The sequence below is a fragment of the Lissotriton helveticus genome, chromosome 2_1, assembly GCF_964261635.1.
Source record: "Lissotriton helveticus chromosome 2_1, aLisHel1.1, whole genome shotgun sequence".
NCBI classification, from domain to species: domain Eukaryota; kingdom Metazoa; phylum Chordata; class Amphibia; order Caudata; family Salamandridae; genus Lissotriton; species Lissotriton helveticus.
Window position 1 is genome coordinate 2,088,623,088 of NC_136059.1, and position 288,358 is coordinate 2,088,911,445.

Below are 288,358 nucleotides of genomic sequence, written 5' to 3' on the forward strand. Positions count from 1 at the left end.
ACAGAGGTAAGCGCCTGTGTTAGGATACTGTAATATATTCCTCTTGTTGACATCATCGCGCTGGGGACCTGGCGCGAGGTGGCACGAGAAATGCTTACTTGCATTGTGTATCATTTGTATGTCGTTCCACGTTCGGATGCAGGACGCGACATGCCAGGATTCCAATAACGTTAATCAGTTGTCGGAGATCCTGGTGTGTGGCGTGAGCGTCCGGTCGTGGGTGCAGCATTTATTGGAAATAAATATCTTGAACATCATTTACTGTTCCTGGCTACTTATTACATTTGGCGACAAGGAACTTGCCCCGCAGCTGCACCCACCAACTTACTTTTCAACAAAATAGGCGGATACCTCTCCTCTCCTAATCCCCCTCCTTCGACTGCCTCGGTAACGGAAGACTTTCACGCTCCATTTATCCTGATGTGAATGCAGTTCCCGTGATTGCTGAGGAGTTTCCATTTGTTCTTCTTTGGTGAGGCCCATCCTACGTCAACGATCCCTGCTTCTGGTGACGTTCCTGGTTACCGGCGTCTACAAGTGACATTTGCCTCCTAGCTGACGTCAACATGGCGCTCCTGCGCCAACGTCAGGCGCACAACACGGCCATCTTGTGCATTCCTGTGGTTTCCAAGGTAACGCGCTACGCCGAGTGAATTCTTTGCTTTGTCACGGATTTCTTCGCGTGAAAGGTATTGTTCAGCCTGCACTTTCACACGGTGACAGGCACACCTTTTAAACTAGCAGTCTTTTACACGTGTGTACCTCATAAATCTTGCCTGCACTTAATTACGGTGACAGCCACACATTTTAATTTAACAACTGATACTTTATTGACAACCATACACATTCTTTTAAACCTTTGCCTGCATTTTTCTACGCTGATAAGCACACCATTTTCATTGCTGTGTGAAACTTTAATACTTTTGGATTTTGCTTACCACAAATACTTCATATTCATTCGGATTGCATATTTTATTGAATATGTTTTAACTTGCATGTACATTGTCTATTGAAATTTCAAGAGTAGTTGATCTGTGCTGTTTAGATTATATTTTCATGCTGCCACGTTATTTCATTCCCTTATTTAGTCAAACACATTTACAATATTCAAGTTCCTTTTATCACTTGTTGTCTTAAGATTGAAATATGACGTCTTCTCAACAATTTGCACAGCCACCTCCTTTTCTTCAACATCCTGGAAAACCTAGCATTCCATGGCGTCAATGGGTAAAAGCATTCGAAAATCATAATGTGGCCATTGTTGCTGTTCAGTTCTCACCAGAACGCAAAGTTGCAATTTTATATGGTTGCCTAGGCCTTGCGGCACAACACGTTTTTGAGAACTTGCCTAAATTTCCCACTCCGTCTGGTGATGCTGGTGATGCTGACCATTGGGACTCTCCAACGGATGTCAACCCAAAGGCTTTTGGCGAGTTCGACATAGATATGCTTGGTTACTTTAATTACAGACTTGAATGTTTAGGGAGGTCAATTTTCACAAAGATTTATGTTGCAGTCAAAGGACGCAACATCATAGGTTGGCAAGATCTTGCGAAAATGGGTTTGCGTTTTATCCCAGGGTCTGACAATCCTATTTCTTTAGGTGACCTCCCTCAAGTCTATGTTCCTGCTGGTTCTAGAGATGACCTATTTCCCAGTACTGACTGTTTATCCCTTACAGACCATTCTTCTGACATCAAGAAGGTATTAGATACATTTCCAAATTTATTTTTAAAGAAGTTGGGAACTGTTAAAGGTTTCCAACATCAAATTAGGTTGAAATCTGGCGCCCAACCTGTTGTACATAAGGTTTTCCAGTTACTATTAGTGTAAAAGATGAACTCAAATCTGTTCTTAAAACTTTGTGTGATGCGGGTGTAATCGCCCCTTCTGACTCCTCTGGGTGGGTTTCCCCCATTGTGATTGTTCATAAAAAAAATGGTGAGGTCAGATTATGTGCAGATTTGCGCACTTTAAATAAAAACATCCTCATTGATTGCAACCCCCTCCCTAAAATACACAAACCTCTAGCCAATTTGGGAGGGGCAAATTTTCTTTCACTCATTGACCTTCGGTCGGCCTACCATCAGGTTCCCCTGACTGTTGACTCTCAAGAATGTACTACATATGTCACGCCTTTTTGTGTCTTTAAGTATCTTAAATTACCCTTTGGCCTTGCTTCTGCAGCCAGCGTCTTTCAGAAAATCATGGACAACCTTTTCAGAAACATCCCAGGAGTCCAAGTTATTCAAGATGATATCTTGGTATATGCTCATAATTGGAAGTCATATTTAAACAATTTACATTCTGTCCTCAGCAAACTTAATGATGCAGGTATGACAATCAGAGTTGAAAAATGTAAATTCGGTATCCCACATCTAAAATATTTGGGTCATACACTTTCCTCTGAGGGTATTAAGCCAAAAACCTCCCTCATTAAAGCCATTAGCCATGCCACTCCCCCTAAGGATAAAGATTCTCTTCGATCCTTTCTCGTGCTTTCCGAATATTACGCACGTTTTGTGAAAGGATATGCCCGGACAATGGAGCCATTACGTGCTCTTTTACGCAAAGGATCGAAGTTTAACTGGTCTGAGGAAGTTTCTTCTTCTTTTGCCCAGGTGAAGAACGTCATTATTGATGCCCCTGCTCTTCATCCTTTTCATGACTCCTCATAAATGCTTTATTATGGTAGACGCAAGTCTCACTGGTTTAGGTGCGGTTCTTGGCCAATGGGTCTCAGGCAAGGAACACACCATTGCTTTTTCATCAAGGATGCTAAAACTTTCTAACTAAGTTAGTCTCTACAGTCGTGATTTAGATGATTCTGACTGGATTCATTTTGTTCATGATACTGTTCATTATGGTAAAAATGCTTCTCCAGTTCCTGATTTACATTCTAGTCATGAAAGTGTTTCTGACACCATTTCTGTTGCAACGAATAGTGATGCATTAGTCTCCTCATCTGTTTGGGAAACTCGATGCAGAAAATTACCTTCAAAATTTAATGACTATGTGATGTTTTAAGTATGGCATATTTGTTCTTTTTGTTTTCTTTATTTGGTATTCTGTTCATACATTTACTCTGTTTTGCAATTCATTTTCTTTCTTTATAAGGGGGAAGATGTTGTAATATAGTCCTCTTGTTGATAACATCGCGCTGGGGACCTGGCGCGAGGTGGCACGAGAAATGCTTACTTGCATTGTGTATCATTTGTATGTCTTTCCACGTTCGGATGCAGGACGTGACATGCCAGGATTCCAACAACGTTAATCAGTTGTCGGAGATCCTGGTGTGTGGCATGAGCGTCCGGTCGTGGGTGCAGCATTTATTGGAAATAAATATCTTGAACATCATTTACTGTTCCTGGCTACTTATCACAGATACCCAGTAGTACTCAGCAGGGGTACACTACCCATTCCTGAGACACGCTCCCATACAGGCGGAGAAGCTGTTCATTAATTGTACTTTGAGAGTGTTTGCATTGTCATTGTGACAAAGTCCTTATCTTCCCTATATTGTGTTTAGGGCTTATATACACATCAGCAAAGACTTGCTTGCTGGTACGAGGAACATACTATGGGGCCGATTAGGATGGCGGACGGACTTGCGTCCGTCCGCCACCCCTGAGTTGGAGGGACCGTCCGCATGGGCAGCGGCGGTCCCTCCATAGCAATTAGGATGTGACCGCCACCCTGGCGGTCACATCCTGTATGTTTTACATTGCGGCGGATGCTGCTTGAAGCAGCATCCGCCGCAATGCAAAAAACGAAAGGTGTGCATTTGCATGCACAAAGCGGCAGGCACCGCGCGGTGCCTGCCGCTTCGTGCACGCAAGGGCAGGGGGGTACCATAGGTACCCCCCATGTGCACCCCCCACGCAACCTTCACCCAGGGGGCCCGCAACGAGCCCCCAAAGTGACTGTCCGTATGATTTTCCACGGCGGAAAAGCCGCCGCGGAAAAGCATGACTCACCCTGCATCCTAATATGGCTGGCGGTGTCTGATAGACACCGCCAGCCATGTTATTGCTTTTCCGCCGTGGTCGCCTTCCGACCGCGGCGGAAAAGCGGCGGACGGATTGGGAGACCCACCAGCCATCCTGATTTGGCGGTGGGTCTTTCAGGCCTCCTCGGCGGATTTCCCGCATACTCCGGGCCGGCGGTGGCTTCCGCCGGCCCGGAGTATGCGGGAAATCCGCCATCCTAATGACCCCCTTAGTCCCCAAGAGTGGTTTTACTACACTATGTCGCCCTTCTTCTAGATGGATTAATGACTTACACACACCAGACTCAGATTTAAGGTACATAGGGTTTCCTAACGACTTCTACAAATGAGGCCAGAACATGACCTTGCTCTAGTAGGGGATATTCACAATTGTAATTGTCCCTGTTCTGTCTTTCTTTTTTGTTTATCCCCAGAAAAGACTTTGAAATACACTGCATTTTTGGACAGAGTATACCCTGCTGTCTGTTACTGTGCACTAGAGCTCTTGAACCCATTCTGGGTTGGAAATACAACCGTAATTAAGACTGGTTTCGTTGTAGTATTTGGTCACAACTATCACTATTCATCACTATTCACCATTCCTGGTTGATTCGAAATTCTAATACCACAGTCATTTTCTTTTTTTCTTCTTTTTTACCCTTTCTCTGTTTAGGGTCCATAAAAAGAGTATAGGTATTTTAAATTGCAAAGATGCCTTTTCTTAATTTCAGGCAACATTGAGGGGGTGCTATTTTTTCCTAAATTCACCTTAGAAAAGTCACTAGTAACTGTTGATTGAATGTCACAAAATAGGTCACCAGAAATAGACGAATCTTGCATTGCAGAGGATTCTGTATGGATTAGCAATAATTTTAACTGCACAAGTCTGTCCTTTGATAGCATTGGTCATATGTTCTAAGAAAACAGCATGGGTTTCCACAGGCTTGAGGATTAGACTTGGGCTGCTGTTTGAAATAGACATACTGTCACATAAGGTAACTGACCTCATATGTAAAGTGATGGATGTCTTTTACTTCCAACTGCTATACACTTATCCCTGAAGAAGTCTCTGCGCACAACCTTTAAGCGCGACAAAAAACGTGTCGGCTAAGGATTTCAAGATTAAACTGATGTGAATGTTTCAGTGAAGGAACAAGCGTGTTTTTTGTTACTGTTAATAATATATATAACATACGCTGTTGGCGTGTGCAAGAAATTGCTGCTTTAGTTTATCACTGGATATCTACATGTTGGGAAAGAGGGTGGCTCTCCCTACCCGTGTGCACCACAATCCTAATTGTTCTCTAGCAAACACACACTGCATATTTCTCAGGGGCGCCGACTACCCTATATAATCCACACTTTAGAAGGTAATTATTTCTTGCAGAGGTCTAGCATCCTCTAGGATGGTGAAGGGTTGCTATATGACAGGTAAAAGTACGATCTACAACAAAATTGCATCTACAATATCGACTATCACTATATCATCAAGGTAAGTAGGTGTGGTGTTAAGAATAATGGGAGCTATATTTTGTTGGCTGTTATTTCAACCACAATATTGTGACAACACAACCCACAAGACAAAGTCCAGCCCAAATGTCTAGCTATGAATTCCTCTGCAGATCATAGGAAACCCAATTCCTGTCAAGGTAAACCTCAACACATAGGTTGACAGACCACAATGTGACAATGACGTTTCTGAAATTATGCACACTTTAATTCATTTGAAAATGAGCTGTCTAATACAGGACAGATATTTGGTCCAATGTATACACATAACAGATCATCAGACCATTTCTTCCACCTCTTTCTACCCCTCAAACTGAAAATACGGTTGTTCTGCCCACAGTAGACGTTACTTCCTGCGTATTCTATTCAGACATCACAGAAACAGGAATGTCTGCACAGAGGGGTTTGTACCAAACTGCTCTTCTGTTCAGTGGTGGTTGATAGGAAATGGGGTAGTGAAGCAGGGAGAATGGGGGGTTGAAAACTATAAAATAAAAACATACTTACCTTTTCCGCCACCTCTCCTCCTTCTCTGCTTTACTTTTCTTCCTGACTCGCCTAGAAGAAGCTGCAGGGAGCACCCAGGCACACAAGCTCCCCTGAGCCAATCACAATGCAGCAATGCAACGTTGTGATTGGTCTGGGTGCTGTGGATTGGCACTCAGATGGGGACAGGGAGCCTGAGCATATTCCCAACCAGGCTGTGAATGTTTGACTGGGCCAAGACGGCCGGGTAAGCAGTCATGCGCACTTAAGTGTAACCAAACCACTTTTCCGTCCTGAGCCACCAGCCCAGCCCTGCCCCGCCCTGCTCCAGCCCCACAATAGCATAAAATAAAATGAAAATAACGTTTTTATATTGTCATTTTATTTTTCCCCTTTCACTGCTCAGAGAGCAGTGCGGCAATGCTGTTCCACCTTAGTAGAGATCCTGAAAAACTGTTGAAAACCCTCTGCTACAATAAATCTGGCATTTTTAATACACTGACTCCAGCCAAACCAGCATTGCAGTGATTTTCTGGAGTGATTAGAGAACAAATAATCACAATCTTTCATAGCATTTTTATAGTCCAATGCCATTTTACCAACATCCAACTTCCTTACTTTTGCAATAAACCACCTAACTACATACAGTCTCATAGAGACCAAGAATACATTAAAACTAACCCTTAAAACATAGAAAATACCCAGGGAACTGAACCAAGCTCCATATGCTAAGCTATGCCTTCCCTCAGGTAATATGGAGATTGTAAATGAGATAAATGAATCACCCTAAAATGATCATGGCAAGCTATGCGCCACTCTCTAACCTTAACATCCCTAATAAAATAATGCAAAGAGAGGTTACAGCACAACTACAAGAGCAAGTGGAGCTGAACCATTATCACCCCCTTGACAGTGTGGAAGTTGGGAGTAATATATCCTCTAATCTTTTTCTTCTGTTTGTGGCATTATAAGGTCTCTATGCACTGCAGCCAAGGCCCTCTGCTCCAAGAACCCAACCGCATGTGTGGGTGCAGCGACAAATAGCAGCGCAAATATCACTCAAACATTTGCTTAATAAAGTGAAAAGACCACATGAAGGTTTGTAAGGCAGGGTTGAAGTATGCAACAAACAAAAAAGAATACAGTATCCAAAAGCATATACTCTATTAAAAGTCTTTTAATGTAACAATGTGTCCCTTATTATCACTTTTGTCAAATGTGAATGCTACATCGCTTAGAGGTGTCTGTGTTATGCAAGACTGCACCACAATGGAATCTGAAAAAATGCATTGTTGTGTCTTATCCTTGGCCAACCACAGAACATTCCTTACCTGCATTTTATCTCCTGCTGCATTTCTTGCATGCCTTTCGCAGCCCTGCCAAGTACCTCGCATCAGGCTTGGACTAACGCATTTTAGTGTGGTGGTCTGCATCACCACACCAAAATGCATTAATCACACATTTGTTGAGCATTGACAACACCTGCGTGTTGTGAGGGAGAAGCTGGAACTGCACCTGCAAAGTGCACGTCATGTGCACTATTGCAGTAGATAAACGTGCTGTATTTAGGCTGCCAGTTTGTGGTCTTATTGTTCTTTTGATCATCCAGATATTCTTCTGCCAGCGACACTACTAGACCAGTGGGCATAATTGGGAACAAGGAAACAAATGGTAGCTGTATCTAACCACCCGCATACTTCCATCTTTTGTCTAAATCTCACAGAGAACATACTGGCTGTTTGGATTGCAGAAAATGCTGCTTAAATTAAGCACTGGGGAGACATTCGCAAACAAAGGAAGTGTTTCAGTAGAGAAGTAAGATGGTTTCTATGCCGCGGCAAGTTTGAGACCCTAATCTCTTTCTGTTCTGGACGTGTGGGTGGCCGGGGCCTAGCTGCGGGCCTGGAGGACATTTGCATCCATCTGAAAGGGTAGTTAGTGCCTTGGTAGTGATGCACAACTGGAAGCATCATGCAGCAAATACATGACAGGTAGCACCGCAGGAGAGGGACCCCTCTGCTGTGAGGGAAGTGGTGGCCTGTCGCCCGGGGGTGCTTAGTGACTGAAGCAACCTGGGTCCACAGGGGCTTCCCCTGACCCAGCACTTGGTGTGAGTTAGAATGGAAGGACCCATCAAACATTCCACTTACCTCCTAGGCGCAGTACCCAAAAAAAGCTCGGCTGTCTGCTAATTTCCAGCACTGCTGTTGCCAGGAACACTCAGCTGTGGAGCTCCACTTTGTTTGGGGACAATTTGTGTTGCCCATTGTCTGGACCACCTGGGTAAATGACAGTCTTTGGAATGAGTGAGTCCCTGATAGCCTCTTAGTAGGAAAGCAACAATGAGTGCGGGGCTATATTATACCACAGGAGGAAGAAAAGCACACAAGAAAGAAAGCAAAAAGAGCACAGTGAAGGGAGAATTTAAAGGTAGGAGAAACACAGACTTGAGAAAGCAGCATGGAGCAGTTGGGGTTGCAAAGAAAAGCACAAGAGGGACATAGAGCATCATGGTGATCAGCAACGTTTTGCAGATGGAGAAGTACACAGAGTGGAAAGCAACATGGAGCAGGAAAGCATACAAGGGAAAGAGAAACACAGAGTGCATGAGGTAGTACCTCAGTGACTCTGCTTCAAAATGTGCTTTTAAATTGTATTAATAGATCTAGCACACCGCAGTGGTGCCGGTCCGACTAACTCATACCTTGATTTTGCTCACAAGAAAGTGTCAGTCATAGTCATTGAAAAGGCACTCATAATACAATGAAATTTAAAAAATGTTACACGTAGCAATATGAAACCTTGGTAACTATGCATTTGTTAATAAAGCATGGCAGATTGTGTGCCTTTTTGAAAGATTTCATGTTAATTTCAGCGCCCGTCTTCCCTATACACAGCGCTGCAATTAACTTGATTACTTTTAAAAAGGCACCTAATCTACACCGCTCTATCAATAGGTTGACTATACGTCATAGATTTGCAGGGACAGTCCTGGTTATTCACCACCTAGCTCAGTAGATTTCAGTACATTTGGCTCATGTCCTAGTTTTTAGAGTGGGTCAACTGAAAACGGTGGGAGGTGCCTTTTTATGTTTTCCAAAGTAGGGCCGGTTAGCAGCTGCCTCTTCTGTAATCCTATGCTGATGAGCGCTGTTATTCTGTGTGCTCCATTAAAGTAAAAATTGTAGTCAGCCCTGCCAAGTACCACGCATCAGGTGTTAGACTAACACATTTCAGTGTGGTGGCCTGCATCGCTGCACTGAAATGCGAAGTCACACATTTATAAATCCTCCTCTGATGTCAAGCCCAATGCAAGAATCATTCACCACATGCACTTTTTCAATCGTGTGACACAGTTACAGTGTACTGGCACCAGGGTCACCATCACAGCCCAAGTGACAGCGAGCTAACCAGTGCAGTTTACGTTGGGACTTGGACTCAGTGCAGCCCCTAGGACAAACAGGCAACAGCTCCTCTCTGTTGACACAGACCAAAAGCTGCATTTAATAACCATAATAAAGCACTGTACAATCTGAGGCCAGTCCTGAAAGGCCAGGCACAGCCTCTCTCCTGCAATAATCAGCAAAGCAACACCAATGACCCCCAGCCACATCTCAACCTGGCCTGAATCTTGCTTGGCACAGGTGAGCTGAACACTGCGGATGTGAATGTGGTTTAGATAGACTACGAAGGAGCAGGTTGGTTCTGGTGGATATGAATGGAGCTAGTTCTAATGGCTATGTGGTGTTTGAATGCACTGTGTAGGGCAGGTTTGTTCATATTAGGAATGGGGTTCTAGTGTACTGGGTAGAGCCAGGCTGATTTTGCTCTCAAGAAAGTGTCATTCAAAGCTGTTGAAATGTTACTCATAATTGCACTCAAGGGACGAGTTGGGGGTACACACAGGTGGACGGCGTCCTCCCACTTTTTTCAGAGTGAAAGCCGTCCACCCTGCCCAGAATGTTGGCCCCACTGAATAATGTGCTGAACTCGTCCTGGTGTACTTTCAAATACTGGGACACTTTCAGAAGCACGTGCATGTTGTCTGTTTTACATCTGCAACAAGCAACAACGTGCAGGCTGAGACGGGGATTTCTTATTTAAGACTTCTACTGGGCCCATAACAAAGGTGTAATTTAAGGGATCATCAGGCCTCCTTTTGTTCGAGTCCCTTGGCTGTGAGCAATCAGGAGCCTAACACCTGATGCAAATGAAGCGGAGGGGAAACAAAGGCTCAAACCTTGTTAGCTCTTCACACTTACTTAAGAGAGGCAGCTTTTCACTCCATTCAGTCCCTGTTTAGGAGATATGCATGCACTGCAAGAATATCAGATGTGTTGGCTTTTCCCAGTATTTCCCAGCGCAAATTGCATTTATATAGAGCTTACTTCTCCTGAGGTGGCGTTGAAATAATTTAAGTACCACTATTTTTTCTTGTATTGCACTACTCATCCCAATGCAGGGTGTCAAAGTGCTTTCTATCAGCACATGCATAATACAAGTGCGATAAGTTATATACGTGTGTAAAGTAATGTACAGGATGTGTTACATAAAACTGGGGGATTGTGAGGTGTAAAAGTCACATATCCTCTCCCATAGCTCACTGTGCTATTATTCTCGCAATGCTCTAAAACGTACACATGATAGACCCGCTAAACATATATGTGAAGGCTTTAGATCTGATGTCACTTCTTGTGATGCCACTTTCTGTAAAGTCGTGGCTTGTGATGCCACATTCTATGATGTCAATTCCTGTGATGCCATGTGTGATGTCACTTTCTGTGATGTCAATTCATGTGATGCAATGTGTGATGTCAATTCCAGTGATGCCATGTGTGATTTCAATTCCTGTGATGCCATGTGTGAGGTCATGTGCCGTGATGTTGTGCGCCTTCATGTCATGTGCCATGATGTCACTTGCATACTGCCTAACTAGGTTAGTCCCCTCACTTTTTTTTCTAGGACTTGTGCCCTGATTGCACTGAAAGTTTTAAAATGTCACACATAGCAATAAGAAACCGTGGCAGCTCTGTGTAGTCCATTTTCTGTTTGTGTGAAATGTCCCTGTTTTTGGCTTTAAAATTCTGATCACCCTATCAATCAACAAAAGGCAAACAGCAAGCCTAACAGCACTTCACAATCCCTGATATAAATTATTAATTGTGAAAACACACAAAAGCACACGTTGTGCTTTTAAGCTTGCTGTGTGCCCTTTATTAATAGAGTGCAGCAGATTGTGCCTTTTTTGCGTGCTTTTTGAAAGTTTTTCACGTTAATCACTGCTCCCGACATGCTTACACAAGGGGCTGCATTTAACATGAAAACTTTCAAAAAGGCACATAAACTGCCGTACTCTGTTCAGAAAAGGCAGGCAGCAAGCCCAACAGCCCAACGTGTGCTTTCACAATCACTAATATTGTAATTGTAATTATAATTTAAAAATCAGTCTGGCTTTATCATTCATGACAACCTGTAGTCTGGTCAGTAGTTGTTGTGGGATGCTAGAGTACAAAGAGTTGCCATAGTCCAGACGCGACAGAATCATGGCTGAGACCGCCGATCAAAGAGTGGCAAATGTGAGGAGTGAGGATAGTTTTCACAGCTGTCTCAGCAGTCCAATGCAGGTTCCTACGACTGCTGACACCTGTTGTGCCATGGATAGCTTGGCATCGATTTTGATGCCCAGGATTTCCACGGCCACAGCTGGTTCTGGGAAAGGCCCAAGTTCTTTTGGCCAGAAGAGGTCGTTCCATAGGTTGGAGGCTGTGGTGACCGCCAATACCTCTGTTGGGAAACAACAGTTACAACGCAACTTTTACAACGGACTACTTTTACAACGCTACTATTACAACGCAGGATCTTTTACAACGACTGCCTTTACAACGCATGGCATTACATAGCAGATGCTATTACAACGCATGCCATTACAACGTAAGTATAGGTAAGTTTAACTTTTTTTACTCATTTATTTAATTTGGGTTTAGGGGTATAGGGGTATTTTAAGGGTTCAGGGCTAGGTTTGGGTTTTGGGGTACAGGGGTATTTTTAGGTTTCAGGGCTAGGTTTGGGTTTTGGGGTACAGGGGTATTTTTAGGTTTCAGGGCTAGGTTTGGGTTTTGGGATACAGGGGTATTTTTAGGTTTCAGGGCTAGGTATGGGTTTTGGGGTACAGGGGTATTTTTAGGTTTCAGGGTTAGGTTTGGGTTTTGGGTTACAGGGGTATTTTTAGGTTTCAGGGCTAGGTATGGGTTTTGGGGTACAGGGGTATTTTTAGGTTTCAGGTCTAGGTTTGGGTTTTGGGGACCAGGGGTATTTTTAAGTTTCAGGGCTAGGTTTGGGTTTTGGGGTACAGGGGTATTTTTAGGTTTCAGGGCTAGGTTTGGGTTTTGGGGTACAGGGGTATTTTTAGGTTTCAGGGCTAGGTATGGGTTTTGGGATACAGGGGTATTTTTAGGTTTCAGGGCTGGGTATGGGTTTTGGGGTACAGGGGTATTTTTAGGTTTCAGGGCTAGGTTTGGGGTTTGGGGTACAGGGGTATTTTTAGGTTTCAGGGCTAGGTTGGGGTTTTGGGATACAGGGGTATTTTTAGGTTTCAGGGATAGGTATGGGTTTTGGGGTACAGGGGTATTTTTAGGTTTCAGGGCTAGGTTTGGGTTTTGGGGTACAGGGGTATTTTTAGGTTTCAGGGCTAGGTATGGGTTTTGGGGTACAGGGGTATTGTTAGGTTTCAGGGCTAGGTTTGGGTTTTGGGGTACAGGGGTATTTTAAGGGTTCAGGGCTAGGTTTGGGTTTTGGGGTACGGGGTATTTTAAGGGTTAATTTAAAAAAAATTACTTAAAAAAATTACTTAAATTAATAAAATTAAATAAAGAAATTAAACTATTATTACTTATTATATATTTAAAAATGATATACTTACCTATACTTACGTTGTAATTGCATGCGTTGTAATAGCATCTGCTATGTAATGACATGCGTTGTAAAGGTAGTCGTTGTAAATGATCCTGCGTTGTAAAATTCACGTTGTAATGGTATGCGATGTAAAAGTTCCCGTTGTAACGTCATACATCCCCTCTGTTTTATCGGGGTTTATATTTAGAGAGTTTGCCGCCATCCAGTTGACAGTAAATGTTAGAATGTTTTACATCTTTAGGTGAGCTGATGGTGAACTGTCAATCTGGACAATGATTTGGGTACCATCTGCGTAGTTGTAAATCCGACACTCCATCTGATTCAGTGTAGAGATCAGGGGCTGTAGATCAGTGTTGAAAAGAAGGGGCGAAAGTGCTAAGCCCTGGGGTACTCCGCATGAAAGTTGGCCGGATTGGACATCAGGTCGGCTAGCTGGACTCTCTGGGAGCAATCTTTAAGAAATGAGGTGAGCCAGGCAAAAGCTGTGCCCTGGATTCCCAGATCCATAATCCGTGACAGTAATTGGTCATGATTGACCGTGTCAGTCAGTCAGTCATATATCTTTATTCAGTTTCCATAATTTTTTAGGAACCTTAAAAAGTACATTACAACAAAGATTTATAAAAATAGGACGGCAGAGAGAGTTATACCAAAATACAAAATTTTCATAAAAAGAGATACATTTTAAGGTTAAAATCAGACGGGGTTGTTAAACAGACAGTTGGTAAAGTGCGAGTGCATTAAAAGACAAATTAATCATAATTACACCGATATTTTATACATGTTTTGAGAAAACCAGCTACGCATTTGGCAATAAATTCAGAGTCTAAGTATTGCAAAGCAAGGAAAGCGGGACGACAGGATCTCAAACCCATAGATGACAATAGAGGGATAATCCAACGCTTTCGAGGTAATTCATAAAATCTGCAAAATAGCATAACATGGATTGTGGATTGTTCCGAAGTATCATCACATGGGCACTTAGTAATAGATTTTGACCAATCTTGCTTTTTCGGAAAAGAAACAATACGAAAGAATATATTAAAACGAAATCGAGTCAGCAGATAATTTTCATATGCATTCAGATGATATTTCAAGTAGGGTTGAATGCCTAAGGCAGAATGAACACTTAGGATCTGGATATTAGAGATCTTAGTAATGTCTTGAGATATGCGGAGCTCCCTCAAATGTGATAAACATAAGATTTTTAGGTTTTTCCTTGAAATGCTTAACAAGGTTGAGGGCTCAGAGAAATACATAGTCATGTTTATATCCTTAAAAAAGTTACTCACGTAGGCCAGCCAGGGGATTTTTATCCAATTGGCCAGGCTCAGGCAGTCCATAATAAGTGAGCGGGTCAAGTTACACTGCTCGGTGGTCCAAACTCGGTGCCATAAGAGAATGGGCTGGATTTTGATGTTATCCGTGATTTAATCCATACCCAAGTCGATATGGCTACCGTAGGTTTGAGCACCTTTTGGGATTGCCAGCATGTACCTAATAAAACCGTTCTCTACCACCTGAAGAGCTTCTACGGCAGCGTAGTCCCACACCCCCGTGCCATTATCTGCCACACTGTGGCATTTGGCATAGTATATTTTCAGAAATTCTTCGGGAGGAGGCTTTCCAAGTTTTCGTGCGAAAGTAACCAGGGCAGTTGTTGCACGTAGAAACATTAATTTCCTACTGCACATGGCCTGCTTCCAGGACATTTTGGTGTCAAATAAAATACCTAGATAGGGGTACGTATTGGTACATTCCAGTTTATTTTTTGTGATAAAGATCGGTTTAGGCTTCTTTACCCGCTTGCCAATGTGCATTACGAAGGTCTTTTTAATGTTGGCCATCAGGTCCAAAGATGACATAAACTTGCAGTAATTATTAATGAGGTGCTGTAGCTGGTTTGGAGTTCTTGCCATGATCACCGAAACATTCGCATACAATAATGCGGGAATCGGGCGGTGGTCAATTGTTGGGAGGTCCTGGCTCCCTTCCAACATGGCCAACTCAAGGCCATTGGTGTAAAGGTTAAAAAGGAAGGGAGCCAGGACACAGCCCTGTTTAACTCCCCTGGTGACGGCAAATGATGGAGTAAGTTCGCCGTGCACCCCGTATCTCACTCTCACCGAGGCGTCAGAGTAGAGTTCTCATAGAAATGTGACCAGAGGCGGGTCAACACCCAATTCGGCAAGAATCAACCACAGTTTAGAATGAGACACGCAGTCAAACGCTGCGGACAGGTCTACATACACTAGATGCAGATTGCCATTCTTTGCCCCAGCGTATTTACCAATAAAAAGGGAGAGGTTTAACGCCTGCTCTACAGTTCCCAGTCCCTCCCGGAACCCGTATTGCAAATCGGTCATGATATTGTTAGCAGCGGCCCAATCCTGTAGGCGCTCGAGGACCAGCCGACCGGCCACTTTGCCAAGGGAATCAAGGAGGGATATGGGCCTATAGCATGCAGGGTTATTGCGGTCTCCCTTTGTAAAAATGGGGAGCAAGGTTGAGGTAGACCAAGAGTCAATTAACCCGAATGTTGTGGCGGCTTCAAAAACACGGGTCAAAATCGGAGACCATAACTCATGATTGTGAGTAAAAACAACTAACTGTACCCCGTCCGGGCCGGGCGCCTTGCCAGATTTAGAAGCTGACAGGGCGGTAATGATTTCATTATGCCCAAAAGCTAACTGGATGGGGTAGATTTTGCATATAGCCATGTCTGAACTGGGGTGGCTGAGTGAACTAAAGAATGGTGATGGATTAAACCCAGATCAGTTGACTGGGGGTGAGTGTTTAATGTGTTCAAACGCTCCGTCCATCATCCCCTTTTGTATCGCTTTGTTCGCCCTAAGTGTGGCAGGGTATGCTCAGACGTGAGTCCCTTGTTCACTTATTTATTTTATTTATTTATTTATTTATAGGCTTATATAGCGCTCTGAATAAACTCCCAAGGGAGTATCTCCGCGCTGTAACTGCCGGTACAGAACTAAAAAAGGAGCAGATCATTAAAATACTGTGAGCAAGGAAACAATTAAAATGAACCAAACAGAAATGTTTTTAAATGTTTTCTAAATTGACGGTGGTCATTACATTGCCTTAATGACAATGGAAGTGAGTTCCATAATTTGGGACCCACGACAGATAAGGCTCTACCACCCAACCTGGTTTTAGTGATCTTGGGAACATTTAGTAACAATTGGTCACTGGATCTAAGGGCACGGATGGGAACATAAGGAATAAATTTGTTCGCCAAGTACTCAGGTCCCAATTGGTTGAGGCCCTTATGGATAGTACAACAAGTCTTAAACTTCACTCGTTGACGTATTGGCAACCAGTGAAGCTTAAGAAGTAACGGTCTGGAGGGAGATCTAGGGGGTGCATTTAGCACCAGCCTGGCTGCCGTATTTTGCACCACCTGCAAACGGTCCAAAACCTCCTCACTTGCACCTGCCAGGAGCCCGTTACAATAGTCAAGCCGACTGATGATTAGAGCCTGAACAAGGGTTTTCCTATGAGAGTCAGGGAGGAAAGGGAAGATTTTACGAAGAAGGCCAATCACATGGAAGCAAGATCCTACAGTGATGTTAACGTTTTGCTTCATGGTTAGCTCTGGTTCCAATCTGACGCCCAAGTTCTTGACTATTGTTTTTGGCACAGGGACCGGCCCCAGATCAGAGGGCCACCAATCAGGGGACCATTGAATCCTGGCTTCACCAAAGAGCATCACCTCTGTCTTTCCAACATTGCATTGTAAAAAGTTGGATGACATCCACCTTGCAACTGCCTTCATCCCATCGGAAAAGGATTGTAAAATTTCCGGGGTAAGAGTTTTAAAAGGGAAGAGCAGCTGCGTATCGTCTGCATAGGACACTGGACAAAAACCAAAAGCTCTAGTAACACCTGCCAAGGGGGCCACATAGGTGTTAAATAACGTTGGGCTCAAACATGAGCCCTGTGGAACCCCCCTTGGAAATGTTAACTTCCTCCGATTTAAAGTCGCCCATGGTGACTTGGCCACTGGATTCAAGATAGCCTGGCTGATGAGGATTATGAATCCGAAACCGGTCCCAGGATGCTTGTTTCTGGTCCAGGGAAGACATGGCTTGGCAGTTCGGGCTGGACTGTTCCCACAAGGCACAGGGTCAGACTGATTTGCATATAGCCATGTCTGAACTGGGGTGGCTGAGTGAACTAAAGAATGGTGATGGATTAAACCCAGATCAGTTGACTGGGGGTGAGTGTTTGATTTGTTCAAACGCTCCGTCCATCATCCCCTTTTGTATCGCTTTGTTCGCCCTAAGTGTGGCAGGGTATGCTCAGACGTGAGTCCCTTGTTCACTTGGCCACTGGATTCAAGATAGCCTGGCTGATGAGGATTATGAATCCGAAACCGGTCCCAGGATGCTTGTTTCCGGTCCAGGGAAGACATGGCTTGGCAGTTCGGGCTGTAGTGTTCCCACAAGGCTCAGGGTCAGACTGATTTGCATATAGCCATGTCTGAACTGGGGTGGCTGAGTGAACTAAAGAATGGTGATGGATTAAACCCAGATCAGTTGACTGGGGGTGAGTGTTTGATTTGTTCAAACGCTCCGTCCATCATCCCCTTTTGTATCGCTTTGTTCGCCCTAAGTGTGGCAGGGTATGCTCAGATGTGAGTCCCTTATTCACTGGCCACTGGATTCAAGATAGCCTGGCTGATGAGGATTATGAATCCGAAACCGGTCCCAGGATGCTTGTTTCCGGTCCAGGGAAGACATGGCTTGGCAGTTCGGGCTGGACTGTTCCCACAAGGCACAGGGTCAGACTGATTTGCATATAGCCATGTCTGAACTGGGGTGGCTGAGTGAACTAAAGAATGGTGATGGATTAAACCCAGATCAGTTGACTGGGGGTGAGTGTTTGATTTGTTCAAACGCTCCGTCCATCATCCCCTTTTGTATCGCTTTGTTCGCCCTAAGTGTGGCAGGGTATGCTCAGACGTGAGTCCCTTGTTCACTTGGCACTGGATTCAAGATAGCCTGGCTGATGAGGATTATGAATCCGAAACCGGTCCCAGGATGCTTGTTTCCGGTCCAGGGAAGACATGGCTTGGCAGTTCGGGCTGGACTGTTCCCACAAGGCACAGGGTCAGACTGATTTGCAAATAGCCATGTCTGAACTGGGGTGGCTGAGTGAACTAAAGAATGGTGATGGATTAAACCCAGATCAGTTGACTGGGGGTGAGTGTTTGATTTGTTCAAACGCTCCGTCCATCATCCCCTTTTGTATCGCTTTGTTCGCCCTAAGTGTGGCAGGGTATGCTCAGACGTGAGTCCCTTGTTCACTTGGCCACTGGATTCAAGATAGGCTGGCTGATGAGGATTATGAATCCGAAACCGGTCCCAGGATGCTTGTTTCCGGTCCAGGGAAGACATGGCTTGGCAGTTCGGGCTGGACTGTTCCCACAAGGCACAGGGTCAGACTGATTTGCATATAGCCATGTCTGAACTGGGGTGGCTGAGTGAACTAAAGAATGGTGATGGATTAAACCCAGATCAGTTGACTGGGGGTGAGTGTTTGATTTGTTCAAACGCTCCGTCCATCATCCCCTTTTGTATCGCTTTGTTCGCCCTAAGTGTGGCAGGATATGCTCAGACGTGAGTCCCTTGTTCACTTGGCCACTGGATTCAAGATAGCTTGGCTGATGAGGATTATGAATCCGAAACCGGTCCCAGGATGCTTGTTTCCGGTCCAGGGAAGACATGGCTTGGCAGTTCGGGCTGGACTGTTCCCACAAGGCACAGGGTCAGACTGATTTGCATATAGCCATGTCTGAACTGGGGTGGCTGAGTGAACTAAAGAATGGTGATGGATTAAACCCAGATCAGTTGACTGGGGGTGAGTGTTTGATTTGTTCAAACGCTCCGTCCATCATCCCCTTTTGTATCGCTCGGTAGTATGGGGGACACCTTCCCTAGCTTTCCCACTGTCATTCTGGGTTAGATTATCTACACAGAACATTTTTTCGAGAAATGGTTAACCCCGCTCTCTGCGGGGACTGCCACTTCTAACCTAGGTGCAGAGCTTGAATCAGAGAGAAAAGGGGATTTGACTACTCGCCAAAAAGCTGAGCAGTCCTTAGTGCGACAGCTCTCATGAAGCTGTTTCCAAAGGTCCTTTTTAATTTCCCGTCTGCAGTTCTTAATGGCCAAATTATATTCCTTCCTTAATTTTCTGACTTCAAGTGGATCTCTTATAGGGTTGCATGTGGCCTCCTTTAAAGATGAGAGCACCCTACGACATTGAGGGTTAAACCAGCCTTTCACTTGTGATTTATTAGAGTTTTGCTTACGGAATAGTTTCTCTCTAATTATTTTGGTGATCTCAGCAAAACTGGTTAAAATCAGATCCATTGAAGACTCTAGGTCTAAACATGTTTCCAATAGGGGGAGTGCTCTTTTTATTATATTAGCGGACAGTACATCCGGGTCTCCTTTCGACCATTTAACTGAATAGCCATTCAACTTGGCTAAGGTCAGGGCTTGTTGGTTAAGCAGACTAGGAGTCTTAGGTTGTTGAGAGGTACTCTGAACTGTAACATTAAGACTGTTAGAATAATGATCACTGCTAATATCCACTCCCGTTGCAAAATTTGACAAGTGTGCTCGAGTGTTATGTGTACATAATATGAAGTCTATAACACTCGATAGACCCCTCCCATGGAATGTAGGGGAAAAAGCTATAGGAGGGACTACCAGGTCATTTGCAAAACCCAGATCTAAGGAAAAAAGATGTTCATTTAAACAGTTCCCGGAGTTAGAGTGAATATAATGGGCTAAAGGGCACCCACATTCGTCTGTAATACCACACTTAGCATTTTCGTAGTTAACACACAAAGGAATATTAAAATGACTGCCCTGACTGTGTCAAATGCCGCGGATAGGTCTAACAATACCAGGGCACATGGCGTTTTTTTTCGGCCCTGAGTCTCAGCTCATCCAGCACGGAAAGCATGACTAATTCCATGCTGTGGTGGGCCCTGAAGCCGGCCTGATTAGATTCTAGGAGGTGATTGTCTTCAAGATGGTGAGAGAGGGACTATAGAATGTGCTGTCCAAGTATTTTGGCCAGAAAAGGCGACTGTGAGATTGGCCTCAAATTTTTCAGATTTGTGGTGTCTGCGCCGATTTCTTTAAGACCGGGCCTCCTTGAAACTAACAGGTACAAGTCCTGAATCCAGGGATTGATTAAGGAGAGAGAGCACCTCATCCTCAATTCCCGGAAAGGTCATTTTGAAAATCTTCGGTGGACAGGGGTTCGCTGGTGAGCCAGATTTCACCCAGCCAGTAAGCATGGTCAGGGACTCCTTAGTGAGTAGTGGCATGGTGGTTAAGGGATTAGTGAACGTCGGGGTGGGACCGTAGGGCCTGTAAGACAGAGAAGTGTTTTAGTGCGATGTATTTCCGTCAAAAGGTCCTTTATTTTCCCCGAGAAGAAGGACTGGAATTTATGACAGTTTTCCTGGCTAAAGGAGGGTTTTTGCCCCTTGTCCTTTCTTAACCCTGAAGGTTTCTTTCTGAGGATTGACGGCTGCAGCAATCTTAGTCTCGTAGAATTCAGCCTTCCGTAATATGATGACCTTCTTGCAGGAGGCGAACATTGTTACTTAGGCTGTCTGGGCGCTGGGTTCATAAGCTTTGCGCCAGTCTCTTTCGCACTGGTGAAGTGCTTGTTTCAATTCCCTGAGTGCCTCGTTGAACCAAGGTGCAGCCTTTCCCTTTGTTCATGATTCTGACCATGTGGGCTGGTGCCACAACATTTATGGCGTCCTTGAGCCTTCGTGAAAGGGTGTCACTATCAACTTCTAAATTTCCCTTCAATGCCGGAGATGGGTCAGGGTGGAGTAGGGTGGCTACTAAATCATCTGCATTAATCTTGTTCCATCTCCGCAGTACTTTCCACTCTGGCTGAGCGTTTGCCGCTCACTTGGGAGGGGAGAGTCTGCCCTGGATTAGATGATGGTCCAACCAGGAGCAAGGTGAGATGACAATGGGACTGGACAGTGGGTGAGACGACCAAACCAGATCAAGTGTGTGGCCATTCTCATGCGTCGGACCCACCACCATTTGGCATACTTCTAGAAAGGTGAGGACCACTTCCAGCTGCTTTGCCTGGCTGTCTTTCGGGGTGTTCTCCCAGTGGGAATTAAAATCCCCCATCACCACCACTCCTTAATAGCGGGAGCGTAGATCGTGGACTAATTCCAGGAAGGGTTCCATGAACCCAGGCGGTGTGCGTGGTGGCCGGTAGACAATTAGTATTACAAAACAGACCATTGGGGAACAAAACTTAACCCCCAGCACATCAGCACTCTCAATGCTTTCTGCGCAGAGGGTTTCTGTCTTGAGTGAGCAGTTGTAAAGAATTGCAACCCCCCGCCCTTTCGAGCTACTAGATCTGTTGTGGTGAATAGCTGTGAAATTTGGTGGGGGCGTGGCTACAAGGTCCGGGGTTGAGGACTCTTCCAGCCACGTTTCTGTGATACCTAGAATGTCCAGGTTGTCCTCTTGGAGGAGCGTAAAGACCTCGAGGCTGTGCTTCTGTATTGAATGGGTGTTAAGCAAGGCAAAGCTACACCCTTGCGAACTCGCCGGCCTTGCCGGCCGAGGCGGGATGTGTGATGTAGTTTATACTCATGGCGCTTGCTTGTGGTTTCATCAGCCCTTCCCTCCTGAACTTGTCTGTAAGTGTGTTATGCAACAGTGGCCCGCCTTGGCTTAAGGACAGGAGCTCCTGCATGGAGTATGTATGGCGGGGACAGGTGCAGACGGGCGCAGACAGGCTTGCCTGCGGCGCGTGTGTGCTTGCTCAGGCATTGATTATATGCCAGTAACTCCTCCCACCCACCACTCAGCCCTGCTGTGCAGCTGCTGCCTGTTCCGAGCACTAGACCGTGACACTGCCAGGAAGTGCAGAAAGCAGAAGTGAGGGGGCGTTGGGAGCTAGATGAGGGGATTTCATGTGCAAATACAAGATTTACAGGTAACAGTTTAAAAAAGACTTTCAAAAGAACAGCGTTAAAAAATTAGCAGCATATACTTAATTACAAGCTAAGCGGCGTTTTCAAGCAGCCCACCGTGAGTCTAGGTGAGGCCCTTTAATCAGCGCGCTTGCTCCGGCAATGTTTATATGCCGTGACTCCTCCCACCAACCACTCAGCCCTGCTGTGCAGCCACTGCCTCTTCCGAGCACTAGACCGTGACACTGCCAGAAAGTGCAGAAAGGGGAAGTGAGGGGGCGTTGGGAGCGAGATACAGGGATTTCAGGTGCAAATACAAGATTTACAGGTAACAGTTTAAAAAAAGACTTTCAAAAGAAGAGTGTTAAAAAATTAACAGCGTTATCTTAATTACAAGCTGAGCGGCGTTTTCAAGCAGCCAACTGAGAGTCTAATATATGTTAATGATTGTGAAAGCACATGTGCTTTTAGGCTTGCTGCATGAGTTTTCTTGGTAGAGCGTGGATGGGGGCAGATTGTCTGCTTTTCTTCAAGTATTCATGTTAATCACAGCGCCCATCATGCTTCTACAGGGCACTGCAATTAACATGAATACTTGCCTTTGGTGGTGTGCGCGCTTCAAAGAAGTCACTGCGTGCTCAGATTCACATAGGTGTGCAGGCGCACAGGCGTGCACCTTCAAGGGAACAGTGGTTGGGGCTGACTCCGTTTTAAACCAACATGCAGTCTGGAACTTTGCTGGCCAATAGGACTTACTCTGGGTTCACGTTTTGGGTGTGGTTTCCGCTCTTCAACGTAACTTAATATAAAAGCACATCCAGTCTGGATCTCTCTGCCTGTCTTTGAGACTTCTGAACAGGAAGCTACAGCGTCTTTTTGGGTTGCACCTCCTTTGACACCAGGTCAGCTGATCACTCACTGCACTTTAGCCGCATTCTTGTAGCACTGCATCATTAGCTCCTGTGTCAGGATTTATTAGAATTTGTCACCCATTTCTCAGATTTTTCTAGACAATCTGCTGGAAGACCAAACCCAAGTAGAAATTAGTCAGTTATTGATTAATTTTGCATTCATTAGACATATTTTCCAGTTCTGCATCAAAAGAATGTTTTTGGGACTAGTGTACCAAGTGAAGATTTTCACATAGTGGTGCAGTACCTTGAACATGGCTTTATGACACAGGATACAGGTTTGAAGTGGTTCCATGCATGTTGCCAGTTGTCTAAGTGCTATAGATGTGTATTTAGATTCTTAGAACTCCAGCACTCTAATTTGTCATCTCAATGCATGACATGATGCGTAGAAGCAAAAAGAATTTCCGGAACCTTCGATCGTCATTGTGTTCTAATATGGATGAACGTGTCTTTATAATAACATATTAACATTATTTAGGTGATAGCCTTAACTGGCTGGTATCTTTGCTAGTACCACGCTCACAGCACAATAGAATATCTGCATCAAAAATTACTGCATGTGGTGCTTTATAGAGAGGGCAGGACAAACCTTTTTATTTATTTATTTATTTTTAAAATTTCTAGAGCGCGCAAATACCTTCCGGTGTCTCGGCGCTGATGTGTACAGATTGCAGGGGTTGTGAGAAGATGTTACTGGTTAAAAAGCCATGTCTTAAGATGTTTTCGAAAGGAAAACAGCGAGGTATGTTCCTTGATCTGGGAAGGAATCTGGTTCCACAGTTTGGATGCAGCCACTACAAACCGTCTGTCTCCCCAAGTTGCCTTTTTTGTTGGGGGAATTTGGAGCTGTTGGGCTGTGGATGAACGCAGGGTTTGACTGGGTTTGTAAATTTTAAAGGCACTTTTGAAGAAGTCGGGACCATTATTATTCAAGGCTTTGTAAGTAATACACATGGCCTTGAACTTTATCCTGCTTCTTATGGGTAGCCAGTGAAGCTCTCTAATTATAGGAGAGATAGAGGCGTATTTTGGTATCCCCAAGAGGACCCTTGCAGCAGCATTTTGAACAAGCTGTAGCTTATTCACCACTTGTTCTTGTGCATTAAGCAGAAGGCCATTGCAGTAGTCCACCTTGGATAATACCAAGGAGGACATTAAAGTTTTACCAGCAGTGGGAGGAAGAAACGGGAGCAGTTTCTTCACCATTCTCAAGGTGAAAAAGGAGGCCGAGACCACGGCGTTAGCGTGACCAAGGAACGTGAGCTTACTGTCGAAGAGCACGCCCAAGTTTTTCACCTTGGCAACTGGCAGTGGAGGCATACCCAGTTCCGAAGGCCACCAGACCGGAGACCAAGATGGAGTTAGTTCGCCAAAAACCAATACCTCCGTCTTGTCGGAATTTAGCTTTAAGCAATTCCGGTTCATCCATGTACTGATAGCCTTCATGCCTGCCTGAAAGTTGGCTGCCACAGCTTCTCCGTTTTTATGTATCTCCAGGATCAGCTGTGTGTCATCGGCATACGATGTAAGCCCTATGCCGAATGACTTTATTACCCTCGCCAAGTCCGACACATAGATGTTGAAAAGTGTCGGACTTAGCGAGGAGCCTTGGGGGACACCGCAAGGAAGAGAGAAGTCGGGGGAACTGAAGTTTCCCATCTTCACGGACTGTATCCTGTTGGCCAGGAAGGATGCAAGCGTTGCTCTGGCCCTGCCCTGGATGCCAAGGGCAGCGACACGGTCGATCAGAATAGAATGATCGACCGTGTCGAAGGCGGCGGATAAATCCAGTAGTATTAAGATAGCAGTGCCACCCCTGTCCATGATAATCCTAACCTCCTCAGCCGCTTTAATCAGGGCCGTCTCCGTCCCATGGCCCTTCCGGAACCCGAACTGCGTGTTGTCCAGCAGGTCATTCTGGTCAATAAAGGTTGACAGCTGTTGGTTCATCACCTTTTCAATAATTTTTGAAGGGTAGGGGAGAGAGGCAATTGGACGGTAATTTTTGGGCTTTATCAAGTATATAATCAGATAGAAAATTCCAAAGTCAATTGTGTAAATGTTGAGTGATTCTTAATGATGTACTGATTAAAAACCTGGGGGCAGATCTACAAGAAAGTGCCACAGCGCGGCACCACAAGCGCTTTGGCTGTGCCATGCTGCGGCACTTTCAGAGCACAGGAATGCGATATATCTACAATGATATGTCACATTCCTGTGCTCTCCCCTGCGCTGGTGCAGAAACAACTGCCATGCGCCGGTGCAGGCACCCTTGCACTATAATGCAAGGATGTCTGCGCCATGCGGAGATTGCTTTTGTGAAGGAAGGGGCCCCTTCCTGCACAAAAGCAATCACTGCAGGCATTTTCCTCTTTCAATGCATGCTGTAGAATGCAGCACGCAATGAAAGAGGAAAAAAAGAGGAGAAGTGAAAAGATTTCTCCTCGTTTCGCTTGGGTGCGCCACCCCTATGGTGGCGCAATAAACTGACACATTTCTAGATTTACGATTTCCCGTAAATCTGGAAATCCATCAGTGGACATGGGTGTTGCCTGGGAACTCCCACAGCAACACCCATGTCCCGCCCCTAATACGAAAAGTGTTGCGTGAACAGGGGCTATATTTACATGCACAGGTTAAGTGACGCAGGGTGACTTTGCCCTAGCTTGTAAATATCATTTAGCAGGCTGCGCCACCGGTGCGTCACGCAACGTTATGCACCGGCGGCGCATGGGGCTTGTAAATCTGCCCCCTGATGCCTTCCAATGGTAGCAATTGTATGACCGATACATCACATCCATCACGCGGGAAGTGATCAGACTGTTAATGTATAACAACACAATGGGTGTTGTCACATAGCCCAAGAGTTCTGTTCTTCCTCTGTCTGTCCCATTCTTCTTTTTTACATTCATGCCTGTCACTCACTCATGGTACTTCATTGTGGTAGTGAGAAGTGAGGGAAGACGTGGTGTATTCAGGTCGCTTCTGCAGGACCAATAACGGCACCAAAAAGTTAGTGCATGTCATCCTTTGACAACCATCTCCAAAATCAGCAGTTAGAATTAATTCCCTCAAGGCACATGGAATACCCATTGGTCAGCATCAGAGAATAATGTTCCTCCTAATGAATAGTTTAAAGAATTGGGTCAGAGCGCCTGGATTCACCATTACTTGGATCCAATACTGTCCATTAAATTGCAGCCAAACATTTGGCTTTCGTGCATAGGGTCATATTTGCAAAGTGTTCCTAAGTGCACCACAGGTATCACCCATCTCTTGTCTACTGTCTAACATCTATATCCCACCCAGTGCAGCTTCTTGGCCAATTTCCAAATCTATGGAGATGACACCCACAAAAGATGTTGGCTGGAGAGCAAGCATGATAATCAGGCCAAAAGCACTATAATGTTGGGCAATGTTCACTTCACATTCAGATCATGCATTTAACTGATTGAAGGACAGTTCCTCCGCATGAGCAAAACTATACCCATGATGTTTGTGCATCACTGCTTGTTTCTGACAGTTTTGTGTAGCTCCTATTTACCTCACTGTATGCGTGGATTGTTAGAATTCTATTCAACACTGAGCTATTCTCAACCCAACATGCTTATCCATTATTAAAAGAAATAAGCATCAAGCCATCTGTAATCATGAACATGCCATGGCTACTTCAAATGGAGCCTGGAAGGAGCTTGTGCGATCTCTGGTCATGCCTGCATAGTCAAATGAAATAGTACACTTTATTGTGTTATATCAAAAGTAAGGAGTATTTCTAAAGTCCTTATACTATTAAAAATTCTTACTGGGAGAAAGAATCAAAATATCTGCGAACATTAGCTCAGAATATGCACCGACCAACAAACTTTGATCAGTGAGAGCCCACGTAATCAACAAACTAAACTTCTAGTACCTAAGAGAAAGAGCGAGAGAGGGAGAGAGAAAGAGAGAGAGAGAGAGAGAGAGAGAGAGAGAGAGAGAGAGAGAGAGAGAGAGAGAGAGAGAGAGAGAGAGGCAGGCCACTAGCAGATCAGGGTCATGAGCTATAGACTAATCGACTTAAACCATAGTGCCAGATCAAACGACATGCAGCTTAGTATAGTCCTGGAAACAGAAGTGTTGAAATTCACTTTTAATTAACTTTATGCTGATCCCAGTCTGTGACTAAAGATTCCTACATCATCTGTGTGAGCTCTATCCTCCTCCATTCAGGCTTCTCCTAGACTCCTCTGTAGAAAAATCAAGCACTCAGAAGTAACAAAAAGGTGACATACAATGCTTTGTAAAACTACACAATATGCCCATATTTACAATGGGGAATTGGGGATCCTGCAACGTGTTGAAACTGCTTTTGAAGGACTCTGCAGTAGCATGAAAGATTGGAGAGTGTGTTCAATTCATCATAGGATTTTCTAGGAGGTGTGCAGTCACATCAAGCTAAACAAAATGACCCTCGTCCCATACGTATACTGTAAGTATAATGCACTAGTTCCCTGATGTCTGGGGAGAATGGTACTCCAGTTTTCAAAACTGTTGGGCAAGGTTTGATTTGGAGGTTTGATGCCCTTTTACTGCCCTTTACCTGCAAGTTTTGATTTTATGTTTCACTCCTTGCCTCTACCAAGGACAGAGAAGGGCCTAATCATGGTGAAGACTTACACTGGAGAGGACCTGTGATTAACGATTTTAACAAATTCCATAGTTCATTTTTTTAATTTCTGTATCAAAGAAAGAAAGCTGCATGGTAAAACTAAAAATGTATTATGTAATTTAGCACATGAACAACCAATAGTTAATGCACGTGCTTTGTCATTACTTTAATAGGTTACCAAAGAGTAATCTATTTTTGCATTAAGCACTCCTTACTGATAGATCTTTGTGTGTTCATTGCAATGTCTTTAATGCACTAATAATGCATACAATTCATTCGAGAAATTAAGAGCAATCCATTAAAGGCAAAGGAAAAATATAAATGTTGAAGTGGAAAGCCAGAGATAAAGGATGGAAATTATTGTAATAATGATCAGGCATTGGAACATTAGTGTGCTTAGGGCATCACTGAAATTAAGTATGCTTACTTTACTGGTAGTATATTTGGATACGAGGGGCTTCGAAAGTAATGTAACTAAAGATGCAGTGGTAACAATCATGATGTGGGTGATAAGGCATTCATCACAAATAAGCTCGAAATTAGTGAGTTTCAGCTGCAGTTTTGATGCCTAAACATGGCAAAATCGATTATATTTGCTTGAGATAGTCCTTACGCAGAATAATGCCATTATCCAGTGTCGAGATACGACTTTACACTTTCTTTTGAAGAAATGTTGTGATGGTCTCAATAATGATCACCACGTTCCAGTTTACAATGTGTGAATTATTTAATGTAAAAAGGCTAATAAGCTAAAAAACAAACGGAAATATTGCTAAATATGGTTTATTGAAGAACAAGGGATAAACAATACAAAATATGAAGAACAATATATATATATATATATATATATATATATATATATACACAAAAGAGAAAGAAAGAGGGAAGTAAATACAATATTAATAAAATATCACACAATCATGGCTGTAACGGGATGGCAAAATAATACAAGATAGAATTATGAGTAATAAGGTAGTATGCTTTTCAAATCATATGAAAATGAAATAAACAGAAATATGACAATATGATAACAAAAGGATGAATGTCACGGAGATTGGAAAACTTCTTGCTGAATATAGGTTAAGGAAAAATAGCGTTTAGCACTAGCATCAATGAACATTGTAACTGGTGACCATAGATTCAAACGTTTTATAGCAAACTGAATAGGATGAACAAAAGCTGTGTCAAGTCTATAATTGTAACACACAGCATACCATCATGCCTGAAATGATAATTGACTCAAATCCTTCCAATTTTTAGTGATCTGTTGAAATGCAACAGCTAACAATAAATCAATAATGTTTACGTTGTTAGTGTAATCCTCCCAAATCGGTGATACACTTCCTAGAACTAAATGAACAACGGAAAAAGGGAAATTAGAACCAAAGATTGAGGTAATCCGGGACCAAACGAGTTTCCAAAAAGTGTGTAAAGGTGGGCATGTGAAGATGAGGTGTTTCAAATCAGCAGATGGGGAGGGGCAGGACCAACAGATGTCAAGAATGTTAGTGTTTCTCTTATGTAATAGGACCATATGAAATAAAAGCCTATTATATATTAAAAAAACGTGCTTGAGTAGTGTTCGCGGCTCTAGAGGATTTCCTGATCTTGGTCCAAATTTTATTCCACATAACAATTGACCAATCTGCTCCGATGTCTTCTTCCCAAGCGAGTTCCACTCTAGTTTCTTGTCTACCCGAAGGTGATAAGCGCAAATGAGCATAAATAACGGAGGCTTTGGGGCAGGAATATAGGAGAGAATGTAATTTGTTAATAGGAGAGGAAATGGGAGGAGAGTGAGAAGAAACTTTAGTATAAGCGGTAAATAGAATCTTCCTTAGAAGATTATATTTAGAATGAAAAGACGAAGGTAAGTCAAAGTGTTAGCTAGCTCTGGAGAAAGATATAACATTATTCTGAAAAAAATTAGATGTACCCAAATTAGGCCTTTTTGTCTCCAAGATTTCCAGTAAATAGGTTTCCCACAAATTAGTATGGCTTTGCTATGCCATAGAGAGGAATTAAGAAATGAGGTTGGATCAGTAGGAGATGACGGTGGACTAAAGTGTGTGTTTGGATAAAAGGGGTGGATAAAGATTGTGGTTCACGGGTGAAAAAAAGATATGCTCTAAATAAAAAAGGAGAAAGGAAAGTGCGTTCAAGGTCTACCCAAAGAGGGCAATCTAACAGAGAGTCATCAAGCTATCTGGAAGCTTGACGAAGTAGGAAGGATTTGTGATCATTAAGAAAATCAGGAAAGTTTACTCCACCTTCTAATTTAGGGTTTATTAATCTAAACAGTGACATGCAAGATATTTTGTTATTCCACAAGAATGATGATAGTATAGAATTTATTTTTAAACTTTTTTAAAGGAATAGGAACTGGAATATTAGAGAGAGTATATAGAATAATAGGGGAGAGCATCATTTTAATGGTATTCAAGTGGCCCCACCAGGAGACATTTAAGGGATGCTACCTATTTGTCGGTGTGGAGATTTTTTGTATGCACTTCTCCTAACACAGAGAGATTGTAGTTGAAAGTAAAGGGGTGAAAAAGAGTCCCAATAATTCATATGCTGAGAATTCCAGGAAAAATATGAGACACTAAAATCATCTTTGAAAGTATACTTAGTTAAGGGTATTATTTCACACTGGTCTTTGTCGAGTTTGTAATCGGACCCAGAAGCAAAAAGCTTGACTTTGTGTAAAAAGGCTGGGATACAGGAATGTGGGTTTGAAATTAATAATAAAATATCATTGGCATAGACAGCCAGATTAACTTGGGTGTTGTTTGCTAAAAATCCCTTTATTTCATTATTTTGATGCAATCTGGACAAAAAAGGTTCCAAAGCTAAGTTAAAAAGCAAGGGAGATAAAGGGCAGCCCTGACACACACCTCTTTTCAGTTCAGAATACGGAGATGTATTACCATTTACAACGATGGCTGCACAGGGGTTGGAGTAAAGAATCAAAATGAAAGAATGATCTTTGGGCCCAAACCGAACCATTTAAGCATTTGAAAGAGGTGCGACCAATTGATCCTGTAAAAAGCTTTCTCTGCTTCTAAAGCTAGAGCAGCTAATGAATGAGATAAATGAGAGCATTTAGAAAGGATGTAAAAAAATAAGTGAGTGTTATCTGAAATAAGGCGATATTTTGCAAATCCAGATTGTTTAGCACCGGGAAGGAAAGTCTCCAATCGTAAAACCAATGCCTTAGAGAAAATTGTGTACTCTGTGTTGACAAGGGAGATTGACCTATAATTTTTACAATATTTTAAATCTTTGCCAGCCTTATGAATTAGACATATTAGAGCCTCCAAACAGGATCCGGACGATTTACCCATATGTGAAAATGAATTGGGGAGAATGAGTAATTTGGGAACGAGTAATGAAGCAAAGTGTGCAAAGAATACCACTGTCAAATTATCCGGTCCTGGAGCTTTATCTTTTTTTAAGGAGTGCAGAGCAGTAAGAAGTCCCTGTTGAGAAAAGTCTATCTCTAAAGGAGTAAAATCTATTTCAGTGTCATGGGTACGATGAGTATTGTCAAGGAACTGTGCGTAATGAGAATGCGAGGGAACAGTTTCAGGTGTGTAAAGTGATTTGTAGAAGAGAAGGAATTCATGTAATATATCTGAATATTTTGATACAGTGTGTTTTATTCATCCATAATATAGTCAATATCAAACTTATTATGTTTAACGTTTAAGTAGTTTGCTAAAAGATTACTGGACTTATTCTGTCCTCCATAAAACGTAGCACTGCATTTTAACAAATAAAGTGATGCATTTTCACTTGATTCCTGAATAAATTGGAACTTTGTCTTAACAAGTTGAGACAGGCAATGCTTGGATTTTGAAGTGTAATAAGAATGCTCCAGTCTAACAGATCACCAATGTCTTTGACTCATTTGTTGCTTTTCCTAGAAACAATGCTAATAATAAAATCTCTTGCAGCTGATTTGTAGGCATCCCAAATTACATGGTAGGGAAGAGTGTCAGATTGGTTTAAGAAGAAATATTCATGGAAGAAAGAAGTAAAGGGTGTAAATTTGGAGTCTAAAAGGAGTGAGTTGTTAAAATGCCATCTCCTGGGAATGTTGGGTTTAGGCGCTATATCCAATTGAATGAAGATAGGAGCATGATCTGAAATTAAAATGAAATCAATTTCTGCACAGCTCAATGATTGGGAAATGACTTGAGAGCCAAAAAAGTAATCAATTTGGGATTGAGTCTGATGAGCTGGAAAATAAAAAGTGTATTCTCTTGTAGTGGGATTACAAAGTCTCCAAGCATCTATGAGTTTATATTGCAGGAGGGTCTGGAGGAACATTTTATGCATTTTGTGCGGTTTAAAAAAAAGTGATGAGTGACGGTCTATAAATGGATCTGCAATTTGATTGCAGTCTCCAGCTTGGATAAAATTATCTTCAATACATGATGATAATTGTTGGGAAAGGGATAACCAAAACAAAGGATCACCAATAGTAGGACCGTAAATATTAAATAAAGAAACTGTAGCATTTTCAATCAGTAATTTAGTATATAACCATCTTCCATTCACATCGGAGAGTTGGGAAAGAAAATTAACAGTGAGCAATTTGTGACAAATTGTTATTACACCACTATGTTTACCATCTCCTGGTGAGAAGAAAACATCCCCAAATCACCCTCTCTTCAATTTCATAGATTCAGTGGCCGTTGAATGATATTCTTGTATAAGAGCAATGTCGGCCTCCAATTTTATGTGTTAGGACATGTTGTCTTTGATGGGGGAATTCAGACCTCTGACATTCCATGAAACAAATTCGGTACTAAGCAAGCCATGAATAAGTATAGGACAGAATATATGCCAAGCCAATCATGAGAGGAGGAAGTAAGGCAAGAAAGGGGAACTAGGAAGAATAAGTATAAGAGTAACAGTACAGCAATAAACCAGAAGAGGGAAAGAAAGATATACAGAAAATAAAAGAAAGAGAGGTGAGACAAAGAAAGAAAATGAGGGAAGAGAAAAGAAAACAACAATATAAAAGATACAACATTCCTAAATCTAAATACATTATACGGAGTTGGTGGGTGATTCCAAGTAGAACGAATGGCGCACCAATACTCAATGGAATGAAGACGAGAATGAACCATAGCACTTCACATAAGGTAAAGGTAAATAATAGGGTCAGACATCAACAAACCTGTGTAGAAGAGAGAAACAGTCATCATAACAATGAAACAGGGAATACAAAATACAATGACAAAACAAAATAACCCGACTTAAAACAAAGTGACGAATAGGTAAATAGTACAAATTGATATATTAAATATTAGGACCTTGAAACAACAGAGTCAAAACAAGAAATGTCTATATTAAATAGAATAACCAATCAAACAGTTTGAGAAGATGAAGCTCCAGAAAGATCCACAGAGTCAGCTTTGCAAAAATTGATGAAAGTCTGCAATTTAACGGGATCCTGATATGTTGTTGTTTTGTTTTTATGGGTAACTTTGAAGAGGCAGGGGTGAAAGAGGCTATTGCTAGTGGATTCGGCATAGTCCTGAACAAAAAATAATGTAGAGCTGGACCAGAAAACACATTGAATGAATCTAACCGCTGAGAGCACTTTGAGAAGATATGTATACTCGAAGAAATACATGATGACCCCCCATGGTCTTTGAGAAAAGGATATGTCTGCACGTTGATGACCAAGCCTGTGAGCACGTTGAATGTTGAGTGACGGTAGGTGCAATAGTTTAGGGAGTAAGGATTTGAAGAAAGATAGAGGGTCTGGGCCCTCTGCGCCTTCCAGTAAGCCATAAATACGAAGATTATTTCTTCTATTTCTCTTTCCAAATCCTCAACCAGTCGCTGAAGTATTGAAATCTGAGGAGGAAACACTGTGCTCTGCCATGGTAAGGTGTTCATCTGAGACCAATTTTCTGTTAAGAATTGCAGTTTGGTAGATGTATCCTCCATGAAGGAACGAAGCGAGCGTATCTCCTCCAATCGCATATCTAGAGACACAGGAGAAGAGGACTTTTGTGGAGAAGGTGGATCTTTCTTCAATCTTTTGGTAGTAACTTTTCCAGCAGCAGAGGCACCAGTGCTCAAAGGAAAGGAGGCCTGGGGAAATTCAGTAAAGATTCTGGAATCCTTAATCGAAGTGTGCATGGTATGTGACACAGGGGGACCCAGCTTTCCCAGTCTTCCCATAAGAAGGTAAAGGAGATGATGCAATGAAGCTCAGCTGTGAATAAACAAGAAAGAGAAAAAGAAAGCTATGCTCCCTTAATTACAAAACCATGCAGAGTGAAGATTTTAGTCAAATGAACTTCAAATAGGATGTATTTCAAACATCTAGCACAATATAGTTCAACAGCCATAAGCAAAGTGCAACATTAGAAACAATAAAAACAATTGCACAAACAGGCTGTTGCGCATTTTCCTGACAGGAGCAAAGCAGATAACAAAATAGCAGGTATATAGCTGAATTCATAGAGAAATTATCATTGAGAGGTTCCATGTGTTGCTAAGGCCCCCATTTATGATTTACTCCGGTTATTGAAAAGATAATTCCATTGTGAACAGATAGGTGTAAAATTGTTTTCACTGAGACTCCAGCTGAGAGGGAAGTGCCACATTCAAGATGGCGGTCGCAGTCAGCGCGGCAGAAATGCGGAGGGCGACATATAGGATTTCCAATCTAGTGTCACTATAAATGTTCCGAAATGAAGCGCAGGAGGTCAATACATCCTCCTCTGCCTAAAACTCCTCACCAGGTGCATGGAATATTTGCCAATAGTGGTTATGAACAGTTTTATGTACTCGTAGAAAAACTCAGGTATATTTGTTGGTTTCATGAGAACAGGGAGATAAAAATACGACTAAAGGTTCTTCATTCCTGCTAGAATACTTGAGCTTCAGATAGAGGTAGGCTGGGAGGGTTCCACATAAGTGAAAATATTTAAATTGGGATTGAAACAAAACCAAATGGGATGTAGGTAGTTGGTGCAACTGATGTTTGGAAAAATTTGAGTTTTTCCTGAATTTGACTAATGTTTTTGATGAAACTTTCATATATTTTGTTATAACAAGTAGAGGATTTAGATACCGAGGACCACATTTATTAACAATTGGGGCTTATTTACAGGCCTCTTGCACCACGTTGCACCCCTCTTAATATTGGGAAAAGTGAGGTACAGGCGGCACAAGAGGTTTGTAAATAAGCCAATTGAGGCAGGTTTGTGTCACAAAAGTGACGTAACTGCTGGTTTTGCAAACTGATGCCAACTCAGTGCATAAGGTGGGTTTGAGATTTACTATCCAATGCAAATCAGAATTTGAATTGAAAGTTCTCCAAAGTGATGCAAACATTTGCTGTGCCATACTTTGCATACGTTTTACAAGGGCATCCCTTTGCATCCCCGTGGACTTTGATGCTAATCTGAATCTACTAATATTTGTAGACAGGAATTTGTGCACCAAAACCTTACACCTCTTTCGAGGCAAGCATAATAAAGAGAAATGCTTTCATTTCTCCTTATTTTTTCAACATTGTATGTGTGCTGCATTGTTCCCACTCATTTAAAGTAGGCATGGATGAAAAAATATTTGCACTGGAAGGCACCCCTAGCTGTACAAAACCTATGCTTCAAGAATGCACACACCCTGCAGTAAGCGTAAGGGTATGTGCTTTTGTGCATGGCAGTCAAAAGTGCACCAGTGCTGGGACAAGGAAAAATGCAGTATATCTTAGTATATATAGGAAATGTTTCACTCTCCGTTTGAGGCAAAGTAGGGAATGAGATAGATAGCTGCACTGCCTTGCATCAAATATTAGTAAATCTGGGCCTACCTGTGAAGAATCTGCTTTTCAATTTAAGTATCAATATTTTTGTAAATCGAGAAAATAATTTTATTGATTTTGCTTATAAAACACAACTGTTAAAAAATATTTCATGTTATTCAGGTTTTCAACTAACAATCTATTTAGGATTAGCTAGTATGGAGGGACACTGTGGATCCAGTAAATTTCACCCAGAGACATCAGCTGCTGAAAGCAAATGAAGTCCCTGACAATGGAGTTCTTGAGTTACTGAGACTCATCCCCTTAGACGTGCAAATTCTTTGATCCATCTACCCGCACAGGCTACATGGCCTGCCAGTTCCTTAGACCACCTTCTTCGGGACATATGAGGGTATAAATACAATTATAGGTCAGTCTCGCCAAATGTCACAATGCCCACAAGCTAAGGTACAAGTAAAAGTTATGAAATGTGAACTTATTTAGTTAAAATCTAATAAGTTCTGTGGATGTCAAACTCATCCACAAGTGCACTAATAGTCAATGTACAGGAAAGCCTGGCCAACAACTGTATACATATACTTACATTTTTTTGCACAAATGGAGTCCTCAAGTAAGAGTGATCACACATGGCAGAAAATATGATAGAGTGACATGTGGGTATACAAGCAAAACTAATGACCCTGAACTCAGAAAAATGCATAAAAACATGGTTGTTTGAATCCAATTGTATATTAGTTGACAAAGTCTGAACCTCAATATAAATTTAAAGGTCATTATCAGATTTAAAGATCAGTTAAGTGCACTTGTAGGAGAGGGTCAGCAAAAAAAGTGAATTGCTCTTAAATGTCGCGATGATATGAAGGAAGAAAAAAGTCAAACACAATGCTTGGCATTGAGGGTAGAGTTTGGACATCAGTTTTGGGGGCAGAGGGGGAAAGCGATTCTACCATCTTCATGCAGTCTGTACTGGAAATGAGGGCACAAGATGAGTTGGGCCTCCAGCAGAAGGATAAACATTCGATATGCTGCCATGAAGAGGCCAGAAATAAATCCATTTTGGAAACTAGAACATATTGAGTTGCCTGGAAGAAGTTCTTTCATGTTGAAATCAATTGAATCTGCCACCAGCATCCGAAAATACTAGTTTCCATTTAAGTGCAATATTGTTGCTACTGAATGAATAAATATTTGTCAGGCTTTTCTGAAAGTCAATGATTCTAACACTGGTTGATAAGTTTGATATCAACTGAATCAGTTATTTTTTTTTATTTTTATAAAAAAGTCCACACTGAACCACTGTTGCCTGTACCTTAGTAATTACCCTTAGCTCCTGATGCACATTCTGGGTATCCCTTGCATTCGTTCATTACAATGCCGTCAAGCAGCAGGCATGCCAATCAGACACAAAGTAAAGTCAAGCATATACAAAACAATGAACACTGAATCAAAAGGAGCAAACCAACTCCTTGTAAAGTTAAATCACAGTATATGGTCAAAAAAGTCACATGTAAATAATCACTTTCTGTAATCTTACAAGGCCATGTAAGTGTACTATCTAAAGGTTTAGAAGCTGCTGTGGCAAGCCAACAACAGAACTGGCCCCTCAGCTAATCCCCATCACATAGCCAGGTAGGTGTTTCACAACTGTTAGTTATATCCAGAAACTAATGATAAATTTGGTAGGACCTCCTGCACGTATCATTGCTGCCACTATTATCTCACCCACTTATGTGTGTCTGAGCACATCATACCCTGTTTCATCACCGTGAACCTACACAGTCCACTATTTATTGAGTCATATATAGCGTATTTATATAATGATTGCAAAACGTGTATTCCCACCACCTCACTGCTACGGCCTTTCAAGTAGGGCCATCTGGATTGGTCATACAGATTGGACAGAGGAGAAACAATGGTAAGTATTCTTCCTCCTGTTAAGTAAATGGTACTGCAGTCACGTACCTGGCCAATTTAATATTTGTTGTTAACACACAGGGATATGAGGTGTAAGTCATATAAAGCTATGTTGCTGGTGTACTCACAAGTATCATGTCAGGGTTATTTTACACACAACCAGATCACCACTGATGTCACCAACTCTGTCTCAATAATTAAGCCTTTTTTAATATTTTAACAAAGTGGAACTTCAAGTATTGAAATCATGTATCATGCCAATTAAGGATGCTATAATGAACAAGCCTTCATTTGGAAATGACATGTCCCAATCTGTGTCTCTTACACTACTAATACTTATCCACCAAGTTGTGTCCGGTGGGCTACTGCAAGTGTGAGGTTCTGTGTGGGTAGAGTTATTAATTAGAAGGCAATTAATGTTAACAAACGGAATGAATGCCATCTAAGAACCAGCCGCCTTTAAACAGTGCTGGGATACAACTTGAAGGGAGCTTTGATATTTTAAGTGATGACAAAGGATGCAACTTGTCAACATCAAAATACTCGAGCAACAATTCACACAGGATGGGTGAATCATGTGCTAATAACCTTGAGTTGCTTGACGTTGTAAAGAAGGCATTTGATTTTCCCAATTTGAGAAGCACATGGATAGAAAAAAAAAATTCAATTCAGTAACCAGAGTGTATTTTATTTAATGATGAAATTACATTTCTTGCAGAGAGACACAGCAGCTGCACATCTTAATCTCATGATTATGTCACTGATTATAACATGCAAATTATATGAGATTGTTTGCTTATGAAGTGATTTATGAATTAATTATATTTCAGTACAAAATGTCAGTTATGTTCGAGTCCTCTCTAACCTTTGAAATCTGTCTGAGTGCAGAATATGGAAGAGATCCAGAAATTCTTGATATCAATCATGCTCTATGGTTTGATTTTTCTTGAACCAATGTAATACTTTTCAGAGGACCGTGGGCACAGTGAGAGAGAGCCACTGTTAGAACTGGGATTTCTGGTTGGCTAAGGCTTGCGCCAAAACTAGGCAGAAACCACCACTCTTGTCAGGGCAAGGGAGTCACACGCCAAAATAACCCCTGCTGACCCCCTTGTTAGCTTGGCACGAGCAGTCAGGCCTATCTCGGAGGCAATGTGTAAAGCATTTGTGCACACTCACAGCAACAACATCCCAGGCACACTACAAAAGGAACTCCACACAAGGTTATATAAAAATAACTTTTGTATTGTCAAAACACATCAGATAGTAATCACACAATATACATTGTACCAACTGGCACGGGCAATATTCACAAGGGATTATTTACACAGGACTGGGCCACGTGGGCCACTGTCAGAATCAGCACTTAGTAGAAATAGCACTTAGAGTAACTGTAACACCAAATAACAATTATAGACCGCAACCAGTAACCACTAGTAAAAGGTAGGTACACACTACGCAATACTAATAACCATAGGCATAGATCACGCATGGACAAATAACCTCTCTAGTATAAACTATACTAGGCAAAACAACCTCCTAATCATGAAAGCACATCTAGAGGTATCACAGGCATATTGGCATTGCACATTACGCATAAATCCCATTAGGCCTAACCAGTATAAATACAGTAGGCAATCTCCTCACTAGTCTAAACACATTAGACCCTACCCTCTAAGAATAACTCACATTTAGGGGCGTAACTCACAGAGTGAAAACATCTCAATAGCATAAACCTACACAGGTAAAACAACTTCATAATCATAAACCAAAGTTTTAGAGGTATCAGATACAGGGTGCGCCAAACATACTATAAACAATACATTTCCTAGCACCACATCACTCTAGCCCATAAATCCCATTAGGCAATTATCATCACAAACATAGTGGAAAATCACATTGCGCAAAAATCACATTAGGGCCTTGCGCCCTATCCATATACCAGCCCCCCTGGCCAACTGGCCATCTCAAGAAGGAGCTCAAATGCCCTGTGTCCAGAATGGCAGAATGTGCTGCCAACGCAGCGCCAGTCAGGGGTGCGCCACCGGCGCAAACCTAAACGTTGCAGCTGACCACTAATTGCTGGGCAGCTGAGGACAATCACAAGGGCCTAAACACTGCAGCTGGCACTAAGTGCTGCGCAGCTGTGGAAGGCAGCTGTGGAAGGGGCAAAGGAGTGCACCTCACTCCTGAGTTCACCAAGAACAGGTCCCCTCAAAGAAAAGAACCTAAACGGTGCAGCTGCCCACTAATTGCTGGGCAGCTGGGAATCAAGAACTGCGACAGGGGCTCTCACTAGCCCCTCATGACAAGACTGCGCCAACTGTTGGAGCCCTCTGGCTCTGGAACTAGCTCTTGCCCATCGTTGGAGCCCTCTGGTTCTAAGTCAACATATGCCCAAACGCTGGAGCCACGGGACTCTGGAGCCTAAATATCACGTTGGAGTGGCCAAATGCCATCCGGGGCCGCTCTATATGCATCACTGGCCCTGTACCTTTCTCAGGCACCAGCATTAGCGGCGTGGGCATGGGGGGCGGACACCGACAATGTGCCCTGACAACACCCCCCTACTCATGGAAGTATGGGTCCCTCTGGGAAAAGGGCACAGCCATTGTGCCTGCACTGGTAGGGGTGCGGGCCCCTCGGGCCCTCTAAACAAGATTTCCCCATCGTTGGAGCCACGTAGGCTCGGATCCAGCATTGGAGCCCTCTAGGCTCTTAAGGTCATGGGGCCACACGTTGGAGCGGCCCGCTGCCTGATGGGGCCGCTCTGAGTCTGCCTCTCTCCCCCCCCCGGGCTCCCTCGGGCACTTACCGGCTGGGATGGAGGCGGGACTCTACTCCTGGTCCGCGCGGCAGGCGAGGGGCTCTCTCTTCAACACTGGAGCCCCGGCGACCAAGCTCTTCTCACCTCGCTGGCGGCGATTCTCCCTTCTCCCCCCAGGTCCCCTCCTGGGACCCGGGCTTCCCTGCCAGGCTCTTTCTCTCCAGATGGCGGTGGCGTGCGCGGGACTTCCTTCTCCAAGCCGGAAGTCCCGCCCGCCGTCAGGACACCCGCTAAGGGCGCCATACACGGGGTAGCACCCGTAATATAAATAAATAATTCGACGACGCAGGGTGGGCTCCTGCGAGGCACCAGCTGCAGGGGGGGAGATCCCCACAAAGAGAAATGGCAGCCTGGCACTGCGATTGTAAGGCAGGAGCGCTTCCCCCTGGGTTAACCACAGCGCTCTGCCAGAAGTAAAAATAAAGCGGTCCAGTGCGCAGAGAGAGACCCAGGGGCATTTCAAGCCAACGCCAGCACTCACAAGGTGCTGGGGCAGCCCCCAAGTCCCTAGGGCTACAAGCAGCCCAGCAAGACGGTTCCAGCAGTCCTGAATGGATTAAGGTGGAGCAAAAGTAGCTCACAGCAAGGAAAAAGTCCTCCAGCATCCAGGGTATCCAGGGGCCTGGGCAGGGCCCAGGAAGGCAAGCCTTCCCCTGGGCCCCAGCAGCAGCACGCCCCGGTTGTTTCAAGTTAGGAAAAATCAGAACATTTTCATGGGGTCACAGCCCCCTTTTAATACAGCAAAATCCTTTGCCTAGCAGGGTGCAGGCAATGGGAGAACCAGCTACAACTGGTTATGGGGAAGTCCTGAGCACTTTGTTTTGCTCTGCCCCTCTCTCCCTTTCACTGGCCAGGCTAGAAACATCAGACGCACCACAGGGGGTGGAGCCAGCATTGTGGAGGGAAGGCCCACCCCTATTCAGGTCCCAGGTGCAACTCCTCCCTGCCATCAACATGCATATCTCTCCATTCACCACTGGGGCAGACCCATCCTGACTCCTGGAGCCAGGCACACTAGCCAGCTCCAGCCAATCACAAGCCTGACAGCCAATTCACATTCACTGCACAGACATGCCAACTTCTAGAAGTAGCACTTCCACACCAGATACAATAAAGCCGCACACATCATCGCGCAGCATTCAATCTCACGAGTTCGCACATACCAAACTGGACCCTGCACACCCCACACATCAGGAACCACCATGGTCACACATATGCCCCATGCATTCCTATGGGAGGGCAGGTCACTCTCACCACACATAAACAGAGAGAGCACGCACTTTACACTGGACCACAGTGAAAAAGTGCGCAGAGGCCTAAAATCACCAACATCAGGTTACAGAAATAGCCTAGGAAAAAAAAGCAAAAGGTTTTGGCGTGAACCTGCCAAAAGGGCCAGGTCCAACAGCCACAGTTTGTCTAACTGGCAATTGAGGGCAATGCAAGAACTGAGGCGGTAGACTACAGTAATGTATTTAAGTGACTCATCGTTGTAGCTATTTTCTAATCTTACATTTCACTATGTTTCTAATCATGATCTGCCCAGCCTGGGACATGACTGCCCTTATATGTTGGATGAATAGGTCGAACACCAGGGAGAAGATGGTATGTGAAACAAGCATTGGTATAGCCAAGAGGTCTCATCTTTGGGACCTTTCAAGTGTTTAGCTAGAACTATTGGCTATGCCAATGTGTTAAGGTTATGTTGAAAAGCAGTGTGGCTGATGTCTATCAAGTTATAATAATTAAATGTTGGTTCCACTGATCCACTTTGCTAATGGGAGTCCCTGTCATTGTCCTTTTGGCTTCTGCTTATGTCAATGTACACTGGTATATATTGGTGTAAAAATTGGTGGTGAATCAGCTAAATGAAATTTTGTCTGTTTTTGCCCTTCTTTACATTAGATTGTGGCTGTTTTTGCTCTTCTGTCACTCTTCCAATTCTGCATCCAGTGCATATATTTTTAGTTGTCCGCCTTGTTTTTTAATTTAGTTTATGTATGTTGTTGGGAAAGAGTTTATTTATATTTTAAATTGAGATTGTTGGCAAATATTTTTTTTTACATGCATTAGACTTTCCAAGTTTAATTGATGTATTGAGTAATTTATAAAAAAACACCATAAAACATCGCTATCAGAAGCACTGTTAACTTATTGAGCTGTGGGCCCCTTAAAAAAGCCTTGACAAAGGCAATCATTTTGTATTTTGGCAAGCGAAAATGTTGTTCTTGTGTCAGTAAGACATAAACAACAACTGTGGTATATGTGGATGTAAAGCTTTCCTTGCATGTGAAGAATAGTCATAGTAAACACTGCAGCACTGTGGGAAACACAGGTGCAGTATTCTCTGTTACAATTATAGCGTGTACCGCAGAAATAGTAATACAAGCTCTGCTCACACAAACAGCAGCTGATCATGGGGTAGTCATTGCCTCCCTCTCTATCCCAACTGATTGAGAGCCTGGCCCGCCTCTACCAGTCAAGCCCTCAGCAATCCAAAGGCAGGGTTTTAGGGATCTCTCTGTTTGCGATTAGAATCAATTGAATCCATGATTACTAGCATTCCAAAACACAAGGTAGGTTGCTGAAGGAGGAGTTGGTGGTTGGGTAAAACAATAAAGATGAGGGAAGTGGAGCTGGTTGGTCATGGGGGGGCAAAAGCATTGGTTCATTCAAAACAACAACTGAGGGTGAGGGGGTGGTGGGTTAACATGTAGTAAAGAAGGCTATAGATGCGCCTTTATGGAATTGCTGCTAGGTGTTTCTGTGTAATGTGAGCAGTGCTCATGCAAAGCCCTTTAGGCCGTTCATGTCGAGTTGGTGCTACTTGTATACGTGATAAATGGAAATAAAGAAAGGGCAGTGCGGTTCTGGATCCCTGTTTAATGATAAATAGCTATCTATATCACCGTATAAGAAATAATCACAACACCCATAAATGATAAATAACCTAGAAGCAGACTTGACCATGCTGAAAGAAGAATGCAAATGCATTTAGGTCAAACAAATTGAGTAATATTAGTGTTAAAGGGCTGGGGATGCTCTTGTATAATTAGTTGTATTTCTGACATCCAAGCAAAATTGTTCCCATGTGTAAGTCCATTCAGAGTTCCCATAACACAAACTCTCCTTTCAATACTGCAAAGAGCAAAACCAAATACGTATGCAGAAAGCAGAACTCTCTCTGTTAGTTGCACATGACAAAAAATAAATGTGCTCCCACAGGAAAAGGTATTCTTTGAAATGACGCACTAAGTAAACAAACGTTTGACTCAGCGAGCCCTTTCTGACAACAGAGGTAAACGATGAGCATCCATAGGAGAAAATGATGCCCCATTAACTCCACAGTTTACTAGCGAACTGTAAACAAGCCAGCCTGGGAGCTCTCTTTGGAGAGAAAACAAAAGAATGTCAGCCACATGGCAGGAACTGGGAGGGAGGAATGATGCTATAAAATGTGAGCAGCTACTGGCCTGTGCACCCACATTGTAATACGAGGTGGAAAAAAATAATGAAATAGTCCTCCCATTAACAGATGAACACAACAAAGCGTAATAATATTGTACTTAGTCACTGTTCCTTGGAGGAAATAAGGGGAACAAAGAGGCAGGACTGGCCACTAGCAAGCAAGGATCGTTAAAGGACATTGAAACCAGCAAATAAGAAGCCTGGGAATGGCTTTAGTCCCACAAAGATGTATACTAATGTATAAAAGAGGTCATATGCTTACTCTCGCCCTAATAAAGTATACATAAGTTTGAATGTTTACGCTCGACCTAAAAAACAGTAAGTCTCCCTGGTCATTAAATCAATGACCCAAGGAAAGTTTACCATATTTATTTAAAGCTCTCCTGGCTGAAGCTCTATTCTATTCAGCGGAAGTACAGAACCCTCTCGTAGTCGGTTCCGCACTTTTTAGCCTGAAAAATGTATACACATACGTAAGTCCATTCAGTTGTTAAAAATTGAAAGCTTTGTATTTTGAGAATTTTTGCCTGGTTGGCTATTGTTGTTTATTAGAGATTCTTTTTTGTATGTGTATAAATGTGTCATATTGAGATATGGGTATGGGTGTGCTAGTATGTGAGGGAAGTGTAATGAATGTATGATTGAATAGATGTGATTGGCAGAGAAGGGTGCATGAAGAGAAGTTTGAATGGGTGGAAAGATGCATCATAAGAAAGTGTGTGGGTAAGGGGAGCTTGGTTGTTTTCAGAACTTTTAAATAGTATGTACTTTGTTGGTGATTTATTTATGTAAAGTCTATAATAAATTTTGATTAAGTCAAATGGAAAAAGAGATTTTTTGGTAGCATTGTTTCATTTCAATGCACCGGGTTGTAAGGTAAGAATTGCATACCAGAATCTGCATTTTTGTTGTTTTTGTTAGAATCAGGCTCAGCCGTGTTGGTCAAGAGCCACGACCCCCCCTTTATTTTATGGCAATAAAATGTAAGCAGGCATAGGCCTGTGCACCCACAGTGTAACACAAGGTGGAAAGAAACTAATAAAATGGTCCCCCCACGAACAGATAAACGCAACAAAGTGTAAAGATATTGTACTTAGTCCTTGCTCCTTGGAGGAAAAGGGAGGTAGGACTTGCCACTAGCAAGCAAGGATTTTTAAAGGACTTTGAAACCAACACATGAGATGACTGGGAATGGCCTTAGGCCACATAGATGTGTACTAAAGTATACAAGAGGGGCGTGTGCTTACGCTCAACCTAAAAACAAGTGAGGGAGAGAAAGAGAGAGAGTGAGGAAGAGTAAGTCAGAAAGAGAGAGATCGAAAGAGAGACACTGGTTTGACTTTTAATGAATGTGCTTTTCAGACATGTCTAATGCTTGTTTACCCAATGTACACATCGCAGGTCATGTAGAAACCGCAAGGTGATCAGAGTAAAACTGGAAGAGACAAAACATAGGAAGTGTGGAGAACAATGATTCCTGTCCAGTAGTAAGGAGGAGAAATTGAAATGTGGAGCTCATTATCCGCTTCCTTACCAGGGAAAAGTAGGACACAGACTACGCAGAGCAGAGAACAGGCATTAAGTACCTAGGAAGCTGGAGGGAGATCAGTAGAGTTAGGAATGGACAGAGTGCTCTTCTCTAGGTAAACCACATTGTAACAAGCCAGGGAAAGAAATTTTGACCACTTTGAGGGAAACTAATAGGGAAGAGAACACAAATAATTGAAGGGACAGTATCATGAATGTTATTGAAGCAGAACATGCTTTGTAACATTGAGAGTTGTTAGGTACAGTCCTCCTTCTACTAGCGTCCTCAATCCATTTTCCTCTGACTGCACCAGTAGTCCTATCCTGTGATCCAAAAGGAATAGGGTCATAATGGCGTATACAGATACCCAAGCCAAATGCAGGTGTGTCAGGGCCTCCATAAAAAGTGTATGTAAAAGGCATATTTACGATGTATTTGTGCCCCATCTGGTGTAATGGAGATTCTGTTGTGTGTTAGGGATTCCTGTCACATTGCTGTATTTTGAACAAGAAAACTGATGTAATTTGAGTCAAGTTAATTGATCACAGAGCAGAATTTGACTGACATAAATTAGGCATCATTGGTGTTCACTGCATTGCATTCATCTGTCTATTTCTGGTGTGTCCTTAGTAAAAAATAAATGGGTGTGAATGCTTAACTATCATCAGCAGGGATTTGTAAACACCCTGCTCTCCCAAGCTCTGCAACACCTCATGCAGTAGTTTTAAATAGACATAAAAGAAGGGGAGGGAGAGGAGATATCCCTGCTGAATTTTTTACATTACCAGATGGAGAGCTGCCACTTATTTGGCACCCTATATTCAACTCATCCTTCTTGGTTTCTTTAATCTCTATGCACATACGTATCAGTAATCTATCATACTTGCCCATTTCCTTCCTGATATTAACTCAGCTTCTACATAACTAAATCGCAATATAATTCATTTGACTTTGATTACTAGAAACAAATACTGACATCTCACTGTCCTTCCATGCCATTGCGCATGTAAGCATCTATTCCGCACAGTCTTGCCACACAAAAACACACGACTAGAGCATAACGCAAACACTCTCTTACTCCCCTAACAGCATTCCTAAATGAACTACATATTGACCTTGCACTCCTATTCAAATCCTCTTCATTTGACCAATTTAATGGCATACTGATAACCAGGGCAGGCTTTGTGTAGTGCAGCTGGTGTGGCCGCACTGGCTGCTGACCTGAGCAGGGGGGCGCTGACCTCAGGGGTGGGTACTGTGTTTAGCAATAAGTTATGATTAAAAAACATCTGGAGCAGAGTCTCTTGTGCCTTCAGTTTTCAGACAGCAATAAAAATGTCAAGATAACGCTTGTGATTAATGTTCCTGCTAGAGAGAGAGATCAGAGTTTTTGTTTAGTGCCAGTTCTTACTCACCATAAAGTAGCGCAGAGGGTTAATATGCCTGCTGCAATTAATGCATACTGAGCAGATCCCAGATCTGTATTTTATGTGGATATCTGAGTTGATTGCTGCTTTTGTCACAGAGATCCCTTTGTCACCGCAGTTCATAAGATACAACCCTAATATAGAACAGTGACTGTTACGAACCTTCATTAAAGAGCTGCATGCAAACTGCATAAAATGGGTTAGGACGTTCTGTTTTTCATCCCATGTCTTTCATTATATATTCCTAATGTTGCTGAAAATAGTTTGTTTGGTTAAATATACCTCTGTTTTGTTAAATATACCTTCTTATTAGTAAAGACAGCATTTAAAAGTGCTTAAGACAAATGAAATGTATGTGAGAGAGGGAATATGCAGAGATGAGGGGCACTTTTTCCTGGTGGTCATGAGGAAATTGAGGAGGTGGTCATTGGGGGCCCACTTTCCTTTCTGAAATGTGAACCCATTGCTTTCCTGACCAAAATAAAGACTGCTGCTACATAATCAAAATTTCAAAACTGAAATGTGTGGCGGGGAACAGAAGGAAACCTAGCCCTAAATCTGTATTTTAAAACACATACCGCAATTCGGGATGCCGAATAAATAAAACGAATTTCGTTGCGCGCACTGCATCACATTTGGTGATGCAGTGCGCGCAACGAAATTTGTTTTATTTATTTAAATGTATACTTACCTGTAAAACTCCGTAATCCATACATTACTACCCCCTACCCTGCCCCTCCCCCTGCCCACGTCACCGCCCTACAGAAACACCTACTACCGACCGCTGCAGGTACTGTAACATTTAAACTATCCATCAGGAGTTAAAGCATGCTTGTGGCAAATCAAGTCCTGTAGTAGGCACACTAGTAGATAAGATTGTAAGGCAGCTTTTCTTTGAAAGTGAGCATAGTGTTTGAATCCTTGGTCACAAGTGCTTAGTTAATGTGCTCTTCTTTGCACCAAGTCAGTAGAACAGGAAGACATCACAGATATGGTAACTTTATTTTATTTCCAAGATGCAGTGGTGAACATTAACGTATTTCTAACATGCAGGTCAGTAACAGATAGATTGTTTATGAGGTACAGTGACCCCTCACCACTTCTCTATGAAGTTGATGTTGGCATGTAGCAACCACAGCTCCTTGGTTTTGGCCGAGGATAGGATGAGGTGGTGGTCAGTCAAGCACAGGGTTTGCTCTACAGGTAGGTGGAAAGGCTGGTGTACCAGCACATTAGCCACCATCTGGGCCTTGATCCACTCATCGAACACCATCCTGAGCTCCAAAGCCAGTGAGCACTGCCCCTGTCCGAGTGGCTGCAGGGCTCAAGTCCGTTCACACTCAGGGAATTAATATGTTCGAGACACAAAGAGTCCAAGCTGGCAGTGGCAGAATCAGCTGCAGCATCATGTAGATAACGCATTCATCTGACCTGCATATATGGCAGCCATAATAGAGTGGTACCTCAAGCTTTATTTACTGCAAGAAATTGCCCAAAATGTTCACAGGGACATAACTTGGGCACACACCAAATATTTGGACTCGGTCAATGGCATGAGTAAAGGAACATCACTCCATAATGCACAAAAGGAAAATTCTGAAGATTCTAGTCGTACCTGTGGAATTTAGACAAGGATTGAATATAAATGTGTGTACATATGCTGCTGATAATCAAAATATAATATATAGATCATAAATAGAATATTTGCGATGGACCCAGATGCTTTGATAGCACCAAGCCACATGCTAATAAGTCACCCTTGTTTGGCCGCTTCACGGAAAGTGCGATGGTGCTCCCTGACTATGCTTCTTCTGGGGCAACCCCCAGGACCTGCCCCACCCCGGGGGCATGTCTAAAACCAGCAGCGGAGCCCCACGCGCTTCGTCATCGGTCCCAGTAGAGGTCAAAGTTCGCCTACCTTCTTGGGGGATTATCTCAGCCCCCAGGGTACCGATCATCACCATTTTGGCCTCTTCTTGCTCCTGGTGGAGCTCCCCAGCCACTGGGAGCACTATTCTTCACCCTCTTGGTCTCCAGGAGGGTGAATTCAGCAAGGAGCTGTATTCACTGGCTCCCTGCACCAGCCTTTCACCTGACTCTCTTCCGGGGCCTCTCATCTCCTTGCGCAGAGGCCCAGGCTTCTGCTCCCTGGTCCTGGTCTTCCCTTGTGGTGCAAGTTAGGGTCCTGGGTCAGTCTGAAGGTTCTTCCTTTCAGATGCCCATGGTGCCAGGCTCCAGAAGCAGTCGTCCTCAGCAGACCACACCCCAGAGAGAGCGCCTCTTCCTGTGCAAACTTGTTTTAAAGAATTTGGAGGGAGCTGGCAGGAAGTCTCTGTTTGCCCTATCAAACAGAGACACATCACCTCTCTGCCCCTGCTCCCTCCTTCCTGCCCAGGCCTCTGGGTTAGTTCAAAATGGTGTCGTCCAGGGGTCTCATGCAACATGGTCTCTGAAAGCCCCTTCCCTCCTTGCTGCCTTCTCTCCAGAGCAGCTTGGTGCCTGGCACCAGGTGACAGCTGCTGATGGATTAACCTGTAGCTCCATCCATCTTCTCTTTTTGGAGAGGAGACCTTCGCCCTAGGAATGCTTGCAGTGAAGGGCTAGGCCTCTGATGCCTCAGTTTGGGGGAGGAAGGTCATTCATCCAGCTTGGCGGGGTCAGCCCTGGCCAGACTCTGGGTATGAGATGACTCAGAGGAATATGACTTTTCTGGATGACCCAAAAGCAGTACAGATATGACTTTGGACTAAGCAGAATACTTCTTCTGACCTAAGTTACAGTGGACTGTGCGTGTCTTAAATTTGTAGGCCCATGGGAAGTAAAACTATCCCAAATGGTCCCCATCATCATAGGGGAACACTGATGTGGTCTTTCAGTGAAAACACTAAAGCACACTCACTTCCCCTTACATGGTTCTTCCTATTGTATCAAGCCTATTCCATGTCACCACCCAGCCTTGCATAATTCCTGGCACACCATTCAATTTGTAGCATCTCCTGGGCTGCGCTCACCAGGAATCTCCCCTGCGCATCCCTTACACTTGTGCACATGCATAAACACACATGTCTGCATGTAACCAGCCCGTTGCCCCTTACTCCGGCTGCATCGTAGCAGCATACTCTCACCAGGGGGACACCGGTAAAATCCACATGCAGTCTCTTTCATCCTGAGTACACTGTGGGTGAGTCCCAACTTATGAGGATTTCCCACAATAAAAGCTCAACAATTAGGTGTTCAAAAAGTGAAAAATCCGGCCGGCTCAGATGGTCAGAACCACTTTCTAACACTTCCCCTTTTATTTGCTGGTCTGTGAATTGCATTGCATCATCGATAGTATGATCTGGAAGGAGTGAGAGGGGGTGACATTTCATTGCAATATATATGAAGTATGTGTTTAGGCACACATTTACAATGTTTTACATGTCTAAGACGTGTTTCACAAACTCCTGATATTATCAACCTATATATAAATATAAATCAGGAGTTTTATTTAGAGCAAACTTGAGAGGTTGCTACACATAGCCACAACTCTATTTGTTTGTTATTTGGGAGATATAGAACTTCATTGTATGAACTGATCTAAGGGTATATATTCTCTTTACTACATGGACCACAATGCATTGCAAGAGTCTCCAGCTAACATGTAATGAATGTGTAAGCAGATTTATTTTCTATTTGTTTACCTATTTATGTTCAGTGGTTGTAATGCACATGTGAATGATTAGTAATGCAAATTTACATGAGATACATTTTTTTACATGAATGTAGCACACAGTAGACATCTCTTACCTCCTGAAAATGCAACAGCTTCACCCTGTGGGTGAACAATGGACTCTATAAGTTGCTCCAGGGTTGTTGGTAGTGGATCAGTATTTGGATTCCCTCCAGTACCTGCAGCTTCTTACCTTCCTGCTGTAACTCTTTTTTTTGTATGTGAACAGAGATCTTGTCATTGTTTACATATTTCTTCAACCGTTCTGTTAGTCACACTAACTGCATTTATTCTAACAACGTTGGAGAAACCTTGCCAGTGTACAAATTCCAGCATCATCCTCCTCTGTCAACATTTCCATATCCAGATCACTACACTTCATTTTAGTATTCAAATTTACATTTTCCTTCTGGTTCTGGCTACCCATGGTGCAGAATGTGGGTAAATGGCAGTGGATTCTTCTTTGAAACATATACAGTGTTTCCCTCCTGTGGCCTGCTGCATTCCTACTGTCTAACATCCACATTTGTTGATATTATATATATGCAACCATGCCCACACTCCCGATTCAAGCGAGGGACACCCAATTCTTAGAGCAACAAATTGCTATATTTTAGCTACCTTCTGTCTGAAATTGCATTTACTTCGAGGGGAATCATTGAGGAAAAATGAGACCCATCATTAGTTCTTCAAAATTAGCCTATTTCTTCTTCCTGAATGCTGGCAAGTGCGCATGTATGAGCAGGGCTGGCTTTAGCCCTGGTGGCACCCGGTGCAACAGTCCTGTTTGGTGATCATCCCCTCCCCAAATTATCTCCTTCTCCATGGATTCCCTCACTACCACCCTCCAATAGTGTTCCTTATCTCTCTATAGCCCCTCTCTCACATGTATTTCATTTGTTTTATAACCATATAAATACCAGTGTATGGTGTCAGAGCACTTTACATCACATACACATACACATTATAAAGAACAATGAACCATACACGTGTAAATCAGTCAATAGGAAATGTTACATAACTCAATGAGGATTACAAGGTGTAGGAATCACATGTCATCCATACTAGTAGCCAATCTATTTTAAAAGTGCTTCGTCTGGAGAAGCACAAATTCAGGATTAAAATCAGTATATAGGAAATATTACATAACACAAAGAGGGTTACAAGGGGTAGGAATCACATGTCATCTATAGCTGTAGACATTATTTTGAGAGTACTTGGTCTGGAGAAGCACAAACTCAGAATTTCAAATGTACCACAGTGATTGGGTTGACTTCACAAATAGGAATACATTTCCACCCAAACAAACTTATTTAGCAATTTAGGATAATGAAAGACTGAGGATAATATAATGTTCTAACATATAACATACAGCTTGCATGCATCTCTTTGATTACAGTTGACAGGTCCTATAAAATACAAGTACTAGAAGGATCAATCAATCATTCAGGGGGTTTAAAGCACGCTACTCTCCCATGAGGGTCTCAAGGCGCTGGGGGGGGGGGGGTGCAGCTCCGGACAGTTGAAGAGCCAGGTCTTGAGGCTCTTCCTGAAGGTGTGCAGAATAGGGGAATGTCTGATGTTGACTGGGAGCTTGTCCCAGGCTTTGGCTGTAATGTAGAAGGCTCTTCCACCTCCTCCGGTTCAGTGGATGCGCGGGGATTCTGCCAGGGTGAGGTCGGGGAGCGGAGGTTCCTTTTGGCTGCCTGGAAAGAGACTCTTTCGATGAGGTACATGGGTCTGGTGTTGTGGAGGGATTTTTAGGTGTGGATGAGTAGCTTTAAGGTTACTCTCTTCTTGAGAGGGAGCCAGTGGAGGTCTCGCAGATGTTGGGTGATGTTCTCATGTCGTGGGATGCCGAGGACGAGTCCGGCCGTGGTGTTCTGGATGGTCTGGAGTTTGTGTAGCAGGGATTTGTTGATTCTGGTGTAGAGGGCATTTCCGTAGTCCAGTCTACTTGTTAGGAGTGAGTTGGTGACAGTCTTTCTGGCTTCAGGGGGGATCCATTTGAAGGTCTTGCGGAGGAGTCGGTGGGTGTTGAAGCAGGTGGAGGCAACGGCATTGACTGTCGGGTCATGGTGAGGGAGGATTCGAGTATGATGCATGGGTTATGGGCAACTCCTATCCCCCCTCCAGGCCGGCTTTCGTCCAGGTCACTCGACGGAATCCGTGGTTCTATCTGTCCTGGATGAGCTCAGGCAACGTGCAGACTCTAATTCTTCCCAGGCCTTGGCCCTCCTCGACCTGTCCGCTGCCTTCGACACGGTCGACCATTCCATTCTTATCGACCGTGTCGAGGCAGCAGGCATTCGGGGCTCTGCCTTGGCCTGGCTCTCTTCTTTTTTAGAAGGCTGGACTCAGGCCGTCCATCTGGACGGCTTCTCGGCCGATCCCTGCCTGATCTCATGCGGGGTTCCTCAGGGCTCTGCTATCTCCCCCCTTCTTTTCAACCTATACATTCACTCCCTTATCCAGGCCCTACAAAACATGGAGGTAACAGTCTAGAATTACGCAGATGATCTGCAGCTTATCTTTAATCTCTCTTCTTTCCCCGGTTCCAGCTCTAACCTCTGCTCTGTCCTTACCTTCATATTTGACTGGATGAATTCCAACCAGCTCAAATTGAACCCGGACAAAAAGGAGCTGTTACTTACCGGTAATCTTTCCAGTCCTTGGCCCTCTGCTTTTTGGCCCCCTGTCCTCGGTTCCCCTCCCTCCCCTTCTGCCAAAGTAAAAACTTTAGGGATCCTAGTCAGCCAAGATCTGACCCTGCGCCCACAGATAAGCGTGGTTGTTTCATCTTGTTTCCTATCTTTACGCATCATCCGGAAAATCTCCCGCTTCTTTTCGACTGAGGCCCTCAAGCTCATTGTCATGGCCATGATCACCTCCCGCCTTGACTATGGCAATGGGCTTTATGTAGGAGTCCTGGCATACGAGCTCCGGCGCCTACAGCTCATTCAGAACCAGGCTGCACGCCTGATATATCAGCTTCCTAAGTACCTTCACGTCACTCCCCTCCTCAAATCCCTTCACTGGCTCCCTATCTCCCAACGCTCTCTTTTTAAGCTAGGTTGCATCACCTTTATGGCTCTTGCATGCACTGCCCCCGGCTTTGTCAGATCCAAAGTCCAGCTCTATCTCCCTAAACGAAACCTTCGCTCTTCCTCCCTTATCCTCCTGGTAGTCCCTCGCTTCAAGAGGAAAAAACACGGTGGCCTTCGTTTTTCCACTCTTGACCCTTTTTTCTGGAATAGCCTTCCCTTTCCTATTCGGTCCATAACCAACTATATGTACTTCCGGAAATCTCTTAAAACTTATCTTTTTTCTTTAGCCTTCCCTCTACCTTAACCCCTCCCTTTTTTCACCCTTCCTGCCTCCTTTTTTTTCTTCTGTCTGAACTCTGGGTAAAGCGCCATGAAACCGCTGGGTGTTAGTGCGCTCAATAAATGCCTTTCAACTTCAACTTCATGGTTTGTGGGGGTGAGGGAGGTGCCGAGGGCCACCAGGTCTTGTCCCACGGAGAGGTGGAGGGTTCGAGGACTAGGACTTCTGTCTTCTCCGAGTTGGGTTTCAGACAGCTGCTGCTCATCCAAGCTGCAACGTCTTTCATTCCTTCTTGGAATCTATGTGACAAAAGCAGTATCCCACTTAGCTATTATCATAAAATACAGTTCTATGTTCTGCATGGTACATGTTCTTTGCAGCAGGCACATTAAATCCCTGCACCACTTTATGATGAATCAAAACTGCCACTATGCAAAACTCAGAACTCACTCCAGCCAGAACATTATTCACCATAGTTATATTGACATTATTAATGTTGCATGAAAACATCTTGACTCTGTAGCAAGTGCTTTCAAACCCAGAAGTTATTTATATATTTTTCAAACATATTATTATTATTATTATAAATTTTATAAAGCGCTTGGTTACACCTGCTGGTGTGTCCCCGCGCTAGAAGCTGCTGTTTGTTTCCTTAGTCGTACATAGCACCCCCAAGGTCAGTGTCAAGTGCTCATGCAACGGTTGCAGCACCGTAAAGATAGTTCTAATATGAGAGAGAGTCCCATTCACTATTTGCAAATGATACCCAATCCTTAACTCCGAAACAGTCTTTTTAAAAGGTGAATCCTAATTTTTTGCTAGTCAATAGACTGGACTAATAGTACTTAACATTTTGAAATTCCTTAATGATGCATCAGTGTTAGTCGCTATTTAGGAATCATAAAATCAACTTTCTGTACATTCAAAGGTTTGGCTCATAAGAAACAACAACAAGTCTAACTAGCTCACATCTTTCTTCAAATCTTTTTACCTGCATTTCCTACTAAATATATTAAACTCTCAGTTTTCACCCACACAGTTCTCACTGAATTGTTTGTTATGCTCAAAATTGCAAACCGGTCATGTGATCGATTCAGGCCTTTCAAACCCCAATGTCTCTCTTCATACGTATAGTTACTAATTGTTGGTCCTGTCAGACTTAGAGTGGTCTTCTCCCAAACAAGTTGCCAGCACCTTCCTATTTTTCTATATTCATTTTTACTGACCTTAGGACTGTGTGTACTTTTCCACTGCTAACCAGTGATAAAGTGTTTGTGCATGCTTCCTAAAACTTGGTAAAATTTGCTTATATTTCAATGGTGTATTTATTGTACTCATATGTTCTTATGCAAGTGGTATAACATGTAGCCAGGCCTGTCAATTAAATACGCCTAGTAAGCCTGCAGCATTTATTGTGCCACTCGATTTAGTAGGCCTGTAAAGCATGTCCCAGGTGTGCCATTGCAGCCTGAATTATGTTTTAAACAGGGATATGAGCATCAGCAGTGTGGGCTATAAAGGCGCACTAGTGTATCAATAATTAAATCTCAATCCTCCAAAGCTCAACTTTTCGTGACCTCACTGCCTAGAAGCCACAATCAACAAATAGTAAAATCAACAACCGGAAAGGAGTATAGATTTGAAAACAAAAATATAATGGAATTTATCCACAAGCTTATACTAATTTAAAGCAATCAATCCAATATTAATGATTCAATGCGATGTGGCCATTCAGGAGCCTTGTATGTCTTTTTAAAACCCAACTTTATTCAATATTTCAATTCATAGGAGTTGTCCATCCATCCCTGCCAATGTGTTTTGTCTCTTTAGGACTTCATCAGGGTTGTGAATTCATCAGTATCAATTTACTGAATAGTGTGTTATCCTCTCCTTATTCCAAAATTCTTTATAGAGAGACATTCATGGTAGTGGGTAGTGTATTTCCCCAGTTCTGTCTCATACTTCTTGCTTCCAACTCGTAACACCACAGAACTAGCTCTGCCAATTTGACATGGCAAAATAACCTCCTTGCCAAGCCTTAAACTCCCCTTTTGCTACGTAGAGGTAATCTCTAAGGTAGGCCGTAGGCGGCCCATAGGGACTGGTACATTGTAATTAGAAGGTTGGACGTGTACTTTTGCATTTTACATTCCCTGGTAGTGAAAAACTCACAAATGTGTTTTTCGCTTCTGTGACATCCACCTCTCCCGTATGATAACATTGGACTATAATATTACATTTAATAAGAGGTTGTTTTTTATTTGGAAGAGGTAGAAACGTCATTTTTGGTGCCAGCAAAGTTGCAGGAAATTGAACAGATGGTGAGGCTACTCCAGGCGGAAATGCAGAATCTGAGAGCCATGGTGTCCAGAAGTTTGGAAGCTGATGTGGAGGATGCGGAGGGACGTTCTGGATACAGGAACCTAAGATTTGTGTGGTTTCCTGATAGGGCTGAGACTGTGGAACCGTAACTGTTTTTGAAGAGATGGATAAAGACGACAGTTGCGCTGGATGACCTGTCAATCGTGTTTGTCATTGAAAGGGCTCACAGTGCTCTGGCCCCCTGGTAGCCCATGGGCAAACTTGAAGAGCAATGATAGCAAAAGTCCTCAACTACTGAGATAGGGATTTGAACCTACGGATGATCCGCTGGGCTGGCGAGCCCAAGTGAGACAATCATGTAATCTCCATTTTGCCTCCCTATACCCAGAAAGTGCAGCGCCTACGGCAACACTCCACTGCAGTTAAGCACAAATTACGGTCTGAGGGACTATTACCCAACTGTAGGTAGCCCAATTGCGATTGCAAATGCAGAAATTCGCAGATTTGGGCAGTGCGCTATGTAGCACACAAAAACCCACACGCAAAATAAGGAATCTCAAAATGTGTGATTTCTTATTTTGCGAATGCATTTAAGGAATCCCAAATTGCGATTCCTTAAATGCAATGTAGAAAGCACCCAAGTTGTGCGATTCTGGCTTAAGAATCGCAAATTACCAACAACTTCAGGTTGGTGGTAATTTGCGATTTCTATTTAAAATGCACTTTTTTGTATTTTTCAAAGTGCCATGTGGCGCACATACATGCCCTTAGCGCATGTATGTGTGCCACATGTGCAAACGTATTTATTTCAGGGGTGCAAAAAGGTGTCCTATTGACACCCTTGCCACCTTGAAATTGCATTCTCAATTTGCGATTCTCTAATTGAGAATCGCAAATTGAGAATGTCTTCCCAATCATTCCTATGGGCCTACTAGCCCATAGGAATGAATGGGAAGGTATTCCTTATTTGCGAATATCAATTTGTGATTCGCAAATAAGGAATAGGTGGGATTCGCAAAATATTTTGATCATCCTACCTACATTGCGTTTTGCGATTCTCTAATTGCGATTCCCTAAAAATCGCCATTTGAGAATAGCAAAACACGTATTACCTACATATGGACCTAAATTATATGCTGCTGTTCCCGGCATACCTAAAGGTCCTCCATGGTGACAGGCAGGGAGATCTACAAGTTGAATCCTACACTACAAACATAAATTACAGGGAAATGTATGCCCTGTCAGAGCTATGCTAGTGCCCTACATAGGCACACACTTGATGTGGGTGGGAGACATTAATTGTGTCCAAGATAGACAGAAGGATAGGCATCCTCCAAAAAAAGGAGACAAAGTCACAGATGACTACTAATATAAGGGACTCTATGGCTCGCCTTTGATTGTGTAGATATCTAGAGGGCCCAGCGTCCTGGGAAGAGAAATAATCCATGCAGCACGATTGTGCACAACACCTAGAGCAGACTGGATAGGTTCCTGGTGAGGTGACACGAGAGGTGCCAGAGACATGGTATTTGGTGCTTCAACTCTGGAACCATGCCCTGTTATTGTTTGAATGAGGAAGGGAAGCACCGTGGTCTGAAGACTCTCTGGAGACTCCGACTAGAAATTTTATGTTATGGCGCAATCCGGGGTGACCCTGGGCGAGGCAATAGAGGGGTACCTCAAGTCAAACTGTCTCTCTACTGGTTCTAGGGTTCTGGAGGGGGGCGTGCTTATATTGGTGACCTGTGGGAAGTGCCTCTCCAAAGTCTGTGGCACCAGCTAGAGGCGGATCTGGTGGGGGATGAGAAATGACTGGAAATGCTGCATCACAAGGCTTCGGGCGTGGCAAAAGGGACATTCAAATGGTGGCGGCTCAAAGGGCACTACGGGACACCTGGGACTGCCTAAAAAAATGTATGAATCAGGATTTTTGTCAGCGATTGCACTGTGAAAGTGCTAACCGGGAAGATTCCTAGCCTGACTGCTGAAAGTTGAACATCCCAGTTTCCAGATATTTGGCATCACAACACCGAAGGGGGTGATGGCATGTACGCAACCAACAATCAATGCTCTACTTGACGAGCACCTAACAAGCATCTATAGAGATGCCACCCCTATAACCCTGTAGAGTACTGAAGAGTTTCTAAACCAAGTTGAGCTGCCCAGGTTAATGAAGGTACTGTGTGAGAAAGTGCCATCTTTCTTGCCTTGGTATGCCCCCACTTTTTTCTGAACTGCTGATGTGCTCTGACTGAGTGTGCCCTTGGTCCCTGCCAATCAGGTACCCAGGGGCTGTGTTCCTTCCCTAAAAATAAAAGCTATGCTGAAACAAAAAAAACCAATTGGCATCTCTGGCCACCTGTCAGCCCCTAGTAAATGGTAACCTTGGTACCCAGGGCATGGTGAGCAGAGAAGGCTCCTGAGGGCTGCAGCACTTATTGTCTCACCCTCAGGGGCCCTGTACCCTGGCACCCACACACTGCCTTTGCAGGCTGAGTGCCTAAGACGAGAGTCGACATGGCACACATACCTGTGTGCCCTGGCATACTTCAATCACCCCTCTAGCTGGGTACCTTATGCCAGAGGTGAAGTCACAGGTGCATGAGCCCTGTGACCCTACAGTACCCAGGACCATTCCTGGGCGCTGTAAGTGCAGTGATGCCATTTAAGAGAGTTTTGAAAACTTAAAATATTCCTATAAAATCAGCCAAAGTCCAAATTCAGAAATACTCACCTGTGATCAGGAGAGAAGCCAGTACTGTACCTTTCAGCCCAGTACTAAACCACAAAAGTAATTTCTAGCGGGTTTACTAGTAACCTGTATTTTCTCCATAGGAACCCATTGTCTGCTTTTCTGTGAAATTTCTTCTGTCTACTTTTGAAAACTGCGAATATTCTTTAAAAATCGTACGAAATACTGAAACACAATTACCTACCTGTTTTGAGTTAAGCCCCCAGTGCTGACCCTAGGAGACTAGTGCTGGGTTACCAAAGTAACGCGATCGTACTTTACCTGTAACCTGAATTTTATCCCACTGGATAACATTGTCAGAATCACCTTGAAAAGTTTCTAGGTGTGAACTTTTAAAACAGCTTTATATTCAGGAAAATTCATCACAGTAACTAAAACGTTTTTGCTAATCTGGTTTCAGCTTAGATCTCATAATACAAACGTTTTGCTCCTCTGCAAAGTATTTACATTAGAGTACTCGTACCTTGAAAAGTAAATTTTTATAACTGTTGGTTCTAAAAATATAACAACTATATCTGAGGATATAAAAACAATTGGCCTGGAGTTCAGTTCTTGAGTGTGTGAAACCTTTTGCTGACTGAGTGTGTACAACAAATGCTTTACATTCTCCTCTGGTACTGCCTTTCTGCTCGACCACGCTACCACTTTGGAGAGTAAGGTCAGTTCTGACTTTAACCTCTGTTATACCTTTGGGGTTTGTGTACTCTATAAACACTGTACAGCCTTATTTTCCAGTATATATAGAGCCACTTTCTCACATTGGTGGATCAGCAGTGGGATACAAACTTGCATTTGTTGGACTACTTGGTTACCATCTGATCAAACTACAGAACTCATAAATTACCTTTAGAATTCTGAAATTGGTCTTTCCAAAAATACTAAACCTCTGGTAGGGCATTGCTTAAGTCCCATTAGAATTTCTGAAAAATAAAAGTCACTACAAGCTAGGGTAGAGGGTTAAAACTATCAGGTTATAATGTCTCAAAGGAACCCAGCTGTTAGTGAAGATAACACAGACCTGGTGGAGGGGCTCGACCTCACACCTTACTTGTACTTGGACTTCAAGGAATTGAGGGACCTATGCAAAGTTAAACAAATAACTTTAAGTCTGCATCCAACCAAAGAAGGGCTCCAGGAGCTCCTGGCTGAGTATGCAAAAGACCACACCTCTGAGCAGGGTGACACCCACACAGAGGAAGAAGAGAGGGAAGAGGGGGAGGATAATGCCCCCCCATCCTAAGGGACTAATTGGTCTCTGTACCCTTAATTCCAAGAGTCAGCCTCTGGGAGCCTGGGAACCACACAGGTGGACTGGGCCCCAGGGAACCCATTGGGGGGAACCCCAATGCAAAGGACAACTTTCTAGCAAAGTTGGCCAAGAGATTAGACCTAGAGACCAGGCTCCTGGCTCTAGAAAAAGAAAGAAAAGAGATGGGCCTAGCCCCATCTCTGGTGGGAGCAATACCAAGCCCCATGTGAAAGGACCTGTGTCAGTCTTACGCCTGCTGCGAGGCAGGCGTAAGAAAGTGACACATTTGTATCCTAGAAGTGGCGCAGAGAAATCACTTAGATTTCACTGCGTCACTTCTACGACCCTTACTTGCGTCAATACGCCCCCCTTGCATACATTATACCTGGCGCAGGTATAATGTAGCGCAGGGGTTTACAAAGTGACTCATCTACCTAGATGCATCCCTTTGTAAATATGGCGCAACAAGGCGCATTCTTACGTCACTGGAGCGTCACAATAAGTGATGCACCAGGGGCGTAAAAGTGATGCAGACCCTCATAAATGAGGCCCTATGCTTCTTGCAGGTAAAGGGTGCGAAGTGGTGGCAGCGGTTGCGGCATCTTCTGAATATTGGCAATGGGCATCGGTGTTCGGCCTAACTTGCAGCAGGGTAAAGTTCTGTGTGCTGAAAGTGCTGTTTTTCTAGAATCTTAATGTAGGGTAAGAAGCAATGCCTTCATTGGAGATCGTTGGATGCTGAGTGTAATGATATATGTGTGGACTTGGGTATTTGGAAAGGGTAGTTTGGTCAACATAGAAAAAGAGAGATGGAGAAGGCTTTCCCAACTACTGCAAGACATTTAAGGTGCATGGTATACATCTTTGACATTACTAAAGTTCCCATTTGCGGCAGCAGCACAGTCCTTAAAGTGCATGATGTACCATTCTTAACTCTACTGAAGTTTCCATTTAGGGAAGCAGCGCAGGCACCATAGTCTGTTCAGTTGTGATGCAGTCTGCAAACTGGGTAGCCTTCTTTTTTATGATCATTTCTGCGGCAGATAAGCATTTTACCAGGCATCAGCATAGTTGGATGTCCTCACCAGAGAAGGATGCTAGCACTGCTTGTCTGCTGGTTCAAATTGATTTTTTATTGTAGAAAGGTCTTAATAGGGTCTGTCGTTCCTGTTTTAGGGCCTTGCATATAGTCAGTAGATGCACTATATCCCCCTCCCCCTCCCCACAGAGTCGGCAAATTGCTGGCTTTGGGGGATGTAGCTAAGGTGGCAAGTGATATGCAGGTGATAGTATGCCTAGGCGGGATTTCAGGAATTTCTCTTTTGTTCCTCTAGAAAAGCTGGTGAGGAGATAGGCTTGTGGAGATGCCTTGCTGTAGGGCTGCAAGGTAAACCAGCTGTGAGCAAGCTCCATTAGGGCGCCTTTGTCTTGTATGAGTGATTCCTTTTTGATCACGTTATTTACTTTGTTTTTAAAGCTGGCAACGGTCGCTGGTACCTCCCAAAGTTCCTGCAGACCCAGCTGGTTCATTGAGTTGTCCAGGTTGCGTCGGTCTGGGTATGCCACCTTGGTGTTCAGTTCTGTCCACAGATGCATGTTTAGTGAGTCAGGTGGACCCCTTTTGATGAATACCCCTTTGCGGGTGAGCTCTTGCCTTTGTATCCCAAGCTCCAGCCTAAGTGTGCGGGAGATGTATATCCTGGTAGCCCAAAAATCATTAGAATTGCTCTTATTATTGTACGATCCAGAGTTTCTGCGTCTCTCCCTCTCATAGCCTCACTTCCGTAGCTGATTGATGGTATAAGCTTCGCCTGGATTACTCTGATTAAGGGAAGTAGATTTGGGCCAGAGATGTTGTTCTTAAGGTTTCTTAGTGTCACAGCAGTCGTTAATTCCCTTTTTTTATGGCCTTAAGTTGAGCTGTGTACTTTCCTTTATCATCGATGATGAATGCCAGGTACTTGTAGTTTTGTACAACTTCCAGTTTATGTGATGCCAAATGCCAGAAAAGTTGTTTCTTTTCTTTTCACCAGTTCACGCAGAGAGTTTTAGTTTTTTTCTCTGCCATAAAAAGACTAAAGAGTTGCGGAGCGAGTACGCAACCTTGCTTTTGTCCGTTGGTGGTTGTGATCTTTTTTGTTTTTGTTAGGTGGTCTCCAGTGCCCAGTTTTACTTGCACCCAGGTGTTGCTGTGAAATAGGGCTAGCTGTTTTAGTAGTAGCAGTGGAATATTCAGCTTTTTTATTTTTTGGCACAGTAAGTTCCTGTTTATATGGTCAAACGCAGAGCTGTAGTCAATGAAACATAGATACAAGGGCTTTTTTATGGCGAGTGTGGTGCTATCATTAGTGAGAGGGTCATGTTGTTGGTGGTAGTACCCATGTTCTTACAGAAGCCTGTTTGGTTTATTTGGATTGCAGAGATTCCCGTCGCCCTATATGTTAATTCTTGTAAGAGCAATCCGGCGTAATATTTGGCTTTGTCGTCAAGTAGAGCTACCAGCTGATAGTTTTTTGGGTTGTCCCTATTGCCTTTTTTGTAAATGGGGAGATGATCGAACCCCTCCATTTTTGTCTATGTGCACAGGATTGATTCAAAGGTCAGTTTCAAATTCAGATGCCCAGTATTCTGGGTCTTGCTTGAATAGTATGGGTGGGATCCCGTTTGGTCCTGGAGCTCCTTCGCGCCTCCCCTTTGAAATGGATGTATGACATTACAACGCATGCTTTTACATCGCATGCCTTTACAACGCAAGTATTACAACGCAGTCCATTACGACGCATAGTGCTTTGGGGTGCTGGATAGTTAATAGTTTAATTTACTATTCCAACTCCAGTCCCCGTGGACACTAGGGAAGGTTATTGGATAGGAAATTAACCTATTCCCTATCCTATAGCGCCCCCCAGAGCAATGCGCTGTAATAGTTTGCGTTGTAATGGTTGCGTTGTAAAGGCTCTGTGATGTAAAAGTTGTGTCGTGAAGGTTGTTTACCGTTTGGGATACTCTTGCAGGTTTGTTCGCTCTTGAGTCTGTTCTCAAATTGTGATAGAAAGTAATTGAGATGTTGGAACATCAATGTCGATTGGGAGAGTGTCAGTATGCTGTTTGGTTTCATAGTCTTTGTTGAAGTGAGTTTGTAGATAGGTTTTCCAAGCCTTTTCTGTTACGTGAGAATTTATGCCTTGATTTAACGGGCTGGCAAGAGTATTGACCTTTAGCCAGAAGTGGCCACTGTTATTATTTTTAATGTTGTGCAGAAGTTTAGCCCCAAAAAGCTTCCTCATTGTCTTTTTTGAGGCACCAGATTAATTTTCTAAACTTAGCTTTCAGTGCCCTCAGTTTTTGCCTTTCTTCAATCTCTGAAATGCACGGTTTATCAGCATTTTAAAATTCTCCAGTTGCACAATATTTCCAATGTGGGAACAGGAGCATTTGGTTCGAGCAAGTCCTGGGTTTCTGTTAAGGTGGATTCCCTTTTTAAAGCCATATTTGTTTCCTAGATTTCGTGTGAACAACTGCCAGCTTCTCAGGCCATCAGAGTCTGCAGATTGTGCTTCCTCCACAAGTTGTTTTGCAAGGATGAGGAAGCCTTCCAGGTCATCCATTTTGCATTTTATTCCCTTACCATTTGATGTAAATTCTGAATCATGAATGTTTGCTGGCAGAGTTTGTGGGATGAAGATTGAACCTATTGTGATTTCCTGTGGTAAATGATCGCTGAGTTCAGAGGTTCCAATGTGATAGTCCGGAACATACAACGAGAGACAAATGTGTAGTCTTTTGTGGTGCTTGTTACTGTGTTGTGGAAAGTTGCGGTCTGTGGGCGGTCTCTTGGAAATCTACTATTTAGAGATCGGAAGCCTAGATGCTCTAGGATTGCTCAAAGCCTCTGTGCTATTTTCGTGTGTCTCCAGCCTGCATTATTGTCTTGAGTTGCTGCGGTCCACAAAAAAGGGTCCTCCTCCATGTCAGTGCCTTCAGGTATTCTCCAGAACATGTTTGCGTTAAAGTCCCCAGTTATGATCAGGCTGTTGGTCTGCTCTTCCGTTAGGATTTCCTTTAACGTCTCTTTCAGTGTCAGGAAACCTTTGGTTCTATCACAGGGGTGTAGGTAGAGATTTATAAGAATTACCTGCTTGTTTCTTTCCACCCCCTGTAGAGTTAGTCTAAGCACTTACATAGCATTTGGAGATGCTAAGCTGTGTGTCATTGACTCCATAGCATAGATGCTCTTTTATGAGGTGTTTGTAGCCAGACCTCCCTTGCTGTGACCAGATTTGGCACTCTTTGTGGCAGGAAGGGAGAGCAGATTGAATTCGTTCAGTACAGGCGGTGATTCGCTCCAAGTTTCCTTGAGTGAGATTATATCGAAACATTGTAGGTAGAATTGCAATCCCAGATCCAGGGTCTTGCCTCCCACCCCGTTGATGTTCCACAAGCAAAGTTTGAGGGAGTTTTTGGTGTCAGTGTAAGGTTCAGTGAGCTTGGAGCGTCAAAGATTTTGTTTTTTTGTCTTTATGGTCCGTGATAGCCAGCTCCACTCTTGTGGGGTGGATGTATTTTGTTGCATTGGATCTATGGAGCCGATGTTCTCTAGTTTATTTGCCCTCTGGGGTTTTGAAGCGGGATCCACGTAGCACGGAGTACGAGTGTGTACTCGGTTGGGTCCCCCAGGCTCTTTTTGATTTTCCGAGGTTGTGATTAGATGTTCCGGGTATCTTGGTCTAGTGAAGGGCCATAGCTTAATGCCCCAGTGTTAAATTTAGTGTATTCTTTTAGAACTTTGGGGCATATTATCAAGGTGGTTTATCTCTGCTTTTTTGGCTTGAAAAGCCAAGAAGGCAGAGATAAAATTATCTCCCTATTACCTAGCTGTCGCTAACACCAGTTAGCGACAGCTAGTAGGAGATAGCAACCATCTGGGCCCCGCTTTGCATGTCAGTGAAATTTATCACTAATGACATGCAAAGTGGGCGTGCCAAGATGTTAGCGACTGGAAACAGTCGCTAACATCGCTATCTCCAATTACCAACTTTTGGAGGTATTCGCGTTAAGCGCGAATATCGCCAAAAGCTAACACCTGCCCCTGAGCAGTTCTTAGCCATGTTATCCAATGATAGGTGGATAACATGGCTAAGAGCATTAGCTCGGTAATGCATGAATATCGCTGACTTTTCGGCGATATTCATGTATTTCGGCCGATTTTTATCGCTTAGGAGAAAAACCTTGATAATAGCAAGGTTCCTAAGCGATAAAAATTGCCGCAGCTCAGCGATAAAAATATTGCCGCTAAGCCAACATAGCGATAATTAGCGCTAGTTGTTGGTAATATGCCCCTTTGTCTGCTATCACAGGTGTGGCCCAAACTGTTTTAGTCGCTTCCACTCCCGGATGTTCTGAAGACTCCACAAATTCTATCAACTCTAGATCATTAGTTCTTATGTTCTTCAGGCTATTGATGGAGTTTATTAAGCATAGGATGTTTCTTCTATTTAATATGTCAATCCGTCCCTTTGACTTATATTAGGGGTGGAACATGATTGTCGCGGAGTCCGATTGCACTGTTTGATCTACATATGGTTCCTGATTGGCTATGAGTATGTCCGCAGCCTCAGGGGATTCACTTGATGTGATTATTGCCGCGCCCTCATGAATGTGTCCTCTGTTCTTGGAGGGTTCGCTCCTTGGGGCATCTCCAAAGCTTTTGTTTGTTTTGGGGGAGTTGCTTCTTTTCTGCTGGCTAACTAGGCATAGGACCGATCCAGCATCTTTTAGGAAGGAGATTTCGGTCTATATTTTCTGTTGATATCCTTTAGTCTTGATGGCCCGGTGGTTGCGTTATTTACATTGACAATCGGCTGTGCCAGCGGACCGCTGAGAAGTGGGGAGATCAAGTAGGTCTCCTCCTCCTTTGTTGTCAGATCTTCTGTGCTTTCTAGGCTTTTATGTGCTGGAAGGCTTCTTTGTTCTCCTGCGCGTTTTCATTCTGGGAATTGGCGCCGGGTGATGTCTTGCCTTTCCTGATCCCATTGTAGCAGTGGTGTAAGTGTTGTGGGTGCCCCTTCCCTGTTTCTTCCCCACTTTTTCCTTGACTTGGTCCTAGACCCCTGGCCGTAATCCCGATGACCCGGTGGTTATTGCCTTGCCTTGCCTTTCCCTTCCTCCTTCCTCCTTCACTTTGAGAAGCCCAGTAGTCAGAAGCTTTCGAGTGGTGGATCTGGAGCTGTAGATCTGGAGCTGTAGCTGTAGTTGGGAGGGATGGGAGGGTGGATACGTTTTCGCTGCGTGGGAGCCTGGGAGCCAGAAACTGAAACCAGAACAGCAGTGCGCAAGTCAAACAACCAAAACGAGAGCCTGCTGCAATTAGGGAATTGCAAAATGGCATGCATGAAAGTTGTGCTGTGCACTTTCTGCAATTCCTAAGGGGTCACAAATGACCTATCTCATGAATATTAATGAGGTCGGTCACAGTTTGCAACCCCTCAGGAATGGCAAAAATTACTGGGATGGAGGCCTGCTGAAATCAGCAAACCCCCATGTCTGTGATTGCTTTTAAAAAAGCAATCTTTGTTTTTTGTAAAAGCAGCCCGTTTTTCTTAAAGGAAAACGAGATGTGCTTATACAGTGCTGAGATGTGTCATACTTGGGTACATTGGTCTCTTGGTGGGTGTTGGGGTCTGGGGCTTGGTTTGTCTGCAGATATGCCCAACCTTATTGTGCATATGTGCCATTGTGGCCATCTCCCCCGTCCCTCCAGTCCCTGGTTGTTACTCACCTTGTTGCTGTTGTGTCCGGTCATGTTGAGCAGTGTCAGGTCCCCCGACTCCAGTCACCATCTCCCCACTGATGACTGTGGACACAATTTTCTCCAGGTCATCCCGCTCTTCCTGTGGAGCAGGACTCCCACCTCCAGTCTGCATTGCTGCCTTCTGGTTGTTGGCAAGTTTCAGCTTGGTTTTGCGCTTGACGTCATTCCAGCGCCTCTTGACCTCTTTCGATGTTCTCTTCAGCACTCCGACTGCATTCACCTTGTCCACGATGGACTGCCATAGTCGATCTTTTGTTGCCAATGACACACTGGAGGTGACGAACAGTTGTTGATGGTGTTCGACCACCTCCATTATCAGGATCCTGTTTTCCTGCGGACTGAAGCGCTTGTTCCTACTCTTCTTCTCCTTGGCCTTCCCTGACCGCGAGGTCCCAGGCAGGTGCTTAGGGGGGGGAGGGCTTGTAGGGTTCTGGTTCTCCTCCGGCCTTGCTCCGGCAACATCCATTATGCTTCGCTGTTGATTGGTATTTGTTTGTTCAGTTTTTTTCTACTTCTATAGTGGTTTTTCCCACCTGGCGCGTGTGACTTGCAGGCCTGTAGCTGGTTTTCCCTGATTTCAGTATCGGGATTATCCTCATCGCAGCTTTTTTTGCGATCACATTTTGCATTTTTGCGTTGTGGCATTCATTTTAATGCGGTCAGTTGACGCGTTATCTGGAGACTATCGCATGGTACCGCCGTGTTGAAAATGCTTGGTTAACACAGCGTAATTTTCCCGTGATAGAATGCAATGTTGGATGTTGCTTTAAGTAACTTTTGTGATGGTTATCACAAGTTCTTGAGAATATGCCCCTAAATTCATATAAGAATGGTAGTAAGTACATACATCTACTACAGATACTAGTGGTTAAAGTTGCACATTATATATATATCTATCTATATATATATATATATATTTATATATATATATATATAGATAGATATATATATATATATTTATATATATATATATATATATATATAAATATATATATATATATATTTATTTATATATATATATATATATATATATATGATAACACAACACACAGCTTCTCCTGGAATACTGGAACCCAGCGGAAATTGGCGCAGATGCCGGCGAAGCAGTCCGGTTGCATTAATCATAAACGTGTCCACAAATCAGTGTCTTTGCGCTCTCAGGCAAAAAAGGCAAGGGATCCCAATGTCAAAGAAGCAGTTTTATTACACTACGCGTTTCAGCAATGAAGCCTTGTTCACGTGTAACCACACATAGTGAACACCAGTGTTAAATAAAGTTTTGCGTGCTCCACACCAATGGTCAACACAAAAGTAGGACTCAAAAACAAATGATGATCATGATAATGGCAGACATGTTGGAATGGTCATAACGAAGAAATTGTGCCACAGAAGCCAGTTGCATTACTCATTCATGCAGTAGATGCCACAGTAGACACAAAGACAAAATAAATGACTTGTAATGTATGAGAATACCTCGTTTTGGATTAAACAAGCATTGCGCCCAATCCATCACGTGACTTGCAATCTATGAGGAAAATACCTCGTGTTGAATCATTGTTAAGTACACAAGCATATTGAACAATCTAATGTTCGTCAAATACAAAATAGCTTGAAACAGTGTCTATGAGGAAAATTACCTCATGTTGAATCAAGGTTAAGTACACACATATTAAACAATCTAATGTTCGTCAAATACAAAATAGCTTGAAACAGTGTCTGTGTTCTGTGGTGAAATATAATTCTGTGCACCATTCCTGGGTAATGCGTAATGATAACCAAAAATAATTCATGGCGAAAAATGCTAAGGGACATCTGAAGAACCGTTGTTGCAATGGAAAGTGTTTGTTTACAATCTACAACCCGTCGGGCGTCTGGTTCAAAATATGCAATGTGAATAACCTCACGAGTAAAAACAATCTATCCTCGGAGCAGTTATAAGGTGGAATGTCAGATCCAAATAGTACTGAGGTACTAGTACTAATGGCCCCCAGTTACAGTAGATACCATGGGAGAATAGCTCTTCAGGCTGGCCCCGACTGTAAAATAGAGAGGACAACTTTACCCAGTGATGTGAAAGTTCACAGTTGGCCAGTGTGGCATATCGTTAGGTGAGTCGAACCTGAGTGGTTGGTGTCTCAAAATGTGCTACAGACTCAAGCAGTGATTCCTGGAGTGCAAAGGTTGGGTGCGCCCGTGCGGGTGAAATCCAGTGGTGGGCCCCCTCCTTTCCTCCTAAGGAATAAAAACAAAAACAGAACAGAATCAGAATGTGGTCTGAACGTATAAACATAACATAAAATATCAACAAACTTATATATAAACAGAATAAACATCATGTTCATGATATGTCAGAAGAGAATGTGAGAAGACAGATCTTTGGCCTGTTACTAGTATCTAGAGATCATGATTCTCTTAAATGTATTGCCAGTTCCTCGTCCATATTCAAACCTCCCGGGAATCTGGTTTGGAACTCAATTATAAGTTTAGACTCCCGTTTCCTTAGGTTGAGTACCCTATCACCCCCTCTGGGATGCCTGGGGACCTGTTCCAGTATGAAGTAATTCAAGTCTGCAATGTTGGAATAGTGTTGCTGTTCGAAATGGCGAGCAACAGGGTATTTGGGGTCTTTGTTGGTAATGGCCCTGAGATGCTCAAGGATTCTTTTCTTGGCAGCGCAGCTGGTGCTACCAATGTACCACAGTTTGCACGTACATTCGATGACATATATAACGAAAGTGGTACTGCAGGTAAAGAAAGAGGTTAGATTCTTCGTGATGTCATTGTATTCTACTGTTCCCCTGTATTTGCTGTGTTTGCAGGCTTTACAATGGCCGCATGGGTAAAAACCCACTAGGCCATGTTCAGGGGTACTGATGGTGTATTGTGTGATGTCATTTCTAACCACTAGATCTCGTATATTCCTGCCCCTTTTGTAGGTGATAGAGGGCCGGTCTGCAATGGAATTCCCCAAGATGGAATCAGTTTTGAGGATATCCCAGTTTTTGCTGAGAAGTTTTTTGACTTGTTTAGCCTCAGAACTGAAAGTCAAAATGAGTCTGGTAGACTCATCACTATCAGACATGTCAGAAGGCTGCTTGGTTTCAAGTGTTTCTGATCTTTCTATTGCATCTGCCCTTTCTTTGGCCTTTTTGAGGACCCAACTGGGATAGCCTCTACTCTTGAATCTGGTGATGATGGTGGCTTGCTCCTTCAAATAGGCCTCATTTGTGTTGCAGTTTCTTTTCGCCCTTAGCAACTCCCCGTAGGGGATGCTCCATTTTAGAGCTTCAGGATGACTGCTTTGTGCGTGTAGCACACTATTCCCTGCCGTGGCTTTTCGGTAGAGTGAAGTACAGATTTTCTGATCTTTGATCTCCAGTTTAACATCTAGAAATTCAGTTTGGCTCTCGCTAACGTTGCCAGATAGATATATATTGTAGCTGTTACAATTGAGTTTAGCAATGAAATCTTGAGCCTCAATTTTGGTACCTCTCCAGATAATAAAAAGATCGTCGATGTAGCGGAGCCACACGACGACCTTCCTGAAATGATCTGCCAATGTGACACTGCCATGGATTTCCTGCTCCCAATATCCCATGAACAGGTTAGCTAAGCTGGGAGCGAAGCAAGAACCCATGGCAGTACCACTGATCTGCCTGTAGAGGGCGCCATCAAAGGAAAAAATGTTATTCGTCAAACAGTAATACATCATCTCCATTACCATTTTAGAATGTTCACGATAACATAGCGGTCTATTAACCAAAAAATGTTCGCAAGCTTGCAGACCATGTTGGTGGTTGATTATCGTGTACAGTGATTGAACATCTAAAACAATAAACATATATTCAGGTTCCCACACTACATTATCAATTTGACAAAGAAAGTCTTTAGTGTCTCTAATATAGCTGGGTAGCAAGGTGACGTAGTCTCGGAGAAAGTGATCCACATATTTGGAAATGTTTTCACTGATACTACCTATGGAGGACACAATGGGTCGTCCAGGGGGATCAGTGGCGTGTTTGTGGAGTTTGGGCAGTAGGTATAGGATAGGAAGTTTGGGGAAGTCTTTCTTTAGATACCTGTATTCTTCCCAAACAAGGAGCCCCTTGTCTTTCCATGTCTCTAATTTTTCCCAGATATCAGTGATGCTTGCGTGGTAGGCATCAATATTCACCGGAATGTAGAATTTGGAGTCACTTAGTTGTCTTAGTGCCTCATTTACATAGCTAGTTCTATCCAGGATAACGATGTTTCCACCTTTATCTGCAGGACGTATCACTATGTTAGTGTCATCGTACAGCGCTTTGAGAGCCTTTCTCTGGGAGAACGATAGATTGTTGTGATAGACTCGCTTTCTCTTGGTATTGTTGGATTTTCTGAGACCTATCAGCCCTTTGATCATACAATCATGAAAAGTGTCTATACAGTCATGTGGTAGTGAGGGCATAAAGGTGGATTTAACTCTAAAATCAGTTTTCGCATGTGCATCTTGAGTCAAATTCATATCATCAAGGCATTGGGTGATAGGCATGGGTGGGTCATCACTGTGAGTATCGCTATTATCATTTAGATCCGACATAACCAAAAGGGTGTCAGCATCTTCAATAAGTAGATTGGTGGAGACAGTATTATTAGGGGCGGTAGAGGTATTATTCTGACCCAATCTTTTAAGTTTGTGCCATTTTCTTAATTTTAATTTGCGCACAAATTTAAAGACCTCTATGCGGGTGTCTGTAAAGTTAAACCTGGTGGTAGGACAAAACGAAAGGCCAAGACAAAGTGTTTTCTTGTCAATATCAGAGACAGTTCTTTTGGATAGGTTAACCACAGTTTTGTTTACCGTTTGTGCATCCATTAGTAGTTCTTGTTGGAGCGTGTCTTTCTGGTTCCCACTGCGCCCTTTGTTTTGTCGGTATTCCCACCGTTGTCTGAGTCGTTTCTTGCGGTTTCTCCTCTTCCTCGGCCTCTGCCCCTTCCCCGTCCTCGTCCTCTCGGTAATGGAGATGAGTATTCCTTCTGATTTTGTTTTTCTTTGTGGCGATTTTCTTTCATCACCCGGAATTCGTCTAAAAAATTCCTTCTGCGTACAACTTCTTCGCTGGACACACTTCCCATTGTTGCGTCAGATTCTGTGTCACTGATAGACGGATGTTCTTCTAGAACCTCGCTGGTATTGCCAGCACTTTTGGAGACATCCTCTTTTTTGTATAGATGATCATACTTACGGCTAAAGGTAAGTATTCTTCCGCAGTCGTAATCTGCATAATCACGATTCATTTTCCGTTGTTTGCGTAATTTAATCTCATCCTCATGTTTTGTTAGACGTTCTTTCATGGCGTCTAATGTTTTTTTCAGGGTTTCCTCGTCCATTAAAGATGATAATTCCAAGATAATATCCCCGATCTCTTTGAGGAGACTCTCTCTGTCAATCCAAGCATATTGGATTAAGATGTCAAGCATTCCTTTGGAGCTAGCTGCCGAGTGCTCAGACCAAGCCTTCAGCATTAATGGATTGGGTGTCTCGTACGTGGGAGTGATGAAGATTCTCAGACCGCGGGGTACCATGGCTTGATCCACATAATTTTGGAGGGAAATAGCCTCCCACCACTTTCCGATTTCTGCCCGTTTCAACTTTTCTAATTTCTTAATTTTTAATTCAATTGGCTGATTTTTCGGTTCTGTGGTCTTGGTGCTACCGGCGTTTATCATTCCGCCAGGCTTTCTGGAGAACAGCGCAAGAGCGGCCGCTCTTCGTGTCTGTTCCTCTTCTGACATAATCGTGCTCGAGTTTAAAACTGCAAATGTTTTTCGATCCCTTGCTATTTAATGCCCCTTCCCCGAATGGGAAGTTATTTCTGCCCCAATGTAGAGGAATACCCGGAGAAACCTCTGTGTAGTTACAGGGCATATCCCATACTCATTATTATTCAATGAGTAGCGTTACGTTTAAAGTGCAGCCCCAACCCAGCGGAAACCATAGCCCGTTGAGCCGCTGCCCCGGGGAGATGAAAACGTGGTTCGGGTCCGCCGACCTGGCCGCCACGTTCACTCCACACAAGGGACGGACCCGCAGATGCTCGGCTTACCTCGGGCGGGTTTGCACGAAGTCCTCGTCCGGTTTCACTTTGTTGATGCGAATCAATCGCTTGGGGCCGGTTCAGTGCATTCCTCCGTAAAGTTGATAACACAACACACAGCTTCTCCTGGAATACTGGAACCCAGCGGAAATTGGCGCAGATGCCGGCGAAGCAGTCCGGTTGCATTAATCATAAACGTGTCCACAAATCAGTGTCTTTGCGCTCTCAGGCAAAAAAGGCAAGGGATCCCAATGTCAAAGAAGCAGTTTTATTACACTACGCGTTTCAGCAATGAAGCCTTGTTCACGTGTAACCACACATAGTGAACACCAGTGTTAAATAAAGTTTTGCGTGCTCCACACCAATGGTCAACACAAAAGTAGGACTCAAAAACAAATGATGATCATGATAATGGCAGACATGTTGGAATGGTCATAACGAAGAAATTGTGCCACAGAAGCCAGTTGCATTACTCATTCATGCAGTAGATGCCACAGTAGACACAAAGACAAAATAAATGACTTGTAATGTATGAGAATACCTCGTTTTGGATTAAACAAGCATTGCGCCCAATCCATCACGTGACTTGCAATCTATGAGGAAAATACCTCGTGTTGAATCATTGTTAAGTACACAAGCATATTGAACAATCTAATGTTCGTCAAATACAAAATAGCTTGAAACAGTGTCTATGAGGAAAATTACCTCATGTTGAATCAAGGTTAAGTACACACATATTAAACAATCTAATGTTCGTCAAATACAAAATAGCTTGAAACAGTGTCTGTGTTCTGTGGTGAAATATAATTCTGTGCACCATTCCTGGGTAATGCGTAATGATAACCAAAAATAATTCATGGCGAAAAATGCTAAGGGACATCTGAAGAACCGTTGTTGCAATGGAAAGTGTTTGTTTACAATCTACAACCCGTCGGGCGTCTGGTTCAAAATATGCAATGTGAATAACCTCACGAGTAAAAACAATCTATCCTCGGAGCAGTTATAAGGTGGAATGTCAGATCCAAATAGTACTGAGGTACTAGTACTAATGGCCCCCAGTTACAGTAGATACCATGGGAGAATAGCTCTTCAGGCTGGCCCCGACTGTAAAATAGAGAGGACAACTTTACCCAGTGATGTGAAAGTTCACAGTTGGCCAGTGTGGCATATCGTTAGGTGAGTCGAACCTGAGTGGTTGGTGTCTCAAAATGTGCTACAGACTCAAGCAGTGATTCCTGGAGTGCAAAGGTTGGGTGCGCCCGTGCGGGTGAAATCCAGTGGTGGGCCCCCTCCTTTCCTCCTAAGGAATAAAAACAAAAACAGAACAGAATCAGAATGTGGTCTGAACGTATAAACATAACATAAAATATCAACAAACTTGTATATAAACAGAATAAACATCATGTTCATGATATGTCAGAAGAGAATGTGAGAAGACAGATCTTTGGCCTGTTACTAGTATCTAGAGATCATGATTCTCTTAAATGTATTGCCAGTTCCTCGTCCATATTCAAACCTCCCGGGAATCTGGTTTGGAACTCAATTATAAGTTTAGACTCCCGTTTCCTTAGGTTGAGTACCCTATCACCCCCTCTGGGATGCCTGGGGACCTGTTCCAGTATGAAGTAATTCAAGTCTGCAATGTTGGAATAGTGTTGCTGTTCGAAATGGCGAGCAACAGGGTATTTGGGGTCTTTGTTGGTAATGGCCCTGAGATGCTCAAGGATTCTTTTCTTGGCAGCGCAGCTGGTGCTACCAATGTACCACAGTTTGCACGTACATTCGATGACATATATAACGACTTTCGTTATATATGTCATCGAATGTACGTACGTACATACATTCGATGACATATATAACGACTTTCGTTATATATGTCATCGAATGTACGTGCAAACTGTGGTACATTGGTAGCACCAGCTGCGCTGCCAAGAAAAGAATCCTTGAGCATCTCAGGGCCATTACCAACAAAGACCCCAAATACCCTGTTGCTCGCCATTTCGAACAGCAACACTATTCCAACATTGCAGACTTGAATTACTTCATACTGGAACAGGTCCCCAGGCATCCCAGAGGGGGTGATAGGGTACTCAACCTAAGGAAACGGGAGTCTAAACTTATAATTGAGTTCCAAACCAGATTCCCGGGAGGTTTGAATATGGACGAGGAACTGGCAATACATTTAAGAGAATCATGATCTCTAGATACTAGTAACAGGCCAAAGATCTGTCTTCTCACATTCTCTTCTGACATATCATGAACATGATGTTTATTCTGTTTATATATAAGTTTGTTGATATTTTATGTTAGGTTTATACGTTCAGACCACATTCTGATTCTGTTCTGTTTTTGTTTTTATTCCTTAGGAGGAAAGGAGGGGGCCCACCACTGGATTTCACCCGCACGGGCGCACCCAACCTTTGCACTCCAGGAATCACTGCTTGAGTCTGTAGCACATTTTGAGACACCAACCACTCAGGTTCGACTCACCTAACGATATGCCACACTGGCCAACTGTGAACTTTCACATCACTGGGTAAAGTTGTCCTCTCTATTTTACAGTCGGGGCCAGCCTGAAGAGCTATTCTCCCATGGTATCTACTGTAACTGGGGGCCATTAGTACTAGTACCTCAGTACTATTTGGATCTGACATTCCACCTTATAACTGCTCCGAGGATAGATTGTTTTTACTCGTGAGGTTATTCACATTGCATATTTTGAACCAGACGCCCGACGGGTTGTAGATTGTAAACAAACACTTTCCATTGCAACAACGGTTCTTCAGATGTCCCTTAGCATTTTTCGCCATGAATTATTTTTGGTTATCATTACGCATTACCCAGGAATGGTGCACAGAATTATATTTCACCACAGAACACAGACACTGTTTCAAGCTATTTTGTATTTGACGAACATTAGATTGTTTAATATGTGTGTACTTAACCTTGATTCAACATGAGGTAATTTTCCTCATAGACACTGTTTCAAGCTATTTTGTATTTGACGAACATTAGATTGTTCAATATGCTTGTGTACTTAACAATGATTCAACACGAGGTATTTTCCTCATAGATTGCAAGTCACGTGATGGATTGGGCGCAATGCTTGTTTAATCCAAAACGAGGTATTCTCATACATTACAAGTCATTTATTTTGTCTTTGTGTCTACTGTGGCATCTACTGCATGAATGAGTAATGCAACTGGCTTCTGTGGCACAATTTCTTCGTTATGACCATTCCAACATGTCTGCCATTATCATGATCATCATTTGTTTTTGAGTCCTACTTTTGTGTTGACCATTGGTGTGGAGCACGCAAAACTTTATTTAACACTGGTGTTCACTATGTGTGGTTACACGTGAACAAGGCTTCATTGCTGAAACGCGTAGTGTAATAAAACTGCTTCTTTGACATTGGGATCCCTTGCCTTTTTTGCCTGAGAGCGCAAAGACACTGATTTGTGGACACGTTTATGATTAATGCAACCGGACTGCTTCGCCGGCATCTGCGCCAATTTCCGCTGGGTTCCAGTATTCCAGGAGAAGCTGTGTGTTGTGTTATCAACTTTACGGAGGAATGCACTGAACCGGCCCCAAGCGATTGATTCGCATCAACAAAGTGAAACCGGACGAGGACTTCGTGCAAACCCGCCCGAGGTAAGCCGAGCATCTGCGGGTCCGTCCCTTGTGTGGAGTGAACGTGGCGGCCAGGTCGGCGGACCCGAACCACGTTTTCATCTCCCCGGGGCAGCGGCTCAACGGGCTATGGTTTCCGCTGGGTTGGGGCTGCACTTTAAACGTAACGCTACTCATTGAATAATAATGAGTATGGGATATGCCCTGTAACTACACAGAGGTTTCTCCGGGTATTCCTCTACATTGGGGCAGAAATAACTTCCCATTCGGGGAAGGGGCATTAAATAGCAAGGGATCGAAAAACATTTGCAGTTTTAAACTCGAGCACGATTATGTCAGAAGAGGAACAGACACGAAGAGCGGCCGCTCTTGCGCTGTTCTCCAGAAAGCCTGGCGGAATGATAAACGCCGGTAGCACCAAGACCACAGAACCGAAAAATCAGCCAATTGAATTAAAAATTAAGAAATTAGAAAAGTTGAAACGGGCAGAAATCGGAAAGTGGTGGGAGGCTATTTCCCTCCAAAATTATGTGGATCAAGCCATGGTACCCCGCGGTCTGAGAATCTTCATCACTCCCACGTACGAGACACCCAATCCATTAATGCTGAAGGCTTGGTCTGAGCACTCGGCAGCTAGCTCCAAAGGAATGCTTGACATCTTAATCCAATATGCTTGGATTGACAGAGAGAGTCTCCTCAAAGAGATCGGGGATATTATCTTGGAATTATCATCTTTAATGGACGAGGAAACCCTGAAAAAAACATTAGACGCCATGAAAGAACGTCTAACAAAACATGAGGATGAGATTAAATTACGCAAACAACGGAAAATGAATCGTGATTATGCAGATTACGACTGCGGAAGAATACTTACCTTTAGCCGTAAGTATGATCATCTATACAAAAAAGAGGATGTCTCCAAAAGTGCTGGCAATACCAGCGAGGTTCTAGAAGAACATCCGTCTATCAGTGACACAGAATCTGACGCAACAATGGGAAGTGTGTCCAGCGAAGAAGTTGTACGCAGAAGGAATTTTTTAGACGAATTCCGGGTGATGAAAGAAAATCGCCACAAAGAAAAACAAAATCAGAAGGAATACTCATCTCCATTACCGAGAGGACGAGGACGGGGAAGGGGCAGAGGCCGAGGAAGAGGAGAAACCGCAAGAAACGACTCAGACAACGGTGGGAATACCGACAAAACAAAGGGCGCAGTGGGAACCAGAAAGACACGCTCCAACAAGAACTACTAATGGATGCACAAACGGTAAACAAAACTGTGGTTAACCTATCCAAAAGAACTGTCTCTGATATTGACAAGAAAACACTTTGTCTTGGCCTTTCGTTTTGTCCTACCACCAGGTTTAACTTTACAGACACCCGCATAGAGGTCTTTAAATTTGTGCGCAAATTAAAATTAAGAAAATGGCACAAACTTAAAAGATTGGGTCAGAATAATACCTCTACCGCCCCTAATAATACTGTCTCCACCAATCTACTTATTGAAGATGCTGACACCCTTTTGGTTATGTCGGATCTAAATGATAATAGCGATACTCACAGTGATGACCCACCCATGCCTATCACCCAATGCCTTGATGATATGAATTTGACTCAAGATGCACATGCGAAAACTGATTTTAGAGTTAAATCCACCTTTATGCCCTCACTACCACATGACTGTATAGACACTTTTCATGATTGTATGATCAAAGGGCTGATAGGTCTCAGAAAATCCAACAATACCAAGAGAAAGCGAGTCTATCACAACAATCTATCGTTCTCCCAGAGAAAGGCTCTCAAAGCGCTGTACGATGACACTAACATAGTGATACGTCCTGCAGATAAAGGTGGAAACATCGTTATCCTGGATAGAACTAGCTATGTAAATGAGGCACTAAGACAACTAAGTGACTCCAAATTCTACATTCCGGTGAATATTGATGCCTACCACGCAAGCATCACTGATATCTGGGAAAAATTAGAGACATGGAAAGACAAGGGGCTCCTTGTTTGGGAAGAATACAGGTATCTAAAGAAAGACTTCCCCAAACTTCCTATCCTATACCTACTGCCCAAACTCCACAAACACGCCACTGATCCCCCTGGACAACCCATTGTGTCCTCCATAGGTAGTATCAGTGAAAACATTTCCAAATATGTGGATCACTTTCTCCGAGACTACGTCACCTTGCTACCCAGCTATATTAGAGACACTAAAGACTTTCTTTGTCAAATTGATAATGTAGTGTGGGAACCTGAATATATGTTTATTGTTTTAGATGTTCAATCACTGTACACGATAATCAACCACCAACATGGTCTGCAAGCTTGCGAACATTTTTTGGTTAATAGACCGCTATGTTATCGTGAACATTCTAAAATGGTAATGGAGATGATGTATTACTGTTTGACGAATAACATTTTTTCCTTTGATGGCGCCCTCTACAGGCAGATCAGTGGTACTGCCATGGGTTCTTGCTTCGCTCCCAGCTTAGCTAACCTGTTCATGGGATATTGGGAGCAGGAAATCCATGGCAGTGTCACATTGGCAGATCATTTCAGGAAGGTCGTCGTGTGGCTCCGCTACATCGACGATCTTTTTATTATCTGGAGAGGTACCAAAATTGAGGCTCAAGATTTCATTGCTAAACTCAATTGTAACAGCTACAATATATATCTATCTGGCAACGTTAGCGAGAGCCAAACTGAATTTCTAGATGTTAAACTGGAGATCAAAGATCAGAAAATCTGTACTTCACTCTACCGAAAAGCCACGGCAGGGAATAGTGTGCTACACGCACAAAGCAGTCATCCTGAAGCTCTAAAATGGAGCATCCCCTACGGGGAGTTGCTAAGGGCGAAAAGAAACTGCAACACAAATGAGGCCTATTTGAAGGAGCAAGCCACCATCACCACCAGATTCAAGAGTAGAGGCTATCCCAGTTGGGTCCTCAAAAAGGCCAAAGAAAGGGCAGATGCAATAGAAAGATCAGAAACACTTGAAACCAAGCAGCCTTCTGACATGTCTGATAGTGATGAGTCTACCAGACTCATTTTGACTTTCAGTTCTGAGGCTAAACAAGTCAAAAAACTTCTCAGCAAAAACTGGGATATCCTCAAAACTGATTCCATCTTGGGGAATTCCATTGCAGACCGGCCCTCTATCACCTACAAAAGGGGCAGGAATATACGAGATCTAGTGGTTAGAAATGACATCACACAATACACCATCAGTACCCCTGAACATGGCCTAGTGGGTTTTTACCCATGCGGCCATTGTAAAGCCTGCAAACACAGCAAATACAGGGGAACAGTAGAATACAATGACATCACGAAGAATCTAACCTCTTTCTTTACCTGCAGTACCACTTTCGTTATATATGTCATCGAATGTACGTGCAAACTGTGGTACATTGGTAGCACCAGCTGCGCTGCCAAGAAAAGAATCCTTGAGCATCTCAGGGCCATTACCAACAAAGACCCCAAATACCCTGTTGCTCGCCATTTCGAACAGCAACACTATTCCAACATTGCAGACTTGAATTACTTCATACTGGAACAGGTCCCCAGGCATCCCAGAGGGGGTGATAGGGTACTCAACCTAAGGAAACGGGAGTCTAAACTTATAATTGAGTTCCAAACCAGATTCCCGGGAGGTTTGAATATGGACGAGGAACTGGCAATACATTTAAGAGAATCATGATCTCTAGATACTAGTAACAGGCCAAAGATCTGTCTTCTCACATTCTCTTCTGACATATCATGAACATGATGTTTATTCTGTTTATATACAAGTTTGTTGATATTTTATGTTATGTTTATACGTTCAGACCACATTCTGATTCTGTTCTGTTTTTGTTTTTATTCCTTAGGAGGAAAGGAGGGGGCCCACCACTGGATTTCACCCGCACGGGCGCACCCAACCTTTGCACTCCAGGAATCACTGCTTGAGTCTGTAGCACATTTTGAGACACCAACCACTCAGGTTCGACTCACCTAACGATATGCCACACTGGCCAACTGTGAACTTTCACATCACTGGGTAAAGTTGTCCTCTCTATTTTACAGTCGGGGCCAGCCTGAAGAGCTATTCTCCCATGGTATCTACTGTAACTGGGGGCCATTAGTACTAGTACCTCAGTACTATTTGGATCTGACATTCCACCTTATAACTGCTCCGAGGATAGATTGTTTTTACTCGTGAGGTTATTCACATTGCATATTTTGAACCAGACGCCCGACGGGTTGTAGATTGTAAACAAACACTTTCCATTGCAACAACGGTTCTTCAGATGTCCCTTAGCATTTTTCGCCATGAATTATTTTTGGTTATCATTACGCATTACCCAGGAATGGTGCACAGAATTATATTTCACCACAGAACACAGACACTGTTTCAAGCTATTTTGTATTTGACGAACATTAGATTGTTTAATATGTGTGTACTTAACCTTGATTCAACATGAGGTAATTTTCCTCATAGACACTGTTTCAAGCTATTTTGTATTTGACGAACATTAGATTGTTCAATATGCTTGTGTACTTAACAATGATTCAACACGAGGTATTTTCCTCATAGATTGCAAGTCACGTGATGGATTGGGCGCAATGCTTGTTTAATCCAAAACGAGGTATTCTCATACATTACAAGTCATTTATTTTGTCTTTGTGTCTACTGTGGCATCTACTGAATGAATGAGTAATGCAACTGGCTTCTGTGGCACAATTTCTTCGTTATGACCATTCCAACATGTCTGCCATTATCATGATCATCATTTGTTTTTGAGTCCTACTTTTGTGTTGACCATTGGTGTGGAGCACGCAAAACTTTATTTAACACTGGTGTTCACTATGTGTGGTTACACGTGAACAAGGCTTCATTGCTGAAACGCGTAGTGTAATAAAACTGCTTCTTTGACATTGGGATCCCTTGCCTTTTTTGCCTGAGAGCGCATATATATATATATATATATATATATATATATATATATATATATATATATATATATATATATATATATATATATATATATATATATATATATATATATATATATATATTCAGAACTGCCATCCACACTGCGAAGAAGGCGACAACCACAAAGGAGGGGTACTTTGGAGAGGCTTCTTTATTGAGGAGATCAGGTCCGGTGGCGGCGAATGCATTTCGGCATTATGCGCCTTCCTCAGCGCCCTACACCCGACCAAATGTCCCGGTCTGTGCTTCCCGCTGATTTCAAATGCTGGTGTTGCTTGGCTCCTCCCCTATGATCTACAGGCCACCTGTTGTAGTGCTCACGATCATCGTAGTACTCCAACTCCCACAATGCCACATGTTAAGGCAATGTGAGCCGGTGAAAATGGAAGGACAAGTTGAAGTCAGCAGGGCTCGATGTTAAAAATGTCCGTCCTCCTCTAATGAGCCGCTCCTCCGGTCTCCTTAATACCACCTCAGCCCCCAAACGGTGATGCAAAAATGGAGCAGGGGCAACATGCCACAAAGAGAGGTAAATACCTCAACCGCTCAGATTACATCACCACGGAGGGCGGGTCCGGAGATTCCTTACCAGGAATGATAGATTAGCCGCGAGGCAGTGCCAAATTTTCTCCTTTCCCAAGTCGAGGCGGGGGTTGTCAAAGTGCGCAATTGGCTAGCGCACAAACATGTTCAGAACTGCCATCCACACTGCGAAGAAGGCGACAACCACAAAGGAGGGGTACTTTGGAGAGGCTTCTTTATTGAGGAGATCAGGTCCGGTGGCGGCGAATGCATTTCGGCATTATGCGCCTTCCTCAGCGCCCTACACCCGACCAAATGTCCCGGTCTGTGCTTCCCGCTGATTTCAAATGCTGGTGTTGCTTGGCTCCTCCCCTATGATCTACAGGCCACCTGTTGTAGTGCTCACGATCATCGTAGTACTCCAACTCCCACAATGCCACATGTTAAGGCAATGTGAGCCGGTGAAAATGGAAGGACAAGTTGAAGTCAGCAGGGCTCGATGTTAAAAATGTCCGTCCTCCTCTAATGAGCCGCTCCTCCGGTCTCCTTAATACCACCTCAGCCCCCAAACGGTGATGCAAAAATGGAGCAGGGGCAACATGCCACAAAGAGAGGTAAATACCTCAACCGCTCAGATTACATCACCACGGAGGGCGGGTCCGGAGATTCCTTACCAGGAATGATAGATTAGCCGCGAGGCAGTGCCAAATTTTCTCCTTTCCCAAGTCGAGGCGGGGGTTGTCAAAGTGCGCAATTGGCTAGCGCACAAACATGTTCAGAACTGCCATCCACACTGCGAAGAAGGCGACAACCACAAAGGAGGGGTACTTTGGAGAGGCTTCTTTATTGAGGAGATCAGGTCCGGTGGCGGCGAATGCATTTCGGCATTATGCGCCTTCCTCAGCGCCCTACACCCGACCAAATGTCCCGGTCTGTGCTTCCCGCTGATTTCAAATGCTGGTGTTGCTTGGCTCCTCCCCTATGATCTACAGGCCACCTGTTGTAGTGCTCACGATCATCGTAGTACTCTAACTCCCACAATGCCACATGTTAAGGCAATGTGAGCCGGTGAAAATGGAAGGACAAGTTGAAGTCAGCAGGGCTCGATGTTAAAAATGTCCGTCCTCCTCTAATGAGCCGCTCCTCCGGTCTCCTTAATACCACCTCAGCCCCCAAACGGTGATGCAAAAATGGAGCAGGGGCAACATGCCACAAAGAGAGGTAAATACCTCAACCGCTCAGATTACATCACCACGGAGGGCGGGTCCGGAGATTCCTTACCAGGAATGATAGATTAGCCGCGAGGCAGTGCCAAATTTTCTCCTTTCCCAAGTCGAGGCGGGGGTTGTCAAAGTGCGCAATTGGCTAGCGCACAAACATGTTCAGAACTGCCATCCACACTGCGAAGAAGGCGACAACCACAAAGGAGGGGTACTTTGGAGAGGCTTCTTTATTGAGGAGATCAGGTCCGGTGGCGGCGAATGCATTTCGGCATTATGCACCTTCCTCAGCGCCCTACACCCGACCAAATGTCCCGGTCTGTGCTTCCCGCTGATTTCAAATGCTGGTGTTGCTTGGCTCCTCCCCTATGATCTACAGGCCACCTGTTGTAGTGCTCACGATCATCGTAGTACTCCAACTCCCACAATGCCACATGTTAAGGCAATGTGAGCCGGTGAAAATGGAAGGACAAGTTGAAGTCAGCAGGGCTCGATGTTAAAAATGTCCGTCCTCCTCTAATGAGCCGCTCCTCCGGTCTCCTTAATACCACCTCAGCCCCCAAACGGTGATGCAAAAATGGAGCAGGGGCAACATGCCACAAAGAGAGGTAAATACCTCAACCGCTCAGATTACATCACCACGGAGGGCGGGTCCGGAGATTCCTTACCAGGAATGATAGATTAGCCGCGAGGCAGTGCCAAATTTTCTCCTTTCCCAAGTCGAGGCGGGGGTTGTCAAAGTGCGCAATTGGCTAGCGCACAAACATGTTCAGAACTGCCATCCACACTGCGAAGAAGGCGACAACCACAAAGGAGGGGTACTTTGGAGAGGCTTCTTTATTGAGGAGATCAGGTCCGGTGGCGGCGAATGCATTTCGGCATTATGCGCCTTCCTCAGCGCCCTACACCCGACCAAATGTCCCGGTCTGTGCTTCCCGCTGATTTCAAATGCTGGTGTTGCTTGGCTCCTCCCCTATGATCTACAGGCCACCTGTTGTAGTGCTCACGATCATCGTAGTACTCCAACTCCCACAATGCCACATGTTAAGGCAATGTGAGCCGGTGAAAATGGAAGGACAAGTTGAAGTCAGCAGGGCTCGATGTTAAAAATGTCCGTCCTCCTCTAATGAGCCGCTCCTCCGGTCTCCTTAATACCACCTCAGCCCCCAAACGGTGATGCAAAAATGGAGCAGGGGCAACATGCCACAAAGAGAGGTAAATACCTCAACCGCTCAGATTACATCACCACGGAGGGCGGGTCCGGAGATTCCTTACCAGGAATGATAGATTAGCCGCGAGGCAGTGCCAAATTTTCTCCTTTCCCAAGTCGAGGCGGGGGTTGTCAAAGTGCGCAATTGGCTAGCGCACAAACATGTTCAGAACTGCCATCCACACTGCGAAGAAGGCGACAACCACAAAGGAGGGGTACTTTGGAGAGGCTTCTTTATTGAGGAGATCAGGTCCGGTGGCGGCGAATGCATTTCGGCATTATGCGCCTTCCTCAGCGCCCTACACCCGACCAAATGTCCCGGTCTGTGCTTCCCGCTGATTTCAAATGCTGGTGTTGCTTGGCTCCTCCCCTATGATCTACAGGCCACCTGTTGTAGTGCTCACGATCATCGTAGTACTCCAACTCCCACAATGCCACATGTTAAGGCAATGTGAGCCGGTGAAAATGGAAGGACAAGTTGAAGTCAGCAGGGCTCGATGTTAAAAATGTCCGTCCTCCTCTAATGAGCCGCTCCTCCGGTCTCCTTAATACCACCTCAGCCCCCAAACGGTGATGCAAAAATGGAGCAGGGGCAACATGCCACAAAGAGAGGTAAATACCTCAACCGCTCAGATTACATCACCACGGAGGGCGGGTCCGGAGATTCCTTACCAGGAATGATAGATTAGCCGCGAGGCAGTGCCAAATTTTCTCCTTTCCCAAGTCGAGGCGGGGGTTGTCAAAGTGCGCAATTGGCTAGCGCACAAACATGTTCAGAACTGCCATCCACACTGCGAAGAAGGCGACAACCACAAAGGAGGGGTACTTTGGAGAGGCTTCTTTATTGAGGAGATCAGGTCCGGTGGCGGCGAATGCATTTCGGCATTATGCGCCTTCCTCAGCGCCCTACACCCGACCAAATGTCCCGGTCTGTGCTTCCCGCTGATTTCAAATGCTGGTGTTGCTTGGCTCCTCCCCTATGATCTACAGGCCACCTGTTGTAGTGCTCACGATCATCGTAGTACTCCAACTCCCACAATGCCACATGTTAAGGCAATGTGAGCCGGTGAAAATGGAAGGACAAGTTGAAGTCAGCAGGGCTCGATGTTAAAAATGTCCGTCCTCCTCTAATGAGCCGCTCCTCCGGTCTCCTTAATACCACCTCAGCCCCCAAACGGTGATGCAAAAATGGAGCAGGGGCAACATGCCACAAAGAGAGGTAAATACCTCAACCGCTCAGATTACATCACCACGGAGGGCGGGTCCGGAGATTCCTTACCAGGAATGATAGATTAGCCGCGAGGCAGTGCCAAATTTTCTCCTTTCCCAAGTCGAGGCGGGGGTTGTCAAAGTGCGCAATTGGCTAGCGCACAAACATGTTCAGAACTGCCATCCACACTGCGAAGAAGGCGACAACCACAAAGGAGGGGTACTTTGGAGAGGCTTCTTTATTGAGGAGATCAGGTCCGGTGGCGGCGAATGCATTTCGGCATTATGCGCCTTCCTCAGCGCCCTACACCCGACCAAATGTCCCGGTCTGTGCTTCCCGCTGATTTCAAATGCTGGTGTTGCTTGGCTCCTCCCCTATGATCTACAGGCCACCTGTTGTAGTGCTCACGATCATCGTAGTACTCCAACTCCCACAATGCCACATGTTAAGGCAATGTGAGCCGGTGAAAATGGAAGGACAAGTTGAAGTCAGCAGGGCTCGATGTTAAAAATGTCCGTCCTCCTCTAATGAGCCGCTCCTCCGGTCTCCTTAATACCACCTCAGCCCCCAAACGGTGATGCAAAAATGGAGCAGGGGCAACATGCCACAAAGAGAGGTAAATACCTCAACCGCTCAGATTACATCACCACGGAGGGCGGGTCCGGAGATTCCTTACCAGGAATGATAGATTAGCCGCGAGGCAGTGCCAAATTTTCTCCTTTCCCAAGTCGAGGCGGGGGTTGTCAAAGTGCGCAATTGGCTAGCGCACAAACATGTTCAGAACTGCCATCCACACTGCGAAGAAGGCGACAACCACAAAGGAGGGGTACTTTGGAGAGGCTTCTTTATTGAGGAGATCAGGTCCGGTGGCGGCGAATGCATTTCGGCATTATGCGCCTTCCTCAGCGCCCTACACCCGACCAAATGTCCCGGTCTGTGCTTCCCGCTGATTTCAAATGCTGGTGTTGCTTGGCTCCTCCCCTATGATCTACAGGCCACCTGTTGTAGTGCTCACGATCATCGTAGTACTCCAACTCCCACAATGCCACATGTTAAGGCAATGTGAGCCGGTGAAAATGGAAGGACAAGTTGAAGTCAGCAGGGCTCGATGTTAAAAATGTCCGTCCTCCTCTAATGAGCCGCTCCTCCGGTCTCCTTAATACCACCTCAGCCCCCAAACGGTGATGCAAAAATGGAGCAGGGGCAACATGCCACAAAGAGAGGTAAATACCTCAACCGCTCAGATTACATCACCACGGAGGGCGGGTCCGGAGATTCCTTACCAGGAATGATAGATTAGCCGCGAGGCAGTGCCAAATTTTCTCCTTTCCCAAGTCGAGGCGGGGGTTGTCAAAGTGCGCAATTGGCTAGCGCACAAACATGTTCAGAACTGCCATCCACACTGCGAAGAAGGCGACAACCACAAAGGAGGGGTACTTTGGAGAGGCTTCTTTATTGAGGAGATCAGGTCCGGTGGCGGCGAATGCATTTCGGCATTATGCGCCTTCCTCAGCGCCCTACACCCGACCAAATGTCCCGGTCTGTGCTTCCCGCTGATTTCAAATGCTGGTGTTGCTTGGCTCCTCCCCTATGATCTACAGGCCACCTGTTGTAGTGCTCACGATCATCGTAGTACTCCAACTCCCACAATGCCACATGTTAAGGCAATGTGAGCCGGTGAAAATGGAAGGACAAGTTGAAGTCAGCAGGGCTCGATGTTAAAAATGTCCGTCCTCCTCTAATGAGCCGCTCCTCCGGTCTCCTTAATACCACCTCAGCCCCCAAACGGTGATGCAAAAATGGAGCAGGGGCAACATGCCACAAAGAGAGGTAAATACCTCAACCGCTCAGATTACATCACCACGGAGGGCGGGTCCGGAGATTCCTTACCAGGAATGATAGATTAGCCGCGAGGCAGTGCCAAATTTTCTCCTTTCCCAAGTCGAGGCGGGGGTTGTCAAAGTGCGCAATTGGCTAGCGCACAAACATGTTCAGAACTGCCATCCACACTGCGAAGAAGGCGACAACCACAAAGGAGGGGTACTTTGGAGAGGCTTCTTTATTGAGGAGATCAGGTCCGGTGGCGGCGAATGCATTTCGGCATTATGCGCCTTCCTCAGCGCCCTACACCCGACCAAATGTCCCGGTCTGTGCTTCCCGCTGATTTCAAATGCTGGTGTTGCTTGGCTCCTCCCCTATGATCTACAGGCCACCTGTTGTAGTGCTCACGATCATCGTAGTACTCCAACTCCCACAATGCCACATGTTAAGGCAATGTGAGCCGGTGAAAATGGAAGGACAAGTTGAAGTCAGCAGGGCTCGATGTTAAAAATGTCCGTCCTCCTCTAATGAGCCGCTCCTCCGGTCTCCTTAATACCACCTCAGCCCCCAAACGGTGATGCAAAAATGGAGCAGGGGCAACATGCCACAAAGAGAGGTAAATACCTCAACCGCTCAGATTACATCACCACAGAGGGCGGGTCCGGAGATTCCTTACCAGGAATGATAGATTAGCCGCGAGGCAGTGCCAAATTTTCTCCTTTCCCAAGTCGAGGCGGGGGTTGTCAAAGTGCGCAATTGGCTAGCGCACAAACATGTTCAGAACTGCCATCCACACTGCGAAGAAGGCGACAACCACAAAGGAGGGGTACTTTGGAGAGGCTTCTTTATTGAGGAGATCAGGTCCGGTGGCGGCGAATGCGGTCGCCAGTAGGTATATATAGTTAGGATTTTTTCTCTATGGCATTTTTGAAAATTCTATGTCTAATAACTTTGGCGTTTGTGGACGGAATTGGCTGAAATTTTCAGGAAAATGGCACATTTTGTTTCTGAGTAGCCCTTGAAAATTTGGGGGGGGTTCGTCAAGGGGGGGCCGAGAAAAAAGGGGGGTCCCAAAACGTGTTTTTAACATTGAGTTTTCCATAGGGCGGTTGGCCTCACTTTTAGCCCGAACGGCTGAATGGATTTGCACGAAACTTGGCAAAATTGTAGGGACTGGTAGCCCGATGTGCCTTTTGTAGGTCTCAATATATGTGCTACAGTGGATTTTGAGAAATTAACGTTTAAAAAAAGATATATATCTGTAACAGCGGACCGGGCAGCGCTCCAGGACGCGTACTTTTCGCGCAACGGAGCTTTGTGAAGCGAAGCTGATTGGTTCTCCGGCGTCTGTAAACATTCCAAACAGTCCGTAGCGGCCGCCATCTTGTCTCTCGGTAGGATCGAGAGACAAGCGGAGGCCAAACCGAAGGGGCAAATGACCATAAGGGGGCATAGTAGATCCTCCCTGACCGTTTAGGTTTGATGTGGAGGTTTTAAAAGGGCTCCGCAGGGCAAAAAAAAAAAAAAATAATAATAATCGAACAGCTGAATGGATTTGCACGAAACTTGGCAAAATTGTAGGGACTGGTAGCCCGATGTGCCTTTGCTAGATCTCAATATATGTGCTCCAGTGGATTTTGAGAAATTAACGTTCAAAAAAAGATATATATCTGTAACAGCGCACCGCTTCGCGTACTTTTCGCGTTACGGAGCTTTGCGAAGCGAAGCTGATTGGCTCTCCGGTGTCTGTAAACATTCCAAACAGTCCGTAGCGGCCGCCATTTTGTCTCTCGGTAGGATCGAACAGCTGAATGGATTTGCACGAAACTTGGCAAAATTGTAGGGACTGGTAGCCCGATGTGCCTTTGCTAGGTCTCAATATATGTGCTTCAGTGCATTTTGAGAAATTAACGTTCAAAAACAAGATATATATCTGTAACAGCGCTCCGCTTCGCGGAGATAAAATTATATGTGTATTACCTAGCTGTTGCTAACACCAGTTAGCGACGGCTAGTAGAAGATAGCGACCATCTTGGGCCCCACTTTGCATGTGAGTGATATTTATCACTAATGACATGCAAAGTGGGCATGCCAAGATGTTAGCGACTGGAAACAGTCGCTAACATCGCTATCTCCTATTATCAACTTTTGGAAATATTCGAGATAAGCGCGAATATCTCCAAAAGCTACCACCTGCCCTGAGCAGTTCTTAGCCATGTTATCCAATGGGAGGTGGATAACATGGCTAAGAGCATTAGCTCGGTAATGCATGAATATCGCTGAGTTTTCAGCGATATTAATGCATTGCGGTCGTTTTTTATCGTATTTGCGATAAACCTTGATAATAGCAAGGTTTATCTGCGATAATTTCTGACGGTAAAAAAATCGTTGCTAAGCATCGTTAGGGATAAATATCGCTTAACTTTGGTAATATGCCCCAACGTCTGTTAACGTTCGATTCGAAGGAAATCAGGAAGTGTTGAAAAACATTGTCTGCGCCATCTTGTCTTTTTTCAAATGCCACACTTTTGTCGTGCACGGCAGCCATTTTAGATGCCTTGACCAGACCCACTCTGTGCACGCTGTCGATCCTTAGCATGGCTCCCCACCCTCGCAAGCATCTCCCCCAGGCAGTGGTCACCCCCGCTCTCTGTCTTATGCATGGGTAATAAACCTCCCCCCATCTGCGCTGCTCTTCCCTGAGAATCACACCCTGTGCCCGCCCGACACCTCCCTTTCGCCCTATTCACTACCGCACCCTCTGACACTCCTTTTCCTCTGTGTCCGATTGTCCAGGCTGGTCCTAGGGTATCAGCTAGCCCTGCAGATGTAGTTTATGGCCACAGCTGTAAAGAATCACCCCTCTTCAAAGGAGTTATAGTAGATCAAGGCCCACACTCGATGAGATCCGTCACAGCAGAAGCGTTGCTATTATCTGAAAACCATCCTGTATTGTGATTGGGGAGGGGACCGAGCCTGAAGCGGAAGATTCCAGGGATGACTCTTTGTACATCAAAGTTTTTACAATTATGTGTCACATTAAAAATATATAGCACTCCGACAAAGTAGTAAGATTATAAAACTTTAATAATTTATAAATATATACAAGAAAACAAAAATAGTAATAACATATAAACATTTTTAGGGAAAAACAACGAAGTAGCGGTCATTTGTGCGAATAGTCCCAACGCAGCACAACGTCCAGATTTCCGGCGTGGGGCGTCGCGGGGGGTGGGTCATCAGTAGCAAACTGTTGTGCGAATAGTTCCAAGGCAGCAGAACGCGCTGAAATCTAGATGACACGAAAGTGATGTCTAGTAAGTTGCCACCCAGCAAATAACGGCGTGGGGCGTCGCGGGGGGTGGGTCATCAGTAGCAAACTGTTGTGCGAATAGTTCCAAGGCAGCAGAACGAGGCACCAAGGTGATGTCCAGTAAGTTGCCGCACTGGTTTTGGTATCCTACAATGCTGCTCCGAATAACGGCGTGGGGCGCCCCGGGGGAGGCGGCGTGAACGGGCCTCTCCAGGTGGAGTGTCATCTGTTGTAGTGGGGCGCCCCTTTACCGTTTCAGTTGCCATTCCGTCCGTTTTTGGTCCACTGTGTCAAAAGCCGCAATTCAGCTGAGTTGCGCCCACTCTTGCGGTGCAGCGATAGGCGGCTGTCACAGGACTCTCAAAATGGCGGCAGGCTGTTTCCTTTTTGGGCCTGGTCCAAAGAAATGGCCCTGGGACACCTTGGAAATCGGACGCTTGTCTGCTAGGTCTTGGACCCCATTCTCGAAAGCGTCCCCTCCGCCTTGAGAATTCATCAAAAGTTTTGGGGGCCCCGACTCCTGCAGGCTTCTGGTGGGGAGCGGCTGCCATGATTGCTCGCGGAATGACCACGACTGAGCTACGGGATGGTGGTGCTCTCATGCTGACGCCAGCTTCAGTCTGAAACATCCAGAAACAAGGTGGGGCTTTCATCGTTTGGGAAAAAAAAAAAGTTTTCATCCAATGAAAAGTGTTGTTTTTAGGTCATATGATCAAGCCTTCCATCATTAGGAAACCAAAAGTAAAATGAACCAATGAAAAGTTTTATAAACAAGTCACATGACCTGTTATGCGGCATAGGGTATAAAATGCGGAGAAAATACGTTGGCACGTGAGGCGGCGTCAGTAGCGGACCGATGTGCGAATAGGCCGAAGGCAATACAACGCGCCAAGATCCGGATGGCACCGAGGTGGTGTCATAGTTGAGAGTTCTGAGCAGCGGTTGTAACACTGTCTGAAGCTTATTTGCAGCTGCTGCAGCTTCACTACGCGCCAAGATCCGGATGGCACCGAGGTGGTGTCTAGTAAGGTGCACTGGTGTGGCCATCCTACAATGCTGAAAGTCGGCGTGGGGCGCCCCGTTGGCCTGTGAGTTTGCGTCAGTAGCGGACCGATGTGCGAATAGGCCGAAGGCAGCACAACGCGCCAAGATCCGGATGGCACCGAGGTGGTGTCTAGTAAGTTGCCGCACTGGTGTGGCCATCCAACAATGCTGAAAGTCGGCGTGGGGCGCCCCGTTGGCCTGTGAGTTTGCGTCAGTAGCGGACCGATGTGCGAATAGGCCGAAGGCAGCACAATGCGCCAAGATCCGGATGGCACCGAGGTGGTGTCTAGTAAGTTGCCGCACTGGTGTGGCCATCCTACAATGCTGAAAGTCGGCGTGGGGTGCCCCGTTGGCCTGTGAGATGGCGTCAGTAGCGGACCGATGTGTGAATGGGGCCGAAGGCAGCGCAACAATATTTTCGGAATAGAAGACACCACTAGGCGCTGAGATGCCAAGATCCGGATGGCACCGAGGTGGTGTGTAGCAAGTTGCCGCACTGGTGTGGCCATCCTACAGTGCTGAAAGTCGGCGTGGGGCGCCCCGTTGGCCTGTGAGTTTGCGTCAGTAGCGGACCGATGTGCGAATAGGCCGAAGGCAGCACAACGCGCCAAGATCCGGATGGCACCGAGGTGGTGTCTAGTAAGTTGTCGCACTTCTGTGGCCATCCTACAATGTTGAAAGTCGGCGTGGGGCGCCCCGTTGGCCTGTGAGATGGCGTCAGTAGCGGACCGATGTGCGAATGGGGCCAAAGGCAGCGCAACAATATTTTCTGATTTGAAGACACCACAAGGCGCTGAGATGCCAAGATCCGGATGGCACCGAGGTGGTGTCTAGCAAGTTGTGGCACTGGTGTGGCCATCCTACAATGGTAAAAGTCGGCGTGGGGCGCCCTGTTGGCCTGTGAGATGGTGTCAGTAGCGGACTGATGTGCGAATGGGGCCAAAGGCAGCGCAACAATATTTTCTACAATATTTTCGGAGTAGAAGACACCACAAGGCGCTGAGATGCCAAGATCCGGATGGCACCGAGGTGATGTCTAAGTTGCGGACCGATGTGCGAATGGGGCCAAAGGCAGCGCAACAATATTTTCTGAAGAGAATACACCACAAGGCACTGAGATGCCAAGATCCGGATGGCACCGAGGTGATGTCTAAGTTGCGGACCGATGTGCGAATGGGGTCAAAGGCAGCGTAACAATATTTTCTGTATGGAAGATACCAGTAGGCGTTGAGATGCCAAGATTCGGATGGCACCGAGGTGATGTCTAGCAAGTTGCTGTACTGGTGTGGTCATCCTACAATGCTGAAACTCGGCGTGGGTCGCCCCATTAGCCTGTGAGATGGCGTCAGTAGCGGACCGATGTGCGAATAGGCCGAAGGCAGCACAACGCGCCAAGATCCGGATGTCACCGTGGTGGTTTCATAGTTGAGAGGCACTTCATCTGCAGTGGGGCGCCGAGATCCGGATGGCACCGAGGTGATGTCTAGCAAGTTGCTGTACTGGTGTGGCTATCCTACAATGCTGATAGTCGGCGTGGGGCGCCCCGTTGGCCTGTGAGATGGCGTCAGTAGCGGACCGATGTGCGAATGGGGCCAAAGGCAGCGCAACAATATATTCTGAATTGAAGACACCACAAGGCGCTGAGATGCCAAGTTCCAGATGGCACCGAGGTGGTGTCTAGCAAGTTGTGGCACTGGTGTGGCCATCCTACAATGGTAAAAGTCGGCGTGGGGCGCCCTGTTGGCCTGTGAGATGGTGTCAGTAGCGGACTGATGTGCGAATGGGGCCAAAGGCAGCACAACAATATTTTCTGACTGACACCACAAGGCGCTGAGATGCCAAGATCCGGATGGCACCGAGGTGATGTCTAAGTTGCGGACCGATGTGCGAATGGGGCCAAAGGCAGTGCAACAATATTTTCTGAAGAGAAGACACCAAAAGGCGCTGACATTCCAAGATCCGGATGGCACCGAGGTGGTGTCTAGCAAGCTATGCAGTTGAGTTGTGTGCGCACTTGCGGCGAATAGGTCGAAGGCAGCATAACAATGTTTTCTGAATAGAAGACACCACAAGGCGTTGAGATTCGGTTACCACCGGGGTGATGTCTAGCAAGTTGCCGCACTGGTGTGGCCATCCTACAATACTGCTCCGAATAACGGCGTGGGGTGCCCGAAGGGGGGGGGGGAGAGCCGGCGGGAATGGGCCTTCCTAGGTGGAGGCTCGTCTGCTGTAGTGGGGCGCCCCTTTACCGTTTCAGTTGCCATTCAGCTGAGTTTCGGCTGCTTTTGATGCTACAGCGACAGGCGGCTGCAAGAGGACTCTCAAAATGGCGACCTGTTCTTTGGATTTGGGCCTGGTCCACTAAAATGGCCCTGGGACACCTTAGAACTCGGACGCTCGATTTTTTTTCCTTTCCTGTACATGCAAAAAAAGGTAAATGCCCGGTACGTTACACGCTTCATCTGCCACGATGAACTCTCCAGAGGAACCGAAAAAAAATATAGTTGTGGTAACTATACCATGCATCGTCATATGGAGAGGTGGCACCAATTAATTATAGTGCTGCATAAAAGAGAGATTTGGAGGAGAACCCCTGACCTGCTAGTACATTCATCAAAGAAGTGGCTCTGAGAGCTTCAGAGGCAAGGGAAACGGTCCCAAATATTTAGAAGAACTTTGGAAAGATTAAAATGACATGTTTAGATTGTGGTAAATTAATTTCATGTGGACGGATGAGTGTTACTCTAATAAATACAGCATATGAACATCATCATAGTCGATGGTTGGTAGAGACATTTTGACTATATCCTGGACCTGCCCGTCCTCGCCCAAAATGGCGCCGGAATAAATGGGACTCGTAACTCCTTGTTGTGTACTGGTTGCAGAACCTTGAAATCACGAGATACGTATGCAGTTTTGAAGCACATGGCGGGCGGGGACGAGAATTGATTGAATATTTCGACATCCCTATTGATATTAAGTTCTGATGTGTTATTGATTACTGTACTGTTGAAAGTTCGAATTAACGTCACCCATGGTACTTGCCCGCAAATGTATATCTAGATAATTTTATTGTAACTGGCCCTGTCGTATTTTAATTATAAAATGTACGTCCACCGATTCCGTAACTGTTAGACACCTTAGTTCTTGCAACCTAATGGCCCGCCCGTTACGTTCCTCTACAGTGTAAATGTCTATTCATCATATACGATTACAGTTTGCTCCGTGGCAGGCCCACGTGGTTATAGGCTCGTATTTGTATAATGAAATTTTCACAATAAAGGTTTTTAAAAGAAAACATGGTAGTAGTATATACATTGGTAAAGTTTTTAATAATAGTCACTGTTTTAGAATCATTAAAAGGCAAGTGAAATAAAGCAGACCAATTACATGAAGGGTAAAAGGTATAATACGAAGGAACGCAGTAAAGATAAATGGTCAAGGGCTGTTGTGTTTTCTATTCCTGCAACATAAAGTGATCGATAAGAATCTCATATTCAGGCGTATCGGCGACTAAGACAGCAGGTCGACCCTCTTTTGCTCAACGGCTCCGTCATGGGACGAAGAAACGCTCTTTTTCTCGAAAAAAGAATATATTTTACTTGCAGGACAGTTGTAAAATTTCCGGGAAAGTACATTAGCCTGGAACATTATAACATATATTTAAGAAAAAATAATGTTCGGAAGTAATGAAAAGCGTAATTTTTAGGTGATATGACCAAGCCTTTCATCATTACAATAATAAAAGTAAAATGAACCAATGAAAAGTTTTATTAACAAGTCACATGACTTGTTATGCTTACGTTACGCGCTGCGCGCCCCGGATGACTTCCGGATGCGCTAACGCGGCGCGTCATATGACGCATTACGCGACAACGCAGGTCCAGAATATAGTCAAAATGTCTCCACCAACCAGCGGTCGGAACACAACCCCTTTCAGCAGGCTAAATAGTTCTGTTAAATGACAACAGAAGGGACAGGCAACAAGAACCATCAGTCAAAGAGGGGAGGGCTAGTTCTTCTCTACCGGGTTACATTGGGGCGCTACCGGAACTGATCGAATTGGTAGTCTACAGTGTTTCTGGATGTTTCAGACTGAAGCTGGGGTTAGCATGAGAGCAGCACCATTTCGTAGCTCCGTTGTGGCCATTCCGCAACCAATCATGGCAGCCGCTCTTTATCGTTATTTTGGGCGGGGTGGGTGGCGGAGCCGAGCTGTTTTGCAGCCATCATTGTGTGGAGTTCAGTTCATCTCACTAGTTTTGTATTTGTCATGAGGGGTTGTTCCTAATGTTTCTATTTTAGCGAGGTCAAAAAGAGATCCCATTAGTGGCCTACTGATTTTGCTCGATTCCTTTTCTTTTTTTTTTTACACGATTTTTCGTTATCTGCAAAGACTAAACAGAGTATTGCGACTCTGTGTTTGTTTGTAAATAGAGAATGAACCAAAGAGAACCAATTCTAAAACAGTAAATACTTGGATAACAATCAATCAAATGGAGAGAGAAGCAGGCACGACGTATTACAACGGGGGCAAAGGCCTGCGTTAACTACCCTTCACTATGTGCAAAGAGAGAGTACTCCTAATAGAAATGAGGGGGGGGGCACCATTCAAAGCAGATCAGTGTGCATAAACACGAAAATGTTTTCACTTACCACGTACTTGACATTCGACAGCTTATGATATTTGCTATTAAAAAACCATTGAAATTCACTGAAAAAACCATAGGTTATAGACCATATATAGTTAGGAATTAGCATTTACAAAACCTTGAAAATTCACTGAAAAAACCATAGGTTATAGACCATATATAGTTAGGAATTAGCATTTAAAAAACCTTATTTTACTCACACAAAACCATTGAAATTCCATATATAGTTAGTTGCACTAACTATATATCGCGCACCCGCAATCCACTGCTGATCATGTCACATATTACATCATTCATGACATGGTCAGTGACATCACTGATGACATCACTGATGACATCTCAAATGACATCACTGATGACATCACTGATGACATCTCAAATGACATCACTGATGACATCACTGATGACATCTCAAATGACATCACTGATGACATCACTGATGACATCTCATTTGACATTACTGATCACATCACTGATGACATCATTCATGTGATAATACGATGAACCTCTTCAGACTCTAATATAACCTTAGATACACTCAGTGTAAACAGACACTCACAGACTGTCACTCATCCATGGAGTTACTCACACACCTGACATGATAGCTTCAAAAAACTTACACACACTTACAGTCATGCAAAGAATCAATCACACCTCCATTTCCTCAACTATACAGTTATACACACCTTACTTATTCAAACATATACTAACACATATTTACTCTATTATACAATCCCTGATACAAGTTCACAGTGATCCATACAGCCACTCACACATTCACTGGCTCTTATGCACAGTTATTTATATATGTCAACTCTCACATGTACTGTGTTTTACATATGTACTTACTTTGACATGCAGCACTGAGCTATCCATTCACTCACCAATACACTCATGCACACAGTCAACCGCCCATACAGCTGTTTCCACATGCACTTTTGAACCCATACATCTAGTGAATCAACTGCTCACACATCTATGCACAGAGTCATACACCTCCCAGCCACCCACACACACACTCAGTCTCCCATACAAATACTTGGGCAACCAATCAATAACCCATATAGTTACTCATATAGCTACTGATCAACACATGCAGCAGTTTACAGAACAACAGACATAATGATGCACAAATTAAGACAGTTTAGTCACTAACCCATGCACTCAGTGAGACACATTTAATCACTCACTCATACAGTCAGGCATGCACCTACTAAATCCTTCATCCAGACACTTATACATCCACTCATTCTTCAATATGTAAGACATATTTTAACTTTACAGAAACATAGTCACTGGATGTTGTCATCAGTGATGTCATCAGTGATGTCATTTGAGATGTCATCAGTGATGTCATCAGTGATGTCACTGACCATGTCATGAATGATGTAATATGTGACATGATCAGCAGTGGATTGCGGGTCCGCGATATATAGTTAGTGCAACTAACTATATATGGAATTTCAATGGTTTTGTGTGAGTAAAATAAGGTTTTTTAAATGCTAATTCCTAACTATATATGGTCTATAACCTATGGTTTTTTCAGTGAATATATATATATATATATATATATACCTACACACACACACAAGCTGGAAAATCACTCAAGGTTACATTTTAAAAAGAGATTAGGGTTGGACAAATATATATTACATATTTACATAGCATGAAATTCTTGCCGTGTTCAGTCAGGTCTTTAGATACTGTTGTACTCACTCGGTGGTCTTGGTTCTGGAGGGATATCCGAGGTAGAGATTGCCTTGAGGGTAGAAGTCCGGTGGTGGTGGGCGGAGGCAGCATGCTGGATATTCTAGAAACAAGCAAATCCCCATCCAGACCAGCAAATGCAAAACATATAAGAAATATTTGAAAGCAAAATGAAAAGCCTTATATTAACGTAAAATCGTATCTTGAGACTGAAAAAAAGTGTAGTAACTTCCTAAAGAGATGTGGTGCAATAGCTCCTGTGCTTCCAAAACATCACAAAACACATGGAATCTTCCTTTGACCACCACTTTTAGCTTGCTCTGTTGTGTGATCATGGCCTGTGCCCCCTATTCCTTAAATAGGTGTAGCATTTTTACAAATTCATTCCGCCTTTTGGCTGCCGAAGTCGAAATGTCAGGGAAGATATGGCAAAGTGGAACATCTGTTGAGGTGAACTGTCCTCTTTAATTGCCTTGGTTAGGATTTGTTCCTTCACCCTATAGTCCCCAAAATTGACCAACATAGTTTGTGGGAACTTAGAATTAGGAGGAAGATAGGCAGGTACCCTGTGTGCTTGCATGAGAGTGAGACTGCCATTAAACTCTGGGAGGACTGTTTTTTTGATAGATGAGTCTACCCACTGTAAAGTCCGCTGCCCCTCAAGGCCTTCCGGAATACCTAGGATCTGGAGATTGGAGCGCCGGAAGTGATTTTCTAATTCCTCAATTTTATGTTCCAATGTTGTTTTCTGACTATAAAAGGTAGCGACTTTGCTATTCATAGTTAAGACTTGGCCCTCAAGCTGCGAAATTCTTTTTTCGGCTCCGAGAAGCCGTGCCGGTACCTGGGCCATGCTTTCCTCAATTTTGGATAACCGGAGATGTATTGCAGCTATCTCAGCAGATTTAGAGGCTTTTAGCTCTCGTATCTCATCCAAGATCAGATTAAGGAGACTCTTGGTGTCCCATTGCATGGAAATGGATCTGTTTTCCTGTATGAGGTTGTCTTGGGTGTCTTGGGATACCTATTTTGTGTCTTCGGGGTGTACAGGCTGCGTGGAGAGCATGGATTCTGCCAAGGCAGACAGGGCAAATCCCCCAGGAGCAGGAGCCGAGAGATCTAAACAAGAACTTCCTCCAGAAGAAGACGTAGGCTCAACTGGACTGGACAAAGTAGGAATCCCTGGAGTAGGTGGATCCAATGAGGTTAAGGACCCCCCCCAAGAGCAGTACCTGAAGCGCAGAGGAAGGCAGGGAAGATTGACAACAATCTAAAGGGTCTTTCAGGCTCCCGCTTGTGTCCAGAGTCGTAGGGTTTTCTATAGAATTGTTGATTCAGGGGGGGCTTATTCCCCGTCACTGCCTGCTCCCCCGATGGCAAGCCGTACGTAACCTTGAAGAACAAAGGATATTTTTAAGATCCTTAGATGCTCCAACTAAGCCAGGTAGCATCAGTGTTTTAACTTTGGTTGAGTCTGATAGCATGAATGTCCCTTCAATAGAACTGAAGCTGATGCTTGAGTCCAAATCTGCGGAGGATCCCCCTTTATCAACTTCATTGGTTTCCTCTAGCCTTGCCATTTCGGTGTTTTCAGTGTTTACAGTGAGATCCTGCCTGAGGGCTGCCACTTGATTTTCACGGGCAGCAGCTTGGCCAACTCTTTTTTTCACCCTCAGGCCTTGGCTTGGGAAATCCGTGTGGACTGTTGTTGTGCTTTCAGCTCCTTTTGCAAGATTTTGTATAATGTAGTTGTGGCATAAGTTGCTTATCCGAGCAGTCAAAAAGTAGCTGCCTGAGACCCCCCAGCGACCCTCAGCCAAGCAGCTTAGGTGGACTCTCGTGCACTGGTATGTAAGGATGATACAAGTACTAAGCCCCTCTTGGCGAAAAACCTGGTGGATCAAGCAGAAAGGAATCGAAAAAGTTCAGAAGCAGGAGCAGAACCTGAAAGAACTACAGCTCCCAGAAGTCCAAGTGGCGGTGCAGGAGGAAGCAGCCAGGAGACACCAAGAACCATCTGTAAGCCTGTAGATTTGTAAGCCTGTGAGCTGTGAGCCAGCTTGGTACGATACACAGCTAGAAAATGTGGCCATGAATGAAACATTGCCAAAAACTACAATAAGGCATAAAAGTAAAACCATGCTAAAAATTACAAGAAAGAAGAAGTGAGAGGAGTAAAGAACATCAAAGAATATAGCAGAATGAGGTAAAGCATAGGAAAAAGATTTTATACCAATATAGGCGTAAAAGAAAAGCAAAATCAGAGGAAAAGAGATCTTGCTCATTGAATAAAAAAAGGAAAGAAAGGAAAAAAGGGAAGGAAGAAAGGAAGAAGGTACAAGAAGAGACAGTGCATATCCAAAAAGGATGACTGAAACTAGCATACCTAAGGGGAACATAGAGGACTGTGGGGCAATGGTGACACTCAACAAGACGATCCTACCAAAGTTGGGAGTTCAAACCGCACCAGGACAAAGGAATGTAGAAAAGGTGCAATGAGGGAGAAGGGAATATGGACCAACCAAGCTATATGAATAAAACAAAAAGAAACGATTGATACCAGGCAAAAGAAACATGGGGGAATATGCAACAATACAACATTACAACACAAAAAGATGTCTTGAAAACGTATAACGTCTAGGAAAAGCTTAATAGAACTAGAAAAGAACAACAAAATGACCTAAAACTGCAAAAAGGATGACTGAGAAAAACATAACTGAAGCGGACAAAACAGGAAGAGGCGGGGAAGTGGTGACACTCAACAAGACGAACCTCCCAAAATCGGGAGTCCGGACAGCATCAGGATGGAAGAATGTCGGACGGGACCCATATGGAATGGGGAATACAAACCAATCTATGTGAGTGAAGAAAAAAGACAATCAACATCAGAGTAGAATATAAGGAGAAGAAGAAGAAGAACACCAGCTCAACATACAGAAAGAAAAAAGAAAAAAGAGAACATCAATGGAACCATGTGAACTCTACTTGAGTAACATCAGAATGTAAGATTATTTAGTAACAGGGACAAAGAAATTGAATTTGAATTTATTAAATTTATAAAGCGCACGTTCACTCTGCAGTTTCTTGGCGCTGGGTGGGGAAAAGCAAATAGGGGGCACAGGGACTGAGAACTAAAAGCCTGCTGGAACAAGAAAGTTGTCAGAGCCCTACGGAACTCCATATAGGAGAGGGAGTGTCTGACTGAGGGCGGGAGTGTGTTCCAGAAAGTGGGGGCGAGAACCGCAAATTTCTGGCCTCCCGATCTTTGTTTTTTTAAACGAGGGATGACAAGAAGGGATTTAGAGGAGGAGCGAAGATCTCTGGGGGGGCAGTAGTTGGTGATAGCCGAATTAATGAAGGCAGGAGCCGTGCCTGCCCGGGCTTGAAAGGTAAGGCAACCGAGTTTAAAGAGAGCCCGTTGTTTGATATGAAGCCAGTGAAGGGAGAGGAGGAGAGGAGTGGAGTGATGGGTATTGGATAAGCCAAAGATCAGGCGAGCAGCCTGATTCTGCACTAACTGAAGCCGCTGGAGGGCATAGGCAGGGATGCCATTGTAAATAATGTTGCCATAGTCGATTTTAGATAAGACCATGGCCATTAAGATCAGTTTGAGTGCAGAAAAGGAAAAAAAACGGGCAATTTTCCTAATAATACGTAAAGTGAAAAAACAGGAGGAAACAACTGAACTAATGTGGGAGTGAAGTGTGAGCTGAGAGTTGAGTACAATTCCCAGGGTTTTAACAGAGTGAGAGGGGTTAGGGGGAGGACCAAGAGAGAGGGGCCAGAAGGAGGGAGACCAAGGGTTGCCGCTGCCCCCCGTCAGGACCAACTCTGTTTTATCCGGATTGAGCTTAAGATGGTTTGTGCTCATCCAATCCCGGATAAACAGCATGACTGACTGGAAGCAGACGGCAGCTGATGTGGGAGTGGAAAAATTAAAAATGAGTTGGAGGTCGTCAGCATAGTTATAGCATGTGACCTCCATTTGTTGTAGTGCAAAAATAAGGGGAAAATGTAAAGATTAAACAAAAGGGGAGAAAGAGAAGAACCCTGAGGGACACCACAGTGCACTCTACGTGGAGAAGCAGAGAATTCAGCCAAGTGAACAGCCTGCGTACGGTCGGACAGGAAGGAGCCGAGCCAGGCCAATGTTTGTCCCCCAATGCCCGCCGCCTTGACACGGGACAGGAGAGTGGAATGATCCACCGTGTCAAAGGCGGCGGACAAATCCAGGAGGACTAAGGCTTGGGGAGTGTTAATATCGAGCCCCTCCCTGAGTTGGTCCATGACCGAAATGACCACTTTCTCAGTGGAATGGCGGGGGCGGGGGCGGAAACCCGCCTGACAGGGTGATAAATAATTAGAAGCCTCAATAAAAGAGCTGAGCGTCTGGGTGACATGAGACTCAGCCACCTTTCCCAAATACGGGAGAAGGGATATGGGGCGATAATTTGCTGGGGAGGCAGGGTCCGCCCCGGGCTTTTTTAATATCGGGATGGTTTTTGCAGTTTTAAAGGAAGCGGGGACAGAACCAAGGGAGAAGGAATCATTCAGAAGAGTCAGGGGAGGGACAGTCTGAAAAAATATGACAAAAAATGCGAGTCGGGCAGATGTCCGCTGGAGACCCGGACCTGACGCGCCTAAGTTGGGGAGAGAGGGAATCCTTGGTTAATGGGGGGATGTCGGTAAGAGATAGAGAATTACATGGTGGGTGGGAATCAGTGAAGGTAGGGGAAGGAGAGGGGATGTTGGCTTTAATGGCGACTATTTTCTCGATAAAAAACTCGTTAAGCGAGTCACACAGAGCCTGGGAGGGAGGGATTTTGAGTAGTGTTCTTTGCGATGATGCAAGAGCGTGGACGATGGCAAAAATCTCACGTGGCTGGTTTTCTGCAGCTAATATGCGACCTGAAAAATATTGTGTCTTAGCTGCTAGGATATTATTTTTATATTCCGTAAGAACAGCAGTATAATGTTGCCTATGGATAGGGCAGGAAGCCAATCTCCAGGCTCGTTCGGCCTGACGTAACTCCAGTTTCTTTAGTTTGAGACTAGGGTTAAACCACTTGTTAGCATTATGGGCGAGATTGATGGAAATTCGCCTCAGGGGGGCCGCTAGGTCACAAGCTTTTGTCAGCCAGCGGTTCAAGGTAGAGACCTGAGAGTAAGGGGCCAAGCCGGATAGGTCCTGGCAGGTAGAAGTTAGTGAGCTGCACAATGATGGGATATCAGCTCGGTTCCAATTCCTTGCCTGAATATTTTGAGTGACAGAAGGTGTTTTCGCAAGTCTCAGGTCTAAGGAGAAGGCAAGCAGAGAATGATCAGACCATGGGCAGGGCGAAATATTAGGGGCAGAAATCGGGATATTGAGGGTCCAAACTTGATCAAGAATATGGCCTCGATTATGGGTGGGGCGATGAACGTGCTGAGTAAAATTGAGGCTCAGGAGCAACTGAGTGAACTCTTTGGAAGTACAGTCCTCCGCTGGGTCCGCTGGCCAGAAATTAAAGTCGCCCAAAACAAGGACAGATGCACAATTGACTGCCAAGGTAGCCAATAGATCTTGCAGGGCGGGGATAAAGCCAGGGGATGACTGTGGAGGTCGATATAACAAAACACAGGTAAGGGGAATCTTAAAGGAAGTAGAACGTACTACAAGACAATCGGCTGGGGGAATCATGCGCTGGACGAGTGTCTGAAAGTGGATTTCCTTCCGAACAATCAGGGCTACCCCACCCCCAGCTCTACCATCTGGCCGATCAGCGCGAAGCATAGAATAATGGGGGGGGGAGAGCCACTAGAATGCTCGGAAGGGAATCAGAACAGTACCATGTTTCGGTTAGAAACAATAGGTCTGAGGAGGTTGGCTTTAACATGAATCCTGTAAGGAAAAAAGACACGTTAAATGTTCAGCCATTAGGAGAATTAGTAGTGTTCATGCCATTAGTAGTATGAGTATGGATGAAGTTTCTAAGTTACGCTGGGTCGTGAAAGGTCCATGGAAGGTAACTTTGAAAAGACATGGGTGAAATAAACCACCTCTAGCTCCAAGAGTGCGAAGAGGAGTGCAAAGATTCAGGAACTCTCTCCTTCTAGATGCAGTAGCATTGGAAACATCTTGGGACAGAAACACCTTCTGACCCAACCAGGAGATCTGACGTTTAGACCTGGCAGCAGAGAGGACTGAAAGAAGATCTGTAAATCTCAAAAAGAGAATGATGACACCACAAGGTTTAGCTGGAGCTGTTGAAGACGTTAGACGGGGACCAAGTCTATGAGACCTTTGAATGTTGAGAGAAGTGGTTGATGGCATATCAAGACGCTTTGGAAGAAAGGACGAGAAGAATGACACTGGGTCATCACCTCCAAGGATTCTAGCAAACCATATATACGTAGGTTATTCCTCCTGTTTCTATTTTCCAAGTCCTCCGCATGTTGCTGAAGGGTGAGAATGGACTTTTCCAATGAAGAAATTCGCTGAGAATTAACCTATACCTGTGAAACTTGCTGTTCCACCGAAGTTACTCTACTTTCCATGGTAGACCATTTCTCCTCCAGATATTGCATTTTGCTGTTGGTCTCCTCCACAAAAGGGCGTAGTTCGTGTATTTCCTCTAAAAGTAACTCCATATAGATGGGAGATTACGTTTTCTCCGGAGATAGTGGATCATGTTTTAAATGCTTAGATGATGTAGTGGGCGGATAGGATTTGCTTGAAGTATATTGTGTCACAGACGAGCGATTAGAAGCAATCCCAGCCATTTGATCTACGTTAGAAGAAGATTCTGAAGTTGGCAAAGATGAAGGAGTCGATGGAACAAAAACAAACTTTGGTTTGCACAATATTCCCATAAAACACAGATCCTGAAAAACGTAGAGTAAGCGAAGCACAGTGGTAATGCAGGTAGGTAAAGCGATAACTCTTTGCTTGATAATTAATATGAAGTTATGTATGACCATGCAAAGAGGACTCTGGAAATGGTAATCCTTTAGACGAGCATGTTTGGAAAAACAAGAAAATCAATTTTATGCAGAAGTGACCGGCTCATAGATAGTGGTAAAAGATAAATATGAGGAATATGATCAGGCGGGATAATGAAAAAGACCCAAACATCCTCATATATAGAGCAACAAAGTCAGTAGGTCTCGTAAAGGGATAGAAAAGATAGAGATGCAGACATCATTTTACGCAGTAAAAGACCAAGTTGACGAGATCACATTTAAAATGGCGGCATCTTCAGAGGACAAACACAGCAGAGAGTCATAGGTTAATTTCTTTAATTATATGAAAAGGAGCAGTTCACAGTAGAATTGGTGAAACTTATGAGTTTGCCAATGTTCTCATGAGGAATGAAATTGCTGACTGAAAAAACGAGGCATTCATCTAAAATGGCGTAGATTATGAGGAGTCAAGTACAGCAAAAGCAGGAGCCCAGACAAACATGCTGCTAATAAATCAAAATGTGTCCTCGCTGCCAGGAAACTGAGCTGTAGAGAAGTCAGGAGGTTTTATGAAGAATGAAGAAAAAAGGATTTCCAATTAGCAGACACCATTCCTGGGAGCGCGCTTGTAACCTGAGTAGCGGTATGCGTGGAATGCAACGTGAAATGGCGGGCGTCTTGGGGGAGCAGATGCGGCAGAGAAAAGGCAATGAAGAGCGAGACTTTAAAGTCTATAAATCAGCTCACCAACGCTCCCAGGCATTCCGAAACAGGATGCGGTCAATGTACATGAAGGAGCTGGGTAGGAAACGCATTAGAAAGCCCCAAATGCGTCCCGATGCGGCAGAGCAGATCCCTCAGGCGGCCATTTCGATCGGCGCCTTAGCCACGCCCCCCACAGTGCTTTCTAACTTTGGCTGAAGGCCATAACCAGTGGACTGTGATAGCGGTGCTTGATAGAAGGCCTTTATGAAGGGAATATTGATACAAAATATGGGTGTCCCAAGAGCCACAAGGGTCAGATTTCTAACCCTCTGATGCAAGGCCTTAGTTCAAAGCATCAACAATTAATTAGAAATCCAGTTGGAACACAGCCCTGACACTAGCCCACAAATCAGCCCTATACAGACAGTGTTTTCAAGTTATTACCAGTCACTGTCGATGAGTTCAGAAACACAGTGGCAAATCAAGCAATCTTTTGTTTGTGGAGAACAAACTTAAATCTAGCACTTAGAAACAGAGACATATAGTTTAAAATGTTTACTTTAAAATCCTCAGTTTGGTGCATATAGCATGAAGGATCATCACATAGAATGTGAAAATAAAAGTAGTTAAGCAGGTTATGATCAATGAAAACGAGATAAACGTTTCTAATATCGTCAGCGACTTTCTGACATAAGGTTCTAAAGCTAATTATAAGCTCTCTGTTGAACCTTAGCTAAATCATTAAATAGGAAAAACCTGTCTTGCAAGTTTCTTAGGATAGATCACACACACATCTTTGAATATCTGGCTGCAGCTATTCCTTAACAGAGCTCTGCCACAAAGGCATGGTATGTGCTCTAGCTGAAGGACACATTCTGCATGGCTTCTGGAGTCAACTCTCCGAATGAAAGCAGGAGGCTCATCAATCTGTGTGACCTCTGCTAACAGTTCCTTTGCAGAGCCTTCTGCTATTGAATGGTCAAATCCTGTAAACAAACACTGCAAGGGCCTATTGTAATGGCCTTAAACATAAACAAAAACAGGTCAGACGACGGGGTTGTTAGTGGCGATGGTATCAGCATTTTTGTCTGTGCTCAAAGAACTTCACACTTTCTATTAAAGATAAAGAAAACCTGACAGCAGTCACAGAATGAAAGCAGAATAATGCAGACAGCACTGTTGCTGTGTTCATGATAAGAATTAAAACCTGGAACCTGTTAAGCACCACCAATTGTGTACTCAGAGAACGCTGGGATGCAGATATTTGTGGGTTATGCTCCACATATTTCTTGCCTTAACTATTTACAAGTCCAGTGGAGTGAAAGCCTTAAAGTGCTGTAATTCGTCCATTTCACATGTTTATAAATTTATAGCAACATATAGAGTTTGGTGGAGCAGGAATCCTTCAGGGCTTCTGCTCTTACAAAATTGCAATTTTCCAGTATTTTTTAAAGATAAAGTAACCCCCAGGTTTACCCTGACTGAGCCTCAGCTGGCCCGTATCACACAGTGACAGTCCCCATGCCCATCACTAGATTTCTCTGAACTGGAACACCATGCAAGACATGGTAGACACAGACAGGATAATCGAATATTCACCCTCATGCACAGGAAGTGAGGGGCTGTAACAAACATCATGCTCGGCATAGGTCAGTGTCTTCAGCGCGTTGGTTTCTCCACTGAAGGCACAGAGAATCCGAACTTGCTGGTGGGGATCTCCGAATTTGCCGGACGGTCCTTTGCAGGGAGACCTTCCGCTGACTTGCTGGGCTGGCGAGCAGCTGACTCTTTCAGAGTCTGCTAATTCATCAAGCTTTTTGCTTTTCTTACGATTTACCAAATACCAAGAACATTGTCACAGTGCAGAAAATGGTGGTATTACGTTATAAAAGAATGTAGGTGGGATATGATTTAGAGCGAGAGAGTGACATTACTTGTGGTACCTCGCATAAGGGATATTAAAGTATTCGTATTTTGCTTACATCAAATGGTGACTGTGCATTTAGTTTATAAATATTTTGCAGCAGATCTGCCCCCACTGTTGTTATGAATAAGAGTTGGCGTGTTTGTAAAGTTAAATCATGAACAGTCTGAATTATTTTTAAAATGTTCTAATGTTAGTGTATGCTAATATGGAGTGTGTTTTATTCCATGCTTTTATTTCATATATTAATACACATTTCTATTTTGATGTTACTTGTGGGAATAGTAGTTTCCCAATTAAAAAAGATATTTGAAGGGCTGGAAATGATTGTTTTGCTACTGCAGCTATTTAGCATTTAAATTGTCCATTTTCTAAAAGCTACATTTGCACTTTACACCGGCATCATCACCTTTGAAATTATACCATTGGAAATGTACATCCAGGGCCATTCAGGCACAGCAGTTAGCACAGATCATTTGGAAGGAAATGCAATCCATTTATGTAAAGTCATAGCCCAAAGGAACTCAAGAACCATGACAAACATCCATAACATCCCAACAGATAAAAATAGATGCTTCTTCAAACTCCCTCCCAGAGTTTAATTGGAAAGGTCTAGCTCTGAAGGAAAGTTTGTTTCTCAATTTAAGAAATGCAATAACGTTTCAGACTGGAAGCTATATCGCCCCCAAAACGAGCTCTGAAATAGTAAAGCAATTTTTCAATTCCTTATATCTATAGAAAGAGCCCCATCAGTATTCCATTCTAGAAAATAACGTGTGCATTAGTGACAAAGACATATAGTCACTCCAGTTACCCAGTGACACGAATTTAACTCTATGTCATCCGAGAATAAAACACAGAAACCGTGTGGCCCATTTCAGATGTTGCTTTTATCACAAATATTGGGGAGAAAAAACGATCTGTATCATACAAATATACCAGACTGTTTCCGAAATCAAACGCAGGACCGAAAAACACAACCGCCCAGAAAGAAGAACAAAGCAATGAGAAACATCAGAGAAAGATCTAACTCTGCACGTGCCTGCATTACCAATGCACAAGCAGTGTATCCATACTAATATAATAAAGAGAGAGCCCAAACCTTTGAGGCGGGTAATCTCAGGAACCACAGCACCAATCACAACACCCAATACAGCGTTGGAAAGGGCAGTTGCAGCAGAAGGACATAGGCTATGCAGACGCCCACCATATACATTTAAAAGGTAAAAGAACCGTGCCAGCAAAGTAGTCCCTTGTGGGCGTGTCTATGTTGTGCTGTGGGCGTGTGCTGGGGGCGTGACAAATGCTGGGGGCGTGGGGTACGTTCCGCCCTTCATGCCATGTCTCATATCGTGTGCTGTGGGCGTGTGCTGGGGCGTGGGCGTGTGCGGGGCTCGGGATTACGGGAAAAAAAGCAAGCGTTGTGCCCAATATGTCATTGTTTTTTCCTCCCAGGTTCTGTACATTCCAGCTCCGGGTGTCCACCCTGCTCCCTTTAAATACCCCTGCACCCCATAAGCATAACCCACCCTTACTCCTTAAAATACCCCTTAAACACTAACCCATCTTAACCCTATAAATATACCCTGTACCCCAAAACCCAAACCTATCCCTAAACCCTACAAATACCCCTGTACCCTATAAATACCCCAGTACCTCAAAACCCAAACCTAGCCCTGAACCCTAAAAATACCCCTGTACCCCAAAACCCAAACCTAGCCCTGAACCCTAAAATACCCCTTCACCCCAAAACCCAAACCTAGCCCTGAACCCTTAAAATACCCCTGTCCCCCAAAACCCAAACCTACCCCTGAACCCTAAAAATACCCCTGTACCCCAAACCCCAAACCTAGCCCTGAACCATAAAAATACCCCTGTACCCCAAAACCCAAACCTACTCCTGAACCCTAAAATACCCCTGTACCCCAAAACCTAAACCTAGCCCTGAACACTAAAAATACCCTGTACCCCAAAACCCAAACCTAGCCCTGAACCCTTGAAATACCCCTGTGCCCCAAATCCCAAACCTACCCCTGAACCCTAAAAATACCCCTGTACCCCAACACCCATACCTATCCCTAAACCCTAAATCTACCCCTGTACCCCATAACCCAAAACTATATCAGACTCCTTAAAATACCCAAACACCCCAAAACATATACCTCAGTACCCCAAAACATATACCCCTATACCCATACTTACCTTATCCAAACATTTAAAAAAACATGCTTTTACCATTCATGCATTTACAACGAATTTTGTTGTAAATGTATGCGTGGTAAAAGCATATCAAATGTAATGCCATGCGTTATAATGGCATTGCGGAGTCATGGTACTTTCGTAATGAAAGTATGCGGAGTGATGATATGCGGACAGAAAGTTGCGGAATAATGGGTGTTTACCCCCCCCCCCCCGGTAAGTACATTGGTGGCACGGCGGCCCACATCTCCAGCAACATACTCATATTTTTTCACCACCGATTTGAAAAATGCACAGGTCTCTCTCATTGATGGCCAGCACCGACATACACTTTTAGACACACCTCCCGCCACACGTTCTAGAATTGCGAACTTTAGAGCTGGGGAGCTACGTTCGAATCTCGGCATCAGCTCAACATCCTGTGATTCCCGGCAAATCGCTTTGTCTCCCCATGCCTTCCAAAAATGAATGTGTTCTTCTGTAATGTAAATTGCGCTCATGCCATGTTGTCGAGTTCACGCTATATAATATTGCAAGGAAAAATAAAGTAGGGAAACTCGAGTTCACACACTATTGAACGCCCACTCTTAAGTGCATCAGCAGTGCACTGTGAATCGGAGCGTTTCACAGGCCTGTCACAGATAAGAAATGCTATCAAAACGAAATCCTACAAAACAATATACTACTGGCCGGCAGCAATTCATACCCAGACAACGTCGGGACGGGCTGCTGGTTTAAAATATAGGAAGTCATCTAAGTGCCTGACTTATATTACAGCCCATCCAATATTTCTGGATAACAGGGGTGACGGGTGAGGAGAAGAACATGAAAATGAACATAAAACTACTTGCAGCCAGAAAATGTGCGTCTTTCTCAGACTTGTGCTGGACCTTTGTTTGTGTCTTCTACTGGATCTTTGAAAAATCTTCACTTTCAGAGGTATTGCATAGAAATTAAATAATACTCACTGATCGAAACTAGAAAGCACATTTTTAGCGTTGTGGATCAATGTCTCTCTGGCACTGTGTGTCAATGTCTCCCACACTCATTTTGCTTCGGCTAGGTACAGGCTGTCACCAGTCAAGCTTTTGAGAAAATCTACGATTACAAATCATAACATTGTTAATCTGTTTCAGGCAGGGTGTGCACAATTGTATTACTTGATGCATGCAGGGATTTAGTTATGGTGCGTATTGTGCATGCAATCAAGAAATACATGTATGCACACCCTGCCTGATACAGAATAACAATATTATGACGTGTAATCGCAGATTGTTGATGTGAAGGAACTGAATTTGTGAACTGCATACACTAATGTACAATTTTTATAACTGTTTTTCCTCTTTTTGTAATATACCAATTCATTTCTTCAATTGCACAGGATTATTCAACCCTGAAACAAATGATAAATATTCTGAAATCGAGACAAGTCCTTATTTCGGCAATCTGCCATAAAATCACAATTGAAATACAGATCCAGATAAAAAAATCCTTAAGAACAATAGACATTGAAACAAAAAACGAATACACCTAAAACAGTTAATAGAATTACTTTTAAATATGTTATTTCAAAATATATCACATCTGTGGAATCAGTGCACACTAGCCTCCTTTAAAAACTAATTAGCTAAGTGCTACAAAGGGTGCAGTTCAGGAGGAGGCGTGCGCCTCAGGAGTATCTGGGGGTATTGGATGCAAGCTTGCCTTTAGCCTCGTCTTCTTCATGAATGATAGATAATGAGAAACAGCAAAAACAAAGTTTTTCTCAAATCAGATTTTAGAATGCAAAGGGCCTCTGCATATTTCCTGACAGCTAGGTTCCGTCATGCTGGAGCTAGCCATTTTCTCCTTCAGTTCAGGTAGGCTGGATAGAAGAGCAAAACGTGCTCTTCTGTGTTCTTAATGGTCCCACAGAAGGGACAAGCACACCATGCTAGCTTAACCCCTTGAATGCTCATGACGAGCTCAGCTCGGCATGACCGCGCCCGTTCCGTGGAACGCTCGCATGTTGGGCTGATTCCCCTGCAGTGCTGAGCGTTCCTTCGGAACGGGTGTGGCCATGACGAGCTCAGCTCGTCATGAGCACCGGAGCGCCGTAGCTCATGACGAGCTGACCTCGTCATGAGCACCGGGGCGCTGTACGCGCCCCCCCGCCCCCCAGCACAGCGGGGGTAACAGCCCCGCATGGAAGGGGTTAAGCATGCTAGCCCATTTAGCAATGAAAGGGGCAAGTGGTACTGTACTGAAACTGAAGAGACAGATTCCTGGCTAATGGAGGCTGTGTCTCATCAAGAAACAGCTCAAATTAAAGTCATCCTTACCTCCTCGTCCATCTTCCCATTCCATTCCTTACCAGTGAGCAGCTTGTCTACACTACAGAAACCTTTTACCATAGCAAACAAAAATACTTACCCAAATATGGCACTGCCCACTCTGTCCGGCATGTGTAAGAAGAAGATTTTTCTGCAACACAGTGCCATTTACCTGCCATTGGGTAAGTATCTTTTCCTTTCTTCTTTTTTGTTACCATGCGGCTTGATTTTGCGGCTGGTTTTTCTTTATTGCTGCTCCACAGTTTGCATTAGTAGCTGCAGTGCCTTTGTTTTTGAATATACTGGCGGGTTTGAACCTTAATTTAGCAGCTGTGCTGCCTTCCCTTAATGGTTTACCATTTGCCTTGCTGTAGCGGTCATTGATGTGGAACGCTGTTGGCATCGCGGAGCATGCCTGTTCCCGTTTCTTCTCCGGTATCTTTCCTCCTACAAGTGCGCCTCCCTTCTGGGCTGTTTTTCAATGCTCCAGGTGCTTCCTGCCCCCTCCTGTGAGAGGTTGGGCCACAAGACTTTGTTTACTTAGAAGCGGATCTGTAGCAGGAAGTGCCCATCTTAATGCATATCTTGATGGAGTCTGCTGCTGGCTGCTCCACGAGTGTTCCCACTAGTTGCGGATTTGGAGGATCCAGAGGAGGATGACTGCAGAGGGGTCGTTTTGATCAGGGTGCAGAGCTCCCAACTTGTTTGCCCATGTTAGCGGAAATCTGGGGTTTCTTTCTCCTGTGGTGAATGAGTTGGAAGAGGATTTTTTTCACACAGTACCACAATCCTGACCCTGACTCATTTCTGTTCCATACTGCTGTATGCAAGGTTCTTGCACATGAGTGGCGTGATGTTAGTAACACTGCCTTTCCTCACTTTTTGGGGAAATGTTATAATTTGGAGGGGTTTTCTGAAGAGTTCCCTCAATCTGTGAAAGTTGATCATTTGATGTCTGGTCTCCCTTCACAGGCCATGGGTCTTTCTGATGACGCCCTTTAATCTGACCCAGTTGATAAGAAAGTTGAAGGGTTTTTAAGCGTTCCTACGAACCCTTTAATTTTTCTGTCAGAACAACTGCCTACACAAATTATGTAGTTCAGTCCCTTTTGAAGGATTTCCAGGCCCTGGCTCTTGAATTAGAGTGAGGGTGCAGATTCATCCTCCCTGTTGGCCGTGATGGAGCTTCAGGTTCGCTATTTATCAGACATCTCCTTTGCTAATTAGTGTGCTGTTGCTGCAGCTTCTGGGGCTTCCATTGCAGCTGGTCGCCTTATATGGATGCGTACTTGGAAGGCGGAGTCCTCACAAAAGTTAGTCTTTCTGAAGTTGCCTTATCGTGGTGCTAAGGTGTTTGGCTCTCAGCTGGCGGATAAGGTCGGCTGAGAAGAGGAAGCTGGTGGCTCCTGTTCACCCTCCCTCTTGGGGTCGGGGTTTTGGTTATCGCTGTGCTTCTACCTTTCCTCAATCTAGAGGTGCTCACAGGCCCTTTTGAGGCAGTGGTCATGGCTGGGGAGCCCCTGGAAGGGACAAGTCCCAGTCTCTGTCCTCTGTTGCCTCCTCCACTCCTGCTCCAAAGCAATCACTGTCTACCATTTCCAGTTGGGGTCACCTTTGATTCTTTTGTCACCACTAGCAGGGTCTTTCCAGTGCCTGGGTGGTTCGGACGGGGACCTCTGGTTATTGGATCGAGCTCTCACCTCAACCAGCTCAGGTTTTCAAGGAAACTCCTTTGCCATGGGATCCTGTGAGGCGGGCGTCCTTGCTGGAGGATGTTCAGCTTCTATTGGAGAAACAGGCTGGCATCAATGTTCCTCCCCTGGAAAGAAGCTGGGGTACTATTCCATTCCTATTCTGGTTTTAAATAAGATTGCTAATGAACAAACTGTCTTGGATCTGAAGGGTGTGAATCTTCACATTGCACATCGCAGTTTTAAGATGGTGACTTTTCATTTGGTTTTTTAGCTGGTGCACCAAGCGTCATTCCTCACCTCCCTTGACCTGATGGATGCTTACCTAAATGTCCCATCTGGAGGATAAGCAGTTTCTGCGGTTTGCTGTGGGCTCCCAGAACTTCCAGTTACAGGTGCTTTCTTTTGCCTTTCATCGGCGACAAGTGTTTTCAGGAAGCTCTTGGCCCCCCTGGAGGGTATCCTCCATTCATGTGGCATTATGGAATATCCTTACCTTGATGATAGGTTTATTGTTTCTCCTTCTTTCTCTCAGGTTTTGGAGGATTTTCACCAGTTCTGTCATCTGCTGAGTTCCTTTTGTTTCCTCATAAGTCACCAGAAGTCATACTTTCAGCCCTCCCAGTCTCTGAAGTTCCTGGGGGCCCTCTTCTTGATGGATCTGGGGATGGTGTTCCTATCTCTAGAAAGACAATTAACTATGTTCACCCTTCTCTACTGGGTGTGCTCCCAGTCTCAGGTGTCAGCCCAACTCTGGCTGCGTAGTCAGGGCGAGACGGCCTCTACTTTGCATGTTCTACCCTGGTCCTGTATCCATCTATATCGCCTTTTTCATCACCTTCTGCACCACTGGGATTCTGCTTCACAGGACTATGAGGCTCTCTTTCTAGTGTCTCAGGACATTCGTGAATCCCTCTAATGGTGGCTGTCCCCTTTCAATGTTTCCAGGTATTTCCACCTTCTTCCCCCTCCTTCCTTGGTGGACCTGTCCAGTGCCATGGCTGGAGGCCAGAACTGGGGGTTTCCAAAGCTCAGGGCTGGTGGTCCAATTCTGAGTCTCTCCAGTCCTCAAATTGGCAAGAATTGGTGGCGGTTTGATGGGCCCTTCTTTGGTTTGCTTGCTTCCCTTGGTCCTGGGCTGTCTGCTTTCAGACAGACAACATAGTTGTTCTTGCCTATGTCAACTGGCAAGGGGTAATGCACTGGTCTCTGCTTCTCCTTTCCTGGAAGATCATTCTGTGGGCCTAGCAGAATCTCATTTATTTTGTGGCAGTTTATCTTCCGAGGAGGGAGAAAGGGCCTGCAGATTCTTTGAGCAGGGTGGTTCCCTCAATTGTGACCATGAGTCTGTCCCCTCGTTAAAAGCTAAATGCCTACTGCACACAACAAGAGGATAGAATAATGCTCTGAGTTAGTTCCTAGGAGGTGACATCCTGCAGGTCAGTAAATTAGAAGAAGGGGAGTGGGGGAGCTCACAGCTGTTCGGTAGCCCGGCTGCGGGGGATTGTATCGATTCAAGTCCCACGGGTAGCCGTGCAGGAAGCCGTGTTCTGGGTTCAGACCACGGCTTCCTGCACGGCTACCCGTGGGACTTGCATCGATACAATCCCAGAGCATTATTCTTCCGAAGACTTTTGCCAGCGTCTACTCCGCCGAATAACTACCTCCTGATGACCAAGAACCTGCACTGAGGTTTCAACCTCTTAGAACCGCGTGTACTCCAAACGGACCAACACATACAACCTGGTCTGGAGCGGGACCGGGCCGGAAATATCACCGGCTTTGCGACCTTTTGTGCACCATCTCAAATCTACAGCCCTGAGGAGTCGCGGAATCAGTACATTCCCTTGTGACGAAACACGTGTTGGCTGGCTTCAAAGACTATTAAATGAAGATCTTATCTAAAAAGACATTGGTATTCTTTCTGACAGCTGCAATTTGATCGTTAAGGTGACCATCGTGGCACAACCATTTACTCTATCCTCTTGTTGTGTGCAGAAGGCATTTAGCTTTTATGTTTAGCGTGTTGTCCTTACAACACACGCCTTTGAGGGGTTATAGGGCTCATCCCCTCGCCTAAATTGCACCAAAGCTACCATTTTGCTTTCACAGTACCCTTGCGTTAAACAGTAGCAGAGCGCCCAGCATTTCCCCTTTTCCCAAAAACCCTTTCTTTAGTTTGACTTTCTGTCCCCTCGTTGTTTTCTGCAGATCGTCTCCAAGTTTGGCCTTTCATGGCTGGATCTTTTTGCCTCACAGGAGACTGCCCTTCTTCACCTGTTCTGCAGCCTGATTCATCTGAGGTTGGCCCAGGGAGATTGAAGCCTTCACCATCCCATGGTCCCAGGGACTCCTGTTTGCCTTCCCTTCTTTTCCCTTGATTCCTCAGGTACAAAGGAAGGTCCAGTTGAATCAGTCAGAGTTGCTTCTAGTAGTTCCGGAATGGTCTCAGAGGACCTGGTTTCCCTTCCTTCAGTGTTTGGCGATGTGTCCCCATGGGTGGTTTCCCCTGTCCTGTAGAGACCTAGAGGCAACTAGGTCTGCAGGGAACTCAAACTATGAGTCCCGCGGGTTTCTAGTAAAAGTCATTGTGTGTTCATCATATTTTTGATATTTTATTCCTCAAAGTAAATCAAACGGTAGCAGTACATTAAATCATAAACTTTTTAGTATTTTCGAAACACAAATATTATTTGTAATAACTTTATACGTATTCCTTCATTGTATCAGCTTTTTAGCTTGCATACATTTCAATTAAATTGAGTGGAAATCATATTAATAAACAAAAATATTTGTCAAACTGCATGAAAGAACAGAGCTGGTTTCCCCTGTCCCCATCTCCTCTGCTTGCTCCCCTACTCAGTGAGTCCTCTCTCTTTTTCACCTCCAGCTGGGGGTTTGGCACTTGAGTGGTTGAATTTGTTGGGTCAGGGCTGTTTGCTCGAGGTGGCCCAGGGTATTCAGTTGTCTAGTAGGCCTTCAACCCTGAAGTCTTACATTTAGTATTGGAAGTACTTTGGATCTTGGCCCCATTAGCTGGGGTTGTCTTCTTTATCCTGTGATCCAGTCCGGGCATTGGATATTTTGTGGGATTTTTTTGTCTTGGGTTTCGCTGTCTCCATTGTCTGTGCCTAATGGGCTGCCATTTTTGCCTTCTGGGGTTCTGTGGTGGCTTCTGTCCCTCTTTCAGCATCTTGGCTTATGCAGAGTTTTTGCTTCAATGACCGTCTCTCACTTTCCGGTTCCCACTTGGGATTTTCCTTTGGCATTGACTGGTCCCCCATTTGAGCCACTGCTTTCTGTTGACCTTAAGTTCCTCTTGGCTAAGGTTACATTCCTGGGCCTGTCCCTTCCTCACTGTTTTTTGTTTTCAGGTGATTGTTTGTGTTTTTCTTGAGTTTCTTTGGTAATTTTAGGATGTTGCTCTGACATACTTCCCCCTTTATGAATGCCGGATAGGGTAGGCAGCACCATTTTGGGGGAAGTATCTCTGTTTGCTATGGTAAAAAGTTTCTGTAGTGCATGCAAGCTGCTCACTGGTAAGGGATGGAAAGGGAAGACCAGGACTCAGAGTAATGAAGATTCCTGGTGACTAACCAGGCATTTATCAGAAGCAAGGAGTTAGTCAAGGTGCTAAAAATGGGTTGAGCCGGTAATTGACTCATTTTGTACTGTCTATAATTTCCCGTTAGGAGTTACCTATTGATTATGGCAGCTGCCTGTGGATCATCCCACAAGTTCCATACACACCCTCTTTCCCAGGGTCTCTCTTATCTACTTGACTCAGGGTATACTTCCTGAGCCTGAGATACTTAGCACTTCCTTCTGCCCCTCACGTTAGGAGTTGAACTTAGGGGTGGCCCAGATACGTCTCCAGTACAGGACTGGTATCACTCCCACCCCGCAGAGATTGGCCTAAGCCCCAAATCAAGCCTAAGTGGAAGCAGGGGTGTACTGATTGGTAATCCCGTCAGTTGGCATAGAAAGAGTTTTCAGACAAATACCAACTTTTAGATATCCTTGTGACCAGAGTGTTCCTCAACATGGAGGGCAATCCTAGGTCCTGCTATTTGTATATTTGGATCACTGGTGAGATTGGACAAGAGTGCGATCCTTGTTGTGCTCTGGCTAGCCCCCCAATATGTTGCACTATTTAAGTCTGCACATTTCAATGTGACACCACCTGTCTAAATGGTTTGTGAGTTCCAACCCAAGGCATTTAAAAGTGTGTTGTTGTGAACCATTTTAGGACACTATTGTAAATTACCTGATTCATACCCTTATATAGGAATAAATCACTATGTCCTCATTTAGGCATAAGAATCATACCCATATCATGCAGTCCAAATACGGCAGGGCTACTTCAACTAGTTCCGAAAATCTACAACGATTTCTTGGAAAACTCAGCTTCAATGACTAAGGGACTTCCCCTTGCTCGAATACTGACTTGTCCAAGAACTCATGGTGTTGTCAAAGAACTGAGAGTCTTTAATTACGTTATTATGTCCACCTTTACGTCAAAAACTCGCCAACTTCAAGGTATAAATATGCCTACACTTGCCATAGCAAACACACAGTGTTTTGGAGCAGTTCGACTATCTACTTACCCGACGCGCCCTGCTACTGCAAGTGCCAAAGGAAGTCGACCCTCCAGCAGACGCACTGAGAGAGACGCTGTCTTTTCTCCTGCCAAGAAATCCAGCTCCAGTGTTTCCAAGCTACCCTTGTGGGTTGTTGGGAAATCAAGTCCTGAGCCTGACCTTCTTCATTCCAAATTAAGGTACGGAGCTGATTAGACACCTAAGAGTACTCTTGGACAGATTCTTGGCAAAAGAATATTCTACTTATTCTACATCTCACTTATTTCTTCCCTCGTACTAAGATTAGGTTAGGTACACTGGGGTAGGGGTATTTTGGAAGCACCAGTTGAGTACTTTTAGCCTCTGTTATTTATGTATGTATTTATTTATGGTCTACAAACCATACAATGCTCTTACAGTATTATTTTATTCTACTTTTATTACTGTATGCATTATATTTTGCAACCAGTTTTACGATTGTAGCAGTTAATTTCTTATGCTTGAGAAGACTGTTCAATAAATCTTTTTATTGTAAACACCCGTCTTTCTATTTTCTCTGCACCTTTGGTGAAAAGGGCCATGCATGATTGACTGAGTGAAATATCGATCTATTGTTTCCACGACTCTGAAGATCAATTTTATCTTGGGGAAACAAAGATGTCATGTTTATGCGGTTGTCAGAGACTAATCCCTTCTTGTGAATTTGAGAAAGTTTCTAGTTACCTCTGAGCTAGCTGGCACTCACAATTAAGTCTAATATATTCAATAGAGACCCAGTCGACCTCAGTCCTACGTCTAATCTATCGGATATATTATATTATTCCAATGCGCAGAGTCTATTGGGAATATAGGAATTACACTACAGTCTAATGTTACAGGGTGGACCCTTTGAGCATGACAGGGGTTTATGACCATGTATTTAGTTTTTGCCATGTTAATTTCCAGGCCCCTCTGGTTGCAAAAGGTCTCAAAATGGTGTAAGATTTTTAAATGCCCCAACCCAATTTTAATAGTAGGAGTGTATCATCTGCAAACATTAGGACAGGAGCCTTAATGCTTGCCAAACATGGGGCGTCACTATCATATTGGTTCTAATATGAAATCCGGTCCTTAACATAGAGCGTGAAGAGAAATGGGGTGAGGACACAGGCCTACCTTAACCCTCTATTTACAGTGAAAGGGTCCATCATATTGCCCAGATGTCCACATCGAACCGGGGCATAATTATGATCATGTAGCTTTATTATAATTGGCAGAAGATTGTTAGGAAGACCCATGTCTTCAAGGACCTTCTAGGCATATACCTGGAAAACAGAAATCGCAGAACGTGCGGTCAACTAATGCAACATACAGTCAACCACCTCCCAGGTTTTCCAGAATATTAACTGAAGTCAGAAGACCCAGTCCACCATACTGGTACATTCCCGAAAATCCACCTGTAATGTTATTAGAATCTCTCTCTCACTCATCCATAAATGTAGCCGTTCGAGAAGTATTATTAGGCGTATCGACCAATAGTTACATGGCTCCGATGGGGGACCCTTCTTATGGATTGGTATTACCTCTGCCTCACCCAAGTTGGTGAAAGTGGTGCACCTGACATGATGGAATTAAAAAATGATTTAAAGTAGGGGCTCCAAATATCAATCTTACTCAAGTATAAATCCTCTGGGATTTTGTCCAGCCCAGGGAATTTATATGGGACAATCTTGCTAGTCCCGATGATAATAAGTTCCTTAAGGCACGCTGATCTGCTTTCCTAACTGAATCCAGGAGTTCTTCTCACTTCTCCACTTCCCAATCTCTTTTTGCAGTATTATTGATCTTCTTGAAGGCCTTCCTCTGAGCTTTTATCGTCCCCATCATGCATGTTTAATAGTGTACATAAGAGCGGACCTTGCTTCGTTACGGACCTGATTATACCAAGTCTGAGGGGTTCTTCTCCCAAAGCCCTGTTTGTTGCAACATAAAAATACCCCTTTAATCCTGCATACAATTTATTGTTAATAGTGCACATTTTTTTCAAGCTATCCCCCTAGTCTGGGGCCCTGTCCAGTATAAGGAGCTCCTCAATACTATTTGCGACTAGGTTGTATTCTTCCCTGACCAGCTCCTGTGAAAGAGCCATGATGGAGTCCTTTACCCAACGCATGTTGCTAGTTACATGCAATCTGTGGTCAAATGTTTCACCAGCACGGTCCCTCTTACAGTAGGCGGGAAGGTCAATGTCAAGAATCAGGTCATTATGATTGCTGTCCTGTCTAGATAGTACAGCCATGCCAATGGTGAGCACCAAGGCTCTTACATCCATCAATAAATAATCAATGAGACTGATACCAGAGATGCAGTTTAACCTATGTTTTCTTTCCTTATCGGTAGCTAATCTGCCATTAAGAGCTTGCAAGCCTTGATTCAATGTTGAGGCATTCATTTGTGTTGGCAAAAGGGACTATTTTTTCATTGGAGGAAATGCCAGTTTAGGGATCCACCAAACACTGTCTTCATCTTGGGTAAGCGCTTCTGCATTATCATTCAAGGGTTTAAATTGGAAAATTAAGTACCCATCCACAAATGTTATCACTTCCATTGGGGCAGTTGCCATATGTGAATTCTGCTGCTCTATGGTTGGGGAGTCCCTTTGACTCCCTTCCGGCCTTAGGAAAACAGGTTGGTAATCGCCCTGAGGGTCTTCTCTGCTTTTGCTTTGCTAAAATTTGCATAATCAGTATGGTTCACCAGATTAGTGGACCACGTTCTTCGAAAGAGAAAGAGTGTGTGTGTATCTATGAATTTAGCCCATTCTAGGGACTGGTGCTTAGATCATAGCCCTGCTATGTTCAAAGACAGCACTTTGGCTGAGGTGGCAGGCTGTTTAATTATTGTCTCAACATGGTGATCCGGGCTGGGTGGCTTGTCCTGATCGTCAAGAGAAATGTCTGTGTGGGAACAGTAGACATATGTCCTCTGAAATGATCTTGCTTGTCTCGCTATGGAATAACTGTAATTCTGATCCCAATGACTCCAAGGGCTTGTGGTTCCTTAATGGTTGCTTATCTCTGTCCCCATGTTCTCATTTGCCTCTACCTTAGTCTGTGACCAGTTATGGGAGCTCCCTGATTGCTGCATCCAAGGGCCATGAAGTTCTTTTGTGGCTTCCACGTCACATTTACTGTAACTCTAGGGCCCTCCATATCCAGCTGCTTAATTGAACCCCCCTTACTCCCTTCCTATGCCACTGCAGAATGATCTATTGGGGAAAAGCCCATGTTAGGTGTGTTAGGTGTGAGTCAGTCAACCCCCACCAGAACATCAAGGCGATTCGAGATAGGGACTCTAAATGCACCCTGTCTACTTGCGTGAGAAACAATCAGCCTCTGATATGATATGTATTGCGGTCAGGCCCCGGAACATAGCAAGGTTTATAAAAGCACCTAAGTGGCAACAGTATGATGCTGGACTAGCCTCTAGGTTTGATAGAATGACCAGAAAGAAAGCTTTTCACTACCTGTGTTGTCTTAAAATTAATAATAATCCAGTCCCCAGGGTGATCCACTTGCCCAGACCCCAGCCATCCCACCCTTCGAGTTAGTAGGATTTTATTGGCCAAAGAAAAGGGAAAATTCCTGTGCTGAAACAGCCAGTTCATACAATTATAAGTAACCTCTTCCTGGCCCTCCCTCTGTTCCAAATACAGCTGTGGGACACCGGCTATGATTGCCAAGTATGGACAGGATGCAGGGGGGAGGTCAATCACAGGGTGTCTCTGGTAGGAAGCATAATCATTTGGCATGGATGAGGATTTACCCACCACACTGCCCTTTTGGATCTTTGAGATCCCTACATCCTTTATGCTGTTGTTTGTGCTTGATGGTCAAATAGGTCTTAACTGATTGGCATGGTTATTAGATGTGGCTGAGTGCTGTCTATTTAGAATGCACTATGCACGGTGACAGTTCTCTCTACAGCCAGTTTAGCAAGCTTGTTGGAAGCGTTATCATGGCAACCCTAAGCAGCAGTACTCGAAGTCTGGGGTACTAGACTCTTCAATTGCTTAATGTTCTCAAGGCCCTTTTCAATAGCTGCCAAACGAGCTAGAATAGGAGAACGTCTGTTGTCACAATGACCTTGATTTTAACAATACAGTCCTCCATGAATTCCACTACCCAAAGCTGTTTGGGCACAGCCACCTCCGGACAAGGACTGGTGTGATCCAGAATGACAGGTACTACAGGGGGCTGGTTGGGGTGTGTGTTGGTATAGTTTGATTCAAAGGCAGCTGCCTAGACTCTTTGCCAAATGGAGTAGTCCGCAAGCACTCCTTGGTGCTCGCCCCGAAAGGATATTGGGCGGGTGATGTATTTGCTGAAAATGTGGCTGATTACCAACCATTCCATGTTGTTCAGCAAAGGTGAAAGAGCAGGCAGGCTGGAGGGAAAGGGTGGGATAGCATTAAAAGTTGGGGAAGGTCCTGCTCCCAGTGACAGTCTCCTCTTGGTCAATGCAATTCCGGTGGAGATAATCCCCATGACCTTCTGTAGCATCTTGTCTGTGCTGGTTGTTTTTGGAGGAAGGGATGCAATAGCAGAGCCTCCTGTTGCCTTCCTTTTTCCCATGGTGCTTAGAAGTAGAATCGTGGTGCCTTAATTTGACAACACTAAAAATGAATGATGAAATGCCACACAATAACAGCACCAAAAGGATAGTTGGTCTGGACAAGCAGGAGCATCATGTAAGGAAAGGTGAATAGCACTCAACCGAAAGACACAATGGGCCCGATTCACAGAACTAACTTAAGACAAAATACTAAACTTACTACCATTTTGGTATTCACAGAAGGCACTTACTCATTTTGGTATTCACAGAAGGCACTTACTCATTGCCATCAATGAGTAAGTGCCTTCTGTGAATACCAAAACGAGTAAGTGCCTTTTGTGAATACCAAAATGAGTAAGTGTCTTCTGTGAATACCAAAATGGTTGTAAGTTTAGTATTTTGTCTTAAGTTAATTTTGTGAATCGGGACCAGCATCAGAGAGTGGGCCCAGTCTTGTCTGGTCGTGGATGGGTGCAGTCGAATGTGCACTACGAGACTTGCAAGCACTTATAGCACATATACATCTGGGTCCCACCTTTTCTCCAAGCAGTCTGGGGACGTAGTCCAAGCATTAGTACGGGCAGGGAACTGCCATAAACAACCCATGCTGTGGGCCTTCTAAGCACTTATAGAAAACCTCCACCTGGGCCCCCCTTGCCTCCAAACAGTCTGGGGGATGTAGTCCCACCCCAGATGGTAGTCCAAGCCATTAGTACAAGCAGGAAACTGCTGCAGAACTGCCAAGAGATTATAGCACATCTCCACTTGGGCCCTGCCTTGCCTCCAAGCAGTCTGGTGGACATAGTCCCACTCCAAATGGTAGTCCAAGTCAATAGTCAATAGTGCGAGCAGAGAACCACCTAGAAATATTCCTGAATATACTTACTTAGTGACTGCTTGGGAACCACTGTTGTTTGGTGTTGGGTTATCCCAGGTTCATATTGGAATGTGGTACGCTCTGTCTTTTGATAGAGCTATAACTGGCATACTACAGAGACCAGGTGCTTTTGCCCTCTCGTGCACGTAGCATTTTTATCAGAATCACCAGCAGTGCAAGCACTCATGACCTGCTAGTTACTGTACATCAGCAGTGTGTACTGCATCAAAAACACACACGCTCCCTCTAGTTAGAGGGCAGATGTGAGTTTGTGCTTTTGATGAAGCTCACACTGCTGATGCCTGTGTAGTAACTAGCAGGTTATCAGTACTTGTACTACGTGTGATTGTGATATAACTGCTCTGTGCATGTGAGGGTAAAGGCACTGCTAATGAAGTAATTGTAACACCTGGTCTCTGTAGTATGCCAGTAATAGATATATATGTTAGTGTGCTTGTGTATGTGTGTGTGTTTGTGTGTATATATACATTTGAGATGTCACCAGTGATGTCATGAGTGATGTCACTGACCATGTCATGAGTGATGTAATATGTGACGTCATCAGCAGTGCATTGCGGTCGCGCGAGTTATAGTTAGCTGAACTAACTATAACAGGGGAATTTCAAAGGTTTTGTATGAGTGAAATGTCCAGCTAACTATAACTTGTGTGAAACCTATGGTTTTTTCAGTGAATTTGCAAGGTTTTTTAAATGCTAATTCCTAACTATAACGTGTGTGAAACCTATGGTTTTTTCAGTGAATTTGCAAGGTTTTTTAAATGCTAATTCCTAACTATAACGTGTGTGAAACCTATGTTTTTTTCAGTGAATTTGCAAGGTTTTTTAAACGCTAATTTCTAACTATATCTGGTCTGAAACATATGGTTTTTCAATGAATTTCAAAAGTTTTTAACATGCTCATTACTGTATCAATTTTTATATTTTTTATATATTTATTTTTCACAAACTGCCTTTGTATATTATAATGGAATGACTGTATCCAGTAATATGCAATGGCACAGCAAATTTTTATGTTTTGGTTAAAGTTGAACAGTATAGTCTACATCTTCAATCAACAATAACCACTCAAATTTGTTATTTACTTTTTTTAATGATTTTTTTCACCGTGCGCGCACCGTGCGCGCACCTTCAATTTGTTTATTTTAAAAAAAATGTTTTTGGGCCCTTTGGGATCCTTCAGGGACCCCCTGAGAAAGCCTAGAGGGTCAGGGAGTCTCTTCCCTGCCTTCTTTTTACGTCTTGAAACTTTTTCGAAAATCGGGAAAAACGCCATTTTGAAGCGACGTTCGTGCACTGTGCGCGCACGTCAAGTCATGTGATTCGAAAACAACACTTTTGATTGGTTTATAGTAGTTACTGTTCCAGAATCTTCAACAACCCCACTCACTTCCCTCACTATCTGTTTCACTCTCTTGGGAGAAAGACCTTTCCAGCTTTCTTCAAGGATTGTTCCAGAGATTTCAAAAGATGGCAGGAAGAATGGATTCCTCTTCTGAATCAGATGTCCAGGAACATCAGGCATCTGCAAAGAAGACCAAACAATCATTCATTTGGCAATTTTTTATATATCCACTGGGGCAGAAAAAAGTAAATGCCCCAAAGATGACATGCACCATTTGTGGGTCTGTCCTCTCGAAGGGAAACCCTCAAAAGAAGTATTTCTTCTCAATTTATACTATGATAAGGCACGTGAGAAATTCTATTAGGTACATCAAACACACATCGACCCCACTCAATGCACAGGTTTATCTTCATTGCTATGGCTGTTTACAGATTGTGCATTGCGTCAGCCTGGATAGATCCTTTAGCACCATCGTTTGTAGAATGGAGAACCAGGCTGTTAGCAACTTGCAACATAGAAATAGCGATTTATAGAAACAAAGGGAGGATAAAGCGGAATAAGGGTTTGTTGATTTGGGCTCCTTTGCTAGATTGGATGCATGAGGAGTGAAATGCTTCAACCGTGCTGGTTTTATATCTAATGTCTCCCTCTCTTCATGTTTATACCTTGTTTATACCTTGTTTTCAGTTTGTCAGCATAAATGTTCATTGTACAAATTTATTTACTTTTCTCCATGTCTGCTAAAAATGAACATTAAGCTAGATTGTGCTACCTGTTCTGTTGGGGTGGGGGGTGGGGTGTAACGACGATGGTATATAAAATTTAAATGCAAATAAAAATTGTTAAAAAAAAAAGATAAGGCACGTGAGGAATATGCAGCCTGCACAGTACGCACAGGCTTCAACCAGAGCCCTCGCGTCTCAACTACCATCTGCTGTGCCCAGCACATCAACAGGAGCACCTTATGCCTCACCATTTACATCAGCATTGGATATACGCCCATTCCTGAGCAGAGTGAACATGAGGTGTAATATGTGCAATGAGATACTCTGCTACGGGGAGCAGAGCCTCAACTTAATCCAAATTAAAATTGTGCAGCACCAATGCTCCGAGAGGAGATAATTTTTTTTAAATTTCATTTACTTTGCTCCCGTTGAACAGTTTTTCATTTCCTGTTCCCTGTTCTTGAACAAAAAACACAAAAAAATATAAAACTTTCAAAAAAGAAAAAAATATATAAAAGAACAAAACAAAAAAAATAGTTCTTTTCAGAACTAACTTCACTTTTCCAAGAAGAGCTGTATTTCTTATACACTGTGTCAGTCTTTTTTAAATGAATGTGTAGTGTATAAATGAATGACTGAAATGACTGAGTGAAGGACAGGAAGGGACTAAAAGAATGACTGAGGAAAGGGGAGTATGATGAGTGAGCTAAGGAAAGTTAGAGAGTGACTGAAATAAGGAGACTAAGGGTAGGGGAGTGAAGTAAGGTGAGTGAAAGAGTAAGGGAATGGCAGTAAGGAAAGGCAAGTGAGGGAGGGGGAGTGAGAAAAGGGGAGCAGGGGACGTACACAGGGTAGGGGAGTAAGAGACGGACAGGGAGAAGTAGATGGTGCAGCCCTGCACCATCTATCCTCTGTGTGTACCATGTCTGTGTCTGCTTGCACTATCTGTGTCTCTGCCTGCAGCCCTACACCATATATCCTCTGTGTGTACCATGTCTGTGCCTGCTTGCACTATCTGTGTCTCTGCTTGAACCATCTCACCCTCTCTCTGCAACATCTTTTCTGTGACTGCACCATCTGTCTCTCTGCCTGCAGCCCTGCACCATCTATCCTCTGATTGTACCATGTCTGTGTCTGCTTGCACTATCTGTGTCTCTGCCTGCAGCCCAGCACAATCTATCCTCTGTGTGCACCATATCTGTGTCTGCTTGCACTATCTGTCCCTCTGCCTGCAGCCCTGCACCATCTATCCTTTGATTGTACCATGTCTGAGCCGGCTTGCACTATCTGTCTCTCCGCCTGCAGCCCTGCACCATCTATCCTCTGTGTGTACCATGTCTGTGTCTGGTTGCACTATCTGTCCCTCTGCCTGCAGCCCTACACCATCTATCCTCTGTGTGTACCATGTCTGTGTCTGCCTACACTCTCTGTGAGTCTGCCTGCAGCCCTGCACCATCTATCCTCTGTGTGTACCATGTCTGTGTCTGCTTGCACTATCTGTGTCTCTGCTTGAATCATCTCACCCTCTCTCTGCAACACCTTTTAAGTGACTGCACCATCTGTCCCTCTGCCTGCAGACCTGCACCATCTATCCTCTGATTGTACCATGTCTGTGTCTGCTTGCACTATCTGTGTCTCTGCCTGCTGCCCTGCACCATCTATCCTCTGTGTGTACCATATCTGTATCTGCTTGCACTATCTGTCCCTCTGCCTGCAGCCCTACACCATCTATCCTCTATATGTACCATGTCTGTGTCTGCTTGCACTATCTGTGTCTCTGCCTGCAGCCCTGCACCATCTATCCTCTGTGTGTACCATGTTCGTGTCTGCTTGCACTGTCTGTGTCTCTGCCTGCAGCCCTGCACCATCTCTCCTCTGTGTGTACCATGTCTGTGTCTGCTTGCACTATCTGTCTCTGTGCTTGAACCATCTCGCCCTCTCTCTGCAACATCTTTTCTGTGACTGCACCATCTGTCCCTCTGCCTGCAGCTCTGCACCATCTATCCTCTGATTGTACCAGTTTAGTCTCTGCCTGCATAATCTCATTTTTTGTCTGCACTAACCCTCTCCCACTGCCTGCACCCTCTCATGTCCATCTGCACAGGCCTATTAAGATATGGCTGCTGGTGTGTATTACACAGCACTACCAAGTTAAATCTGTTCATTCTCTGCCTGTACTGTCACACCATGTCTGTGTCTCCTTGCATTATCTGTGTCTGTGCTTGAACCATCTCACCCTCTCTATGCAACATCTTTTCTGTGACTGCACCATCTGTCCCTCTGCCTGCAGCCCTGCACCATCTATCCTCTGATTGTACCAGTTTAGTCTCTGCCTGCATGATCTCATTTTTTAGTCTGCACCAACCCTCTCCCACTGCCTGCACCCTCTCATGTCCATCTGCACAGGCCTATTAAGATATGACTGCTGGTGTGTATTACACAGCACTACCATGTTAAATCTGTTCCTTCTCTGCCTGTACTCTCACACCATGTCTGTGTCTCCTTGCACTAGCTGTGTCCCTGTTCGAACCATTTCAGCCTCCCTCTGCACCATCTTTTCTGTGACTGCACCATCTGTCCCTCTGCCTGCAACCCTGCACTATCTATCCTCTGTGTGTACCATGTCTGTGTCTGCATGCACTCTCTGTGACTCTCACTGTAGCCCCGCACCATCTATCTTCTGTGTGTACCATGTCTGTGTTTCCTTTCACTATCTGTGTCTCTGCCTGCAGCCCTACACCATCTATCCTCTGTGTGTACCATGTCTGTGCCTGCTTGCACTATCTGTGTCTCTGCTTGAACCCTCTCACATTCTCTCTGCAACATCTTTTCTGTGACTGCACCATCTGTCTCTCTGCCTGCAGCCCAGCACCATCTATCCTCTGTGTGTACCATCTATGTGTCTGCTTGCACTATCTGTGTCCCTGCCTGCAGCCCTACACCATCTATCCTCTTTGTGTACCATGTCTGTGCCTGCTTGCACTATCTGTGTCTCTGCTTGAACCATCTCACCCTCTCTCTGCAACATCTTTTCTGTGACTGCCCCATTTGTCTCTCCGCCTGCAGCCCTGCACCATTTATCCTCTGATTGTATCATATCTGTGTCTGCTTGCACTATCTGTCCCTCTGCCTGCAGCCCTGCACCATCTATCCTCTGTGTGTACCATGTCTGTGTCTGCTTGCACTATCTGTGTCTCTGCTTGAAACCATCTCACCCTCTCTCTGAAACATCTTTTGTATGACTGCACCATCTGTCCCTCTGCCTGCAGCCCTGCACCATCTATCCTTTGATTGTACCATGTCTGAGTCGGCTTGCATTATCTGTGTCTCTGCCTGCAGCCCTGCACCATCTATCCTCTGTGTGTACCATATCTGTGTCTGCTTGCACTATCTGTCTCTCTGCCTGCAGCCCTACACCATCTATCATCTGTGTGTACCATGTCTGTGTCTGCCTACACTCTCTGTGACTCTGCCTGCAGCCCTGCACCATCTATCCTCTGTGTGTACCATGTCTGTGTCTGCTTGCACTATCGGTGTCTCTGCCTGCTGCCCTGCACCATCTATACTCTGTGTGTACCATATCTGTATCTGCTTGCACTATCTGTGTCTCTGCCTGCAGCCCTGCACCATCTATCCTCTGTGTGTACCATGTCCGTGTCTGCTTGCACTATCTGTCTCTCTGCCTGCAGCCCTGCACCATCTATCCTCTGTGTGTACTATGTCTGTGTCTGCTTGCACTATCTGTGTCTGTGCTTCAACCATCTCACCCTCTCTCTGCAACATCTTTTCTGTGACTGCACCATCTGCCCTCTGCCTGCAGCCCTGCACCATCTATCCTCAAATTGTACCACTTTAGTCTTTGCCTGCATTATCTAATTTTTTGTCTGCACCAACCCTCTCCCACTGCCTGCAGCCTCTCATGTGCATCTGCACAGGCCTATTAAGATATGGCTGCTGGTGTGTATTACACAGCACTACCATGTTAAATCTTTTCCTTCTCTAATTGTAGTCTCACACCATGTCTGTGTCTCCTTGCACTATCTGTGTCTCTGTTTGAACTCTGCAACATCTTTTCTGTGACTGCACCACCTGTCCCTCTGCCTGCAGCCCTGCACCATCTATCCTCTGATTGTACCATGCCTGTGTCTGCTTGCACTATCTGTCCCTCTGCCTGCAGCCCTGCACCATCTATCCTCTGTGTGTACCATGTCTGTGTCTTCTTGCACTATCTGTGTCTCTGCCTGCAGCCTTGCGCCATCTATCCTCTGTATATACCATGTCTGTGTCTCTGCTTGAACTATCTCACCATCTCTCTGCAATATCTTTTTTGTGACTGCACCATCTGTCCCTCTGCCTGCAGCTCTGCACCATCTATCTTCTGTGTGTACCATGTCCATGTCTGTGTCTGCTTGCACTATCTCTGTCTCTGCCTGCAGCCCTGCACCATCTATCCTCTGTGTGTACCATGTCTGTGTCTGCTTACACTATCTGTCCCTCTGCCTGCAGCCCTCCACCATCTATCCTCTGTGTGTACCATGTCTGTGTCTGCTCACACTATCTGTCTGTGCTTCAACCATCTCACCCTCTCTCTGCAACATATTTTCTGTGACTGCACCATCTGTCCCTCTGCCTGCAGCCCTGCACCATCTATCCTCTGATTGTACCAGTTTAGTCTCTGCTTGCATTATCTCATTTTTTGTCTACACCAACCCTCTACCACTGCCTGCACCCTCTCATGTGCATCTGCACACGCCTATTAAAGTTATGTCTGCTGGTGTGTATTACACAGCACTACCATGTAAAATCTTTTCCTTCTCTGCCTGTAGTCTCACACCCCCTGCGTGTACCATTTTATCACTGTCTTCACTATTTAAATCTGCAAATATATTTCTTTAACTTACACAGATACTCAGTGTCATCCTAGTCAAAAATGTAAAACCATACATTTCACCAAAACACATATACCACAGAAAATCGTTTAAGAGACAAAACACAGCCCATGAATATGAGCACTACATTGCAATGCAGAAACCTAACTCATTTCCAAAATAAATTTCCAATATAAACCATTAGTTGTTTCCAAACATGAGACACAATACAGGAAGAAAAAGGCACAATATGCTTGTAAATCTGTCCATAGTGTATACAGCACTCTATCTAAATTAGGTGGGTCATTGCTAAGAGGAGGTCTAAAAAAACAGAGAGTATTATTAAGAAAGCAGAGGAGGGAGTATAAAATGAAAGACAAGAAAATATAAGGAAAGAGTGGAAATTTCAGAAAACAAAGGACCGTAAAAGCAGAGAGAGGTAGACTGTGAGAAGAGACAGGGGAGATTATAGAAAAAGGTGCAAATATAATTCTTTAATTTACACAGACACTCAGTGTGATCCTGGCCAAAAAGTTTAAAACCATACATTTTACCAAAACACATTTACCACACGAAAAGGTTTAAGAGACAGAACACAGCCTATGTATTTCAGCACTACAATACAGTGCAGAAATCTGAGTCATTTTCAAAATACATTTCCAATTTGCCGCATTACTTTTTGCCAGCATTACATCCAAACATAAGACACAATATCAGAAGAAAGAAGACAGGATAAGCAGCAAGAGGTACACTGTGAATAGAGACAGGGGAGATTATAGAAAAAGGTGCAAATATAATTCTATAATTTACACAGACACTCAGTGTGATCCTGGACAAAAAGTTTAAAATCATTTTACCAAAACACATTTACCACACTAAAACGATTAAGAGACTACATTACAGTGCAGAAACCTGAGTCATTTTCAAAATACATTTTCAATTTGCAGCATTACTTTTTTCCCAGCATTACATCCAAACATGAGACTCACACTCTGACCTTAGACACATAACAGAAATCCTTGCAATACAATCAAATATTTACTACAGTGAAAGGGGGAGGAGGAGGGGACCTTGCTAGTAGTGATGTATACTAAGAGCAAGGGTGAGGGAAACAAAAAAGGGAGAAAATGAGAGTGAAAAAATAAACAAAAGGAAGTAAATCAGAAGGAGAGAAGGAGTTAGAAAACAGGAGTGAAGGAAAGGGATAATGACAGTGAGGAAAAAGATATGAGGGTAAGGAAAGGAGAGTGAGAGAAAAAAACATATTAAGAAAAAGGAAAAAGGTGTAAGTAACACAGAAGGATTTATAGATAAACTGAAGAAGGAAAAAGAACAGTGTTGGAGAGAAAGGAAGACAGTGAGGGAGAGTGAAAGAGCGGTAGAGTGAGTAACTTCCACATTGCGACTCATTTTTATTATTAACTTAAAATGCTCAACATATATCCCCTGACAAATTATTAACACACCTTTAAAAATGCTTTAAAAGATTTGGAACAGTGTCAATCACACACCAGATTTTCTTAAGCAGAATCTCTGAAATGTACCTCAGACACTGCAACCACAAATGGCCCTGATTCCCTCTCATTTTTCACACATATCTCTGTACATAACCAATGACATTTCTTCCCACACAAATTCAAAACCAAACTAACATTTTAATTGGTTGTACATTTCAACACTTTCAAACTCACATAATGTTCAACCTTCCCCCACTTCTCTCTCTGCCTGTTACCATGGTAACTCTCCATAGACCACCTAACTGAACTCAAAATGTGAAAAGTTCATCTCTCAATGTTGCAAACCAAAGCAGCAAGTGTGTTTGACTTTTCAATATTCCAGCTTATTCTGGGCAATGTTCTTTTCAATGACTTTTTCTAAACCAATAGTATTATTCCTTTTAAAAAACAATAGTATGCAGCCTAGATTTCAATGTTAAATTATCAGAAACCACCAATCATTTCTTGTTTTTCAAGTGCACTGAATCTCAACCATATTTTTTTCTAAACTCCAAGTTTTCAAACTGCCATTTCATTTCCAGAGACCATCTGAGTACAACCAGATCTGCCTTCAAGATGCTTAGAGTGTGGATTGTAGGACATAGCTATATTTTCTGGAGTAAAAGGTATGCAGCAAATAGATGCTTTCTCAACCTTGATTTACCAAATGTGGATATTATGTGGATTGGCCAGAGAAGATTGAGATGTCACCAATTGATGCCATTGGTAAAATCCTTTATGCATCTCCCACACCCTGACCTCATAATTGCGTACTGTGGTGGAAATGACCTGTGCACTTTGACTGGGGTAGGTCTGGAAATGCTTTTAAAGGACACCTTTGGGCAATTGATGTAACGTTTTCTAACTATATATATATATATATATATATATATATATATATATATATATATATATATATATTACCTACTGGCGGTCGCCAGTAGGTATATATAGTTAGGATTTTTTCTCTATGGGATTTTTGAAAATTCTATGTCTAATAACTTTGGCGTTTGTGGACGGAATTGGCTGAAATTTTCAGGAAAATGGCACATTTTGTTTCTGAGCAGCCTTTGAAAATTTGGGGGGGGTTCGTCAAGGGGGGGCCGAGAAAAAAGGGGGGTCCCAAAACGTGTTTTTAACATTGAGTTTTCCATAGGGCGGTTGGCCTCACTTTTAGCCCGAACGGCTGAATGGATTTGCACGAAACTTGGCAAAATTGTAGGGACTGGTAGCCCGATGTGCCTTTTGTAGGTCTCAATATATGTGCTCCAGTGGATTTTGAGAAATTAACGTTTAAAAAAAGATATATATCTGTAACAGCGGACCGGGCAGCGCTCCAGTACGCGTACTTTTCGCGCAACGGAGCTTTGTGAAGCGAAGCTGATTGGTTCTCCGGCATCTGTAAACATTTCAAACAGTCCGTAGCGGCCGCCATCTTGTCTCTCGGTAGGATCGAGAGACAAGAGGAGGCCAAAGCGAAGGGGCAAATGACCATAAGGGGGAATAGTAGATCCTCGCTGACCCCCTACGTTTGATGTGGAGGTTTTAAAAGGGTCCCGCGGGGCAAAAAAAAAAATAATAATAATAATCGAACGGCTGAATGGATTTGCACGAAACTTGGCAAAATATTAGGGACTGGTAGCCCGATGTGCCTTTGCTAGGTCTCAATATATGTGCTCCAGTGGATTTTGAGAAATTAACGTTCAAAAAAAGATATATATCTGTAACAGCGCTCCGCTTCGCGTACTTTTCGCGTTACGGAGCTTTGCGAAGCTGATTGGTTCTCCGGCGTCTGTCAACATTCCAAACAGTCCGTAGCGGCCGCCATCTTGTCTCTCGGTAGGATTGAGAGACAAGAGGAGGCCAAAGCGAAGGGGGAAATGACCATAAGGGGGCATAGTAGATCCTTCCTGACCTCTTAGGTTTGATGTACCATTTTGCCAAGTTTGGTGTAATTCCGTTCAGCCATTCAGGCTGTAGACGTATGTAAATGTCCTATGGAAAATTGCATGGGGAAAACACATTTGAAAGTGTTGAAATTTAGAACCAATTAAAATGTTAGTTTGGTTTTGTATTTGTGTGTGATGAAAGTTAATTGGTTATGTATATATGTCAAATGAGAGGAAACCACAGCCATTTTGTGATACTACTGTCTGAGGTACATTTGTGAGGAATTTTTGGTGGTGAATTTCTGGTGTTTGATTTACACAGTACTAACACTTCTCCTACTTTTAAAAAGGTGAGTTGTTAATTTGTAAGGGGAACTATGTTGTACACTTGAAGATAATTTGAAAAATGTTTTCTGTTATTTATTTGCAGTCCTTCTGTTATACTAAATACTTGATAAAGTTAGTTTTATATTATGTATTACTAAAAACGATAAATGAAAGTGATTATTTTTTTCTGCAATTTACAGCAAGCAATTTCAAAATAAAATGGCTCACAATGAAGAGACCGTGGCAATTTCTTTTGAATTGTCCACTACATTGATTGAAATTGAGAGCACCAATAATGAAATATTGTCACAAGGAGGAGATGACTTGTATGATTCCATTAGATTGATTGAAATGGACAGCACCAATAATGAAATATTGTCACAAGGAGATGACTTGAATGATTCCACTACATTGATTGAAATTGAGAGCACCAATAATGAAATATTGTCACAAGGAGGAGATGACTTGTATGATTCCATTAGATTGATTGAAATGGACAGCACCAATAATGAAATATTGTCACAAGGAGGAGATGACTTGAATGATTCCACTACATTGATTAAAATTGAGAGCACCAATAATGAAATATTGTCACGAGGAGATGACTTGAATGATTCCACTACATTGATTGAAATTGACAGCACCAATAATGAAATATTGTCACAAGGAGGAGATGACTTGAATGTTTTTTTTGATCAATCTGTTGATGGCGAATTTATCGAATGTTTGGAGACCATAGAGTTAGAAGAATCATCATTGCAGACTTTTCATGAGAAAATTGCTGATGAGGACATGTTACTAGTTCTTTCAAATTTAGAAAATTCTGAAGAATAAATTTATATTTAGAAATCAAAAATTGTTTGAGACATTATTCATTTTTATTTTTAATTTATGAGGTTGTAGCGAAGTGATTGTAGTATAAAATGAGACTTATAGTATAGAGTGCAACATTTTTATGTTACATGGTAAGTTTACTCATATTTACTTCCCTTCTGCCACTATATTATCTCCAATGTGTATTTGACATCTCTTCTTCATCTCCGGCCTCCTTTCTTTCACTGTGTGTCTCCGATGCATCTTATCGCTGCTATTTTGTGTAATTACAGAAGAGAGTAAAATAAAATAGTTCGGAACGTGAAAAGGGGGCAAAGTAGAGTACTCCTCACCCCCTAGGCCTTTTAAGGCGGTCCCAAAAGGATCAGTTTCTGCTTTCCTGAGAGATTATGGTATGAGTTTCATATACCACAATAACTTGCATTACAACATGCAAGATATCTATCTCCTATTACCAACTTTTGGAGATATTCGCGCTAAGCGCGAATATCTCCAAAAAGTAACACCTGCCCTGAGCAGTTCTTAGCCATGTTATCCAATGGGAGGTGGATAACATGGCTAAGAGCATTAGCTCGGTAATGCATGAATATCGCTGAGTTTTTAGCGATATTCATGCATTGCGGCCGTTTATTATCGCATTTGCGATAAACCTTGATAATAGCAAGGTTTATCTTCGATAATTTCTGACGATGCTTAGCGGTAAAAAATTCGTTGGTAAGCATCGTTAGCGATAAATATCGCTTAACTTTGGTAATATGCCCCAACGTCTGTTAACGTTCGATTCGAAGGAAATGAGGAAGTGCTGAAAAACATTGTCTGCGCCATCTTGCCTTTTTTGAAATGCCACACTTTTGTCGTGCACGGCAGCCATTTTAGATGCCTTGACCAGACCCACTCTCTGCACGCTGTCGATTCGTAGCATGGCTCCTCACCCTCGCAAGCATCTTCCCCAGGCACTGGTCACCCCCGCTCTCTGTCTTATGCATGGGCAATAAACCTCCCCCCATCTGCGCTGCTCTTCCCTGAGAATCACACTCTGTGCCCGCCCGACACCTCCCTTTCGCCCTATTCACTACCGCACCCTCTGACACTCCTCTTCCTCTGTGTCCGATTGTCCAGGCTATCACCTAGCCCTGCAGATGTAGTTTATGGCCCCAGCTGTAAAGAATCACCCCTCTTCAAAGGAGTTATAGTAGATCAAGGCCCACACCGGTTGAGATCCGTCACACCACACGTGTTCCTACTATCTGAAAACCATCCTGTATTGTGATTGGGGAGGGGACCGAGCCTGAAGCGGAAGATTCCAGGAATGACTCTTTGTACATCAAAGTTTTTACAATTATGTGTCACATTAAAAATATATAGCACTCCAACAAAGTAGTAGGAATATAAAACTTTAATAACATATAAATATATACAACAAAACAAAAACAGTAAAAACATTTAAACAACGAAGAGACCGTGGCAATTTCTTTTGAATTATCCAATAGATTTATTGAAATTGACAGCACCAATAATGAAATATTCTTGTCAGTAGCGGTCTGTTGTGCGAATAGTTCCAAGGCAGCAGAACGCGCTGAAATCTAGATGGCACGAAAGTGATGTCTAGTAAGTTGCCGCCCAGCAAATAATGGCGTGTGGCGCCGCGGGGTGAGTGAGTCCAGTAGGCACCACAGCTATTCTTACCGGCATTGCAGAATTACTGCTGGGGACAATGCCTGTGCTGTAGCAGGGTCACAGCAGAAACAAAAAGGATTCTGTTGAAGATGTTGTTGGTTTTAAATGTGAAAACAGTTCTGGTGTCAACTGCTATGCTAATGTAGTGGTTAATGTTTTGTTTTCTCTAGAAAATGTAAAAGAGGGGGAGGCAGTCCAAAGTTCCGTTAAAAGGGCAAAGGAAAGGATCGGTGGTTTGAACTATCAGTCAAAAAGGGGAGGGGGTGCAACAATTTTTCCTACCGGGTCACACTGTGCTTTCACCGGAACTGAGGTCTGCAGGATTCTAGTAATTCAAAGTGAAGCTGGCGCCAGCATGGGAGCGCCGACGTCCCGCGGATACAGTTTCGTCACTCCACGGGCGATCATGGCAGTCATTCCCCATCGGGGGTCGGAGACTCCCGCGGCTCCTCTAGAATCTTCAAGGTCGTGGAGGACTACGGTGGTGGAGTCAACCAGTGACCGGGCCATTTCTTTATGCTGGGCCCGCTCTTGCCAGGTCGACCGCCATTTTGAGAGTTCGGTAGCTACTGGCGATCGCGGGGTCAAATGAGCGGACGGGCTCCACCCTGCCGGCCGAGACGTTGCAGCATGACCACAGTGGAAGAACCCTTTTCCGGGCGCCTGGAACGCTGAGGGTGCAGCTGGGAAGCCTCCACCTGGGGAGGCGGGAGAGGCCTGTTCGCACCGTCTCTCCCTCCCAGTGCACCCCACGGCGTCTCGCTTGAGATTTGTTATGGCCGGACCAGGCGATGAGGACGAGGGGGGGGGGTCGGAGGCATGTGCAAGACATCCCCCCCCCAGTGTTGTCGCAGCCATTATTCATGAAAGAAGAAGTGTCCCGTCCGTCTTCGGGCCGGGCTTCCGGTAGATGTCGGCCGGACGCCCCTGGCTCTGGCCCCATGAACGGGTTTCTTGGTTTATCGGCTGCAGCCGGATCCCGTCGGCCTCGGCCCCCCGACCGTTGGTGGCCGGACCGGAAGAGCATGTGGCGGGAGTACCTGCAACTCTCAAGGGCCACCGCGGCCGGACTGGGAGAGAGAGGGGAGGGTCGAGGAGACATTCCCCCCCCTGCAACTGTTCAGCATTGTAAAGGCAATCCCCTGGCCGGGTCCCGCTGGCCTCGGCCTCTCCTCCGGCTACACCCTACATTAGGATCTCCTGGCCGAGGCGTGGCAGCAGGACCTGCCTTATATGGGCTGCTCCCGGCTGGGCGTAGCCGCAACCCTGCCCCACCTTGGAAGTTTCCAGAGTGGGGGCGGATGTTCTACTGACTTGCATTTTCCCTAGTCTATCGATTTTTTTGGCGTGGCAGGCGGTGGGACAGCGAGGGGTGATTTGGTTTCTCTTACTGTTTTTCTGGTCTCTCACCACTGGCATATTTTAACGTTTTCTTGTTTCTAGGACATTAATAGGTTTTATCATTACGTTATGTTATCGTTTCTTTGTTCGTTGTTTAATAAAAGTTCATGTTCATCAGTGGCCTACTGATTTTCGTTTTCCTATTCTTTTCTTTCCAGGTTGTTTCATGCTAAAGTTTCTGTTAACAGGATACAGTGATCACTTCGTTATTATTGCATATGTCCTTTTCACTAGGGGTGCTCTCTGGTCGGGCCAGATGACGTATCTCTAGTAAATGGTCCGGGTGAAACAGGTGCATCAATCAGTGGGGAGTAGATAGGCATGACAGATTACAACGGGGGAGAAAGGTCCGCATTACGTACCCTTTCACTACTTGCAAAGATTTTCCTACGTTTATTTGCAAACAGGGAATACCTCCAAAAAGAACTAATTCCCAAACAGTCAATGTTCGGACAATCAATCAATCAATGAGGAATGAAATAGGTACGACGTGTTAAAGGCTTGCGTTACCTACCCTTCACTATCTGCAAAGGGAGAGAGAATATTCCTATTCTTCCTCGTTTGCAGGCAGAGAAGATCCTTAAGAGAACCAACTTCGAACAATTCAATGCTCGATTCAAACAATCAACAAGGGTACTGTGAACACAAATGAACGCCGCTTATGTACATACGCATTGCTATTTTCAACAGGTTGTTCCTAATGTTTCTATTTTAGCGAGGTCAAAAAGAGATCCCATTAGTGGCCTACTGATTTTGCTCGATTCCTTTTGTTTTTTTACACGATTTTTCGCTATCTGCAAAGACTAAACAGAGTATTGCGACTCTGTGCTTGTTTGTAAATAGAGAATGAACCAAAGAGAACAATCAATCAAATGGAGAGAGAAGCAGGCACGACGGATTACAAAGGGGGCAAAGGGCTGCGTTAACTACCCTTCACTATCTGCAAAGAGAGAGTACTCCTAATAGAAATGAGGGGTGGGGGGCAGCATTCAAAGCAGATCAGTGTGCATAAACACGAAAATGTTTTTACTTACCACGTACTTGACATTCGACAGCTTATGATATTTGCTATTAAAAAACCATTGAAATTCACTGAAAAAACCATAGGTTATAGACCATATATAGTTAGGAATTAGCATTTACAAAACCTTGAAAATTCACTGAAAAAACCATAGGTTATAGACCATATATAGTTAGGAATTAGCATTTACAAAACCTTGAAAATTCACTGCAAAAACCATAGGTTAGAGACCATATATAGTTAGCTGGACATTTTATTGACATAAAACCAATGAAATTCCATATATAGTTAGTTGCACTAACTATATATCGCGCACCCGCAATCCACTGCTGATGATGTCACATATTACATCATTCATGACATGGTCAGTGACATCACTGATGACATCACTGATGACATCTCAAATGACATCACTGATGACATCACTGATAACAAACTCTTGTGTTTTATGTTAAGCGGCGTGCCCCGCCGCGAGGGAGCCCCGACTGCTTACAAGGCGGTCCTACAGCGACAGCAATCAAAGACGCTGCGGGGACGGCAAGTCCGCTTTGTGGATGATGTATGGGCAGGATGGCAGCCCGGACAACTTCAAGCAGCCCACTTGGGTAATTATTGTAACATTTGGAGGCGAGGCATGCGACCCACTGGGGGCAACATTGACTTTGCACCACAACTACCAGCATGCTTGGCGCAGACGCCCACTGGGGCGGGACATTTAAATCTGCGCAGGTGGTGCGTGTGCTGCCTTTCCTCCTTTCTGCCAGTGAACAAGAGCGGTGTGACGCTCGAAACGCGTTTGGCTCGAGACTTTTTGCTATGGAGCAGCTGGTCTGTTTATCCTGCAATCTGCAAATAAAGGTTTAAACTTGCCGTGGTGTGGCTTCATCCTTGGAGGCAACTCTTGTGTTTTGTGTTAAGCGGCGTGCCCCGCCGCGAGGGAGCCCCACTGCTTACAAGGCGGTCCTACAGCGACAGCAATCAAAGACGCTGCGGGGACGGCAAGTCCGCTTTGTGGATGATGTATGGGCAGGATGGCAGCCCGGACAACTTCAAGCAGCCCACTTGGGTAATTATTGTAACATTTGGAGGCGAGGCATGCGACCCACTGGGGGCAACATTGACTTTGCACCACAACTACCAGCATGCTTGGCGCAGACGCCCACTGGGGCGGGACATTTAAATCTGCGCAGGTGGTGCGTGTGCTGCCTTTCCTCCTTTCTGCCAGTGAACAAGAGCGGTGTGACGCTCGAAACGCGTTTGGCTCGAGACTTTTTGCTATGGAGCAGCTGGTCTGTTTATCCTGCAATCTGCAAATAAAGGTTTAAACTTGCCGTGGTGTGGCTTCATCCTTGGAGGCAACTCTTGTGTTTTATATATATATATATATATATATATATTACCTACTGGCGGTCGCCAGTAGGTATATATAGTTAGGATTTTTTCTCTATGGGATTTTTGAAAATTCTATGTCTAATAACTTTGGAGTTTGTGGACGGAATTGGCTGAAATTTTCAGGAAAATGGCACATTTTGTTTCTGAGCAGCCCTTGAAAATTTGGGGGGGTTCGTCAAGGGGGGGCCGAGAAAAAAGGGGGGTCCCAAAACGTGTTTTTAACATTGAGTTTTCCATAGGGCGGTTGGCCTCACTTTTAGCCCGAACGGCTGAATGGATTTGCACGAAACTTGACAAAATTGTAGGGACTGGTAGCCCGATGTGCCTTTTGTAGGTCTCAATATATGTGCTACAGTGGATTTTGAGAAATTAACGTTTAAAAAAAGATATATATCTGTAACAGCGGACCGGGCAGCGCTCCAGGACGCGTACTTTTCGCGCAACGGAGCTTTGTGAAGCGAAGCTGATTGGTTCTCCGGCGTCTGTCAACATTCCAAACAGTCCGTAGCGGCCGCCATCTTGTCTCTCGGTAGGATCGAGAGACAAGAGGAGGCCAAAGCGAAGGGGCAAATGACCATAAGGGGGAATAGTAGATCCTCGCTGACCCCCTAGGTTTGATGTGGAGGTTTTAAAAGGGCCCCGCGGGGCAAAAAAAAAAAATAATAATAATAATCGAACGGCTGAATGGATTTTCACGAAACTTGGTAAAATATTAGGGACTGGTAGCCCGATGTGCCTTTGCTAGGTCTCAATATATGTGCTCTAGTGGATTTTGAGAAATTAACGTTCAAAAAAAGATATATATCTGTAACAGCGCTCCGCTTCGCGTAACGGAGGTTTGCGAAGCTGATTGGTCATTCTGTCACTGGGCTATAGTTGGGCTACATCTGGCTGATATTTGGGCTACATTTGTTTTTTTGTCTCTGGCGGCCATCTTTGGGCTACATTGGGCTACATTGGGCTTCATTGGGCTTCATTGGGCTACATTGGGCTACATTTGGGCTCCAACATATATATAGGCCAATGTAGCCCAATATATATTTTTCAAAGTTAATTTTCGTAAAAACCACTGGAGCATATATCTTGAGACATAGCAAAGGCACATCGGGCTACCAGTCCCTACAATTTTGCCAAGTTTCGTGGAAATCCATTCAGCCGTTCGAGCTAAAAGTGAGTCCAACCGCCCTATGGAAATGAAGGAAATGAATGGGTAATTTGTAATTAGCAAATAGCTAATCGCAAACTAGGAATGGTACAGAATCGCTATTTATTCCTTAAAGTTCGCTATTTAGGAAATGCAAAAAACTTTGATGATACATATGGCGGTTCATCTCGAACAAGATAAGAAGCATAGGGATAGATTTATGATGACTGGCGCATCACCAGGGATGTGTTAGTCATTCTGTGCCGCTGTTCCGTCACCTATGGTGTGCTGCATTTACAATGCGGCGCATCATGGGGCAAAAACAGCACAGATGCGTGATGTAACTGTGCCGTAAAGGTGGCGCATTGCTGGAGTTGTATCGCAAGTGTGATGAAGCTCCAGGAAGGGTCGGGGGTGCCCCTGTTGCAGGGTTTCTGTTCTCACACAGAACTGTGGACAGAGGATTGGAACCTCGGCGAATTAGGGTGCCCCAAAACTCACCTTAGTACTCAAAAACCCCTTAGCAAGCTAGGTACAGTGTCACATTGGATATAACAAACTCTCAATGTTTAGACAATCCAGAATATGAACTTATAGTACCTCAGGATACGTGGAACTCATGAACAGTCGGTCGTTATATATTTCTTAGAAACCAGAACATGGAGTTAAGAAGAACACATGTGTATTTGAAATGTTTATTTACTAATGCCGTCTTCTCAGGCGTAGTATCTTAGATAATACAAGTACACATATTATCAGTAGCAAAATTACCAGCATAGTTACTAGTACATAAAAAGCGAATGGTGACAGTATGTTAACATGCTGTAAATGAATAAGAGTTATCAACACTTATAAGCAGCCACGGGCCGTGGAGGGAGTTACGGTGGGGCAGGGAGGCGGGGAGGGGGAGGGGGAGGGGCAGGGTGAAGAGGGCTCCACCCTGCCCCTCCCCCTCCCCGCCTCCCTGCCCCATCGTAACTCCCTCCACGGCCCGCGGCTGCTTATATCTCACCCTCCCTAATACACATATTATATTATTTGCTAAGAAGGTCTCTTTGTGTTGGTTTAGGGCGTGCCCATACTTTAGTGTCTTAGATTTGAAGGAATCACATCAGCATACACCAGCTCTCTCTTCATGTGAACCGCATCAAGTGTTGTGTATGTGTGTTCGGCAAAGCAATATAAAACCCGCCTCATGCCCAGAATTGGCAGAAGCTGCACTTATGTTATGAGTATGAAGTCGTGGAGATCAGACCTCATAACAATTCTGTATCGTGTTGTTCTTGAAACTTCAGCACTCGCTGTACAGATATAGTTTAACAAGTAAAGCAGATAGTAGAGCAATAACATATTATTCTCATGTAAATCACGATGAACTATTAGGTTGAAAGCTAAAGCAACAACTAAGTGTCGTGTGCAGAAGTTGCAAAAAAGGAAAAATGGCGTTTAAACCGGTAATGAGCCCATGCTAACTTAACACGGTGTAAAGATATCCAGGACCTAGATGACACCTCCCCATGATCCGGAAACGAACTGAATAAGATAATAGAAGTGCCATCTCATGAGAGCAGATTGCAACTTTATATGTGGACGGTCCGCAAGGTAAAATATTAAAAACTAGGAAAATGTAATGCTAAAGAAAAATAAAACAGCCAAGTACTTTATCGAGTCTTAAGCCAATAGGCAAGCTAAATAATAAAAACTTGACAAATAAGTCAATGAATTGTCAATGAAATGCTAGTACTCAGCATATCAAAAATGAAAAAGGTCTATGACATAACTGTGTATGCAAAATAAGCTGCAACAGCCTCCAATAGGAAGTCACCGTCTTCATCCGAAAAGAGTTCAGCCATCCAATTTAAAAGCGGAAAAGAACATACGTGCTCTCCCAGCACCGGATCCTCTATCACCATCAGAGGACAGCTCGGTGGGTTTTCAAGAAAGCTCTGTTCCAAGAAAGACTGTGTTGCCGCCAGTAAATTCCAGGGACCAATTAGTCCATGCATCAATGCCACAGCCATAATCCTTTCGCCAGGACAAACCAACTCGTGAGTAATGATAGGAGTCATCAGCTGATTAAAGTCGACGTCAGGAGAAACCGGTCCGCAGAGACACAAATCAATGGCCCAATCGAAATCACAGGTCAGGCAGTGAAATACAGGCTGGACACAGGTGAAGTAGGAGAATCGAAAAGATAATCCATATGCCGTGCTTAATATCGCCAACGGCATTGTGCCATAATATTCTAGCATGCGATTGCGGAACAGTGTCAGCAGCTGCAGGGCGGGAGGTTGCATAGGAGGGACATCCATATTTAAAAATGTAAAAAAGCACAAGAGCGTCCGCTGGTAATGCAAGTAAAAATGGCAATCCACGAAGCAGAGTGGAAAATATAGAATGAAAGAAAGCAGGGATGACTCCAAAGATTTTCTCAAATGAAGTCACGAGACCACTGGTAACAACTTTAAAAAAGTGCGCCAGGGCCTTTGTGGAGGATGCGTTAAAGATAGTCCGAACCATCTTGCTGAAATGGAAAGGCAAATCTGAATTGAAAAGGGTCTGCACCTCTGTACGGGTGTTCGCTATGTGAAGCACGAAAGTTTCACGGGCCGAACTCAAGGCCACCTCTCTCTGAGACAAAAGAGCTCTTATTCTTGCCATGCCGTTGAAATCTGCTCCCAAGGTTGGTATTTGTGGCGAGATTGAAAACTCCCTATGTTCATGTGTGGGAGGAAATAGAACATTTCTGCAGCAAATAACCCGTTCACTTACTGTTACGATAAAAGGAATACTTTTAATTAACCCAGAACAATCTTCATTATTGAGCATCAAATAACTACCATTTTCCAACAACTTGAACGTGGGGATGATAGCAGGAACTGGCGTGCCTTGCAACACGCAAGCCATATTTGGTCGGTGTTTGTTGCATGAACCGTGTAACTGTATGTGCCTACACATTAGTGAATGATCTGGCGTCTCAGTGCATTCCTCTCCATTCAGATAAACTTCTTGATCATCTTTGAAACATCTGTATGTGTATGGAAGCGACCAGACCTCATGAAGAAAAGCACTACCTAAAGGTTCATAACGACCTATTGGTATATATTTCATACAATTTGAAAACTTATATAAAGCAAAAGGCAGCGTTATTAAACCGTGGATAAGGCACGTTGCCAAAAAACCCGCAATCCTCTGCTGATGATGTCACTGAGCATGTCATGAATGATGTAATATGTGACATCATCAGCAGTGGATTACGGGTAATAGTATCTCTAGTTTACTCCCCTATAGCTGTCTTTCTTTTAACATAAGTGTCTGTTTCCTTCCCTTATAATTACTGTTTTTGGTTCGCTTCCGGTTCGCGTACCGGCGAGCGAACTGGGAAGCGAACTAAGAGAAATAGAGGTTGGCACAGTTCCAAATATTGTACCAATTTTTTAATAACGGGGAGGTAGTTCTGAAAAGAACTTTTTTTTTTATTGTTTTTGTTGTTTTATATTTTTTTTATTATTTTTCGGAACATTTTTTTACTTTTTTTGATTTTTTCTGAACAATTTTATATTTTTTTGGGTTTTTCTTGGAGGGGGCAATGAAAAGATTCATTGTAAAGGGCTCAACAGGAGCAACAAAACAAAAAAAAAGTATTTATTATTTTGGGCGTTTCGTACAAACTTGCATATGATAGTCAATAGCTCTGTTGATCAGAGTGATGCTTCTTTATCCGTAGCAAATGAATCCATCGCAATATACGCAGATGTGTTTTACTTCACCAAATCTCATTTGTATATTTGGCACCATCTCCCTGCCCTTTGGTCCCGTTACTTCCGGTACAACAGATCTTCTGGCCATAATAGGGAGATTATCTAGGTCGTTCCGAAACTGTGCAGCACTGTAGTTGTTAGGATGCCACCTAGTCATATGGCGATGCATTGTGTAGTTTCCGAAACTGTATTTTTTCTCGGTTCCTCTGGACAGTCTATCTTGACATATAAGGCAAGTTACGTATCTTGCATTTACTTTTTTCTGACCTTTGGGAATTTTCAAAAATTGCCAAATGAAGTTTTCTTTCCGGTGAGACGTCCTGGGCTCCTCAGGCAAAAACTGCCTCTCTTCGTGCTCGTCGTTCTGTTCCTCTTCTTCCTCTTCTTGTTGAATTATAACTTGAGCAGGTGGTCCACTCTTCCTTGGATGTGGTGGAGGTGGTGGGGAAGCACCAGCTGAAGCTACTAAAGAAGCCATTGCTCAGTGATCACAAAGGGTCTTTCTCTCACAATGATGAAAGTCAGAGTGAGGAAAGAAGGAGGGTATTTCATCATTTGGGAAAAACAAGAGTTCTCAACCAATGAAAAGTGTTCATTTTAGATTATATGACCTAGTCTTACATCATTAGGAAACCAAAAGTGAAATGAACCAATGAAAAGTGTTATTACCAAGTCACATGACCTGCTGTGTTTACGTTAAGCGCTTTGCAGGGCCTCCCGGTTTGCTTCCAGAAACCTGCGCTTTGCGACTCGCTTCGCGTACCAGTTTGCTAACGTAGCACGTCATATGACGTATCACGCGACAACGTGAAACGTCATGCGGACGGGAGGCGTCACGATGTTGTTTTCTAACGCGGCAGTTGCGGTAAAGAAACGTTTACCGGCTCGCGGTCTATTTCGCGGCATCAAGGTCAGCTAACGGGAAGCTTCCCGATTCGCGAAGCGGGAACGAAGAAAAAAAAATATTTTAAAAAAAAATTATTCATAAACATATAAAATATATTTTTGGATTTAAAGAAGAATACATTTTACAGCTACAGATATTAGCTGTTAAAAAACCAATGAAATTCACTGAAAAAACCATAGGTTACAGACCATATATAGTTAGGAATTAGCATTTACAAAACCTTGAAAATTCACTGAAAAAACCATAGGTTATAGACCATATATAGTTAGGAATTTGCATTTACAAAACCTTATTTTACTCACACAAAACCATTGAAATTCCATATATAGTTAGTTGCACTAACTATATATCGCGCACCCGCAATCCACTGCTGATGATGTCACATACTACATCATTCATGACATGGTCAGTGACATCACTGATGACATCACTGATGACATCTCAAATGACATCACTGATGACATCACTGATGACATCTGATTTGACATCAATGACCACATCACTGATGATATCATTCATGTGACAATACAATGCATCTCCTCACATTTTAATATAACCTCTGTTTCACCCAGTGTTAAATACAGAGTATAATTTTTGAAACCATTGACACACCAATACTAGTTACTACATACGCACTCACTGATTGCTATGTCTACACACACATTCACTCATTCACCCATACAATCATTCATACATACAATCACTCATCTTTACAACACTATCATATGCACTCATACACCTATACAGACACTCACAGTCTGCCACTCATCCATGGAGTTACACACGTAGTCAGTCCTGTTAAAGAATCAATGACACTTCCATTTTCTTGTCTATACAGTTAAACATAGAGCACCTTACATTTTCAAACATATACTAACACATACTTACCTTCTTATAGAATCATTGATACAAGTACACATTGATCTGCACAGAGTCACACACCTCCCAGCCAGCCAGCCACACACACACTCAGTCTCCCATACAAATACTTGGACAATCAATCAGTAACCCATATAGTTAATCATATAGCTACTGATCAACACATGCAGCAGTTTACAGAACAACAGACATAATGATGCACAAATTAAGACAGTTTAGTCACTAACCCATGCACTCAGTGAGACACATTTAATCACTCACTCATACATTCAGTCATGCACCTACTAAATCCTTTGTCCAGACACTTATACTTCCACTCATTCTTCAATATGTAAGACACATTTTAACTTTACAGAAACACACAGTCACTGGATGATGTCATCAGTGATGTCATCAGTGATGTCATTTGAGATGTCATCAGTGATGTCATCAGTGATGTCATTTGAGATGTTATCAGTGATGTCATTTGAGATGTCGTCAGTGATGTCATCAGTGATGTCATTTGAGATGTCATCAGTGATGTCATCAGTGATGTCACTGACCATGTCATGAATGATGTAATATGTGACATCATCAGCAGTGGATTGCGGGTGCGCGATATATAGTTAGTGCAACTAACTATATATGGAATTTCAATGGTTTTGTGTGAGTAAAATAAGGTTTTGTAAATGCTAATTCCTAACTATATATGGTCTATAACCTATGGTTTTTTCAGTGAATTTTCAAGGTTTTGTAAATGCTAATTCCTAACTATATATGGTCTATAACCTATGGTTTTTTCAGTGAATATATATATATAGGGGTGTTTTTTACTCAAAAAAACAAAGGTTGCATGGACATTATAGTTAAGAAATAGAGTTTTAAAAAAATCGGAATTCACTAAAAAACTTCAAACGTTAAAGTGATGTTATGGTTAGGCTCAGATATCACTATTACAAAGCCATAGAAATTCAGCAGTTATAGTTACCTAAGCTAACTATAACATATGCCCCCACAATGCACTGCTTGTTGCCTCATATATTACATTACTCATGACATGTGCAGTGGCATCACTGATGACATCTCAAATGACATCACTAATGATATCATCCAGTGAGTGTGTTTTCTAAATGTTTCTGAGACTTACTGATATATGTTTAGCTACTGAATAAGTTAAATACCAATTCTTTTTTACTACTACTGAATGACAGTGGTTCTAACATATGTCATCTGAGTGGCTGTTTAACTGTCTGTATCAGTGTTGAGCAGCTGTCTTTGTGGCTGGCTGTATGCGTGAGTAAGTGCATGTGTGAGTGGATATATGGGTGGGTGAATATGTGTGTGAATGGCTGCATCAGTGACTGAGTGGCTATATGAGTGGCTCTATGGATTGATTAAATGGGTGTGTCAATGGCTGTATGGGTGGGGGAGTGAGTGCATGAGTAGGTGTATGGGGAGTAAGTAACTGTTTAAGTGGGTGTTTGGTTACATGGGTTGGTTTGTGAGAGGCTGTATTGGAGAGTGAGTGTCTGTGTGAGTAGTTGTATGAGTAAGTGAGGGTATGTTAGTGGCTGTATGGATGTTTGAATAGGCATGTAAGTGGTTGTGCGGGTGTGTGAGATGTTGTGTTACTTATTAAATGGGTGAATACATGGCTGCGTGAAAAGATTGTGTAGGTGAGTGAATTGCTGTAAGAGTGTTGTATGGTTGAATAAGTGGTTGTGTGAGAGCTGTGTGGGTGATTGTGGGGCCGTGTGAGTTGTAGTATGGGTTAGTGAGTAGATATGTGAGTGGTTGTATGGGTCTGTGAATGGACATCTGAGTAGTTGTGTGGATTTGTGAGTAGGTGTAGGAGAAATGACATGGGGGTGTGAGTGGGTGTGTGAGTGGTTCCGTGGATGATGCTATCATTCATGTCATTTGAGATGTCACCAGTGATGTCACTGACCATGTTGTGAGTGATGTAATATGTGATGTCACATCATCAGTGCCTTTCAGAACGGATGACGAGGTCAAGTAGTTTCAACATAAATTGTCCGATTCCCCCGGTTGGAATTATTCATACGGGGAGTTATCTTTAAAGGTGTAAAGCGGAACAATTCATAACTGGCGGCCAGTAAAATTGTGTTTATTTGGGACAAGCGAAGGAGCTCTGCCATGTTTGACAATAAAACAGCTACTATCTAGCTGTGCCGTGTCCCCAGAACTGCCAAACCTTTCCAAATCTGTACAATACCACCAGTGATTTGTGAAGGTTTCCTTTCTGCCCCAAGTCCTAATGAGGCGGAATGAAAAGGGCTGAAATGCCTAGACCTGATATAAAGGAGAAGCCCACACAAAGAAGACGTGACAGTAAAGAAAATACACAGTACCTCATAATAGTATATAGGGTGTCAGACCAACCGTGCGCCATTTGGTGCTGTCTTAAGGGTTATCTTTTTACTATGGGCTGCAAACTGTAATTTATGAAAAGAAAGTGTTTCTTCACAATCCCCTAAAGAGTTTAGGGCATCAAGGATTCTTTCTATTTGTTTATGTGCGTATTTATATATGTCAACTGTATATACGTATAACAAAAACTATTTATGTGTATCATGTTATTTTCTGTATATTCAGAGACCTGGTTCTTGGCAAATATATATAATATGTTCTAAACCTAATGCATTGACTGGAGTTTGTTTTTGCATAGTAAAAACATATGTGTTTTGCTTGGAGAAATGTTCTCAGTTGAGGGATTAATTAAGGTTTCCTTCATTGTTCAAAACGATTATCCTTGATCGATTCCGCAGCATCCGTTTTGTTTTCTTGCCATGCATACTGTCCAGGTGCTTATGGAGTATTCGGACAACCCCCCCTTTTTTTGTAACATCTGTGAGGTCATAAGCATTAATACTTTTTTGTACAGTATTTTTTATTTTGATATATTATTTTTAAGAACTAAAAGAACATTTCTAATTGTTTTGTGAGAAATATGTAGTATGTTTTCTACTACTGTTTTAATATGTTTTTTCTCCCCAATCTTCTGAACCTGGGGTACTTCTCAGGCCCCAAAACTGAGTTTGGACTGCAAGAACTCTATGGCCTACTATTCTGATGGGGTGATCGCAGTGTATCTGTGATTTCTAAACCACTGATTCACCGAGAAATTAAAAAAATTAATTTCTACATATATAGTTCATTATTTTGGTGTTTGAAGTTAGTGAGATATGAGGTCACAGCGCCAGGGTATATATTTTTATATGTGACTCGTCATACAGTTAATGTTTTTCATGGCCTTGCAATTCTTCAGAAGGGCACCGCAGATTTGTGTGATGACACGACAAAATGCCATTTAATTGGAAACATAGGGGTATATTATCAAGGGGTTTATCTCCGCTTTTTTGGCTTTAAAAGCCAAGAAAGCGGAGATAAAATGATCTCCCTATTACCAAGCTGTCGCTAACACCAGTTAGTGACAGCTAATAGGAGATAGCGACCATCTTGGGCCCCGCTTTGCATGTCAGTGATATTTATCACTAATGACATGCAAAGTGGGCGTGCCAAGATGTTAGCGACTGGAAACAGTCGCTAACATCGCTATCTCCTATTACCAACTTTTGGAGATATTCGCGCTAAGCGCGAATATCTCCAAAAGCTAACACCTGCCCTGAGCAGTTCTTCACCATGTTATCCAATGGGAGGTGGATAACATGGCTAAGAGCATTTGCTCGATAATGCATGAATATCGCTGACTTTTCAGCGATATTCATGCATTGCGGCCGTTTTTTATCGCATTTGCGATAAACCTTGCTAATAGCAAGGTTTATCTGCGATAAAAATCGCCGATGTGCGGCGATAATTTTTGTCTCTAAACAAGTTAGAGACAAAAATTATCGCTAGTTGTTGGTAATATGCCCCATAGGGACCACATCTTTTTTTGAATGATATCCCATCCAACTCCTGCTATTTCTTGTTGGACAGCGAGAGAACAACACTTAGTTATTGGTAGATGGTGTTTTTGAACTTTCCACCTGCTGTGAAGTGCTGGTTTATCCAAATGGCTGAAGCTACACCATCTGTGCTATGAGAAGATCTGGTTTTTGTGGAAGAACAGGATGCACCACCTCCCAGAAAGAGAATGTGAGGTATGGAGGTTCTTCGTCATTCCTTCTGGGGGAAAGAAGGTGAGCACAAGGATTCCTTCTGGGGGAAAGAAGATGAGATAAATCATAACAACTGACAGAAAAAGCGGAGGTAAATCACAAGTGTCTTATAAGATCTTTCAAAATTAGGTCTCAATTTGCTCTTCGCATTTTTGAGAGAGAGAGTCTTATTAGGTATGTCTTCCTCTTGTATAGGCTATCATTAAAAGAAGTTCTATTATATAAGTTTAGGATTAAATATCAGGAGACACTTGCATGACTTATTTAGATTTTAATTTATGTCATTTTTTTATATTTTGTCTATAGTTCCATGTGTAGTACTGGTTCACTTGCGAATTTGAAAGAGATTGTGTCTTATTGTTATTTCACTCACTAATTTATTGTAACTCACAGCAACGTTCAAGTTCAGTCTTCTGAGACCATATTTCTAGGGTATCGTATCATTATTTTAATGTATATATAGAATATGTTGTTGAACGTGCGTCAAAGCTCTAGATCACAATTATGTTTATATTTCCTATTTTAGTAACAACTAGTATGAAAATCCTGAAGAAGGCTTTGCGGAAACGCGTTGGTGTTCAACAAGTATTACCAGTGTTTTTACTGTGTCTGTCCGTATCTCAGTGTATGTATTGGGTGTGTCAGTGTATGTATGAGTGTGCCCCTGGGTGTCTGAGTGTATGAATGAGTATGTTTGTCAATGTACGCATCAGTGTGTGTGTGTGTGTGTATGTGTGTGGTTATGTCAGTGTATGCATAAATGTGTTACTGGATGTCTCAGTGTATGGATGAGTGTGCGCCTGGGTATGTCAAATATACATGTGTGTTTGTCGGGGTTTGTTAGTTTCTGTATCACTACACTGTGTCCGTAGGTGTCTCAGTGTATGTATCCGAGTGTCCCTGGGTATGTCAGTGTATGAATAAGTATGTCTCAACAATTCTCAACCTGAGCAATTCTAGGTAAAAAGTCAAAAGAGTCCAATCAAAAAATACTGATACTCCAATTAAGTGATTTTCAAGATATTTTCTTTTTTATTTCTTCACAGTTCATATGCAGTCACTGCGCACAATTCTTCCAATCATTTCCTTAACGTGCAATTCATTGCCAACACGTGTTTCGTCCGGCTAATAAGCCTGAGGACTTCGTCAGGGATAAAAACAAGTGACATATACACTTGATTAGATGTTGATACAATAAATCATAATGAATGCTAGTCAAATTAACATAAGATGTACAATGTAATCTCACATGTTAAAACAGGGAAAAACATTTCATCAACTTGTACAACTGCTAAAAGATATTCTTTACATCTCCAGTTGGTTATGAAGTGTGACAACAGGATAAAGTGCTATTACTGATTTGAAAAGAAGAGGAGTAGGAAAAGATCCTACACCAAAGAGTACACCGTGCAGGGAGAAAGGAAAACGTTTTTTTGTATTAAATATATTCTAAGTAACCTAAAATGAGGTGGTATAAAAGACCTCCTTTGTAAGGCAGTGTTATTAAAGGTCAATATAGTGCTAGACTTACCAATCGAGAAAGGTCTCTGTGAAGTGATATCTAATGGGTTTGTTCTTTTTATAACGAAAGCAAACTATTAGAGGGATACATATATTTTAGTATTTTAATTATATCCATACTGGAATATTACCGATTATTAGGTGCTATCGCTATTTATCTACCTATTGTGAACGAAGCCTTATCTTATATATAGATAAAAAAAGAGATCAAAAAAAGAAACACACCATTACTCAAATTCGGACTTGGTGTCTCATAAATGGCAGTCTCTTATCTCTGATATACTAACCAGGTCATGATATTTTTTTAGTCTACCCTTATATCTACATATTCATAGAGAGAACTATATGATAGAGTTTACCTGATTAGTGGCTTATTTCCCACTTATATCACAACTTTAGATTTCGAGATAAGTTTTGTCTGGACCTGTTTATGGAAGCCATAGACGTAAAAACATAATTAAGATACAAACTATCACTAACGTATACTTTCTAAATAGCGGTACAGGGTTATTAGAGTAATCTTAAAATTACCTTGACTTTATTTAAAAGTCACCGGAAGAAGGGCACTCTCATTTGTGATCGAAAATCTCCTTTTCTTTTTTATTATGCCTGTCAAGTAAAGCGATTTAAGTTGTAAAACAGGCTATTTTCATGCCATTAATAAACTTTGCGACAATATCTATACTGTAAGCAATGCATCCCAGTTGTGATACAAGTGGGAAATAAGCCACTAATCAGGTAAACTCTATCACATAGTTCTCTCTATGAATATGTAGATATAAGGGTAGACAAAAAAATATTGTGACCTGGTTAGTATATCAGAGATTAGAGACTGCCATTTATGAGACACCAAGTCCGATTTTGAGTAATGGTGTTTCTTTTTTTTGATCTCTTTTTTGATCTATATATAAGATAAGGCTTCGTTCACAATAGGTAGATAAATAGCGATAGCACCTAATAATCGGTAATATTCCAGTATGGATATAATTAAAATACTAAAATATATGTATCCCTCTAATAGGTTGCTTTCGTTATAAAAATAACAAACCCATTAGATATCACTTCACAGAGACCTTTCTCGATTGGTAAGTCCAGCACTATATTGACCTTTAATAACACTGCCTTACAAAGGAGGCCTTTTATACCACCTCGTTTTAGGTTACTTAGAGTATATTTAATACAAAAAAACTTTTTCCTTTCTCCCTGCATGGTGTACTCTTTGGTGTAGGATCTTTTTCTACTCCTCTTCGTTTCAAATCCTTAATAGCACTTTATCCTGTTGTCACACTTCATAACCAACTGGAGATGTAAAGAATATCTTTTAGCAGTTGTACAAGTTTATGAAATGTTTTTCCCTGTGTTAACATGTGAGATTACATTGTACATCTTATGTTAATTTGACTAGCATTCATTATGATTTATTGTATTAACATCTAATCAAGTGTATATGTCACTTGTTTTTAGCCCTGACGAAGACCTCAGGCTTATTAGCCAGACGAAACACGTGTTGGCAATGAATTGCACGTTAAGAAAATGATTGGAAGAATTGTGCGCAGTGACTGCATATGAACTGTGAAGAAATAAAGAAGAAGATATCTTGAAAATCACTTAATTGGAGTATCAGTATTTTTTGATTGGACTCTTTTGACTTTTTACCTAGAATTGCTCAGGTTGAGAATTGTTGAGAAATTAGATATAACTGGCATACTTTGTTTACCTGTTTGATTACAACTGTTGACAAGGGTTGTATCTTTACCTTGGAGCATTTACTAGAAGACCAGACAAGTTCTATAATACAAAAGAACACTACCTTTAGCGCATTAGTTTCCCTCTTGTCAGTTCCTGTATATAAATATGAATAAGTATGTGCCTGAGTTTGTTGGTGTAGTGATCAGTATATGCCTTGGTGTGTACATGTATGTATCTGTGTTCTGGGTGACGAACTGTATGAATAAGGGTGTGTGTCAGTGTATGAATATGTGAGTTAGTGGGTGTCTCCGTAAATGGATTAGTGTGTGCCTGGGTATGTCAATGTATACATAATGTGTGCAAGGGTGTGTCAGTATCTCTATCACTGTATCTGTGGTTTTTTCAGTGTATGTATCAGAGTGTGCTTGGGTCTGTCAGTATATGTATGAGTGTGTCCTGGGTGTCTGAGTATATGAATGAGCGTGTACTTGAGTTTGTCAGTGTATGGATCAATGTGTGCCTGTGTGTGTCTATTTATGAGTATTTTCTGGGTAACTAACTAGGTGAATAAGTGTGCATGTGGGAGAGTCAGTGTATGCATAAGGGTGTTCCTGAACATCTTCTTGTATGGATGAGTGTGTGTCTGGTGTGTCTGGGTATGCATCTGTATGTGCCTGGGTATGTTAGTATCTGTATGAGTATATGCTTGAGTTTCAAAGTGTATCCAGCAATGTCTGCTAATGTGTTATTGGATGTATTATAAAGCTTAATGAAGTAATTAGTCACAAACATAAGTGCAATCCAATTGTTCCATTGATTTCTGTAAAAAGAGAGAAAACAAAAGTAGAGGTTATTGCTACATGTTATAAACTTGCACAGTAAAGTTGAAGTTTCTGCAGTACAGATGTGTATATTAGTAATAATGCATTACATGATATAATACTGTCAAGAACTGAAACATTTAATTTAAACATTTAATTTTCCCCTTTTTTTTGTTCTTAGCTTTCATACTTGTATCCTATAAAAGATGCACCCTATAAAGATTCACCATTGAGCAGTAGGAAAAAACAATCATCTAGATTGCAGAAAAAAACAGAACTGCATAGTTTGCCACTATAAATAAGTGACACAATGCTTTGTACTTACTATAATATTTAAACAATTCTTTGACCTATATTTACTGAACTAATGTAAACAAACATATCTGAAAATAACTCCTATAATATTAGAAGTGGTACAGTACTACTAGATCAGGCCAGAAACCTCTTTATTCAGATAGTCAGGCAGCCATAAAAGTAAAACACATTAAACCATATAGACAGTTTAATAAAAGATAAAACCTCTATATCTGACAACATGTTAAAAGTTCAGTTAAATAATTACTATAATTTCAGCAGGGCCAGTTTAAACAGGAAGCATTGTATGCCGTGCCCCAACAGCCATTCTTAGTAATGACCCAACATCTACACATGTCTCCAGATCCGACATTTGCATTAAAAACTAAAACCCACCCCACAGTTCCTTAAATGGTTCTTTTTAATAAGCAGAAGTAGAAAGTGTTTTGTATATTTAAAATACAATTTACATAACAGTTCAATGTGGTGCATAGTCTGGCCAGAGCTCCTATCACAAGGGCAAGGGCACATATCATGATAGCCCAATGGGAAACATAATAGATATTTTCAAGTGCCAGTCCTAAATAAAAACAGTAAACTTTGTTCCTAGTGTCCCCTTGCTAAATAGAAACATTTAGTAGGAGGGTTATTTGCAGCCATGCTCAAATTACCTGCCACAGTTGACTTCCCCCATTCTTCTTCAGTTTCCTGGTTCACTCAAAGTAAAGCAGGGATTGCTGCTGAATTTTTTGTCTGGAACTGAAATACCTTCAGGATGTATATAAGTATGATGCAGACCAGTCTTTCGAAGGGCAGACTCCATTCCTGATAGCCATGGGATTTGATATCCCCATTCACACTCAAGACAATCCTTAACCCCTTCCTTGCTGGTGACGGCCCCCGTCTGTCATGCATCACGGTGGGCGTGTGCTGATGACGGCTGGGGGCCGTGATGATCCCGCCCACTCTTTAAAACGGCCGTACAGCGCAAAAATTCACCGCGCATGCAAGGGGTTAATAATATCCCTAGATAGAGTGGCCTATGGATAATTCCATACTGCTAGCCACAGTAGAGTTGGAAGTGTTCTAATATATACTTCTAGTAGATAGAAAGCACAGTTGAATTTTGGAGCCCATACTGCAGACATCATCCCTGGAAGGCCGAATGATGTTTTAAGTTCTGACGATCCAAATAGAAAAAATACTATATCCCTCTTTCTTTGATAGTAATCATCCTTAGAACTTTGGGTGAAGAAACAAAAGGAAAAAATGTGTTAGTTTGAAAGGCAGTTTTGTTTGAATTTAAGGTTGCTGCCATTTCATCCCGTCCATCCAGTTTCACTCTTTAAATGCACAGTATGCTGTCCAGATGTTATATTGAGTCCTTAGTGAAAGATGAAAGCCAGAGTAGCATAAAATCTTCCAGAAATTGATATTTGTCCAACTTTGAAGTTTGTAAATTTGATTTCCAATTAAGAACCATCTGCTCTATATAATATAAGACATTTTCCACTTCTTCTTATATAAAATGTAAACTTAACATCTGATCTACAATTTGGGGAGGCCATATTTTGGTTAGCCATTTTGATCAATCTGTCAAAAGACACAGTTTTGAAATCCGGCTGTGTTAAATACTGAAACTGCTCAGAATTGATGTGAGTGGTAGATGTAAAAGACAAGTATTCACACTCATGGTTCTATTTGTAACTCATTCCAAATAATTCATCAATACTGATTTCTTCTTCTTCTAAAACTCCAAGGATAAGAATTATACATTTTTGGGCATTTTGTTGACTGTACTGAAGAAATACTACTGATCCACTACATATATCTAGGAGATCCGGAAAGACTGAAGCAGAATGTATTACAGTTCTATCACTATGTAAACGTTGCAGTTAAGCACACAGTGCAGAGCACAATCTCTTTTGTGGCCCATATTTAACTGCATTTATAGGATGAAGTAAGTGAAAGAGTACTTTGAGAACAATATTTGCATAGCAGTTGACACCAGGAGAGTTTGATAACTGGTAACCTACAATATCTCCCTAATTCTCCAGTTTTTTTTCATAACACCTTCCTTGCTACTTTGTAAGCTTCTGCTTGGTACAGATTATCCGTTTTTCATAAATGGGATGATATCCTCATGTAAAGCGCTCCGATACCTCCGGGTTTAGCCAGCGCTGTATAAAACTCAAGTAAATAAATAAATAAAAAACTTCTTAACCGACTGTGCTCTCTGAAGCAATTACATTGGCACTAACTTTCCTATCGTCAAAATCTATCAAAAACAAAACGGACAATGCTATAACTCAAAACAATGCTACATATGACATTCCTTCTTTATTTACAATACTAACAATATTAATAAAATATTAATGCACACCTAAACCTTGAGATTTATGGATAAATACAGCATACATTAGAAAGAGTAGGAACTGCTGTCGCCGGACATATAAGTACTTCACCAGCAAAAAATGTACAACACTTCAGACAATCTGCTTTACACCATCCATCTGATCAAATTATACGGTTAAGTATTCAACCATATCAAAATCTGACAAATGAATTTAATCAATTACTTTACCTGTTGGAAATAGCCCTTTTGGCAGGGTTATCCCTAAACTTTTTGCTTCTTCCTCCCTTGTTTTTTCTGACCTGTGGTTGTTGGCAATAGGACTCTGGGCACTTTACCACTGCTGATCAGTGCTAAAGTGCATATGCTCTCTGTATACATTGTTATTGTTATTGGTTATCCATGATAGGCATATTTGTTTGACCAGGAAGTCCCTAGTAAAGTGCACTAAGTGTGCCAGGGCTGGTGATTCAAATGCTGCTAGTGGGCCTGCAGCCCTGATTGTGCCACCCACACGAGTAGCCCTAAAATGGTGTCTCAGGCCTGCCACCTCAGTGCCTGTGTGCAGTTGCTAACTGCCATGCTGACCTGACCAGTGTCCCCACTGGCCAGGCCTAACCCTTCCCTTTCTGTGCACATTGGACGCCCCTATGGAAGGCCCAAGGTACCCCGCTGATGTAGGTGACATGCTCTGATAGTAAAAAAGAGAATTGGCAGTATTTCACTATCTTGCTCATAGACTATAATAGGGAATGCTGTGTATAATGTTTCAAAATCAAAGAAGGACTAGCTAGGTTTAGAGGAGAAAGGGACTCAATGAAGTACGTATGTCGGCAAACCAGTTGGTTTGTTCAAGAAGCCCTCACCCACCAACCTAGTTGGTGGCATGCTTCATCATCGGGCCCACCACAGTGACACCGAATGTGTCCCGGGTGTGCTTCAACGCCAGTTTACTGCGGAGCTGGTATATTCGCTGAGTGTGCAGTGTAGTGAGTGAGAAGGTGAAAGTTAAAAAACCATACAGTGGGTCCCAGTACCCGAGGGTAATGAAATACTTTAATTTACTGGGCCCCTGTTGGTTATTTAAAAGGCAGACGGACGTGTTGGAGTATGGATTATGACCTCCAGCGTCCTGTGTGGTCTACATGTTTCAGCCTGGCCTTTTTTAATTTAAAACAGGCTTTCCTCAGGACCAAGTGAGTATGTGAATAAAGTGCAATTTAAATAAATAAACTAAATTATAGTGGTTGTGTTGTTTTTGGCTATGTGTAGCACTCTCTAAGGTGCTATATGGGTGAGAGGGGGATTCCCTCTCGCTTTGCTACACATAACATATAGGGGACATAGACAGACGTACAAAGTAGAGTCATGTTAGCATTATATGGCAAGTTGCGCATCATTCAGCCGGCTTGTAAGGTGAGTGATCGAACTATGTTTTGGCTAGGGTGTGGTCGTGTCAGTGACAGGACCTGCGTGGGTTTTATCTAGAAACCGATTGTAGTGGTGAGCTAGGACAGCGGATTTTTGCATGGTGAGGAGCAGGTAAGTAAATAAAAGAACATTATCCTCACACAGGCTATTTGCTGTACAAAGCTTCCTTGGGTCACCTGGCAGAGAAAGAGACCCTAAAAGAAGGTAGTGACAGTGATGAAGTGTATCCGACCTGTAGGGAAAAAGATATCAACAGCTTACCCCAGTAGTTGCTGTAGTGCGTGGTCGATTTACTCACGGGATTGCCGGTCTGGTTCCTCCTTGGACCTATCGTCCTTCTGCGGTGCCCGAAATGCGAAAGGAGAACCTTGCAGATCATGTTTAAATAGCCCCGTTTATCTTTTTCACCTGTATAAGTGTAGAGATAGAGGGAGGGTTGCAGTCGCGCAAAAACGCTATGTCATTGCCGCGGGGCGCATGCCCAATGGTATAGTGGTTCTCGCGCCTGCGCATTGCAGTGCTGGAGACGCCTGCTGGCGTGCGCATGCGCGAAGGGAAGACAGAGGTTGTGATGTGGGAAAAACCTTACTGGATAGCGCGTGTCTATGCGCGGGAGGTTGGGGCATTACCAAATTGTGGCACTATGTATGAAACGGTGCCATGAGTGATTGTCTCATTCGAGGAATATTAATAAATTTTGATGAGTGTCATGAGGAGACTCCCAATGTGTATAATGTTTACCTGCATATCTTCCCATAGGAGCAAGATGGTAATTGAAGTCTGGTATCCCTGAACTCAGAATTTAATAACAAATCTTTTAGGAACGATGTTTTTTAAATACTGTGTTTGAGAACACCACTTTTAGAAAGTGGCTGTTCTCTTGTCTGACCTTTCTGTGTACCTTGGCCTGTTTGTGAATTGACTGTCTGGTTTGTGAGTGACAGGGGCTGGGGAGCCACCAGAAGGCTGGATGAGTGAGCCCTAGGCTGAATAGCTGCATCTGCATCTTGAGTGGTGGGAGGGGATAACACCTGGGCCTGAATAGGGCTGTGCCTGCCTTCCACAAAGCTGGCTCCACCTCCTGCTTAGCGGCTGATGACCCTGCCCCTATCTCTGAAAGGAAAGAAGAAGTCAGAAAACAAAGTGCCCCAGGACTGACCAGAACTGGTTCTGACTAAGCCATGGCCTCTCTGCCTCCAGACAACAAAGGAAAGACTGGTATAAAAAGGGCTACCCAGACTACAGAAAATTAGATCATCCTGCAATCAAGAAGGAACCTCTGCTAAGGAGAAAGCTGGAAGAACGAAGAGGAAGGACTGCCCTGCTGTGTGTTTGTGGGCTGCCCTGCAGTTGCTTTGCTGCCAAGGAGAGGGGAATGACTTTGCTGTTGCTGTGTCCCAGGAACAAAAGGACTTCCCCCCCAGCTTCACCCTGAACTCTGCTGTATGAGTTCTCCCCTTCCTAGAGTACTTGATCCAATTGTGGGGCCTCTGGAAGTTGTGCCTGCTGTTTGGGGAGCTGGACAAGAAGAAAAGAAGTTCTGAAATTTTCACGCATCGCTCGCTTGCGGAGCGCATCCTCAACAGTGCGAGGAAATTCCCGCCTCCGCAAAGATCAAGATCATCGCAGCGCCTGTTGCTGCTGCAAGAACTGATGCATCGTTCGCTTGCGGAATGCATCGCCCCGGGGCGGGAAGATTCCTGTCGCTGCGAGTATCGTCGCAGAGCCTGTCGTCGCTGGGTGAGATGACCGCACCGTATGCTTGCGGACGGCATCACGTCGTTGCGAACATCGTCGCAGAGCCATCGCATTGAGGGGCCACAAGAGGAGAAGATCGATGCTGTGCTGCACATCGCCGCCGCACCTGAGATCATCGCAGTCCCGACGATCGTCGCATTGTGCAGGTGCAAGACGCATCCTACCAAACCTGCACACCGGAATTCATACAAGGTATCGCATCCCTCCCCATACAGACTGGATTCGTCGCAACATGCCCTCAGCGTCCAGCGGGGCTGTCGCGTTGCCTCCCCAGAGTCTCAGGAGTGACACATCGCTTGTTTTTCAACGCTGCAGCTTCCATTTGGAACTTTTGTCGCATATACAGGTACTTTGGGCTAAACGTGACTCCACTGTGGATTATTAGAACTCTTTTAAAATCATCTTCTTGAAAGGTGTTTGTTGGATTTTTGTCATTTTGGTCTTGTGTAGTTTAGATAAGGATACTTTATTTTTTCTAAACTGGTGTAGAGTCTATTTGTGGTGTTTTCACTGTGTTACTGTGAGTGTTGGTACACATACTTTACACATTGCCTTTGATAAGCCTGTCTGCTCGTGCCAAGCTACCAAGGGGGTGAGCAGGGGTTATCTAAAGCGTGTATCCCCTTACCCTGACTAGAAGAAAGGGTCCCTATTTGGACATTGATACCTACCTCTGCCAACTAGATACCCCCAGATCTAACATTACCCATAGCACCATCTACTAATCCTTCTTCAACATTTAAATTACTCTTCAGAATTACTCTACAGTTTTTGCATATGCGTAAACACTTTTCTAATCCTGCATCCTGAATTTGATTTTGCTTGTAGTTTTCCACTTAGCAGTACTGTCACTCTTTGGTGATCCATTTTGTAGATAGCTGTTATTTCCAAGATTTCTCCAGTTTTAATATTTGTTCATTAAAATAGAGCACTCTTGAAGTGTAGGAATTAAACCGACTATGGTCTTCAGTGAAATTACACATTAACTGTGCTGCAGTTAGAGCACAGGAGAATAGTTTCTTGATAAGTCGACTTTCTAAGGTATGTTTACCCTCTCTTGTCAGAACTCCTACTCTAATGTCCTTCAGAATATTTCCAAATTCCACATCAGATGCTTGACACATGTCTTTCTGTAGTTCCTTGTATTGGAAGTTTAGCCAAATGTTTAGATTGCCAATGCTTCCCATGGAATTCCACGTTTCATCATGGAGAAGTGTCTTGAAAGCTTCAGTTCCTTCAGTACTCTTCAGACCTCATGACAAGCTTCACTGGATAACTTGTGGTATTCCAGTTTATTGTCATTTTCAACAAGTAGTCTAAGTAGCCGATGAAAAGTAATTCCTCTAATATTGTAAACACTATTGCACTCCATAGGGATTGAGGCAACAAGGACCGCACTTATCCAAATGTAGGGATAGTCAAAACTAGTTTTTGGTGGACAGAACCAGAAGGTCAACTCCCCTAACTTCCCAAGGTTAAGGAACCCTTAACTCATCAATCAAATGCACAATGGTTTAGCACCCAGCATCATGTGAATCTAGTAATTTTACATCAAGCAAGAGTTCAGCAAAAACACTTTAAACATTGTAACTCAAATTACATATTTCAGAATACAAAGCATCAATTAGACATTTTAGAATTGTAATCCTTTATTCTTTCATCTTCATCTTCATAATCAATTTAAGAACCATAGCCAATGTGTTTCGTCCTTTCGGACTTCTTCAGGCCTCTCAATAAAATTCTTCTTAGTTTGGCTAGACAGTATAGCTTGGTAAGTTCCTCTATCTAAAGTTATACATTTCATTGATTTTTGTATCCTCTTAATATGTTACAAAGACATAATTTAGGAGGATGTGAAGGATGTCGTCATCTACAGTATCCACTCCAGTTGGTGGCGTCCTATAGTTCAAGGAAAGAATAACCAACTTCTCCACACACCCAGTTCCAGGATGCAACGTGTGAGTACCACTGGTCTAAAGGGAGGTCACAGGCAATTGGCGAAGGCTGGCAGGTCTCTGTATTTCTTGGAGGCTGCACAGTTTTCAGGTAGGGATGGCAGGCCACAGTTGTCAAGTCCTTTTGCAGTTGGCATGGCTTGGCACCATTTTCTTCTGCAGCAGGGCTCAGTTCCTGGACCAGCATCATGTCTTTTTCTTTAGTCTTCTGTAGGTCAGTGAAATCTGAGGTTCAGGCCTTGGGGAACTACCCAAATACTGAGTTTAGGGGTGTTATGAGGGGAGACAGGTGGTAGCCAATGGGCTACTTACCTTTAGGTTGTCCATACCCTCTAGTGTCTACATCCTGTGGGAAAGGAACAACCCTAGCACTTATTGGAGGTTTTCTCACTATCCCAAGGTGGTGGAATTTCAGGAGAGGGGTTCACCTCACCTGCCCTGCCCTGGAGGGGGGTACAGGCTGAGAAAGGACCCTCCTCCGCATCAAACTAATTCTCATGCCTTTTCTCCTGCCAAAAGCGTGTCAGAAAAGGGGGCTTGGCAACCCCCACTATCTGGAGGTTCCTGGGTTGGATTTCAAAGGCAGCACTGCCTTTGAAGCTTCCCTCCTGGAAGGCTATCCTGTCCTGGAGGAGGTGTGAAGCACCCCCATCCCGGTGCAGACATTGTTTCTGCCCTTTGAGAGCCCTGGCTCTCACCCCATGAGGTAGGAAACATGTCTGATGACGGTAGGGTGGTGAAAACTGGCCATGGAACCTACTAGTGTTTGGTTAGGTGTCAGGGGACGTTCTAAAATGGTCTCCTGTGTGAATGTATTAATAAATTTAACACTGGCACCAGAGAGGTTTTATTAAGACAAGATGTTTGGTATCAAACATCTTAGAAAGAAGTAAAACCATCATGGAGCTGTGAAACTTGTGTTGACAAATATTCAGCCAATGTATTCTTTATGGCTTCCATGTTCACTTCTAAAAATCAAAGAATGAACTGGACATTGTAGGAGAATATCTGCTCATGCTGATATGCCCTAACATAGGATATAGTGCATCGAGTTTTAGGGCTAAAGGCCAGCAGTAGGGGACTTACCTTTATCCTTTGCAGTGCATGGATGTCATGGTACACATGGCTGTGTGCCATGTCGACTCGCTGGATTTTTCTGCACTACGACATGCATCCTGCAATGGCAGAGTATATAGCTTTGGTGAGGGGGGGCCTGGGGTAGCACAACCAGGACTGCAGACACAGAGGGCCCTCTTCAGTATCCATGCTCTAGGTACTATGTACACCATTTACTAGTGACCTACAGGGGTAACTAAAGTTGTGCCAATTGTGGTACTTTCTTAGGGAAAGTACACTGGTACTGGGACCATGGCAGGCAGGGACCCATAACTCTATTGTCACCAAAAGCAAGGCAAAAAGTGAGGGTGTATCCCCAAAAAACCTAGTTTCTCACATATAGCCATTATATACTTGAAGGCCTCTGTTCTTCTCAGGTTCTACATGTTTTTGGGTGATTTTTTGTGTCAGTGTATGCTTGACTACAGATAAAAAGCAGTTAACTCTTCCTTGGGAATTGGCAGGTTCTGGATATCCAAACCAACTTCTTGTATAAAAATGTCTTTTGCATATGCATTTTTGACAACAGTACTTACCATATCTATGTGTTTGAAAGTGCATAACTTGGTGTCTCAGACCTTTTTCACCACTGTCTTTTATGGGTGATGAATGTCACATACTGCTCTATGTAGGAGAGTACAGACTCATCACTATTTGTTCCAAATTTTGGTGCATTTAAGCCAAAAGAAAGTAGTTAATTCACCAAGCAAAGGAATTGTTATGTTGCAGATGAAAGACAACCTGTGGTTAAAATATCTATAAACATAAGCAGCTTCCAAAGAACAACATTCTCCTGCTGTCTTCACATAGATGTTCTTAATGTTTGAGTACACTTTTCTTACAAATTCAAGCAGGTCATCCCACATGCATTCAGCACAACTGAGTGTCAAAAACCAAGAAGGTGCACCTAGGTTTTGCAACATACATTTGAATTCTGCATGACGATGATACCAATGCTCATTGGTACGCTGTCAATTAAATAAAGTTGTATTCTAACTTTTCATCCTTTCCAAATCCTCTGCAGAGAGATTTGGAAGATTGACCTTTGTCTTCAATATTTGGTTGACAGCATAAGATAGTCCAGATAGATCACTGAATCAATCAATCAATCAATCAATCAATATGATCTTTATTCAATCTTAAATAGATCATAACAGCACAAGATAAAACCAGTATAAAAGTACATACAAAACACATATCATAAATAAGAGCCTTTATTAATATTCTCATTTCTTTAATAAAAACATTAGAATCAAAGTTAATCAATCATAAGAAACTTTCAGATTCAAAGAATATATCAAAACTAACCCCCAGTTTACCACAGCTACCCTACTGGTTCCCCTCCATTGATTTTCTACTGCAAATGGCCATCTTGAGGAAACAGAACACACTAAAACACATATCTGGGTTGTTTAACATTTCAAGGTAGGTTAAAACCACTCCACATTTCTGAAAGGTTACGTTTTTTCAATATGGGTTTGAGACAGAGCTGGAAAAATCTAAGATTACAAAAAACAGAAAAAAACAGAAAATGAACCATTACAATGCAGGAGTGCAGCATTCTACCCCATCATAGAAACCTATTACGCCAAACCGTCCCATACATTAACCAAAAAAGAAGGGACCTCTACCAGCGGGTAAACTCTAATGTAAAATGCAAAGCAGTATCACCTAATGCCAAAATGGAATAATAGTGATGGACAGTGTGTTTACAAACAACATCCAGGATCCTTTGTGAGGAAGCACGTTCAGCAAACCTCTGCTTGGCAACCCGTTTTCAGCCTTTGTAATTAAACCAGGAGTACTAAACAGTTCAGGAAGACCAATTTCAGCCAGAGATTTGCAGACATATTTCAACCAGGGTATAGAAAGCCCCTTCTTCAAAGTCATACAGTCTTTTATTACTGCCATGCCTCACCATTGCACCATATGCTAACCCAAAGCACGATGGCTGCCAATTTAATACTGTATGAAGTATATTCTAAATTCAGTTCAGAATTGAGAATGAAGTTGGCACTTGAGGGAGGAAGATTCAACAATCTCCTGCAAATTCTATTTTCCTCTATTTGTGTAGCAGCAGCTTTGTGATAACCCCATGCCCCTGCTCCTTATGTAGTGTGGGAATACTTTGCATTTTATACACTTTATTAAATTGGGAAACTGTGGACCTACCATCATTCTTAGCTAAATTAAAAAGGGTACCAGCTGTACTTCAAAGATTCTGCCTGGCTGTATTTACTTGTACCTGCCATGAGTTATTACACTCAAAAATCAGGCCCAGATAACACAAATTGCCTGTGACTGGTCACTCTTAAATATAATATGGAAAACGTATGGAATACACTGACGTAATCTAGAATCATCTAGAATCATCTGAATATATTCTCGTTGACCAGTATTCAGCTGGTGGTCATCGTATCAGCCACCACCTCCAGTGGGAAATAATTTTGGAAAACTGCGACCCTGTAAAATTTTCTCCTACACTTCTTTGGAGCTCCTTTTGCTTGTTTCATTTGAAAGAGATCAAAAGCATCACCTATTACGTCTTTAAAATGCAATGGATGAATGCTGTAGTATTCATAAATTTCTTCTGATCCGAAACGATCCACTTTTACAATCTGTCCACATGATTGTAATGTTTAATCTTACATACAGGTTACATCTCGACCAACATCAACATTTTATAATAAGTATTATTTTGTACAGGTTATAGTGTTGCCTTTTTTTACTTACTAACATCGCCAAGCTCTTGCCAGATATTTTTTATCCTTGATAGGTACACCGTTTGCTAGTATGATAAGTGGTTAAGCAATATATCTCTCTACCCCAACAGTTTCAGTATTCTGTTTAAAATCTGAAGGTAAGTAGACAACTCTTCCCTTATGTTATGTTATTTGTTTTGTTATGTTATATGGAGTTTTATAGCGTGCTCAATTACTACTGGAGTATCCTGGCGCGGAGAAAGAAGCTAGAGGCCAGAATTTAGAGTAGAAGAGCAGAGCTTAAAACGCTAGTTTAAACAGGTGGGTCTTAAGTGCTTTCTTGAAAAGAACGTAATTCGGGATAGAACGAAGTGCCAAAGGAAGAGAGTTCCAAGCAGTAGCAGCTTTGACAGCAATGGACTGTCCTCCTAAACAGGAGCGCTGAAAGCGTGGAATCGCAAGCCGATATTGGGTGGCGGAGCGCAAAGGCTGGTTAGGCCGATAGAAGGAGAACCGTTTCCTCAGATATTGAGGGCCCTGATTATAGATGGCTCTGTGGGCAAAAGTAAGTATCTTAAAGATAATTCGTTGCGCAACTGGAAGCCAGTGCAGGCTGGAGAGATGGTGCCGGATGCTAGTTCGCCTGGAGATGTTAAACAGGAGCCTGGCAGTCGCATTTTGAATTATCTGGAGACGGTTTATCAGATCGGCCGGAGAGCCGCTCAACAGCATTAGCATAATCAAGGCGCGAGAGAATAAGTTCTCTAGCCACCGTTTGTCTCGCTGTTTTGGGGAGAAGAGGAAAACATTTCCGAAGCGCATTAAGGGTGCCGAAACAGCCATGAGTGAGTTTCTTAATGTGGGCCTCGAATTTTAGGTCTTCCCCAAACCACACCCCCAGATTTTTAGCCGGGATGTTAACAGATCTGGGGAGTGGAAAGCCAGCAGGCCGTAGAAAATCTCTGAAGTGCGGAGGAAACTGCCCATAGAGAAGAATTTCAGTCTTGTCTTCATTACATTTCAACTGGGCAGAAGCCAACCAATTAAAAACAGAAGAAAGACAGGTGTGGATCATAACAGTGTCTAGGTCCGCACCAGGACAGGTGAACAGCAGCTGTGTGTCGTCTGCATAGGCTATTATTTTAGCACCCAGTTGTTCGGCTAAAATAATCAAAGGGGTCAAATATATGTTAAATAACAGCAGACTCAGAGTTGAACCCTGGGGCACTCCAGTTGCAAGAGGCTTGGCTGACGATGAAAAAGGAGGTAGCCAGACCTGCTGAGACCGAGAGGAAAGAAAGGAGGTCAGCCACTCAAGAGCCAAACCAGTAACACCAATGGCTGACAGACGAGATAGAAGAAGCTGATGGGGTACCGTATCGAACGCGGCAGAGAGATCCAGTAATATTAGAGCCACTCTGCCACCAGTGTCCAAACAGTCCCTGATGGCCTCCGAAATTTCAGCCAAAGCCGATTCTGTGCTGTGAGCTGCACGGAATCCTGACTGAGCAGGATGAAGAGCCTGGGCTGTTTCCACAAATGTGTTTAATTGACGGAAGGCCATTTTTTGGCAAACCTTGGCCATCGCTGGTAAAAGAGAAATCGGCCGATAATTTGCTGGTGCAGATGGGTCAAGGCCCACCTTTTTTAGCAGTGGCAAGAGTTTGGCCTGCTTCCAGTCATCCGGAACAGTTGCCGATCTAAAGGAGAGGCTAATAATTTCAGTAATCTCCTGACTCACCACCTCCGCTACCCCTCCAAGAACCCACGCTGGACAAGGGTCACTAGGTGAGTCTGATTTTAGGGATTTTAGGACTACTAATGTATCATCTCCCGAAGGTGGAGAAAACTCCTTAAAGGTATGGGCCCCGACAGAGGGAGGAGCAGAGGGCACAAGAGCCAGGAAGTTCTGACTGAGACAGGTAATTTGTAGGCTAGCCTGGATCCCTGCTATCTTTTGATCAAAGAATGAGGACAAACCCTCACACCAAAGTGCGGAAGATGGCACTATTGGTTGCTCGGCGCAGGGGGAAAGAAAGCTGTTAAACAATGGAAAAATGTCCCTGCTGTTATTATCAGCCTTAGCAATTTTATCCGCGAAGTATTCGCTTTTAGCTGTTCTAATATTAGCGTAGTACTCCCTCTGGGCTACCCTTAGAGCATCTTTGGCAATAGGGCAGAAGGAGAGTCGCCAACGCCTTTCCAGTCTTTTGCAACCCAACTTAAGCTCTCGCAAGGACGATGAGAACCAGGGTTTGGAGGGAATAGAGCGGATTTTCGGTCCAGCATTCTCTTTGGAGGAAGACTCCACTCCCGCACGGATCCAGGTATTAAAAGTTACGGAGTGTTGCGGACAGAGTGCACAAATTGATCTTCTGAGGACACATAAAAGATTTAACATTGGGGGAAATTTTACCAGAAGTCCAGGAAAATCTAATCAGCCTATGATCCGACCATGTGATGGTTTCAGGGGCAGAAACAGAGAAGGGAAAATTCGAACAGACCACATCAAGAGTGTGGCCTCCTGAATGTGTAGGGAGCGAGACCCATTGTGTTAGATGTGCCAGGCTAAGAGACTCCAGGAGATTTTTGGATTCAGGAAGCTCAGCGGCGTCCGTATGGATATTGAAATCGCCCAAGAGGAGAAATTTAGAAAACCTCAGGGCGCAGGGCACAATAACATCAGCCAGTGCTTTAAGAAAAGGTCCAGTGGTGCCAGGGGGACGATAGATCAATGTACCACCAAGTGTAAAATGGGGTGAAAGGATGAGGGTAAAATTAAAGACTTCACCATCTCCTAACTCATCAGAGGATTCAATCTGAAAAACCCATGTGTCTTTAAATACAATCGCCAGCCCCCCCCCCCCCTCATCCTCCGTGCTCCATCCCTCCTAATTATTTTAAAACCTCTTGGTATAGCGAACTCGATGTCAGGGGCGCTGGAAGTATTAAGCCAAGTTTCTGTTATGAACAGAATATCAAGATGTCCTGCGGACAAAAGTTCAAAAATGTCGGCGGCATGTCTGCTCATGGACCGGGCATTAATAAGAGCCGCTGCAATTTCATGCGGATAATTAGTGCCGTGAGTGGAGGCCACCAAGGTTTGAGCACAGCTAAAACCACACATGGGGCAAGGGCTAGCAGTGTCGTCAGTCAGAGGCAGCAGGACAAAACCAGAGCACTCGGCAGTTTTAAGTGATAGGAATTTCTCTTGTGAGTAGTTTATTTAGACTGCATTGGAAGTAATGGGGTCTCGAGCAGCATGCCCAGTGCTAGGCGCGCCCGAGCCGCGGACAGGCGCCGACGGGCAGACCTTTGGGTCACCTTCGGTGCGCCAGCGGCGCACCCGCTGCGCACGACCGCTGCACGTTCGAAAGAGCATGTTCAATTTATGTCTGCAACTCCCTCCCCCAGCTAGAATGCTGCCACTGGTTCAGCCGGGGTCCTGGACTACACGCAAGATGGCCACCCGTCCTCCACTCAATCGGCACAACAGCCGCGGTGGAGCGGGGCAGGGAAGGCACACCTCACCAACCAAATAGCAGCCCAGGTAAGTAAATCACCCCCAAAAGTAGATTTAACTGAGCAAAACAATCAGGGTAGAAAAATAGGCAGGCGCAACAGCGCGAGACTCGAGCACAAAATACATTCGTAAAATTTGATTTAAAGGCAGTAAAACGTTCAGAGCTGAAGTTTGGCCTTAGAGCATAAACGGGTCCGCATGGGAGCTGCCACCACCCACACTAGCCGCCAAGATCTCTTCGTGAAGCTCAATTTATGTCTGGAACTCCCTCTCCCAGCTAGAACGCTGCCACTGGTTCAGCCGGGGTCCGGGACTACACGCAAGATGGCCGCCCGCCCTCCACTCAATCGGCACAACAGCCGCGGTGGAACGGGGCAGGGAAGGCACACCTCACCAACCAAATAGCAGCCCAGGTAAGTAAATCACCCCCAAAAGTAGATTTAACTGAGCAAAACAATCAGGGTAGAAAAATAGGCAGGCGCAACAGCGCGAGACTCGAGCACAAAATAAATTCGTAACATTTTATTTAAAAGCAGTAAAACGTTCAGAGCTGAAGTTTGGCCTCAGAGCATAAACGGGTCCGCATGGGAGCTGCCACCACCCACACTAGCCGCATTTCTATAGCTAAGTTGGTAGCAGCTTCTCTGCCTTTGGTTTCTTACAAACTATTGCTTGAAATAGATGTGGACAATCAAACTGTTCTTCAATACATAAATATACACCAAATTCTTGCCACTTAGCTCTGTTCTCTTGTTCAGATTTTGAGAATACAGCTACATTACAAGTTTGATTTTTGTAGCGAGTACATCAACAACAAATACAGACAGTTTGGTTTTTCTGAAGATACTGTGTTAAACTTTACAATCTCTTGTGCAAAGTTATTAGTGCTAATGCCTGTGTTGTATTTCTATTCACCTACACTAATCAACACTGCATTTTCCATAGACTACTTTTCAGGTCTAAAGAAACACAATGAAACATCTTCACAAACGTTTTCTCCCTCTCCTACTGTACCATGCAATAGTGCTCTATTCATCTCTCCTAATCATAAGGAAGGTGTTTTTACATAGTAAAGTCTTGTAAGAGAATTTCGCATATTAGAGTGATGCCGTTATCATCTGTGCTTCCATTCAGCTTTAAAAAATTTGCAAAAATTAGCTTTATTAATAAGCCATGTGTAAGGACTTTTTTCATACACAATAATGTTTACTCTAGTGTCAACATTCTGTTAAAAATCAAGATAAATAGTTTCCTCTTCGGAACATATGCTTTGTCTTCAACCGTATCAATATATTGTTTTTGCTTAAATGCATCATTTCTCCTCTTATACTTCCTCATCTTTTGTAGCAAATAATTTTTTACTTTAGTTTGAAACATTTCATCTCTTAACTCCTTAAACTGTTACTCTGTCCATGACAAACTGGCTGCTTGCTTAGAACATTTCATACTTTCAGAAACATGTACTCCTTGCTTTTCCTTATTTCAGTTGATTTTCGAGATTCAGTTTTTACCCACAACTTTTCGCTTATTCTTTATTTTACAACATATGTTTTCAGAAACTTCTTAGCACTCTTACCAGCTTCTCTTTTTTTCCTTTGCACATTCTCACCCCTGTTTTCTTTTTCTCTCAGTTTTAAGTAGGTAATACTGTTTCCTCTATATATTCCTTCTTTGTTTCTTGTCAGGCATTGTAATTCCTCTTCTTTAAATAAAAGTGGATATCTGGAAAGCAAATAAACTATAAACATACCTTTACATTAGGCAACTTTATTAGTAGGTCACTGAGTAACTGGTGTGTTCTTTACTCTGTGGGTTATAAATGGTTATACAAATGATATTTTCCTTTTCTTTTTTGCTCTGCTTCTTAAAGTAGGCACATCTAACTGAGTATCTATTTACCGCTCTTGCTTATAGGTATAAGTAACAAGTTGAGTATATTAGTGTATGTATTATTATGTGTATGTGCCAATCAGTGCATGCATTAGTTTGTGACACAGTCTATTATTATGTGTCTCACTGTATACCTGGGTCTCTAACTGCCGGTAATAATCTTTAGCTGCGTTTCTTTCTAGTTATATTATGCTCTACCAGGGTGTTTCAGTTTGTCAATTGCTATGTGCATGGGTGTGTAAGTGATTGTGTTAGTGTTTCTAGGGACTTTCAGTGTCTCCCTTGGTTGTCTTAGTTGCAGTATCTGGGAGTGCGTAGGTGTACTAGTCGGGTGAATACTATGTACCTGTGTGTTACTGAGGTGAAGAAGAAACAACGGTGTGGGCAAACCTTTGCATGCACAAGGGAGAAGTGTGTCAAATTAGGTGAAAGTTCTATTGGTCTCTCATTCGTATGGTGGATGCTCTTCTTTCTTGGGTCCACCGTTAAGACCTCACACATATGCCATAGAAGAAGTATTGATGAAAGGAGCACCCAAGTTGATGGATTAATGATTAACTATCCAATTTGTAGTCCGTATTCAATCATTCAGTGACAATAGTTCCGTTTCCAACAGAAGCGTTTTATTGTATTGTAAACAAAGAATTCTGTCCCATATTCATTGTCCAATTTTGAATATATGTTGTCTTAATATACTTGATCAAAACGAAATAAACAGCCTCAACAGCCTACGCGTTTCGTCCCTAATGGGTCATCATCAGGGCTGTAAAGATGACAAAACAATGTATCAGAACCAACAGTATCAAAAACATCGTAATCAAAACTAAATTTTACATAATGTTCATCTCATCCATTGTTCATTCTTATTAAATCCCAATAAACAAAAAATAAATTACTAATTCCTCTAATCTATACTACTTGAGGACACCACCAACACTCAAATTGAATGAAACATTACATTACAAAATAGATATTACAATGCTCTAAATCATTCAGAACAAGCAATTTATTCCAGAATTATGTAAGACAATATTGCCTCAGTTGAATCTTGGTACAACCCTATCAATGTATATCACTATTTTATATCACCCCTCTGTAGTTTAACATGTTTATTACAATCACCTTCCTTTTTAAATTTCTAAAATTTATTAGCTAGCGTGCACAAACCTAAGTCAGATCTTATTAAGTCGCCATAGGTGCATTATTCAGTAAGACCAAGATCTCACCTGATTATTGGGGAATGATTTCTTGTGTGTGATTGAGAAAATTAAAGAAAGGCAATCAAACGGACTCGGTCCCAATCGGCGAATTCAAGAAAATGCCCTACCATTAGTATTCCCTGAGATTAATGTCGGAAGGTCCTAACCAGGCATGCCATAATTAATTTCAAATCTCACCTTTGCCTTTAAAGTAATTCGAGTCTTCTTATATTCCTTCGTGTTTCGAGACAGCAATAAGAGTACTATTTCTCGTTGTCCCGAGAATTATACAATATAATAAAGCCTTAGTGTCAATCTACAAATACAAGAAAATGTATAACCTGCCATTAGTTAAGAAACTATCCCCATATCATCATGACTCAACATTCTGAAAATCTATTAGGATCTCACCTTTACTAATAAAGCAGTTTAAATCGCCTTCAATTCCTTGATGTATAGAAGGAAGGTCTATAAAGGTCCTGTTTTTCTATTGGACCAGCGAATCGCTCGAAGTCTAAACAAAACAAGGAAAATATTTGTATATCAGCTATTAAACCCATCCTCAAAAAGAGCTGTACGATTTAACAACTTTGCTAATTATCCTAGGGGTGATCTAGTAGTCTCGAGTCTCACCTTTTGAGCAGTATCAGAGAGGACAGCCAAGTACGCTGCTCCGGCATCGACGGGTCATGATAAACCTGTGGCGCAATTAGCTGGGTGTAACGTCGTCACTTTTAAACATGTTTCCTCCAATGGAAACCCAATGTCGTAATGAGGCGGAATGCAGAATTCTATGAAGTCCGCCCAAGAAAACCAATCACATTCCCTGCTTCACGCAAGCTCAGTGTAACGTTACCCATTAGGTCCGCTTGTAGTTCGGGAGCCGGATATACTTTTTGAGCCAATCAGCACAACCCGTTCCCCGTTGCACACATGAGTGTATTCCCCGTTCGGTACGCTGTTGGTTCTAAAAGCGGAAATACTCTTTGGGCCAATCAGAATCCCCATTCGCCGTCAGAAGTGTAACAGATCGTAGTCTACAAATCAAACTGACTTCACTGCAGTAATCAGACTCTCTTAACATTACTAGGGTTAAAATTAATAAGAATACCGGGACACGTAGTATGGCATTAAAGGCCTAAAAAATGAACTGACCCTATTATCGAACTGACTTTATGGCAGTGATCAGACTCTCTACACAGTAATGAGGTCAAAACCTAAAGGAATGCCGGGACACGTAGTACGGCAATAAGAGCCTGAAAAGTGAACTAACCCTCTTCTATTTTGTCTATTCTAGTCAATTATTGTAATTGCGATTTAATCATAATAAAATTGTATATACATATGTTCCAATTGCTGTTAAATTATACAGTGAAATAAGTTCCCATTGAAAATGAGTTTGTATGCTGACAGTGAGACTCCATATGTATTGTATGTATGTTTAATTTCTTTCCAATAAATATGGCTTTTATATATCCTGGTATCAAATTAATGGTGAAAGTAACTTGATGCTCTAACAGTGAGACTCCATATAAATTACTGAAGACTTCGCTTGATACCAATTATTGTACCAAAGAATTTTACCCTGTGCACAATTCATATAATTATAAGAAATAATGTAATTCTGTTTCACAATTGAATCCAACCATAGCAGACCTGCACCTGCTGATCCATTTTGCTTCCTGTTGCCTTAACTTTAAAATCCAGTCTCCACCTCTTTTGCTTGGACTAACTTTCTGAATTACATAAAAATGTATGTTACTGTGTGATGGATGCTCATCCTTTATGTGCTGAAAGAGGGGAGATCTCTCATCTGAATTAATTATCGCACTTTTGTGCTCCTGTATTCTTATTTTTAGTATGCATTTTATGCTTCCAATGTAAACTTTGTTACAATGACAAGTAATAGCATATACAACTCCTATGCTATTGCAATTGATGAACTCTTTGATGGTAAATCTCCGAGTTGTATTGAAAGAATTTTTTTTTATTTACTCCTATGTCACACACACACTACATGACCCGCAGGTAAAAAAAACCTTTAGGTGATTGTGGCAGCCACATAGTGCTCCTAACAACACCAGGGAACAGTTGGCCTTTGTGACTACCTATTGCACTCAAAAGGATCATATATATAAAGCGTTAAGAAAAAACTGGGACTTACTCAGAGGGGTGCCGGGATCTCGACTAATTGGTGATAGACCCAAGGTAGTCTATAAAAGAAGTCCAACCATCAAACAGTTGGTGACCTGTAATTACCTCGAACCAGTACCAATTAAGAGAACTATTTGTTGTAGCTAGTACCCCGGCCGCAGGCAGTGGAAGATTTGCACACTTGCTGCATTTCTTGGCTGAGGTTACCAATTCTGCACTCAATAGAGTTGATAACTAGATACCAACAGCACCAGCTCTACAGAAAATGTTCAATACAATCTTGATTTATTTAAAACAGAGGCAATTTCACAATGTCCTCAGATTTTCTTAAAGTTTGAACAGTGGGAAAGTCAGCCTTCATTTCTTTAATTTAGAGATGTTTCTACTGTATGTCTTCAGATTTTTTTGTAAATAAGTGACAAAAACCATTTGTCTATGTCTGTTAACAACTGTCTTCAATCTACACTGCACAGGGAACGTACAAGCTCAGTGCCAAAGATACCACTTACTCAGTGCACCATAAATCATCACAAAGAAGAGTGAACAGTTTTATGTCACAGTGAGACATACTGTCCCTTTTAAATGGAACTGATGCAGAATTCAACCGACAAAAGACATTACTTCACTTACTGTACCCCCACCCCGACCGCACATCATCACTGGGTACGTTCAAGTTCAGCGCCAAAGATTACCAACTCAGTGCACCAGAAATCATCAGCACGTGACCGTATTGAATGAGATGACTTATTTAGAAAAAAATATATCATACTTTTTGGAGATATACTTCAACTTACTTCTGTGAACGGACAACCAATATTTATTACAAAACTTGATTATAAAGACTTTGCTACCAATGCGTCATGCTTGGACCACTCCTCATTGCAAACTCCACAGAACTTTGTTGCTTTGGATGCACACTTCCTGCCTTTCTTGCCTGGGATTATCAATTATTCTTCAATTTCATATTCTGATTGAACGTCAAGGCCCTTTATCGAACCTTTTTGTCATAGCTACTACCCCAGCCGAAGGTTAATACTCCAAAAGTAATCTGTAAAATTTGCCAAACAACTTTTTCAAAGGCTTATCCGTACAAAAAATACTTCTTTACCACAGCAAATATAGTGCGACACATGAAGAATTTGCACCCCAACGACTTTGCTTGAGCTGCAACACAAAGATTGAAGGGCAACCCACTTGCTGCTGCACCAAGCACATCAACTGCAGCAACAGCATCTTCGGCAAGCAGTCCATACTCACATATTAATCTTGATTTTGGTAAACTTAAATTTCTATGCATTTATTGCAATGAACTTTTGTGTTACGTGAAACAGTCTATCAACCTAATCAAAAACAAAAAACGGGAGCATCAATTTTGTAAAAGAATGTCACAAATAGCATTCATCTATAACTGCTCACTAGATCCTTCAATCTACACTACGCACAGCTGCGTTCACAACTTGAATTCAGCTTTCCTTCTACATTAAGGACAGCATTGTATTCAGCCTTGCTTTGCTTAAGGCAGAGACAATTGCACTGTGTCCTCAGATTCTGCTAACTGTGACAAAATAGCATTCATCGATGTTTGTGTCAACAACTGCCTTCAATCTACACTGTGGACAGAAGGGTTCACAACTTGAGCTGCCAGGTTGGTCCTCAACGCTCCCCCCAGATCCCCGTCTAAACCTTTGTTAGAAAAACTTCACTGGTTATCTGTCCGCCAAAGAGTGAAATTTAAAATATGTTGCATAGTACACAAAGGACTACATGACCTAGGACCCTCCTATCTGGCAAAAAAATGTGTTCCCTATGTTCCCACACATGCTCTCAGGTCAAGTAATCAGCTGCTTCTGAGGGTGACCATGATTAGAAGGACCAGACAGGGTGGTAAAGCACTGTCAGTGGTGGGTCCTACATTGTGGAATAAACTTCCTCTCCAGCTCAGGCAGTGCTCGGACCACTTTGCCTTTAGGAAAAAGTTGAAAACCTTCGTGTTTCAGGCCTAAATTAGCTAGGCCAAGATTTAATCATATATGATTCTTTGTTCAGGATTACTGCCCCTTGGTTTTGCCACTGTTGTCTCTGGAGCACGGAGATACTCCTTCGGGAGTTTATTCAAGCGCGTTACAAACCCGCAAATAAATAAATAAAATAAATAAAGAATTCAGCTTTGGAACTAAAATTATCTTCAATATCTGTCCTGACAACAGCCTTCAATATATTCTGCGGTCAGTAAAAATCAAAACTTCATAGCAAGAGCTGCACTACTACAGAAAACATTGTATTCAGCCTTGCTTTATTTAAGGTAGAGACTAATGGATTTTATGTCTACCGATTTTGTAAAAGAATGTCAGAAATAGCATTCATCTATAACTGTGCTCACTACAGCCTTCAATTCACACTGCGGACAGCAGGGTTCACAACTTCAATTCTACACGAAGGACAGCATTGAATCCAGCCTTGCTTTATTTAAGGCAGAGACAATTATACTGTGTCCTCAGATTCTGTTAACTGTGACAAAATAGCATTCATCGATCTTTGTGGCAAAAACTGCCTTCAATTTACACTGCGGACAGCTCCGTTCACAACTTCAATTCAGCTTTTCTTCTACACGAAGGACAGCATTGAATCCAGCCTTGCTTTATTTAAAGGCAGAGACAATTATACTGTGTCCTCAGATTCTGTTAATTGTGACAAAATATCATTCATCGATGTTTGTGTCAACAACTGCCTTCAATTTACACTGCGGACAGCTCCGTTCACAACTTGAATTCAGCTTTGGAACTAAAGTTGTCTTCTATATCTGTGCTGACAACTGCCTTCAATTTATTCTGCAGTCAGTAGAGTTCAAAACTTGATAGCAGGAGCTCCACTACTACAGAAAACATTGAATGCAGCCTTGCTTTATTTAAGGTAGAAACTAATGGATTCTATCTCTTCCGATTTCGTAAAACAATGTCTCAAATCCCATTCATCTATAACTGTGCTCACTAGAGCCTTCAATCTACACTGCGGACAGCAGGGTTCACAACTTCAATTCAGCTTTACGTCTACATTAAGGACAGCATTACATTCAACCTTGCTTTCCTTAACGCAGATACAATTTTACTCTCTCCTCAGATTCTGTTAACTGTACAAAATACCATTCATCAATGTTTCTGTTGATTACTACCTTCGATCTACATTACGGACAGCAGGGTTCACAACTTCAATTCAGTTTTCCATGTAAATTTCACTTCACTATGTGTGCTGAGAAGTGCCTTCAATAAATTCTGTGCTCGGTAGATTTCACAACTAGATACCAAGAGCACCAGTACTACAGAAAACATTGAATTCAGCCTTGCTTTATTTAAGGTACATACTAATGGATTTTATGTCTTCTGATTTTGTAAAAGAACGTCACAAATAGCATTCCTCTATAACTGTGCTCACTAGAGCCTTCAATATACACTGCGGACAGCTGGGTTCACAACTTGAATTCAGCTTTCCTTCTACATTAAGGACAGCATTGTATTCAGCCTTGCTTTCCGTAAGGCAGTGACTGTCAAGGTTACAAGCACCCTTACCTGTAGGTCGCTTGTAGGTGGATTCCGCAGAGACGTTATGGACCAACTTCCCCAAATTCTAGGCAATTCCTAGTGATTATGTTTATTACACTGAGGTAATCATTTAGAAATCAGGGAGGTAGGCCGGATCGTGGACGCTACCTGCTTCCTTATTGTCGACCTGCGAGGCAATAAAGGAGAGCTTTTGTAATCTCAATTGTGTTCCTATTTTTCAATTATACAACACGAACTTTTCCTTCTTTTGAATCTCTTTTTAGAAATTAAGTGCTATCCTACCTGCGACTGTTAAGGTCTAGGCGTCACGTCCGTGTTGTCGTCGTGAAGGGTGAGGCAGGGTAGAACCGAGTTGAGGAGAGATGAGTTGTCTGAGAATCACTTTGCCACTAGAGAAATAAATGGTAAGAATAAGTTACTTCCTTTCTTTAGTCTGACACTTCTACCACAATTCCTACTATGTTATTCCCCACTTACTCACTCTCTGAATTCTTGTTGTGCCTTCCTTCACTCTTTTTTCCTAGACAAATAAAGTTATAACAACACTTGCACAAAGCATATAAACTAACTACGTTTCTAAATTAGCCTTGATACATCTCAAAGCTCTAAGTACCAAAAGAATGTCCTTTTCTGAAAGTCTCTATTCAAAGTCTCACTTCAGATCCTCAAAACCAAGTCCAGGTAAGTTTGTTCGAGTTTCAATTCTCTTGTCGCTTGCTTGCGTTGGGCGCCTGACGAGTTAAACAAATAAGAAAGATTTCACTTAGCTTTTGTGTTTTCTTTCTCCTAGATGCGAAGTCCAGTTCCAGACCTTCGACTTCCAAAGGGCGTTGGCTGGCGTTTGCAGGGTCCAAGGGTTCTTCAGGACGATCCTGAGCTGCGCGGTGATGGAAGGCAAAGCGACGAGCGGCTTTGGGTGTGGCCTTTTATAGCTGTGCCACACCCAGGGATCGCTGACGTAATGCGCACCAATCTTGTGCGTGCGTTTTCCCTGCAAGCGCTCGCGCAGCTGAAGGCTCCGCACAAGCGCACCAATCTTGTGCGTGCGTTTTCACTGCATGCGCTCGCATGGCTGACAGCTCTGCAAAATAACTGGCAAAACATTATACGCCTGCAAATGCTTGATTATAATAGAAATAAACATTTCCTTTAGTGTCCTACCATAACGTAATTCAGATCACCTTGAAGTAAAAGCATAAACACTTGAACAGTTACAACATCGTTCACAAAACACTACACCTGACATATCTGGAGTGCTGGTTGCACGGGACAGGGGTGGGTTTCCTGAGGGGGTAAACTGCCTTCGTGAGGGTCGTGGGTGCCGGATGTATGTGAATCATGACAGTACTCCCCTCTCAAGAGCCCTCCCAAAACGTGTGGAACAGGTTTTGGTTTGTTCGGGTTATGAAGATGAAAACTTCTCAGTAATCGAGGGGAATTCTGTAAATTGGAAAGCGGTTCCCAAGTCCGCTCTTCTGGACCATATCCCTTCCACTGGATAAGATAAAATAGTTTTCCTCGAATTCTTTTTGAATCTACAACTTTCTGGACTTCAAATTCTGGGGTACCGTCAATAAGTAAGGGTTCTGGATTTTTCCTGAATCTAGTCTTAGGGTCACAAGGTTTAATCAAAGACACATGGAAAACGGAATGGAATTTATATTTGGAAGGCAATTTTAATTTAACACTGACCGGATTGATTACTTTCTCTACTTCAAATGGTCCTATGAATTTTGGACGAAACTTTTTACAGATTTTAATTTGTAAGTTCTTTGTAGATAACCATACCTTATCTCCAATGGAGTATTTAGGTGATGGTTTTCTGCGCAAGTCCGAATATTCCTTTTGACTTTCTTTTGCTTGAGCTAAATGATACTGAGCCAAGTCTTGTACATGAGTTAATTTCTTAAGGTGGTCTTCCAAAGAGGGTATAACTGATGAAACCGAAATGTTTTCTGGAATATTTTTAGGGTGGAAACCATAAGTGCAGAAAAAGGGTGAAAGAGTGGTGGAAGAATTGTCCATGTTATTGAATGCAAATTCTAACACCCATAAGATATCTGACCATTCCTTCTCTTCTTCTACCAAGGCGCATCTTAAAAATTGCTCTATGTTTGATTGGTTCTTTCTGTTAATCCATCGGTTTGGGGATGATAACCTGAGGAAGTGCGAATATCCATACCCAAGGCTTCACCCAAATGTTGCCAAAAATGTGAAACAAATTGTGGACCCCTATCAGAAATTATTACCGAAGGAATACCATGTAGTCGGATTATTTCTTTGGAAAAGATTTGAGTTAATTCTTTAGCAGAAGGAATTTTCTTCAATGGGATGAAATGCGCCATACGAGAGAAATGATCAACTACAGTCAAAATGGTGTTAAAGCCTTCCTTGGTTTTTGGAAATTCTACTATAAAATCCAGAGATACTGTGTGCCAAGGTTGAGGGGAAATCGGGAGAGGAAGCAATTGACCACTAGGTGCTTGATGTTGTGTTTTATTTTGTGCACAAATCACACAAGTCTCAATATAAGATCTAACATCATTTAATAAGGAAGACCACCAGAACTTTCTTTTAATCAACTGACTGGTTTTGATGATTCCGGGGTGTGCTGACAAAAGTGTGTCATGATGTAACTGTATTATTTTGTTTTGTAATTCAGGCGTGGGTACAAAAATCTGTTCATTCATATATAAAAATCCTTCTCTTAACTGTAACAGAGGATATAAATCATACCAATCTTGTGAGGTTTTTTCCTGAATCTTTTCCTTTATATCTAGCATAACATTAGAAAGAACCACTCCTATCTTAAAACAATAGTCTGGTAGAACAGGTTGAATTTTTTCAGAGAAACCTTCTTTTTCTTCTGACATTCCCAAGCGTGATAAAGCATCCGCTTTTAGGTTCTCTTTTCCAGGTCGATAAGTTATGACAAAGTTGTAATCATTAAAGAATAATGTCCAACGTAATTGCCTAGCAGAGAGTGCTTTCACAGAGCGCAGAAACTGCAGATTTCTGTGATCAGTATAGATCGTTACAGGATGTCTTGCTCCTAACAAGTAATGACGCCATTCTTCGAAGACTGCTTTTATGGCTAACAACTCCTTGTCAGCGATAGCGTAGTTTAATTCTGTAGGGGTTAGTTTCCGTGAATAATATGCAATGGGGTGCATCTGACCTGTTTCTTTGTGTCTTTGGGATAGAATTCCTCCGATGGCAAACTGTGAAGCATCAGCTTCCACAATAAAGGGTTTAGAAGGATCCGGATGCATTAATACAGGAGCAGTAGTAAACTGTCTTTTGAGATTTTGAAAAGCTTCCTCTGCATCACTATTCCAATCAAACTTTACACCTTTCCTCAGAAGCCTAGTGATTGGGGTTATCACATGAGAAAAATTGCAGATAAAACGTCTATAAAAATTAGCGAACCCCAAAAAACTCTGTACTTGCTTCACTGAAGAAGGGCTACTCCAGTCTAGAACGGCTTGGATTTTCTTCGGATCCATTTCTATTCCTTCAGGACTTAAAACATATCCTAGGAATTCAACTCTAGAAGTATGGAATGTACTTTTCTCAAGCTTTACATACAAGGAGTTGTCAAGAAGTCTTCGAAGAATCGCTCTCACTTGTTGTACATGTTCTGTGGTGTTTTTAGAATAAATGAGTATATCATCTATATATACAATACAACAGATATCTAGAAATTCTCTTAAAACCTCATTTATAAAAAATTGGAACGCTGCGGGAGCGTTGCAGAGTCCGAATGGCATAACCTGATACTCATACAGACCAAATTTGGTACGAAAAGCTGTTTTCCATTCGTCACCACTTCGAACCCTGACTAAATGATAAGCTCCTCGCAAATCCAATTTAGTATAAATGACGGCATCTTTCAGTTGGTCTAAGAGAGTTGGAATTAAAGGAAGTGGATATCTGTTCTTAACAGTTACGTTGTTAAGGGCTCTATAGTCTATGCAAGTTCTCAACTCACCTCCCTTCTTTGGGATAAAAAAGAGAGGAGAGGAGACAGGAGATTTCGAATGTCTAATAAATCCATTTGCCAAATATTCATCTAGATAATCTCTTAAATGTTCGTTTTCTTTATCAGTGAGTGCGTAAATTCGACTACACGGTAAGGTAGCCCCGGGCACTAGGTCTATTTGACAATCGAAATCCCGATGAGGTGGTAAGGTATTGGCTTTTGTTTTGTCAAACACTTCAAGAAGATCTGAATATTCCTCAGGAATTCCTTCCAAAAGTAAAACACTTTTTGAATTCAAGGGGAAATTGCTACCTTGAATCAGTACCTTTGAATCTTGTGACAATAAACAGTTTGATGTACAGTGATTGGAATCTAACAACACTGTCCTTTTAACCCAATCAATCTTGGGATTGTGTTTAGTAAGCCAAGGTATACCCAAAATCAAGCGGAACTGAGGAGCGTCAATGATGTCAAAGGTTATATTTTCTTTATGGACACCTAAACAAGTCATGGCGAGTGTTTCAGTGTGAAATTGAATTAAACCTGAAGATAACTCCTTCCCATCAACTGCCCTGACAACTTCTGGATGTTCTTTGGACTTAGTCTTAAAATCTAATTCTTTCAAAAACATAGTGTCTATAAAGTTGCCTGTGGCTCCTGAATCAATTAAGGCGTCTACAGTCCAATATTTCCCAGTTTCTTTGAGGGACTGTAAAGAGACCTTTATACTAAGATGTTGGGAAGTTATTTCCGGAGTTATGGAGGCCAAACTAGAAACCTTACTCGACAATCTGACCTCTTGATTTGCCGAGCTAATTAGTTTTCCGACTGCTGTACTAAGGCAACCTCAGGATTCTTCCCCTTGGGCTTGTTTGGGCGCACTGGGCATTCTTTAACAAAGTGGCCTGACTTGCCGCAATACAAACATTGGTTTAATTTTCTCCTTTTGTCTTTTTCCTCTTTACTTAGAGGACCCTTGATAGTACCTATCTGCATGGGCTCTCCTAAATCAATCTTAGGTGTGCTTTCTGTTCTGACACTGTTATTTCTCTCTTTAAAAGAGAAGACCTTTACTTCAGACTTTCCTCTTTCGCCTCTTCTTTCTGACAATCGATGATTCAGTTTTACCACTAAGTCTATGAAGTCTTCTATAGAATCTGGAGGATCTAAGATCTGTGTGACCATATCCTTTAAATCGTCTTTGAGTCCTTTGTAAAAAAGGGAAACCCTTTTTTCTTCTGGCCAGTGAGCTTCAATTACTAGTCTGTTAAATTGAGAAATATAATGCAGTAAATCCGATGAACCCTGTTTTAATTGTAACAATTCATGGTCTGCTGATTGAACAAAGACATGTTTTGCGAACAGTTTTTTCATGGTATTTTTGAATGCACGAAGATTATAAAGAATAGGGTCATCGCGGTCAACTATTGGCACTGACCATAAGGCTGCATCTCCTCCTAAGTACGAAAGAACAAAGGCTACTTTAGAGGAGTCATCAGGAAAAGCTGCTGGTTTTGCTATAAAATGTAAGTGACATTGATTTAAGAATATGGAGAATTTATTACTATCTCCATAAAACCTTTCTGGAGGTGCTAAGGGAACAGGTACTGGAGTTACAACTTGAATTTGAGTTGACGTTGAAGACGGAGCAGAATCAGAATGCAAGGTTTGAAACCCTGTTTGAAAAGTCGCAGGTTTCAACACAGACTTCTGCGTTGGGGAGAAATTCCATGTACTAGGACCAGAGGGAACAGATTGCATATTACTTCGAATATCAGCAACCTCTCTACGAAGAGCTGCGTTATCAGCTTGAATAGCAGTTAACAGATTCGCCATATCTTGCAAAGAATTTGCAACGGAAGGATCCATAACGTCTGGGCGGAATAAATGTCGTGGGCTTTGCCTTCTGTCAAGGTTACAAGCACCCTTACCTGTAGGTCGCTTGTAGGTGGATTCCGCAGAGACGTTATGGACCAACTTCCCCAAATTCTAGGCAATTCCTAGTGATTATGTTTATTACACTGAGGTAATCATTTAGAAATCAGGGAGGTAGGCCGGATCGTGGACGCTACCTGCTTCCTTATTGTCGACCTGCGAGGCAATAAAGGAGAGCTTTTGTAATCTCAATTGTGTTCCTATTTTTCAATTATACAACACGAACTTTTCCTTCTTTTGAATCTCTTTTTAGAAATTAAGTGCTATCCTACCTGCGACTGTTAAGGTCTAGGCGTCACGTCCGTGTTGTCGTCGTGAAGGGTGAGGCAGGGTAGAACCGAGTTGAGGAGAGATGAGTTGTCTGAGAATCACTTTGCCACTAGAGAAATAAATGGTAAGAATAAGTTACTTCCTTTCTTTAGTCTGACACTTCTACCACAATTCCTACTATGTTATTCCCCACTTACTCACTCTCTGAATTCTTGTTGTGCCTTCCTTCACTCTTTTTTCCTAGACAAATAAAGTTATAACAACACTTGCACAAAGCATATAAACTAACTACGTTTCTAAATTAGCCTTGATACATCTCAAAGCTCTAAGTACCAAAAGAATGTCCTTTTCTGAAAGTCTCTATTCAAAGTCTCACTTCAGATCCTCAAAACCAAGTCCAGGTAAGTTTGTTCGAGTTTCAATTCTCTTGTCGCTTGCTTGCGTTGGGCGCCTGACGAGTTAAACAAATAAGAAAGATTTCACTTAGCTTTTGTGTTTTCTTTCTCCTAGATGCGAAGTCCAGTTCCAGACCTTCGACTTCCAAAGGGCGTTGGCTGGCGTTTGCAGGGTCCAAGGGTTCTTCAGGACGATCCTGAGCTGCGCGGTGATGGAAGGCAAAGCGACGAGCGGCTTTGGGTGTGGCCTTTTATAGCTGTGCCACACCCAGGGATCGCTGACGTAATGCGCACCAATCTTGTGCGTGCGTTTTCCCTGCAAGCGCTCGCGCAGCTGAAGGCTCCGCACAAGCGCACCAATCTTGTGCGTGCGTTTTCACTGCATGCGCTCGCATGGCTGACAGCTCTGCAAAATAACTGGCAAAACATTATACGCCTGCAAATGCTTGATTATAATAGAAATAAACATTTCCTTTAGTGTCCTACCATAACGTAATTCAGATCACCTTGAAGTAAAAGCATAAACACTTGAACAGTTACAACATCGTTCACAAAACACTACACCTGACATATCTGGAGTGCTGGTTGCACGGGACAGGGGTGGGTTTCCTGAGGGGGTAAACTGCCTTTGTGAGGGTCGTGGGTGCCGGATGTATGTGAATCATGACAGTGACAATTCTACTGTGTCCTCAGATTCTGTTATCTGTGACTAAATATCATTCATCGATCTTTGTGTCAACAACTGCCTTCAATCTACACTGCGGACAGCTGCGTTCACAACTTGAATTCAGTTTTCCCTCTACATTAAGTACAGCATTGTATTCAGCCTTGCTTTCCTTAATGCAGAGACAAATATACTGTGTCCTCAGATTGTGTTCTCTGTGACTAAATAGCATTCTTCGATCTTTGTGTCAATAACTGCCTTCAATTTACACTGCGGACTGCTGGGTTCACAACTTGAATTCAGCTTTCCTTCTACATTAAGGACAGCATTGTACTCAGCCTTGCTTTCCTTAAGGCAGAGACAATTATACTGTGTGCTCAGATTCTGTTATCTGTGACAAAATAGCATTCATCAATCTTTGTGTCAACAACTGCCTTCAATCTACACTGCGGACAGCTCGGTTCACAACTTGAATTCAGCTTTCCTTCTACATTAAGGACAGCATTACATACAATATTGTTTTCCTTAACGCAGATACAATTCTACTCTGTCCTCAGATTCTGTTAACTGTACAAAATAGCATTCATTGATGTTTGTGTCAATTAGTACCTTCGATGCACATTACGGACAGCAGGGTTCACAACTTCAATTCCCTTTTGCATGTACATTTCTCTTCATTATGTGTGCTGAGAAAAGCCTTCAATCAATTCTGTGATCAGTAGAGTTCATATCTAGATACCAAGACCGCCAGCACTACAGAAAACATTGAATACAATCTTGATTTTCTTAAACTTTGAACACCAGAAAATTCAGCCTTCATTTATTTAATGCAGACATCATTTTTTTAAATTTGTTTTAGTAATCAATACAATTGAATCACTAGATAAACCAATCCCTTTAATGAAGCCCAATAGTAAGTGCAAAAAAAGAAAAACTAACAGAAGTAATATTTCTGAGTTTTTTTTGGGTGAATGAAACCATAGTTCAAGTTCTGAGCCTTTTTTTATTGATAAGAGTTATCTTCAGAGTAATGATTTGTTGCATGCAGATAACACTAGCAGTCGTGCCTATGAAGTAAGAAATGGTTGTGCTATTGTGAAAGAGAAAATTGTTCCTAGAAATGCAAAAGAAGTGTTAGATGAGGAACTTTTAGGGAGACGTCCTAAAACTCCAGTGAACACTTGCAATTCTAGTAGTATTTATACTGTAAGTCAATAATCTATTAATTTTTTTGATGCAATTTCTTACATAACTATATTAAGAAAAGTGTTAAACAAAAGATTAAGATGTGACTCTTGCAGAGTGAGAGAAAATACTAGTTTCAAAGGTCATTCTCTGGCTTGTCTTTCTAAAAAAGTATGGCGAAGTGTTTTTCACCAATTCAGAATGTTACCAATTCATCATACTCAAATCAGAAAATTAGTCAGAACATTGTATTGCGCAAAAATTCCAGCACTAATGTTAAAGAAAGTTGAACAGTACTCTTTTCCGTGCATCTGTATCAGATGTAACAAATGTCTCTGATGAAATTCAGCTTAGTTACTTTGGTCCTCATGAAGACAGTGCAGAAACTGAGATATTATTAGAAGAAAATGTGGAACTGAATTTACAATGTTCTACTGTAGAACATTTTGAGCAATATATTACAAAGTTTAAGGTGATTTCACTTGAAACACCAAATTATTCTTCTATTTGTTTTCAACGTACTCATTATAAAAATCAAACCAGGACTGTTCATCTGTATTTAAAAAGTAAAAAGGAGAATATAATGAGTGGAAGCACTTTTCCACTTATTTGTTGGTAGAGAATTGTTTTGATTTGGATTCTGATCAGCGTATTTCTAAATATTTTTATAACAAATTAGATAAGAACAAAATGCCTTCTTGAGCTGTGCATAATAATCTTGTGTTCGTAATTATTTCTTCTGAACTGATGGATTTAAATACCTATGAGTCTATTCTTAATAAATGTGTGCATCCATTTCAGGCTATTGTTCGTATGGAGCCTAAGACAGGAAAATTGCCTCCTTCTGATTTACTAACACCATTAAAGAGAAAAGTTCTATATTTGCCTGCAGATTTTTTTTAAACAACTGAAACAATTGGTGTTGAAAATGTAATAGATGAGCCTCCAAAGAAGAAGAAAAAAAACTCTATTTTGCAACGTATTTACTATCCCTGAAGGGCAAAAAAAGATTAATGCTCCGTTAGTAACCTGTAAAATTTGCCAAACAACTCTTTAAAGGAGTCATCCATCCAAAAAATACTCCTTTGGCACACCAACAATGATGCGACATATCAAGAACTTGCACCCCAATACCTTAGCTCAACCTCCAACATGGACCTTTACAGGAAAACCCACCTGCTGCAGCACCAAGCACATCTATTGCTGCAGCAGCATATTCAGCAAGCAATCCACACCCACAAATTGATCCTCATTCCGGTGAAATTAACATTCTATGCATTTATTGTGATGAACTTTTGTCTTACGGGGAACAGTCTATCGACCTAATAAAATGCAGGGAGCGGGAGCATCACTATGCTCAACATTACTTTTTTTGACATTATCTTGTAATTGGTATCAACTACCTCAGCCGAAAGCAGTGCTTAATTTGCACACTTTCTGCCTTTCTTGACTGGGATTATCAATTATTCTTCAATTACATATTCTGATTGAACGTCAAGCCCCTTTATCTAACCTTTTTGTCGTAGCTACTACTCCAGACGAAGGTTAATGCTCCAAAAGTAATCTGTAAACTTTACCAAGCAACTCTTTCAAAGGGTAATCCATTCAAAAAAGACTTCCTTGACACAGCAAATATACAGACCCTCCAGGATTTCGCGGTTTGCCGCGAAATCGGCACTTTTGTAAAAATGCCCCGATTTTTACAAAAGTGCCCGCGATTTCATGCTACTGTTTTAGCATGAAATGCGCCCTCGCGTCAAAAATGAACAGGAAGGATTATTTCACTCTAAAACAATAGTGCAAAGTGCTGAAATTGGCATTTCATGTCATAATGAGTAATTTTGCATTTTTGGGGGCATTTTCACAATATTTGCACAAAGGAAATTAAAAAACGTCTCATTTTGGGGGTTTGCATTGTTGGCATACATTGTCTCACATCCTGACCCAGAGAACTGTTTTCATAAAGCCACTGTCACTTATGGGAATAACACTGGGCTCAGATTCCAACTGCAAAACCTGCAACCTAATGTGGCACCCGCACTTTGTCTAGGCCGCTCACAATGGACAGGCGTGGGCCAAAGACAGACAGAAACATGCGTGCCCACAAGCAGACGAGGCATCAGCTGAGGGAGCCGTCAAGACACTAATGCAGGCCACTTGTAGTTTAAGACTCTGATAGCACCTGTTAGGCGATGCATTTTAGTTTTACTGCCAGGTTGGGTGACATGCGCTTGCACTGTCAGTCAAGGGCTTTGGAATGCCTTAATTTAGCTAGCGTCACACAGTTCAATAGCTGCTTCAGCGCGCTTACAAAATATACAGTTTGAAGAGAAGATAACTGCAGATGAATTGTGCAAAGAAGATGATTACTTGAAATGCGGCCGTATTCTGCATCAACCAGCACCCATTAGAACCCAGACTGTGAACGAAAGGCTAACTCAGGCCTCGCTGCTCGTAAAACACGCCGGCAGTGCCCTCTGCAGCTGCACTGTGGCTTTTGGGTGACACTGGGATGCCCTGCTGAAAAACCCCAATCCAGAATGCACTGTCTTCAGCTGCATAAAGGCGCACAGTGTTCCTCCGGCTTTTAAGAATTCATGATGTAAGTGTATGAGAAAAAATCCTAACTTTACTAAAGCAAATGGAGGATTGCCTTTCCTAGGGATAACAGCCTTCACCTATGGGCTGCTTCCTCTGTTCCATATTCCAGGCTGCCTATTTCAAAGTGAAGTACTCTGCTAAAACAGTTTCCATGGATTTAAGGTTGAAAATGAATGAGTTTGAGTAAAATAAAGTGCCGCAAAAATACTGCTAAATTTCCATATTTGTGCCGCTAAATTTCCATATTTGTGCCGCTAAATTTGCTAATCCATGCCGCTATATCCTGGGGGGTCTGAATATAGTGCGACACATGAAGAACTTCCACCACAACAACTTTGCTTGAGCTTCAACACAAAAATTGCAGGGCAACCCACCTGCTGCTGCACCAAGCACATAAACTGCTGCAACAGCATTTTCGACAAGCAGTCCATACTCACATATTAATCTTCATTTTAGTAAACTTAAATTTGTATACATTTATTGCGATTAACTTTTGTGTTACGTGAAACAGTCTATCAACTTCATAAAAAACAGGAACATATCTGTCTTCAACATTACTCATTAGACATTTATCAACCTTTTTTGTTGTAACTACTCCAAACGAAAGCAGTTGGAAATATGCACACTTGCTGCCTCTCTTAACGAGGGTTATAACTTATTCTTCTTCTAATACAAATTCAAAGTGCACACCCTTTATTCAGCCTTCTTGTTAACTTCTTCCCGTAGATTGCAGTGCGTAAATTCCACATTTGCATCCTTTCTTGTAATGCAGAGTCTGTGTAATGAGCTGCGTATCCAAAGATCTACTTCCCTGATAAGGCAGTGGGTATTGTGCGGGTCTGCTGCCTTTGTTATTTTTCACCTTATTCATCTTTCACTCAATCAACACATGATCCACACATTCACACACCTACTTGCTGCCTTTCTTGGCTATGGTTATCAACTATTCTATTTCATATTAGTATTCAAAATGCAGGCCCTTTATCGAGCCTTTTTCTTGTAGCTACTACCCCGGCCAAAGACAGTGAGAAGTTTGCACACTTGCTCCCTTTCTTGACTGGGATTATCAATTATTCTTCTTGTAATACAAATTCAAACTACAGGCCCTTTATTCAGCCTTCTTGGTAACTATTATTAGTGAATGGCAGTGGGTAATTTGCACACTTCCTGCCGTTCATATATAATAAAAAGCGTAATAAAAGTCTACCAATATTAAAAAAGAGCCAGTATAGTCAATGGTTATCAAATCTTCTGTTTATTATTCTAATTCAAAGTACAGGCCTTTAATTGAGCATTCTTCGTAACTACTACCTGTGAATAGCAGGGGGTAATTTGCACACTTGCAGCCTTTCTTATTTTTTACATTATTCATCTTCCACTCAATCAACACACCATCTACACATACACACACCTACTTGCTGCCTTTCTTAGCTATGGTTATCAACTATTCTATTTCATATTCGTATTCAAAGTGCAGGCCCTTTATCAAGCCTTTTTGTTGTAACAACTACCCCAGCCGAAGGCAGTAAGAAATTTGCACAATTGCTGCCTTTCTAGAAGTGTGTTAGTGTTTCCTGTAACTTTAAAGATACAGACTGGGCAATTAAAGGTATAAAAGACAAATTTGCCGGTGCATGGAAGAGTGCATACATAGTCTATAGGCGTTTGAAGCAGTCCATGCCCTAAGGTCCACTTTGCAACATGACTACTTCTGTACTACCTGAATGATTACAATTCTGAAACAAGAATGTCTCAAACCATTTTAATAAATGTATTCTTGTAACATCTCATAACTTAATAGAGCTTCTAAAATAATTTCATTATGTATTTCATATGCATCATTATCAATTTCAAAAGTCATATGATCATACTCGATGTCATCTAATACTTCCAGGAAATCAACATCTAACCTTAAATCTAGAAAATTACAGCTAATATCTGCAGCATTTATATCTTCCTCTTCATTCTCGCTACTTGTAAAAAGAATGTTGAGCTCTTCTATGACACTGTTACTAATTTCGAAAGTGTCTTCCAAATTGTTTTGTTGATTTTCCATACTGAATTTCTTATGTTGTAGCTCCTTGTACATAAACACTTCATTATATCTTTACTGTAATATCAGCATATATGGTGATTCATATGAATTATATTAACTATTTATTTTTCAAATAAAACAATATTTTGTACATGAGTGTATTCTGTTTTAAAAACATTGGAAAATTAAATACAATAAATAGTGTCACTCTGCAGTGTGTCAAGTGCTTCATTTATTTATCCTACCTACTGTGTTGCAAACTTAAAACAGTAACGACAGCAGTGCCTTAGTTCGACTCGCCCCATTACATTGTCAATTAGGGTGGTGAGAGGCAAAGAAAAGGAGTAAAATACATGTCTACAGATGTACTGCTATATTCACAACACTGGATGAAGCACTGAATAAAGAAAGTCAGATTCAATAAAACATACACAAAAGAAGGCTGCACAAAACATACACAAAGGAAAGCAACAGAAATAGGACAACGAATCTTGAAAACAAACTGCTAAGTAGGTAAAAGAACAAAAAAGCTAACAACATTGCAACGGACGCTACGCTGTGGAACTCATTCTGAAGAGAGGTAAAAACATACTCTAAATAAAACGGAATTCAAGTAAAGAAAAAGAAAAAAACATACATGGATGACAAAGTCACTGGAGTAATACTCTGTTCCCCAACACAAGAAACGATTTTGCAAAAATTATATGTACGAATGTTTAAGGAGCTGCACAGGAACCCATTCCCCAGGATTCAAAAAATATCATTAGGGACCGTGTGGGGAACACCAATGCCCCCAAGGTCCCAGCCGGCTCCCCGCGTCCTTCGAGAACCGGCATTGCTTTGTCAGAGAGAGCAGTTTATATGCTGCTCTCTAACGAAAAGCAATCTGCTTTCCTACTTGAAAGACACAGCAGCTTAACTTGCTCTCTCTTTCAAATACGAAACCAGTTTGCTGTGCTAAAGTGGCAGCCGCGACGCTCCCACCCTACCATACCAAACCAGTAGAAAAGGAGGTGGTGATGGACGGAGCGTACTACCATACCAAACAGCAGTGAACCGGGGGTAGACACCCCGGGACACTGCAGGAGTCGGCCCCGAGACATGGTGGTCCCCAGAACAATGAAGAGCTCAAGGACGGAGGCCGCGCGACCCCCTCCCAACATTAAAAAGCCCCGAAAAGTGGTAATCCCCGGGGCTGGCAGGTCCGTGCGATCACGGACCCCCCCTATTTTAAATATTACTACCCCAGGAAGGTGGCGGTCCCCGGGGCATGTACAAGGGCCATGAGCCCCCCGCATACTTCAAAATAAAAGATGGCTGCCAACACTTCCTAGTTTGAAGCGTTGACAGCCAATCAGCATGCAGCTCGTGATTGTACGGATTTCCGTACGCATACGCCATGATTTTTCCATTTAAAAAAAAAATATATATATAGCCTAAAAATCCATGAACGACCCCCGAGCAAGCCTAGAGGATCAGCATGTTTCTACCCTGCCCCCTTTCCTTTTTTCTCAACTTTGTTTTACTGTTTTCTTGTGACTCTAGCGACCAACAACACGGCTGCCAACACTTCCTGGTATGGAGTGTTGACAGACAGTTGACAGCCAATCAGCATGCAGCTCGTGCTCGAAAATATACAAATTTCCGTACGCGTACCCTGCGATTTTTCTATTTAAAACAAATAGCCTAAAAATTCATAACCAAACCCCTCAGCAAGCCTAGAGGCTCAGGATGGTTCTACCCTGCCCCCTTTCCTTATTTCTCAACTTTGTTTTACTGTTTTCTTGTGACTCGATTCTAGCGATGAACAAGATGGCTGCCTGGTTGGGGTGTGTAGACAGACAGTTGACAACCAATCAGCAGGTAGCTCGTGCTCGTAATTGTATGGATTTCAGTACGCGTGCTGAACTCCGTCTCTAGATATCGCTATGATTTTACTTGTAATTTTCTCAGAAACTACTGAACGGATTTACACCATTTAACAAAAAGCACAATCTGCGAACCGAACTCTACCTCTCTTCCAAATTTAGTGTAATTCCATTTAGCCGTTCAGGCTGTAGCCCTGGCTAAAGGTCCCTATGGAAAATTGCAAGGGGAAAACACGTTTTGGGACCCCCATTTTTTCTCGGCCCCCACAACACGAATCTCCATTTTCTTGGAGAAATTCACGAAGATTCGTCCACCGGCACCAAAGTTATTCCAAATAGAATAGAATGTTGTGGATTTCCTACGGAAACTAGGTCCTAACTGTAACAACCTACTGGCGACCGCCACTAGCTAATATATATATATATATATATATATATATATATATATATATATATATATATATATATATATATATATATATATATATATATATATATATATATACACATATATATATATATATATATATTCACTGAAAAAACCATAGGTTATACACCATATATAGTTAGGAATTAGCATTTAAAAAACCTTATTTTACTCACACAAAACCATTGAAATTCCATATATAGTTAGTTGTACTAACTATATATCGCGCACCCGCAATCCACTGCTGATGATGTCACATATTACATCATTCATGACATGGTCAGTGACATCACTGATGACATCACTGATCACATCTCAAATGACATCACTGATGACATCACTGATGACATCTCAAATGACATCACTGATGACATCACTGATGACATCTCAAATGACATCACTGATGACATCACTGATGACATCTCAAATGACATCACTGATGACATCACTGATGACGTCATCCAGTGACTGTATAATTCTGTAAAGTTAAAATATGTCTTACATATTTAAGAATTAGTGGATGTATAAATGTCTGGATGAAGGATTTATTAGGTGCATGACTGACTGTATGAGTGAGTGGTTAAATGTGTCTCACTGAGTGCATGGGTTAGTGACTAAACTGTCTCAATTTGTGCATCATTATGTTTGTTGTTCTATAAACTGCTGCATGTGTTGATCATTAGCTATATGATTAACTATATGCGTTATTGATTGGTTGCCTACGTATTTGTATGGGAGACTGAGAGTGTGTATGGGTGGCTGGGAGGTGTATGACTCTGTGCATAGATGTGTGAGCAGTTGATTCACTAGATGTATGGGTTCAAAAGTGCATGTGGAAACAGCTGTATGGGCGGTTGACTGTGTGCATGAGTGTATGGGTGAGTGAATGGATATCTCAGTGCTACATGTAAAAGTAAGTACATATGTAAAACACAGTACATGTGAGAGTTGACATATATAAATAACTGTGCATAAGAGCCAGTGAATGTGTGAGTGGCTGTATGGATCATTGTGAACTTGTATCAGGGATTGTATAAGAGAGTAAATATGTGTTAGTATATCTTTGAATAAGTAAGGTGTGTATAACTGTATAGTTGAGAAAATGGATGTGTGATTGATTCTTTGCATGACTGACTAGGTGTGTGTGTAACTCTATGGATGAGTGACAGTCTGTGAGTGACTGTTTACACTTACTGTATCTAAGGTTATATTAGAGTCTGAAGAGCTTCATCGTATTATCACATGAATGATGTCATCAGTGATGTCATCAGTAATGTCAAATGAGATGTCATCAGTGATGTCATCAGTGATGTCATTTGAGATGTCATCAGTGATGTCATCAGTGATGTCATTTGAGATGTCATCAGTGATGTCATCAGTGATGTCATTTGAGATGTCATCAGTGATGTCATCAGTGATGTCATTTGAGATGTCATCAGTGATGTCATCAGTGATGTCACTGACCATGTCATGAATGATGTAATATGTGACATCATCAGCAGTGGATTGCGGGTGCGCGATATATAGTTAGTACAACTAACTATATATGGAATTTCAATGGTTTTGTGTGAGTAAAATAAGGTTTTTTAAATGCTAATTCCTAACTATATATGGTGTATAACCTATGGTTTTTTCAGTGAATTTTCAAGGTTTTGTAAATGCTAATTCCTAACTATATATGGTCTATAACCTATGGTTTTTTCAGTGAATTTCATTGGTTTTTTAAAAGCTAATATCTACAGAAGTAAAATGTATTCTTCTTTAAATCCAAAAATAAATTTTATATGTTTATTAATAATTATTTATTTTTTTTTTTTTTTTTTTGTCCTCATACGCCGATAAAGATTTGTGTTTGATTGTACCGAGAATCTTTATGGGAGCTCTTTTTGCAGACACCCAATATAAATCTCACACTGCGAACATGTGGATAGTCAACTCAGTCTCTCACTATTCCAGACCCTAGACTGATCTTCGGGTGGATCATTCTGCAGAAAGGGCTAATCATTGGACAAAGTTGTTATAAACCATCGAGCCAAATAATGCAGGGAGTCCAAAAATGCTTCCTTCTCTTCCATACCATACTGTCCAAACTGAGAGTGTGCCTGATTGCCCTGATCCAATTTACATATATCGGTATGGTGGAACTCACCCATAGTTTACATATTTCCCTACGAGCTAAGACAATTAAATACAAAAATAACTTATTATTATCTCGTGATACATTCTCATAATTAGAAGGAATTCCCAAAAAAATTTGTTGCGTACTAACCTGTATTTCATACCCAAATAGGGCTTTCATACCTTCTTGTATATCAAACCAAAATTCTCTGAGTGCGGGACAGGTCATAAACATGTGCAGGTCATCTGCTTTTTCCAATTTGCATTTTGGACAACAAGGAATAGGCCCCTTCGAAAATTTAGCGAGCCTGGCTGGAGACCAATATACTCTATGAAGAGAAAACAGGTGGTTCCGCTTTAAATTGGCAGGTGAGACTGTAAGATGTAATAGATCAAAAGATACTTGCCATAAATTCTGCAAGTCGGAATCCGGTACTTGATCCCTCCATAGCTGATCTGGGAGGGCAAATTCTCCATCTTCTTCCTCGAGTATTGTCCAATAAAGGACTGATGTTTTAAGTGTTCTGGTTTTCTTCATTAGAAGCTCATCAAGAACAGTCTTGACACCTTTATCCCCTGTAACCGCCTGAGTCCAGCTTTTAATTTGAAGATACTTGAATTTAGATAGGTTCTTGTCTGTTAGATCTGAAATATCTTCCCAGCTTAAAAGATTCCCTCCCGGCAGTAACTGGCCCCATGTTCTAATATTCGCATTCTGCAAAGCGATAGATAGTACATCCTTAGTCCATTCAGGAGAGCCAGGAGAGTCCCATATTGGGGCAAGAGCGGAATAATATGAGATATTCAACGCTCTTCTAACTCTGGCCCACACATATGACATGTCTCTGACGACCTTTAGTCTTACTTTTTTAAAGTACCGCATATCTCCAAACTTAAACAAAAATGCATTAGATCCTCCCTGGATCTCTGATAACATGTTCTGAAACATAAAGTCTGTTTCTGTCTCCCCTAGGGTGTCAAATAACCTTAATCCCGCTTTCAATAATAGGGTCCAGGCATATACTCTAAGATCTGGTGCGCATAATCCACCCTTGCTTTTCTTCCTGCGAAGCTTTTTCCAAGAAATCCTTATTCCTTTAGAGGCCCAAATAAAGGAGTTCCATTTGGTTTGAATCTTATTTAGTTTGGCTTCATTGAAAGCAAGTGGAATGTTCTGAAATATGTATATTAATTTCGGTAGCAGCATCATTTTTACTACATTGATTCTTCCAATTAGGGTCAGAGGCAAGAGTGACCAACTTTTCAAGGATTCCTCAATTTCTTTCTGAATTTTAGAGAGATTTTTTTCTGCAAGTTGATTTATGTCCTGCGTGATTTGAATTCCCAAATATCTAATTTGATGTTTTAAAGTTGGGATAGAGTTTGCATAGGTAATGTTCCAGCACATACATTCTGATTTGGATTGATTAATCAGGTACCCAGACACTTGACCAAAGTTCTCTGCTGCTTTATATAAGAGGGGAATTGATTTGATCGGGTCATCGGTGTACAGCATGAGATCATCTGCATATAAAGCAACTTTTTTCACCCAGTTGTTGTATTTGAAGGGTGTAATATCTTGATCTTGTCTGATCTTTTCTGCGAACGATTCCATATATAGATCAAAGAGCAAGGGGGAAAGCGGACATCCCTGTCTTGTTCCTCTCTGAATTTTTATGGGAGATGATAAGCTTCCATTTATTAATAATCTAGCTGTCGGAGCCTGGTAAAATGCTGCAATTGTCCTACAAAAATTTCTCCCTATATTGACTTTTTCTAATACTTTGAATAGAAATGTCCAGTTAACGCGGTCAAAAGCTTTGGCAGCGTCCAGTGTGATAACCGCTAGTGGAGTTTTAAAGTAAGAGGCAACATCTATTGCACCCACCAAAGCTTGTGTAAGATCTTGTATAGAGCGACCTCTAACAAAGCCCTTTTGGTCTGGATGCAGCAGTTGGCCTGCTACCCCATTTAATCTTTCTGCTAATATTTTAGCCATAAGCTTATAGTCCGTATTAAGGAGGGAGATCGGCCTATATGAGTCACAATGGAATGGTCTCTTCATTGGTTTTAAAATAAGGACCACTATGGCATCATTCCAAGAAATAGGAATTTTGCCTCCTTCCTCATATATAGAAGTGAAAAGCAATTTCAAAACTGGTATTACTACCGGTGCGAGCACTTTATATATCTCGGAAGGTAGCCCATCGGGGCCTGGAGCCTTACTTTTTTTAGCAGAGTCAATTGCCGAAGCTATTTCAATAGAGCTGATGTCTCTGTTAAGATTGATGGAGGCCTGATCATTTAAAGCTTTAACCTGATATTGATCTAGCCACGACTGTATTAATTGCTGTTGTGGTAAGAGGTCTTCCCTATATACTTCGTCAAAATAGTGGTAAAAAGCCTGATCAATATCCGTCCTTTTATCTGAGATGAGATTTGTGTTTAATATCTGTACTTCCTTAATAGAGTTCTTCATGATATCTTTTTTTGTTTTCCAGGCTAAAAGTTTTCCGCTGGCCTCGCCATATTCAAAATGTGCTAATGAGCTAGCCTGCCATCGTTTCCTCAGCCTATCATCTAGTAATTGTTCCAGCTGTAGTTTACATACTAGCAAGTCTTTCTTATTATTCTCTTCATCAGTCAGGCTGGGATCTAGTATATCCTGTTCAAGAGCTTTAATCCTAGCTTCAATCTGGGAAATTTGAGCCTTGTACGCTGAGTATTTTGCGATCTGGAATGTTAACAAACGCCCTCTCAAGAAGGCTTTGTATGTGTCCCAGACAACCGAGAGTGAAGCAGTGCCTAAATTAATAGTGAAGAACTCACTAGATTCCTTAAGTAGTTTATCTACTATTTCCTCTTCCAAGAGAATACTTCTATCTATTGTGTATCTCTTAATCAGCTGAGGACCTTTTTTTTATATTTTTTTTGTTTCGCTCCCGGTCCGCTAACCGGGAAGCTTCCCGTTAGCTCAATTCGATTCCGCGATCCGGTCCGCGAACCGGTAACAACCTAGTGACGGTATTGCGTTGCCGCGTAATGCGTCTTATGACGTACTGCGTTAGCGCACCCGGAAGTGCCCCGGGGCGCGGACCGAGGCGCGAAACGCAACTCCCCGGAAGCGATCCGCGGCGCGAAAGCGCGACGTATCGCGTTGCCGCGAAATGCGTCTTGTGACGTATCGCGTTAGCGCACCCGGAAGTGTCCCGGGGCGCGGACCGAGGCGCGAAGCGCAGCGAACCGGAAGCTAACCGGGGAGCGTTCCGCAGCGCGTAACATGAAAGTTAGAGGTCATGTGACTTGTTAATAAAGCTTTTCATTGGTTCATTTCACTTTTAGTTTCATAATTATGGAAGGCTAGGTCAGGTGACCTAAAAATAACACTTTTCATTGGTTGAGAAGTATTGTTTTTTCCAAATGATGAAAACCACTCCTTCTTTTCTCACTCTGACTTTCATTATTGTGAGAGGAAGACCTATTTTGCTTCTTGGAAGACCTATTTTGATTGTATGAAAATGGCTTCACTGATTGCTTCAGCTGGTGCACCCCCACCACCACCTCCACCTCCTCATGGGAAGAGAGGACCATCTCCCCAGGTGGTTACCAACACTGAGGAGGAAGATGAAGAGATGTATGAGGAGGGAGAACAACCACAATTTCTTGAAGAGTTGCCCCGGGTTTCAAGAAAGAAACCCAGTTTCATCTGGCAGTTTTTTTCCATCCCTCGTGGCCAAAAAAAGGTCAATGCCAGGTACGCAACATGCCTCATATGCAAGGAACAATTGTCCAGAGGGACGGACAAAAAATACAGCTACGGTAATCATACCATGCATAGGCACATGACGAGGAAACATCCCTTAAATTACAGCCGGGCGGAATTAAGGGATATGATGGACAATCCTCGACCAACTCCTGTGACGAGACCAGCAACATCGGTTTCTTTATCACCAGAGGAGGCACGGGAAACTGTGCCAAATATCCAACCCAATTTTGGGAACATGATACACTTATGTAAGCGCTGTCGTGCATTATTAGCTTGTGGCAACATGAGCATCAATGCACTGAACCTGGCGTATGAACACCATGATTGCCCTAACCGCCCCCAGTAATTTTTTCTTGCTCCTGTTGAGCCCTTTTCAACGCCTGTTTTTTGTTGTTTCCCCCCCCCCAAAAAAACCAAAAAAAATATAAAATCGTTCAAAAAATACAAAAAAAACAAAAAATGTTCAAAAAATACAAAAAAAATATAAAACAACAAAAATATAAAAAAAAAAGTTCTTTTCAGAACTACCTTCCCTTTCCCAAAAAATTGCTACAATGTTTAGCACTCTGGCAAGCTCTCTTTCTTTTGGTTCGCTCCCGGGTTAGCTTCCCGGTACGCGGACCGGGAGCTAACCAAAAAAAAAAATTTAAAAAAAAAAAAGAGTAAGTATAAGGAAAGTAAACAGAGAGTAATGTTTCAAGAAAGACAGCTATAGGGAGTAAAGAAGAGATACTGTTTAATAGATCTATTTACCAAAGAACAGACAGAAGAGGGTATAATTGTGAAAAACAAAATAGATAACGAAGTGAAAGAAAAACAAGCATTGGCATAGCCAATAGGTATCGACTTTGGGACCTTCTAAGTATTTAGTTATGCAGCATAATATCCTTGGTGCAGCAACATCAACTGTTGCATGGCTAAACACGTATAAGGTCCCAAAGGCGAGACCTATTGTCTATGCCAATGCTTGTTTCTTAAGTAGAATTGCAATACGTATGGCTCTTCCATGTAAAAAAATCTTATCTTGTGCTCTAAAGATTGCTAAAGTCTCGACAGAGAACAGGCTAGATTGTAAGTAGGGTAAATTGCGCTTGGTGATCTGTTTGAGGGAGCGTCTGCTTTGCCTGGTGTCTTTGGAGAGCAATTTTGATTGTTATACTGGACAATATAGCCCTAATGTAAATAACATAGGGGCATATTATCAACATAGGCAATAAAAGTTTTGCAGCTTTTATCGGCAGAAATGTGTCGCTAAAGCTGCTTTTGCGGCAGAAAACTGCCGCTAAAGCCGCTTTTGCACCAGTTTTCTGCCAATAAAAAGAGCAATAATTTTATTGGCTGCATTCATAATATGCCCCTTAGTGTGCTTCAACTACACAGAGAAAGCATTATGAACAAATAGTGATACAGTCATCAGTCAAAGACACTAAGAGTAATAGAGACGGAGTGAGTGAACAAGAGTGAGGAACTATGAGAAGAGAGGGACTGAGAAAAAGAGTGGAAGGAGTTGAGTAAGTAGGTAATAGAGAAAGGAATGAGGGAAGTAGCAAAGGCAGGAAACTGAGGATTAAAGAAATGAAGCAGTGGAACTAATAGTAGTTCAATGTGATAGAAATGTAACGAAAAGAGTACAAAATACTTACCTTATAATTGTCGTTAAATTCCTCACTTTTTATTTTTATACTTTCAATCTGTGAAAGAGAGAACAAACATTTGAAAAATATAAAAACATGTATTAAAAAATTACAAAAGACAAGGGCAAAGATTGAAGGACAAACAGTTTTTCAATAACTTTGACACTTACAGAAGCTACACAGTCCTAAAGATATACATTTTAAACTAACACTATCTTGATGCAGATGAAGTGAGGCCTATCTTAAAACATGGTGCATCTTTTGCATTGCTGTTGTCTCAGAAAAGTGTCGCAAGACACTAAAATTTAAAATAATTGCTTCAGGATGCCAATAAGATGTCTACTATCCAGAGTTTTGTTTCAGGTGAGGCCTACTCAGGGTTGCAGATGAAATTTCGAGTTGTTGAAGAGAATAGAGGACATAATACATGTGAAGGTCTACCAATGAAGTGAGTCATGTCCACTGCAATCTTCAACAAAGTCCAAACCTCCTATGTTTCCCTGGACAGACCTAAACTTGATCTGCACAATGTGATTCGTAATGATAGGAAACACACATGATGTAATTGAAATACATGCAATTTATTTTGCTCATTTCACAATCACATCACTTGTGTTTCCTTTGCTTAGGTATCTCATTGTGCAGATGTAGTCTAGCATATCAAAGAATACGCAGAAGTGCAGCACTGCATGCAACAACTTTGACACTTACAGAAGCCTCACCTTCTCCATGCCTCCTACACAGTTCTACATATACATCATAAATGCAAACAGTACAGAATTAATTATACATGTTAAATGGTTTATTTTTGCTGATCTCAGAATGTATAAAAATTCACTAAAAACAGTGACTTGAAGGTATTCATCATGTAACAGCGGGGAAAAAAAAACACAATCAAAATGATTGTGTTTAAAAAACCCATACAACATCAGAAATCAAAAATCAGAACTCCTTAAAGTTAACTTACTTTCCATGACGTCCAAGGATGTCCTATGAATAGCTTACACTCTTTTGTGCTGTTATTACTTTCAGCCCGCCACTTTCTGAAAGAAAATCTCCATCGTTTTTAAAAACATGTTACATACAATAAATGACTTCTTGCTCTCTACCACAAGATTCCACAAGGCCAAATCTTGTCAGAGCCATGTATAACTCTTGGATTTCTTGTTAGCCAATCCCATCATTTGGCATTCCCGCAACTTTCAGAATTAAAATGTTGAAGATCATTTTCACAATCCTGGAATAGTAATATCTTCCCCTTCTTGCTCAGTCATGTTCTACATTTCCTATGACACTGATACTGCTTAATATGAAGCAGACTTACACTACCTCTATGACTACAACAATTATTTAATTCTCTACATCACTTTTAATCACAAAGCAATGTTAAACAGTAGACAGCATTGCAGACTTACATTCCCTCTACTCCATGTTTTGATTGGCTGCTTCAATTAGCTTATAAAAAGAAACAGTTTTTCTGAACTCATTCAAAGTGCACATATATCTCCATGATGTCCAGTCCTATGATTAGAAGTTGTGTCTCTGAACTACACTTATCCTCAAGGCCAAATTGTGTAGGAGCCATTAGAACTTCTTGAAATTCCACAGAGCACATCCCGAGATTATTTCCCTAAAATTTTGGTTTTAAAAACACCAGGTAAGAGTTTTTAAGGTCATACGGCAATTTTTTTTTGAAAATTAAAACAGAATCATTGCAGAATGACCAGCCATTTCTAGACTTTAAATAAGCTGTGTAATGTCCTGATGATATTGAAGGGCCGTCATGATATATAATTGCTGTAGTTACAAAAGTCCTTCCTGATATTGACAACTGCGAAGCTACAAATTTTTTTATTAAAGTTGTCAATTTTGTTCCATCAGGCCTACATCGTTGGAACATTAAAATGACGTACTGGCCATATGTTCGTATAAATAATGTGGACATCATTTCAGATTTACATTGGCTACACTCCATGTTGTGATTAGCAGCTTTTACTAGCTTATTAAAGGAGACTGATTTACTGTCTGGCAAAGTTAAATATATAAATCTTTCTGAGTCTACACTAGTAGTACTTGATATCATACAGTTCTCGCAGTCATGCTGCCATTGATAAGAAAGCCCAAACAGCTGATCTACATCTACACCTTCAGCATGTAATACATCAAGCATATACATTAAAAACTCCTGACAATCTTGCTGAATATTTTGAGAGAATTGTGTTTGGCCTGAACATCTGTCTAACAGATTTCGAATTTCAGACACACTTTCTATGTTTCTTCTATCAGTGGTACATTTCTCTAACACAGAATTTAACAAACCGCAAAATCTTTGATCAGAATTGACCACAATCTCTTCTTTTACATTTTTTAGAGAAAACAAAACATTAATTACTACATTAGCATAGCAGTTGACACCAGAACTGTTTTCAAACTGAAAACCAACAACATCTTCAACAGAATCCTTTTTGTTTCTGCTTGTAATTTTAGGTTCATTCACTTTTTGTCTTTTTGCTATAACCTCCCCAGTATTGTTCTCATTTCTTCGTTTCCGGCCTACCAGACGTTTCTCAAACAAAGGAAACTGAGGCAAATGTGGCGCATACTCTCTTCTTAACCTATTGTATTCCTTAACACAATCTAGATCTGCACAAATGTTTGTGACATCACACTCAATCAAGTACAATCCCGATAAAGTTCTAACTCGTGACAATGCCACATATGCCATACCCTCCTTGAACACAGAACTGCCAATATTCACCAATGCACTGTCTACACTTAAACCTTGCGATTTATGGATTGTCACCGCATATGCCAAGCAAACTGGAAACTGCTTACGGCGAACATATAAGTCTTTTACAAGCAAAAATCTAGCAGAACAACGAGCAATTAGCTGTACTTCCTCAATGCCATCAAATTTAATTTTTAAAAATTCAATTCCATCTCTATTTCTGTATTTCACAAAATCAACAACATTACCCATTGATCCATTTACCAGACCTCTTTCAACATGTAAATTCCTTCTTAAAATTATACGGCAGTTCAAGCACACATTCAGAGTCTTTTCAAAACCTGCAGTTTTAGATATACTCTTCTCTAATGAATCCAATTTTGTTTTCAGATTCTCAGACAAAATAATTGTTGATCCCATATGCTCTACTCTATCAATAGCTTCCAGTTTCACAATCTCTTCCTTTTCTAAATGCAACATTTTGTTGTTAAATTTGGCACATTCTGCAAGAGTTGGCATCAAACATATTCCAGATTTCTTTTCAGTAATTTTCTGAAAAATATTCTCAGGCACAACATCTTGTTCTGGATATAAATTTGACAGTAATCGTGCATGTAAAGCTTCTTTCCCATGCTCGGTCACTTTTCCAATTCTAACATCTTGTAGAATAGTCTTGTAAACTTCATCCTTCGCCTGACGCATATTTTCATGCAGTTCAGCATAATTGAAGTTTAACCATATATTGACGTTGCCAATGCTGCCTAGGCACTTCCTGGTATCTTCATGCGTGAGCATTTTGAACACAGGTTGCCCTTTCACTGGTGTCAGCTGCAAAAGATCTCCGAAAACAATGATGTGTTTGCCACCAAATAACACATCATACTCTGTTTTGAGAACTTCTTGCATCCTCAAATGCACAAAGGCAAGCATGACATTGGAAACCATGCTTACTTCGTCAATGATAAGAAGTTTCATTTTTCTCAAGATTCTTGAAACTTCAAAACAAGCATCTCCAGATAGCTTGTGATATTCTAATTTGTTGTCATGCTCCACTGGCAGCATCAGTAAACGATGTAAAGTAATCCCTTTAATATTATGTGCTGCCAGTCCAGTTGGAGCAGTGACAACACAAGACAGCGATGACTCTGTCTTTTCCTGCAAATAGCATGAAATTGCTTTAATGAGGAAACTTTTTCCAGTTCCCGCTTCTCCACTCACGTACAGTCGGACAGGCTTCAACGACGTACATGAGCACTCTTTCTTATCATGACTTAATCCATGATCAATTTGCATGGTAACTTCGTCATATATTTTCCTCTGCTCAACGTTGAGTTGCCTTTCCAACTCTTCTAAGTTAACCGCATCCTCTTGAGCATGTGCCATGGCTCTTTCCACTTCATTCATAGCAGTGGCAGCTTCATTTTCGATAAGAGGTCCTCCTAGTGGATCCTGACTCAATGAAGCAGAACTCTGACTGTCCTGAGAACTGTCTCTGGCAATCTCGGCTGCAATTGTTGCTTCCTGCTCAATTTCCGCATTCAACATTTCTACATATTTGGGAAAAGCAGGACATTCTATGGTCTCCTTGGCGGCATTGAAAGAGTCTTCGTAACAGAGGAAATCTCCAAGCAGTTCCTCTTCTGCACGCCAAGGCTTGAAAAGTTGCAAAAGTGCTAAATAGAAAAACTCCTTTTTTTCAGGAGATTCGCCACTCAATTTTCGATGGTTTATCAAGTGGCATTTTCTTTGCTTGACCAGACATCCCTCACTTCCTATTACAGCATACACTCCTTTCTCAGTATCTTCTTTGATGTTCCTCTTGAATATGTAATTTTGCAGAACCTCATACAGACAAACATTCTCGAGGTGACTGCTTCGATTTGGATAATATGTATCCAACATGTTTGTCTTCAAAATGTCGGTACTGTTTGGCTCCTTTTCCGCCAAATACTCAATTTCCCGCACAGGTTTGAGAACTCTATTACGCGTTGCAGCAAGACCAAGACTCGCCCAAACGATACTCCTGGACTTGGCATAGAGACTTGCTGAAGACAACCGGTCAGAACATTCGTACGCTCCGATTTCTCGATGCGACAACATCTTCAGACTGAAACTGTACAACTTCTTGCTGAGGCTCTTTTCATGGGAAATGTCCTCCCACATATCCTTCAATTCTGTCTTCTCTTTTTTGGTGATGTAAGACGTCACATACCGAGCCACAGCCATACAGTTATAAGCCACAAACTGTATATCCATGTTAGCATTCCACATGGACAAAATCACCGGGTTGTAGTCGTTGATGTACTTGGACTCTTCGTTCCTCTTCAAATTGTATGTGTTTTTAGGTGATTTCTTCATCACATTGTGTCGCAGCGAAGACATCAAACTGTTTACTCTTCCTTTAGAAATCACCGGTCGTGGAAAGCCGAAACGACATTTGGTGTAGAACTTGTCTTTGTTTCGGAATTTACGTCGGCAGTACTTTCCACATCGATGGCTTTGGAAACGCAGAACTTTTTCTCTTAGGCTTTTCTTCTCCTTTGCGTTTGGAACAGCACACGTAGAATACTGTTGGATGAAACTCATCACTGAGTCTTCTGGATCCGTTCCAAATTTAGGTGCATCCTTGATCCACAGCAACATATGTATATGAGGAGCACCTCTTGCTTGGTACTCCTTTCTCCAGAAGAAATCCAACACCTCTCCAAGAGGTGGATTCTTCTTATTCATGATGAAAGACATCATAGCTTCAAATCTATGATTGAAGTACCTACATACATTGACTGGATCCAAAGAGCACAGTTCTCCGGGTGTCTTGAATTCGATGTTATCTACGTTAGCATTTGCCTCTCGTAGAAATTCAAGTAAGTCTTCCCAGCCATACTCGGCACAGCTCAGAGTGAGGAACCATGTGGGAGTACCTAAGTTCCTCAGCATACATTTTAAATCACCATGACGACGGTACCAGTACTCATTAGTACCACGCTGACACGCCATGAGATTAATCAGGTGAGAATCCAAAATACTATCTTGGACATTGACTTTATCCATAAAGTCACTTGCCGAGATGTTTTGCATGTGTATACCACTTTTCAAGATGTGGTTCACTGCATATGACAGTCCAGACAGATCGCTTTCAAACAGGAGATGAAACAAATAGGGAATGCATTGTCGAAACCTAGCATCTCCTGCATACAATCACAAAGTCCGGTATTCAGAAGCAGGAATTTGATGAGGTCGCTCATCATATCTTCCTCCCTGACCTGTTGGAAAAAGCTGTGGGAAACACCGAGCTTCCAAACTTTCCTCCCAAACACTAATGGGACTCCCTTTGGCTTGTTTCATTTGAAACAACTCAATAGCATTCCCCATGACTTCCTTGGAATGCAAAGGATGAACACTATAATGTTCATATATTTCTTCAATAGTAGAGGTTTCTACTTTCTCAATTTGACCAGCACACAAATCGCTATCCTCTTCCTCACTTACTTCCTCTTCTGCAACATATACATTCTTATAGTATTTATTATTTTTTTTCAAATACAATGTTGCCTTTTTAACTTTCCTAACATCTACTAAATCTTGCCATATTTTCTTATTCTTTGTCGGAACCCCATTAACTAAGATAACCAGAGGTTCCTCTTCCACTTTTTCTACTCCAATTGTGTTCATGTTTTTCTTGAAATCTAGAGGCAAATAAACAACTCTTCCCTTTAATCCTCTCTGTAAATCTGATGGAGGCAATTTCCCTGTCTTTGGCTCCATTCTTACAATAGCCTGAAAGGGATGGATACTTTGAATCAAAATAGATTCATAAGTATTTAAGTCCTTCAATTCAGAAGGAATCTCAACCAATTCCAGATTATTATGAACTGCTCTAGCAGGCATCTGGTTTTGTTTTAATTTGTTACAACAATAAGTACACACACGTTTATCCAATCCCAAATCAAAACAATTTTCTACCATCAAGTATGTTGCAAAATCCTTCCATTCACTTTTATTTTCCCTTTCACTTTTTGCATATAAATCCACTAACTTAGTCTGATTCTTATAATAAGTGCGTCGACAACACACACAAGTGAAATTAGGCCTCTCACTTGATTTCACCTCAAACGTCGCAATTTCCCTCTGGAAATTATCTGTACTGGAAACCTGTACACTATCTTCCACATGACCCTCTACTTCTTGCTCAATTTCAACATTCTCCTCTTTACTTCCAAAGTAACAAAACTCAATTTCTTCACACATATTCTTCACATCTATTTCAGAACCATGCAAAAGAGCAGCGCATAATTGTTTCAGCATAATTGCTGGACTCTTAGCATAATACAACATTCTAACTAATTTCCTCACTTTGTTATGATGCACTGCTAGCATCCTGAAATGATGAAAAACACTCTGGCATACTCTCCTGGAAAGACAAGCCAGTGAATGACCATGCAAACCTGTCACTTCTCTTACTCTGCAAGGATCTAATTCTTGCAACAACATCATTTTCTGCTTCAAACTTTTTTTGTTAAATGACCGTACAAAATCACAAAGCAAATTGATGGAATCCTGTCGCACACTGCAAATACTACTACACTTCCAGGTGTACACAGGACCCTTAGCACGTCTTCCTAAAACCTCATTACCTAACACCTCTTCTGCCTCTGTTGTCACAAGTTTTTCTTTTTCAACTGGACAACCATCTTTCACTTCATAAGCACGACCACTGGTGTCAACTGCATGCACCAAATCATTATCCTGGAAATAACTCTCCTCATTAAAAAATGCCTCAGAGCTTGAACTATGCATCCATTCTCCAGAAAAAACTTCACAAAAATTACTACGATTAACTATTCTCTTCAATCAACTATTTCTTTTGAAATCAAAAATTGCCTTGTTTAGCTTCCTAATTCTATTGATTGTCAAAATAAATAACTTACGTTTAATTTCAAATGCCTGATCAATAACTTTCTCAACTATTTTTTTTCTCTTATAAAAAACTAGTTTCTGTTGACCTTTCTTAATATTTTTTAACAAATTGCCAATTATCCTGTTGCGGAACATTCGTTTACGAATCTCCCTAAACTGTTGTTTCCTTCTACTATCATGCACAGATTTATCTCTTGCTCTAGCAGTAACATTTTTCATTGTCCTTTTCTTTCCATTTGATTTCCTTCTCGTGTTATGGACTGAAACATTTTCTGTAGTAATATTTTTTTTATTACAAATATTTCTTATGAAATATTTAGAGCTCTTACCCGGTGCTTTCTTCGTGGCTTGAGAAATCTTTTTGTTAGAGGACTGCTGGGTTTTTGTTTTCACCTGCTGTCTTTGACGTTTTGCAGCCTTAATCTGTCTTTGTATTGTAGGCATGGTAAAATCTTGAAATGATCTGCAGTTGAATCTGAGGAAAAATATAATAAAAAATGTTAATAAACATTATTACCAAACAGTAAATCAGTAACAGTGATCAAAAACTTAACACACTACTTGACATTTTAATTTGAAGATTTTTTAGTCATTGGCAATCTTACAATACAAAAATACCAGAAAAGAATCTATGCTATTTTATATGTGAATCTGATCTAATTTTATGAACATATTTTAATATTTTATTGAAGACACTACACATAACCTGTTTTTGAAGGTGTCTTTATTTTTAAATTAAACGGTTTACCTTTTTACTTTTTATTAATTATAAATTTTAAAAATAAATGTTTATATTTCCAAAGGCTCAAGCAGGTCAGCTTCCCATCCTATATCATATAGTTCGGACAAATCTGCATCCTCATCACGCTCTTCTTCATCCTCAGGATTTAAATCATCCAAAGGATCAACATCCACTGATGTTTCAATTACAAGTTCAATGATGAGGTCAAAATCAACTGATTGCAGATTGTCGCTCATGTTGAGGTTGTCTTTATCTTTAAAGAAAGATAACAACAATGAGATGTTGCAGAGTAAGAGACAAATCTCAGAGATTATATTAGTAAAATTGTTTAACAATATTAACATTTAGCAGCTATTATTTAGCCATGTCCAGCAATGCTGAGCAGGTGAAGCCTATGTCTAATTATTCACTGAACAGGACTCATCTCTTCTTAACCTTGGATAAGCCTCACCGACTCTGTGTCCCCTGCACATACTTAAATGTAAAGGGGCAGATTTATATTAAATGGCACATCCCCAGGCATGCACCAGTTAACGTGCACCACTGCTCTGCCACCCATGGTGTGCCGCATTTACAATCAGATAGGAGAAAGCTGCGTCAAAACCCTGCGCCTGCTTGAAGCTGGCATAGGTCTTGACGCAGCATTGTGGAGATGCGGCACCCCTGAGCCTTGCTGGAGCTGCATCGCACTTGCAATACAACTCCAGCAATGCGCCACCTTTACGGCACATATGCGTCACGCATCTGTGCCATTTTTGCCCCATGCTGCGCCGCATTGTAAATGCAGCACACCATGGGTGGCGGAACAGCGGCGCAGGATGACTGTCACATCCCTGGTGATGCGCCAGTCATCATAAATGTATCCCTAAGCTTCTTATCTTGTTAGAGATGAACTGCCATATGTATCATCAAAATATTTTACATTTCCTAAATAGCGAATTTTAAGGAATAAATAGCGATTCTTTACCATTCCTAATTTGCGATGAGCAAATTGCTAATTGCAAGTTACCCATTCATTTCCATGGGCTAGGAGGCTCATAGGAATGAAGGTTTAATTTGCGATTACCATTTTGCTCATCACAAATTAGGAATTTTTCCAAGGGTGAAGGGGTGTCTCAAGAACACCCTGCTGCACCCCTGAAAAAGAAAATTGGGGGCATATGGCACACATACATGCCCTAAGGGCATGTGTTGGCGTCATATAGCACCTTTTGTTTTTTTGAAAAAAAGCTTTTTGAAAAGAATTCACAAATTACCACCAATTTACCACAATAGTTTCCAAATCCTTAATGTCATTTTTTACATATTTTTTGTTTGATACATTGCATTTAAGGAATCACAAAATTTGCAAATCCTTCAGTGCAATTGCAAAATAAGGAATAGCAAATTTTGCTACTCCTTATTTTGCATCAAACTTGTTTGATACATACCATTTGTCTAATTAACATTAACAAAGGCTGAAATTCGTAGAATTTTGATCTTTGCAAATGCTAATTACCTTCATACATATGGCCCCAAGTGAGGCCTGTCTTGCGGCATGGTGCATCTTTTGCATCACTGCTGCTTGGGTTTTATGTGGTACGTTTTTTTTACACCATGACATATCTGCCTAAATGCATCAATTTGTAATGTTGTCGCCTCATAGCAAATCTTTTGCACCACCGCTGCATCATAAAAGTGACGCACAGTGGCACAAAAGAGGCATACACCTATCATAAATCTGTCCCTACCATTTTAAATGATTAATCCAGGATGACAATAAAGTGTGTCCTATCCAGAGGTTTGTTTAAGGTGAGGCCTACTCAGGATTGCAGATTAAAGTTACGCTTGATGAAGAATACAGAGGAGATAATACATGTAAAGGCCTACCAATGAAGTAAGTAATGTGCACTTTATTGCGCTAGTCATCATAAATGTATCCCTAAGCTTCTTATCTTGTTACAGATGAACCACCATATGTACCATCAAACTATTTTGCATTTCCTAAATAGCAAATTTTAAGGAATAAATAGCAATTCTTTACTATTCCTAATTTGCAATGAGCAAATTGCTAATTGCAAATTAACCATTCATTTCCATGGGCTAGGAGGCTCATAGGAATGAAGGTTGCAATTTGTGATTAGCAATTAGCTCACCACAAAATAGGATTTTTTTCAAGCGTGCAGGGGTATCTCAAGAACACCCTGCTGCACCCCTGAAAAAGAAATTTGGGGTCATATGGCGCACATAAATTTTAACAACATTCCTTTACCTCAACAACGATTTTCAAATCATAACTTCAAAACACTACACATGGGAAAATTACTTAAATTGTCCTTAAGACACATAAAAGCGTTTTTTGATTGGCTTTCCTGCATGGTAGGGTCACTTTTAACATGGCTATGTAACACAAACATTCAAAATCTAAATTTTCCATGCACATGTGGGAGCATATTTACAAGCAATTTGCGCCACAGAGAAAGGTCTTACACTAAAATGAGAAAAATAACATCAGGGACAGTCAATTGCCTTATAAAGAAGCATACACCATTATGTCCTTGTCATGATTTTAAAAACAATTCCTTTTCCCCAAAAACGTTTTTCAAATCATAATTTCTAAACACTGCACATGGGAAAATGACTTAAAATGTCATTAAAACACATGAAAGCGTTTTTTGATTGCCTTTCGAGCATGGTTGGGTCACTTTTAACATGGCTATGTAACACAAAAATTCAAAATCAAAATTTTCCATGCACACGTGGAAGCATATTTACAAGCAATTTGCGCCACAGAGAAAGATCTTACACTAAAATGAGAAAAATAACATCAGGGACAGTCAATTGCCTTATAAAGAAGCATACACCATTATGTCCTTGTCATGATTTTAAAAACAATTCCTTTTCCCCAAAAACGATTTTCAAATCATAATTTCTAAAAACTGCACATGGGAAAATGACTTAAAATGTCCTTAAGACACATAAATGCGTTTTTTGATTGGCTTCCCTGCATGGTAGGGTCACTTTTAACATGGCTATGTAACACAAACATTCAAACTCTAAATTTTCCATGCACATGTGGGAGCATATTTACAAGCAATTTGCGCCACAGAGAAAGGTCTTACACTAAAATGAGAAAAATAACATCAAGGACAGTCAATAGCCTTATAAAGAAGTATACACCATTATCTCCTTGTCATGATTTTAAAAACAATTCCTTTTCCCCAAAAACGATTTTCAAATCATAATTTCTAAACACTGCACATGGGAAAATGACTTAAAATGTCAATAAAACACATGAAAGCAATTTTTGATTGCCTTTCCAGCATGGTTGGGTCACTTTTAACATGGCTATGTAACACAAACATTCAAAATCAAACTTTTCCATACACATGTGAGAGCATATTTACAAGCAATTTGCGCCACATAAATCATAATTTTCTCCTTAAAACACACTATTCTCTATCTAAAGTAAAGAAATATTTTCTCACCTTAGCAAATACTTTGAGTTTGAAAACAGTCTCAGAAACACACCAATTTGTCTGCAGCAGAGCAAAAGGTATGCACTCCAGAGTCTGCAGCTATGAAAAGCACAGAAATGCAGTAATTCTTCACACATATCTCTCATGTCACCCAATCAAAAGTCTTCCCTCACTTTTTTCAAATGAAAACCCATCCCCCCTCTGCCCTTTCTGCTTTATCTGCATGGCAACCACCTCCTGGAAGAACTCTGTTGTTTGCAAGTTCACACAACAATGTTGCAATTGAACTCTGAACTCTCAGTGCACCTGCATATCCAGTGCATTCTTTCATTTAATGACTTTTTATTGACCACTCAAAATACATCTTTCAAAGAACACATCCGTGCACCCTAACTTTTTGTTTTCAGCAATCAAAATCCACCAATCACTGTTACTGCTTCATGAACACAGAAACTCCACAGTTTTTTTCATTTCAAACTCTCATTTTTTCAACTGCCATTTCATTGCCACACTTCATCTGACTGCAGGAGAACCTTCTCTCACAATGTTTTCTGTCTGGATTGTTGCTCATAGTTATATTCACTGGGCTCAAAGGTACGTTGAAAGCAGGAATTTACCTAACCTCAATTTACAAGATGTGGAAATTAAGTGGTTTGGCCACAGAGGATTAAAATGTCACCAATTGATACCATTGGTGAAAACCTTTATGCATTTGCCCAAACCTGACCTGTTAATTGTGCACTGTGGAGGTAATGACTTGGGCACTTTGACTGGGGTAGGTCTGGAAATGCTTTTAAAGGACACCTTTGAGCAATTGATGGCACTTTTTCCTCAGACTGCCTTGGTATATTCAAATATATGCCAAAGACAGAAATGGAGGTGGTCAAACCAATTTTGTCCACAAATTGAGAAATCGAGGAAGCATGTAAACAAATCTGTTTCAGCTTACATGAGAGACCATGGAATGGGCTCCCTGTACAACAATAACTTGCGTTACTACATGCAAGATATCTACAGAGGAGATGGAGTTCACTTCTCAGATGAGGGCAACAGAATTTTCACTCCGAATTTAAGAATGTGCATTGGTACCTACTTATAAGTACCTAAATGTACCATAAACCCAAAAGCTCTTCTCAGAGCTACCCTACATCTGATCACTCACAATTATTATTTAACTCTAACATTTTTCACTAATTTTCAACAAAATACGCTACCGGGGCCGCTACCCGGTACGCGAACCGGGAGCTAACCTCGCGAAATTTTTTTTGAAAATGTTTTTTTTTCGCACATATAAGCCTCCTCAGCCACCCTCAGAAAACCTAGGGGGTCAAGATAACTCTACCGTGCCCCCTTCTACCCATTCTGAACATTATTTGCCCTCCATCTTGTATCTTAATTCGACCGAAACACAAAATGGTGGACTCCTGGAACGCTTAAGGTCCGCGAACCGGGGCGCTCAACGGTTCGCGTACCGGGTCGCTCCCTGGGAAGCGCACCATCAAAAAAGGTGGGAAAGTAGTTCACACAAAAGCCACTTGAGACAATTTCACCAAATATAGATTAGCTCATACTACATACCAATCCCTACCATTTTCACAAATTTGATTGGAATTCCATTTAGCCATTTAGCCTGTAGACCTCTCTAAATACCGTGAGGTAAATTACTTCACAAAACACATCTGAAGTGTTGGAATTGACAACCAATTAAAATGTTACTTTCATTTTCTACTTTTTTTACCTGACATTTGATTGGTTATGTACCCGAATATATATAAAGGAAGAGAAGGAAACACAGCCATTTTGACTACTACTTCCTGGTGTACATTTCAATAGGATTTTCATTAATAACTTCAACTTCTTTTTAAAGGTAAGTTGTTATTTTTAAAACTGAAGTATATTGTGCACTTTAAGTTAATATGGCAAACTTTTTCTGTTAGTTATATACTATCCCTCTGTAGTACTTATAAATTTAGATACAATTTTTTATATTCCTACTTCCACTCTGATACTATACACTGCCCAAAGATAAATTCACTGTTAAAAACTGCCTATCTGAAATTAATCCCAACAGTGCCCTACCTCTACTAATATATATTTTTTTTATGCAAATTTCAGGGAAAATGGAAAGCGAACAAAAAATTTCATTTGAAATTGTCCTTCCAGAGTCCAACACAGAAATCATTGATCCAAATGAGATTGAATTTATGGATGAAACTTGGGACCAAGAACTACTGCAATGTGTACAAGCAGTAGATAACCTCCTTGCAAATGAGGACATTTTACAACCTCATAGACTACAATGTATATTCCATGATAATTTTGAAATTTCTGACAATGAAATGTTAGAAAGTTTAATAAATTATGAAACACAATAAAAAATGCTTAAAAAATAAAAAAAAAAAAAAAATAATCAACAAAACCAACAATCAATTAACATACAGCATTTGAAAAGTCTATCATTCATTTTTCATTGCAGTACGCTGCCCAGAACGCTTCCCGGTTCGCGTACCGGGCGCTACCCACGCAAAAAAAACAAAAAAAAAATTTTTTTTTTTTTTGCCCCGCGGGGCCCTTTTAAAGCCTCCACATTAAACCTAAGGGGTCAGGGAGGATCTACTATGCCCCCTTATGGTTATTTCCCCCTTTGTTTTGGCCTCCTCTTGTCTCTCAATCCTACCGAGAGACAAGATGGCGGCCGCTCCGGACTGTTTGGAATGTTTACAGACGCCGGATAACCAATCAGCTTCGCTACGCGAAGTTTTGGTACGCGCCCCGGTCCGCGAACCGGGAGCTGCCCAGTCCGCTGTTACAGATATAAATCTTTTTTTAAATGTTAATTTCTCAAAATCCACTGGAGCACATATATTGAGACCTACAAAAGGCACATCGGGCTACCAGTCTCTACAATTTTGCCAAGTTTCGTGCAAATCCATTCAGCCGTTCGGGCTAAAAGTGCGACAGACCGCCCTATGGAAAACTCAATGTTAAAAACACGTTTTGGGACCCCCCTTTTTTCTCGGCCCCCCCTGGACGAACCCCCCCCAAATTTCCAGGGGCTGCTCAGAAACAAAATGTTCCATTTTCCAGAAAATTTCAGCCAATTCCGTCCACAAACGCCAAAGTTATTAGACATAGAATTTTCAAAAAACCCATAGGGAAAAAATCCTAACTATATATACCTACTGGCGACCGCCAGTAGGTAATATATATATATATATATATATATATATATATATACATATATATATATTCACCAGCGCTTCCAATGTTGCAAAAGAAAGCAGTCAACGCTGTGTCTATGCAGAATTACTTTAATGTCAGCTGGATAGTGCCAGACGGGTTACGCCTGACCTGCAGGTTTGGTCACTAGCTAGTGTTTTGGACCGTGATTGGGAGGGTCATGTGTTCACGCGCCCTTTGGTTTGGCGGCAGCGGGCGGGCGTTCACAATCATTTTGTGAACTATATATATATATATATATATATATATATAGGTATTACCTACTGGAGGTCGCCAGTAGGTAGTTATAGTTAGGACCTATTTTCCATAGGAAATCTGCAACATTCTATTTGCAATAACTTTGGCACCGGTCGACGAATCTTAGCAACATTTTCTAAACTTATGGCCAGATCCAGTACACTCCTATCCTGAAAGTCTTGGAGTGATTCGTCCAGCCGGGTCCAAGAAAAAAGGGGGGTCCCAAAACATATTTTCCCTATGCAATTTTCCCCAGGAACCTTTAGCCACAGCTACAGCTCGAACTGCTGAACGGAATTACACCAAATTTGGAAAAGAGGTAGTCCTTGGTTCAGACTCGTGCCTTTTGCTTAAATGGTGTAAATCTGTTCAGTAGTTTTTTAGATATTAAAGGAAAAATGTACATATATATCTGGGCGGAGCCTAATGACACATGCCATCGTGAGATCTGATTGGCTGTCAGCACTTCATCCAAGAAGTGTTAGCAGCCATCTTGGGACCAATATACACGATAGCACCTCATTAAAAAGCATTGCAGTTAATAGAAGGTTTTAAGACTTTAGTTACATTAGAACTCATTGTTGATGGTACTATACTCATTTTAAGAATTGTGGTGTGTTCTAAGGTGATTTTACCATGTGAAAAAGCCTTATGCTGGGATATCATGAATCATGTTTGAGAGAAAACTATTTTCTCATGCTTGTCCCATAGAGGCTTGGAAGGTGCTCCAGAAGCTAAAATGAGAGCATATTTTCTGCAAAATTATCATTATCTTTCTCAGTCATGTGATAATGAAGTCTAACATTCTCAGTAAAACATGTACATCTAACAAGAGCAGGGACTGTCAGTTGATTCCTTTGTGTTCTACTGCAGAATCCCAGAGTGTTCTAAAGAACAACTTGAGCGCTAATAGCCTTACTATTGACAAAATGATGGCACACCAGAAGCCATCCTGATTGGAAAAAACGGGTAACACTTAAAACATTTAATTTAAAAAGGAACAAAATGAGGGGGGTTATTTTGTCATAGAAATTATAGTTAGTGCTGTAGAAAAAAATTAGGACATGATTTAAGTGAAATCGCAAATATCTTCCTGTTATATTTCAACAGGAGCAGCCTGTCAGTTGATTGCTTTGTGTTCTACTGCAGCTTCCCAGAGTGTTCTGAAGAACAACTTAAGCGCTAACAGCCTTACTAATGACACAAGTATGGCACACCTGAAGCCATCTTGATTAGAATAAACTGGTAACACTTAAAACATTTAATTTAAAAAGGAATAAAATGAGAGTGTTCATGTTCTCCTAGAAATTATGGTTAGTGCTGTAGAAAGAAAAATTAGGACATGTTTTAAGAGAGATCTCAAATATCTTCCTGTTATATTTCAAAAGGAGCAGCCTGGCAGTTGATTCCTTTGTGTTCTACTGCAGCTACCCAGAGTGTTCTAAAGAACAACTAGAGCGCTAACAGTCTTACTTATGACAAAATTATGGCACACCTGAAGCCTTCTTGATTGGAATAAACTGGTAACACTTAAAACATTTAATTTCAAAAGGAACAATATGAGGGGGTTCATTTTGTCATAGAAATTATGGTTAGTGTTGTAGAAAGAAAAATGTTGGCATGTTTTAAGAGAGATCTCAAATCCTCTTCTATTTAATTTGAAAATTCTGACATGCAGACTGAACAATCACTTTCAATACCAGCAGAAGACTTCCAGTTAACTCCCTGGTGAGCACTACCCCCTACACTACTCAAACACCACTGCACTACCCTAAACCCTAAAACACTACCTCCAGCACGAGCCCCTACACTACACAAATATCACTGCACTACCCTAAACCCTAAATCTACCCCCAGCATGACCCCCTAAACTACACAAACACCGCTGTACTACCCTAAACCACTACCCCCTACAGTACACAAACACCACTGCACTACCCTAAACCCTAAATCTACCCCCAGCATGACCCCCTAAACTACACAAATACCGCTGCACTGGCCTAAACCGTAAAACACTACCCCCAGCACGACCCCTACACTACACAAACACCACTGCCAGACCCTAAAACACTATCCCAGCACGAACCCCTACACTACCCAAACACCACTGCGCTACCCTAAACCCTAAAACACTACCCCCATCATGACCCAATACACTACCCAAACACCACTGCCCTACCCTAAACCCTAAAACACTAGCCCCAGCACGACCCCCTACACTACCCAAACACCACTGCCCTACCCTAAACCCTAAAACACTACCCCCAGCATGACTGCGCTACCCTAAACCCTAAAACACTACTCCCAGCATGGCTCCTTACACTACCCACACACCTCTGCACTACCCTAAACCCTAAAACACTACCCCCAGCACGACCCCCTATATTACACAAACACCACTGCAGGACCCTTAACCCTAAAACACTACCCCAGCATGACCCCCTAGACTACATAAACACCACTGTAGTACCTTACACCCACAAAGACTAACCCCAACACGAACCCACAAACACCACTGCACTACCCTAAACCCTAAATCTACCCCAGCACAACCCCCTACACTACCCAAACACTAATGCAATACCCTAAACCCTAAATCTACCCCCAGCATGACCCCCTGCACTACCCAAACACCACTGCACTACCCTAAACCCTAAAACACTACCCCAGCACAACCCCTTACACTACCCAAACACCACTGCACTAACCTAAACCCTAAATCTACCCCCAGCATGACCCCTTACACTACCCAAACACCACTGTGCTACATTGAACCCTACAAAACTACCACCTACACTACACAAACACCACTGTACTACCCTTAACCCTAAAACACTACCTCCAGCACAAACCCACAAACACTACACAAACACCACTGCACTACCCTAAACCCTAAATCTACCCCCAGCATGACCCCTACACTACCCAAACACCACTGCACTACCCTAAAAACTAAATCTACCCCAGGCACGACCCCTATACTACCCAAACACCACTGCACTACACTAAACCCTAAAAGGGTACCCCATCATGACCCCCTACACTACACAAACACCACTGTGCCACCCCAAACTCTAAATCTACTCCCATCAAGACCCCTACACTACAAAAACACCCCTACACTACCCTAAACCCCCAAATCTACCCCCAGCACGACCCCCTAAACTACACAAACACCGCTGCACTACCCTAAACCCTAAAACATTACCCCCAGCATGACCCCTACACTATGCAAACACAACTGCATGACCCTAAAACACTTCCCCCAGCATAACCCCCTACACTACCCAAACACCACTGTGGTACCCTAAACCCTAAAACACTACCCACAGCACGACCCCCTACACTACCCATACACCACTGTGCTATCCTAAACCCTAAACACTACCCCAGCACAACCCCCTACACGACCCACACACCTCTGCACTACCCTAAACCCTAAACCACTGCCCCAGCACGACCCCCTATAGTACCCAAACACCACTGCACTACCCTAAACCCTAAAACGCTACCCCCTACACTAGATGAACACCACTGCACTTCCCTAAACCCTAAAACACTACCCCCAGCACAACCCCCTACACTACACAAAAACTACTGCACTACCCTAAACCCTATATCTACCCCCACCACAACCCCCACACTACCAAAACACCATTGCACTACCCTAAACCCTAAAACACTACCACAGCACGACCCCCTACACTACACAAACACTACTTCACTACCCTTGTTGTGTAGGAATCTAGGACCCTCGTGTAATTTTCCCGATTCATGCCCATATATATAGGGATAAATTACCCAATCCTTATATAAGCATAGAAATCATTACCATATTTAGACTGAGCCTATGCAGCCCAAATACGGCATGGCTACTTCCACTAAGTTCCAAGAATCAACAAGGATTTCTAAAAAAAAAAACGCCTTCAGCAGCTAGGGACTTCCCCTTGCCTGAATACTAATTTATCTAGGAAATCATGGCGTTTTTAAAGAAGTGAGTCTTTGAGTGCAGTTTTTATGTCCAATCATACGTCAAACTTGGCACCTTCAAGGTATAAATATGTATACATTTGCCCAGACAAACACACGGTGGTTTGGAGCAGATCGACTAACTACTTGCCCGACGCCCTGCAGCAGCAAGTGCCGAACGAAGCCGACCCTCCAGCTGACGCATTGAGAGGGATGTATGACGCTACATCGCGGTCAGCTACATCGCACGCTGTAACATCGCTTCTATTACATCGCTTTGTCGATTACATCGTGACCAATGACATCGCATCCCTTTGCAACTCGATTGCATTGCTTCCCATTGGCCCGAACATCACCCCGCAGTACATTACTTTGCTGGGCAAAACAACGCGGTTTCTTGTGTTAGTATGGTATATTATTAATTTGTAAATTGCAAGTAATGTAACCCTATTTTTTTTTAAACTCTTATTTTAATTTAGCCGCAAAGGTAACTCAATAAACAGTCTGTACTTGGCAGCCCATCGGGTGAGGTCTGTCGACTGAACTATCGGTTAAGCCCCTGGTTCATTGTGTGATCTTGAACGAGTTTTATGCCTGCTATCTTGAAGGGAGGGGAGGTCCCTGCTCTCTCGGGAGCTACCCACAGTGGTACTGTAGGTCCTGGTGTCCCTGGGTTCCTTGTTCAAGCGCAACATGTGTCTGTGCCCCAACAACCCGGGTGAGGTGTTGGCTGCAGCCACGCAACCACTGATGTAGCAATGAATAATTTTGCAAGCTATTTCGCACAATGCTTGACTAGTGACTTGCTTCAGGGGCTGCTAATTATATTTAAGTTCAGAGGAGTGCACATACCTTAGCTCGTGTCAAATAATGTGACGGGGAACTGATTTCGTAGGAGCCAGTGCTATAACTCAGTGGGTGCAGCATCTGCTGCAGCTGTCTCGTACAACTTACACGTCACCGTTTCAAATGCCAGAAGAAACCACCCCTCATTTTATCCTGAGGAAGCAGCTTCCAGGAGCACCGAGCAGCAAACATTACGGCGGACTATTAAAAAACAGAAAAGTCCTCTCCCTTTAAGGCCAAACATGCTGGTTAAAACTTCATAATGTTTATTCTCAGGCCTTCCCTGGACGTTGTGCGTGTATCGATTAATAGAGATGATTTTTGTTTTTAAAAAGAGACTGATTTGACATTAAAAATATATAAAAATAAGAAACCAGATCAGTATCACAAATGCTATTGATGACGTCAAATCGATATTTCCAAATTGAACTTGTCCCTGGTGCCCATCAGCTCTCATACAGTCACAGAGCGTCTTTAAAAACCGGACACAGCAACAAATCATACCGTAAGTGCTCTAGAGGAGAATTATGGATGACCGTGAATGTATTATCCTTTTATGCCCGGCTGGGAAGTGCAGTTGTTGCCTGACTTTGTGATCAACAGAAAAGGGAGTTCTTGTATTGCACTTTTTGCCTTTTTCAAAATCTTAACACAGGAATGTGAGCTGGTCAAGGTGAACAGCCAACGATAAAGGCCATAGGCCTGATCTGTATATTGTTACAACAAAGGCAGTAGGCCTGACATTTGTTGTGGAAAGCGTTTGTTAAAACCAGCTGACCTTTACGTTTTGTCAATTGTAATTTAGTACATATTTGTAATTGTGTCTGTATTCAAAAGCTGCCTTGTGGGAATGCTTATGAGGCATTTAGTTGGCCTGAGTCGGTTAAGGTGACAACCTAGTGATAAAGGCCATAGGCTGGATGGAATTATTAGGAAAAGTTATGTCGGAGGCCGCAGGTCCGATCTGTTTTATGAAAATTTATGATAAAGGAAGTAGGTCTGGTGTCTTTACTGTGAATCATATTTTAGAGCCCTTAGTCCTTGAAGGATTGATATTATGCTGTTGTTAATTTATGTGGGCGGGGACAGCACCATCCAATTCTTTCCGAGCCTCTCTTTGGTGCAGCGGATGGCACCAGATAATTGTAAAAATTGGCATTGACATTCAGAGGCCCACTTAAGTTCAAATAACAATAATTGTAATCTTGTGAACATCGGCATAATACTAATTACCTGCGACACCCCACTGGGCCATCCACCCTTCCATCCATTGACCCATCCTTCATCCATCCGCATCCTACCAGCCCAACATCCATCCATCCATACACCCACCCATTCTTCATCCGCCCATCCATCCATGCATCCATCTTGCCTTCCACCTTTCAGCCGTCCAGCCACACACCCTTCGCCTGTTCACCCACCCTCTCACCCATCCATCCACTAGCCCATCATCCATACATCATTCATCAATTACGTTATTTCTCAAAAATGTTCATGTGGAATTAATTCTTTGTAGCAGTTGTTGCAAGTTCGGGATTAGAACTGAGGACATTCCCCTTTATAAACGTTCCGTTTAGCTCTTGACGCTATCATACATTATTTAGGGGAAGCTGGTATTTAGAGACCCAACTTGTCTTCTGTGAATGGTTATTTGGACAGTCAGCACTGTACTATATTGTTCGCCCAAATATTCATTTTTGTGCATTACAAACGACAGTCACTCACCCTCTCACCCATCCATCCACCCATCATTCATCCACCAGCTCATCATCCATACATCATTCATCATGCAACCACCTTTCATTCACCCTTTCATCCATCCATTCATCCACTCAGCCTTTCTCCCGTCCATTCAACCACCCAGCGTTTCACCTGTCCAACCATACACCCTTCATCCATCCGTCCATCCACCGATGTACATGACGAAACAGCTTTACATGTACACGTAACAGAACAATTATACAGCATACAACATTCTCAAAAATGTACATGTAACAAATTATTTGTACGAAACAGCTTTTAATGTACACGTACCTGAATAATTATACAGCATACAACATTCTCTAATTATACAGCATACAACATTCTCAAAAAAGTACATTTAGCTTTTGTTGCAAGTTGGGGATTCGAACTCACGACATTCCCCTTCATAAACGTGTGATGAAACAGCACTTTGTACTAGATATATATGGTGAGCGTTTGTTTTTGGAGTTTCCGTGTGGTGAAACAGCACTTTTGCACTGTAATGCGATGTAATGGCTAGCGATGTAGAAGTCATTGCGACATCTCAGCATGCGGCGCGGTAGCATGCGGTGTGCTGCCATCCGCGATGTAATAGTCGCGTTGCGATAGAAACGCGATGCAGTGCTTCCGCTGTAACGGGTGTTTCCCCATTGAGAGACACTGTCTTTTCTACTCTTGATAGGCAAAACTGCAGACAGTGGACCGCTCTAGTGCCAAGCACCAACCCCAATATCTCCAATACAGTAATATGTACATACAAAAAGTACTGGCGTGCAATTTTCAAAAGCCCCCTGTCCCCAAGGGCATATCCAAAAAATTGGAAGTAGTCTATATTTTTCGTAAATGAAAAAGCACCGCTAGAAAATTAAATGTCCAATAATTCGTTGGAGAGCAATAACTCGTTAGGCCACATTCATACGGACGCTGAATCACAAATGCTGTTGGATAGATATGTGGAATTCAATGTTCCTTTATTAGTCCATACAAACACCAGCCAACGCGTTTCGTTCCGTAACCGGAACTTCTTCAGGGCTAAATTATTTCGTAGACGTAAGGTGATACTAATCCGAAATCTTCCTCAGTAATGATTTCCTGGCTATTATTACTCCATTTTTATATATCAATGTCCATTAGGAAAGCCAGTGTGTCACATAACGTAGCAGGTATTAACCTTTTTGGTATGTGTAGACGTTCTATCTTCAATTATGAATATTTCCCTTTTGACTCGATTTTCAGTTTCAGTAATAGTGTCACAAGTGATATTTACCCGCGTGGTCAATAAACACGCGGGTAAACACAAAGCTGTCTTCTCTAATCACCAACGTCAAGCGCGATCCAACTAGTTGGATCGCGCTTGACGTTGGTGATTAGAGAAGACAGCTTTGGATGGTGGTTTATTGACCACGCGGGTAAATATCACTTGTGACACTATTACTGAAACTGAAAATCGAGTCAAAAGGGAAATATTCATAATTGAAGATAGAACGTCTACACATACCAAAAAGGTTAATACCTGCTACGTTATGTGACACACAGGCTTTCCTAATGGACATTGATATATAAAAATGGAGTAATAATAGCCAGAAAATCATTACTGAGGAAGATTTCGGATATCACCTTACGTCTACGAAATAATTTAACCCTGAAGAAGTTCCGGTTACGGAACGAAACGCGTTGGCTGGTGTTTGTATGGACTAATAAAGGAACATTGAATTCCACATATCTATCCAACAGCATTTGTGATTCAGCGTCCGTATGAATGTGGCCTAACGAGTTATTGCTCTCCAACGAATTATTGGACATTTAATTTTCTAGCGGTGCTTTTTCATTTACGAAAAATACTGTCTTTTCTACTGCAGAGAAGTCCAGCTCCAGTGTTTCCAGGCTACCCTTGCGGGTTGCTGGGAAATCGAGTCCTGAGAGAGAGATACAAGACCTCCTTCATTCTAAAACCAAGATACCGAGCTGATTAGACCCTTAGAGAATTATTGGAATAGATTATTGGCAAAGAATACTAAACTTAAGCTACACCTCACTTACTTCTTCCCTTGTACTAGACTTAGGTTAGGTACACCGGGGTAGGCGTATTTTAGAAGCACCAGTTGAGTACTTTTGGTCATTCTTTTATCACTGTATGTATTTTAAGTATTATATGTTATTTTATATGGCTTAGAAACCATACCATGCTTTTACAGTACTACTTTATATTACTTTTCGTATTATATGCCTTGTACTTTATAATCAGTATTACGATTGTAGCAGTACATTTCTTATGCTTGAGAAAGAAGACTGTTCAATAAATACTTTTATTGAAAACACCAGTCTCTCCATTTCTCAGCACCTCTGGTGAAACGAAGGATGCTCGATTGACTGAGTAAAATAGCTATCTATTGTTTCCGCGACTCTAGAGATAAGTTTATTCTGGGGAAACAAAGTTGTCATGTTTATGCGGTTGTCAGAAACTAATCCCTTCTTGTGAATTCGAGAAAGTTTCTAGTGACCTCTGAGCTAGTTGGCACTCACAATTACGTTTAATATATTCGGTAGAGACCTAGTCGACCTCAGTTCTACGTCTAAACTACTGGATATATTATTCCAATGCGCAGAGCCTATTGGGAATATAGGAACTACACTACACCCTAAACTCTAAATCTATCACCAACATGACCCCCTACTCTACACAAACACCACTGCACTACCCTAAACCCTAAATCTACCCCCAGAACAACCTCTATACTACACAAACACCACTACACTACCCTGATCCCTAAAAACACTACCCCCAGCACAACCCCTACACTTCACAAACACCGCTGCACTACCCTAAACCCTAAAACACTACCCCAGCATGGCCCCCAGCACTACATAAACACCACTGCACTACCCTAAACCCTAAAACACTACTCCCTGCACTATACAAACACCACTGCACTACCTTAAACCCTAAAACCCTACCCCCAGCAGGACCCCCTACACTACACAAACACCATTGCACCACCCTAAACCTTAAATCTACCCCAGCACGACCCCCTACACTACCAAACACCACTGTACTACCCTAAATCCTAAAGCACTACCCCCTACACTACACAAAAACCAGTGCACTACCCTAAACCTTTAAAACACTACCCCCAGCATGACCCCCTACACTACCCAAATACCACTTCTCTACCCTTTTTACACCTCTGCAATGAAGCTCTGTGGCGCTTACTGGAGGTACCTGGTTGGCTAGTTGGACCTAACCCTGGGCGTAGTGGGCGTAGTGGGCGTAGTGGGGCTCCGTGGAGCTACGCGGAGTGGGCGAGAAGCTACGCCCACTCCCGCACTCCGCGTAGCCCCACTACGCACCTCCCTTCCGCTCTCCCCTACATACGTTATTTAAGCAACTAACCTTAATAAAACAATTTTAAAGCACTTACTGTGTCCGGGGCTCGTCCGGGGCTCCCTCTTGAAATAGCGTCATCCTGGATACCAATGCGCATGCGCGGGCGGCCGCGCATGCGCATTTCGCCCGAGAAATGCACATGCGCGGGCGGCCGCGCATGCGCACTGGTTTCCAGGAAGGGACGCTATTCCAAGAAGGGAGCCCCAGGCGAACACCGGACACGGTAAGTGCTTTAAAATTGTTTTATTAAGGTTAGTTGCTTAAATAATGTATGTAGGGGAGGGCGGGAGGGAGGCGGGTGTCGGCCGACTCGGCTACGCACACGGAGTGGGCGTAGTGTTGCCGGCTACGCTGTCTACGCAAAATGCGTAGAAGGCAACACTACGCCTACTCCGTGGGCGTAGCCGATTTGGACGCCCAGGGTTAGTTGGACCCCAGGGACTGTCAGGATTTAAGGGGACTTAATCTCCCAATTTAAAAAGGCCACAGGGTGTGTTTGCACACATGTCACCTCAGGCCCCCCTCCCTCCCTTCACCACTGTGCAAACGCACCCCATAGTGCATTTTAAGTGGTAGTTTTAATCCCCCTGCCCTATTATACTAGGGCCTTACAGAGGAGGTCATGCTAATCACATGGGTACCCCAATGCATAGTGTTCCCTAGTGTATGTGACAGTTTTCACTGTATTCTAATTGTATTTTAGCATACCACTGGTTTTAGGCCCGGTTAGTCAGAGTACTTTACCACCAGTACCCGTCTGAAAAGGTTGTGGGCACAGGATGATTTTGTAAAAAGGCCTCTTTCTCTGCTCGTCTGTTGGTTCTTTCTGCACATGTCTTGCTTCTTCCTGCACTTTTCTTCGTCTTTGTGGACTTCTGTTGCTTCTTTCTGCATTTCTTTTGCTTATTTCTGTGTGTTTTTTCTTCTTTCTTCACATGTCCTACCTCTGTAGGCATCGCTAGAAACTAGCATTTGAAAAACCTTTGAAATTCACTGAAAAAAACAGAGGTTTCAGGCACGTTGTAGTTAGAAATTAGCATTGAAAAAAACATTAGAAATTAACTGAAAAAAAAAACATAGGTTTCAGGGGTGTCATAGTTAGCTGGACATTTCACTCATACAAAACTATAGAAATTCCTCTGTTTTAGTTTGTTCTGCTAACTATAACTCGCGCCCCTGCAATGCACTACTGATGATGTCTCATATTACATCACTCATGACATGATCAGTGACATCACTGATGACATCACTGATGACATCTCAAATAACATCACTGATGACATTATCCATGTGATAAATTGATGCATTTTCTCACACCCCAATATAACCTTTGATACACCCACTCTAAATTACAGACTGCCTTTCTCAAAACCATAAACACTCCAACAGCAATAACTAAATACACACTCACTGATTCTTAGGTTTACAAACACATCCACTCACTCACCTGTACAGTTAATCGTACCTATGGTCACTCAGTACAGGACTATCATTTGCACTCATGCACCTATATAAACACTCACACACCACCAAGCATCCATAGAGGTACTCACATACCTAGTCAGTCATGCAAATAATTAATCACACTGCCATTTACTCACCTATACAGTTATACACACACCAGCTCAAATACTCATACAAATACTAGCACATTCTTACGCTCTTATGAAATGAATGGAATGAAATGAATTCGTACTTGTAGAGCGCACTTATACCCTGAGGCGACTTGGCGCTGTACGCATACCGCTGTGGAACCCTTCCTGGCTTTTCCCTGTGAAATGCCCACTCCTGGACACCCCCAAGGTGAAGCCAGGCATCCCAGCGCTGTTAGGGCTGTTGTGGAGATTAAGCAAGCTATTGCCCAGAGTTGCAGAGTGGGACCCTTGTTGTAAATATAGAATAGGCACTGAGGCAAGAATTATCAGGTCCGAGGAACTTGAGCCCAAGACCCGCCGAGGCGGGAATTGAACCCTGGTCCTGGGCCAGACCTCTGCATCAGGGTCTGCCGCTCTAACCATTGAGCCATACTTCTCTTATACAATCACTGATACAAGCACACACCCATCCATACAGCCACTCTCAGAATCACACACTCTCACTTATAGCCATTTATATACTCCAACTCACATATATACTGCCTTTCACATATGTAGTTATCCATGTACCACTGAGATATACATTTGCTCACTAACATGGCCATACACACAGTCACCCACCCACACAGTCCATCACAGATGCACTCTTGAAACCATGCACCCAGTGAATCACCCACTCACACATCTATGCACAGAGTCACACACACCCCACCAACATAAACACTCAGGCACCCTTACAGATACTCAGACACCCAATCAATAACACATATAGAAACTCATGTAGCTATTCACAAACCCATGTAGCCAGTTACACACCAACAGACAGACGGATACAGACATTCACACAGTTTAGTCACTTACCCATGCATTCAGTAAGATACATTTAATCAGTCACTTATAGAGTCAGTCACGCACCTACTAAATCATCCATTCAGACACTTATACACCCACTCATTCTTCAATATGCCTTTCCCTATGTATATTAAACATATTTAAACTTGCATTCCTGATTGCTTGCACCATGTCCGGTTATCCAGCTCCAACCCTCAAGTGGCACAGCAGCCTTCTGATTTTAACCGGACATTTACTTTACTGAGGCGTACTGAAGAATTTCATTGAAAATCAAGTATCCACGTAGAAACCCACGGAAGGAAAAAAAAATTAAGTTAACACTACAAACTCCATCATGCACTGCAACAAGATACTCACCTGAAACCCACTAGAGGGTATGAATTTTTAGTATATGACTAAATGGGAGTTTGTAGTATTTCTGCGCAGGTGCTTTTAACCAAAAAACAAAGGTTACAGGGATGTTATAGTTAGCCTCAGATTTCACACATACAAAGCAAGTAAAATTCAGCAGTTATAGATACCAGAGCTAACTATAACATATGCATCCGCAATGCACTGCTTTTGACCCCACTTATTACATGACTCAAGACATGGTGAGTGACATCACAAACACCCATCGACGGACATAGAGACACTTGAGACCCACTATCTCAGTGGCTCAGCTGTCCCGATATCACCTCACAAAGACGCCTGGTCCTGATCATAAGGACCTCATGATGCCTGGCTGATATATTCACCCTTCACCCGACCCCACAGGTCCAGGCACCAACTAACCAGCTGTGCTCCCATGGCTCCAAAGTCCTTGTGACCTCCGCCCTTGAAGGAGCATCCCTCCTATTTACCTGTAAATTCACTTGTGCAGCGTGTGTTCAAGTGGATCCCTTTGTGTTTGCGGAATGGCTTCCAAGATATATATAACGTTATATATCGATATATATATTCATATATATATATATATATATATATATATATATATATATTCACTGAAAAAACCATAGGTTATAGATCATATATAGTTAGGAATTCGCATTTACAAAACCTTGAAAATTCACTGAAAAAACCATAGGTTATAGACCATATATAGTTAGGAATTAGCATTTAAAAAACCTTATTTTACTCACACAAAACCATTGAAATTCCATATATAGTTAGTTGCACTAACTATATATCGCGCACCCGCAATCCACTGCTGATGATGTCACATATTACATCATTCATGACATGGTCAGTGACATCACTGATGACATCACTGATGACATCTCAAATGACATCACTGATAACAACATCCAGTGATTTTATGTTTCTGTAAAGTTTAAATATGTCTTACATATTGAAGAATGAGTGGATGTATACGTGTCTGGACGAAGGATTTAGTAGGTGCATGACTGACTGTATGAGTGAGTGATTAAATGTGTCTCACTGAGTGCATGGGTTAGTGACTAAACTGTCTTAATTTGTGCATCATTATGTCTGTTGTTCTGTAAACTGCTGCATGTGTTGATCAGTAGCTATATGAGTAACTATATGGGTTATTGATTGATTGTCCAAGTATTTGTATGGGAGACTGAGTGTGTGTGTGGCTGGCTGGGAGGTGTGTGACTCTGTGCAGATCAATGTGTACTTATATCAATGATTGTATAACAAGGTAAGTATGTGTTAGTATATGTTTGAAAATATAAGGTGCTCTATGTTTAACTGTATAGACAAGAAAATGGAAGTGTGATTGATTCTTTACAGGACTGACTAGGTGTGTGAGTAACTCCATGGATGAGTGGCAGAGTGTGAGTGTCTGTATAGGTGTATGAGTGCATATGATAGTGTTGTAAAGATGAGTGATTGTATGTATGAATGATTGTATGGGTGAATGAGTGAATGTGTGTGTAGACGTAGGAATCAGTGAGTACATATGTAGTAACTAGTATTGGTGTGTCAATGGTTTCAAAAATTATACTCTGTATTTAACACTGGGTGAAACAGAGGTTATATTAAAATATGGGGAGATGCATTGTATTGTCACATGAATGATATCATCAGTGATGTGGTCATTGATGTCAAATGAGATGTCATCAGTGATGTCATCAGTGATGTCATTTGAGATGTCATCAGTGATGTCATCAGTGATGTCACTGACCATGTCATGAATGATGTAATATGTGACATCATCAGCAGTGGATTGCGGGTGCGCGATATATAGTTAGTGCAACTAACTATATATGGAATTTCAATGGTTTTGTGTGAGTAAAATAAGGTTTTTTAAATGCTAATTCCTAACTATATATGGTCTATAACCTATGGTTTTTTCAGTGAATTTTCAAGGTTTTGTAAATGCTAATTCCTAACTATATATGATCTATAACCTATGGTTTTTTCAGTGAATTTCAATGTTTTTTTAATAGCAAATATCATAAGCTGTCGAATGTCAAGTACGTGGTAAGTGAAAACATTTTCGTGTTTATGCACACTGATCTGCTTTGAATGGTGCCCCCCCCCTCATTTCTATTAGGAGTACTCTCTCTTTGCACATAGTGAAGGGTAGTTAACGCAGGCCTTTGCCCCCGTTGTAATACGTCGTGCCTGCTTCTCTCTCCATTTGATTGATTGTTATCCAAGTATTTACTGTTTTAGAATTGGTTCTCTTTGGTTCATTCTCTATTGACAAACAAACACAGAGTCGCAATACTCTGTTTAGTCTTTGCAGATAACGAAAAATCGTGTAAAAAAAAAAAGAAAAGGAATCGAGCAAAATCAGTAGGCCACTAACGGGATCTCTTTTTGACCTCGCTAAAATAGAAACATTAGGAACAACCCCTCATGACAAATACAAAACTAGTGAAATGAACTGAACTCCACACAATGATGGCTGCAAAACAGCTCGGCTCCGCCACCCACCCCGCCCAAAATAACGATAAAGAGCAGCTGCCATGATTGGTTGCGGAATGGCCACGATGGAGCTACGAAATGGTACTGCTCTCATGCTAACCCCAGCTTCAGTCTGAAACATCCAGAAACACTGTAGACTACCAATTCGATCAGTTCCGGTAGCGCCCCAATGTAACCCGGTAGAGAAGAACTAGCCCTCCCCTCTTTGACTGATGGTTCTTGTTGCCTGTCCCTTCTGTTGTCATTTAACAGAACTATTTAGCCTGCTGAAAGGGGTTGTGTTCCGACCGCTGGTTGGTGGAGACATTTTGACTATATTCTGGACCTGCGTTGTCGCGTAATGCGTCATATGACGCGCCGCGTTAGCGCATCCGGAAGTCATCCGGGGCGCGCAGCGCGTAACGTAAGCATAACAAGTCATGTGACTTGTTAATAAAACTTTTCATTGGTTCATTTTACTTTTCTTATTCTAATGATGAAAGGCTTGGTCATATGACCTAAAAATTACGCTTTTTATTACTTCCGAACATTATTTTTTCTTAAATATATGTTATAATGTTCCAGGCTAATGTACTTTCCCGGAAAATTTACAACTGTCCTGCAAGTAAAATATGTTCTTTTTTCGAGAAAAAGAGCGTTTCTTCGTCCCATGACGGAGCCGTTGAGCAAAAGAGGGTCGACCTGCTGTCTTAGTCGCCGATACGCCTGAATATGAGATTCTTATCGATCACTTTATGTTGCAGGAATAGAAAACACAACAGCCCTTGACCATGTATCTTTACTGCGTTCCTTCGTATTATACCTTTTACCCTTCATGTAATTGGTCTGCTTTATTTCACTTGCCTTTTAATGATTCTAAAACAGTGACTATTATTAAAAACTTCACCAATGTATATACTACTACCATGTTTTCTTTTAAAAACCTTTATTGTGAAAATTTCATTATACAAATACGAGCCTATAACCACGTGGGCCGGCCACGGAGCAAACTGTAATCGTATATGATGAGTAGACATTTACACTGTAGAGGAACGTAACGGGCGGGCCATTAGGTTGCAAGAACTAAGGTGTCTAACAGTTACGGAATCGGTGGACGTACATTTTATAATTAAAATACGACAGGGCCAGTTACAATAAAATTATCTAGATATACATTTGCGGGCAAGTACCATGGGTGACGTTAATTCGAACTTTCAATAGTACAGTAATCAATAACACATCAGAACTTAATATCAATAGGGATGTCGAAATATTCAATCAATTCTCGTCCCCGCCCGCCATGTGCTTCAAAACTGCATACGTATCTCGTGATTTCAAGGTTCTGCAACCAGTACACAACAAGGAGTTACGAGTCCCATTTATTCCGGCGCCATTTTGGGCGAGGACGGGCAGGTCCAGGATATAGTCAAAATGTCTCTACCAACCATCGACTATGATGATGTTCATATGCTGTATTTATTAGAGTAACACTCATCTGTCCACATGAAATTAATTTGCCACAATCTAAACATGTCATTTTAATCTTTCCAAAGTTCTTCTAAATATTTGGGACCGTTTCCCTTGCCTCTGATGCTGTCAGTGCCACTTCTTTGATGAATGTACTAGCAGGTCAGGGGTTCTCCTCCAAATCTCTCTTTTATGCAGCACTATAATTAATTGGTGCCACCTCTCCATATGACGATGCATGGTATAGTTACCATAACTATATTTTTTTTCGGTTCCTCTGGAGAGTTCATCGTGGCAGATGAAGCGTGTAACGTACCGGGCATTTACCTTTTTTTGCATGTACAGGAAAGGAAAAAAAAATCGAGCGTCCGAGTTCTAAGGTGTCCCAGGGCCATTTTAGTGGACCAGGCCCAAATCCAAAGAACAGGCCGCCATTTTGAGAGTCCTGTTGCAGCCGCCTGTTGCTGTAGCATCAAGAGCAGCCGAAACTCAGCTGAATGGCAACTGAAACGGTAAAGGGGCGCCCCACTACAGCAGACGAGCCTCCACCTAGGAAGGCCCGTTCACGCCGCCTCCCCCCCCCCCTTCGGGCACCCCACGCCGTTATTCGGAGCAGTATTGTAGGATGGCCACACCAGTGCGGCAACTTGCTAGACATCACCTCGGTGGTAACCGAATCTCAACGCCTTGTGGTGTCTTCTATTCAGAAAACATTGTTATGCTGCCTTCGACTCATTCGCCGCAAGTGCGCACACAACTCAACTGCATAGCTTGCTAGACACCACCTCGGTGCCATCCGGATCTTGGAATCTCAGCGCCTTTTGGTGTCTTCTCTTCAGAAAATATTGTTGCGCTGCCTTTGGCCCCATTCGCACATCGGTCCGCTACTGACGCCATCCCACAGGCTAATGGGGCGCCCCACGCCGAGTTTCAGCATTGTAGGATGACCACACCAGTACAGCAACTTGCTAGACATCACCTCGGTGCCATCCGGATCTCGGCGCCCCACTGCAGATGAAGTGCCTCTCAACTATGAAACCACCACGGTGACATCCGGATCTTGGCGCGTTGTGCTGCCTTCGGCCTATTCGCACATCGGTCCGCTACTGACGCCATCTCACGGGCTAATGGGGCGCCCCACGCCGAGCTTCAGCATTGTAGGATGACCACACCAGTACAGCAACTTGCTAGACATCACCTCGGTGCCATCCGGATCTCGGCGCCCCACTGCAGATGAAGTGCCTCTCAACTATGAAACCACCACGGTGACATCCGGATCTTGGCGCGTTGTGCTGCCTTCGGCCTATTCGCACATCGGTCCGCTACTGACGCCATCTCACAGGCTAATGGGGCGCCCCACGCCGAGTTTCAGCATTGTAGGATGACCACACCAGTACAGCAACTTGCTAGACATCACCTCGGTGCCATCCGGATCTCGGCGCCCCACTGCAGATGAAGTGCCTCTCAACTATGAAACCACCACGGTGACATCCGGATCTTGGCGCGTTGTGCTGCCTTCGGCCTATTCGCACATCGGTCCGCTACTGACGCCATCTCACAGACTAATGGGGCGCCCCACGCCGAGTTTCAGCATTGTAGGATGACCACACCAGTGCACCTTACTAGACACCACCTCGGTGCCATCCGGATCTTGGCATCTCAGCGCCTTGTGGTGTCTTCTATTCAGAAAATATTCTTGCGCTACCTTTGCCCCATTCACACATCGGTCCGCTACTGACGCCATCTCACAGGCTAATAGGGCGCCCCACGCCGAGTTTCAGCATTGTAGGATGACCACACCAGTACAGCAACTTGCTAGACATCACCTCGGTGCCATCCGGATCTTGGCATCTCAACGCCTAGTGGTATCTTCCATACAGAAAATATTGTTGCGCTGCCTTTGGCCCCATTCGCACATCGGTCCGCAACTGACACCATCTCACAGGCCAACAGGGCGCCCCACGCCGACTTTTACCATTGTAGGATGGCCACACCAGTACAGCAACTTGCTAGACATCACCTCGGTGCCATCCGGATCTTGGCATCTCAGCGCCTTGTGGTGTCAGTCAGAAACTATTGTTGCGCTGCCTTTGGCCCCATTCGCACATCAGTCCGCTACTGACACCATCTCACAGGCCAACAGGGCGCCCCACGCCGACTTTTACCATTGTAGGATGGCCACACCAGTGCCACAACTTGCTAGACACCACCTCGGTGCCATCCGGATCTTGGCATCTCAGCGCCTTGTGGTGTCTTCTATTCCGAAAATATTGTTGCGCTGCCTTTGGCCCCATTCGCACATCGGTCCGCTACAGCCGCCATCTCACAGGCCAACGGGGCGCCCCACGCCGACTTTCAACATTGTAGGATGGCCACACCAGTGCTGCAACTTGCTGGACACCACCTCGGTGCCATCCGGATCTTGGCGCGTTGTATTGCCTTCGGCCCATTCGCACATCGGTCCGCTACTGACGCCGCCTCACGTGCCAACGTATTTTCTCTGCATTTTATACCCTATGCCGCATAACAGGTCATGTGACTTGTTTATAAAACTTTTCATTGGTTCATTTTACTTTTGGTTTCCTAATGATGGAAGGCTTGATCATATGACCTAAAAACAACACTTTTCATTGGATGAAAACTTTTTTTTTTCCCAAACGATGAAAGCCCCACCTTGTTTCTGGATGTTTCAGACTGAAGCTGGCGTCAGCATGAGAGCACCACCATCTCGTAGCTCTGTCGTGGTCATTCCGCGAGCAATCATGGCAACCGCTCCCCACCAGAAGCCTACAGGAGTCGGGGGCCCCCAAAACTTTTGATGAATCCTCAAGGCGGAGGGGACGCTTTCGAGAATGGGGTCCAAGACCTAGCAGACAAGCGTCCGATTTCCAAGGTGTCCCAGGGCCATTTCAGTGGACCAGGCCCAAAAAGGAAACAGCCTGCCGCCATTTTGAGAGTCCTGTGACAGCCGCCTATCGCTGCACCGCAAGAGTGGGCACAACTCAGCTGAATTGCGGCTTTTGACACAGTGGACCAAAAACGGATGGAATGGCAACTGAAACGGTAAAGGGGCGCCCCACTACAACAGATGACACTCCACCTGGAGAGGCCCGTTCACGCCGCCTCCCCCGGGGCGCCCCACGCCGTTATTCGGAGCAGCATTGTAGGATACCAAAACCAGTGCGGCAACTTACTGGACATCACCTTGGTGCCATCGTTCTGCTGCCTTGGAACTATTCGCACAACAGTTTGCTACTGATGACCCACCCCCCGCGACGCCCCACGCCGGAAATCTGGACGTTGTGCTGCGTTGGGACTATTCGCACAGCCGACCGCTACTTCGTTGTTTTTCCCTAAAAATGTTTATATGTTATTACTATTTTTGTTTTCTTGTATATATTTATAAGTTATTAAAGTTTTATAATCTTACTACTTTGTCGGAGTGCTATATATTTTTAATGTGACACATAATTGTAAAAACTTTGATGTACAAAGAGTCATCCCTGGAATCTTCCGCTTCAGGCTCGGTCCCCTCCCCAATCACAATACAGGATGGTTTTCAGATAATAGGAACGCGTCTGCTGTGACGGATCTCATCGAGTGTGGGCCTTGATCTACTATAACTCCTTTGAAGAGGGGTGATTCTTTACAGCTGGGGCCATAAACTACATCTGCAGGGCTAGCTGATACCCTAGGACCGGCCTGGACAATCGGACACAGAGGAAAAGGAGTGTCAGAGGGTGCGGTAGTGAATAGGGCGAAAGGGAGGTGTCGGGCGGGCACAGGGTGTGATTCTCAGGGAAGAGCAGCGCAGATGGGGGGAGGTTTATTACCCATGCATAAGACAGAGAGCGGGGGTGACCACTGCCTGGGGGAGATGCTTGCGAGGGTGGGGAGCCATGCTAAGGATCGACAGCGTGCACAGAGTGGGTCTGGTCAAGGCATCTAAAATGGCTGCCGTGCACGACAAAAGTGTGGCATTTGAAAAAAGACAAGATGGCGCAGACAATGTTTTTCAACACTTCCTGATTTCCTTCGAATCGAACGTTAACAGACGTTGGGGCATATTACCAAAGTTAAGCGATATTTATCCCTAACGATGCTTAGCAACGATTTTTTTACCGCTAAGCATCGTCAGAAATTATCGCAGATAAACCTTGCTATTATCAAGGTTTATCGCAAATACGATAAAAAACGACCGCAATGCATTAATATCGCTGAAAACTCAGCGATATTCATGCATTACCAAGCTAATGCTCTTAGCCATGTTATCCACCTCCCATTGGATAACATGGCTAAGAACTGCTCAGGGCAGGTGCTAGCTTTTGGAGATATTCGCGCTTATCTCGAATATTTCCAAAAGTTGATAATAGGAGATAGCGATGTTAGCGACTGTTTCCAGTCGCTAACATCTTGGCATGCCCACTTTGCATGTCATTAGTGATAAATATCACTCACATGCAAAGTGGGGCCCAAGATGGTCGCTATCTCCTACTAGCCGTCGCTAACTGGTGTTAGCAACAGCTAGGTAATACAGATATAATTTTATCTCCGCAAAGCGGAGCGCTGTTACAGATATATATCTTTTTTTGAACGTTAATTTCTCAAAATCCACTGAAGCACATATATTGAGACCTAGCAAAGGCACATCGAGCTACCAGTCCCTACAATTTTGCCAAGTTTCGTGCAAATCCATTCAGCCGTTCGATTATTATTATTATGTTTTTTTTTGCCCCGCGGGGCCCTTTTAAAACCTCCACATCAAACCTAAGAGGTCAAGGAGGATCTACTATGCCCCCTTATGGTCATTTGCCCCTTCGCTTTGGCCTCCTCTTGTCTCTCGATCCTACCGAGAGACAAGATGGCGGCCGCTACGGACTGTTTGCAATGTTTACAGACGCCGGAGAACCAATCAGCTTCGCAAACCTCCGTTACGCGAAGCGGAGCGCTGTTACAGATATATATCTTTTTTTGAACGTTAATTTCTCAAAATCCACTGGAGCACATATATTGAGACCTAGCAAAGGCACATTGGGCTACCAGTCCCTAATATTTTACCAAGTTTCGTGCAAATCCATTCAGCCGTTCGATTATTATTATTTTTAATTTTTTTGCCCCGCGGGACCCTTTTAAAACCTCCACATCAAACCTAGGGGGTCAGCGAGGATCTACTATGCCCCCTTATGGTCATTTGCCCCTTCGCTTTGGCCTCCTCTTGTCTCTCGATCCTACCGAGAGACAAGATGGCGGCCGCTACGGACTGTTTGGAATGTTCACAGACGCCGGAGAACCAATCAGCTTCGCTTCACAAAGCTCCGTACCGCGAAAAGTCCGCGAACCGGAGCGCTGCCCGGTCCGCTGTTACAGATATATATCTTTTTTTAAACGTTAATTTCTCAAAATCCACTGGAGCACATATATTGAGACCTACAAAAGGCACATCGGGCTACCAGTCCCTACAATTTTGCCAAGTTTCGTGCAAATCCATTCAGCCGTTCGGGCTAAAAGTGAGGCCAACCGCCCTATGGAAAACTCAATGTTAAAAACACGTTTTGGGACCCCCTTTTTTCTCGGCCCCCCCTTGACGAACCCCCCCCCCCAAATTTTCAAGGGCTGCTCAGAAACAAAATGTGCCATTTTCCTGAAAATTTCAGCCAATTCCGTCCACAAACGCCAAAGTTATTAGACATAGAATTTTCAAAAATCCCATAGAGAAAAAATCCTAACTATGTATACCTACTGGCGACCGCCAGTAGGTAATATATATATATATATAGATATAGATATAAATATAGATATATTCACTGAAAAAACCATAGGTTATAGACCATATATAGTTAGGAATTAGCATTTAAAAAACCTTATTTTACTCACACAAAACCATTGAAATTCCATATATAGTTAGTTGCACTAACTATATATCGCGCACCCGCAATCCACTGCTGATGATGTCACATATTACATCATTCATGACATGGTCAGTGACATCACTGATGACATCACTGATGACATCTCAAATGACATCACTGATAACAACATCCAGTGATTTTATGTTTCTATAAAGTTTAAATATGTCTTACATATTGAAGAATGAGTGGATGTATAAGTGTCTGGACGAAGGATTTAGTAGGTGCATGACTGACTGTATGAGTGAGTGATTAAATGTGTCTCACTGAGTGCATGGGTTAGTGACTAAACTGTCTTAATTTGTGCATCATTATGTCTGTTGTTCTGTAAACTGCTGCATGTGTTGATCAGTAGCTATATGAGTAACTATATGGGTTATTGATTGATTGTCCAAGTATTTGTATGGGAGACTGAGTGTGTGTGTGGCTGGCTGGGAGGTGTGTGACTCTGTGCAGATCAATGTGTACTTATATCAATGATTGTATAACAAGGTAAGTATGTGTTAGTATATGTTTGAAAATATAAGGTGCTCTATGTTTAACTGTATAGACAAGAAAATGGAAGTGTGATAGATTCTTTACAGGACTGACTAGGTGTGTGAGTAACTCCATGGATGAGTGGCAGAGTGTGAGTGTCTGTATAGGTGTATGAGTGCATATGATAGTGTTGTAAAGATGAGTGATTGTATGTATGAATGATTGTATGGGTGAATGAGTGAATGTGTGTGTAGACGTAGGAATCAGTGAGTACATATGTAGTAACTAGTATTGGTGTGTCAATGGTTTCAAAAATTATACTCTGTATTTAACACTGGGTGATACAGAGGTTATATTAAAATATGAGGAGATGCATTGTATTGTCACATGAATGATATCATCAGTGATGTGGTCATTGATGTCAAATGAGATGTCATCAGTGATGTCATCAGTGATGTCATTTGAGATGCCATCAGTGATGTCATCAGTGATGTCACTGACCATGTCATGAATGATGTAATATGTGACATCATCAGCAGTGGATTGCGGGTGCGCGATATATAGTTAGTGCAACTAACTATATATGGAATTTCAATGGTTTTGTGTGAGTAAAATAAGGTTTTTTAAATGCTAATTCCTAACTATATATGGTCTATAACCTATGGTTTTTTCAGTGAATTTTCAAGGTTTTGTAAATGCTAATTCCTAACTATATATGATCTATAACCTATGGTTTTTTCAGTGAATTTCAATGGTTTTTTAATAGCAAATATCATAAGCTGTCGAATGTCAAGTACGTGGTAAGTGAAAACATTTTCGTGTTTATGCACACTGATCTGCTTTGAATGGTGCCCCCCCCCCCCTCATTTCTATTAGGAGTACTCTCTCTTTGCACATAGTGAAGGGTAGTTAACGCAGGCCTTTGCCCCCGTTGTAATACGTCGTGCCTGCTTCTCTCTCCATTTGATTGATTGATTTACTGTTTTAGAATTGGTTCTCTTTGGTTCATTCTCTATTTACAAACAAACACAGAGTCGCAATACTCTGTTTAGTCTTTGCAGATAACGAAAAATCGTGTAAAAAAAAAAAGAAAAGGAATCGAGCAAAATCAGTAGGCCACTAACGGGATCTCTTTTTGACCTCGCTAAAATAGAAACATTAGGAACAACCCCTCATGACAAATACAAAACTAGTGAAATGAACTGAACTCCACACAATGATGGCTGCAAAACAGCTCGGCTCCGCCACCCACCCCGCCCAAAATAACGATAAAGAGCGGCTGCCATGATTGGTTGCGGAATGGCCACGACGGAGCTACGAAATGGTACTGCTCTCATGCTAACCCCAGCTTCAGTCTGAAACATCCAGAAACACTGTAGACTACCAATTCGATCAGTTCCGGTAGCGCCCCAATGTAACCCGGTAGAGAAGAACTAGCCCTCCCCTCTTTGACTGATGGTTCTTGTTGCCTGTCCCTTCTGTTGTCATTTAACAGAACTATTTAGCCTGCTGAAAGGGGTTGTGTTCCGACCGCTGGTTGGTGGAGACATTTTGACTATATTCTGGACCTGCGTTGTCGCGTAATGCGTCATATGACGCGCCGCGTTAGCGCATCCGGAAGTCATCCGGGGCGCGCAGCGCGTAACGTAAGCATAACAAGTCATGTGACTTGTTAATAAAACTTTTCATTGGTTCATTTTACTTTTCTTATTCTAATGATGAAAGGCTTGGTCATATGACCTAAAAATTACGCTTTTTATTACTTCCGAACATTATTTTTTCTTAAATATATGTTATAATGTTCCAGGCTAATGTACTTTCCCGGAAAATTTACAACTGTCCTGCAAGTAAAATATATTCTTTTTTCGAGAAAAAGAGCGTTTCTTCGTCCCATGACGGAGCCGTTGAGCAAAAGAGGGTCGACCTGCTGTCTTAGTCGCCGATACGCCTGAATATGAGATTCTTATCGATCACTTTATGTTGCAGGAATAGAAAACACAACAGCCCTTGACCATTTATCTTTACTGCGTTCCTTCGTATTATACCTTTTACCCTTCATGTAATTGGTCTGCTTTATTTCACTTGCCTTTTAATGATTCTAAAACAGTGACTATTATTAAAAACTTCACCAATGTATATACTACTACCATGTTTTCTTTTAAAAACCTTTATTGTGAAAATTTCATTATACAAATACGAGCCTATAACCACGTGGGCCGGCCACGGAGCAAACTGTAATCGTATATGATGAGTAGACATTTACACTGTAGAGGAACGTAACGGGCGGGCCATTAGGTTGCAAGAACTAAGGTGTCTAACAGTTACGGAATCGGTGGACGTACATTTTATAATTAAAATACGACAGGGCCAGTTACAATAAAATTATCTAGATATACATTTGCGGGCAAGTACCATGGGTGACGTTAATTCGAACTTTCAATAGTACAGTAATCAATAACACATCAGAACTTAATATCAATAGGGATGTCGAAATATTCAATCAATTCTCGTCCCCGCCCGCCATGTGCTTCAAAACTGCATACGTATCTCGTGATTTCAAGGTTCTGCAACCAGTACACAACAAGGAGTTACGAGTCCCATTTATTCCGGCGCCATTTTGGGCGAGGACGGGCAGGTCCAGGATATAGTCAAAATGTCTCTACCAACCATCGACTATGATGATGTTCATATGCTGTATTTATTAGAGTAACACTCATCTGTCCACATGAAATTAATTTGCCACAATCTAAACATGTCATTTTAATCTTTCCAAAGTTCTTCTAAATATTTGGGACCGTTTCCCTTGCCTCTGATGCTGTCAGTGCCACTTCTTTGATGAATGTACTAGCAGGTCAGGGGTTCTCCTCCAAATCTCTCTTTTATGCAGCACTATAATTAATTGGTGCCACCTCTCCATATGACGATGCATGGTATAGTTACCATAACTATATTTTTTTTCGGTTCCTCTGGAGAGTTCATCGTGGCAGATGAAGCGTGTAACGTACCGGGCATTTACCTTTTTTTGCATGTACAGGAAAGGAAAAAAAAATCGAGCGTCCGAGTTCTAAGGTGTCCCAGGGCCATTTTAGTGGACCAGGCCCAAATCCAAAGAACAGGCCGCCATTTTGAGAGTCCTGTTGCAGCCGCCTGTTGCTGTAGCATCAAGAGCAGCCGAAACTCAGCTGAATGGCAACTGAAACGGTAAAGGGGCGCCCCACTACAGCAGATGACACTCCACCTGGAGAGGCCCCCCCCCCTTCGGGCACCCCACGCCGTTATTCGGAGCAGTATTGTAGGATGGCCACACCAGTGCGGCAACTTGCTAGACATCACCTCGGTGGTAACCGAATCTCAACGCCTTGTGGTGTCTTCTATTCAGAAAACATTGTTATGCTGCCTTCGACTCATTCGCCGCAAGTGCGCACACAACTCAACTGCATAGCTTGCTAGACACCACCTCGGTGCCATCCGGATCTTTGAATCTCAGCGCCTTTTGGTGTCTTCTCTTCAGAAAATATTGTTGCGCTGCCTTTGGCCCCATTCGCACATCGGTCCGCTACTGACGCCATCTCACAGGCTAATGGGGCGCCCCACGCCGAGTTTCAGCATTGTAGGATGACCACACCAGTACAGCAACTTGCTAGACATCACCTCGGTGCCATCCGGATCTCGGCGCCCCACTGCAGATGAAGTCCCTCTCAACTATGAAACCACCACGGTGACATCCGGATCTTGGCGCGTTGTGCTGCCTTCGGCCTATTCGCACATCGGTCCGCTACTGACGCCATCTCACAGGTTAATGGGGCGCCCCACGCCGAGCTTCAGCATTGTAGGATGACCACACCAGTACAGCAACTTGCTAGACATCACCTCGGTGCCATCCGGATCTCGGCGCCCCACTGCAGATGAAGTGCCTCTTAACTATGAAACCACCACGGTGACATCCGGATCTTGGCGCGTTGTGCTGCCTTCGGCCTATTCGCACATCGGTCCGCTACTGACGCCATCTCACAGGCTAATGGGGCGCCCCACGCCGAGTTTCAGCATTGTAGGATGACCACACCAGTACAGCAACTTGCTAGACATCACCTCGGTGCCATCCGGATCTCGGCGCCCCACTGCAGATGAAGTGCCTCTCAACTATGAAACCACCACGGTGACATCCGGATCTTGGCGCGTTGTGCTGCCTTCGGCCTATTCGCACATCGGTCCGCTACTGACGCCATCTCACAGACTAATGGGGCGCCCCACGCCGAGTTTCAGCATTGTAGGATGACCACACCAGTGCACCTTACTAGACACCACCTCGGTGCCATCCGGATCTTGGCATCTCAGCGCCTTGTGGTGTCTTCTATTCAGAAAATATTCTTGCGCTACCTTTGCCCCATTCACACATCGGTCCGCTACTGACGCCATCTCACAGGCTAATAGGGCGCCCCACGCCGAGTTTCAGCATCGTAGGATGACCACACCAGTACAGCAACTTGCTAGACATCACCTCGGTGCCATCCGGATTTTGGCATCTCAACGCCTAGTGGTATCTTCCATACAGAAAATATTGTTGCGCTGCCTTTGGCCCCATTCGCACATCGGTCCACAACTGACACCATCTCACAGGCCAACAGGGCGCCCCACGCCGACATTTACCATTGTAGGATGGCCACACCAGTACAGCAACTTGCTAGACATCACCTCGGTGCCATCCGGATCTTGGCATCTCAGCGCCTTGTGGTGTCAGTCAGAAACTATTGTTGCGCTGCCTTTGGCCCCATTCGCACATCAGTCCGCTACTGACACCATCTCACAGGCCAACAGGGCGCCCCACGCCGACTTTTACCATTGTAGGATGGCCACACCAGTGCCACAACTTGCTAGACACCACCTCGGTGCCATCCGGATCTTGGCATCTCAGCGCCTTGTGGTGTCTTCTATTCCGAAAATATTGTTGCGCTGCCTTTGGCCCCATTCGCACATCGGTCCGCTACTGCCGCCATCTCACAGGCCAACGGGGCGCCCCACGCCGACTTTCAACATTGTAGGATGGCCACACCAGTGCTGCAACTTGCTGGACACCACCTCGGTGCCATCCGGATCTTGGCGCGTTGTATTGCCTTCGGCCCATTCGCACATCGGTCCGCTACTGACGCCGCCTCACGTGCCAACGTATTTTCTCTGCATTTTATACCCTATGCCGCATAACAGGTCATGTGACTTGTTTATAAAACTTTTCATTGGTTCATTTTACTTTTGGTTTCCTAATGATGGAAGGCTTGATCATATGACCTAAAAACAACACTTTTCATTGGATGAAAACTTTTTTTTTTCCCAAACGATGAAAGCCCCACCTTGTTTCTGGATGTTTCAGACTGAAGCTGGCGTCAGCATGAGAGCACCACCATCTCGTAGCTCCGTCGTGGTCATTCCGCGAGCAATCATGGCAACCGCTCCCCACCAGAAGCCTACAGGAGTCGGGGGCCCCCAAAACTTTTGATGAATCCTCAAGGCGGAGGGGACGCTTTCGAGAATGGGGTCCAAGACCTAGCAGACAAGCGTCCGATTTCCAGGGTGTCCCAGGGCCATTTCAGTGGACCAGGCCCAAAAAGGAAACAGCCTGCCGCCATTTTGAGAGTCCTGTGACAGCCGCCTATCGCTGCACCGCAAGAGTGGGCGCAACTCAGCTGAATTGCGGCTTTTGACACAGTGGACCAAAAACGGATGGAATGGCAACTGAAACGGTAAAGGGGCGCCCCACTACAACAGATGACACTCCACCTGGAGAGGCCCGTTCACGCCACCTCCCCCGGGGCGCCCCACGCCGTTATTCGGAGCAGCATTGTAGGATACCAAAACCAGTGCGGCAACTTACTGGACATCACCTTGGTGCCATCGTTCTGCTGCCTTGGAACTATTCGCACAACAGTTTGCTACTGATGACCCACCCCCCGCGACGCCCCACGCCGGAAATCTGGACGTTGTGCTGCGTTGGGACTATTCGCACAGCCGACCGCTACTTCGTTGTTTTTCCCTAAAAATGTTTATATGTTATTACTATTTTTGTTTTCTTGTATATATTTATAAGTCATTAAAGTTTTATAATCTTACTACTTTGTCGGAGTGCTATATATTTTTAATGTGACACATAATTGTAAAAACTTTGATGTACAAAGAGTCATCCCTGGAATCTTCCGCTTCAGGCTCGGTCCCCTCCCCAATCACAATACAGGATGGTTTTCAGATAATAGGAACGCGTCTGCTGTGACGGATCTCATCGAGTGTGGGCCTTGATCTACTATAACTCCTTTGAAGAGGGGTGATTCTTTACAGCTGGGGCCATAAACTACATCTGCAGGGCTAGCTGATACCCTAGGACCGGCCTGGACAATCGGACACAGAGGAAAAGGAGTGTCAGAGGGTGCGGTAGTGAATAGGGCGAAAGGGAGGTGTCGGGCGGGCACAGGGTGTGATTCTCAGGGAAGAGCAGCGCAGATGGGTGGAGGTTTATTACCCATGCATAAGACAGAGAGCGGGGGTGACCACTGCCTGGGGGAGATGCTTGCGAGGGTGGGGAGCCATGCTAAGGATCGACAGCGTGCACAGAGTGGGTCTGGTCAAGGCATCTAAAATGGCTGCCGTGCACGACAAAAGTGTGGCATTTGAAAAAAGACAAGATGGCGCAGACAATGTTTTTCAACACTTCCTGATTTCCTTCGAATCGAACGTTAACAGACGTTGGGGCATATTACCAAAGTTAAGCGATATTTATCCCTAACGATGCTTAGCAACGATTTTTTTACCGCTAAGCATCGTCAGAAATTATCGCAGATAAACCTTGCTATTATCAAGGTTTATCGCAAATACGATAAAAAACGACCGCAATGCATTAATATCGCTGAAAACTCAGCGATATTCATGCATTACCGAGCTAATGCTCTTAGCCATGTTATCCACCTCCCATTGGATAACATGGCTAAGAACTGCTCAGGGCAGGTGCTAGCTTTTGGAGATATTCGCGCTTATCTCGAATATTTCCAAAAGTTGATAATAGGAGATAGCGATGTTAGCGACTGTTTCCAGTCGCTAACATCTTGGCATGCCCACTTTGCATGTCATTAGTGATAAATATCACTCACATGCAAAGTGGGGCCCAAGATGGTCGCTATCTCCTACTAGCCGTCGCTAACTGGTGTTAGCAACAGCTAGGTAATACAGATATAATTTTATCTCCGCGAAGCGGAGCGCTGTTACAGATATATATCTTTTTTTGAACGTTAATTTCTCAAAATCCACTGAAGCACATATATTGAGACCTAGCAAAGGCACATCGAGCTACCAGTCCCTATAATTTTGCCAAGTTTCGTGCAAATCCATTCAGCCGTTCGATTATTATTATTATGTTTTTTTTTGCCCCGCGGGGCCCTTTTAAAACCTCCACATCAAACCTAAGAGGTCAAGGAGGATCTACTATGCCCCCTTATGGTCATTTGCCCCTTCGCTTTGGCCTCCTCTTGTCTCTCGATCCTACCGAGAGACAAGATGGCGGCCGCTACGGACTGTTTGCAATGTTTACAGACGCCGGAGAACCAATCAGCTTCGCAAACCTCCGTTACGCGAAGCGGAGCGCTGTTACAGATATATATCTTTTTTTGAACGTTAATTTCTCAAAATCCACTGGAGCACATATATTGAGACCTAGCAAAGGCACATTGGGCTACCAGTCCCTAATATTTTACCAAGTTTCGTGCAAATCCATTCAGCCGTTCGATTATTATTATTATTTTTTTTTTTTGCCCCGCGGGACCCTTTTAAAACCTCCACATCAAACCTAGGGGGTCAGCGAGGATCTACTATGCCCCCTTATGGTCATTTGCCCCTTCGCTTTGGCCTCCTCTTGTCTCTCGATCCTACCGAGAGACAAGATGGCGGCCGCTACGGACTGTTTGGAATGTTCACAGACGCCGGAGAACCAATCAGCTTCGCTTCACAAAGCTCCGTACCGCGAAAAGTCCGCGAACCGGAGCGCTGCCCGGTCCGCTGTTACAGATATATATCTTTTTTTAAACGTTAATTTCTCAAAATCCACTGGAGCACATATATTGAGACCTACAAAAGGCACATCGGGCTACCAGTCCCTACAATTTTGCCAAGTTTCGTGCAAATCCATTCAGCCGTTCGGGCTAAAAGTGAGGCCAACCGCCCTATGGAAAACTCAATGTTAAAAACACGTTTTGGGACCCCCCTTTTTTCTCGGCCCCCCCTTGACGAACCCCCCCCCCAAATTTTCAAGGGCTGCTCAGAAACAAAATGTGCCATTTTCCTGAAAATGTCAGCCAATTCCGTCCACAAACGCCAAAGTTATTAGACATAGAATTTTCAAAAATCCCATAGAGAAAAAATCCTAACTATGTATACCTACTGGCGACCGCCAGTAGGTAATATATATATATATATAGATATAGATATAAATATAGATATATTCACTGAAAAAACCATAGGTTATAGACCATATATAGTTAGGAATTAGCATTTAAAAAACCTTATTTTACTCACACAAAACCATTGAAATTCCATATATAGTTAGTTGCACTAACTATATATCGCGCACCCGCAATCCACTGCTGATGATGTCACATATTACATCATTCATGACATGGTCAGTGACATCACTGATGACATCACTGATGACATCTCAAATGACATCACTGATAACAACATCCAGTGATTTTATGTTTCTATAAAGTTTAAATATGTCTTACATATTGAAGAATGAGTGGATGTATAAGTGTCTGGACGAAGGATTTAGTAGGTGCATGACTGACTGTATGAGTGAGTGATTAAATGTGTCTCACTGAGTGCATGGGTTAGTGACTAAACTGTCTTAATTTGTGCATCATTATGTCTGTTGTTCTGTAAACTGCTGCATGTGTTGATCAGTAGCTATATGAGTAACTATATGGGTTATTGATTGATTGTCCAAGTATTTGTATGGGAGACTGAGTGTGTGTGTGGCTGGCTGGGAGGTGTGTGACTCTGTGCAGATCAATGTGTACTTATATCAATGATTGTATAACAAGGTAAGTATGTGTTAGTATATGTTTGAAAATATAAGGTGCTCTATGTTTAACTGTATAGACAAGAAAATGGAAGTGTGATAGATTCTTTACAGGACTGACTAGGTGTGTGAGTAACTCCATGGATGAGTGGCAGAGTGTGAGTGTCTGTATAGGTGTATGAGTGCATATGATAGTGTTGTAAAGATGAGTGATTGTATGTATGAATGATTGTATGGGTGAATGAGTGAATGTGTGTGTAGACGTAGGAATCAGTGAGTACATATGTAGTAACAAGTATTGGTGTGTCAATGGTTTCAAAAATTATACTCTGTATTTAACACTGGGTGATACAGAGGTTATATTAAAATATGAGGAGATGCATTGTATTGTCACATGAATGATATCATCAGTGATGTGGTCATTGATGTCAAATGAGATGTCATCAGTGATGTCATCAGTGATGTCATTTGAGATGTCATCAGTGATGTCATCAGTGATGTCACTGACCATGTCATGAATGATGTAATATGTGACATCATCAGCAGTGGATTGCGGGTGCGCGATATATAGTTAGTGCAACTAACTATATATGGAATTTCAATGGTTTTGTGTGAGTAAAATAAGGTTTTTTAAATGCTAATTCCTAACTATATATTGTCTATAACCTATGGTTTTTTCAGTGAATTTTCAAGGTTTTGTAAATGCTAATTCCTAACTATATATGATCTATAACCTATGGTTTTTTCAGTGAATTTCAATGGTTTTTTAATAGCAAATATCATAAGCTGTCGAATGTCAAGTACGTGGTAAGTGAAAACATTTTCGTGTTTATGCACACTGATCTGCTTTGAATGGTGCCCCCCCCCCTCATTTCTATTAGGAGTACTCTCTCTTTGCACATAGTGAAGGGTAGTTAACGCAGGCCTTTGCCCCCGTTGTAATACGTCGTGCCTGCTTCTCTCTCCATTTGATTGATTGTTATCCAAGTATTTACTGTTTTAGAATTGGTTCTCTTTGGTTCATTCTCTATTTACAAACAAACACAGAGTCGCAATACTCTGTTTAGTCTTTGCAGATAACGAAAAATCGTGTAAAAAAAAAAAGAAAAGGAATCGAGCAAAATCAGTAGGCCACTAACGGGATCTCTTTTTGACCTCGCTAAAATAGAAACATTAGGAACAACCCCTCATGACAAATACAAAACTAGTGAAATGAACTGAACTCCACACAATGATGGCTGCAAAACAGCTCGGCTCCGCCACCCACCCCGCCCAAAATAACGATAATGAGCGGCTGCCATGATTGGTTGCGGAATGGCCACGACGGAGCTACGAAATGGTACTGCTCTCATGCTAACCCCAGCTTCAGTCTGAAACATCCAGAAACACTGTAGACTACCAATTCGATCAGTTCCGGTAGCGCCCCAATGTAACCCGGTAGAGAAGAACTAGCCCTCCCCTCTTTGACTGATGGTTCTTGTTGCCTGTCCCTTCTGTTGTCATTTAACAGAACTATTTAGCCTGCTGAAAGGGGTTGTGTTCCGACCGCTGGTTGGTGGAGACATTTTGACTATATTCTGGACCTGCGTTGTCGCGTAATGCGTCATATGACGCGCCGCGTTAGCGCATCTGGAAGTCATCCGGGGCGCGCAGCGCGTAACGTAAGCATAACAAGTCATGTGACTTGTTAATAAAACTTTTCATTGGTTCATTTTACTTTTCTTATTCTAATGATGAAAGGCTTGGTCATATGACCTAAAAATTACGCTTTTTATTACTTCCGAACATTATTTTTTCTTAAATATATGTTATAATGTTCCAGGCCTATGTACTTTCCCGGAAAATTTACAACTGTCCTGCAAGTAAAATATATTCTTTTTTCGAGAAAAAGAGCGTTTCTTCGTCCCATGACGGAGCCGTTGAGCAAAAGAGGGTCGACCTGCTGTCTTAGTCGCCGATACGCCTGAATATGAGATTCTTATCGATCACTTTATGTTGCAGGAATAGAAAACAGAACAGCCCTTGACCATTTATCTTTACTGCGTTCCTTCGTATTATACCTTTTACCCTTCATGTAATTGGTCTGCTTTATTTCACTTGCCTTTTAATGATTCTAAAACAGTGACTATTATTAAAAACTTTACCAATGTATATACTACTACCATGTTTTCTTTTAAAAACCTTTATTGTGAAAATTTCATTATACAAATACGAGCCTATAACCACGTGGGCCGGCCACGGAGCAAACTGTAATCGTATATGATGAGTAGACATTTACACTGTAGAGGAACGTAACGGGCGGGCCATTAGGTTGCAAGAACTAAGGTGTCTAACAGTTACGGAATCGGTGGACGTACATTTTATAATTAAAATACGACAGGGCCACTTACAATAAAATTATCTAGATATGCATTTGCGGGCAAGTACCATGGGTGACGTTAATTCGAACTTTCAATAGTACAGTAATCAATAACACATCAGAACTTAATATCAATAGGGATGTCGAAATATTCAATCAATTCTCGTCCCCGCCCGCCATGTGCTTCAAAACTGCATACGTATCTCGTGATTTCAAGGTTCTGCAACCAGTACACAACAAGGAGTTACGAGTCCCATTTATTCCGGCGCCATTTTGGGCGAGGACGGGCAGGTCCAGGATATAGTCAAAATGTCTCTACCAACCATCGACTATGATGATGTTCATATGCTGTATTTATTAGAGTAACACTCATCTGTCCACATGAAATTAATTTGCCACAATCTAAACATGTCATTTTAATCTTTCCAAAGTTCTTCTAAATATTTGGGACCGTTTCCCTTGCCTCTGATGCTGTCAGTGCCACTTCTTTGATGAATGTACTAGCAGGTCAGGGGTTCTCCTCCAAATCTCTCTTTTATGCAGCACTATAATTAATTGGTGCCACCTCTCCATATGACGATGCATGGTATAGTTACCATAACTATATTTTTTTTCGGTTCCTCTGGAGAGTTCATCGTGGCAGATGAAGCGTGTAACGTACCGGGCATTTACCTTTTTTTGCATGTACAGGAAAGGAAAAAAAAATCGAGCGTCCGAGTTCTAAGGTGTCCCAGGGCCATTTTAGTGGACCAGGCCCAAATCCAAAGAACAGGCCGCCATTTTGAGAGTCCTGTTGCAGCCGCCTGTCGCTGTAGCATCAAGAGCAGCCGAAACTCAGCTGAATGGCAACTGAAACGGTAAAGGGGCGCCCCACTACAGCAGACGAGCCTCCACCTAGGAAGGCCCGTTCACGCCGCCTCCCCCCCCCCCTTCGGGCACCCCACGCCGTTATTCGGAGCAGTATTGTAGGATGGCCACACCAGTGCGGCAACTTGCTAGACATCACCTCGGTGGTAACCGAATCTCAACGCCTTGTGGTGTCTTCTATTCAGAAAACATTGTTATGCTGCCTTCGACCTATTCGCCGCAAGTGCGCACACAACTCAACTGCATAGCTTGCTAGACACCACCTCGGTGCCATCCGGATCTTGGAATCTCAGCGCCTTTTGGTGTCTTCTCTTCAGAAAATATTGTTGCGCTGCCTTTGGCCCCATTCGCACATCGGTCCGCTACTGACGCCATCTCACAGGCTAATGGGGCGCCCCACGCCGAGTTTCAGCATTGTAGGATGACCACACCAGTACAGCAACTTGCTAGACATCACCTCGGTGCCATCCGGATCTCGGCGCCCCACTGCAGATGAAGTGCCTCTCAACTATGAAACCACCACGGTGACATCCGGATCTTGCCGCGTTGTGCTGCCTTCGGCCTATTCGCACATCGGTCCGCTACTGACGCCATCTCACAGGCTAATGGGGCGCCCCACGCCGAGTTTCAGCATTGTAGGATGACCACACCAGTACAGCAACTTGCTAGACATCACCTCGGTGCCATCCGGATCTCGGCGCCCCACTGCAGATGAAGTGCCTCTCAACTATGAAACCACCACGGTGACATCCGGATCTTGGCGCGTTGTGCTGCCTTCGGCCTATTCGCACATCGGTCCGCTACTGACGCCATCTCACAGGCTAATGGGGCGCCCCACGCCGAGTTTCAGCATTGTAGGATGACCACACCAGTACAGCAACTTGCTAGACATCACCTCGGTGCCATCCGGATCTCGGCGCCCCACTGCAGATGAAGTGCCTCTCAACTATGAAACCACCACGGTGACATCCGGATCTTGGCGCGTTGTGCTGCCTTCGGCCTATTCGCACATCGGTCCGCTACTGACGCCATCTCACAGACTAATGGGGCGCCCCACGCCGAGTTTCAGCATTGTAGGATGACCACACCAGTGCACCTTACTAGACACCACCTCGGTGCCATCCGGATCTTGGCATCTCAGCGCCTTGTGGTGTCTTCTATTCAGAAAATATTCTTGCGCTACCTTTGCCCCATTCACACATCGGTCCGCTACTGACGCCATCTCACAGGCTAATAGGGCGCCCCACGCCGAGTTTCAGCATTGTAGGATGACCACACCAGTACAGCAACTTGCTAGACATCACCTCGGTGCCATCCGGATCTTGGCATCTCAACGCCTAGTGGTATCTTCCATACAGAAAATATTGTTGCGCTGCCTTTGGCCCCATTCGCACATCGGTCCGCAACTGACACCATCTCACAGGCCAACAGGGCGCCCCACGCCGACTTTTACCATTGTAGGATGGCCACACCAGTACAGCAACTTGCTAGACATCACCTCGGTGCCATCCGGATCTTGGCATCTCAGCGCCTTGTGGTGTCAGTCAGAAACTATTGTTGCGCTGCCTTTGGCCCCATTCGCACATCAGTCCGCTACTGACACCATCTCACAGGCCAACAGGGCGCCCCACGCTGACTTTTACCATTGTAGGATGGCCACACCAGTGCCACAACTTGCTAGACACCACCTCGGTGCCATCCGGATCTTGGCATCTCAGCGCCTTGTGGTGTCTTCTATTCCGAAAATATTGTTGCGCTGCCTTTGGCCCCATTCGCACATCGGTCCGCTACTGCCGCCATCTCACAGGCCAACGGGGCGCCCCACGCCGACTTTCAACATTGTAGGATGGCCACACCAGTGCTGCAACTTGCTGGACACCACCTCGGTGCCATCCGGATCTTGGCGCGTTGTATTGCCTTCGGCCTATTCGCACATCGGTCCGCTATTGACGCCGCCTCACGTGCCAACGTATTTTCTCCGCATTTTATACCCTATGCCGCATAACAGGTCATGTGACTTGTTTATAAAACTTTTCATTGGTTCATTTTACTTTTGGTTTCCTAATGATGGAAGGCTTGATCATATGACCTAAAAACAACACTTTTCATTGGATGAAAACTTTTTTTTTTCCCAAACGATGAAAGCCCCACCTTGTTTCTGGATGTTTCAGACTGAAGCTGGCGTCAGCATGAGAGCACCACCATCTCGTAGCTCCGTCGTGGTCATTCCGCGAGCAATCATGGCAACCGCTCCCCACCAGAAGCCTACAGGAGTCGGGGGCCCCCAAAACTTTTGATGAATCCTCAAGGCGGAGGGGACGCTTTCGAGAATGGGGTCCAAGACCTAGCAGACAAGCGTCCGATTTCCAAGGTGTCCCAGGGCCATTTCAGTGGACCAGGCCCAAAAAGGAAACAGCCTGCCCCTCCCCAATCACAATACAGGATGGTTTTCAGATCATAGGAACACGTCTGCTGTGACGGATCTCATCGAGTGTGGGCCTTGATCTACTATAACTCCTTTGAAGAGGGGTGATTCTTTACAGCTGGGGCCATAAACTACATCTGCAGGGCTAGCTGATACCCTAGGACCGGCCTGGACAATCGGACACAGAGGAAAAGGAGTGTCAGAGGGTGCGGTAGTGAATAGGGCGAAAGGGAGGTGTCGGGCGGGCACAGGGTGTGATTCTCAGGGAAGAGCAGCGCAGATGGGGGGAGGTTTATTACCCATGCATAAGACAGAGAGCGGGGGTGACCACTGCCTGGGGGAGATGCTTGCGAGGGTGGGGAGCCATGCTAAGGATAGACAGCGTGCACAGAGTGGGTCTGGTCAAGGCATCTAAAATGGCTGCCGTGCACGACAAAAGTGTGGCATTTGAAAAAAGACAAGATGGCGCAGACAATGTTTTTCAACACTTCCTGATTTCCTTCGAATCGAACGTTAACAGACGTTGGGGCATATTACCAAAGTTAAGCGATATTTATCCCTAACGATGCTTAGCAACGATTTTTTTACCGCTAAGCATCGTCAGAAATTATCGCAGATAAACCTTGCTATTATCAAGGTTTATCGCAAATACGATAAAAAACGACCGCAATGCATTAATATCGCTGAAAACTCAGCGATATTCATGCATTACCGAGCTAATGCTCTTAGCCATGTTATCCACCTCCCATTGGATAACATGGCTAAGAACTGCTCAGGGCAGGTGCTAGCTTTTGGAGATATTCGCGCTTATCTCGAATATTTCCAAAAGTTGATAATAGGAGATAGCGATGTTAGTGACTGTTTCCAGTCGCTAACATCTTGGCATGCCCACTTTGCATGTCATTAGTGATAAATATCACTCACATGCAAAGTGGGGCCCAAGATGGTCGCTATCTCCTACTAGCCGTCGCTAACTGGTGTTAGCAACAGCTAGGTAATACAGATATAATTTTATCTCCGCGAAGCGGAGCGCTGTTACAGATATATATCTTTTTTTGAACGTTAATTTCTCAAAATCCACTGAAGCACATATATTGAGACCTAGCAAAGGCACATCGAGCTACCAGTCCCTACAATTTTGCCAAGTTTCGTGCAAATCCATTCAGCCGTTCGATTATTATTATTATTATTTTTTTGCCCCGCGGGGCCCTTTTAAAACCTCCACATCAAACCTAAGAGGTCAAGGAGGATCTACTATGCCCCCTTATGGTCATTTGCCCCTTCGCTTTGGCCTCCTCTTGTCTCTCGATCCTACCGAGAGACAAGATGGCGGCCGCTACGGACTGTTTGCAATGTTTACAGACGCCGGAGAACCAATCAGCTTCGCAAACCTCCGTTACGCGAAGCGGAGCGCTGTTACAGATATATATCTTTTTTTGAACGTTAATTTCTCAAAATCCACTGGAGCACATATATTGAGACCTAGCAAAGGCACATCGGGCTACCAGTCCCTAATATTTTACCAAGTTTCGTGCAAATCCATTAAGCCGTTCGATTATTATTATTATTATTATTTTTTGCCCCGCGGGACCCTTTTAAAACCTCCACATCAAACCTAGGGGGTCAGCGAGGATCTACTATGCCCCCTTATGGTCATTTGCCCCTTCGCTTTGGCCTCCTCTTGTCTCTCGATCCTACCGAGAGACAAGATGGCGGCCGCTACGGACTGTTTGGAATGTTCACAGATGCCGGAGAACCAATCAGCTTCGCTTCACAAAGCTCCGTACCGCGAAAAGTCCGCGAACCGGAGCGCTGCCCGGTCCGCTGTTACAGATATATATCTTTTTTTAAACGTTAATTTCTCAAAATCCACTGGAGCACATATATTGAGACCTACAAAAGGCACATCGGGCTACCAGTCCCTACAATTTTGCCAAGTTTCGTGCAAATCCATTCAGCCGTTCGGGCTAAAAGTGAGGCCAACCGCCCTATGGAAAACTCAATGTTAAAAACACGTTTTGGGACCCCCCTTTTTTCTCGGCCCCCCCTTGACGAACCCCCCCCAAATTTTCAAGGGCTGCTCAGAAACAAAATGTGCCATTTTCCTGAAAATTTCTGCCAATTCCGTCCACAAACGCCAAAGTTATTAGACATAGAATTTTCAAAAATCCCATAGAGAAAAAATCCTAACTATATATACCTACTGGCGACCGCCAGTAGGTAATATACATAGATATATATTCCAAACAGGCTTTGCCACCAGATCGGGTCGCACTCACGGGTAAATCAGAATTCTTTATTTTCTCATTTTAAATAATCCTTGCCACCTATATAACCAAGACCAACACAAGTCCCAACGCATTTTCGTCTCGCAGAGACCTTGTTTATGAGTACACAAGCTCCAGTTCAAAACTAATTGAATACAACCCCACACCTACTGACATAACTTCCTATTTTTGCTGCATACACTTTGTGTTTGTTTTTTAAATTAAAATGGGTATTTAATTAATGAACCACAATTTCATCTGATCTATCATGATCCGATATTACCCATTGACCAGAAAGTAATGTAATCCTAATTTACAAGGGCTCACTTATCACCATTTCAGTGATTATGAAGATATATATTGCAAAATAATTTGTAATATGTATTACCTACTGTTGGTTGACAGTAGGTAGTTATAGTTAGGACAATGTTTCAATAGGAACATTTTTTTTGCCTTGTCTATAACTTTGGCGTTGATTGATGAATCTTCACAAAATGTTTCCAAAAAAGTGGCAAGTTCGGTGTTGTTGTGCATTGAAAGTTTTGAGGTGATCCGACAAGTGGGGTTCAGCAATCACACTGTCATTCTCTGTCCACTCCTGCTTTCTCTTGAGCTCCTCAGCTATTCAAGCACGCTGTGGCAAGAAAGGCGAGTTCAAGTTTCTCCCCGCGAGTGTGGTCGTGTCCTTACACGCGAGCGCACACATGTGGATGGAACCATCACCATCCTTTTACCGCACCCTCCAGAAGAGTGCAGCAGCGCCATGATGGAAACGAGCGAGCAGAGACCCTGCATACACGCTGAGCACCGCCAAGCAGCCTCAGGGTAGGAGCCGACCAGGGCAAGCATCCAGCTTGCTAGTTTGACGGGCATATATCCGTCTGCTACTCCGCTATCGTGAGGTCGCCTGGTTGGCGAGGGGAGACCACTCGTCCGCCTTGATCCACACATGGGGCGCCAAGACTAAACAGGACTACCAGTCCCATCAGGCACTGGGACATTTGGACTGCCCATCAGGGGCGTGCCATGATCATTATCAGGGCTGGTACCTGCATTCCCATCATCAGTTCGCCAAATCCTCTGAAGAGAAGGCGGGAGCCTTCGAAACGCGTCAGGAATTCCACGGCGAAATGGGATTGAATCACTTTCTCTTGAGCTCCTCAGCTATTCAAGCACGCTGTGGCAAGAAAGGCGAGTTCAAGTTTCTCCCCGCGAGTGTGGCCGTGTCCTTACACGCGAGCGCATATATATATATATATATATATATATATATATAGATATAGATATAGATATAGATATATATACATAGATATATATTCCAAACAGGCTTTGCCACCAGATCGGGCGCACTCACGGGTAAATCAGAATTCTTTATTTTCTCATTTTAAATAATCCTTGCCACCTATATAACCAAGACCAACACAAGTCCCAACGCATTTTCGTCTCGCAGAGACCTTGTTTATGAGTACACAAGCTCCAGTTCAAAAATAATTGAATACAACCCCACACCTACTGACATAACTTCCTATTTTTGCTGCATACACTTTGTGTTTGTTTTTTAAATTAAAATGGGTATTTAATTAATGAACCACAATTTCATCTGATCTATCATGATCCGATATTACCTATTGACCAGAAAGTAATGTAATCCTAATTTACAAGGGCTCACTTATCACCATTTCAGTGATTATGAAGATATATATTGCAAAATAATTTGTAATATGTATTACCTACTGTTGGTTGACAGTAGGTAGTTATAGTTAGGACAATGTTTCAATAGGAACATTTTTTTTGCCTTGTCTATAACTTTGGCGTTGATTTATGAATCTTCACAAAATGTTTCCAAAAAAGTGGCAAGTTCGGTGTTGTTGTGCATTGAAAGTTTTGAGGTGATCCGACAAGTGGGGTTCAGCAATCACACTGTCATTCTCTGTCCACTCCTGCTATCAACCTGACACAACCATGACCTTTTCTAATTACTGTGCTGAAACACAAGCACTTATAAACTCGTCCTGCTGTCAAGTACCTACACTCTTACTATCCAGACACTGTACATGTACTTGTACAATGCCTCAGGCATTAAGACAAGCAGTGCTACAGGCACATGTGCACAATCTATGCGATCCTCTAACCCCCTGCAGATCACTGATGCAATCCTGCAAAAATCCATGTAGTAGCTATGTAGTTCAGCAATCACACTGGCACTCTCTGTGCACTCCTGCTATCATCCTAACAGAACCATGTCCTTTTGTAATCACTGTGCTGAAACACAAGCGCCTATAAACTCGCCCTGCTGTCAAGTACCTACACTCTAACTATCCAGTCACTGTACATGCACTTGTACAAAGCCTCAGACATTAAGACACGCAGTGCTACAGTCAAATTTGCACGATCTATGTGGTTCCCTAACCCCCTGCAGACTACTGATTCACTCCTGTAAAAATCCAGGTAGTAGCCATGCAGTTCACTAATTACAATATCAGTCTCTGTTCACTCTTGCTATCATCCTAAGAGAACCATGATCTTTTCATAATCACTGTGCCCAAACACAAGCAGTTATAAAGTCACCCTGCTGTCAAATACCAGCATTCTAACTATCCAGTCACTGTCCATGCACTTGTACAATGCCTCAGGCATTAAGACAGAAAGTGCTACAGTCACATGTGCACAATCTATGCATCCCCCTAACCACCTGCAGAGTACTGATTCACTCCTGCAAAATTCAGGTAGTAGCCATGCAGTTCAGCAATCACACTGTCACACTCTGCCCACTCCTTCTATCAACCTGACACAACCATGACTTTTTATAATTACTGTGGTGGAAAAAATGCACTTATACCCTCACCCTGCTGTCAAGTACCTACACTCTAACTATCCAGTCACTGTACATGCACTTGTACAATGCCTCAGGCATTAAGACACAAAGTGCTACAGTCAAATTTGCACAATCTATGTGGTTCCCTAACCCCCTGCAGACTACTGATTCACTCCTGTAAAAATCCAGGTAGTAACCATACAGCTTAGCAATCACAGTGTCCGTCTCTGTTCACTCCTTCTATCATCCTGACAGAACCATGTCCTTATCTAATCACTCTGTTGAAACACAAGCACTTATAAACTCGTCCTGCTGTCAAGTACCAGCACTCTAACTATCCAGTCACTCTCCATGCACTTGTACAATGCCCCAGGCATTAAGACACACAGTGCTAGAGTCACATGTGCACAATCGATGCGGTTCGCTAACCCCCTGCAGACTACTGATTCACTCCTGTAAAAATCCAGGTAGTAGCCATACAGCTTAGCAATCACAGTGTCAGTCTCTGTTCACTCCTTTCATCATCCTGACAGAACCATGTCCTTATCTAATCACTCTGTTGAAACACAAGCACTTATAAACTCGCCCTGCTATCAAGTACCAGCATTCTAACTATCCAGTCACTGTCCATAAGCTTTTACAACGCCTCAGGCATTAAGACACAAACCCCCAGATTCATCATTGTCCTCTTTTGCGAGTCCTTAATAGCAATTATTAAGGAATCGCTATTAAAGACTCGCAAAACGGGATTCATGTAGAAATCGCAATATTATTTGCAATTTCTACAGCTTCCTTATTTGCGATCAGCAAATTGCTATTCGCAAATAAGGATGCGATTTCTAGGGTGCCAGGGGTGTCCAAAGGACACCCTGTAGCACCCCTGAAATGTAAATGTAGACTGATGTTGCGCACACACATGTCCAAAGAACATGTGTGTGTGTAACATACAACTTAGAAAAATGCACTAAGTAAATTTTTCTAAGTTTTCGCTCTTTACCACGAAGTCAGACTTCGTGGTCAATAGCGGCCAAAAATAGCGATTTCGCAATTAAAAAATGGTTCATGAATTGCATTTAAGTAATCTCAAATAGAGATTCCTTAAATGCAATTCCTCGCAATTTAGCGATTTCGCAATTTGCGATTTTTGCATTTGGGGTGATGAATCCCAAATGCAAAAATTGCGCTCGCAAAGGGCCAGATTCTCAGAATCTGGCCCTTTGCAAGCCGATTTTCCGTTGATGAATCTGGCTGATAGTGCTACAGTCACATGTTTACTATCTATGCGGTTCCCTAACCCCCTGCAGAGTAGTGATTCCCTCCTGCAAAAATCCAGGTAGTAGCCATGCAGTTCACTAATTACAATGTCAGTCTCTGTTCACTCTTGCTATCATCCTAAGAGAACCATGATCTTTTCTAATCACTGTGCCCAAACACAAGCAGTTATAAAGTCACCCTGGTGTCAAATACCAGCATTTTAACTATCCAGTCACTGTCCATGCACTTGTACAATGCCTCAGACATTAAGACACACAGTGCTACAGTTACATGTGCACAATCCATGCATCCCCCTAACCACCTGCAGAGTACTGATTCACTCCTGCAAAAACTCAGGTAGTAGCCATGCAGTTCAGCAATCACACTTTTACACTCTGTCCACTCCTGATATCAACCTGACACAACCATGTCATTTTCTAATCACTGTCCTGAAACACAAGCGCCTATAAACTCTCCATGCTGTCAAGTACCAGCACTCTAACTATACAGTCACTGTACATGCACTTTTGCAATGCCTCAGGCATTAAGACACCCAGTGCTACAGTCACATGTGCACAATCTATGTGGTTCCCTAACCCCCTGCAGACTACTAATTCACGCCTGCAAAAACTCAGGTAGTAGCCATGCCATTCAGCAATCACACTGGCACTCTCTGAGCAGTCTCCCAATTGTTCAGGCAGTACCATGTCTTTATCTAATCACTGCACAAGACCCAAACACTTATAATTTCTAAGCATTCTGCTAACTCTCGCGAATTTGCCAAAAATTCGCAAATTCGCGCGAAGCGGATTTTTTTGCTTGGGGCCGCGCTTGGCAAATACAATATTGCGGCGCGCGGCGTTCACTTACCGTCATTCAGCGTTTGAAGAGTTGTTTTTCTCCATGTTTGCGTGTGCTGCGCCATTTTGGATCTTGCTGCGGGATCCCGCGGGAGTTTGTCGACCGCGATTACGTCATCGCGGCTTGCCACCTTGCACAGCGAGAGTTTGTCAACGCGAGTACGTCATAAAGGCCAGTGATCACGCATCGCGGGAGTAAACACTTGCGAACACGTAGATGCGGCGGGCAGCGACAATCTCGCGTTTGCGAAATTGCAAAATTTGCAATTCTGCACAAGAAATCCACCAGCAGGCAGCATAAACCTTCTGAAAATGATGAATTTTATCAAAATAACTCCTCAGGTTGACATTTGCCTGCACTTTTTTTTGCAAGGAGTCCATTTTGGGGGGGGTGGAAGGAAGGAAGTGCCCCACAGTCTCCAACTTCCTCTTCCTGTCCAGCAGGCTCCTCCCAGTGCTTTGTTCATGTCCTGGTCACTTTGATTTGGATCTTGACCTGGAAGGATTACTTTTTGTGGATGCTGCTGGATATTTGGATTTGAGGCTTTTTTTACTTTCTTTGGATCACTTTTGGATTAGAAATTTCACAAGTAAGTTGATGTTGTTTGTTTGGGGCATTACAGTTGCTGCAACTACAATTTTGGAACTTTTTCAGAACATTAGATACAATATATTGTGGGTAGCCACAGTATCCAGTAGGACCAGGGTTAGTTATGGGTGCATGATGCAACTGTTTTGTTGAATTTCAACATCATTTAGGGCATGGATGGCATTGGATTTTGGTGATTTTTGTGTGTTTTTCGATTTTTTGGCTGTTGTTGGGGCCTTTTGCCCAGGGGTACTCAGTGGTGCATGGGCCTAGTCTTTCTGTGGGATGTCTTGAATGTAAACATCATGGAGGGCATGGATGGCATTGGATTGTGGTGATTTTTGTGTGTTTTTCGATTTTTTGGGGTGTTGATGGGGCATGGCCATGTGGGTGGGGGCCATTTTGAGGCCTGGTCCAGGCAGGGCCTGGCCATGTGAGTGGGGGTCTATGGGCCATTTTGAAGCCAGGCAGTGTGCTTTGTTGTGTCATAGGCCTGCATCCAGTCTGCCATGCTTTCATCCATTATGCCCAGGGGTACTCTGTCAGTGGTGCATTTTATTGGTTTTTCCATTTTGGGGGGTGGGTATAATAAAAAATGCTTACTTGCAAACTATTAATTGAAGCGCTACATATGCAACATTTATTTAACTGATGTTCCTCTGGCTTCGTTTGCTTTTAGGTGCAGAAAGACGAATCATCAGCCTCATCGTTCCTCATCAGTGCCAGGAAGAAGTCCTGCTGCGGTGTGTGCAGCACAACGTCACGTGTGGCCACAGACAACTCTTCAACTTGTGCAACTGCGGCCTGCTGTTCTGACATCTGAAGAAGATGGCCCCAAAAAAAGTTGCCCGTAGCTCTTCTAGCAAGAAAGTTGCCAGTAAGGAGCAGAAGAAGCAGGTGGCGCCACTTACCAAGGAGACTGGTGTGACGACCGCCACATTTTTTGGGGAAAAAAGTACGCCTGCAGCAGCAGCGGGGTCTGCTGGGGACCAAGCTGGGAGCAGCATCTCCGCTCCATTGGGCTCAGTGCCACCACCACCACGCCAACTTAGGTCCAAGCCCTTGAGTGCTGCAGAGGCAGCCAGTATAGTTGTTCAATCATCATCGACCAGTGATGTTGGCTCATCGCAAGAAAGTAGCAGCATCCCTCAATCAACACAGGTTGTTGTAACTCATCTGACGAGTGTTCAACAACCACAGCCGCAACAACAACCACATGTGCAAGTACAAGCCCAAGTACATGTGGAAGGAGAGGCGGCGCGAGAAGAGGCGCAAGCAGAGGTACATGGAGCGGCACATGTGCCCACAATAGTTGTTCCTCCCGAAGTAGGGGCACATCAGGAAATCGACATTCAAGCCGAGGTATCATCTGAGGAAGCCACTCCTCCTGATGATTCTTTGTCTTCCAGATCCCCAGCAAGGAAAAGATCAAGGATGGTGTCTACATCTTCTTCAAGCCCCCTTCCTTCTGATGATATGGATCAAAATTGGGAACCACCAGTGCTGTCTGAGAGTGAGGCAAACCATGATCTGACAAAGGTAGCTAAGCGTAAAAGGAAGGTCCCCGAAAGTCTCATAGTTATGGAGTGTGATGATGACGCTGAACAAGAAGTGGCATATACTCCTGCTGATGAAGACTCTCACGGCGACGACGCAGTCATCATAGACGTCACTCCAGCCTCAGCGGGCATGCAGCAAACAGACATTTTTACCCTATCCCGAAATGCTGCTGAGCGTGATGTTGGCGACGTGTCAATGGGACCACCACCAATGCAGTTAACTAGTACACCACCACATACAGCTTCCATATTTTCTCACCAGAAGGGACCTCCATCCACCTCGATCTTCATTTCCTCAATTCGTGGTGCTGTAAGTGCACAACATAGTAAATTTCGGCAACACACATCCTCCACTTCATCTGGCATTAGCATTCCCAGTATCGCCTCCTCTGCCCCCCACAGACATTTGAAGTACGCAGTTTGGGACTTCTTTAGTGTTAGCCCAACAAGGGAAAACATAGCCATTTGTACCATTTGTAAGGTTCGAGTGAGTCGTGGTAAGCTTGGTACCAACTATGGTACCGGAGGCCAGAGAGGTCATCTTGAGAGATTGCATACTGCCAAATGGCATGCGCACCTAAGGGAGACCAAGGCAGCCCGAATTGCAAGTCAACAAATTGTATCCATTGATGTTTCATCTGATGATGACGAGGAGGAAGAAGCGTCAAACATTTCTTCAGTTTCACCCAGTACCCCTGTCAGCAGCACACCCCCTGCAAGATATATGAGCCACACTGAGAGTGTGGGAGAGAGTGAGACACCAATGCGATAAAGTTAATCATCACTGAGCGTTACTGGGTCGAAGAAGTCATCATCATCCCGAAAAATGGTCCAGCCCACCATTAGAAGCATGTTGTTTTCAGATGTGCCATTTGAACGCAACCACCCAACGGCGCGTCTGTATAACACTAAGCTGGCTAAAATGCTAGCACTGGACCTTCTCCCTTTTTCTTTTGTGGAAGGGGTGGGTTTTCTTGAAATGGTGGCAACGCTCTGCCCTAAATGGAAGGTTCCTAGCCGGTTCTATTTTGCCAGAGTTGCGGTTCCAGCACTACATGAAGATGTGCTGGAGGTGATTGGGGCAGCTTTGCAGAAGAGTGCTGTTCACACTATACATCTGACAACAGACATGTGGACCAGTTGCGCAGCCACTGATTACATGTGCATCACTGCACACTGGGTCTCTTTTTCAGGGGTTAAAGCAAAGCTAAACGCAGGTGTTGACATGGACAAAGTTTATAAAGCTGCTCGGAAACATGCAACAATAGCCATGTTTGCCATGGAGAAAACTCATACAGGAGAAAACATTTTGCATGAGTTTAACACAAAGGTCTTTGAATGGCTGTCCCCAAGAAAACGCATGATTGGTTATGTTTCCACGGATAATGGTGCCAATGTAGTTAAGGCCATGGATAAGGGTAACTATTTCAGAGTGTCGTGTTTGGCGCACTGTATAAACCTGGTTGTTAAAAAATTCTTGAGTGAAGAAAGTCCAGTCTCCGAGTTACTGACCACCTGCCGAAGAATGTGCACACATTTCAACCATTCTTTTAAGGCCCGGAAGCAGCTGAGGTGCCTGCAACATGAACGTAAAGTGCCATTGAAAGCACTCATCCAGTAGGTGGCAACACGTTGGAACTCAACCTTCTACATGCTTGAGCATCTGTATGAGCAGTATGCGGTAGTCATCAGTATTTCTTTAAACTGGGTACACCTATGATAGACATGAGGATACAGGTGGAGCAATGGGAGCTAGTTAAAAGCCTGACAGACATGCTTTGTCCTTTTGAGGTCTTCACGCGTGCAGTCAGCAGGGAGGACTGTAATTTGGGAAAAGCTATCCTATTGTTGCGCATGCTAGAGCACCAACTGAAGGCGGTGTCTTCTAGGTTTGAAAAAGATGGAAAGGAAGAAGCATTTGAGTTGGTGGAGAAGTTATTACAGCGCCTACTTCGCGATGAACGTCTTGAAAAGATCCAGACAGAACAGCATTACATTTCTGCTACTATTCTGGATCCACGGTACAAAAAGGCAGTGGCAGGCAGAGTATTCTTTCCTTTTGATGACGCAGATGTTACAAAGTACAAACATTGTCTAGTTGTGTCAGCCACTCGGTTTGAAAGAGAACGGGAGGAAATTGAAGGAAAAGGCAGTACATCAGCAGGCCATCCGCAGTCAAAAAAATCCACTTCTGCATCTGTGGCTATGGCAGAAGTGAGTGATTTTCCCTCTCAGCCGTTAACGACACCAGCAACCGTATCATCTTCACCAGACACAACAGTAATATTGTGTGAAGAAGAGGATTGGCTAAATCAGCTTGGGTTTGCTCCTCAAATGGTTCCAGAAAAAAGTAAGCAAAGTGGAGGAACCCTGGAGAACCTTGAGTCGATTGTGCAGGCCTATCTGAATGACTCAACAGAGGTCCCTGTTTCTCATGACCCATTGGCGTATTGGCATGGGAAAACAGATGTGTGGCCAGAGATCACCAACCTGGCTATAAATTACTTGTTTTGCCCACTCGCAAGCGTGTCTTCTGAATGTGTTTTCAGTGCTGCTGGTGGCATTATAACTTCCAAAAGGACCCGCCCCTCGCCCAAAAATGTGGAGAGGTTAACAATGATCAAGATGAATCAGCACTTCATACCACCAGATTACAAAATACGAGAATGCACGCAGGAAGAAGACGAGGAGGACACCAACTTAGATGAGGGAAGTTCTTCCCTGTTAACTGACCTACTCCCGTTCTTTTACGTCCTTATTCACTTTTATTCCTGTGTGTCTGTCTTTCTTTGTTTTGCAAAATCTATATAAAAAAAAACTTTAATCACTTAATCACAAAAACAAGCCCATCAGCAGAACTGTCTTCACTTATTTGCTTATTGATTTGAAGGTGCCGCAGTCTGCATTCCTCAGGTTCACAAGTTCACAAGAACATGCTCCTCTGTCCTCCTCCTCCAAACTCCTATTTATTTCCCTCAAAGCAGATGGCTGGATTACGCCCAATGAAGAAAGAGTCTGCACTTGTGGGGGTGTTCTACTTTTTTGCGGGTGAGTTGACGGGTCTGTGGCATTGCTGTGAAGGTCTAATACCGGCTAAAAGTGGTTTGGAGAAAATCTGAGGTGAAAAAGATTTTGCGCTTTTGATCACTTGCCTGTCTTTGGGTTGCTGTTTGGGGGCTTTTAGGTTGTTGGGGGTGGGTTTTGGGGTCTGTGAGCACTGCTGGCACATTCTAATGTTAATTGCATTTGTTTTACAGGAAATCCATGGTGGAAAAGGGGAGTTAGGGCCTAGCTGCAGAGCTCATTTGGACTGCATTCCAGGTAGGCCCACAGTTTCCTAAGTGTGGCTTTTCCCGGTTTTGCTTTCCGGCTTTTTGGGGGGGTGAAACTTATTTTTGCCCGGGTTCACGGGTCTGGGGGCCTTGCTTGGAAGGTGTATTATCGGCTAAAAGTGGTTTGGAGAAAATCGGAGCACAAAAAGTTTTTGCGCTTTTGATTACTTGCCTGTCTTTGGGGTGCTGTTTGGGGGGCTTTTAGGTTGTTGGGGGTGGGTTGTGGTCTGTGAGCACTGTTGGCACATTCTAATGTTGACTGCATTTGTTTTACAGGAAATCCATGGTGGAAAAGGGGAGTTAGGGCCTAGCTGCAGAGAGCATTTGGCCTGAATTCCAGGTAGGCCCAAAGTTTTCTAAGTGTGGCTTTTCCCGGGTTTTGCCTTTTGGCTTGTTGGGGGTGTTAAACTTGTTTTCGCCCGGGTTGACAGTTCTGGGGTCATTGCTGGGAAGGTCTAATACCCGAAAGAAAGTGTTTTGGAGACAATCCCTGGGGAAAAAGTTTTTGCATTTTCTGAGATTTTGCTGACTCTACCGTTTTCGGGGGGCTGTTTGTGGGGGTTCCTGGTGTTTGTGGGGGGGTTTGCGAGTCTTGGAGCAATGATGGGTATGGATACTTTTGCTTGCTTGCAAGTGGTTTGAATACAATCCATGGTGGGTAAGGGGGGATTTGGGCCTACTTTACTTTCAAAGTACGTTTGGTCACCATTTTCTATAGGCCTCCGACAGGTAGTAGTATCGCACGTTTTTGAGATCTGATTGGGGGTCTTCTACATTTTTGCGACTGGGTTTAGTAAGGGTCTGGGAGCACTGCTGGGAAGGTCTAATTTTGTTCTAAAACACAGTTTACAGTACACCTAGATTGAGGGGAAAGATCCGCTAAATTAATTCGCCCATACTTATATTTATCCTTCAAAAGGAGACTCAGACAGAGTACGCACTTTCAAAAAAATTGTACTGTCTATTAGGAAACTCAAAGTGTGACTTTTTGCACTACACAGCGTACATACCTTATATTTATTTGTCAGTGGTGTTCTAATATAACTTCCTGTTTTTCCATCAATAATTACAGGCCGGGTTTCAGCCTGTGCAATGGGAAAAAAAGGATGAAGTCAGGCTTCACATTAGCGAGCTGCAATTCAGCATCCGCCAGGCAGGCAGTGGACAGGGTGTCTTCTGGTCACCAACATTGATGGACGGAGCGTCAGATGGAATGAAGGAGTCCCGCTAATAAGAGGAATGGTTGGATGCATGCAACTTCCCAAATTCAACAGGACAACTACAACATACAGATACAGTATTATTGCTGTGAACTTCTATGAGTGTGACTCTACATTTCTTTGATCTCTGCTTCTAAATTCATCCGTACAGCCATTGTATAGGTTTTACTTCTGCTATTTTTCAAACCTAATTTAATGTACAAAGTGTTTCTCTGAGTGCAGAGATAGGCAAGAGAAAACGCATAATTACTGCAGCCCTGTACTGTCGCATTCTTTCATTCACGGTTGTCTAAAGTACTACTTACTTTTCAGTAACCATGCATGCAGTAGTGCATGCACTTCTTTTATGTCACTTAAAAGATTTATGGATAGCTTTGTACCCAAAGATTTGTTTAGCTTCAATTATTGTTTGTCCATGCTGTGTTTTTTTTTCTTCTCTCAACAAAACTTTCCCAAAAAACCCCTTTCCCATCCATTTTCCAAACCCTAACCCTCTTCCTGTGTGGTTTTGATTGATGTATGACTAAATGACAGCAATAATTCCACACACTTGCTGGGGAGGATAAGGTCATAGCAACAGGCTGGTCAAGGAATCCGAGGATATATATTACTCAGCTTGACAAGGACCCATGACTATTGGCAAATGAAAGCAGATTTTCATGTGCACCATCAACTTGATTGCTCATCAAGAACATCCTCCTCCTAGGCGTGGCAAATGATTGCGCTGCTGTGTCCTTCACCTTCAGTACTATTTCTTGTAGTAGTAGCCAATGTCAAAGAAATTCAACGCAAGTAGTAGTTATACTTTCAATACTTTACCATTTGTTAGGCTACATTGTGGCACTGTTCTAGTGTACTGTCACCTGCTATATTCTCTATCGTACTGTTCTAATGCTACGGTAAGGACAAACAAGGTTTCATTTTCTTTTTTTTCAGATGCTGCAACTGCCACTGTGTAACACCACTAGTACCACCGCAATGATGACATTTCATCCGCCCAGGATTGCCAACCTTAATCGCCATTTCCCGTGCAGCCAGCCCTGTGCCTAGCCCTATTTCCAAACACAAATTACAGGTAAGAAAAGCGTTTGGGGGAGGTAGTATAATTGAGTATTAGGAGAGACGAGAGACTGGTGGTCCTAGGACTATTGAATTCACTTACTCTGTGAGAGGCACTTAGTTTTGAAAACATTTGGGCAATTACTTACACAACTTGAATCAAGATGCCACTTAAGTTTCAGGAAAACAAACTTACTGTTAAACCCCCACCCACCAGCCTCAAAAGCAGTCAAAAAGTAAAAACACGTATGCTAAGATAAAGTTTAAAGTATATTTATATCGCTATACTTAAATAATCTCCCGCAAGGCCCAACCCACCCCCCCTCCCGAACCCCAACGAATGTCCGTGAAAACTAAGTCCAAAAAAGTAGAAAACCCAACTCCCAATTCCCACCCCTCAGAAGTCTTTAAAAAAGAAAGGGGCAAGGGACAGTCTCCTCCTACGGCTGGCTGCTGTTGACTTTTCGGGCCAGGTCGGCATGCTCCTTGCGGAGGGTCTTGAGCAGGGTTTTGGTGTTGAGCAGCTCCTGCTCGAGGTAGGACACCCTCAGTGAAAGGCGGTGCAACCTTTTTTTGGTACTGCTGTGGGGGGCAGCTGATTTTTTTGCTGCTTGGCGGTGGCGGGTGGCTGCGGTACCCCGGCTCCGTACCGCTGGAGACCTGCGCTGACTGGCTGACCCAGGGAGCGCGGAGGAGCATGCAGCTGTAACGGTCGATGTTGTGGTCGACTGCGTGTCCCCCTCCTCCTGGGCCACCAGCCGCCGATATTCGGTGACAGTCGCCTCCAGCCTCCGTTGCCGGGCCCTTTTGGCCAGCTCCTTCCGTGTTGGCTTGGAAGGAGCATCTATATGAAGAAAGAAAGACATAGGGGGTCATTAGGATGGCAGATTTCCCGCATACTCCGGGCCGGCGGAAGCCACCGCCGGCCCGGAGTATGCGGGAAATCCGCCGAGGAGGCCTGAAAGACCCACCGCCAAATCAGGATGGCTGGTGGGTCTCCCAATCCGTCCGCCGCTTTTCCGCCGTGGTCGGAAGGCGACCACGGCGGAAAAGCAATAACATGGCTGGCGGTGTCTATCAGACACCGCCAGCCATATTAGGATGCAGGGTGAGTCATGCTTTTCCGCGGCGGCTTTTCCGCCGTGGAAAAGCATACGGACAGTCACTTTGGGGGCCCGTTGCGGGCCCCCTGGGTGAAGGTTGCGTGGGGGGTGCACATGGCCCTTGCGTGCACGAAGCGGCAGGCACCGCGCGGTGCCTGCCGCTTTGTGCATGCAAATGCACACCTTTCGTTTTTTGCATTGCGGCGGATGCTGCTTCAAGCAGCATCCGCCGCAATGTAAAACATACAGGATGTGACCGCCAGGGTGGCGGTCACATCCTAATTGTTATGGAGGGACCGCCGCTGCCCATGCGGACGGTCCCTCAAACTCAGGGGTGGCGGATGGACGCAAGTCCGTCCGCCATCCTAATGCCCCCCATAGTCTGTAACCAATGCTCTTTAAGATTAACACAAAATGATTCAGCAGAAAGTTGTGTCACAGTAGAACTAGCAACTTGCAAGCGCAGTACATAACTATTGTGGCCAGTATCTATCTAACCTCCCACTTTTTCATCCTTGCTCTAACATTCGTGGGAGTTTAAGGAATCAATTCTACGAGGACTATGGACTCACTCCATTAGAGTCGACTATGGCAGTACACCAGTCTTATTCTTCTTCTTCTCTCTTGTTTAGCAAAATTGGTACGTTAACTTCTGCAAGCCGGCATTATGCCAGCGCAGTCAACTTGCACCCGAGAAAAACAGACGCCCGCCATGATGAGTGAGACAGACTTGCGTTATTGTACCGGTCCAGTACATGCAGGTGGTGATGCTCTTACTTTTCTATTCTGGGTGGCACTGAGAATACTCTGTTACAAGGGCTACTGCTTAATTAATTTAACTTTCAACCTACAGTTCCAATGAATACTAGAAATGGAAAATGAAGAAGATAAATAATCTGATTATCTATCACTGTACATGGTATGTATTTGCTTGCATATGGGATGACTTTAGGTGCTTTGCTTTTTATTGAGTGAACAGTCATACATCCACACATGAATGACCGAGTTCTACTAAACTTGTTAACAGAGGTAGTGAGTGGCCATCGTAATAGCCGGATATATGCTGTGCTTGCAATACAAACTACTGCTACTATTCATGGTAGTATTCGAAAAAAATTAAAACTTCTTTTCCTTGCCTTTCCTACACTGGAACGGACGTGCGGGTGCGGTGTTACATGCTCTTCAAAGTAACACTTAGTTCATCCAGTGACCGTCTACTCTCTCTAGATACACATATGCTATCTAAGAGTCAGATAGTACCATGATCCAGGCATACATCCATTCAAAATATATGTCAATCATTCTTCTTCATGTCTCTCATCTGGACAAACCTTACGTTTTCTCACGGGAAAACAACCTTTTCATTTTATTTGGGAAACCGCAAGCCATACATCTGTGCTTGACTTGCATTTGAATTTCAACCAAAGGATATATTGCGCACACATACAGTTTCTGTTTCACCCATCAAGGCTGTTCTCCTTGCACCCATCCTTGCTTCATCCTTCACCCAGCCATGCATCATATTCCTTCCCAGCCACCTCGGGCACCAATCAAACACGTATCATTCTTCTTTGTCAGTCATCATTACTTTTAACTTGCTCGTCCTTCCACACTTACTTACACCCTTCTTTCGCTTTTCGTTCATCCCATCCATCAAGTTCATCTCAGATCTGATTTGGATTCTCGAAAAAAAATTCACCGCTGAGTTGAAGTACATTTAGAGGAGGCTACAACCTGGTTGATAAAAACTTTGTTCTAAATTTGAAAGTCTTCTTAACAGTATAGTAACTTAACTGTACAACATATATACTACACCCGTGCAGAGAGCACACTCTGCAGTCTGCAATCTCAATAAGTAAGGAATATAAGAGCTTACCACTGCCCGCCACTACCGTGGCAACCCTCACAGCAGTTTCCTCCGGCACTTGCACTGCCTCCTCCCCAGAAGTGTCCTCCTGCACCTCCGCGCTGGCCCCGGCACCAGATGTTCCACCTACAAAGTACATTTAAGAATGTTAGATGTCATAGACATACACCACTCACTAGTATTTTGCCTAGGAATGAAGAAATGTGAATACAGAAACCAATCTAATAATTTGTGACTGTCTACTCTAAAGTAAAAATGTCCCTTTTTCCAGGGAAGGGTGTTGTCTTGCTGTACTTTTTGGCACAACTGATGAATGCTTGCTTTTTAACATGCACCATTTTTCTCATAACAGACAGAAGCTTTACTTCTAAGAACAAGAGCAAGATCAGATCATCATCACTAGGACGGAGTGACCAACGATTCAGCACCAAAAAGATAAAATTAAAGTTCAAACCAGGTGAGGGCTCGGCTCGCCCACTATAAATGTGTGAAATAAATCACTAAGCACTTTTCCATTTTTAATCAACCGTTTATGTTTTATGACAAACTTGATTTTTAATAAATGTTTTTACTTTTAATAAAGCTTTAAAACTTAAATAGACTCTGTGGTTTTTGGTCAAGAGTGACTGAGCAAAAGCTTTTGCAATTTGCACGCATGAGTCCGTGCCTCTGACACTTCTGGACTCTGACTTCGTATTCTTGTCCTGCATTGGATAATCATCATTGGGGATCAATCATCGATGAATTCGGGAGCTAAATGACTCTGCCACACTATCTAGTCAGTAAGGAGATTGGGGGTTCTTCAAAGTCTGTTATCACTGAGGTATGTCGAAAGTCTACCTGCGCCTATTATAACTGATAAACAATGCACTATTTAGTGTCCGTAGTTCTGTTTGTGCAGATTTGTCCCTGCAACAGTAGTAGTATGGATTGTCCGCCTATCCAAACCAAAAGTAAAGTAGTATCTTATTCTTTCTTGGTGGTCATTCGCATTTTATTGTTGGGAATTGTCAAAGCATAAACATTTTGAAGACTTGAAAAGACATTATGGACAATCCCAGAGGACTGCACTCAGTTCATAGAGCTATTGATGACTAGAATGGGAGTTTCGTTTGACACCTTTTGCCAACTGTGCAATCTTAGTTAGCTACAAAGACAGACTAATAAGAATAATCTAGTAATACCACAGGGAGTCATAGTAGAGGCAGGATAAGAACTTAGATACCGTCTACAAGAAGATCAAAGACAATTTAGAAAAAATCGAATGAGGAACTCTAGGAAAAACTAGGTACTCTATATTAAAATGAAAACTTACTGGGGCCAGCAAAGGAGACCTCGCCTGACCGATCCTGGCCTTCTACAACAGCAGCAGCAACCTCCTCCTCTGTCCTCTTGCCCCTGGGGGGAGCTGATGTACAACATGAAAGAAAGAAAGACCCGAAAACATGGATGATTGTTGTCAACCAAATCAAACATTTCAAAAGAACAATAACAAAATATTTTGGCGAAATAGCAAATAGACAACTATTCCACGGGATATATTGACCTATCTCATGTGGTCTACTACGATATTAGTATTGCTTGATTTGCGGACCGTCGACTTGAAACGTTATGTAACTCACTAAACAAAGTACTAAAAAGGTTCGCCTAGGACTGGCAAGCAGCAGTCCGCAGCAGGCAAAGTGACTTACAAACTCCATCGTGATTGCAGATCAGTGACAACACTAAAAAGTTTCCTACTACATTAACCAGTCATTAAAATACTCAAACTATCAATCCACCACCACTATTTCTTCTTATGGCCAGGTGTACAAAGGAATTCACTGGCTTGTCTTTCAAGAAAAGTATGTCAAAGTTTTTCATCATTTTAGAATGTTAGCAGTACATCATTCTCAAATGCGGAATTCAGTCAAAAGATTGTATTACGCAAAAAGTCCAGCAATAATTTTAAATGACTTAAACAGTACTCTTTTGCATGGGTCAGTATCAGATGTAAAAAAAGTTTGTGATGACACAGAGTTTCGTTACTTTGGTCCTGAACAAGAGAGTGGACAAGGTGAGACATTGATAGAAGTAGATGCTGAAGAAAATGTGGAAAATAGTGGTACAGAGAAGTTTGAAGAACAAATTACAAATTTAAGGTAATTTTGTTGCAAAGGCCAAATTATACTTGTATTTATTGTCGACAAACTCACTATAAAAATCAGACTAGGACTGTTGATCTGTATTTATAAAGTGAAAGAGAAAATAATAATAAGTGGAAGGAATTTGCAACCTATTTGTTGGTAGAGGATTGTTTTGATTTGGGTACTGATCACGGTATTTGTAAATATTGTTATACCAAACTAGACAATAATAAAATGCCTGCTAGAGCTGTCCATAATAATCTAGAGTTGGTAACTATTCCTCCAGAACTGATAGATTTAAACACGTATGAGTCTACTCTGATTCAATGTGTGCACCCATTTCAGGCTATTGTTAGTATGGAGCCTAAAACAGGTAAATTGCCGCCTACAGAGTTACAGAGAGGATTAAAAGGAAGAGTTGTATATTTACCTCTCGATTTAAAGAAAACCTTTGAAACTATTGGTGTACAGAATGTAGAAAGTGAACCACTAGTTTTTCTACTTAATGGTGTTCCTACTAACAGTAAGAAAATCCGGCAAATATTAGTGGAGGTCAGGAAAGTGCAAAAGGCAACATTATACCTTATAAAAACAATGATTACTACAAAAATGTGTATGTGGGAGAAGGAGAAATACTTTTTGGAGATGATAGTGAAATGTCAAGTGGTCAAATTAAGAAAGTGGACATGTCCAAACTGAAGAAATGTATGAACATTATAGTATACATCCACTTCATTCGAAAGAAGTGATGGGGAATACTATTGAATTATTCCAAATAAAGAAAGCGAAGGGGACTCCCATGAGTGTTTGGGAAAAAAGTTTGGACGCTCGTTGTTTTCCCCAGCTGTTCCCAACTGGAAAAGATAGACGATATGACGAACGATCAGTACAGATTCCTGCATCAGAATATCGGACAACAAGATTGTAAGTAGAAGATCCAAGATTTCGACAATGTATCCCATATATATTTCATCTTTTGTTCAAGAGTGACGTGTCTGGACTTTCATATGCAGTCAAACACATTTTAAAAACAGGAGTACATCTTCAAAATGTTTCTGCAAAGGAATTTATGGATGAGGCACATCAGAGATATGATCATTTAGAATCTCAACTGATTAATTTGATGTCAGCGTGGTACTAATGAGTATTGTTATCGTCATCATGGAGAACTTAAATGCATGCTAAGGAACTTAGAAACTCCTATGTGGTTTGTTACCCTAAGCTGTGCTGAATACGCTTGGGATGATTTATTTGAATTTCTTCGAGAAGAAAATTCTAATATTCAAAATATTGAATACAAGACACCTGGAGAATTGTGTTCTTTAGATCCTGTAAATGTATGCAGATATTTCATTCATAGGTTGGAAGCTATGATGTTTTTTATCTGCAATAAAAAAGAATCCTACTCTTGGAGAAGTTATTTATTTCTTTTGGAGAAAAGAGTATCAAGCTAGAGGGGCTCCTCATATGCATATGCTTTTATGGATCAAGGATGCACCCAAATTTGGAACTGATTCGGATGAGACTGTTTTATCTTTTATTAAAGATTATCTTGCATGTGCTATACCAAAAAGAAGAGAAGAAAACACCTTTGGGCAACAAGTGTTACGATTTCAAAGTCATGGATATGGCAAATGCTGTCGGTGGAAATACAAGTCAAAGGAAAAGTTTTATATCAAATATCGTTTTGGATTTCCATGTCCAGTAATATCCACAGGAACAGTAAATAGTTTAATGTCAGCAGTGAGACATACAATTACTAGAAAATCTCCCAGAAATACTTACAATTAGAAAAGAAGTGAGGAATCAAAGTATATGAATGATTATAATCCAGTTATTCTCTCGATTTGGAATGCTAATATGGATGTCCAGTATGTTGTGGTTAATTTCTTTGCTGTTGCTCGGTATGTGACATCATATATAAAAAAATCAGAAAAGATTGAGTTGAAAGAAATGTGGGAAGAAATTTCCCACGAGAAGAGTCTTAGTAAGAAATTATATAGTTTTAGTTTGTAGATGTTGTCCCATCGAGAGATTGGAGCATAAGAATGCTCTGATCGGTTGTCCTCTGCAAGTTTATATTCAAAGTCTAGAGGAATCATTTGGGTGAGTCTAGGTCTTGCTGGAGCGCAAAATCGAGTACTTAAATCTATACAAGAAATCAAATATTTAGCAGTAAATGAACCGAAAAGTACAGATATTGTCAAAACAAACATGTTGGATACATACTATCCAAATAGAAGTCATCACCTTGCAAACATATGTCTCTCGAAGTGCTGCAATATTACAGTTTTAAGAGAACTACTACAGAAGACACAAATGAAGGAAACTATGCAGTGATTGGTTCAGAAGGATGTTTGGTGAAACAAAGTAAAAGAAATGTATTTGATCATAGGAAACTGAGTTGTGATACTCCTGATAGAAGATAATTTTACTATTTAGTAGGGGTGGGCGGAATTTGCGTAATCGCGTTATGCAACTCTTCGCGAAAATGTCAAAAATCTTCGCAAACACGCACAAATATTGCGAAGACGCGGAAGTTCTTTTCCCGCCTGTTCACAATATTTTCTGCGTGATTGCATAGGAAATGTCTCGCCAACTTGCCCATGCGGTCCCCTATGGGCGTGGCCATCTTGTTTTCACTTGTCCCGTCCGCTTGCAATGCCTATTTCCTGTTCCGGGTCGCGCAATGCATGCTCGCGCCCATTCGCGATACGTATTTCCTGTTCGGGAATGCTTTTATGTGTTCATGCTGCATTTTGCGTGTTTGGGGGGAAAATATCTCGCGAACTTGCCCATGCGGTCGCAATGGGTGCAGCCATCTCGTGTTTCACTCTATTGCTATGATTTTGGGGCCTGCTTTTGAATCCTCCCTCTATCTTTTCAATCCTTTGTTTCTAGAAACAATTTTTTGAACTTTTTTATTTATTATCTCTCAGACTATTTTTTTGATTCTGTATTTTTTGTTTTAATCTACTTTTTGAGTGTTTTAACTACTTTTTCACTCTTTTTCTATTGCCTGCTCTTTTCATTTCTTTAACATTCTTATTAAATTTTTACCTTTTCTTTCCCGCCCGCCTACCCCAGAACCATGTCCAAAGGGCTCGACGCCGGAGCCAGAGCCTCGACCGCCTTCCTTGTGGAAGGCACCCACAAGAGTGCAGGCACTGGCCTTATTTGGGGAGGTGGAGTTGGCTGCACTGGTTTTCTTTGTGCAGCGCCACCTCCCCTTAACCCTGGCAGAAGATGGCAGGCCTGGGTCCGGGTACGGGCTCCGGAAGCGTCGGCAGTGGTGGGGAAAGGTACACCGGGCAGTGTTTTGCTGCTCTGGTGTCCGGCGCACCCAGAACCAATTGACGCACCGGTGGTCCCTAATCCTGGACCGGGAGCAGGACCTGCTGGACCTGCTAGGAGTGGAGGTCCCGGGTCTTGTTGAGTAACTATTTAATTATTACTACTTTGTGTCTGTTCTTCTGCTCTCTGCTATATATTGCCAATATCTTTTTTCCCCAACCAGCTAGAATGCTGCTACTTACATTACAGGTAAATTACGTTTAAAAGTCTTCTGTGATTGTTATGACAAATGTGCTCTTCTGCGCTACTAATCTTTCTAGTTTGCAACTTTACGTTTGCGCTCGCTTAGCGTGATTATGTAAGAGTTTATTTTAGAGAAATTAAGTTACGTAATGCTATAGTGACTCTAGTCCTTATTTTGTCCTGTCACTAAGAGATAGAGGTGGATTGATACTTAGGTTTAGTTACTTATTAGTATGAGTTTGTAATTTTTTAGTGGTATGTGTGATGCCCCCTCTGTTACGTCACGTACTGCTAGTGCTTACCCTAGTCCTTAGTAGAACCTTTTTTAGTTTGTTCAATGAGTGGTAATAGGCTTAGCACTAGCAGAACATCAGCATCAATCAATCAACCAACAATTTGGGGTATGCAAAAATGTAGTCATGTGTCCTCCATTTGACCATTTATGCCTTTTTGAGGACTAAAAGAAGTGGAAATGCATACTAAATGTACAATTGGCATGCCCGGATTAGGTGGGCTAGGTCAGGTGGTATGTACTACTTAGGCTTAGTTAGTATTTTGGAATCAGAATGGAAGACTGGATTAGTGTTGATAAATAGTAAATAGTCGATCCGCGAATCCCCCGATACTACTTGTTGACCAAATGAGATAGGTCAATTTATTTATTGCAATTGTTGTTTACATAAATGTTTTTTTAACAGTCCTTTAAAAAACCTTTTTTTGTTTCACACCAATCATCAATGTTTGTCTCTTTCATGCAAGCAGACAGGGTCTCAGTCGGCGGGAGGAGCAGAACAACAACAGGAGGACAACGGCGAGGGCTCTGCTGCTGGCCCTAGTAAGTCTTCTAGTTTTTAATATTAATAATTCTGATTCGGGAACTTTTACTGCACCATATTTTTCCGAACTATTGTTTACGTTTCCTAATGCAATTTTTTACCAACAATTTTCCTTCGATCTTGACTATCTATTTCTAAATTCTTGTTATCCCTGCCTCTAACTGCCTCTGCTATGATGACTCTCTGTACTACTACTATTAGTCTGTCTGTAGCTAAACTTGCCCAGTTGGCCACTCTTTATTTAAAAGGTTTCAAATAAAACTCAGCTTCCCCAGTAGCTCTAGCCATTGAGTCCAGACCTTTGGGTTGTCCTCTTGTACTACTTCTATTCTTATTGATCTTGAGTCTTTTTTAATCTTGATGCTTTTCAACAATTCCCACCAATCAATCAATCAATCAATCAATGACACTTGTAGAGCGCGCTACATACCCGTGGGGTCTCAAGGCACTTGGGGGAGGGGGGGGTGCCGCTACTGCTCGAACAGCCAGGTCTTCAGCTTCTTCCTGAAGGAGAGGTGGTCTTGGGTCAGGCGCAGGTCGGTCGGGAGGGAGTTCCAGGTCTTGGCGGCCAGGTAGGAGAAGGACCTTCCTCCTGTAGTCGCTCTTCGGATGCGGGGGACGGTGGCGAGGGCGTGGTTGGCTGACCGGAGGTGGCGTTTGGGAGCGTAGAAGTTGATCCGGCTGTTGAGGTAGCTCGGGCCTTGGTTGTGTAGGGCTTTGTGTGCGTGGGTGAGGAGGCGGAAGGTGATTCTTTTGTTGACGGGGAGCCAGTGAAGGTCTCTCAGATGTCCGGAGATGTGGCTGTGTCGTGGGATGTCGAGGACGAGTCTGGCTGAGGCGTTCTGGATCCGCTGGAGTCTCTTCTGGAGCTTGGCGGTGGTACCGGCGTAGAGGGCGTTGCCGTAGTCCAGTCGGCTAGTGACGAGGGCCTGGGTGACGGTCTTCCTGGTCTCGGTGGGGATCCACCAGAAGATCTTCCGTAGCATGCGTAGGATGTTGAAGCACGCCGAGGAGACGTTGTTGACTTGCCTGGTCATGGAGAGGGAGGAGTCCAGGATGAAGCCCAGGTTGCGTGCATGGTCTGTCGGTTTGGGTGCGGTGCCCAGGGCGGGAGGCCACCAGGAGTCGTCCCAGGCGGAGGGTGAGGAGCCCAGGATGAGGACCTCCGTCTTGTCCGAGTTCAGTTTCAGGCGGCTGGTCGTCATCCACTCGGCTACCTCTTTCATCCCTTCGTGTAGGCTGGCTCTGGCGGTGGCGGGGTCGTTGGTCAGGGAGAGGATCAGCTGGGTGTCGTCGGCGTAGGAGATTATGCTGAGGTTGTGTTGGCATGCGATGGCCGCGAGGGGGCTCATGTAGACGTTGAAGAGGGTGGGGCTCAGAGAGGATCCTTGAGGGACGCCGCAGATGACTTCGGAGGCCTCTGACTTGTACGGTGGTAGGCGGACTCTCTGTGTTCTTCCGTCGAGGAAGGAGATGATCCATTCTAGCGCCTTGTCCCGGATTCCGACGTTGCTGAGGCGCTGTACTAGGGTGCGGTGGCAGACAGTGTCGAATGCCGCGGAGAGGTCTAGGAGGATGAGGGCCGCTGTTTCTCCGTTGTCCATCAGGGCTCGAATGTCATCGGTGGCGGCGATGAGGGCGGTCTCGGTGCTGTGATTGGCTCGGAAGCCGGACTGTGAGGGGTCGAGGGATCCATTCGTCTCGAGGAAGGCGGCCATCTGCTTGTTGACGGTCTTCTCGATGACTTTGGCTGGAAACGGGAGGAGCGAGATGGGGCGGTAGTTCTTGAGTTCGGTGGGGTCCGCTGTTGGTTTCTTGAGTAGAGCGCTGAGTTTGGCGTGCTTCCAGCTCTCAGGGAAGGTGGCGGTGTCGAAGGATGTGTTGATGATGTCTCGCAGGTGGGGTGCGATGACAGCGTCGGCCTTGTTGAAGACGTGGTGAGGGCAGGGGTCGGTCGGTGATCCGGAGTGGATGGAGTTCATCGTGCGGATGGTGTCTTCGGTGCTGATCGGGGTCCAGGCGTGGAGGGTGGTGGTGGGGGGTGGTGGTTCGGTCCTGGTGTGCGTTGGTTGTTTGTTGAAGCTGTTGTGTATGTCCGCGATCTTGTTGTGGAAGTAAGAAGTGAGGGAGTCGCAGAGGTCTTGCGATGGGGTGATGTCGTTGTTTCCTGCGCTGGGGTTGGAAAGCTCTTTCACGATGTTGAAGAGCTCCTTGCTGTTGTGTGCGTTGTTGTCCAGCCGGTCCTTGAATGCAGTTTTCTTGGCGGCGCGGTTCAGCTGGTGGTGCTTCCGAGTGGCCAATTTGAGGGTGGTCCTGTTGTCCGGTGTAGGTTCCCTTCTCCAGACTTTCTCGAGGGCTCGGCAGTTCTTCTTGGAGCTCTTGAGTTCGTCGGTGAACCATGGGGCTTTCTTGCTGCCGGGTCTGCTGGGCGGGGTCCTCAGCGGGGCGAGCTCGTCCGCGCAGATGCTGATCCACTTCGTGAGGTTCTCGGCGGCCTGGCTGGGGTTTGCTGAGCTGGCAGGAGGGTGCTGGCTCAGGGAGGTGTCGAGCTGGTCTGCTGTGATCTTGTTCCAGCTTCTGCGGGCGGCCTGTTGCTGGTGGTGGTGGGTCGTCGTTCTCTTGAAGGCGAAGTGGACGCAGCTGTGGTCCGTCCAGTGGAGTTCTGTGGCGTGGCTGAAGGCGACGTCTTTGCTGGATGAGAAGACGGTGTCGAGTGTGTGTCCGGCGAGGTGGGTGGGGGTGGACACCAGCTGCTTGAGTCCAAGATTGGCGAGGTTGTCGAGCAGGGTGCTGGTGTTGCGGTCGTTGTTGTTCTCCAGATGGAAGTTGAGGTCCCCCAGGAGGATGTAGTCAGCGGAGGGGAGGGCATGCGGGCTGAAGAAGTCGGCAATGTCCTCGCTGAATTGTGTGCGTGGTCCCGGAGGTCGGTAGATCAGGGTGCCTCTAAGGGTGGTGTTTGGGTTGGTGTGGATCTGGAAATGCAGGTGTTCGGCGCTGGTCAGGGTGTTGTCGGTGCTGGTCGTGAGACGGATGGTGTTCCTGTGGATGATGGCGATGCCTCCTCCCATCTGGTTGGCGTTGCGGTCCCTCCAACAAATGCCCAACCGGATTTTACTATTTTGATAGGAGAGGATATACTACTACTGTTGTAGGGATTTTGCACATACAGAACTTTGCACAAGAAAGTAGGATGTTGGTGATGGTAGGTTGGACCTTCTTCACAACTCAATCAGAAGTTCGGAACCCACCACAATCCCCTGCTCGACTAGTTATAGTAGTGTCTCGTCATAACTATTAACTCTCTAACCCCTCCAAGATACCCAACAAGTAGACAACTCGACTTCTCAGTCGTGGAAGCAATGCACATGCATACCGTTCCTTTTGCTAGCTCACTCGTGTAAGTCCACACCAAATTCCACCGAGTCTATGTAAGTTCAAAAGTTTTATTTTCAATTGATAAGCTCTGTACGTTGTTCTATAATGCAGCACCAACATGAAAATGCATAATATTAAAACAATCAACATTGTTACACTTAGTTACAGTTACAACAACTACAAGTCCATAGAAAAAAATGGGAAATGATGATAACTGAACAGTGGTGGAAGCACCACCACCCCCTTGGTAGGAATATAGTTTATATAACATTATAAATGAAGATCTCTGAGCAAATTCTGGGGACCCCTCACCTTAGAAGAAGCTAGTAATGATAGTTGTTACATCATAATCTCTGCAAAGTTCTGTTTTATAGAAGGGAATCTTCCGTCTATAATGAAAAAAATGGTGCACGTTACTATATTGCAAGCATTTCTCAGCCGTGCCAAAAAGTGTAGCATTTTTATGGATAAGCAACATGGACTAACACCAGAACTCCATAATGTGGCTTGTTAATGTTTTGGTTGACCTGGTACACTGCGCTTAGACAGTAGCAGTATGGGGTCATGTGGGCTAAAAGGTGTCTTATACAACAAGCTGCGAGGTAACGTCACGTGTGCAAAAATAAAAGACACAAAGGTAAAATGGTTGCATGGCTCGGGCTAACTAAGCAAAGACTAGAATGACCGTAGGCACCTTATATAACTACTAGTGTCTACTCTACTACTACCTGATTTGTACTAGTGATGTATGTTGTTTATGTATGTATTACTATTAACTCATTTTTCAACCTTGCTACTGAACAATAGGGGTAGGTGTATATGACACCTAAAAAATGTGTAATGTTTTTTCTTGGCGCACTACCGACCACCAGTGCCGGGGCCAGCGGTGAAGGCCACACGGCTGGTGAGGATGCGGTAGTTGCGGATGGAGCTGCAGGGGGTGAGCCAGCACCAGTGGCGGGCAATGGTAAGTTAGATTCCTAATCCTTAACTATTGACATTACACTCACTGAAAGGGTGTACTGTATGTATACTGTACTGTTGAGACTTAGTAAGTAAGAAGTTGTTGTGAACGTTTAAAGAGTGAAGACACCCTTTAATTGGCATTAGTAAAGGCATTAGCAGCAGGAGTATTGAGTAACCAATGGCCTCTTCTATCTGATTTCAACTCTGCTTTAAAAGTTTTATGGAGAAGACTAAAAGTCAGATCAGATCATCTGGTGTTGAACTAAAAGGGAAAGACAGGTGGAAGGAAGAAGGACGGGCGAGATTTAATATTTATGACTGACAGAGAGAAGGATACGTATGATGCATGCATGCAAAGCATGCAGAGGTGGCTGATAGAAATCAGAGGAAGTCCAAGGAAGTGGGAGGATAAATACATACCACAAATGTTATGTACTGTGCTTTATAGTGCTACCATGCCACTATGTGTACATTTAACTTGTCTTACTGTTTTTCTAAGAGTATATTTTACAATAGTCTTGTTTTTTCTTTTTGATATATAGCTACTCCTTCCACGGGAAATCGTATTGGAAGGAGTTGGCCGCCAAGGCACGGCGCTGGAAGCTGGAGGCCATCCAGCGGGAATATCGTCGGCTGGTGGTCGTGGAATGGGAGGAGGAGGCAGCAGCAGCTGCAGCCTCCTCCAATGCCCCGGGTCCCAGCCACCGCCCTCCAGCAGTACGACGCCACCATCTGGCAGCCACCCGCCGCAGCCATTCCCTTACCATCACTCGTGCCCCCCCACTGTGGCTGCAACTGCCGCACTTTGAAGCACCGCGTCGCCCTTCTTGAGGACGACGTGTCCTCCAAAGACAATACCGTCGAACATAAAGAAGAGACCCTGTTCATTGCCCCTTTTTTATTTATTGTTTTGGTGGGTGGGAATCGGGCATTGGGGTTTCTTTGGACAATTAAAGATTAGGTTGGACTTTTTCTTTAAGGACATTGGTAGGGGTTAGGGAGAGGGGTGGGTCAGGTTTTGTGTTTTTTTTACATAGTTTATTTTTGTTAGGGTTATTAACGCAATATTTCTACTTTACATACAATTTTGTTAATGTTTAGTGGGTGGGGTTACTGTTTTACATCACACTGTTTCCTTGCTGGTGCAGGGCCTCCCATAGTCAGTGTTTGAGATAAATAATTGGCTGACTTTGTAAGACACAAACAGATAGATGCGGCACCCCTCTCTGATTGAGTTGTCCTACTAGTACTGGCAGTCTCTTCTAGTCTATGCATTCTTTAACTGGACTCAAAGGGGTGTGTAAATTGATTGAAAACATGTCCATTATTATTTATGCCTCCCCCAAACTTCTCTTACCTTTGCTTGATGTTTAACTTAGGCACAGCGATGGCTGCATGGTGATGATGGTTTCCTTTCTGAACATGCCATGGTTGTGATGGTGGTAGTAGTAGACACTGGCAGCAGCATTTGCAAAAAAATAAAATGAGACAGTCAGTCGCCTGAGAGAGACTTTTCGAGGAGCAGTAGAATGAAGTACAGAACCGAACTTTCCGCGAAACAATAATATGCAAAAATATTTTACAACTAAACATAATGGTGGTGGGGATAGCCTACTAGACAGAGTTACAAACTATAGTTGTGTCGAGTCACTTGACTAGGCCTACAGTACACTCGGCACAAGCGTAACAGTTAGTGCTGTGTAGGAGGATGACAACAAATCCAATCAATGCCGGTAATTAATGCATATGTATATGTTCCTTTGGGAAATAGAAATCACCTCTAAAATATACTACTCATGGGTAGGCAAGCAAAAGAAGATCCTCGGTCTGCCTTGAAATTGAAGTACTGTTGCTTTTGCCACATCCGCCCCAGCAAGTGTGTGATAAATTATTGGTGTACATTTAATTTAGTCACACCTCAATAAGTCATACAGCCCGGGGCAAGAGGGTTAGGGTTTGTTAAATGGATGGAGAGGGGGGTTTGGGAAAAGGTTTGAAAATGAAAAACAGTATGCATTGACAAACAACAAATGACAAACTCTGTAGACTACCATATCCATATCAACATGTTAAGGGAGAAAAAGGAAATGCATGCATGATGATGATTGATAAGGAGACCTGGAACACATACAGTTTGTGTTCAGTTGTTCCGGGCTTACTTTTACAGATAGCAAAGAAAATGTTTAAATATCGGTAGGGATGAATAATAAACAGAGAGCAAACCTTATTATAATAATAACAAGAAGAACACACTGTTGTAAATATTGTAGACAAACAAATGAATCAAATTATTTAAAAGATGATGAAAGTTGATCCTGGTACTGTGTTATCCTGGTCAAAATGTGGATTTGCATCTCGGCATTCCTCTTGGTCCTCTCGTCCATCAATCTTGGGTGTCGCCACTGCCTGCCTGGCAGATGTAGATTTATTGGTACGGTAAGTGTGCATTGTTTTCCCAAGTATAGCACAGGGTAAGGCCCGGCCTGTAATTGTAGATGGAAAAACAAAAGGGATATTGAGAAACAAAGTTGGAAAAAATGCACATGTTATGGTGTAATGCAACTAGAACACTTTCCGAGGTGGCATGTATGCAACATCTCTACTCTAGTCTGTTCCAGCATTGACCTACAACAACAACAGGACAGAGCAGGCCCACAGTGACGGCACGTCGCTTAGCAAATCCTCCGTTTAGTGTACATTTTTTGAAAGAGTTGGACAAACAACATATCCAGCAACATAGCATTTTACAATTTATTTGACTAAATCAATGCACCGCAGTCATACCACCGCTACACTCGACTCCATTTCTATACAGACATTTAGGTCTGCTGTGGTTGTTGTTGACTTGTTTACTTTTTATGCCACTCATGAAACGTCCTGACTTGTTATTCCATCAACCATCTCCGATACTTGTACTGAGTGACTGTGAAGATCGCCCTGCAGTAGAAGTACAATTTTGTTTTGAAACAACAAGGGTAGAAATATTATTGACTTGAGTCACTCTTTTGTGTGTACAGTAAGACTAGGACACTTTGACTTCACTTCATCCACAACAAACAACAAAAACACAAACACCAATCACTCAGAGTCAGGTGTCCAATGCATGCCATTCATTTTCATTACCTGTTCCTTCTCATCTTAAGTTAAGGGGCCATCCCTCTCGCCATCATCATCATGGTGCTGTTGTCTTACTCAGTGTGCAGTGTACAGATTGAGTCCGCTTCCTGTATTCAAAAGCAATGTATCAGGCTGCAGTAGAAGTACACATTTCTTATTAAAGATAGTTGCAAGAAGGAGAAAATTGCCTTGAGTTACTTTTAGTGTGTAGAATGATGATTATCACAATGAGTGCACAATGAAATAACTTCATGCACAACAAACAACAACAAAATCCCTCAGTCTGCGTCCAATGCATGGTATCATTCATTACCAATTCCATCTCATTTTCAGTTAATGGGCAGTCTCTCTCGGCTCAGAAAGGAGGATAGCTATAGTAGTCATCATCATGTTCCACTTCTTTTGGAGGGACTAGGAAAGATTTTATTTTTTCTTGTATTTTGCATCATCCAATCATCATCTGTCTTGAGGGCAATGGAGTTAGGTCAATTCATGAGGATGGAGCGGAGGCGCAGGATTCAGAGGACTGTACTGTGAAATGCAGACAGCTGAAACTTGTATATTGAAATAAAAAGAGTAGAAGACGGTGATGATTGATTTGTTGTGATTTAAAGTTTGTAACTGGAAAGACAAAGACACAAATAAAGGAGGAAGACAGAAAGTGCAAGCCTAATTGTCAGGGAAGTATAGCTCATCCTCAAACTATGGGGGTTCAACCAGAGGTAGGTAATCATCATGGAACACACTACTTCTGTCACCTGAGCCGTTGTCCTCATCTTCCTCCCTGGATTCATGCACTGTGTAATTCGGTGGTATGAAGTGCTGATTCATTTTGATCATTGTTAACCTCTCCACATTTTTGGGCGAGAGAATGGTCCTTCTCACTGTTACAATGGAAC